The sequence below is a fragment of the Tenrec ecaudatus genome, chromosome 2, assembly GCF_050624435.1.
Source record: "Tenrec ecaudatus isolate mTenEca1 chromosome 2, mTenEca1.hap1, whole genome shotgun sequence".
Lineage (NCBI taxonomy): Eukaryota > Metazoa > Chordata > Mammalia > Afrosoricida > Tenrecidae > Tenrec > Tenrec ecaudatus.
This window is the reverse complement of record NC_134531.1, coordinates 37,700,940-37,955,769: the sequence shown is the minus strand read 5'-3', so window position 1 is coordinate 37,955,769 and position 254,830 is coordinate 37,700,940. Positions and strand designations below refer to the sequence as shown.

The following is a 254,830-nucleotide window of genomic DNA, read 5'->3' as shown; positions in this document are numbered from 1 at the left end:
CACAGTTTTAGGATCCACTGGTCTCTTCACTCAGCAAATACTGTACACAGACAAGTCAAAGCTACGAACACTTCCATTAATACTTTGGATTTTACGTGCTGATAAATGCAGTTGGTGGAACTGAATTAATCACGGACCAATTAGTGTCTACACTCTAGGTGCTAATCTCTCCTGTTAACGGTTTCTCGTTTGGCCCATAATTGAGGGTGTTTCTCCAGGCATCACAGAGTATTAACTTGCCCTTTTTTGGAAGTCTGCCCGAAAAGATAGGGTCAATGATGCGTCTATTCCTATGAATGAGGCATTGACGCAGCCTGGGACCAGTGTGAATTGGCGTCTGATGGAACATTAGAGGATTGTCTTACACGTGAATCAGCTTCAGAAATGAACTCAAACATTAGGTCATATGCCAATGGATGGAATTCAGCGGGGTGATGAAAAAATCATGCAGAACTTCCCAACAATGTATCCATAGACGGCACGGACACCAGTCAGAAAGAGCAATACTGGGCAGTACTCTGAGAACCAACTAGCTGATTCAAAGGGAAAATGATGCCAATACATTTGTTTCCCTGAGCACGTTGATCATGGTGGTAGGCCTAGGAATTTAATAGATTTGTACATTCCATGAAAAATACAAATTTCCAGTAAAGCAAGCATGGCAAATTATGGGACGGGGTCTCATCAGTGATTATTAAAGGAAGATTAAGCAACGATTTAGAAAATATGTTCTAAAGCTCTAAGTAATATAGACTCACCACCAACCAAATATTTAATAAATGCCCATTGGACAAATAATGGGAAACCTATCCTCTGCATTTGTATAAAAGGTTCATTAGCCAAGCCCTGTCATGCTGTCAGAGAAAGGATGGAAGCATCTGGTGAGGCTGGCAGCACTTTGAATGGCCTGCTTCTGGCTCTTTAATCAAAGCTCCAAGAGAGTGTGGGAACCAGTGTATATCTGTCCAAGAGGCAACATCACCATACATTTCTGAACTTTGTAACCCTGTCATAAAGTGTAAGGCTATGTCAATATTTAAAATATTTTCTGTTTAAATTACTTCTATAAGCATACTCTCTGCCCTATTAGATTCGAAACTGCTTGAAGTTATGGTCTGTGATTTATTCAACCACATTCCCTTATAAAGATATATAAGGAGCCCTTGTAGCTTACTGAATCACTACAAGGTCAGTAGTTCAAACCTGCCAGCTACTCCTCAGAGGGAAAAAATGCTCCTGTGAAGATTTACAGTCTGGAAATTGAAAGGGGCATTCTACCCTGTCCTTTCGGGTCACTATGAGTCTGAATCAACTCAATGACAGTAAGTTTATATATACATACATAGGAGGGACTCTGTATGGAGGAGAATATGTCACAGAAGTACTGAAATAAAAAACAAAAACCATTTCCACCCATCAATTCTGACTCATAGCAACCATCTAGGACAGAAGAGAACTGCCGCTGTGGGTTTGCAAGGCTGGAAATCTTTATGTTAGCATAAAGCCTTATTTTTCACCCTCAGAGCTACTGACTGGTTTGCACCTTGAACTGGTTTGTCGACCTTGAACTTAGCAACCCAACTTATCCCACCAAGACTCCGGCACCAAAACGCAGGCCTTGACAAGTGTTAAATGTGCCAGCATCGCTTAAATTAACCTCCTGGATGCTGCCTATAATCATATATAATATTTTAAAGAATTATACAGCATAAATGCCCTAATAGCCCTATCTGAGCTACGAATACAATAATTACTATTTATGCCTTTTAGAAGTAATATGTATATAATTTGAAACAGGCCACCTGTTATTCTACTTATTTCAGCATTTGAAGTTCAAATGAAAGCAGAAATCTCCCATTAATGGATATAAATAGATTGTTACAATTTGGATTAAGACATACCTTAGAGTATGGCACCATGACTGGTGTTGAGCAAGTCCCATACACCCCTCTTCCTCAAGCAGCCATGTGCCAGACCCGTATTAAGGGCAAAGGAGAAATAGGAGCTGGTCGATTCTTTTTAGGTGAGTTTCAATGACCCCATGGACCTAGTACAGAATACAGTGTGGGGTTGTTTTAGCATGAAAGATAAAATAAGTGAGCGAGCTAGACAGATTAACATAATTATAAGAAAAAGTCCACTAATAAATACATCAAGTTGCCTTAATTCGGTTATATAAAATCACTATCTTTTTTCCCTTTTGTTGTTTGTATTGTGTTCATGTTAAGAAGCGATTAAAGATCATTTTTCTCCCTTTACAGTGATGGTGAGATCTATGATGATATTGCTGAGGGTAAGTCTCATTTAGCAGCCCCCACAGAGAACGGGAACTGTGAATTCATTAACTTAGTCTTCACAAACACTAGAAAGAGCTTGTTAGATTGATAAGAGCCTTCAAAATTGATCAGAACTTGAATCCAAATTGATCAGAACTTGGACCATCTGAGGAAAGACAAAGTGACAAATGCCCTAGAATAGTGTATGCGTGTGTGCATGTGCGTGTGTGAGTGTGCATGTGCGTGTGTGTGCGTGTGAGTGCATGTGTGTGTGTGCACGTGTGCGTGCGTGTGCGTGTGCATGTGTGTGGGGTGTGCATGTGAGTGTGTGTGTGTAAGTGTGTGGGGGGGCCTGTGTGCATGTGTGTGCATGTGCGTGTGTGTGAGTGTGTGTGCGTGTGTGAGTGTGTGTGAGTGTGCATGTGCACGTGTGCGTGCGTGTGCATGAGTGTGTGGGGGTGTGTGTGCGTGTGTGTGTGCGTAAGTGTGTGTGGGGGGGCCTGTGTGTGTGTGTGCGTGTGTGTGTGTGAGTGCATGTGCATGTGTGTGTGAGTGTGCATGTGTGTGTGCGTGTGAGTGTGTGAGTGTGTGTGTGTGAGTGTGTGTGGGGGGCTGTGTGTGTGAGTGTGTGTGTGCATGTGTGTGTGAGTGAGTGTGTGTGAGTGTCATGTGCGTGTGTGTGTGTGCGTGTGCGTGTAGGGGGACAGTTCACGTGAGACTGGAAAACAAGAAAGAAACTCATTGATGGTCTTTGAGAACAGAAATATAAAAATAGATGGTGAGTTTTCATTGTACCATGAATATAAGGATTTTTCTTCTTTCATCCACATAAATATGTGTGCCTCTGTTACCAACTACTCTCCTCTCAGCATTATGAAGTATATTTCTAAATCATGCTCTGAAAGTTCATCTCAACTGAAACAAAGCATAATGTTAATAAAGGTGCCATTTAATTTCCTTTCAAATTTATGATGTTTGCTACCCCAAATTACACTTAATTCAGTGTAAGATGAGATCAAATAATTGCTGTGTCAATAGAGAATAAATTCTGTGGAAACCATGCATCGAACAATGAACGTTAAGGACTAGTACTGTACCTTCTCTTTAACTAGTTCATCACAAGCTGAATGAGATCTGCTTCTTTAATATTCAAACCACGAGAGTATGTGAAGTACTCATCTACATTTCCAATTCAAGTTGCTTTTATCTTGTTACATTTTGCGTGTTTTTTTTCTTTCAGATTGCATCTATGACAATGACTAGCACTCATATTTCATCATCCCACTTTGTTCACTATTCACCCACATGAAGACCGAGTTGTAATGTCATAGAAAATGAAGGCTACAATCTACTTATTACAATTTGTTAATAAATTCTGATTATAACATTTTGAAATGTTTGACTTAGAGAGTGATTGCTTAATAAACATCTCAGAAGACTGGGTTAATGGAATGGAAAAAATTACTTACTATCCCATTTCTGCCTTGGCTACAATTATGTATGATCAGTTGAAAATTACCCACTCTTTTTTTTTTACTTTTGAGCTGATTTATTTGTTTTGTTTTTTAATCATTTTATCAGGGGCTCATACAACTCTTATCACAATCCAAACATACATCAATTATGTAAAGCACATTTGTACATTCATTGCCCTCATCATTCTCAAAACATTTGCTCTCCACCTAAGCCCCTGGCATCAGATCCTCATTTTTCCCCTCCCTGCCCGCTCCCCCTTCCCTTATGAACCCTTGATAATTTATAAATTATTATTTTGTCATATATTGCCCTGTCTGATGTCTTCCTTCACCCACTTTTCTGTTGTCCATCCCCCAGGGAGGAGGTCACATGTAGATCCTTGTAATAAGTTCCCCCTTTCCAACCTACCCTCCCTCGACCCTCCCAGTATCGCCACTCACACCACTGGTCCTGAAGGGATCATCTGTCCAGGATTCCCTGCATTTCCAAGTCCTATATGTACCAGTGTCCATCCTCTGGCCTAGCCAGGCTTGCAAGGGAGAATCTGGATCATAGTAGGCGGGGGCGTGGAGGAAAGCATTCAGGGACTAGAGGAAAGTTGTATGTTTCACCGTTGCCACATCACACCCTGACCGGCTTGTCTCCTCCCTGAGACCCTTCTGTAAGGGGATGTCCAGTGACCTACAAATGGGTTTTGGGTCTCCACTCTGCACTACCCCCCCTCATTCACTATGATAAGATTTTTTTGTTCTGATGATGCCTGATAACTAATCCCTTCAGCACCTCGTGATCACACAGGCTGGTGTGCTTCTTCCATGTGGGCTTTGTTGCTTCTGAACTAGATGGCTGCTTGTTTACCTTCAAGCTTTTAAGACCCCAGACTCTATATCTTTTGATAGCCAGGTACCATCAGCTTTCTTCACCACATTTGCTTATTCACCCGCTTTGTCTTCAGTGGTTGTGTAGGGAAGGTGAGCATCATAGAATGCCAATGTAATAGAAGAAAGTATTCTTGCATTGAGTAGAGGCCCAATGTCCTTCTGCTACCTTAATATTAAACCTATAAATATATGCACATAGATCTATTTCCCCATCCTCCTATATAAATATATTTGCATATGCACATGCCTTTATCTAGACCTCTATAAATGTCCTTTGCCTCCCAGCTCTTTCCTCTATTTCCTTTGACTTTCCTCCCGTCCCACTATCATGCTCAGTTCCCACCTGGGTTTCAACAATTCCCCTAGGTTTGTTAACACCACTACCTTTCCCCCCACATCCCCCTCTCTCATGTCCCCCGGAACTATCGGTCCCATTGTTTTCTCCTCCAGATTGTTCATCCAGCCTATCTTATTTACACAGACTTGCGGAGATAATAACATGCATAAAAACAAGACAGAGCAAAACCAAGCAACAATCTACAACAATAACAACAGACCAATGACAAACAAAAAAAACACAACAAGAACGAAAAGCTTGTAGTTAGTTCAAGGACTGTTTGTTGACCTTTAGGAGTGTTTTCCAGTCCAGTCTGTTGGGGCACCACGCCCTGGCCCCAAAGTCCACCTTCATCATTCCCTGGAGAACTCGCCACTCCGTTCCCTTGCTGTTCTGTTGCACCCCCTTAGTGTTTTGCCTTGGTGTAGCGGGATCAAATCGGGCGCAATTCCCACACTGTGTCTCTGGTGTTGTCCCCTGTAGGGCTAATGGGTCAGTGAGTGACGTCATGTCTCATAGTGGGGCCGGCCATCTGGTCTTCTCTGTGGACTGGCTGCTCTAATTGCGAATATTGTCCTCACAGCCTGGTGGGCCAGGATGTGCTCCACTCTCTCCTCTTCTCCCTTTATCTGCTCCCGTGTTATCTGATCATATATGTTCCTATCCCAGAGCTGCAGATTCAGTGCCGTGCATTGAAATAAATTCTTCTGGGGAGTACCCACTCTTTTCAAACCAATGGGCATTCATTTGAGAAGGGTTGTCCTGTCTAAATAAAAAAAGGAAGAAAAATTTAAAAATAGATGACAGAAAATTTTTAAACATTCCACCAGAAGAAAGCTACTGCTGATTCTTAGGATCATGGTAATATCTGATATTCTGTACTATATGAGTTATGATGAAGGGAAAAGCTAAAAAGATTAAAATTTTTAAAGGTAATAAAGTAACAATAATTTATAAATTTAAAGAGTTCATGAGAGAGGGAGGAGTGGGGAGGGAGGAGAAAAATGAGGAGCTGACACCAAGGGCTCAAGTAGAAAGCAAATGTTTTGAGAAGGATGAGGGCAACAAATGTACAAATGTGCTTGACACATAATGGATGGATGTATGGATTGTGATAAGAGTCATATAAGCCCTCAATAAAATTATTTTTTAAATGAGAAAAAAAGTTAAAAAGGTACAGCTATTATCTCTTCTGCTTATGTGTTTTCCAAAACCATAGTTGTAGCAGACTTCTTGTATAAAATGTGTCCTTATTTGTTAATTTTGAATATGTTAATTATTTTATAAGAATGTTTTACATCAAGTCAGTATAAATGTTAAATGTTAAAAGATAAAACTGTAGAAGGGTATAAATGACTGGTGTTTTGTTTTGTTTTTAGCAGATTGATACTCTAACGGTTAAACTCTGTCCTCTAAAGTTCTATTGTAACTAGAGCAGATACACGTGAGGGGCTACCTTACACTTTGGAAGAATGCACCCTGATATTAACTAGGCTTCTATGGTATATCATGACTATGAAGACTCTTAAAGGTTTTGTTTTCCTTATTTTTAACAACTTTATAGACAACAACTTTGTCTAGCAGAAGAATTAAAAAATAAAAAATCCTACTATTTACACTATAGTGGTTCCCTCTTGATACATACATATGCCTAAAGTTGTCCCCAAAGCAAAATACAAAACATTTGGGTTTCAAATACTATGAACACTAAACACCATGAAGTAAAATGAAAAACCTGAATCCCCAAGAAAATATCCTATTAGGTATTTTTAAAAGTAATTTCAAAATTATAAAATAAGCAAACTCTAATACTGGCTCCCCTACTAATAAACTATGTTGTAACATTGTTTATGATTTATCCTTTCCATTTCTTCACCTGTAAATTGTGTGATTAGCCTGTTTTCCCAATATTTTCACTCCCAACTTTAATGATCATTCTACCCTATGCTTTAATCTTTTGTCTTTTTCTAAAATATACTAATTAAGTAATGACCCTTGATTCTTGCAATGTCTGTGTTTTAATGTTGCTCAGCCCAATGGCCTTTTGAAGTGTTTCCCAGGGAATTAAAACAATTCAAATAATTGTAAAATAACTCAAAGCCTTCATATGCCTCAATTGGGAACTTAATGGGGTGCTCTGAAATTTGAATTAGCTCCTCATCAACTAAAATTGCTTAATTTATAGATTCTGATCATCTGAGACCTCCAGATTAGATACCACTGATTTAAAAGTTCTCCTATTAAAAATTAATATCACATCTTCTTTTTGATACAGTAAATGAGTATGTGCCTGTAGAATTACTTTCTTTTAATACCAAACAAGATTGCCTGATCAAAATTGTTTATGCTTTGTTAAGTAGACAACATATGCATACATTAAGTAGCACTGAATATCTTTTCAGTGATTTTTTTTTTTAATGATGGAAGACACATAAATTCAATGCCATGTCAATTTAAATAATTCCAAATTATACCAAGGAGTATTTTTAGAGTTTTGGTATGTACTAAGAAACAGATACCTATGAAAGATTTATGCAGCAGGGGAATATATTAACATAAAACAAATTTAAAATGTTCATTTAAACACCCTAATTATTATTTCTGCTATAATTTTATATATGGATTTTTTTTAGAGGAACTACAGGAAAATAATACCATCCACTACTTTATTTAAATGAATTTTAAAGTGGCTGTCAGCCTTTCTCTTCCTTTGACTCCAAAGCTAAAAAGTCGTTCTCCAGACCCATCCTTATTGCTTTTTGCTTTCGGCTGAGGATGGGGTGCTGCATGTTCAAGGTCAAATTTTCCATCAGTGCCCAATATTTCATCATAGAACTTGAGATGACCAAATACTGTTTCCCACAACCTTCGGTCATGCCTATATCCAGACACTACTGCAGAGAATCATCCGTTCAAAATGCTTGGCCCCAGTTCTTCCTGCCTCCTCTGAAGTCCTTTTTTTTTTTTAACTCTCTTCTGTCTTCCTTCCACATTTCTTTCTCTCCTTTTTCCTCCCTCCCCCTCACTTGTCTTCTCTTTCAGCTCCTCCCTCTATTTTCTTTCCTCACACTCCTTTACCTTTAATTCCCATTATGCAAAACCTTTCCCTATTCTTACTATTATGCCAAAGCTCTCCCTATTTGATGAACAATGTAAACCTTTGTCTTAAAAGCAAATACTTCTCTAACTAGAGCCTTGACCTCCCTTTCATTTCTCATCCCATTGTCTTAAAATGGTAGGACACAGGACGCAGGTAGGGACTAAGATTGGCCTTGAGGTCTTCCAACTTTAGGGAGCTTGTTGCACAAAGCCCAAGGCAAGACAGTACGAAATCCACATTCTCACCTTTGAGCCAAGGTCACTTTTCCCACAGCCAGTGATTGAGCACAGCAAAGTACAGCAGGCCTGATGCTGAAGGCCAGAACTCCAGTGGTGGTAGACTTTGGTTTGAGGACACCCTGACAGCCTTCACAATTTTGTTACCCTACCCAGAAACCTCCCCTGCCCACCCCTCCCTCTCTTCTTCACTGGGCAGGAGATAGGCAGTATGGGCTGACGGCTCCTCCTGTCTTCCCTGGCTCCCTCCCCACGTCCTCTCACAGTGCTGGTTTTCTGAATACAATCGTTGTAGGTGTCACTCCATCTGCACGTCTTCGTTTTAGGAGATCTGTAATGAAGATGGTGCAACTGACCAATTTGTAAAAATTTACATCGTCCTCCTCGGATCAATTGAATCAATCTTTGAGGAAGGAATTTTTGGAATTAATTCAATTTATAATTAACTCTCTTTAAGTTTGATGCCCTGATTTGGGAACCTCTGGCCTTACATACTTTATCCCAATTGTAGTTCGTCCTTTGTGTTCTTCCTTTGCTACCTTCTCATGTTTTATTAATTATTTAACTTATTGTGAGTTGGTCTCTGCTACAATTATTTTAAGGTCATCTCTAGATGTCTATTCCCCAAGGACATAGGGTTTAGAATGGAACTCATTCTCTTTCCTTCTTAAACCCTTTCTTCCTGCTGTGGGTTCTGTCCCAGTGACATCTCTCTCATTCAGCCAATCTAGCCAGGACCAGGGGGTTGCTCTGCTCCTGCTCTTTGAACCCCAGATGGAATAAACATCATCAGGCAGACTTTCCAGGAAGCAAAGACCCTGTATGACCTGCACTTTTATTCCCATACTTTACATGGTCTTTGACAACTAATAGGTTTTCATTATCTCAAAAATATTGAAAGGATAAGTGGATGATGAATCTACCAGGAAGATTTTAATCCTGTGGGCTGCCTCTGGCACTTTTTCTTGGTTTTCCAAATGCCCTGGGCGATGAAGTAACTGTTGGACTGCCAGAACAAGGAACCTATCTGTCCAGGACTAAGTACCACCGGAATACTCCTTGGAAGTGAGATTAATCCATATTTGGATGTATTTTCAGGAGGGTCTAGTCCCTGGCAAAGGGTGTCATGCTTGGTAAAATAGAGGGTCAACAAAACAGAAGAAGACTGAGTGAAACGGAATGAGAGAGTCTGCAACAAGGAGCGCAAACATAGGAACGATTGTGAAGGTGGCCCCAGATTGAAGAGTGCTCCGCTCTGTTGTTCATGGAGCTGCTAGGAGTTGGACTGACTCAGTAGAAGCTAACAACATTCATTTATCATACAAAAAGATTTGGAAGGGAGGAATTCCAAATTACCTCAAAACCTAAGGAAAAAATATGTTTCTTTATCTTATCAAAGCATGAATCCTTCAAGGGTAAAATATGATTACTCAAAACAGATGAAACCATTTAGAGTCAAATCTAAAATTAATAAGAGGCATGAACAAGTAGGACAATAGTCTAGTGAGAATAAACTTAGACTTATTAATGACCTTTTTCATTCATCATAAATTGTCGCCAACCTTGTTTCACTGAGCATTTAAAAGGATTCCTATTTATAATAGTTTTAAGAGTTGTCCTTCCATCTTCTAGTTATTTATTTTAGTTAATTGCATCACTAAATAAAATGTTATAAATATATTTGAAGCTCCTATGTGCTTTATCCCAATTGTATTTCATTGTCCTCTATCTTTCCTCCCAGAGAATATGAAAATCCTCTTTTAAAAACCTTTATAAACGCCTGCTTGCAAGATTGACTTTTGGCTGGCTTCAAAGAATCTAGGGCTAAAGTTATAAAAGAGGCTCTCTGCATGTAACCTGTGTGTACGAAAAGATACAGTTTATGCTGAGCAGCTGTTTCCCTTCTGGGAGACTGATTGTGTTGTCTGTTAGGCAGAGGTGATGTATGTGACCAGCGCCCAGAAAAGACAGAGAGAGAGAGAGAGAGAGAGAGAGAGAGAGAGAGAGAGAGAGAGAGAGAGATTGAGAGAGAGAAAAGAGAAGAGAAGAGAGAGACATGTTGGGCATTTCTTTAATGAGCTTCCTTGATCAACAACATTTCACCCATGTTGTCCCAACTCATTGCTGGGGTAATTCAATGCAGTCACCTTGACTCAACTGAAAGAAAATTCTTGAAAGTTTGTTCCTGGTTTCCCTTGAATCTGACTCCTTGTTTCCTTTTGCGTAATTTGCTGTGTATGCCCTTTGTGTAATGCAGTATATCTGTGAGTACAATTAGATTCTGAGTCTTAGGAGTCCTCCTAGCAAATTATTGAAAGTGAGACTAGTCTGTGGGACTCTCAATGCAGTCTGAAAACAACACTGCCCAGAATCCCAGGCAAGGAGAACAGCAAGCACAAATATTAGCATTGGCCAATGGGAAAATGTGCAGCATTTGGGAGATAACACCAAAGCAGGGTTATCACTCTCAGAGAGGCATGGCAGTGAGACATAATGAGAGACAGACACAGAGCGGGATAACGGGTCCTAAAACATCCTAAATTTCTTCCCACTTTGAGTCCCATCGCAACTTCTTGACCTCACTAACCATCTACCATCAAGCTTCCGTCTCCCTCCCTGTCTAGCTGACAGTTTTCATAGAGGTGGTGGCTTTCATAGACTTCTCCAAAATCCCTCATTTGCTGTCCTACTTGGCAACTAGATGCATAATTCCTGGGGCTGTTTTTGCATATATATATATATATCTCCAAGAGCATTTGATATACTGGTATATAGCTGATATATATCTATCAGATATGAGTATACAAAAAGGCATGCACGAGAATGTGTGAAGGAGCATCCTTTAACTCCAACTGGAAATAGCTCAAAACTTAAAACACAAATGTTCATCAATAATGTTGCTAGATTCCATCAATTCAACTGCACTTGTATTAGTCTGAGTACTTTAGAGAAAATAATCCACAGAAACTCATGTATAAGAGAGAGTTTTATATAAAGGTTAAGTGTGCATCAAGAAAATATCCCAAGCCCACAAGTCCAACATGAACCCATTAATCCATATGTCCAACACCAGTTCACAAAGTCCTCCTCCATTTCACAAAACAGATGCAATGATGCTGACTGCAGGAGGAAAGCCGAGTCAGTGAATGTGTAAGCATCTTAGTGCTGGCAGGGGTCTCCACACAGCTGCTCCAGCACGCAGGGCTGCATCAGGGTAGATCCATGTGGTTTCTCCTCAGGGATGTCTTGCAGGAAGTGGGCCTTGCCAGCTGAAGCAGGGAACTAAGACAGCTGCACCCTGGTCCAACTAAAGCAAGAGACCCGAGAACTAGAAAGGTGAGGCTCACTGTCATTTATCCTTCCGCCCTTCAATTAACCCCACATGTGTTTATTGGCCAGGTTGGCACAATAAACTAACTCAATCCTCCATGGTTTTCTATGCTAATATTTATAGAAGCCATTGAGTGGGCTCAAACTGCCAGGTTTTTGGTGAACAACTAAGTAAGTACTCACCCGTTGTGCCACCGGGGATCCTGTCATCCACAACACGGAGAATGAATGACTGAGCCCAAAAGAAACAAAAGATATGACTGCTTCTCACTGCAGTACCCAGCGTGGGAGGCCACAGGTGATGGATTCTGGCCTCCCTATTGCCCAGAGGTGGGGTTAGACATGCCTCCAAGCTTCATCCTTTACCTGGTCTGACACCAGCTGCTCCTCCCACGGAGCCCTGCTGCTGAACCTGGCTCAGTAATGCATTGCAATGGCCACACGCAACTCCCAGCCAATATTCCCAATCACGAGGGGTTATTGGGGAAGTTACTGGGTGACCATCACTCAGGATCAGTAAGCAGTAAAACTACAGTCGTTGGTCCATAGCAACCCCTATTCTCCAGGAGCAAAGCCCTTCTCCAGTCCACAGCCTGTCAGCCCGTGGGCGAGGAAGCCGGCCTGCTGCTTAGTCTCACAGTGCCATAGTCTCATCTTGCTCCTCTTGCTCTCTCCCAGTTCTCCATGCCGTCGTCTCTGGTGCCTCTGGTCTCAGCCTCCACCACTTCAGAGATCTGCAACACGATCTTCCGAGAGCCATGGGCTTGCTCTCTGTCTGAGGTGGCTCCAGTAGGCAAGGGAGTGCCTTTGGTGTAAGTGTGGATTGTGGCTTTTAGCTGTCCATACCCCCAAGGAAACAAAGGGTGTAACTTAAGTCAAATCTTCTAGTGCTAGAGTCTAAAGATACATCCCACCTGTGTTTAACCAAGGCTGACTAGAGAAACAAAGTCTTAGTTATTCATATGTGTATAACAAAGAGCTTTATATACAAGAGCAATTGTCTATTGAGAAAACATCCCAGCCCAGTCCAGATCAAGTCCATAAATCCAATATTAACCCATATGTCTGATACTAGTCCATAACTTCCTCTCTAGACTCACATAGCACATGCAATGATGCTGAATGCAGGAAGATCACAGGCCAGTGGGTACAAGGTCTTGTAGATCCAGTGGCCGTGGAAGCATCTCAACGCTGGCACGGGTCTTCACGTGTCTCCCCAGCTCTGAGTGTCTCAACAGCATGAAAGGGAAGGCAGAGAGAGTGTGTGTCCCACCTCCAGAGAGGAAGAAGTTCCCAGAATTCTCAGGAGAAGACCATGACCACACAGAGGCATGACTGGCTATGACCTGATTCACAGGCTAGAGTCCACCCCTTAACTCAAGTTGACAGTAGATTATGTAACTGCCACACTACCTTTATTCTGAACAGAGAACACCCTCCAAAAAGAGATTATAGCAGCAGGTATGGAGTCATTTTTTTAAACATTTTATTAGGGACTCATACAACTATTATCACAATCCATACATACATCAATTGTGTAAAGCACATCTGTACATTCTTTGCCCTCATCATTTTCAAAGCATTTGCTCTCCACTTAAGCCCTTTGCATCAATCCTTTTTTCCCCTCCCTCTCCGCTCCCTCCTCCCTCATGATCCCTTGATAATTTATAAATTATTATTTTGTCATATAGAGTCTTGAATTATAATGCATCACATAAGGAATTATGGCTAGAATGGGCTTTATTAATTGATTACATCTCAATCACAAACAACATTGAATGAAAGAAGTCACACACAAAAGAGCACTTATGCACTTAAAAAACATTCAACCAATGGGTTTGGGGCTCACACTAAATCCTAGCTCCAAGATAAGAACAATTAGCTCTTACATCATGGCCCTGCTCGATACTTGCCCTCAGGAAGGGAACACAAAAACACATGGGTGCTACAGCAAAATGTGGCAAAGAATGTAAATGGTACCCAGCTATTAATAAAATAGCATCTGGGGTCTTAAAGGCTTGTTTCCTAATAAGCAGCCATCTAAGTGAGATGTCAACTAAGTCCACATGGAAAAAGCACACCATCATCAAGCCACCGAAGGATGGTATACCATATCATCCAAAGGTTAGTCTAGGACCAGAGTGTAAATCATGAGACTCCGGTGTACAGAAGGCTATGGATGAGAGTGGGAACCCAAGACTCATTTGTGAAACTCCATATGAAGTCTCTGGAGAACTCCCTCTATCTACAATTGAGGAACAGAAGGAAAATGGTCACTAAACAAACAGCACTGGAGAGATGAGTATAGATGGTCGGAGATATAAATCTGACTTGAACAGTTAAAACTTTCTTAGAATATCCCTCCTATGATGCATGCTGGACCTGATCTGGTTTCCAAACTTTTCTGTCTTTTTGGTTAGTATTGTTTTGTTTGTTCATATTAGGGTGTATCTCAGACATGTCGTGTCATTGGAGGTCACCCTCTTGATGTTGAATTATATGCTTTTCTGTTTTTGAAATATGAAACCCAGGACTGATGAACTTATAGAGACAGCAAATATAACAAGGGCTTCAGGGGGCGGTTGGTACAGTGGTGGAGGAGGGTTGACAGGAAGATGATGTTAAGAAGTCCATGTAGGAAAAAAAATGTTTGGAAACTGTGGTAGCAATTGTGTAATTCTGCTTGGCATGATTAAACTATGGAATGATATGATAAATATGTTTTTTATTTTTTAATTAAAAATAGTGGTGATAGTTGTACAACATGATGAACGTAATTAAAGTTGAAATGGTTAAAAAACATTCAACCAGAAGCAAGAAATAATCTACAATATGTTCAGTTATTGGATGTTTAGCCTTGGAGGAGAGAGGGTGACTGCTTGAGAGACACTGGGAGCAGGGATTGCCCTTGACTCGAGTGCCCAGGATATGAACTCTCTCCTTGTGTGAAAATTCATTGAGTTGGAAATGAATGGTCCCTGAAATTCTCTATATATCGGATATTTAATAAAAATATTATATTAAAAATAATTATGGCTAATTTTACCAAGCATTGCTTTCCCCAACTCTCTCTCCAATCTACTCCACCCTACTCCTTCCTGCGCTCAAGCACAGAAGGCTTTGATCTCCTCTTCTAACATGTCAGGTTATCACTTTCTGCAAGGTCCTTTTTGCACCATTCCCTTATTTTGGAATACCAGTGTCCTCCCTAACTATTCACCACACCACCTTCTCCTGCTTATCTCCAACGGATTATACTTAGCTCAAGGTGATTCATTTACTTTTTAATTCAACAAATATTAAGTACCTGCCCTGTCTGTGTTAGTCTGGGTAGACAAGAGAAACAAATTCATAGTCATATGTGTATAAGAGAGAGGGTTTTTTGTTTGTTTTTTGCCATCAAAAATTTTTTTATTAATGAATCGTTTTATTGGGGCTCATACAACTCTTATCACATCCATACATACATCAATTGAGCAAAGCACTCTTATACATTCGTTGCCCTCATCATTCTCAAAATTCGCTTTCCACTTGGGTTCCTGGAATCAGCTCATTTTCCTTTTTTTTCCCTCCCCCAAGAAAGAGTTTTATATAAAGGTTAATTGTACATTAAGAAAGTGTCCCAACCCAGGCCAGACCAAGGCCATAAGTCCAATATTAGCCCATATGCCTGATACCAATCTATAAAGTCCTCTTCAGACTCACGAAACACATGCAATGACAATGAATGCAGGAAGATCACAGGCCGGTGGGTGGAAAGTCTTTGGATCCTGTGGCGTTGTAAGCATCTCAGCGTTGGCAGGGGTTTCTATGTGGCTTCTCCAGCTTCAGAGGTCTGGGTGCATCAGGGTAGATCCATGTGGCTTCTCCAGTTCACGGCATTAACGTAGTTCCATGTGTTTTGTCAGCTGCAATGTTTCCCAGGAATTGAGCAGAGAGAGAGCAGTGTCTCCCATCTCCAAGGAAGAAATGCCAGGATTCCCGGAATTCTCAGGAGAAGGCCATGCCCACACAGAGGCCTCATTGGCTATGACTCAATTGACAGACTAGACTCCACCCCTTCACTCTTAATCCTCTCAAGTCCCAAATTGACCGCAGGTTTTGTAACCACCACACTGTCTCATGAGGCACCAAAAGGACGAACAAATCTGTCTTAAAAGAAGTACAGCCAGATGCCCCTTTCAGGCAAAGATGATGTGACTTCATGTACTTTGGGCATGTTATCAGGAGACACCGGTCCCTGGAAAAAGACCTCATGCTTGATAAAGTAGGGTGCAGAGACAAAGAAGACCCGTGAACATGGCTGCGCCAAGAGGGACCAACAGAACCACCACTGTGCGGATGGTGGGGACCAGCCAGGTGCTCCGTCCTGTTGCACGGAGCGCCCGTGAGTCAGAATGGACTTGAGAACAGCTAACAGCCAAGACATTGGTGAAGACTGAGGAGATGATACTGATCAAACAGACAACAAGTGCTGCTAGCACTCCAGTCAGTGAAAACTGACATTCGGCCAGACAGACACCCTAAGTTGAAGAACCTAGCCAAGGAAAGCTCAGTGAGAAAGTGCCCCTGAACTATGGGGGACAGAGGGCAGGTGAACCGTACAAACAAAGATTTAGAGGAGCAAATTCCAGGCGGTGTGAGCAGGAAGTCCGCATCCTTGGAAGTGCCTGGCATATTTGAAGAACAGCAAAGAGTGAGTGTGGCGGAAGCGTAGAGAGCCAGCCGAAGAGTTCACAAGAGATGTGAGCATAAAAGCGGGTGGGAAGAAGGTGCACAGTACTTGAGAAGCCAGCGAAAGGACTTCGACCTTTTATTCCATTTCATGAGCAGCTAATGCAGACATCATAACTGTCCATCGATCAATCATATCCAGCGATGTTGTACCATTGCTACCCCAATCCGTTTCAGAATGTTTTCTTCCTTCTTGAACTCCTTGATATCAACTCCATCTGACGCCCTCCACCCCACCGTCCCTGCCATAGTTATTCTTTCTATAGCTTCACCTGTTGTGGGTTTCATATGCCAAAAAGATAAATACATAGCGGAGAGTCAAGAAAGCTACCAACGATGACAAAATACAACAGAGAGAAACCTTAAAATGAGAAGCAAATTAGAAAATATTAAAAACCATATCAAGCACACAATGTATCAAAAGGGAGATCAAATGACAAGGTTTTAACCATTCAAGTCCGAGTTATCATTTTAATCTACTATAGTCGTCTCTCCAATACTCTGTCTGAGAACCAGGCTGTTCCCATCCCTCAATATGGTTAGAGGGAAATCACTGGAGAGTCATTCCCTGTGTAGATCCTGCCCATGTATTTTGGGCTTCCACCCTCACCCATAGCTTTCTGCACTCCAGAATCTCACAATTTAAGTTCTGATACTATTCCATCCCTCAGATTTGGACTTTATAATTTATGACCCTTGGATCTCAGATGCTGTGCTTCTTCCATGTGAACTTAGTTGATATCTCATTTAGACGGCTGCCGGCTTAAAAACAAGCCTCTAGACCCCCAGACAATAGTCTTTATGATATCCAGGGGCCATCTAATTTGTTTGCTATACTTTGCTCTCGCACCCATATCCTCTCGGTTTGAAAGGAGTTAGACTTTTATCATGAGTGAGACAAAGCTGGTGGTTTTGAGCAGCAATGTGATATGATCTGATTGATATTGAAAATAGTCTCACCGACTGCTGTGATGTGGATAAACTGAATAAAGGACAAAAGGACAGAAACCAGTTTATATTTAAAATAAGATAACCATAGCCTGAACCAGGGTAGCAAGAGTGGCAGCTGTGAGGAGTCAGATTCTGGTAAAATGAACATACTGGATGTGGAAGGGGAGAGACAGAGACAAGTCAAGGATACGCCAAGGTTTTTATTTTCAAATACTGAAAAGTGGAGTTCCTGGATAGATTGGGGGAAAAATGTGGAACAAAATTCAAAACATTTTTTAAAGGCTAACTTTACTGGTGTAATAGAAATCAGTGGGGCCCCCGAAACTACAGCCCTTAGAGACCTTCAGCCACGGAACCAAACTCACTCCCAGCTTTCAGCCGAACGATAATAAGCCCACACGATTAATTCCAGACAGGAACACAAACACTCCTTAGAACACTCAGTCGTGTGCGACCAAAAGGGTGGTACTTTCCCCAGGATGACACTAGTAAGATTTTTTGTTCTGATGATGCCTGATACCTGATTCCTTCGACACCTCGTGATCACACAGGCTGGTGTGCTTCTTCCAGGTGGGCTTTGTTGCTTCAGAGCTAGATAGCTGCTTCAAGCCTTTAAGACCCCAGATGATATATCTTTTGATAGCCGCAAGATTCCCCTTTTGGATGAACAACATTTTTTTAAAGTAACCGTCATTTTCTAAGTTGATCTTTTACCTTGAATTTAACTGGCCCGGTAGATCCCAGAGGTCCCTTTTTGATTGGACCTTGCCTTGAAGGCACGCTCATGACACTATGACAAATTGTATTATTGAGGGAACTTGCCTGCCACCACCCACTGATCAGAGATACAGGATGAAACCTGTCTTGTTCTGAGTAGACCCTTGCGTGTGTGGACAGGAACCCTCGTCACTTACTTTTACTTCCCCGAGTACATGCCCAGGACTGGAATATAGTCCATAACGTCACCAAGGTACAAGAGAAGCCAGCTCTTCCAGGTGGGCTATCCCCCAACTGAAATGTGGGGTCTATTCCTGGACATTACAAAGCCCTGATGGCACTGCCAGCTAAGTGGTGAGCTGCTCACTGCACGGTGTCCAACTCGCCAGTTGCCCCAGGGGAGGAAGTGGAGGTGCTCTGCTCCAAAGATTGACAGCCTCGGAATCCCCGTGCAGTGTTGCTATGAGTCAGAATCAACTCGAGCACAGTGGGCTTTACTAGTGAAAATTAAGGAAATGATTATGAAGAACAATTCCCATTGCCTGCCACACATGTTATTACAATTGCCGTTCCGAGGGAAAGGTCTGAAATTATTTTTAAATCAGTTTATTTAAATGATTCTTAGTATACTGGAAGACTGATACAAAAAAAGTCTTGCTTCATTCAAAATAATTGACTTGTATTTAGAAGAATCAAAAGCATGAATTATATTTAAAAGTATACTATAACATTAACAGAAGAAGACAGTTGTTTTTAATATGTGCAGTAATCTGGCTTTGGTTTTGGCTAATTTTCGTATTCCTCAGGTACTGAGTCCTAGAATATACCCATTCCTAGGACTTCACAACCAGCCATATCTCCCCTATATTATGCCGAGCATTGCTTGCTATCTTGCAAGATTATTTAAGTCTCTGAGCATTTAAAGAATTCAATGAAATCAATACATTACCTAAAGGGAATCAATAATTAATTTTAAATAATTTATAGTTATGGTCCTGAAGCAAAAGAATAAATTATCATTCATGGAACTCTCATAAGAAGGAGCTACTGAAGAAAAATAAAAGCACAAAATAGAAGTTTACAAAGATAATAAATATTAACGCAGAATATCAGATACAATTTGTATAAAGTAACGAAATATTCCTCAAAATATAACAGATAAAAGAAAAGCTGGACTTTGAAGTAGTAATTAAATTAAGAGATTATCTGCTCATTTTCAATTGTTCAAGAATAAAGGATTACATAGTCATATTTCAAGAAATAATTATTAATTTGACTTAATGCATTTTATATATGTAAATTTACCCAGCTAACTTAAAGATTTTCTTATTAGCATATTTTTTAAGAAAAAACTGATGTAAAATTGTGTTCAAATGACATACAACATAAACTGGTAAGTAAGTTGGGGTAAAAAATATCTTGGCATAAACAGATCTGATTCAAGCTAAACTACAATATAGAAATTACTCAAATGACCCTCTTTACGCATTGAAGCGCTAATGGCAAGCATTATTGGGACTCACAGAGCTGGAACGGCACCTAATCTTGAGAAAACAAGTCCATGGACTGAGAGTTAGGAGATGAGGCTAAAACACAAACCTTTGCATATAACAGATGGGATTCCTTCTCTAGCATTCTCTGGCGGTTGGGACCTTGCCCAGTTCGAAGCAGGAAGACGTAGAGAAGTTTTGGTCTCTGGGGGGTTTGGTGGAATGGAAAAGAAAGCAGTAATTTTATCAATGGGATTTTCATACCTAAAGCAAGAATTTCTTCCCAGAAAGGAGTGGTCTTCTTTGTATATAGAAGAGAGAGAGACTAAGCCGCTAGACATCTGGTCATGTTAAACAGCAGGGCCTCTGGGGATAGGGCGGGTCAGCTCTGCAGATATGAACATTCCAACCATTATTGAAGTGGGCCCTGTGAAGGGAGAGAGATAGTGAATCAGGGCTTTCCAGGGGCTGCAAGACGTTTCCCTCATGACTGCCCAACAACTGACTGCACGCAGACCAAGTATCCTGCTAGTTGCTAGCTCCGTTTCCCATGGATGCCTTGAGTCTGGGAGCAGGTGCGAAGGAATCGTAAAAATAGGTCCTTCAGTAAATGGAAACATTATTCTCTTTACAAGTCAGCAAGCTGCTTTCTTGTTATATCGAAGATTCCCATGGACATATGAGGGTGGGGAAGTCATCAGGGAATTTCTTAAACAGAATCCCAACATCGCTGGCACCAGCCTTGCAATGATCTTTCCTTGCTTTAAAGCGGAGCCTCCAGTGAATTCTCTGTTTTGAAAGCTGGCTGAGCCACGGTCCCAGGACCCCTGGCTTGCTGTGCATGTGGTAGGGCCACACTGATGGTGAACAAAGGTCTTATATTTTAAAGCTCTTTGTTAGGGGTTCTGCTAACTTCCATTCTTGCGCTTTCTCCTTCATTCATTCATTTGGAGAGAGACAAACACCCTTTCAGCCATTTCTACACGGACAGCTCCTTGATGCGGCCGGGTTCCCTTCTTCAAGTGGTGCACACACGCCCGCCACCCTTTCCTGAATGGCTCCGCTATCACCGACGGAGGCCCCCTGGTCCCTGCGTATCTCCTCTACTCTTGAAAAAGTCCCATGTTCAGCTTGGCCTCCTACAGATAGATAATCCTTTATAAGAGTGCAGTGTTCAACCTACACATATTTATTAAACAACCTTTTTATTCCAAGACGACTGTAGGGGAGAGTTTCTCTTTAAAGTTTCAAGGTTATCTCAAGAAGATAGTTTCAAGGGTTACCAAACCTCGATGATTGCAGAGATTCTGGCTTCAGAAGTTCAGTTTGGATTTCTTCCCCGTTTTGACTTGAAAACACGACGGCGCACGGTTGCCCTCACCGATCCGTTTGAGCAAAGACTAAGGAGAATTCTGGTTCTGTGCTTCTTCTTTCTTTCTACACCACTTTGTAAGAAAATCAAAGTTTAACAGCTTGCATCAGGAGCTAAGTCTGCCTGCAACCAAAAGAGATGGTAGAATGTCACACTCTGGTGACCACTTCATCCAATTCTCCTCAAATTTGTATCAAATTTTCGGTATGTTGGGTCTATTTTACTAAAGTTTATATTTGTTTGTAATTTTTAAATCTTCCATATAGTTGAGCCTTTCCTTATTGTTGTGACCTTTTCGATGCTTAATTGTACTAATGTGTTTATTTTGTTTCATATTAATGCAGGTATTCCAGCTGCTTTTTCTTTGTTTAAATGTACATTTTACTATTTCATTTAAATTTTTTAGGTGTTAGAAAATATCTTTAGTAAACATCATATCCTTGTATTTTTAAGAATTCAGCATTTTCTGTCTTTACCTATTGAAATTACTATATTTCTTGCACACACTGGAATTGTTTCCCATCTTACATTGCATTTTGTCTTTGTCAAGTTTCTTCCTCTGCTTTTTTGTTCCCTCTTTTTTATTTTTGGATAGGAATTATCTCCTCCTCTTTTTCCTGACTTCATTCCTCCCCTGCTTCCACTCAAGTGCAAGTTCTATACTCTGTATCTCTGCTCTTAGTAGTTATTCTTGAATTTTTCTCCATGCTTCCCAAAATCTGAAGTTGATCAATAATTCTTCCTTCAGAACAAGATGATCATTTCAGAATATTTAAGTATGATCAGTTGCTCCTAAATAAAAGTCCAGGGTATTCTCATCTAAATGTAATTCTTTCCTTAATTTTTCAAAGTTAAAATGGTATTTATTGTTTGGGTTTAAATTTATTTCCATTTTATCAACTTATTTGCTCACCATTCTTCTTATATCTCAGATCATACTTGCAAGCCCATTCTCTTTTTCTTAAAGTACATATAACACAGGAAGGAGCTGTAGTGAAGACTTTTGTTGCAAACTCCTTCTCAAAGTTACTAGGGTTACTGAAACTTACTGTTACTGAACTTAACTTTTACAGTGACTTAACTTTAACTTAACAGTTACGGTAACTTAAAGTTACCAAAACTTTGCATTTTCACTAAACCTGAAAGAGAGTTCCACTTGCTCTCTATTTTCACCAAATTTAATCGTTTCTTCTCTTAAAAAATAATTTTATTGGGGGCTCGTACAACTCTTATCACCATCCATCCAATCCATTGTGTCAAGGGCATTTGTACATTTGTTGCCATCATCATTCTCAAAACATCGTCTTTCTACTTGAGCCCTTGGTATCATCTCCTCATTTTTCCCGCTCCCTCCCCCACCCTCCTTTCCTTAACCATATTAATAGGTGTTGTCAGGATCAGGTAGAGGCCTGGTGGACCCTCTGAGGTGCAAATGAAACTACCCTGAATTATCTCACTTGAACCATTCCTGTGGTCATGCTCAGGTGACTCATTCCCACCCCATCTGATACAGACCAGGATCATATATCAAGGACAATTAGATTTAGATAACCCGTCCCAAATTGCCTGACAGTATCCATTCCAGAAATCACGTCCAGATAACCTATTGACTAACACCGCCCCACATGATAATGAGGTGCCCCCGCCTGGGATCGTGAGACCACCCATTCTGCTGGAATCAGGACGGATCAGGGGAAAGCAAGATGGAGAATGTGGAGAGACCCCTGTCAAGTCCAATGCCAAACCCCAGACATCATTGGCTTCCTCAAATCATGAAGTGCCCTGCTTCACGATCGAAGCTTACTTTGCTTAGGAAATCTTTCTCCTCTTTCCAGACGTCTTGTCTTGCTGTCGTGTGTGTCACTCCCTCTGTTGTGGTGGCAAGGCACTCAGGAGAGACTTGCTAGCTTCTCTCCGAGGAAGAAAAGACCGGTGACCCCAACACACGACACATATGACGGGTGATCTTTTTGAATTAGGGTACTGGTGAAGACAATGGAATAGACACACTGCCTTCAAAAGGTTAGTGGAAAATTCCATTATCTTTTAGTTCCCCTTCCCCCGCCCTCCCCCGTTAACCTTTTGAAGACTCTTCATTACCATGGTCTGCCAGAAGAATAAATACATCTGTCTCCAAAGACACACAGCCAGATGTCTCTTAGACATGAAGATGGTAAGACTGCATCTTGCACGCTTTGGACATGTGATCAGAAAGAGCCAGTCCCAGGAGAGGAGCAACATGCTTGAAAAGGGACATCAACAAAACCAAATGAAAATCCTTAAGAGATGAATGGACATAGTGGCTCCATTACTGAGCTCCAAGATAGGAACACTTGAAAGCTGCTGTGACTATATTAACTTCAGACCAAGTGGAAGTCAGAAACGGACTATGATAACAGATAGTGGAATGATAATAAAATGCTTAATTCACCCAGAGGCCATAATAAAGGTACATTTTTCGCACCTCTCAGAAGAGCATGGAAGATATTTGTGGTTCCGTGGTGAAATTCTTGCCTTCCTGTGGGAGAACTCGGTTCAATTCACTGCAAATGCATTCTGTGTATTTGTTAGTAGAGGCTTGAAAGTTGCTACAAACTGTCTCACAGGCACTATGTGTTGGCATCAACTGGATGGCGGTGAGTTTGGTTTTTCCCATTCTTTTACTTTAAGTCTATTTCTTTATATGTAAAGTGGATTTCTTGCAGATAGCCTGAAGTTGGAATTTATTTTCTAAGCCAATATGATTTTTTTCTTAGTTTAATGTGGAAGATTTAGTTATATTTTCTATTTTTCTCTACTATACCAAGACTCACCTTGTTAAGGGTCTTACTCTTTTTCTTAAAACAAAATCATTTTATTGGGGGCTTATACAACTCTTAATACCATCCATCCATCCATTGTGTCAAGCACATTTGTTGCCATCTTCATTCTCAAAACATTTTCTTTCTAGTTGAGCCCTTGGTATCAGCTCATTTCCCCCCTCCCTCCTCCACCTTCCCTCACTCCCACACAATTCATAATTTATAAATTATTATTTTATCATGTCTTACACTGTCTGATGTCTTCCTTCACCCACTTTCCTCTTGTCCCACTATCATGTTCAGCCTTCATTTGGGTTTCAGTAATTCCTCTAGGTTACATTGCCCTTGATCAAGCCCTACCAGGCCTCCTACAATCACCTCGCCATCAATTTTGGATCACTTGTTGTTCCCTTGTCCCTGGGTTTGTTAACACCCACTTACTTTCCCCCACCTCCCTCTCTCCCATCCCCCTCATTCCCACCAGTCTCCAGGAACCATCTGTCCCATTGTTTTCTGCTGGGTCTTACTCTTTTCAGAGCCCCTCTACCATGCATAATGTCCTTTCCCATTCCTTCTGAGAATATGTGTAAAACATGCAAGGTGAAGTCCCTCCACCCTCGCTTCTAAGAAACATTTGGCTGTTGTTGGTATGTAAAAATAACAGCAAGAGTATACATAATAGTAAACTTGTCACATGGTAGGAAGTGATGAGCTTTGAATAATATCGGTTTTGTTTTTATGTTTGTTTGTTTATGAAACAAGTTTCTTGTGAGTTTGACCTGCCAACTTTTCAGTTATTATCGAAGTACTCAACCACTGTTGTCAGCAGGGCACCTCATGATAACTTTATTGAGATAAACATTCACATACCATTCAATCCACCATTTTAAAATATACCATTGACTTGTTATTTATAGTTACACAACGATTACAATAATTCACTTTTGGAATATTTTAATCATCCTAAAAAGAATCTACATCCCCACTGCCAGACTCTCCATCTACTTTCTCCCTTCAGCCCCACAAACACGAGGAGTAGCTAATGTTGGACTGCGATTCACACAGTCAGCACTTTGAAACCACCAGCTGCTCCATGGGAGAAAGATGGGGTTTTACAGTCTCATAAACTCACAGGTGCAGTTCTACCCCATCCTGCAGGCTCACTATGAGTCAGCATCCACTTGACAGCAGGGAGTGTAGATCTGACGATCCTGGACATTTTTGATAAATGAATCATTTGTGGCTGCCATCTTTTGCTTCTTAGCATGTTTCCAAGGTTCACTCATCTGTAGCATAGACCAGCAATTCATTTGTTTTTATGGATGAATAAGATCCTATTATCAGACTATATCACAATTTGTTTATCTAACTCATCACTTAATAGACAATTGAGTTGTTTCTAAATTCTGGCTATTTTGAATAATAATTTTATGAATATTTCATACACGTCATTGCTGGGCATGTTTTTATTTCTCTTGGCTATGTCCTTGAGTGGAATTGCTGGTTCATATGGAAATTCTGTTTAACTTTTGAGCAATTGACAAACTGTTTGCTAAAATGATTACATTTTAAAGTCCCACAGGGAAAAAAAAAAAAAAAGTCCCACAGGGAATTTATGATAGTTCTAATTTTTCCACCTCCACCATCCCTTGTTATCAGCTGTCTTTTTATTTTAATTATCATATTTTATTGTGACTTTGATGGTCGGAATTGACTTGATGGGAATAGGTTTTGTTGTTAATGGCTGAAAATGTTGAATATTTTTTTGATCATTTTTCTACCTTCTTTGAAATTTATAAATTCTAAACCTGTGCCCATTTGGGTTATTTGTAAGAGTTTATTAGATATTCTACATAGAAATCCCTCATAATAATATATGATTTGTAATACTATTACCACTCTACGGAGGTTTTTATTCCCTTGATGTTGTCTTTGAAAGACAAAGTTTTTTATTAGATGAATTTCAATGTATGCATTTCTTTCTTTCATCACTTATGAAATTAGCATCATAGCTAAAATATTACTGCCTGACCCGAGGCAGGATTATTTAGTCTGAGGTTTTCTTTCCATGTTTTATGTTTCTGCTTTTGCATTTAATCTATGGTATACTTTGAATTAATTTTTTTGATGCTTTTCGGCTGAAATGCAACTTCATTTGTTGTGCATGATATTCAGTTTTCTCTGAATTGCTTTGTGAAGAATATTCTTTCCACATTGAATTATCTTTGCACCCAGACTGAAAAATCAGGTGGCCATAAATGTAAGGCTTTATTTTTGGACTTTCATTTCAGTCTGTTGATCTATCTGATCTGTCTATCTTTATGCCAGTTTTTTCGTTTACCAATTTTGCTTTGGAATTAATTTTAAAATCAGTAGGTGTGTGCGGTTTTTTGTTTATTTGTTTTTGCTACCAGTCCACTCCTCACTTCATCCGACACCCACAGGTTTTTTGTTTGTTTGTTTGTTTTTACTATAATTGATAGAGTTGGGTAGAAATCTCCCATTAAGGTATTTTTATAACATACTTTCTTAACTAAACATTCTATAATTTGAACTAATATTACATAATTTCATTGAGAATGTAGGAACCTTACAATCATCCAATTCTGTCTCTATTTTATTCCTATTATTTTTAAACTCACAGTACATTGCTATAAACTTTGTTATATGTAATAAATTATCTTTGAAAAGTATTAAGACATGATAAAGACATCTTTATTTACCCATATATTTACCACTTTCTCATTCTTATTCCTTCATGTAGAGTTTCATTTCCATCTCTTATCACTTTCTTTTAATATAAGAGCTTCATTTAATGTTTATTTTAGTACACATCTGCTCATGACAGAAATCTGCTTTCTTTTTCATCGGAAGAGTCTTCATTTTTATTTTTATTACTATATAATTATTTTACATATGTCCCATTGCACTCTAAATGTATAATGCTATTATATTCTGGAGTTAATTCTTATCATTACTACTCTATAGTGTTGCTCTCTTCTCTAATAGCTATTAAGATTTTGTCTTTATGTTTGATTTTTTTAAATGGAATATTACATCCTTGGGCTTGGTTTTTGTGTTTATTTTGTCTAATACTTGCTTATTTTCTTGGCAGCTTTCACAAAATGTGGAATATCTTAGTTATTATTTATTCAGTTAGTTTCTTGGTCCTATTTTTTTCTCTCATCTTCTCCTGTAAGTTCACCTACATGTATTTCAGACAACTTATTTTTTGTTAACTACATCATTAAGCCTTTTTGTTTCACTAGTCTTTTTATTTCCCCTCTATGAATTCATTCAGATAAATTGTATTGCTCTCTCTATAAGTTGATTAATCTTTTCAAGTGTCTAATCAGTTAATCATCTAATAGATTTCTACATCCCTGATATATTTTTCCACTTCTATAAAATTTCCTATTTCTATAAAAATCTATTTTTATTGTATTATTATCTAATGAGATCCCTTATCTTTTTCCTCAAAATATATAGCTTTTATTTAAATCTTTTATTTATAAAAGTCTCCTAATTCCAATGTCTGTATTGTCTCTGGGTGTTTCTATTGATTATTTTTCCTCCTGTCATGTTTTTCTTACTTTTTTACATCTACAAAAATTTTAATCTACTTATTCTACAATACCAGCAGGGGGTGAAGGGACCACTACCTTTTACAGTAGAACTTATAAAAAATATATAGCCTTTTAAGGATCTTAATACGATTCCTAAATTTTAGCCTTTTTGAGTCCTAGCTGAGCATTCACAAATGTTCACCAAAGTCTTTCTATTGATGGGTGGAACTCGACTTGCCAACTTAGCAACCTCTGGAAACTCCATTCCGTTCAGGTCCCCAGAAGGAAGAGTGTGCCAGACCTACCAGAGTTTCAGCAAGTTCTCACCTAATTTAAATTTAAATCAACAATAATGAATCGTATGCAGAATCTTGGAACCCCTATTCTAAACAACTCCTTCCTTTCTGGTGTCCCGTCCTTCAAGTTTTCATTGTTTTGTTATTTCGGAACTTCCATCTCTCTTCCCCTCAGTGAGGCTGCTCTTCTCTGGGATCCCCAGTTTTGTGGGTTTTGATCATTGGTTTCTCTAGGTTTTGCTCCTAGACTAGCCTGCTAGAGCCCTCGGGTTGTCCTTTGAAAGGTGTCTTCTGGGAAAAAGCAGGGTTCACCTTGTATGTTCCTTTATAGTGTCACCTCATCTATTGTGTGATCCCCCAGACCGTTGCTTTATGTATTTCATCCAGTTTAATGGGTTCTTATTATGGGGATGTAAACCCATCATCTCCCTGATGGACACAATCAGAAGGTGTTCATTTAAACTAAAACCATTTCCTATATAGTCTCTTTGTATTTTGTTTCTGCCCAGCAATACGTGAAGGACTTGGATTATAATTATGTTGAGATTCCTTCTGATTCCTACTCATGGTGTCTTTTTCTGTAAGAATTGGATGGCCTTTTAGTGTGAGTTTTTTTCATTCGAACCTGTCGGGTACCTAGAAGCTGATCTAAGTGGATGCTTTTGTCAGAAAGAACTTGTAATTGCTTCTACTGGAAGCCAGGGGGTGCTACCAACCTAGGTCCTCATTAGCCAGCTTCTGGAAACCTCAGCTTAATGCGGGCTTCCCAAGTTCTTCTCTACCTTGCAGTGGTAGCTTTGTCATCAGATCTCAGCTAAGCTATTGGCATTTGCTCTCTGAATTGTTGCCAGTTTCCCAGTTACTCACTGTTTTTCACTGTGATCTCAAAGTACTATTTTGTTTTCAGAATGTTCGGTAGAGGTATTTGGGAGGGAGGGAGAGAGAGAGAAAAAGAGAAGAGAGAAAGACAAGGGGTAGGGGCCCCAGAAATGTGAAATGATCGAGTTACCATACAGGTTATTATACCGTTATACAGGTTAACACTGGAGCTGTCACTTGTTGATTCAATAGGCACCATCAATTAAGGTTTCCTGGTGAGAGAGTCGGAATTCAGTAACACAGAGGGATTGAAAATACGTTCCCAGGAGTTCTTTCCACTTTGGTATATGGCCATATGCTGTATCCGGTTAAATGGTTTCAAGGTGTTTATTAGAAACGATCCCTTACCAAAGAACGTGTGGCTTTGAAAGACTCTCACAACGACACAAATAATGAAAGCTGAAGAATTTAAAATACAGCCACGAGCTGCAGAGAGTCCATTAGGCAATGTCTGACCTCTTATACATCAAGCATGCCTTTAGGTTACTCTACTCCCCCTACACTCCCAAAGTAGCGCATTCCCGTGACACCTTTTGTAAGCCTGGTGGAATAAACGGAAGAAGCAATTTCCATAGACTTAGGTAGGAAATGTGTATTACCCCAAAGACTAATGAAGCTGTTATTTTCACTGAAATAAAAAAAAGAAATCCAGTCAGAAGTCTAGAACTAATACCACATATGGTTATATTGTGTAGACCCACCTTTAAAATGTAGTTTAACTTTTACACACGTTGAAATGAGAAGAGAGTGTGATGGATGGAACTGTGTCCCCTCCAAATAGAGGTCAACTCCGTTTAGGTCATGACTCTCAGTGACAACATGGGCTTACCCTCCATTGTGGTGAGCGGATGAAATTGTCCTATCTGCTGTAAGCGCTAACCTCCGTGAGGCTAATGAGACAGGTGAGATGCTCGCATACAGTTGTTCAGTCGGGACAATTTCTTCTCTGCCATACCTGAAAGGCAGACCTCTTCGGTTCTCAGCCTCTTGGTCTGGCGTCTAGCCTGACCAGGCACTGCTACAGAGCTAATGTAGGGCATCACTAAATGCTCACAGGGCATGCCTCAACCCAAAGGTATTCAGGCCCAGGTCTGAGGGTCAGTAAAACCCGCTCCCCTAATGAAGTGCCCTGAGGCATCCCATGCCACAACTCATGCTCTTTCCCCAGACCACTCAGCTTTGCTTGCGCTGTGGTTTAGACAGTCTGCCATTCTCTCTCATCTCATGGTTCTGCTTTTGCGTTCCTCTGTCTACTCCTGTGTCAGAGCCGTCTCCCCAACCAAGGAGGGTCAATGCGCAGGACTGCAGGTCCAAAGGCAGGCTTCAATCTGAGCACTTCAGTCTTGCTGGTACTAAGATCCCTGCTTCTAGCGTCTCAGATGGCTCATTTTATACCCAGCAGGATGGAATTCAAAAGACACAACTCTATCATGTGATCCAACCAGTATCCTTCCTTAACTTCTTACACAGGTCCATCAAGAAGAAACAAAGGTAATTTTGGTGATAGTAACCACAGCTTGGCTGGAAGAGCATTATTAAGTAATTCACTGTATTGCAAGATTGTATCTTCCTTTGGACCTGGGACTCTGTGCTGAGAACCTCCTAGACCCAGGTTCCCAGATGTTTAAAGGAGAGAAGGATGGTCCTCCAGAGTCAAAGGAGAAATCTTTTCCAAGTACCTTGTATTTGGACTCCAAGCCCCTAACAGTGACAGAATCAATTTCTTTGCTGAAGCTACCCATTTGTGGTATTTCTAGTATAACAGCAATAAATATCCAAGACAGGGAAGGACAACCTTTTGTATCATGCAGATGTTTAGTATTTATATAGTGGCAAACATTTTTTTAATTTATCATGATGATTGAAGGCTTAGAGTAAAAATCTCAGATATTTAAAAACAAAACAAAACCCAAAAGCCCAAAAGTTAAAAAAAAAAGTAAATCTAATCTTTCAAGGTAAAGATTGTAAAAGTAGCTAAGAAAGCTACTTTGCACCAGAAACTTATACTAGGAAGAGAACATTTAGAACACTGTGTCTGTTTTGTGACTTTCCCCCCCCAAAAGCAATTAAAAATATATAATTAAATCTATAAAACTTACATAAAAACACTAAAAAATATTGCAAGCAGGATTTGTTAACCTGCTTAGAAATACTACCAGTAAGTTTTGAAATCATCTTGAAAGAATTGGCTAAAAATTTGTATATAATAAGCCTTCTGGTTGGTACGATAAATTGATTGAAATAAGGAAGATGGAAAATTTACTAATCAAATATATTTTTAATGTTTATATAATTGGTAGATGGTATAGATAGTATTATGATGATTTATCTTTGTATTTAGTTAATAATATCTAACAACCATGTAAAATCTTCTTAGTTAGCACTAGACTTTTACATTGCTGTATTATAGAGGATTGAACCAAAACATTAAAAAAATAAAGAGCTGGAGGCACAGGGAATCCAGGGTGGATGATATCTTCAGGACCAGGGGTGTGAGGGGCGATATTGGGAGTAGAGGGTGAGTGGGTTGGAAAGGGGGAGCTGATTACAAGGATCCACATGTGACCTCCTCCCTGGGGGATGGACAACAGAAAAGGGGGTGAAGGGAGATGCCGGATAGGGCAAGATATGCCAAAATAATAATCTATATATTATCAAGGGCTCATGAGGAAAGTGGGAGCGGGAAGGGAGGGGAATAAAAAAGAGGACCTGATGCAAAGGGCTTAAGTGGAGAGCAAATGCTTTGAAAATGATGAGGGCAAAGAATGTACAGATGTGCTTTATACAATTGCTGTATGTATAAGTATGGATTGTGATAAGAGTTGTATGAGCCCCTAATAAAATGTTTTTAAAAAATAAGGAAGCATATTCTGTCTCATTGCATTTATTTATTCCTTTGGTAAAGTGAAGTTAAATATTATCTTTAACATTTTTATTTCATCTTTTTATTTTGTTTCAATAAATACGCAAATGTTCTTTTTTTCTGTTTAAAGATGAGATGCACACATGTGATAGTTTCTATCAAAGTTAACAGGTTATTGTTAGAGTCACCTGTTTATAATTTTGATTTAGGACAGCCAACACAATTTCTCTAAAATAGCTTTTTAATTAAAAAAATACAAAAGCAGTAGGAATACATTTGAGAGCAACAATGAAGAAAAAACGCATTCAAAATTTTAGCACTCAGAGAAAACCACTGCTAAAATTTTAGTACATACTCTTCCAGGTTTTATTTTATAAATTATAGGTATTTTCTTCTTTCATAAACTTATTCTTCATTCAAGATCATTTTCATAGAGGATATGAGATGTCTGAGAGTTTAGGAGATGGGTTAAAATTTAAAGGAAAAATACTGGGAGGCTACTTCCTTCTGTGAACAAGGTTAAACTTTCATAATCAGCACTGTGTAGGATTATTATATCGGTTTCCTTTAGTCCATTGCCTGTCAATGTAATGGCCTTGATATAGATCTTAGCTATGAGGTTGGACTATGAAGAAAAGCTACGAAAAAATACTGACCAAAAATGTGTGGATTTCGACTTGCGTTATCTTCAGAGACCTATGTAAACAAGGAAGAAGGATAAAGGGAAGTAAGGTTTTGGCCAGGCTTTTGTTTCTGTTCAATGCTAGGACTGCACCCGAAACTGATAAAACAAGGTTTACAACTCGAATTACTGACTGTGCCTGACAGGATACAGAACAGATTCCAGAGACAATTACCAAACGGAGCCATTCTATCTCGGGGATCATGCTGGTTGTCTTCTAGGAGAATATGACATACATGTTTTCACACACACACCCCCGCCCCCCAGTGACTTATTGGATAAGGAACAACATTCATAAATGGTGCAAAGGAAACCTAGCTGGGAAATGAAAACAGAGAAGAGGAAGCAACATTCTCAATGAGCAGATCAGAATCAAAATGACCTGGCACAGTAGAGAAGTAGAAAGCAAACAATGGAGCAAAACATAAACCCAAATCCAAACCTGTGTCTATTCCGGGGTGCAGCGACCCTGTAAGATAGTCGAACTGCCCCATAGGGTCAAGTTTATAACTCTGTCCAGAAGCAGACTGCCCTATTGCTTTCCCTGGTGAAGGCTGGTAGATGGGAACCTCAGACCTTTCCGGTAGTAGCTGAACACTTTACCTACTACCATGGCTTTTTGGGTAAGACATAGGGTGGGCTAAAAAAAGCAAGAAAAAGAAGTTTGGAAAAGAGAAGGGGTATTGGTAAGTTTCTCAGAAAACAATTTAGGGGTTGAAACAAATAACCAGCTCCCAAGGATCAAAACAATTGTTTAAAAAGCAAGCAACAGTGTGAAGTGTATCCCTTACTAAAATGGATCTGTTCCCCTAACTCTTGTTTCCTAGTAGGTTGTTATTTACAAACACTAAGAACAAGTTCTTTTTACTAGAAGTGCCCTTCACCCTAAGAGCAAATTCAGCCACTTAAATGCCTGAAATAGTAACTGAAACAAAAAACCACTTTGTCAGCTTAAAGAAAAATGGTCTTTCTCTCCCTTGACCCCCAGCCCCTACCAGCTAGAAGATGTGGAAAAATTGAATAATGAACCTTAAAGAACATAAGTTAAAAACGATCAGATTTAGGCTCTCACATACATTAAGTGCATTATTCAAAAGCAGATCAGTTGTACTGAATTGTCATGAAGGACTGAAAGAGAAAGTGAATTTGCCTTAGGATGGAGTTAGTTTAGGATACAGATACGAAACTACTGGACAGAAAGAGTAAATGATAAAAAACAATTGTACAAATCGAGTAGAATTCCCACTGATCTCAATTTTTCTAAAATAGTGAAATGTGTAATCTAGAGAGGATGAAATATACAAAAAACAAAAAGAAAGAAAGAAATCAATGTGCTGGCCAGACTTCCAGTTTGGTGACTTGTGCTTTAGGCAGTAACTTGACTAACTGAAAAAGAGGGAGCCCATTAGTTGTTAGTGGGCTGCTTGCTGTTAACTCACAGGAGCAGGAAACATTTCTTTGAAGCGCTCTAACAGCACTGCCCCCTTACATCTAAGTGCAATAGCAGCAAGGAATAACTAAATGTAGACCTGGTAGAAGGGTCTGGAATATAGACAGAGTATAGTCTCCAAAGGAAGCCATGTTTCTATCTTATTTTCCTCATAATGCCACTCTATGCTGCTTATATTTTAGTTTCTACATTTTTAATTTATTTTACATGGGCACATGCTAATTATAGAACAGCTGAAAAGCAAGCAAGTACAAAATAGGATCTTTAATTCCACAACCGAGGGACAAGTTACAGCTCCTCTTGACTTTTTCTATGCACAGACATCTATAAAATCATATTTTATAAAATGTATTTTTAACTTTCTATTTAGTCTAAACATGTATGAGGTTAACATCTTTGTTAGTTCCTGCTTAATGTCATGAACACTATTTCCTATATATAGTTACTACATCTAGCCTCATTTTTAATAACTCATAATTCATATCACCAATTCCCTACTTTTGATCATAGAAGTGCTTCCAATATTTCCCTATTTTAAATAGCAAAGCCCTCCAACATTGACTTTTAAAAACAAGAAGCACGTAGGAACAAGGAAAGACTCCAGGGCCATTTACTGACTGGGAGCTGGGGGACGGGCAGGGGAAAAAGTCTCTCCCTTTCTTTAACTTCCAGTCTCCGGACAGAAAAACAAAAAGCTGAAGAGGGGCGAGGAAGCTGAAAGTTGAGAGAACGCTCGCCTTTTCTTTCAAATGCACTCAGCTTAAGTTGCGGGGTCAAGGGTTAGTTTTACAAAATCTCTTCATGTTTGGTAGGTGTGTCTACTAAAAGTATCAATCCGTATCATCTACGCGGAGCAACAGTTTTAGCAGCTACAGAGGCAGAAGAGTCGGCAGCCTCTCCCAGGGTCACGGGCAGAGGATCCTTCGGGTCACCCCCCCAGTGGCCAGCGGGTTCCGGGAGCCCGGGAGCAATCCCAGCACCGGGACCCGCACCTCGCCGCTGCTTCACCGCGTTGCCCTCCGTATTCTAAGGGCCGGTCCGAAGCAAACCCGCCGCCCCATCCCTCCCCGGAGCAGCGGCTCTGCTGGCTAAGCATGCTTTGGAAGCTCAAGTGCAAGGCTAATACTTATTAGCCAGGTGGCCAGAGAGAGGGTGGAAAACAAAGTTAGTGACGTCTCCACTCGGTAGCACCCACGAGACCCTTAAGTCGAGAGTGCAAAGAGGGCCAGAGTGCGCAGTGACTGTTTTGCGGTCAAAGTCGTTTGAATGGAAGCATAAAACGGTGGGCTGGTCTCGGTCGGTGAAGGAAACAGAACCGGGCCAGGGGGCAGGATGGTTTCAGCAGGTGGCCGCCCGCCCAAGCTCAGCTTCCTCCCCCGGGCTGGCCCGCCCGCGCTCGGGCCGCCCGGTTTTCACGGCAGCTGCGGGGGCAGCAGCCTGCACGCGCCGCCAACTCGCGTCCGTGGGCTTCCCTCGTGGGGAAGGCCCCCTCCGGCAGGCGCACGCTCCGAGGGCGGGCGGCCCGGCTGGGCACCGCGACCTCCGCAGAGACGGCGGCCCTCGGGCGAGCGGGGCCAAGCGGGGCCGAGCGGCCGCCGGGGAGGGGCGGGGTCGTGCCGCGGGGGCGGGGGCGGGCGCGGCGCGCGGGGAGGGGCCGGGGTTCTCGCGCGATTGGGCGAGGTTTCCGGTGTTGTGACTGAGACCCGTCAATATGGCGGCGATCGGCCGCGGCCGCTCGCTGAAGAACCTCCGAATACGAGGTAAGCGCGCCGCAGCCCTCACCCGCCGCCGCCGCCGCCTGGCGCCCGCCTTCCCGGGCACGCGCTTGCCCCTGCCCTTGGGTGCGGGGAGCGAGCCGGGGCGCCGGCCGGAGCGCGGGCGAGCGCCGCCGGCCTGCGAGCGAATCCTAACTGGGGCTGTGTGTCTGTGTTTCGCGCAGGGCGGAATGACAGCGGCGAGGAGAACGTCCCGCTGGATCTGACCCGAGGTAACGCGGGGACGCGCGGCTGGGGAGGAGCCGGGGCGGGGGGCTTCGGGCGGGCTCGGGCCGCGCACTGCTCGGTCCGGCGGGGCTGCCGGGGGCCGGACCCGAGCCCCGCCCGCCGGACCCATCCCCCTTCCCGGGCCGGCCACCCGAACCCCGAGCCGCCTACCCGGGACCCTCTGGAATGCAGACCGGGCGGGGTGGGGGCCGTCTAGCCTCCCCACCCCCCCCACCCCCGAATCCCGGAGATGGTGCAGCCGATTCCTGGGGGTGGCCGGAGGGGGGTGGAGGCTGTTATTTAGGTTGCGGGAGGATGTTGGAGGGAAGAGCGACCACATCCTGCCCTCCCGGTCCCCCGGAGCAGCTCGGCTCTTGATGGCCGCGCGACGGCTTTTCTCCTTCCCCGCCGCCCCGGGGAGAACCGGATCGGGAGGCCGACAGCTGGCCGTTCCTGCCGAGTGTCGGATCTCAAGCTGGGCTTTGCTCCCGCCTCCCTCGCCCGGGCCGCCGTCGGGACCGTGGTTGCCGGAGACCGCCCCCTCCGCCTGCGGCAGGTTCATTGTTTACCTGCGGCAGCGGCGCTGGGTTTGTTTACCCCTGGAAACCCGGCGAAACCCCGCTCGCCCGCCGCCGGCCGTAGCCCGTCGGTGCGTCGTCGTCCTACTGGGGTGTGTGCGGTAAGGTTCCGCGGAAGCTCGAGGAGTTGCCTGCAAGGCGTTTCTTTTCGCTGCCGCGGTAAACTGGCGCTGGGCTCCCCATTGCCGACCAAGCCCAACTTCACACCGGACGTGGCTTCGGAGTGTGGGGAACCTGGTGCTTCAGCCCCCAGAGGATCCGAAAATCACCCTAGCAAGTCAAGAGAGAGAGAGAGAGAGGAGGAGAAATATCCAAGCCCAAATAAAGCCCTTGTACACATTCTATATTAGAATCTTTTTTTAATTAAGAAAGTGCCGTGTTTTAACCCTAGGTGGACTTGCCGTAATCCCTGTTATTTACACGATTTCTTCGGCGTGGGCTCGTCTCTGAACTTCAAGCATAATCCATTCTTTTGAATTTGTTTGGACTTGTAACTCATAATGTAAGATTACTCTCAAACAAGAGGGCGAGTTTTCTCGTAGCTAAATGAGTACACTTTTAGTAACAGTATTTAAAGTTAGTTTTATTCCGAAAAATTCAAGGACTTGAGTCGGCCTTTTCCAGGCGAAAGAGTTTCTAAAAGGCAGTGGAAATCACCATCAGTCATGACAGCATTAAATTGGAACATTTTTCGGGAAATAAGTGTTGAGAAAGCATAGAAGATGTAAAACGTGTGACCTTTTTTACAGCAGCTTGACTGCAGAATATGTGTAACACACATTTGAAATATACACGTATGTCTAGATTCCTACAGATGTGTATTAATACATGTGGAAATGATTTTTTTAGCATATTTCCTCACGAAATAAGCATAATACCTTTGGAGCTGACAATCTGGCATCCCAACTCTTGAACAGATGTAATTCATTAGTTTACATTCAGAGCATGTGTTATTTAGGCACAGGTGAAGGAGCAGTTACAGCTCTTGAATCTGATTTGCTCATTAAGAATTTGCTTGGATACGGTGCTGAAAAGAAGCTAAAGCCGTGGTTTGAGTTGAAATTTGCGGGGCATCTGTATAGTGGCTTCTCTGATGAGGGTCTAACTTGGGTTGTAGAAGAGCTTATGTACAAATTTTCTTTAATGCCATTTTTCTGTTTAAAATACCCTTCCATGCCCATAGGTATTTCCGGGATACTAAAAACAGTATAGAAAGTGCTATCTCTGTTTGGACAAAATATGCTTCAGTTTGGAGTAAAATAGTCACAGTCCAGTGGAAGTTGCTGCAAAGGAAGTATAGGACACAAGGGGGCTTCAAAAAAGTTTGTGGGAAAATTTCATTGCCTATCAATCCATTGCCCCACACACTTTCTGAAGTCCTCTCCGAAAACTGTTCCCAAATCTTGAGGAAGTTTAAAATAAAGAATTCGAATTCTTTATATAATGAATGCATTAGAATTCATTATATTGTGATACCAAAACCCAGAGCCCATTTCCATTGTGTTGATTATAGCTTACAGCAAACGTGTCTAGTTTCTGTGACTCCATATCTTTACGGGAGCATATCTTCCTCAGACTTCTTTCTCCATCACCAAGTGTGTCAGCTCGCGTGCCTGCAAGAGCTTGCTCACACTTTCTCCTGCTCTCACAGAGAAAGCAAGACACCAGATAGGGTTGCTGTGAGTTGGAATCTTCTGGATGGCACTGTTTTTGCATTGGATTGTTTACATTGTTCATCTGACGTTTCATTTCTTAAGGAAAGCTTGTGGATATAACATGAATGTTCATGAGGACCTAGAGTCATAATTTGGAGACCGAAGTGCAGTTGGGTTGCAGCTGAAGGGCAGCTGTTTGTGGATTGGATTACAATGTGTAAAAAGATAACTCGGGTACCTAAAACTTAAAAAAAATTTTTTTTTTAACCTAAAACTTTTTAGTGAGTGATAAGGCAGTGTTTCTGCTCTCATTCTGATTATTTCTATGTAGTTTTTGAGAAATTCATTGTATAGCTCTCTAACAAAGTTCGGTGTGTGATAGCGATTCTGGTCAGTTGATCATTATGATCAATCTTTTGTAACAGGAGACGAAGTCAAATGGTTCTGGGTTGTAATCTCAGCTGTGATATTTCATAGCAAGCTGTTTGACCCTGCTCAACCCTTGCCTAAAGCTTACTGCCATCTGAAAAATAAGAGATAAGAACTTCAAAGAGTAATTAAGAATGTGAGCAGTAAATGAGCTAGTGTGTGCTTGCTTGGTGTAGGCCCCAATACTTTGTGAGTAGTGATCTAAATGAATGTTAGTTACCTTAGAATGTGAAATCAAAATTGTTTAAATCACATTAAAATACTTTTAGTGATTCTTTTGATTGTATAAAGTTGCTAATACTAATTATGATCTCGAAGCTTTGTTGTATTATTAGACATACTATTGTACTAATTGGATGCAGTCTTTCTGAAGTAGAGTTCTTGAGTATAGCAACTCTACAAGAGTAATTCGGGCACTCAATTAAGGCTAAGTGAGGAAGTGTTATATGCATGTTAGAAACAAAATGTGGTATTTTCTAGGACCTTCGTGATTTCAGAAGTGTTCTAGTTCATAGTAATAATGAATTAGTAGCTTTGCAAGCTTCAAGTCCAGGAAAATTTTATGCGCCTTTGTTTTTGATACTGACCTTCATTCATACATTGTGTTCTTTAGTTACAGTTGATTGATCAATTTTTAGTTTATGAAGTGTATAGCAATAGATATTATAGTTAGCTTATTGGTAAGTGATGCTTTCAGTTTTATTCAGATCACTCTATTTAATTTGTGAAAGCCTCCAATATTTGCTATTGATATTATTAAGCACACTATATTTTCAAGCCAAAAATCTATCTTGAAAACCCCAGTGCTTCTCTTAATCACTTCCACTGCTGAAACAGACTATTTTTAATCAGTTTAATTGTGGTTTTCTTCTTGGTAATGAGGAATTTGAGAAGACAAAACGTTCTTCCTGAGAAAACCCCTTCTCTCAAATCCAATCCATTCCCATTTATAGTAGGCTGTACATCTTGCGGTTGGCAGCCTGTGTGTAACCCGCTATGCCACCGAGCTCCCACATCTTTATGGGAGCAGGTAGCCTCGTCTTTCTCCCGTGCCTTTGCTGGGGGCTTCGGTCTCCAATCTTGTGGTTAGCAGGTAACCTGACAGTGTTATAGTGTAAAGAAGACCTGGTGACGCAACGCAGTGGTTAAAGTGCTCGGCTGCTAACCATAATGTCAGAGGTTTAAGTTCACCAGCTTCTCCTGGAGACAAAGATGTGTAAGTTGACTTCTGTATAGATTTGTAACCTTGGAAAATTATGGGAGAAATTCTCTGCTCCAAAGGGTCCTTAGACAGAACCAACTCAATATCAGTAGGGTTTAATATAACTTATTGTGTTCATGACTCAAAATGAGAAGTAACTGTAGATATCTACTGACAATTAAAAGGAATGTACTAAGAATTAACCTAGGAAAATTGGAAGTCATCAAAAATTAAATGGAACACATAGAAATAGATATACTAGGTATTAGTGACCTGAAATGGACTGCCATTGGCTATTTAGAATTATTGGGCAACCATATAGCTTACTATACTGAAATGAAAAATTCCAGAGAAATAGCTTCATATTCATCATAAAAAATAACATTAAGATCCATCTTGAAGTACAATGCTATCTGTTATAGGATGATATCTATGGGTAAAAAAGGAAATCCAGTTAATGAAACTTGTTAGTAATGAAGAAATTGTATTCTACTAACTTCTTTAGTCTGAAATTGATCAAGCATGTAATTAAGATTGATAATAATTGGTCATTGAAATGCAAACATTGGGAGCAGGAAGAAACAGTAGTTGGAAAGCATGACCTTGGTGATAGAAATTAAGCTGGAGATTACATGATAGAATTTGGTAACACCAATGATGTCTTCATTGCAAATATCTTTTTAACAACGTATATGTCAGCTGTATGCATAGACTTTGCCAGATGAAATACATAGGACTCAAATTGACTACATCTTTAGGAAAAGATGATGGAGACACTGCCTTCAGCCAAAACTAAGGCCAGCTGCTGTCTGTGGAACAAACTATCAATTGCTCCTATGGAAATTCAAGTTGAAGTTAAAAATGAAAACAAGTCCCCGAAAATCAGAACAACAACCTTGAGTCTATCCCATCTGAATTTCGACACTGTTGATCATCTGGATGACATCAAGAACATCATAGATGAACAAAGAATAAGGTCATTAAGAAGATAAGAAACTAAAAATGAGATAAAAATAGCTGTCAGAAAAGATTCTGAAACTTGTTCTTGATCATAGAGTGCAAATGGAAGAAACGAAGTAAAAGAGCTAAATGAAATTTCAAAGGACAGCTCGAAAAGACAGGAAATTGAAAATTAGGAAAATTGGAAATCATCTGTTATGATTGTGCAAAGACCTATTTTAAGCTGCAAAAAAATGGAAATGGGAAAAAAGCAAATACCCTTAAGTTGTAATATTGAAGGATTCTGGGGCAAAATAATGAATGTTTGAAGTAGCATCAAAAGAAGATGGGCTACACAGAGTCACTGTAGCAAAAAAGAATTGGAGTCCTACATCATGAGATGATTTGCCTGAAGACTAAGGTGCACTTGATCCAAGCCATGGGTCTCATTCGTTCACCTCACATGTGTATGAAAGGTGGACAGTGAACAAGGAAGACTGGAGAAGAACTGATGTATTTGAATTATGATGTTGGCTAAGTATATTGAAAGTACCATCAACTGCCACAAGATAAAACAAAAAGTGTCTTGGAAGAAGTGCAGCCTTGAATGTTCCTTATAAGTGAGGACATGTTACATACTTTGGGTATGTTATCATGGAGACCAGGCGGCTGGGGTGAGGGCTGCACGGGTTTACCTTGTGTTCGGAGATTCTTCAGCGAGCACTGTGGCAGATTGCTGCCATATTGACTGGCCTCAGTCACAGCACTGGAAATCTCGCCTACTGGCGCGATACTGTACTCAGTAAAAAGAGGAAGACCCTCAATGTGATCGATGGACACAGTGGCTGCCCAGTGGGCTCGAACATAACATTTGTGAGGACAGTTTAATCAGTGCCTCCTCTTCCCATCTTTCCTGATTAAATTCAGGTCCTTGCTGTATTATTTGGATGATGAGGAAATTGTGCTTCTGTTCTCTCACCTTTTTCAACATGCTTCTGCTTTATGCTGCTAGAAATATTTTCCTGAAGTTTAGATTGGATTTGTGATTCATATTCACACAATATAGTCTCACTTTTGCTCACAGAATAAAGTCCAACCCCCCTAGATTGGTCTGTAACATTTTTATGGTTTGTCCTTGTATTGCCTCTGTACCACCTTAACCATACTATTTTTGCCATATTTGTGTCTGCCTTGTAATGCACATCTTCATTACACGCATTGTTTTCATAGGCATTTGGGTAGCATTTGCTAATCAATATAGCAAATCCCATCCAACCTGATTTATGTTCTTCCCTTGGTTGAGAATCATTGCTCTAGGCAAAAGACACCTTTACTCCTTAAATTGTTCTAGGGGAGAAAAGAGACCCAAAATTTAAATAAAATTTATAGAGATGCATTTATTAAGTCTTAGTACAAAGACAATTCATCTGGTTGAGGGAGTTCATCAGCTTAAGCCCATAATAGTTCCCCAGAATTTACAGAGACACTGCCATTTAAATAGTACTTGAAGTACAAGGAAAACTGTTAGAGAAGCATGCTTGGTGTTAGATGGGCATATTGTAGTTGTAGGCAGGCTACAGAAGTGAGAAAGGGACTGTGATTGGACTATGTATGTACACAATTACTTATAGGAAAGCTAGCCAGACTCATGATCATATGGACGCAAACTCAAACACTCACTGCCATTGAGTCTATTTGGGCTCACTGCTATACTCTAGGACAGGGGAGAACTCCCTTTTGGATTCTGAAAGGTTAAAGCTGTATAGGAGTAGACAGCCTTGTCTTTCTCCCAGTTGAGTGGCTGATGAGTTTGACCACAGACCTGGTGATTAGCAGCTCGGTGTGGACTCTTATGCCACATTCCATTAGGGGCACATTCTGGCCAGCCCTTAAGCCCCCCCTCCCCCCGGGAAGAATTGAAGGAAGGGAATGGGATGCCGAGGAAAGGGGTAATGTAGCATTAGCAGCTTGCAGGTCGAAGGGAGGATGAAATTGATGACGCCATGAAGGGAAGCCGTTTTAGGAGGTATGATAGTCACAAGTCTCATTCGCACCGCTGACTTTCCGGTTGGATGTGTGCAAGAGGTCACAGCAGACGGCAGCCTAAAAGTTTGCTCTGAACGCTTTCAAAAACAATGAAAACAAGTGTTAGGAGTGTACAAAGGAGAACACGCAGCTGTTCCACAGTTTCTGCATGTCCACTTCCTTCACATTGGTTGCAGCCCCAGAGTTGTGTGACCATTCTCCGCCTCCTTGTCTGTGGTGCTCCTCCCCTAGTAACAGAAACTGCTTTTATTTTTGGAGCATTCCTACTCTTGAGCTGAGCATTCTCTGCACCCAGGGTTGACAAGGAAAAGAATGAATACGGAGAAAGAGCGCAAATGCTCACTATTGAGCATCCACTGATGAGGGAGTCTGTTGTAGGGTAGGGCTCAACAAGAAAAAGAAAAAGATAAGCCGGAGAATTGGGAAGACTTAGTTTCTAAAGCCCCAGAGGAGAGTTTTGGCTTGAAGGGACTGCTGGAACTGTGCATGAAGCTAGGGAGCTTCGAAGTTGGGGACTGGTTTTATTCTTCCTTCATTTAAAGATGATTGTGACATGCTGTTTGACCTTTGCGGCTTTAGTTTTTCCACCTATAAAATGCATGCTTTACATGGTAGCACTTTCACCTTCCATTTTTGTGATTCTCTGATTAACATCATTGCTGGGAGATTGAAAGGTTAAAGTGAATGCTTTTATAGCCTTGTTAAATCACTGTGAGAACTGTCCTCATAAACAGTAATGAATACGTGTAGGAGTGGTGGTTCATAGCACTTTAAATGTAAACTACACTCAACTCTCAATTTCCTTTTAAGTGATCATCTGCAGTGACTTGCTGCCTCCTCCCTTTCCCAGGTCTCAAGCTACTGAAAATAGGGCTTTGAAAAGAACTGTAGTGAGGTGAGTAATTGTGTTTCTGCACCTCAAAGTATACCAAGAGACTTTAAAGAGTTAGTGGGAAAACGGAATTAAAATATCTTGGCATTTTCCCACTAACCCTTTGAATCCCTTCATGCAGTTTACTGTCAATAGTAGCGTTGTAAATATATAACCCAAATGCCATATGAGGTTTGGGAAAGTTTATTGCCCTAACTTTTCTACATTTTTCTATATTGACATAGTTTTCTTATATGTTATATTTGAGTTACTGGTACCAATGTTTACTTCCTAAGCAAATACTATTAGAATAGTGGAAGAAAGGAAGCAGGTTGAAGTATTTATTAGGTGATGTACAGATGATTAATTTTACAGTTAACTTTTAATGTTTTTTTGATCACTCATTTTGTATTTGTGCTTTTATGTTAGTGTGGCCAGACTAAACTAAAGCTGAATGACTACTTAAATTATATCTCTGCGATGAGTGTAATTATGAAATTATATAGATGTCAAACTAACTTGAATATAATTATAGAAAATTGGCTAAGTATACCATGAGTAGGTCCAGATTAATGGAGTTGAAAATGAACACATTCTTAAAATTCCTCTTACAGAGTAGTCTAGCTAGAAAGGTGGCACAGACTGAACAATATACCCTACATTTATGTAAAATTAAAACATAAGGATGCCTCATGTACTCCCTCAGTGCAAGAATACTTTGTTCTATTAAACTGGCATTCTGTGATGCTCACCTTCCTGATAAGATTGCTGAAGACAAATGGGTGCATCAGCAAAAGTGGTTAAGAAAGCTGATGGTGCCCGGCTATCAAAAGATAATGGGTCTGGGGTCTTAAAGCCTTGAAGGTAAACAAGTGGCCATCTAGCTGAAAAGCAACAAAGCCCACATGGAAGAAGCACAGCAACCTGCGTGATTGCAAGGTGTCGAAGGGAATCAGGTATCAGGCATCAAAGAACAAAAAAATCAAATCATTGTGAATGAGGGGGAGTACAGATTGGGGACGCAAGACCCACCTGTAGGCAACTGGACATCCCTTTACAGAAGGGTCACGGGGAGGAGACAAGCCAGTCGGTGCAGTGTTGCAAAGATGAAATATACAACTTTCCTTTAGTTCCTAAATGCTTCCTCCCCGGCCCCACTATCATCCCAATTTTACCTTACAAATCTGGCTAGACCAGAGGATGTACACTGGTACAGACAGGAACTGGAAACACAGGGAATCCAGGATAGATCCCTTCAGAATCAGTGCTGAGAGTGGCAATACCGGGAGGGTGGGGTGGAAAGGGGGAACTGATTACAGGGCTCTACATATAACCTCTTCCCTGGGGGATGGACAAAAGAAAAGTGGGTGAAGGGAGACGTCGGACAGTGTAAGATATGACAAAATAATAATTTATAAATTATCAAGGGTTCATGAGAGGGGGAGGGGGATAAATGAGCTGATAAGGATTCAAGTACAAAGCAAATGTTTTGAGAATGATGGTAACAAATGTGCTTGACACAATGGATATGTGTATGGATTGTGATGAGTTGTATGAGCTCCCAATAAAATGATTTTAAAAAAATGTGGATGCCTAAAATGTGCTGCTTAGGGAGGCAGATGAGTTTAAATATTGTGTTAGACTGGGTTGATGAGAGACAAATCCAGCAGCACTCATATATGTGTAACAGAGTTTTTACATCAAGAAATATATACAAAGAAAACATTCCAGCCCAGTCCAGCTTAAGTCCATAAGTCCGGTACTAGTACATAAGTCTCCCTTCAAGCTCAACGCAGTCACAATCAAAGATGCAGAATGAAGGTCTATCTAGGTTGGTGGGTTCAGAGTCTTCTGGATCCAATGGCAGTGGGCACCTCACAATCAGGGTTAGCAAGTAGGTATGTGAAGGTGATTGATGAGTGAGTGAGTGATTTCCAGGGCCGCCCTCATGTGAAGGCCATGCCATCGATATGGAGGCACCATCAGGTTGTGACTTGATTGACAGGTTTAACATACCTACGCCCCTATAGAAGTTGACATAATCTGTAACTACCACAAGTAGTAAGAAATAAAAAATATTTCTTTGACTTTATATTTCAAAGAGTCGGGCTCTTTCAATTCCTTTGCCATCTTTTACTATCCCAGTTTGTAGAGGAATTTGGATTTAAAACTTCAGAAACCCACCCACAGGAAAAGTTCTACTCTGTCTTAAAGAGTCGCTACGAGTCAGCATCAACTGGATGGCAGTGAGTTTGATGTTGCACTTCGGATGATCTAGAGTGCGACCTATTGAAATGCTATCTCCTTTTAGTCGAAGACCTTACAAGTTCTCTCTGAAGTCTTTTTCTAGGTTTATTCCATGTCTACTTCTGTATACCCTTAGCGTTTTACAAAGGTTTCGAATGTCATTGTCAAGTGATTTCAGTACAACCATCTTATTCTCTGTTCTGGTACAGATATACCCCAGCAAGCAGATAAACTCTGAAGCCCTGAATTATGCCTTTTCCTTTCATAAACGGCGTCTGTTAATCTGATTACCAAATATCAAAAATAAGCTAACCCATGAGACCACAGGAGTCCGGTGGCTTGAGGGTTCCATGTTGGGCTGCTAACCGCACGGTTTATAGTTCAAACTCACCAGCTGTTATGTGAGAGAAAAATGAGGCATTCTACTTCCATAAACATTTGCAGCTTGGTAAACCCACAGGGGCTGTTCTGTCTGTAGGGTTGCTATGAGTCAGAATCAAAGAGACAGCAGGAAGTTTGGTTCTGGCTTGATGACACCACTCCCCACCCTGCTTAGCCCTGTGTGATGCAGTAAGTACAACAGTTGCCCATTGAGCCTACTGTTTGCATGTGAAATGTCACAGGATGTTGAAATATATATACATACATAGATAAACTGTTAGTCTGGGTTGGCTAGAGAAACGAATTCATAGACAAGTGTATAAGAAAAAGTTTTTTATAAAACAGCAATTATAAAGAAAACATTTCCAGCCTAGTCCAGATCAAGTCCATATGTCCGATATTAGCCCATATATGTCTGATACCAGTCTATAAATTCTTCTTCAGACTCAAGCAACACATGCAATGACACCAAATGCAGGAGGATCACAGGCCAGTGGGTGGAAAGTTGTGGATCCAGTGGCTGTGGAAGCATCTTTGTGCTGGCATGGGTCTCCAAATGGCTCCTCTAGCTTCAGGGCTCAGGCTTCATCCATGAAGCTCCGTGTGCCTTGTCAGCAGGAATGTGAAGCAGGGAGTGTGTGTGTCTGGCCTCCAGGAAGCTATTTTATCTCCGCAGCACCTAAAAATTTCGTCATCAAGCTGCGACCTGATTGACAGGCTAACCTCCACCCCTTCACTTTTAATAATCTCAAATTGACACCAGATTATGTAACTAACACACACATTCGTTCTCTCTCACACACCCCTTATATTTCACAGAAGGTCAATTACAATCTACAGGTGACTAGAGCAAAAAAATTCTTAGTCAAGGAACTAAAAAGTCACCAAGAAAACATCACCAGACCAACTAAGACAACATTGGAGAGAAAAAAAGAGAGGTCCTACAAGATATATATTTATTCCAATTATTGGGCAGCTGATTATATTTTAAACTTGGTCTCTTCTGACCTTTGAAAGTGAGTTGAGAGATTGAGTAATTGTGAGGGAGAGTGCATGGTATATAAATGGCTGACCATTCCAAACCTAGATTAATTTTTTCTCTCATTGTGTAGTATATGTACTTCTCTGTCCTTCAGTGTACTACTGATGGAGGGTAATATGCATTTTCACTGGCTCTGTAAATCTGTTACCCGGTTTGTTCCGAGTCTTACGCAGTCTGAAAGTAGAAACTGGAGATGGATGGATAGTGTTTTTATTATTTTCCTCATCACAATGTCCATTTTTCTGTCTTGAAATTTAAACTCATGGCCAGTGAGTAAAATAAGATATTTGCAAATAAGATTACCTTAGAAAACTTGGGATGTTTTGTTGGTAATTCCACATGCTTTACTCAGCCCTCTGATGATTTAGGTAGAGGACAGTGTTTGGGGGAAATCTTGTTTTCTTAGAGTAGTTAAATGGCTTGAATTGCTATTTCCCAGGTTTTGGATTATCTTGCACTGAATCCACTATCGTTTTTTGTGTTTCTTAGAATAAATAGAGAGAAATTGTAAACAAAGAAGACTGCCAGATGATATTTAGTTACTAAGAAGGGACAGCTTGCCAGATAAAAGCGTATTTAACTGTTTTAGTCGGGAGCATATATTTTTTATCAGTAGTTTCATGTGTGGACAAATCAACATCTTAAATAGTTTTGCTAATTATTTACTTGCTGAGTGTTCATCCCTGAACAGACCCATATCTGACCTTCTCTGGCTTCCCTATTGCCTGACACCAAACTTTCCTCCGACAACACCCTACTCTTCTGTGGGTCTGATAGTTTGTTGGCATTGACCACACAGAGTTCATCGAGAATAATCATGATTCAGGGAGGTTTTAGGGAAGTTAGCAGGTTACCATAGTCAGGCTCTGTAACAGTAAGGATATAGTCATTGATCCACTGCAGCGCCTCTTTTCAGCCAGCAGTCAAGTCTTCATTCTGATCCTTAGACTTTCAGCCACATGGTCTCCCTGGGCCTAGGAAGCCAGTCTGCTGCTCTGCCTCACAGTTTCATAGTTTTTGCACTGTTCCTCTGTTCTATGTCATGGTCTCACCTTGGCCTCTTGTCTCTGTGTTGCTCCTTTGTTCTGTCCCATGGCCTCCAAGCCACAGCCTCTGGTGCCTTCGCAGCTTTAGATGGAGATCTTCACCAGTGGCTCTTCTGATGGCCCTGGAGATTTAATCTGTTTCTAAGGCGGCTTTTATATGCAGAGGAATGATTTTGATAGAAATGTGATTTTTTTTTTTTTGTCTTTCAACAGACCATACTCGCCAAGGAAACTAAAGGGTGGTGGCTTGCTTCACACCCTTTTGCCATAGCAGAGAATTCTCTTCAAAAAGGGATTATAATTACAGGCATTTCTCTGATGTTACAGCCTTTTCCGTTGCCTGGGTCTAGGATGTTCTCAAGCACAGGGATCCTGTTACTGAGCAATAGTGAGTCCCTTGTGTCTGCCTTTTCAATGGCTCATTTTAAGCCTAGCTGGATAGGAAAACAATCCCTTTGTAGGTTCTACACGTGATGGTGGAAGTGGGCTTTTCAGTGTATACACCTTAATTTGTATAGTCCCATTCCACCAAGGGTGCCAAGCACCTTATTTGTATTAATCCTCTTACTTGGTTTGGTCACAAGTGCCTTATTTGTATAATCCATCAAATCTTTTGGGAGTACAAGAAGGGCCATATAAAAATGACCAATTGCACTGCAGTTTTCAGGAAAAGGGGGAAGACTCTAGTGGTTGAAACACTTTGAGGTAGGTGGGTTGTGAGTGCTAACGTTTAGTTATATGATAATATAATTTTTAAGCATTTCTCACATATCATATGAGAAAGCAACCACAAAATGGAGGTCACATTTGGCCTCTGGCCACAGAAGAGAGAGTCAATCTCCACAGCAGCCTGATGCTGATTGCCACAAGACAGAGGTCAGACATGCCTCTGTCCTCCATATTTTCCCCCAAAGGACATCCCCTGGCTCCCTGTTGCCATGAGGCAGGGGTCAGACAAGCCTCTACGCCTGGTACATCTTTCTGGACAAATTCTGACACCAATTGTTCCTCCTACGATATTCTATGTCTCTGCTGGGTTCAATAATTCATTGCAGTGCCCATACAGAACTAATAGACAGTACTCACATTTAAGGGAGTTTATAAGAGAAGTTATTAACAGGATAATAATTAACTGGACAACAAAGGATGCAGTCATTGGTCTCCTCAGCCAGCAGCCAAGTCTCTATTTCTCAGTCTTCCAGCTCTGTGGTAGCCAAGTCTTTCTAGTTCTTAGTCTGTCAGCTATGTGGTCTCCTAACCTTTGCCTCCTTGGGCCAGAAAACCAGCCTGCTTGTCACTCTGTCCTACAGTTCCATAGTTTCGGGGAAGATAAGGAGAAGGTAGGTACCTCATAGTCTCTGTGCTGCTGCTCTTGAGTCGTCATGCCACGTCTGTGAGGCATCTGGTCTCAGTGCCTCCACCACTTCAGACAGATCTTGGATGTGCTCTTCCCACGTCCTCAGGTTTCTCTCTCCTGCCACTACTTCAGAGAATGGCTCGTCCTCTCACATTTTTACCAGTTTTGTTACTAGCCACCCCTCCCATACCATTCCCTACTTCTCTGCTGTGTTTGCTTTTTTTGTTGCAGTGGCCACCGAGAACTCATGGACTATGCTTAGATTATGAGTTTTAGTAAGGGAGGTAGCTTCAACTCAAGATCTGGAATGGCTCAGGATAGTTCTTTGATCAGAAAAGCTTCTCTGGCCTAGCTTCTGCCCTGCTCGGGTAAGTGTTACTTAGCTTGGTGCACAAGTGCTGGGAAGTACCCCACTTTTCTGTAAAACCTTGTGCCCCACAGCATTCAACTTTCTTGTTCTGTGGCCCAGGAAACCCACCACACTCTCCTGCCAGTCTTGATTCTGTTGCCTCTTCTGCCGTTTCTGTTGCCATCTCCTGTGTTACAGCTTTCTCTCTGCATCCTGGGTTTTGGAGGTTCTCAGCTCAGAGATTCCCAGTTCAAGGATGGGCTCCACTTCTAGTTCCTCTTTCTTCGTGGTTGTGTGAGGTCTCTCACCACTTCTGGCATGGCTCATTTTAAGTCTAGCAGGACGGCAAAACCAATAATCTCTCTGTTAGGATTTCATATACCTTGTATGTATATACCCACTTTCACAAGGGTGCCATGTACTTTATGTTACTTGCAATGGGCTAATCCCTTTGGTAGACCACCTGCACTTTATTTTTGTATAGTCCCATCTGATCAAAGAGAAAAGACTGAAGTTGTCAAATATTCGTTTTACTGAGATTTATAGTCAATGTTCAGAGAAGCAGCAGTCGAAAAATTAAAAGATGTCTTGCATTGAGAAAATTTTCAGAAGATCTTTAAAAAGCATAAAGATGTCATTTTGAGGACTAAAATGCATCTGACCTAAGACTTGGTATTTTCAGTTGCCTTATATGCACAGGAAATCTGGAACAGATACATTTGAATTTTAGTGTTGGCAAAGAATAGTGAAAGTACCATGAGCTACCAGAGAAGCAAGCAAATCTGTTGAAGATTGTACAGGCAGGTTGTGCCCTAGGAACAAGAATGGTGAGACTTTGTCCAATATATTGTGGACATATGATCAGAAGAGACAAGTCCCAGGACGGTGTGGTTGGTAATTAGGAGGTCAGTGATAAGAAGTCCTTCAATGAAATGGATTGATACAGTGATTGCAGCAATGTGCTTCAAACTTCACAGCGATTGTGAGAATGGTACAGGATAAGCAGTGTTTCCTTCTGTTGTATGTAGGATGTCTATGAGTTGGAGCCCGCATGATAGCACCTACTAATAACAACATCAACCCAGTCATTTGATGGAGGTTACAAGACGATGGCAAGAAAGACCATAAGAAGTGATGCATTGCACTTCAACCTAGTTGCTGACTGAAAGATGAGTGGTTTGGACCTTTCTGGTGGTCATTTGGAATTGACCCAGCAAGCTGATTTCCGCAGTGACTGTACTGTTTTGTTTGCCCACATGCAATTTATGACTGTTCCAGTTCCCCTCCATCCTTTTTTTAAAATTACATTTTATTAGGGGCTCATACAACTCTTAACACAATCCATATATATACATACATCAATTGTATAAAGCACATCCGTACATTCTTTGCCCTAATCATTTTCATTGCATTTGCTCTCCACTTAAGCCCTTTGCATCAGGTCCTCTTTTCCCCCTCCCTCCCCGCTCCCCCCTCCCTCATGAGCCCTTGATAATTTATAGATTGTTATTTTATCGTATCGTGCCCTCTCCGGAGTTTCCCTTCCCCCCCCTTCTCTGCCGTCCATCTCCCAGGGAGGAGGTCACATGTGGATCCTTGTAATCAGTTCCCCCTTTCCAACCCACTCACCCTCCACTCTCCCAGCATCGCCCCTCACACCCCTGGTCCTGAAGGTATCATCCACCCTAGATTCCCTGTGCCTCTAGCTCCCGTATGCACCAGTGTACAACCTCTGCCCTATCCAGTCCCGCAAGGTAGAATTCGGATCATGGTAGTTGCGGGGAGGAAGCATCCAGGATCTGGGGAAAACTGTGTTCTTCATCGGTACTACATCGCACCCTGACTGACTCCTCTCCATCCTTGTCAACACTTGTTACTGTCTGATTTTGCTTTGTTTTGTTCATCCCAGTGGATCAGCACTGCTCTGCTGTGGCTTTGATTTGCCCTGCGGGAAGAAAGCCCTGACAGTCAGTCGGCTGCTATAAAGGGGACAGCCTAGAAACCCTAGGGGATACTTTTCTTCATGCGGGGTCACTGGGAGTCACAGTTGACTTGATGGTGCCCAAGAACGATATGCACGTGTGTATTGTGCTTAAGACATTTGGAAACTATAATGCCCAACAACTATTTCTATGTATATATTGTGTTTATTTTAAAACAGAGTTGGAAACTAGAAGTCATGTATTAGCTCTCCCACTCAAAGTGTTCTCTGGCAATTGACATAACACCCATCATCTACCCAGATCTTTTGTTGATTGTAGAGTACTTATTCAAAGTGATTTTTTACTTTGTTGAGCAGTTAATTCTTTTTAGCATTGTATCAAATTCATCAAAAATGTAATAAAAGAATGATTTTTACCAATTGGTCCCAGTTCTTTTAAGCAATTCTTTTTTATCCTTAATATATATTTGCAGGTAACTTAAAGCTGTATCCAGGTTTGATGCTGTTAGAGAATATCCTACTTTTCTTTGTGTTAGACAGCCACCAACTGTTTATTATGCGCTTACTAAGTGTATCCTTCATTATTCTGGTTGCTAAATGTTAAGACATGCTCTTTGATAAGGAGTGGCAGTAGTAGCAAACATTTTGAGCCATGGTAAATGTTAAAAACCATGCTAAAAACATGACATAAATGATCTAAGTTAGTCCTTCTCCATCACTCACTGTCATTGAGTTAATTCTGAGTCATGGTGACCCTATAGAACATGATAGGACTGTCCTTTTGGGTTTTTGAGACTTTAAATCTTTACAGCCTTATCTTTCTCCATGGAGCAACTGGTTGCTTTGTATTGTCGACCTTGTGGTTAGCAACTCAAGGCAAGGCATAGCCTACTATTGCACCCGAGCTCTCTTACCTACCCAGGACCTATCTAGGACTGTCCCTAGGTGGCTCGGGAGGAAACAGCTCATGGGATGCATAATTCATCCAAGGTTATATAGCTAGTGAGAATCAAACTCAGTTTCATGGTTTTTGATTCTAAAACCCATGCACTTAGTCTTTCATAATCCTTTCCAAAACAATCACAAGCACAATAGAAGATAAATGGTATTACTGGAATAATAAGTGAAATAAAGGCAGGAGAAGGATGAAGCTTTCTTCGCCTGTAGGGAGATGCAGTCTTTGAACCCCACAGGGCCAGTTCTACCCTGCACTATAGGTCACTGAATCCAAGTGCACTCGAGGGCAGTCATGAAAGGAGTGTTGTCTGTGCTGTAGGAGAATCCATTTGGAACACAGGAAGGAAGATTTTGACCATTTCGAAAAACATTTCTAGAATGATTATTTACTTCCTTTCTTAAAAAGAGTGTATCAATTTAACCCTCTTTGTCTAGGAATCTCACGATGCAAAACAATTCCTGTGTTAGAAACTAAGGACAATTTGTTTCTGTTCTGTGTTAACATAAGGAGTTCTGGTGGCACTGTAGAATGAACACTGACTGCTGACTGCAAGGTTGGTGGTCCAAACCCACCAGCCACTCCATGGGAGAAAGATGAGGGTCACAGGGAGTCAGAATCGACCTGGTGGCAGTGGTTTTGTATAATATTAAATTGCTCTTCCCTTTTAATCTTTGCTGACTTCATTGCTTTCAGATGTCATTTTACACCATAGCTATTCCTGTATTTATCACTCCTTAGTTTTTTATCTTTGTTATGTAGCGTGGAAGCTAGATAACTGGACTTAGTGATACTATATGCTATTATCCTACTGCCATTGAATCATTTCTGACTAATTAAGCTTCCTAAGGCTATAAATCGTTATGGAGCAGTTTGCCTGTCAACTTTCTCCCTCTGAGCGACTGGTGGGTTTCAACTACCAGTGCCTCTGCCTTCAGTCCCCTACCCCCAACCAAATAGAGATCTTCGGCGTGTTCCGCTTGTGGCTCTTGTTCTGGTGGTCCAGGTGTTTCTGTCTGTCCTTGCATCTGAGATGGCTCTTATACACAGTGGAGTGGCTTTGATGGAGGTTCCATTTTTATCTTTCAGGAAGTCATACCTTCAGGGAAACCAAAGGTGGCAACCTGAGTCATACCTTTACTTAGGTGGGAACTCAGTACATCCCACTTTTATGTTAGGTTTATTAGCATAGCAGAGAACTCGGTCCAAAAAGGGCATCATACACCGGCATAGAGGCTAGAATTCACAACACATCACATAAGGGATTATGGCTCAAACCTCACTGCCATCTAGTCGATTCCAATGTCCCTATGGATTTCTGAGACTAATTCTTCATGGGACTAGAAAGCCTTTCTCCCAAGGCATAAGGACCATATTAATGGACTCCATATCAGTGCTCTACTCTGTTTCATATGTTCAACATTATATTTTTATCATCCATATTGTATGATAGTTATTTTAATGTGAGTCAACTTATGTTTGTCAGTTATGTCATATACCTGGGTTCTTTCCTTTTAGATGGGCATGAATTTATATGGGCGAATGAAGTTTTGAGTAATTAAAATAATCCCAATCTTCCTTAAAAGCATTAAATCATTTTCTCGGCATATCTTTTGTCTCTTCAACCCAATTTTCTGTACTTGTTCCAGTGATGTTTGCTCTGTTCAGAAAATTATTTAAAATTCTGCTTCTGCAGATTGTCACTGTAGAGTCCTTGAAATGTGTTGTGTGGTTTATCCTTTGGGGATGGATTTGAATGGGGAAATAGTCATCATTGTTATTTGGGCTCATATTTGGGGAATTCATTTCTATCTGTATCAGTTTGAAAAAGAACTTATTAAGCACCTAATATAGTTTCAGTACTGTATGAAGCATTGGAGTGTTACACATAACAAGATAGGTTTTCTATTATTTTTTTAAACTGCCACCTGTAATGGAGATGATTAACATTATAGTGCAGACCCTGGCTCCCTCTTCAACCTCTTTCACTTCCCAACTCTCCTTGCTCACTGTTTCTGAGAAAACAGTCTCTGCTCTTTGTACCTAATCATAATGATTCTTCAGGGCTCTTTGTTACTTCTATAAGAAGCCCTTGGATGTTGCTTACAGTTAAGTGCTCCATTACTGACCTGAAGGCTGGTGATTCAAATCCCCTCAAGGTGTCTGGCAATCTTTTTCAATAAAAATGGCCACTGGAAGCCCCATGGAGCACAGTTATACTTTGACTTCCTGGGGTCAGCATCAGTTGGAATGGACTTCCTGAGGTAGTGGGTAGTTTGTGCATCTGTTATTTTGTGTGAGGATTATTTTTTCCTTGGTATTTATATGGCTTGCTCCATCATTTCATTGAGCTCTGTTCATATGACACCTCATCAGTAATACCCTGATCATTTTATATAAAGTACTTGAATCTCTTATTTCTGTCTATTCTTTCATGTTGCTTTTCTTCTACAGCCCCTGTCGCTCTTGGCATTACAGCATGTATAAGATTTATTGCATGGTTTCCTACAGTATCACTTTTGTGAAAACAAGTTTTGTTGTTTGGTTATTGTTAAATCTTCGTGTCTTAGAATCTTCCTGGGACCTTGTATGTGCATGGCACATATTTGTTGATAAAAATTTGTTCTTTTAAGCTTGAGCTCTCCAGACCAGATTTTTTCACCGCTTGTTCAACAGCTTAACTATGTATTTAAGTACATCAAAGTTCCTGTGTTTCCAAGTTAATGTTTTACTAAAAATAATTTTTGTAGTTCCTGTCTAGATTAAGTACAGTTCTTTAACTGGACTAAATTAGAAACCAAAGAAACATATGTCATAGTCTCATTCCTTGTCCTTATGTATGCTACATGTTAAATATGTAACCTGAAGGTAATGATTTTACCTCTGAAATACCTATAACCATGTTTTTTTATAGTTCTCCCACCCCCACCCCCCGCCATGCCTTTATTCTGACCCTCATTTCCTATCCTGGATGCTTGTAGTGGCTCTACAATTACTCTCTCCATTGGTCCTTCCTTTGACAACCCACCCTTCACTGTAGCCAGTCACAGATTTTCCAAAGAATACATCTCAATGCCCCCAGTAGACTGGAATATCTTCTTCTTGTAGGCTTCTATTGCTTATTACTGTTCTTTAGTTATTGCTGTAGTTTTTTTCACATCTGCCTCCCTCAATCATCCTGACAAATATTTACTATACTGCGTGTATGTGCGTGCACACGTACACATGGCGTAGTGGTTATGCATCAGGCTCTAAGCTGCAAAGCTGAAACCACCAGCAGTGTCAAGGGAGGAAGACTGGGCCTTTTATTCCCATAAGCACTTACAGGGTTGCACTATGAGTCAGAATAGACTAGATGCAGAGTTTGAGTTGTTTGAGGGTGCTGGGAAAAATTGAATCCTTGTCTTTGAAAGTGCTTCTAGAAGGAAGGACACAGGATACGTGTGAATGAAGAATTTAAGGTTCTGGTAAGTGCTCTGAATAATGTAAAATTGGATCTGCCAAAGAGACTTGACTACTAGTTCTCTGAGGTGTTGACATTGAGTTGATACCAAAGTCATGAGGAGACAGCCATGCGTAAATGTATTGGGGGGGGGGGGGAGTATCGAAGTAGAAAGAACATCTAGTACAATGACTCAGATAGGAGAGAACCAGTGTGGCTGGAGTTGATATCTGAGAGGGCAAGTGGAGAACTAGGAGCTCAGAAACTTGGGGAAATAATGACTAGGAGATGGTGATAAAGTTGTACAGGGAAGTCATTAGAGGGCTTTAAGAGGGGGAGTAGCAGGACCTGATTGTTCTTTACAAAGTTCACTCTGGATACTTTGTGGCCAGTGGTCTGTGTAGCTCCATGAGCAGGCTCTGCAAGGCACCTGTCCCTAAATCTGTTCATTGAATGAGCTAATACATTTCACATTGTTGCAACGAGGGCAAAGGTCTAGTGTAAATAACTTGAAATTTATATTGTCTTTTAAGAGAAAGCAGCCAATCTTACATTAATAGAGCCAGTAGCTTCCATTTAAACTGTGTGATGTATGTACAACTCTGGTTACTTCAATATTTATTGAATGCTTGAATCATTAATGGTAATGACAGTCATTTGTCACTGTTGTTGGAAATGCTGTATTCATTCATTCATTCATTCAAGTGCATTTGGGTGGCCCAGTGTGTGCTCATCTAATAAAAGAGTTTGTGGTGTGTGTCCACCTAGAGGTGCTCTGGAAGAAGGAAGGATGAGGTGATGTATACGATTTCCACTCCTTGCTGTCGAATTCATTCAGACTCAGGGTGACATTGTGGACTGTGATGGTGTAGCACTGTGCTCAGTAGGGCTTTTGAGATTATGATCTTTGGGAAGCAGATCACCAGCCTATTCTTCTAACACTTGCCTAAATGGGCTTGCAACTCTTAATGTAGTTGAGTGTTTAATCACTTGTATGACACGGAACCTGAAAACCTGTGAAGTGCAGTTCTTTTCTAACATACGTGCTGTCAGTATGAGTTTCAGTAGACCTTGTGGCAGTATTTTTTTCATTTGTTTTTTAACCATAAACTGCTGCGTATCTTGCCAGGTTCACTGTGGTTTCAAGGTTGAAGTTGCAAGGTAAATCAACCCTGCTCATTGAAAAAGAAAAAAAGGAGTTATTGGCCTTATATTCTCTTTTTGTAAAATGATTCTGTTCATTTGATATATGTTCCTGATGTTGCTTTTGGATGATTTTATTTAGATGTTGAGTTTATCCATGAGCGTATGGAAGAAGAGCACTTTTTAAAAAAAAATTGTAGAGCATGTAGGTTTTAGAGGTGTTTTTAGAAAAAGTCTGGAGGACCGGCACTTAAAACCAGTTCTTGTGCATATGAATGCTGATAAAATTGTCTTCCTTGCTGAGAAGCCCACTTTTTGGTTCCTGTGAATATTTGTTTATTGAGTATTGGTAAATTAAGTCAGTTGTTGTTGTTAGGTGCTATCATATCAGCTCCAATTTGCAGTGACCCTGTGTACAGCAGAATGAAACAGTGGCCACCCTGTGCCAGCCTCACAATTGTTCTGTTTCAACACGTCATTGAAGCCACAGTGTCAGTCCCTCATAGTGTGACTTTGCTTCTTTCTCTTTCACTGACCCTTTTCCTTTACCAAGAGTGACACCCTTTTCCAGGAGTGACTCTTGATAACATGTCCAGAATCCGTGAGATGAAAGCAGTCCATCCTCGCTTGTGAGGAACGTGCTGGTGCTTTCTGTATTCTTCACCAACACCACAGTTCTCATCCGTTCCTCGGCTTTCACGGGTACATAAGGCAATTGAGAGTACTATGGCTTGGGTGGGCACACCGTCATCTTGCTTTTTAATGACATCTTGCTTTTTAATGCTTTAAAGAGCTCTGGTAAAAACAGATTTGCTCAATGCAATTCATCATTTGATTTCTTGACTGCTGTCTCCCTGAGTGTTAATTGTACATCACAGTAAAATGAAATCCTTGATAATTTCAGTCTTTTCTCTGTTTATTCATGCTGTTATCTGTTGGTCTGGTTGTGAGGATTTTTAATTTCTTTACATTTGAGTTGTGATCTGTACTGAAGGCTGAAGTCCGATTTTCATTCCAAGGTGTTTCAGGTCATCTTGCTTTCAGCAAACAACCTAGATCTTCTGTGTATTTCAGGTTGAGAGTGATCTCCAGTCTTCATGCTGCCTTTTTCAGCTAGTCCAGCTTTTGGAATTATGTGGTCACCGTACAGTGTGAATAAATACGGTGAAAAGATACCCCTCTGAATCACACTTGGCTGAAAAACCATCAGATACATTTTGCAAATAGTCACGAAAGCTTGAAATTGCACTTTGGTGAATTGTTAAGCATTTATTTCCTTATATCTTCCTTTCGCCTCTTCATCTTATGATTAATCTTTCCTTTTGCTCAATAACAGTCAGCCTCTGTTCTACCCATCTGGCACTAGGATCTGTTGGCTGTGAATGCTTTGGAAACAATCTTTTTTCTTGGATCCTAAATAGAATGGCTTATAGGTAGAATGGCCTATAGACAGACTTTTTTGAAAATGCTTGCCTTACCATATCAGAGAAGTTTATTTATTAAATTGTAGTTTGTACTACTGCCTATTTTTAGCACATGAGATTGTTGCAATCTGTTCCTATTCATGATTTATATTTTTAGCCGGTTGTTAAAGCTATACAATCTTTACTATTTTCTTCTTTCTGCTTTCTAATTCTGTGGATGCACAGTTAGTCATTTAACAAATACTCATTTTTATGTGGCAGGCATTATACTGGATGCTTAATACTTTTTATAGTAATGATAGCATACACACATCTGTACCTTTGGTAAAGTACCGTATATATACAAGAGTGTAAGCTGACCTGAATATCAGCTGAGGCACCTAATTTTACCACAAAACTGCATTAAAAATGTGCAGAAAAACTTGGCGTCTACTCCAGTCTATACAGCAAAATGATCCTTGGGTGTTGGCAAGTACACATGTGGCGCTGTGGCCTGTGTCATCCCTCAGCCGGCAGAGCACTCTGCCTGTTCTGCTCCGGGCTTCGTTGTCCTTCCACCTGCTCTTCCCAGCACTGTGATTAGGCTGGCACCCAGTTTTTGCTGTAAGAGATATAAATAAAACCATGATGCTTGGGTTTGTTGCTGACTGAGCAGTGCTTTGAGCTTTGAACACATTGAGGAGGGCTTGCCTTTTCATGCAGGAGTCCTGGCAGCATTGTGCTTCCATGAGGACTGCGATCCGCAAGGTAAGGAATTCAAAACCACTTGGGAGAAAGACAAGGCTTTCTTCTTGTGTTATGATCCTGTTAATAGTCTCAGAAACGTGATGGGCTCAGTTCTACCCTGGCCTATAGGGTCTCTATGATTCAGCATTGCCATGATGGCAGTGAGTTTTTTGTTTTTAACCGTTTCATGAAATCGTACTATTATTATTTTTACTTGTTGGCATTTCCTAGAAAAAGTGGTATTGGCTAATGGATCAGTGGTATTGTAATTAGGGCATTGGTAGAGATTTGCCTTTAAAAAGTAATCAGTAGATGAAAGTTAATTGCTAGAAATAGCTTATAAGTTCTTAATTGATACTGGTATTTATTTAATATGTAATCTTTGAGAGAGACATCCTTTTTTAAAGTCATTTTATTAGGGGTTCATACAGCTCTTACCATAGTGTCAAGCACATTTATACATTTGTTGCCATCATTATTTTCAAAACATTTTCTTTCTATTTGAGCCGTTGGTATCAGCTCCTCAGTTTTCTCCATCCCTCGCCCACCAACCCTCCCTCCCTCACCTTTGATAATTTATAAATTATTATTTTTTCGTGTCTTACACTGATTGATGTCTCCCTTCACCCACTTTTCTTTTCCATCCCTCAGGGAGAGGGTTATATGTAGATCATTGTGATCAGTTCCCTCTTTCTCCTCCTACCTTCCCCTTCCCCTCCTGGTATTGCTACTCTCATTCTTGGTCCTGAGGGGTTTTTCTGCCCTGGATTTCCTGGCATTCTTAAAAAGCCAAGAGTTGCACTAGAGAAGGGTTTCATGGGTTATGAAAAAGTGCTGTTGAAGGTTACTGGTGTGGCCTTAAGTCAGGATCCACTTGACAGCAACCAACAAACAAATCCTGAAGATGAAGCGGGATAAGCACTTAAGAGTTTATAAATGGCAGACATTTAAGAGATCCTCACTTCATGTATTGAGACATTTTGAAAAGAAGAGGGCACTCGCTGTACTACAGATGGACCAAATGTTAATGTACTTTGAGGAGATTTAGGACATTATTAAGACCACTTGAAACAAACTAGTCAGTAGTAATTCCCTTCTTTCCTTGTTTTTGTGATACTTGACAGGCACATGTGCATGTAATGTGGAACTGTAAATTATGTAAAAACCTTAGTATTTCATACAATTTGGAATAGCTGCAATTTACCATTGCAATGATGTGTTAAGGTTTTTAAAGAAATACCAGTTATATTTTATTTTAAAAATTAGCACATCATACAAGAATCTACGTATAGCCTCCTCCCTAGGAGAGGGACAGCAGAGAAGGAGGCGGGGGAAGACGTTAGACAGTTTAATATATGACAAAATAATAATTTATGAATGATGAAGGGTTCATGAGGTAGGAGGGAGGGGGGAAATGAGCAGCAGATATTAAGGGCTCCAGTAGAAGGCAAATGTTTTGAGAATGATGATGGCAGCAAACGTACATATGTTCTTGACACAGTGGATGTATGTATGGATTGTGATAAGAATTGTATGAGCCCCCAATAAAATGATTTTTTTAAAAAGTCAACATTCCTAGTTTATTGCTCTGAAAAGAAAATTGACTTTGTAGATTCAGATGTTTACTCCACAATTTACAAGAAACTATTTTTAGACATACTGTTTGATTTCCAGAACTTAAACTTTGTCATTTGCACAACCTGCTTTGCAAGATCATTTAAAATATTAAATGAGAAATTTGTGACAGTATCCTGGCATAGATGTCTGATGACAACTGTTTAGTAAAAATTCAATAAACATTAGTCTCTTCTTCACACTAATAATACTTGCTCTATTTTCTACGTCACTTTAAAAACTATATTAAACAATAATTATTCATCTGTAATCTAAGTTGCTATATAACCTAGAAAGTAATACTGTATTCTGGAATGAAGCATTCATATTTATCAATTATTAATAACTTCTTATCTGTATGCATTACCGGTGTGTGTATTTTTTGTTGTTGTTTTTAATCATTTTATTGGGGGCTAGTATAACTATCACAATCCATACATCCATCCATTGTGTCAAGCACATTTGTACATTTGTTGCCATAATTATACTCAAAACATTTGCTTTCTGCTTGAGCCCTTGGTATCAGCTCCTCATTTTTTCCCACCCTCTCTGCTCCCCTCTCCCTCACGAACCCTTGATAATTTATAGAAGATTATTTTTTTGGTCATATCTTACACTGCGACATTTCCCTTCACCCATTTTCTGTTGCTTGTTTTTATTTTTTGAGTACGTAATTATTAAGTGACTTTAGCTTCTGAGTATTGAAACTTTAAGTATTTGTGTTATGAGCAGTGAAGATTTTTTTTTTGCTGACTACCTAAATTAGATATGTGTTCTTCAAAAGGTCATTTTGACAGAAATCAGAATTTCAGTAATACAATATAATTCTGACAATAAATGATACTCTGAGACATGTGGTGACCATAATTTATGTTGGACATCAGCGCAGTTAAGAACACAATGGACTGCATAAGAGTTTAGAAACCTTGGTGCTAATTAGAAGACACATAAGGAGCAATGAGAAATAGATAGGAAAAGGGACAAGACAATGTACACTCACTCCTCATGTACCAATGTGGCTAGGTTCCAAAAACCAGGTCATTCATTATGCAAGAATGCTATGTGAAATGGAAGATGATTACATTACCACATAACTGGCAAACTACTGAGAATCATGGGCCAGCTGAGTTGGCATGTGGCCTTAGTTAGAATCAGAGTTACTTTCTCTTTACTGCGGTGTTTGCCATTGCCAGTTGTGTGTTGTTAACACACAAAATAGTCAAAGAATAGGTTTCTAACTGTGGTAGTAAATGTGAAATGAAATCATTGGTAAGTGAAGAGTGGGTGAAGTTGCAGAAATCAAGGAAAAGAAGGTGGTTTTGTTTAGCAGTCTGATAGAAAAGTGAAAAAACAAACCAACCAAACAGCCCCCCCCCCCCAAATTCACTGCCATCGAAATGATTCTGACTCAGAGACTGTAGGATTGCGCATATGGGTTTCCATGGGAGTAGAAAGCCTTCTTTTTACTACTAATAGAAAAATCAAGGTCACGTTGAAAACATAGAAAAGGCTGTTGAATTGGGCAAGTGGTAAATTTGAGAACAACTTTAGTGGTGTAATGGTTATGTGTTGGGCTGCAAATACGCAGGAGTGGCAGTTTGAAACCACCCGCATCTCCACTGGAGAAAGACGGGCCTTTCTACTCTTGTCAACAGTTACAGTTTCAGAAATAAACAGTCAGCATTGATTCAATCAATGGCTGTGAGTTTGGTTTTGGTTTTGAGTGTAAATAGTTGCCTAGATACCAGATTGATGTAGATAAGAGATGAGGTAAGAAAATATTCATTGGAATTTCAGAGAGTTCTATTACAGCCATTGAAAAACCCTACTCTGCAATTTACCCTTTGCCGTGAGTCTGAACTGTTTCAACTGTGGTAGTTTAATACGTCAAACACAAAGCAGTGGCCAGACGTTTTTTAAGTCTTTGTAAGACAGGTACAAGAGTCTGTACTGCTAAACATGAGATTTAGTGAATAATTAATGGCAGAAACAGTGAAAGGAAATAAAGATGGGAAAATTACAAATGGGAATATTGGAGCATAACATTTTTAATAACACTTTTTCAGGTTTCTGGGAGAAAGAGGAGGCTTTTTACTCCTGTAAACAGTTCTCGTCTTGGAAGCCCCAGAGGCAGTTCTGCCCTGTTCCGTAGGGTTGCTATGCTTTGGAGTCGACTGGCCGACAGGGAGTCTTCTGGTGTTATTTTTTTAAGTTCTCAAGTTGTGCTATCGAAAACATATATGAGGCCATTTCAAAAGGTTCATGAAAAAAATCCCATTATCTTTGAATTCTATTTTTCCATGAACTTTTTACAGCCCCCTTGTATTTGTACCCTTTACTATGTCCCTTATGGATTTCTAAGTGGCAAGCCTTTTGAAGACATTTATAGAATCCACCTGTCAGACAAGTGGTCTAGACATAGTCATGTCTCACAGAGGAAAACAAATGTGAAAGAAACTATACAAGCAAAACATACAACTACTTTCCAAATAATACTAATACACTGGATATATATCAAAATTAGTTGCCAAAGCCTTTCAGCACAGCTGTTCTATTCTTTCTGTTCATTTACATAATGAAGTTTCCAAGACAAATAGAATTTTTTTGTCTCTTAAGAGATTCCTAATTAGATGACTGGAAACCTAATGATTTTACACATATCGTTGTAAAATATAATAGGCTAAGACAAATTGTAACACAGCATCTAGCAATTATAATCTTTAAATAGTAATTACTTGTAGTTATCTTTACTATTTTGGGAAAGTTCTAGTTGTATTTCTTTATATTGTGTACTGAAGAAAGATCATAGTAATATGAATTCCATGATGAAGCTTTGTTGAATGACAGCCATTATTTCTATAACCTGATGAATGGCCTGTAGTAAAAATGCTTTGTGAATTTGGTTATAATCCCCTACCACAAATTACCTCATACTGAGTGTTAACAAGTGTGATTGTCCCAAGTACTAGCCAAATCGCCAGTTTTATTATGAAGAAGAATTATTGTAAAGAGAGATTAAGTCAAAGAAAGTACTTTATGTATTTTTTCCACTGAGAAGCTTCTCTTCCCCATTATTTTTAACTGCAAATATCTGAGTCATATTTCCTAGAGTATCTTTATAAATTTACGAAGTCCTTAACATTTAAAAATAGACAAAGATAGACTGATTAGAGGATTTGTAAGGTGAATGGATGGGTTTTAGTTCTGTGTCCATTTAGTTCAACCTGAAAATACGATTTCTTGCATTTTATTTATGTAAATATAGTTCTTAAAAGGAGTACACTTAGATGGATCAGGAAGTGATTTTATGAAAGGACTTAGTACACCTTTAAGTTGATTTTGCATTCCTAGCACTGTTATTTAAAAAATTATATTTGGCAAACTTAAATTGTTTAACAAAGTTATTGTTGAACCGCTGTTGTTGTTAGGTATTATTAAGTGGATTCAGATTCATAGTGACCCTAGGTAGACCACAACTATGCCCTGCCCAGTATGTGCCATTACAAGTGTTGCCTTGTTTGAGCCCATTGTTAAGCTATTGTGTCAGCCCATCCTTTCCTTCCACTGTGCTTGCATATGACCGAGCATGGTATCTTTTTTTTTTTTTTAGAGGGACTCATATAACCAGAGGTAAAACCTCACCATCTTAACTTCTAAGGTGCATTCTAGCTGTACTTCTATTACAGATGTTTATTCTTCTGACAGTCTATGGTATCTTTGGTATTCTTTGCCAACACCATAATTCAGTTGTAGCAGTTCTTTGATCTTCCTTATTCATTTTCTAGTTTTTACTTCAAAATTTCATCCATTGTCTTTAGGCACTGCATTCAAGAGCAAGTTTGAGTCTCTTTTGATACTCATCTTGATTTTCTCCTTCCTGATTTTTTTCCTAAAATAATCTTTTGCTTTCTTCCTATACCATGTTCTTGATGGCATTCCACAAGTCTCATGGTATTCTGTTATTAGAGTTCAATCTGCCAAGTATATTCTTGAGATGGTCTCTTAATTTAGGTGGGATACATTTAAGATGGGATATACTTAAGGTGATTTAAAAAAAAACATTTTATTAGGGGCTCATACAACTCATCACAATCCATACATACATCAATTGTGTAAAGCACATCTGTACCTTCTTTGCCCTCATCATTTTCAAAGCATTTGCGCTCCACTTAAGCCCTTTGCATCAGGTCCTCTTTTTTTTCTCCTCCGTCTCCCTGCTCTCCCCTCCCTCATGAGCCCTTGATAATCTATAAATTATCATTTTGTCATATCTTGCCCTGTCCGACGTCTCCACTTCACCCCCTTTTCTGTTGTCCGTCACCCAGGGAGGAGGTCACATGTAGATCCTTGTAATCTGTTCCCTCTTTCCAACCCCCTCTCTCTCTACCATCCCAGTATCGCCACTCACACCCCTGGTTCTGAAGGTATCATCCTCCCTGAATTCCCTGTGCCTCCAGCTCCTATCTGCATTAGTGTGTACATCCTCCGGTCTATTGAGACTTGAAAGGGAGAATTCGGATCATGATAGTTGGGGGCAGGGGGGAGCAAGGGGGAGGAGGAGGAAGCACATAGGAACTGGAGGAAAGCGGTATTCTTCATTGGTGCTACATTGCACCCTGACTGACTCATCTCCTCCCCTAGACCCCTCTGCAAGGGGATCTCCAGTGGCCGACACATGGGCTTTGGGTCTCCACTCTGCACTTCCCCCCTTCATTCACTGTGGTAAAATTTTTTTTGTTCTGATGATGCCTTATACCTGACCCCTTCAACACCTCATGATCTCACAGGCTGGTGTGCTTCTTCCATGTGGGCTTTGTTGCTTCTGAGCTAGATGGCCGCTTGTTTACCTTCAAGCCTTTAAGACTCCAGATGCTCGCTATCTCTTTTGATAGCCGGGCACCATCAGCTTTCTTTGCCACATTTGCTTATGCACCCGTTTGTCCTTGGCGATCGTATCCTGGAGGTGTGCACCCAATGATATGATTTTTTGTTCTTTGATGCTTCGTTACTGATCCCTTCGGAACCACGTGACTATACAGGCTGGTGTGTTCTTCCATGTGGCCTTTGTTGCTTCTGAGCTAGATGGCCGCTTCTTTACTTTGAAACCTTTAAGACCCCAGACGCTATATCTTTTGATAGCCGGGCACCATCAGCTTTCTTCACTGCATTTGCTTGTTCACCCACTTTGTCTTCAGTGGTTGTGTCGGGAGGGTGAGCATCATAGAATGCCAATTTAATAGAAGTATTCTTGCATTGAGGGAGTACTTGAGTGGAGGCCCAATGTCCTTCCTCCACTTAAGGTGATATTTTGGCTTTAAACGACCTGTTTCAGTTTTTCAGTATTATCTTGAACTCGGATATGGGCATTTGATGGTCTGTTCCCAGTCCACCCTTTGCCAAGTTTGGCTGATGATAATAAGTTTCTCCATAGTCTCTTCCCACAGGTGTAATTCTTCAAAGGCGGAAGGAGTGTGGCAGGGAAGGAGGGAGAAATTGTGTATCATTTTGATGTGTGCTGAAATTTCTAATCTTGACATGTTCATTATAGTGGGGTATATGTTTGTTTTATATCACAATTTAATAGACAAATTTTGCCTATTATCACCATGGGTATGTAGGTTCTTGTTTTTATTGTCAGTTTCCTTCCAACTTTATGTGAAGTCCATTAGAGAAAGATCCATGTTGCTTCTGGTCATACAGTATCTGAGCATCAAAGATACTTAATAAATAATTACTTTTTGAATGAATGAACTCAGGTATGAGATTTTGTTTTTGTTAAGATTATGGTTTTAGGAAGCGGTTTGCGTCAGATGGAAAATTCCTTAAAAAAACCTGTTTGGTATCCATTTGCACTGTGTTAGGGTATAAAAGAGATCCAATGTCAAATATTGAAGGAGAACATTTATTAAGTCTTAAATGGAACAAAGACATCACGAAGAGAGACACATCTGGATGAGGGAGGCAATTAGGACATGGTATTAAAGTTGTCTGAGGAGTCACAGGGTGTCAGTTAAATGAGGTGTGGAACTAAAGAAGCAGTCACAGATTCATGGTTGGTGGCAGAGCAATACGTATATTGAGCTGTGATTACACCAGCGGGAAAAGGGCCATGATTGGCACAAACATATTGTGTTAGATTGAAGAGTTTACAAGATTGGTCTAGACCAGCGGTTCTCAACCTGTAGGTTGCGACTCCTTTGGGGTTGTCAAACGACCCTTTCACAGTGTTCGCCTAAGACCATCGAAAAACGAATATTTCCAATGGTCTTAGAAACCGAGACACCGCTTTCTTTTATGCATCTCCAGGCAGGTCTGTTCACATGCAGATACGCCCACATATGAGGACCTGGCTTGAAAACTGTTAGCCATGCGTCTACACCATGCTTCAGGACAAAATTTCATTGACTTGTAATTATAAATAAATGTTTTACAATATATAATTACATATTGTTTTGTGATTAATCCCTATGCTTTCATTATGTTCAATTTTTAACAATGAAAATAAATCCAGCATATCAGTAGCAAAATTGCAGTTACGAAGTAGCAATAAAAATTTATGGTTGGGAGTCATCACACAGGAGTAACTGTATTAGAGGGTCATGGGCTTACCTACTAAGGCAGTCAGACTATGCGACAACCTCTCTTAATGTCCCCAATGCAGTAATCTCAAGTAAAGGCATCCCCAAAGAGAGACTCCTTTCCCAGGCCTGGCTTTAGAGGGCTGGAGGCAATCCAGTGGACGCTCCCTGGGGCAAGACCACCTACCTACATCGTTGGTTAATGATCAGCAAAATTTCAACGGAAGCTTAGTCTTCATAGAGACTCTGCAAATGGATTTTGGGTTTTCACTGCCATCCACAGATAGCTTTTTGTCAGTGGAGATGCTCAGAATTTAATCTCTAACACAATACAGAAAATTGTGCTGCTTTTGCTGGGTGCTGTTCATTGGGTTGCAATTGACAGCAGCCGTTAGACTAAGACAGCTCCACGGGATGGCCCAGCTTTGTGAGGAATATATCTTTTCAGACGCATCATCTTAACTGTTATTTAAGTACAACTTCCTGTCAGGCCTGACAACCAAGCTATACATTTCCGTCAGATGAATTGCACACTGGATTTAATGGGTCCCTGAATTAGCTAACTATGCTGGTCCTAAACTGTATGGGTTTTGATAGCTTCTCATTTACTCAAATATAACCAAATCTTTTTAACTTCATTGACTTACCGTACATACTCGTGTATAAGCCGGGGTTCAGTGGTACCCCAGAGAGGTGTAAAATCTCGCTGAACCAATTTTCCACTTACTGTGCTGGTTTACTAATGTTAAATGACTTGTTGTCCTTTTATTTATGTTTTTTATTTAAAGTAAATATTTAAATACATTACCCCACTGATGTCTCAATTTTTAGTAATTTTATTTTCATTTGTTTTAATTATTGAAACTCACCAATAGCTTCTGCATTTTCTACCCTCGGCTTGTACTCAGTCAATCAGTTTTTCTGGTTTCCCAAGTTATAATTCGGTAACTCGGCTTATACTTGGGTCAGCTTATATTCGAGTATATACGGTACTTAAAAATTTCCTTCCACTGCCTTCTGAAACAGATACCATTTATAATAGCAAAAAAAGGAGTAAATATTAAAAGTGATCTGTTTATGAAGCTGCTTGAAATTTTCCTAGTGCTATCTAATCCTATCTAAGATGGGGTATTTTTATTTTACTTTTCAGATGACTTCACGGTATTACTGGGTATAGACATACCTGAAATCACTTAAAATCCATTTGAATTTTATTTACGTTTAAAAAAACACAACATATAGACTGCGTGGGATTTAATAAAACTAAATCATAGGCCTCAGCATATAGAAACTCAGCTGCTAGGAAATAGTTTGGCTGTGTCTCACTGCCACCTGGTTGATAAGGACTCTTAAGGACCCTATGGAACAGGGTAGAATTGCCCCTGTGAAGGTTTCTAAGCCTGTAACTGTTTATGGGAATAGAATGTCCCGTCTTTCTCCTGAGGGGCAATTGATGGTTTCGAACTTCCGGTCTTGCAGATCGCAGCAGAATGTGTAACCACTACAGTACTGGGGCTCCTCCTTGGATATGTAGTCTGCTTAGTAATTTTATGGTCAATTGGTTGTTAATAGCTAACAACCCAGTATAACAGGACTGGAAATCGTAGGCAGATGTAAGCCAAAGATAAGTGGTGAAAAAAATATTCAAAATAAATAGTTCTTGGCCTGTACCTTGTTTTCTAAAAAATTCTAAAAATATTGTGGGCTCCTACAACTCATCACAATCCATACATACATACATTGTGTCAAGCACATTTGTACATTTGTTGCCATCATCATTTTCAGTACATTTTCTTTCTACCTAAGCCCTTGGTATCAGCTCAGCATTTTTCCCCCTCCCTCAGGAACCCTTGATAATTTGTAAATTTTTTTGAAGTTGAGAAAGATTTTATTCATACTATTTTTTTCATGTCTTACGCTGACCGATATCGTCTCCCTTCACCCACTTTTCTGTTGTCCGTCCCACAGGGAAGGGGTTACATGTAGATCCTTGTGAACGGTTCTCCCTTTCTCTTACCACCCCCGCCCCCCAAACTTCTCCTTACTGTCCTGATATCGCTACTCTCATTATTGGTCCTGAGGGGTTTATCTGTCCTAGATTCCCTGTTTACAGCTTTTTTTGTACCAATGTACATGCTCTTGTCTAACCCGATTTATAAGGTAGAATTGGAATCATGATAGTGGGGGTGAGGAAGCATTAAAGAACTAGAGGAAAGTTGAGGAAACTAGAGGAAAGTTCATCGGTGCTATACTGGCTGGTCTCCTCCCAGTGACCCTTCTGTAAGGGGATGTCCAGTTGCCTACAGATGGGCTTTGGGTCCCCACTCTGCAATTCCCCTCATCACAATAATGTGATTTTTTGTTCTTTGATGCCCGATGTCTGATCTTAGCGACACCTTGTGATCACACAGGCTGGTGTTCTTCCATGTGGGCTTTGTTGCTTCTCAGCTAGATGGCCGCTTGTTCATCTTCAAACCTTTAAGACCCCACACACTGTATCTTTTGATAGCCAGGGGCCATCAGCTTTCTTCATATTTGTTTAGGCACCTGCTTTGTCTTCAGCGATTATGTCGGAAAGGTAAGTGTCATGGAATGCCAGTTTAATAGAGCAAAGTGTTCTTGCATTGAAGAGACTCAATGTCCATTTGCTACCTTAACACTAAACCTATAAATATATGTACATAGATCTATTTCCCATTGTCACATGTAAATATATTTACATATGTACATGCCTGTATTTAGACCTCAATATATGTTGGGTTTTGTTTTAGCAGAATAAGCGTTTTACAGGAAATCACAAAGACCCATAAACTATCAGCAATGTGATACTATATATTTTAAGTTTTATATTGCCCTTTTAAAGAAAGCAAATAGCTTGCTTGTAGGAACCTCAGGAGATTGTCTCTATTCCAGGACTGGCAAACTGTGGCTCACAAAGCCAAATGTAGCTGTGGTCTGATTTGTACAAATGAGCTAAGAATTATTTTTGCATTTTTAAACAACTCCTACCTCCACCATCACTTCACACACCCAGTACTCAGCAGATGTTGTTCTGCTGCCTTCATTCACCTTGTTGACAATGAGAATTCTCCTGTCATACTTTCTGTATGGTTGCCTTTATCTTTTTAAACTGGTTGCTTTTAATAACTGCTTATCAGGAGTTTTGTGCGGTTTTATTATGTTGTTGCATGGTATAGTTTTTCTTGTTCTTGGAGTTTTTTGAGAGTCTTGAATTTGTTGGCTTACTGTTACCATAGTTGGCTAGTTTTCATGCATTATTTTATTCAGTATTTCTCTATGCCTCGTTTCCTTTACTAGAGACTCTAGGATTCAGGTGGTAAGCTCCCTGATAGACATCCCACAGCTCTTTGAAACCACTGGTCATGTGGTTTTCATCTCCAAAAATTCCATTTGAATGCTTTCTATACCTTTTTTTTTTCATTTTCCTACCAAAGGTTCTGAATATACAGATTATAATTATAAAATCTGCTAAATTCTATTCGTGTCAATTTGGGGTCAGTTTAAATTGTTTTTCATACCCATTGGAAGTTTTTGCTTCTTTTGATCATTTTTGACTGGTTGCTAAAACATGATAAATTTTGCATTGGAAAAACAAGAAAATAGTTGCTGTCAAGCTAACTCTTTAAGTGGTGTCAGCTCCATGGGTGTCATAGAACGGTTTCCCTAGGATGCTTAGTGGCAGATTTAGGGAAACTAGATTATACCAGGGTGGCTTTTAGGTGGATTTGAATCTTCAGCTTTGCAATTAGATGACACATGTGTTAACTATTTGCACCACCAGATACTCCAAAATTTGTATTATAGAGCACTTCATTTGTGTTCCGAATATTTACATATTCTTGAGAATTATTCCTGAGAATTGCTCTGAGAGAGTTCAGTTCCAAACAGTTTGATTCTTGCTTTTAAGATGTGGAACCCTGGTGGTGCAATGCTTAAGCCCTCAGCTGCTGACCTGGAAATTGATGATGGGCGCTCACCAGCCTGGCCTCTCTGTGGGAGAAAAGGTCTGGCGATCTGCTCAGTAAAGATTACAACCTAGGAAATTATGGGGCAATTTACTCTGTTGCTTAAGGTCACCAGGAGTCAGAATGGACTCTGTGGTTCACAAAGACAACTAAGCCAACACTTTCTTGAATACTCTAACTAATGCTCTGAGTCAGGAAGGTTTTTGGTAGACATGTTGGACACAAACACTGTACTCAGCCTGGTGTGAGTGCAGGTGCTGTTCCTTTCATCTCCAGAAATTCCATTTGAATGCTTTCCATACCTTTTAAATCCCGTCAAAGACGTCTTTTCCCTAGCCAAGAAGTTTTCATCATATGTAAGCACTAGCCAGTATTCTACTGAATACTTGAGCAGTCCTTTAGCAAAGCTCTGGAGTTTTCCCCTCACTGCAGTTTTTCTTCTCCAGTACTTCTTGGTAATACCCCCCGCCCCAGACCTTTAGCTCTGTCTCTTTAATGCAGGAAATTTGCTGGGTTCTGTCTGAACTTCTTTCAATACTACGACCTGTGAAAACCCCATAAGCTGGGGTAATGGTTTTTTGTTAGCTGGCGTCCCGTTTCTTTAAAATCATTGTTGATATATATATTTATCCATTTTTGTTTGTTTTCAGACAGGACAGTAAATGTTTTCTGTTACCACATTATAACTGATAGTGACATTGCAATGAAAGATTCAATATGCCAGTGATTCTGGGTGATGATACATTGGTGTGAACTAAGACTTTGAGCTGGTTTATTCTGGCCCCCTACTGAAAATTTGCATTGACCTTGTCAAATCGGGGTCGTCCTCCCACAACCCACCACTGTGAGGCGCCTCCCTGGCTGTGTTGCTTTACCTCACTGCAGTGCGCCCTCCTTGGCACCAGTCTTTATTCTTCCTAGAGTACCAGACAACCAAAAAGTGAAGAAGTGTTTTGTACCCTGTGTAACAAAATATTTTTGCATCATAAAGGATTTTTCGTGTGTGTGTGCAATTAATTTTTAAACAGACGTTGTTCACCGTGTCGGTTGAGTTTAATGTTTAGTTTGAAGTATAAAGAAGGAGAAAAGGGGTTTCTGTGTTTTTCAGCAGTAAGCATCTTTTGTGTGTGTGTGAGAGGCATTATTTTAAGAAATGGGATGAAGGAATTACTGTGTAACTTTATTTTGTTCTGTGAGCAGACCCTCTGCTGCAGCTGGGACTGCCTTGATGTTTTCAGACTTGGGAGACTAGATGGTTATTGTTAATTGCTGATCCTGTGAGAATGTGAAACTGGATAATACATGAAATGCAAAATAAAAACAAATCATCCCCAAAAATTCCGCATGCAAAATCCTCAGTTACTGTGCACTGTGTACACTGGTCACAACTATCCTTTTTAGCCAGTTGAAAGCCCTGAGTGAAAATTGAAATTCTCCACATAGGGTCAACCTAGAATGAAACCATTGGAAGCCTTGCTCTGGGTGGAGTAGAGCTGTGAAGGCCATTGGCTGGTTTGACCACAGTGTCACCAAAGGAGATTTGGGTTAGAGAGTAAGACTTTGAACCTGGAGCCAAAGTTGTGACATTATTATATGAACTGTTTGGCTAAAAAAATATTATGTTAACACTACCTTAATTTGTGCTGTTTCTTGTTTTAGAACCTTCTGATAACTTAAGAGAGATTCTCCAAAATGTGGCCAAATTGCAAGGAGTTTCAAATATGAGAAAACTAGGCCACCTGAATAACTTTACTAAGGTAAGTAACTTGAATCTTTATTAAATATTGTCATTCTTTATTCCTTGTTATATTTATTAAATGTTCCTCAGCCATCACTAGCAAGAAATTCTTGCATGTTCACTACATGTTAGTGTTATTCTCTGTCATTTCTCATGAACTTTGTAATGGTTTAATGTTTCAAAAATATACTTAAATAATAAAAACATTACATGTTTGTTGCAGTAAGGTCAGTAGTAGGGTAAAGTGAAATTTCTTTTTTTTTAATAAAACATTTTACTGGGGGCTCTTAGAGCTCTTATCACAATTCATACATCAATTGTGCCAAGCACATTTTTACACACATTGCCATTATCATTTCCAAAACATTTTCTTTCTACTTGAGCCTCTGGTATCAGCTCTTTTTTCTCCTCCCTCCCACCCTCGTGAACCCTTGATAATTTATAAATTATTTTTATTTTCATATGTTATACTATCCACTGTCTCCCTTTCCCCACATCTCTGTTGTCTGACCCCTGGGGGGGCGGGTTATATGTTGATCATTGCTATCCCTTTCCTCCCCCTTCTCCAACCACCTTCCCCTTACCCTCATGGTATGACTACTCTCATTATTGGTTCTGAGGGATTTATCTATCTTGGATTCCATGTGTTGAGCGCTCTTATCAGTACCAGTGTACATGCTCTGCTCTTACTGGATTTGTAAGGTAGAATTGGGGTCATGATGGGGTGGGTGGCAGAGTGGAGGAAGCATTAAAGAACTAGAGGAATGCTGTGTGTTTTGTTAGTGCTATACTACACTCTAACTGGCTCATCCCTCCCTTGTGACCCTTCTGTGAGGGGATGTCCAGTTGTCTACCAGGTGGGCTTTGGGTCTCTAATCCAACCCCTCTCATTCCTATCGAAATGGTGGTTTGTTTTGGGTCTTCTGATACCTGATCCTGTCAACACCTCGGGATCACATGGGTTAGTGTGCTTCTTCTATGTGGGCTTTGTTGCTTCCCTGCTAGATGGCTGCTTGTTTAACTTCAAGCCTTTATGACCCCAGACTCTATATCTTGAAATAGCTGGACACCATCAGCTTTCTTCACCACATTAGGTTATACTCCCATTTTGTCTTCAGCAATTGTGTCAGGAAGGTGAGCATCACCAAATATGCCAGGTTCTTAAAACAAAGTGTTCTTGCATTGAGGGAGGACTTGAGTAGAGGCCCAATGTCTGTCTGCTACCTTAATACTTAACATATAAATATATGTACGTAGACCTATATCCCTATTGTTATATATTAATATATTTACATGCGTAAATGTCTTTGTTTAGACCTCTATAAATGTCTTTTGCCTTCTAGTTCTTTACTGTATTTCCTTTTACTTTCCTCCTGTCCCTCTATCATGTTCAACCTTCATTTGGCTCTCTATCATGTTCAACCTTCATTTGGCTCTCTGTACTTCCTCTCGACTACATTGCACTTGATCAAACCCCACCAAGCATTCTGTGCCATCAATTTTATATCTCTTGTTGTCCCCTGGGTTTGTTAACTCCCTCCTCCTGTTCTGCCACCTCCTCCTCTCTCCTGCCCCCTGGAACTGTCAGTTCTGTTTTTTTTTTCCTTGGGATTGTTTGGCCTCTCTTATATAAACATGAAAAAAAACTCAAACCCAAATAGCCTATAGTTCTAGGTCTGTCAGCTGACCCGTATGAATGTTTTCTGATTGGGTGTGATGCAGTGCCAAGCCCTGTCTCCTCCCTCCAACCCCACCCCCTGGCGTTTGAAGTCAGTTTTCAGAATTCCTCCTGGACTTGATTGCTTTGCTCCCCTTGCTGCTCTGTTGCACTCCTTCTTGTTATACCCTGGTGTGGTTGGCAAGTCAGACTGAGCACACTTCCTACACTGTGGCTCTGGTACTGCCCCCTGTAGCTCTGTGGGTCAATAAAGGGACATCCTGAATAGTGTTGAGGCCAACCTTATAGTCCTCTCTGCATTGGGTGCTCTGAGCAGGAATGTTGTCCTCAAAATATGGTGGGCCAGGGACTACCCACTCTCTCTCTCTCCCTCTTAGTTTGCTCTTGGATGGTATGGGCAGTTCTGCCCTTCTCCCTGGGCTGTATCTTCAGGGCTGTCCTCTGTAGTGCATTCTTCTGGGGAGGGGGTCGACATAGCTGAGATAGGGGCCGCACCTGCATACGTCTCTTGTTAGTTCATGGCTTCATGCTGGTATGGTGCCCTCTAGGTTTGTTACACTAGGTTGAGGTCTTGTCCCTCTCTCCCATTTCCAAATCCTCCACTTGTTCTCCTAATCCGTGAATTTACTGATTGCCACAGAGTTCTGGATGCAAGTTGCTTCTCTGGGCTCCATTTTGCCAAAGTCAGTTGAATGACTTAATACGACTTTTGCAGCCTTGTCTCTGACTCCACTGGATGACTGTGTGGGACTGTGCGCGTAGGGCACGTGCATCACTAACAGAGGGAATGTGTTCTAGTCGCTACTCCCCTGGCTATGGAGTGAGCCATTGCAAAAGCCGGAACAAAGAGAAGTCCTGGGACCAACCAGGAACATGAGCCAATGGTGGAACACATTCAAGATTTCTCTCTGAAATGGCAGAGGATGAGACCAGAGGCACCAGAGACTGAGGCAAGGAGACCATGAGACAGAACAGGGAACAGTGCTAAAACAGAGACGGAGCAGCAGGCTGGTTTCCGGGCTCTCAGAGGCAGACCAAGGGACCACCTGACTGAGAAGTAGAGAACTGGCTGAAGGGAGGGAGGTGTTGTGGAACAGTGACTATATCCTTAGTGGTTTCTGATCTTGGTTTGTGGCAGTCTGTTACCTTTCCTAATAAAACCCCTTAATTGTCTGTGAGTTTTGTCTGGCCATTAGAGCTAAGTATTGAAACCCAGCAATAAAGTGGAGTGCTTTGGGAAGAATGATTGGGGTCAGATAGGGGAAGGAAGAATGGAGGGTGGGGCCATGTCTGACTTTTGCCTCAAACAACAGGCCTTGTGCTGGTGTGGAGTTGGAGTCTCCTTCCATTTGTAGCCCAAAGAGAACAGTTGTAGCCTCATGCTATTTTACACAATAAAATAAAGTTATTGAGAAATCCTTAATCCAGACCTAATTGTAACTTTTATGAAAATATATTTTCATTTGACTTTTCTAACACATTTTTACTTGAATACTTACACAAAATGACAGATTTGTACATAAGTTCAAAGGCACTGCTACGGAATCGATTCATGATTCCATGAATTCAGGAATCTACTAGTTGCTCATATGCAACTCCATTTGGATTTCTGAGGCTGTGGATCTTTATGGGAGCAAGTTACCCAACTCGTTCTCAAGTAGAGCGGCTCTTAGGTTTGAACCACTGACCTTGGGGCTAGCAGCCCACCTCTTAACTGACATCATCACCTGGGGTCCTTTCATGTAATTCCAGAGAGACATGTTAGAATGCATTTTCCTTTCCCATGGTTCTCTTATTACCATTATCAGAGTCTGAGTTATATAACCCAAGATAAATTTAGATCCCTTCAAGTCAACAAACCAGACACTGTCATTTCTGACTCATAGTGGCTTGGTGGGCATCATGCGTTACTCACTGAGCTGCTACGTGCAAGGTCAGTAGTTTGAAACCAACTGCTCCTAGAGAGGAAGAGGAGGATCTTTACTCTTGGGGAGGGTCATGGGCTTAGAGACCCACAGAGGCAGTTTACTCTCCTTTCAGGGTCACTATGATGTGAGACCCTACCCCCAATTAAATATTGATGTGGTTTCTGTTGGCAGCCAAGAATCCCTGTGTTTGGTGGATGGATTAGTGTGCGCTTGAGCCTGGTCCTGCTGGACAGTCATCACCAGGGGAACTAAAATAGCTCTATTTTAAATAGTACCATAAAATCGTTGAACAATGAATCCTTGGGGTTAAGGGTTTTTCTTCTTCTTCATGCTTTATTAAATATAAATTGTGCCACATTTTTAATGTAGACAAAATTGTGTGTTTTAAACTCCATGATACTCTCGAGTGTTTTAAACTCTGTGATACTCAGACCAACGGTGTTCATTCTCATCACCTTTGAGCTTGTTGCCAATGCTGTTTTAGGCTAGACCTACTAAGTAGTAATTATCATTTGAATTAAGATTTCTCAGATGATTTTTACATCAAAGTTTGATAGGTACATTAACCCTTTCAAAATTTCTGTTATTGTGATCTAGTGGCTGGAAGAAACATGTATAATTTTTATTTCTATAGGAATAAATACAGGAATATAGGAGCCCTGCTGGTGTAGTGGTTACATATTGGGCTAACCACAAAGTGAGCAGTTTGAAATGACCAGCTGTTCCCAGGAAGAAAGATAAAGTTTTCCACGCTAGTAACGAGTTACAGCCTCAGAAATCTACAGGGGGCAGTTCTACCCTGCCCTTACAGGGTCACTATGAGTTGGAATCAACTCAGTAGCAATCAGTTTGATTTTTGAGTTGTGTTTTTTTAAATCATTTTATTGGGGGCTCATCACAATCCATACATGCATCAATTGTGTAAAGCACATCTGTACATTCGTTGCCTTCATCATTCTCAAAATATTTGCTGTCCACTTAAGCCCTTGGCATCAGCTCTTTATTTTTCCCCTTCCCTCCCTCATGAACCCTTGATAATTTATAAATTATTTTGTCATATTTTACACTGTCCGACATCTCTCTTCACCCACTTTTCTGTTGTCTGCCGCCCAGGAAGGAGATTATATATAGATCCTTGTAATCGGTTCCCCCTTTCCACCCCACCTTCCCTCCACCCTCCCGGAATCGCCCCTCTCACCACTGCTCCTGAAAGGATCACCTGTCTTGGATTCCCTGTGTCTTACAGTTCCTATCTGTACCAGTGTACATCCTCTGGTCTAGCCAGATTTGTAAGGCAGAATTGGGATCAGGATAGTGCAGGGCAGGAAGCATTTAGAAACTAGAGGAAAGTTTTATGTTTCATCATTGCTATACTGCACTCTGATTGGCTTGTCTCCTCCCAGCAACCCTTTGGTAAGGGGATGTCCACTTGCCTATAGATGGGCTTTGGATTTTTGAGTTTTTATAGGAATAAAAGGGAAACAGCGCATCGGCCCTGTGTAGCGAAAATTGTGTTTTAATTGTGATACTATGAAATAAGGAGTCATGGTGGCACAGTGCTTCTGCTTTGGGCCACTAATCACCAGCTACTCCCCAGGAGAAAGATGTGGCAGGAGGTCTGCTCACATAAAGTTTACAGCCCTGAAAACCCCATGAGGTGGCTCTACTTTTGTTGTATAGGTTTGCTGTGAGTTGAAATCTACTTGACAACATGTAACAGCAACAACATTGTGCACTAAATCTAACATGAGACTTTTTGTTTGTGTTTTTAATAGAGAAGCCCATGTGTGTTTGCTTTTCCTTTTGAAGTTTGAAGGTATTCAAGAATATTTTTATAAGGGCTGCGAAAAATACAAGGAGTGATTTTTTTCTAAGAGACTTTCAAAAACATTAAATAAGTACACGACTACAAAGGTAGGACTTGTTCCTTACCTTAGCATCTAGGGAAGTCCCTGGACCTTGGGCAGAGTAACCTGTGCACAAGTACGCAGACCTTCCTGCCTCTCACTGTGCTCCGCCTAGACCTCCCGCCTAGGTTGGGGGAACTGAGAGACATGCTGGCTGCTGGTCCGCTGGACTAGTGTTACACACATGCAGTGCACTTTTTCTTTTTTTTTAAGATCATTTTATTGGGGAGGCGCTCTTACAGCTCTTATAACAATCCACACATCAATTGTATCAAGCATATTTATACATGTTGCCATCATTATTTTCTAAACATTTACTTTCTATTTGAACCTTTGGTTTCAGCGCCTCTTTGTACCCTTCATGGCCCCTCCCACCCTCATGACCCCTTGATAAATTATAAATTACTATTTTCAGATCTTAACACTGACCGCTGTCTCCCTTCCCCATGGTTTCTGTTGTTCATCCCCCTGAAGGGTGGGGCTTGTGGTCATGTGTCGATTGTTGTGATCGTTTCCTCCTTCCTGTCAACACCTTTCCCCTACCCTTCTGATTATTACTACTCTCATTTCTGTTCCTGAGGGGTTTATCTGACCTGGATTCTATGTGTCATGAGCTCTTATCTGTATCAGTGTATGTGATAGTTTATTGGTCTAGCCTGATCTGAAAGACAGGACTGAGGTCATGATAGTTGGAGGTGGGGGGTGGGGCTGTGAGGAAGTCTCAAGGAATATTTCATTTCATTGGTGCTATGCTTCACCTTGGTTGACTCATCCCTTCCTTGTGACCTTTCTGTGAGGGTATTTCCCATTGTCTACAGATGGGTTTTGGGTCTTTGCTCCGACCTACTTCATTCTCAACAATTTTTTGTTTGTCTGCTTGTTTGGGGGGTGGGGTTTGTGATACCTGTTCCTTGATTCCGTCAACACCACATGATCACACAAGCTAGTGTGCTTCTTCCATGTGGGCTTGTTGTTTCTTTGCTATATGGCCGCTTGTTTAACTTCAAGCCTTTAAGATCCCAGATGCTATATCTTTTGATAGCCGGGCACTATCAAGCTTTCTTCACCACATTTGCTTGTGCAAGTGTTTGTCTTCAGCGATTGTGCTGGGAGGGTGAGATCACAGAATACCAGTTTGTTAGAACAAAGTGTTCTTGCATTGAGGGAGGGCTTGGACAGAGGCCCAAAGTCTGTCCACTACCTCAGTGCATTGCTGTATAAATATATGTATATCGGCTGGTACCTCAATTTTTATGACTTAATGTATTTACATGTATACACACCTATGCTTATACATCTATCTATAGCTTTGTTTCCTAGATCATTCCTCTGTTTCCTTTTACCTTCCTCCTTTCCCACCATCATGCTCGCTCTACTTCTGTCTCTTAGTAATTCTCTCAGCTAGATTGCTGTTGCTCCAACACCCCCAGGATCTCCACATCCTCCTCTTGTTGCTTTTAATTCCCTCGTTGTTTCCCTGTCTGTGGTGTTGTTTGGTCACTGCTCCCTCTCACGCCCCCGCCGCCTCCTCCCCACATTGGTCCACTTGCTTTCACCTTGGGCTTGCTTCCCATGTCTATCTTATATTGGTAGGCAAAACAACAATAACAGAGACAATGCAAATGATTGAATAAAAAGAGGGGGAAAAACTATTTAAAAAAAAAAACCCTGAAAGCATAGATGATTCCAGATCTGTCCACTGACCTTTAGCTTTTCACCATCCTGGGTGGTTCCAGGAACTGTCCTTCCTACCTGAAGTCTATTTTGGGGGCTCTTCAACGGTTTTGTAGCTTTGCTTTGCTCCTGTTGCTGATATGTTATGTTCCCTTCTTGGTTCGCCCTACCGTGGGGGATTCAGGCTAAACTCATTCCACATCATGTGTCCCCCATATTGTCTTCTGTCATGGTATGCTCCAGTGAGGGGACATGAAGTGTTGAGCTGGTATAGGCCTGACAACCTTCTCTGTTCCATGCAGGGACTTCGTCCTCAGGGCTTGGTGTGGGGACCTTCACTCTTTTTCCTTGGTTTGCTTTCATGTGGGCTTGGTAAGCCGGCCCCTGCCCCCAACCTGTAGGCTTAGTGTTGCCTTCTGTAGCACATTCTTCTAAGGCGGGGGTCAGTTTGGCTCTGATTTTGTGCCCAACAGTGACATGGTGCTCACTGTCGAGCTGCTCACTTTCAAGGGCACTCTGGTGGCCTAGTAAGTAAGGTGGTGGCCTGCTAACTGCAAGATCAGTGGTTTAAACTCACTAGCTGTTTTGCTTTGCAGGAGAAAATGAGGCTGCCTATTCCATCAAGCTTTACAGCCTCAGAAACCCCCAGGACTAGTTCCGCTCTGCCCTGTAGGGTTGCTAAGTTGACTCTGCGGCAGTGAGCTGTTTTACTTTTTCCCCAAACAATATCTCAGAAATCAAATGTATTTTATATTTATAGCACATCTCAGTTCAGACTCTCCACCTTGCAAGCATCCATCGTCTCCTTTGGCTAGTGGCTACCATATTGGACAGTATAGACACAGCTTTTTGAACATGAGTTATAAAAACCCGTTTCTAGGAATCTGGTGGTGATCTTATCCACTTATTTGTGGTTTCTCAGATCTCTTGGGTAGGATGAATTCCCTCTTTCCTTTCTTCCATTGCTTTCTTGCTGTATCTGAATTCCTCCTACAATCTTCACAAGGTTATTTTCTTCACTTAGTCTCTCTGCCTTGTAATATGTGCTTGCCTTTCTCTTCTTCCTCTTCCTTCTCTCTGTTTTTTCCTTAAACTTCCCTCTCCGCATTGTCCTTCCCAGAGTCCTCCCTCCTTTCGCGTTTTCCTCTCTCTCTCCTTTCCACTACCTCCCACCATATCACTTATTCGTTTCCTTTTCCACTTTCCTTGCTTTCCTTTCTACTCCCTTACTTCCTTCTCCCGCTCTTAGACTCTCAATGCCCTCCTTCATCCCTGCTCCTCCTGCTCACTGTCCTTGGTTCCTTTAGGCAGGGTGGGGGTCAGAGGGGCAGTGCAGGACTGACAATTGTCATTAGTTCTGGCCTGCTGACCTTTTAGCCTATGAAGGTCTGTTAGTTGCATTTCAGAGACTTGGTGTTTCCAGGATAAGATATCTACCCACATACCCCTTAGTTTTCAATTTATCTTATGCTTCCAGATGATATGACTTTCATCTTGCTTCTGTGACAAGAAGTATGAAAATAAATAATAAATGTTTATTGACTCTTTTTTTTTAATTTTAACAATTTATTAGGGGCTCATACAACTCTTATCACAGTCCATACATATACATACATCAATTGTATAAAGCACATCTGTACATTCTTTGCCCTAATCATTTTCTTTCTTTTCTTTTTTTTACATTTTATTAGGGACTCATACAACTCTTACCACAATCCATACATATACATACATCAATTGTATAAAGCACATCCATACATTCCCTGCCCCAATCATTCTCAAGGCATTTGCTCTCCACTTAAGCCCCTTGCATCAGGTCCTCTTTTTTTTCCCCCCTCCCTCCCCATGTTTATTGACTCTTATTGACAGGCACTATCAAAGTACTTTGTGTGTCTTATCACATGTAATCATCACAGTGGCATAGTTCCATTGAACACATAAGAACTGAGGAATAGCAGGGCTAAGTAATTGCTGAAAGTTGGGCACCTGGTGATGGGGCAGGCATGATGTGAGTTCGGGCATTTGATTCCAAAGATGATGTTGCCGAACAGTGTTTTACATTGCCTCTCATGCACTCATGCGCAGCAGTGGTCTACTGCAAACCACAGTGTGAAACTTCACATATATTTTAGATAAATTGTGTACATGATCTCGAACTAGAACTTCTTATTTAGCAGGTAGCTTGAGAAGTAGACAACCCTTTATCTTGTATTGATAGCCCTTAATTAGTAGTGTTGCTGTGCTGACAATACACATCACAAGTACCTTACCAATGTCCCAATTTGTTTTCTTTTTTTAATGTAAATGAATATTCTCATCAACTGCAAAAGGAAGACTAACACTGATGCATGCAGCTGCTATAGGAATCCTTGCATGATTGAGCTTTTTGATTTTTCATATTGGATATAGTTTTCCCATATTAAATGAGCACGTGCCAAAAGGTTCACAGAAAAATCCCTTGAATTTTAATCCCACTTGTCTATGAAGCTCTCTCATGTATTGTGTGCCTTCTTGAACATTGATTATAAAATCTAGTTTAGTTTTTTCATTGATCCTGATCATCTGGATTTATTTTGGAAATTATTTGGTTATTAAAGTATTTTATCATTTACTACTTGTACAATTGAGAATAGTCTTTGAAATGAGGACTTTTTTTGTATTCCTGTTTGTGTTTTAACATATGACCTCTTTGTGATTTTCATATTTTTCCTTTGGACCCTGGTTGCACTTGCAGATCTTTTATTTGCTGTTTTAAAGCATTCACAGGTTAAAAAACCAAATAGTCAGGCTTACTAGAATTTGTCTAAAATTAGGGACTCTTATGGAGGAACCTTAGGAGTTGTTCCATGCGTAAAGACCATGAACTTTGGACTTGATATAACCTGTTTTGGCTGCTCAGTGATGTAATAGGAAAAGCATGAGCTTTAGATCGAGTAGATGAGAATTTGCAGCCAAGCTCTGACTCACAAGGCCATCTTGGACAGATTTCTCTGCGTAGAGATAACCATACTGCCTTTGGTGACAAGGTCCCATTGAAGTGCCTGGTGCATAATCTGTTCACCTGGGAATCTCTTTGCTTCTGCTAAGTTTTAAATTTGTTGAGGTAATTCTTCAGTGGGCATAGCTTGAGTTGCAGATTGGTAAGGTGAGCGACTACAACAAGACTTCCCGGAACAATTGACATATTAGGTCAGATATTTCTGTGTGGTGGGGTTCTCTTGTGCACACTAGATTTTTCAGCGTACCTAACCATACCTACTAGATAACGGTAGTACCACTGACACCAGGTTTGGTCAGCACAGATGCCCCCAGACACTGCTTTATTATCCTTCAGGGGTCAAATTCACCCTCAATTGAGAGCCACTGCTGTTAATCCATGTTTGCAGCTTTTATTGTAACATTTCTACAAATCCTCCTCTAAGTGACTGTCATCAACTTGATTCCGACTCATAACCCTGTAAGATAGGGCAGAAGTACCCTTGTGTGTTTCCAAGACTTGTTTGGGGGAGTAGAAAATCTGATGGTTTCAAACTGCTGCTCTTTGGCTCTCAGCCCACTGGCGTAGCCCACTATGCCACCAGGGCTTATGTGCAAATTATTAGGAGACAGTAAGTGCTTACTGAATGTAGTCGTAATGTGTCTTTGAAACCCGTTTTGTCAAAGAACTTGGTTTATTAATACTTTACAAAGTTAGTATTCCTATGTAAGATCTGTAATTAAAAAAAATAGAATGAAATTTTAAAGTTCTCAAGAATCTCTTAAGGTGAACTTTGTAGGATAAAAAAATATGAGAAAGAAAAATTTTGCCAAGACCAGTAGAGTTTGATCGTCCTCAATTTTTTCCATGCATATATTCTGAAGCACTTGTGTACTCACTAATTTTCACCTCCCCTTTATTATTATATGGTGTATGCTGTTGTATTATATTAAACTGAATTTCATGAACACGAGATTATGTCATCTTAGTTTTTTTTATTGTTTTGCACTTTATTTTTTGTTACTAAAGAATGTATGTGGTATATTTCCATTTTAAAAAATTTGTTATTTATTTATTTATTTTAACAATTTATTGGGGCTGATACAATTCTTTTCACAGTTCATACATATACATACATCAATTGTATAAAGCACATCTGTACAGTCTTTGCCCTAATCATTTTTTTCTCTTTTCTTCCTTTACATTTTATTAGGGACTCATACAACTCTTACCACAATCCATACATATACATACATCAATTGTATAAAGCACATCCATACATTCCCTACCCCAATCATTCTCAAGGCATTTGCTCTCCACTTAAGCCCCTTGCATCAGGTCCTCTTTTTTTTTCCCCCTCCCTCCCCATTCCCCCCTCCCTCATATGCCCTTGGTAATTTATACATCGTTATTTTGTCATATCTTGCCCTATCCGGAGTCTCCCTTCCCCCCTTCTCTGCTGTCCCTCTCCCAGGGAAGAGGTCACATGTGGATCCTTGTAATCAGTTCCCCCTTTCCAACCCACTCACCCTCCACTCTCCCAGCATCGTCCCTCACACCCTTGGTCCTGAAGGTATCATCCATCCTGGATTCCCTGTACCTCCAACCCTCATATGCACCAGTGTACAGCCTCTGTCCTATCCAGCCCTGCAAGGTAGAATTCGGATCATGGTAGTTGGGGGGAGGAAGCATCCAGGATCTGGGGGAAAGCTGTGTTCTTCATCGATACTACCTCACACCCTAATTAACCCATCTCCTCTCCTAAACCCCTCTATGAGGGGATCTCCATTGGTCGACACTTGGGCCTTGGGTCTCCACTCTGCACTTCCTCCTTCATTTAATATGATATATATATATATACATATATACACATACATATATACATATACACATACATACACACACTTATATCTTTTTTTTTTTTTTGCATGATGCCTTATACCTGGTCCCTTGGGCACCTCGTGATCACACTGGCCGGTGTGCTTCTTCTATGTGGGCTTATTTGCTTCTGAGCTAGATGGCCGCTTGTTTATCTTCAAGCCTTTAAGACCCCAGTCACTATCTCTTTTGATAGCCGGGCACCATCAGCTTTCTTCACATTTACTTGTTCACCCACTTTGGCTCCAGCCGTTGTGTCGGGAGAGTGAGCATCATAGAGTTCCAATTTAATAAAAGAAGGTATTCATGCATTGAGGGAGTGTTTGAGTAGAGGCCCAAGGTCCTTCCGCCACCTTAATACTTGACCTATAAATATAGACACATAGATCTATTTCCCCATCCTCCTATATATATTTGCATGTACATGTCTTTGTCTAGACCTCCATGAATGCCCTTTGACTCCTAGCTCTTTCCTCCATCTCCCTTGACTTTCCTCCTGCCCTACTACCATGCTTCATCGCCACCTGGGCTAGAGTATACCTCTTCTCTAAGCAACCTTACCCTTGATCATTTCCCACCAGTCATCTTAGTTTTTATATTTTCTCTCACTCTGTCCCAATGCCTGCCATGATGCTTAATTAATTAAACTGTTTTAGGTTTGGGAGATTTTTTGTTTACAAGCATTTTTGGGGTGAAATATAAGTCGAGCTGATAGGATTAAGCTAATTTAATACCTAATTGGCGTTAAAATGGTTTATAAAGTGAGCAACATTTTGAGAATTAAACCTCCTTTTAAGGTTTGATGAGAGGAAATGGGTTATGTGACCCTGTAACCATGTGAATGCCACACATCAGTTTCACTAGATACAGTAAGGTATACAACAGACTGCCGATAAATATAATCTTAGTATTTTATTTTTAAAACTAACAGCTTGTTTATAACCTAAGACCGGGTTTTAAGGTAGCATTTCTTTGTAATTTGCATATTTTCCTTTGGCCATGCTGTCAACCATTTTATGCTTTAAAAGCTCATTTTCATATAATTTAATCTCTTATATTGAAAGCTTTGAAGGTGTTTTATTTTGTTATTATAATCTTCAAAAGTAGTGCAGACCAAATATAAAAAATTAGAGTACCAAGGGCCCAATAGAAAGTAAATGTCTAGAAAAGATTGATGGCAACATATGTACAGATATGCTTGATACAATTGATGTATATATTATTATAAGTTTTAAGAGTCCCCAATAAAATGATCTTTTAATAATAAAAAATTAGAGAGTACTGTAGATGCTGTGTTCAAAAATGTTTTCGCTCATATATTCATCTTAGCTGCCTCTCCACCTTGAAAAAATACTACTCTGCAGGGGTCACCCTTAGTAGGTATTTGTACCTATGAATGCGTATGTATGTACATATGGATGAGGGGGCTTCAGAAAGTTCTTTTAAAAAATGTAATGAATGGGTAATGGAGTTTCCCCACAAATGTTTTGAGACTCCTTCACAGGTTTATGTGTGTGTCACATTGGATTTTTGTGAGAAATAAAATAAGCTGATCAAACCAGTACCAGCCAGCTGTTGAAGAGTCATTTTCAGCTCTCGATTACTTCCAGAGTGGAACTTTGTAGGGTTTTCAGTGGCTTTTGTTTTTTCTTTCAGAAGTAGATTACTAGACTTTGTTCTGAGGACCCTGTAGAATGACATGATCCTCATACTAAACCACCCTGTAGATCTCATTGGAGGCTTACATGTTGTTATGATGCTGAACAGGTTTCAGTGGAGTTTTGAGACTGAGACAGACTAGACAGAAAGTCAGCACTTTCTGACACCCTGCTTCTGAAAATGAGCCAGTGGAATCTCTCGAGGACAACAGTCCAATATGTCACCAATCCTGGAGACAACACAGGACAGAGAACCATTTCATTGAGGTCTGCATGGTTTCTCCATGATTTGAAGGCCAACATTATTACAGTTACTGACAACAGTTCCAATCATGCAGCCACTATGGACTTCACTGATAATACTGCTTGCTGAATGAAGTTGGCTTGTAACAAAAATCTAAATCCTAATTACCGTTAATAAAAATGCTTTCAGTAAAAATGAAGTTATTTACTTTCATAATTGGGGAGACCAAATGTTGGGCCCAGATTTTAGGCCAAACAACCAAGGATTGAGAACATGTCAATAGGATTGTGTGCCCATGCTCAGCTGTTTTCGTACAGTTTAGGTTCATTCAATCTCAGATAAACAATTTCCATGAGCAACAAGGTAAGCCAGAATGAGAAAGACTCAACACAGTGGCATTCACAGTGGGCTCAGAAATACCTTCTATTATGAGCATGGCACAAGACCGGCAGTGTTTGGTTCTGTTAAATAATGGGTCTATGATGAGTCAAAGCTGGCTTGATAGGACTAAACAACAGCAACAAGAAACATCATTTTGACAGCTCTCAATCTTATAACGAAAAGTTCTCACTGTTCTGGTATCTTCAGCATTACTCTGATTCTGTTGGGTCAGATCCAAGTCAACATTGCGATTGACAGCTAAAAACCAAGGGGATGGAGAGTGATAGAATCTCTGTCTGAAGTGTGATAGCTAATAATTTAGCATTATAGGATCACTGAGTTGGAACCAACTCAATGACAGTGAGTTTGGTTTTACAGGTAACTGTTTTGTTTTTTTTTAACAATTTATTGGGGCTCATACAATTCTTATCACAGTTCTTACATATACATACATCAATTGTATAAAGCACATCTGTACAGTCTTTGCCCTAATCATTTTTTCTCCTCTTTTCTTTTACATTTTATTAGGGACAGGTAACTGTTAATGATAGAAATGTTTGTATTTTGAAAGGTCTTAAAAAATTTTAAACAGTGATTTCTTATAAATACAACAAGGTGCCCTAAATAAGTTCAAGGGAGACTGGAAGTAAAAGATCGGGGAATTTTTCCATGAGCTTTTTGAAGCCCTTTCCTACCAAATCTATATGGCAAGGTGAGAGAAGAACAAACCAAAACACAAAATGAAATGAGTTGCTGTGGACCCAGTTTTGACTTACGGCAACCCCATTTATTTCTGAGGTGCACTGTGCTCCATAGGGATTTTCATGCCTATGACTCCTGGTGGCCTTTCTTCCCAAGGCACCTCTGGGAGGACTCAAACCTACAGCCTTTTGGTTAGTAGCTGACCACTTAACCATTTGCATCACCCATAGACTCCATCTGACAGGGTGTGCCATGTTAAATTTTAATAACTTATTAATCTAGGAGACAGGGTGTTACCAGTGTGGCTAAAATGCTAGTGAAAAAAACTGCTAGCCCCTGGATAAAGATGAGTTCTTTTTACTTCAGTTTGTACTGGAGACAGTGCATATTTAAACTCACCAGATTAGTATCCTTTTCCTTATTTCTCCCTGTCTATTTAAAGGGCTTTAATGATACCTCAGGGTTTGATTACTTAAATTAGGAGATGACTGGGAAAGTAGTGAATTAATCACCTCAAGAAATTTATATTTAAAATTCTATTCTCATTCCTAATATTTTGAAATTTAAAACACAGGATCTAAAAACGAAAAGCATATTTCTTATCTAGAATTCATAGTTCTATCCACTTCCTTTCTTACTTTGGGTATAAAGTCAGTTATTTATATTAAAAATTTTTTCACTTGTGCTTTGAGTTGTTCTAATTCAAAAGGAAATATTTTACTTAGATAGAGCATTGAGTAAGATCCTCTTCTACAAATCTGTAAACAATCTAAAAGTAATATTTAGCCAACACTGAGATCATAGCTCTCAAATCTTTCACCACCTCTATAAAATAGGTATTTGCCATATGTCTAATCAATACTACTGGTTTTAGCAACTGAATGGACATTTTTCTTAAATAGGGTTTTCAGTTGAAATGAATTGACATTACATAGCAGAAAATGATCCTTTCTGAACATTTCCCAAAGGTGTGTGTCTGAGACTAGAACAATAACTTTACATTTTTTACCTTATCTTTACATAGAAGCTCTTAACTCTAGCAAAGGTTAAATGGTGACCACTCATACATTTCTCTGGACTGAGAATTTGAATCATTGGAAAGCACTTCTCTGAATCTGTAGTATTCTAGGTTAGTTGGCAAATGTGAAAAAAAAGATAATGCCAATAAATTCTAAGTACCTTTTCTACTAAGTTTCCAAATGAGAATATGCCTCCACAAAACCCAAGCTCCTTGCCATTGGGATGATTCTGACTCAAAGCGACCTTCTAGGACAGAGTCGAACTGCCCCTGTGGGTTTCTGAGGCTGTCACTCTTTACAGGAGTAGAAAGCTTCCCAAGGAGAAAGACAAAGCTATCTGCTTGTAGGAAGATTTGCAGCCTCAGAAACCCTGTAAATCAGAATTGAATCTATGCCAAGGGGTTTAGGCTTTTGGTTTTGGAAGATGCATCTTATACTATGTCCTTCTAAGATTTAAAAAAAAAATCAATTTTCATTTGAATTATATCACTGTAAGATAAATCCTGCTTCCAGAGATGTTGACAAATATTTTAAGAATTACATTTTGCAATCAGTGGCGTACACCGATGGGGTGGTAAGAGTTGACTAGGATAGCCAATAACTATATCTTTGAAGGTCAACTATTAAAAATGTTATTGTCAGCCCCAATAAATTGTTAAAATAAATAAATAAATTTAAAAAAATAAATAAAAATGTTATTGTCACTGAAAGATAATTTGGAATATCTTTGAATGTGGCAATAAAACACATGTTCTAACCCAGAACAAAAATAATCGAGGAATGCCTCATCTTTCTCCCCACGTAGTTTTCTACTGCTGACCCACCATGGGTTCGCAGCCCAGTTTGCATGACAAACTGTGTGACGGCCCCTAGCCACAGTAATATATTTCAGACCCCAATTTCAGCAGACCCTAATTCCTAGTTCTGTACAAAATAATAGCTAAATCCACATACTCATTTTATGCACATATGACTAGAGCATGTTTCTCCAAATTCTTGCTTCATATCACACTATATCACTTTTGAGGCTGGAGAATAAAATAAGATGATACATTCCTATGATTGACATAACCATAAACAAGGTGATTTAAATGAATAGAAATTTCCTATTTTCTCCCAGAGACTATACATCAAAAATTATTCTCTGCCTCCATCTTCACATGGTCTTCTCACTGTGTCTGTTGTCTGTTTTCCTCATAAGATTCGATCATATCTGCAGAAACCATATTTCCAAATAAGCTCCCTTTACAGTTTTTAAGTGGGCATGGGTTTTGTAGAGATAATTTCACATTTAAGTCGTTTTTTCCATTTGTGGATTTTTGTTTACCTATATATATAATTTTAAAACAATTTTTTTTGCAGTGGGCTCTTAACTTAGGCTGGTTGTTTACTCTGGTTTCTGATACCACTTATTAGCACTGTGGTCTTGGGATATCATAAACGCTTTTATAAACCTGCCTGATCTTCATTTATAAAAATATTGCTTACTTTTTTGGATTAAGAGGATTAAATCATTATTACTTCTTTCAGCTTGTATTTTTCTGAATTTAAGTATAAAAAGCCTCCTATAGATTACAGAGGTAATGCATCTTCATGTGAACATTGTTAATATACAGAAAAGCATAAAGAGGAAAGCAAATCACCGATGATTCTACTTTCCTGTGCAATTAAGTTTAAAATCTATATATATGCTGTTTCAAAATCAAATTTTGTTGTAAAATGTGTGTCTTTAAGAAAATTGATTTTCTTGAAAAATTTCCTTCCATATTAGGCATAATTTCCTCATGATTAAATATTTTATATGTAATATTAATGGCTATACAAGTTTCCCTCTTTATGAACATTTGGTTTCTACTTCTTTACTATTGTAGATACTGTCATGAGCACCTTATTGGCTCACTATACAATATACGGTAGCTTCTTTCTTTAATTAGTTGAATTTCTGAGTCAGAGTCTCATCATTTTTGCTGATCCTAATGTATTTTTTCAGTTTCTTTATAAAACATAATCAGTTTAAAATTGCATTAACAATGTGTCTTCAATTTATAGTATCATATCAAGAATAATTTGTCAATTTGATAAGTTTTCTACATAGCAGTAATTAGTTGGATTCAGCTTTTAAAAAATAAGACTGTACAGGTTTATCAATTTTATTTTGTCAGTAAATTTCTTGCACTTGGTTTCTTCTTTTAAACTTTTATTTTTTTGTTCGTATTTTTATTTTATTTTTTTAACATTTTATTAGGGACTCATACAACTCTTATCACAATCCATACATACATCAATTGTGTAAAGCACATCTGTATATTCTTTGCCCTAATCACTTTCAAAGCATTTGCCCTCCACTTAAGCCCTTTGCATCAAGTCCTCTTTTTCCCCCTCCCTCCCCTCTTTTAAACTTTTAAATACTTAAAAGTTTTACTCCAATTTGTTTAGAGCATTTACATTGTAAAGACCTTAGCTTTTTATCTATATTTTTGCAAATATATTTGACTAATATTTCCCCCTTTTTCTCTAAGAGAGGTGACTAGTTTTATAGAGGTATATAAATTTTACTCACTGACCTCAAACTTTGGATAATTTTAATTATTGTTTGAAGTATGCATACAAGGTAGTACCCCCCCCCCCAAAAAAAAAGACCAAAAAATACAAAAGATTTTTTTGGTCAAAACTATGTATTTAAATTTTTTTACAAAACAACCTTATTACATTCAAAGTACTCCCCATCAAGTGTAACACATTTATCAAGTCTGCAATTCCATTCTTGGGAACATTTTCCAAACCCATCTGTTTGGATACCTGAGCATCTCCCTCATTTTTTTTCTTCACCTCTTCTGTGTTTTCAAATCGCTGTTCTTTCGTGCACCTTTTCATTCACAGAAACAAAAAGAGGATGCAAACAGTGAGGTCAGGTGAGTCAGGTGCATTGGTTCAAAAGAGTCATGCTTTTTTTGATCAAAAATTGGTGCACTGAGATAGCTGCGTGAGTTAGGTGCATTGTCGTGGTGGCAAAACCAGTCCACCATCTGCCACAAATAAGACCTTTTTTGTCATACACTGTTATGCAATCTTTTGAGAACCTATAAATAGAAAGATTGATTAGCAGCCTGAACTGGTAGAACGAACTCCAAATGCACTATCCGTCTCACATCAAATAAACAAATGAACATCATCTTGATCTTTGGTTTCACTTGACAAGCGTTTTTTTTGGGGGGGGTGAGGTGTTGATGGTCTTCCACTGGCCGGATTGGTGCTTGCTTTGGGGTCGTAAGAATCCCTGCATGTCTAGTCAGCAGTCATGACTTTGCGGGGAAAGTCTGGGTCACTTCAGAGGCGTTCTTTCAAAGCACGTCATGTTTCTACTCTGCACTTTTTTTTTCTTGCTCTGTCAGAACCTGAGGCACAAAATTTGCAGCGACCCTTTTCATTCCCATATTTTCCTTTAAAAGTTGCTGAACTGAGCTCCAGGATAGTCCAGATAACCTCTCCATCACTTTCATGGTCCGTCATTAATCTTTGACCACAAGTGCACGAATTTTGTGCTTACTTTGTCCGGGAAGTTGATGGACATCCAGAACTAGGTTTGTCATCAATCAACAGTTCACCTTTTTTGAAATGAGAAGGAACACTCTTACATTCGAGGTTTTCCCATAGAGCTGTCCTTGTAAGCTGTGTTCAACATCCCAACAGTTTCTGCGGCATTCACCCCCTTCCCCCCCCAAGCAGAAAGCAAAATTTCACAGCCACATGCTTTTCTCTTTAAGTCGGCCGTCTCTAAGAACAAGGTTCGAGCAAAACTGGTTTTATGAAAAAAATTCACTGGGACCAGAGAGAACCTTCCTAGATGATGCTACTCGGTGCACTAACTCAGAGTTGCTTGATGCTCACAGATAAAATTCATACTACAAAAGGTCTGCCTAGCAGAGCGTTTCTCTTATTATTATTTTTTTTGGTGGGGATAGGATACCCTTTCGTATGTGTTTTCAAATCCTATTATTTTTGTTCATTTACGCTCAGGTACTTTCAACATCATCCAACAAATGAAATAATAGAACCTTTTCACAAACATTTGAAAAATTAAGAGTAATTTTTACCACACTCCAGAATTTTAAATATAGGAATTTGAGTATAACATTTTAGACAAAAACCAGTGAAGTAGAGCTTTTCAGTTTGATTTTGCCCATTCATGTATTTACATAATGTTTTCCTTCCATGTAAGATGAGAATTTGTCTTCCTTGCCACAAATGTGAAAATGTTGGAATATTTGAGAGCAGCTACTTAAGCCCCAAAATAATTTGAGAAACTCTTGTGCAAATTTTTTCCCCAAAACAAAATATCAAATTCACACATAAATTAAATATTTATAAGAGCAGAGAGCCTTATCAGTCTCCCATGGGACTGCTGATAGGTTTAAACCACCTCGCTTATAATTAGCAGTCCAGACACATACACGTTCATATACACTCCGAGTCTTAAAAAGAACCCGAGGCCGGGGGGGGGGACACCATATTTTCAGAGGAGCATACAATAAGATTTACTTATAACTTCTCAACAGAAACAATGGCCACCACCTTGAAAGTCTCTAAAGGAAATACCAGGTTATCTATAATTCTACATCTTGCAAAACTATCCTGAAAAACGGAAAATGAAATAATCATTTCTAGCCAAAAAACCCAAGAGAATCTTTTTATCAGCAAATCCAGATTAAACGTGAACACCAATAAATAAGTCAACAGCAATAACAAAGAAAAGTTAAGTTCTTCAGGTGGACATAAAGGGATTCATTCTATCAAGGAATCACCTAAATGAAGAAAGAATAGAAGAGTAGTAGAAAGGATAAATAAATGAGTAAATAGAAACCGATCTTGACTAAATAGGGGCTGTGAGAAGAGACAAAATATAAGGACAGTAAGTCCTAGCAAAAAAGTTAAATTATTGAGAAGGAAACTGGAGTAATAAAATATATTCCATTAATTTAAAAGAAGACAAGAAAGGAGAGGTAAAGCTAACATTGGTAGGTAAAATACAAAAAGATAGATGTTACATACAAGTCTATAAATTTAAATGGTAGTAACATGTATTTTAAATTTCCGTACAGAAAAATGCGATGTTTCCTAGGCTAATCATGTTAGGTATTGTCGAGTTGATTCTGCTCATAGTGATCCTGTCTACAATAGAACAAAGCAATGCCACCCTCATAATTCTTACTATGTTTGAAGCCTAGTAATGTTGGTATGCACACAAACAGACTCAGTTGTGACTTATGGCAACCCTATGACAGAATTGATGTACCCTATAGGTTGTATATCTTTGTAGCTGTATACTACCTCTTCTTTCAACTGTGGTACAGCTGATGGGTTTGAACTTTCAACCTTTTGACTAGCAACTGCCTAGCCCACTGTGTCACCAGGGCTCTTAAATGTATAGGAGTGGACAAAAAATATACAGAACATATACATGTGCTTGTTTTGTTTTTCTTACAGCTTCTTTGTGATATTGGCTACAGTGAAGAAAAATTGGGTTTTAACTATGAGGATATAATAATTTGGTAAGTGCTCTTCTGTTACCTGCTTTCCCTTCCCGTCCCTTCCCTTCCCTTCCCTTCCCTTCCCTTCCCTTCCCTTCCCTTCCCTTCCCTTCCCTTCCCTTCCCTTCCCTTCCCTTCCCTTCCCTTCCCTTCCCTTCTCTCCCCTCCCCTCCCCTCCCCTCCCCTCCCCTCCCCTCCCCTCCCCTCTTCTCCCCAATTTTAGTAGTGTTAAACTTGAAACATGGTAATACTGCAATTTCTGTTTTATTTTGTAGAAACAGTTTAAATATTTCCAAAGTTCAGAATCTTAAAAAACTTGCTACCATATGAATTTCAGTGGTAGTTTATAATGATCAAATTGGGTGAACCAAAGCCAATGTTGAAAATAGGTGGAGTCATATAATTTAAACTATTGTTTTAAAACCAGAATTTTCAGATTAGTAGTTCCCATATTCCTCTGCAAAGAGAGCTTATAAAATTATCTTTAGGCAGGGAGGAGACAAGCCAGTCAGGGTGCGATGTAGCAATGCTGAAAGATAAAACTTTTCTCTAGTTCCTAAATGCTTCCTCCCCCTGTACTGTCAAGATCCCAGTTCTAGCTTACAAATATGGCTAGACCAGAGGATGTACACTGGTACAGATAGGAACTGGAAACACAGGGAATCCAGGGCGGATGATCCCTTCAGGACCAGTGGTGTGAGTGACGATACTGAGAGGGTGGAGGGAGGGTGGGTTGGGAAAGGGGGAACCAGTTACAAGGATCTACATGTAACCTCCTCCCTGGGGACGGACAACAGAAAAGTGGGTGAAGGGAGATGTCGGACAGTGCAAGATATGACAAAATAATAATTTATAAATTATCAAGGGTTCATGAAGGAAGGGGAAGAGGGAGGGAGGGGAAAAATGAGGACCTGATGCCAGGGCCTTAGGTGGAAAGCAAATGTTTTGAGAATGATGAGGGCAGTGATTGTACAGATGTGCTTTACACAATTGATGTATGTATGGATTGTGATAAGAGTTGTATGAGCCCCTAATAAAATGATTAAAAAAGTTATGTTCAGGGCTTAACTAAGAGGAATTTGTGTATATGACAAACTTGATTTGCCGAAGTATACTAGTAGAGGAATAATGCTATTCAATTATCTAACACTTTATGTAGTATTCATAAGAATTAAAATGGATATGAATGGCTTATATACCTATTGCCTTTAGAGTCTTTTTATTTATTAGCCTAAAACCAGTGATTCCTTGTGAGGATAAAGAAGGAAGCCAATTTGAAGGGATTGGATTGTAGAAGCAGACATATATCTTGGAGTAGGTGGGGTGATCTGCTGTTTAACCTTGCATTAAGTAGCCCAACTCCGGGGTCCATATCTTGGGAAAGGCACATGTAATTTCCATTGTTAATAAAATACAAAGTATGAAAAGGAGAACTATGCTCTTAATGTATTGATTGGTATGACCTGACCAAGCATGTATGGGTTAAAAATTAATACTAGTAACGTTCCATGGAGTTTTATAGACTTAGCCATATATGACTAAAAAGTGTTAAATATTTTAGGTAAGAAAACAATACGGCTTTAAAATTTTACTTGTGTTGAAATGCAGGTAACAGAATCTCTCTGTGCTTGTTTTCATGTAGTCTGCGGTTAGCTTTACTGAATGAAGCTAAAGAAGTGAGAGCGGCAGGGCTGCGAGCGCTTCGATATCTCATCCAAGACTCTGATATTCTCCAGAAGGTGCTAAAATTGAAAGTGGACTATTTAATAGCTAGGTAAATTTTCTAACTATGTCCATGTTATTTATTTATATATTTTGGGGGGTATTGAGTTTTAGTGTTTATATCATATAACAAAGAATACAGATTTGTGGTTAAAGCATTGATGGTCTTTCGCATATATATATATATATATACATATATATATCTACATATATTGCCATTGAAAACAAGATAAGCATTTTCAGCCTCTCAGAAGTAAATACTCTGGCTTTTTCTCATTGTAGACTGCCTACTTTTTTTCTGTTCTTTTTGAGCGTCATATGTTGGAAATACTTGTATATAGTATGTGTTCTTTGTTTCAGTATTGGTGAGATGCATCCACATTGGCTGTTTCCTTTTTTTACTATGTGTTTTGTTTTATCAGTAGAACGTAGCTTATGTACTCATTGATGTTGATGAAATTGTTGAGTAACTGATGAATAATTCATCTCGTAGCGACTTGGTAAGTCTGATTAGAACTGCTCTTAAGAGAGCCTACTTTGTAATCTTTCCCAAGCTCCTGCCACGTCTGCATCCCTTGGAGGACTGCTGGCTTCACGCTGCCAGCCTTTTCATTAGCAGCTCTGCACTTCATCACTGCTCTGCCAGCACTGTTTGGATGATAACTAGGCGGGTGGTTTTCAGCATTTCACTGTTTAGGAAAAGCTGCCTGCCATAATGAACATACACAGTTATTTATCTTGGAGATACGTAAACGCACACACACAAATGGGAGCTTCAAAATGTTTGTGGAAAAATTACATCATCTGTTAGTTTCATTCTTCCCCAAATGTTTGGAAATCCCCTGTTGTGTGCGTGTGTGTAGGTGTCAAACTGCTTGGTATGAAGTCTGTGTAGTCTTAGTATATCCTACCAGTTTCCCAAAGTAATATAAGCATTATTCTCCTACCAGCAGTATATGAAAGGCCCAGGCACTCCGCATTTTCATCAGCACATGCCATTTTCAGTTTTTAGCTACAGCTTTTCTGATGTGATTTTAATTGTGAGTTCTCAGTAAGGTTTGCATTTATATTTCCCTAATCAGTAATGATTTAGATGAGGTTTCATATGCCTAACTGTTTGTATAGCCACTCTACTCTGTCTTTTGCCCATTAGTAAATTGAATTGTTGTTTTAATGATTTGTAGAAACGAGTTCTTAAGTGTGCTGGATATACATTTTTTTCAGGCATATGTGTTGACAATATCTTCTCCAAGTCCGCCTTGCCTTCTCTTTTAGTGGGTCTTTGATGAACAAAAATTCTTAATTAATAAACTCAGTTATATTGGTCTTTTATTTTTCGTTAGGGCTTTTGGTCATTTGGGAAGATGTACTGTGTTTTCTTCTAAAAATGGGTATGAAATTCCTGTCAGATTAGTACTATTTATTAAAAATAATTTTCATTGATGTTCAGGTTACAGTGTCCCCTTTGTTCGGAATTAAGCAGTTGTTATGTATGCCTGTTTTTCTGAATACTGGTTCTCCTCTCTAGTTGGTCTATTTGTCTTTGTGCTCATTTCTCACAGTTTTAATCAGTGCAGCTTAAATAAGTTTTGACCAGGAACCCAAGTGGAAGGTGAATTATGAGAATGATGAGTGCAACCAATGTATAAGGGTGCTTTACTCAATTGATGTATGTACAGACTGTGATAAGAGCCTTATGAGCCCCAATAAAAAGATTAACAATTTTAAAAAAAAGAGAGAAAGGCCCTTACCAAGATGGACTGACACAGTATCTGCACCAATGGCTCAGACACGGACAACTGTGAAGATAGCAAAGGATCTTGCAGTGTTTTGTTCGGTTGTGCATAAGGTCGTTATGGGTCAGAAGCAACTGGATGGTACTTAACAATAACAACACCATGGGAGATGCCTTGCACACATAAGTGTGTTTGTACAAATAAAAGTGTATTGGTTAGAAAAAAAAGAATAAAGTCATCTTGAGGTCAGAAAAAAAGTTTTGATATCTCTTCAGGTCATCCAACTTTTCCTATTTGAAACTAGCTATTTCTGACTATTCGGGACCATACATTTTCACAGATAATTGTCCATGTTCATAAAATTTGCAGGGAATTTTACGGGGATTGCATTTTAAGCTCTAGGTCAGTGTTTCCCAAAGTGGACGACACTGCCCTGAGATGCAAAAGATTTTGATTAGTAGTTGGGGCTGTGGGATGTGGTAATTGTTGTCTTTCTCAAAAGGGGACAGAAGGACAAAAAAGTTTGGGAACCCATGCTCTAGATCAATTTGGGTCAAATTCACATCTTCATGGATCTTCCAAGTGTTTTATTGATGAATTTAGCTTTTTTAATTTTAAAGTTTTCGTTGTAAAGATTTTACACATATTTGTCAAATCCAGTGCATTTCTTTTTCAGTGTATTTTTATAGTAGTAATGTAATTAAAGTTTTTTTACTGTAAGTTTCTGAACTCAAATGAAAAATGCTCAGTACTCACCATTATATATGATACTTGCTCTGGACTTTTCGTATCTTTTCCATATATATTAAAGTTGTTCCTTTTAATTTTTCTTGACATTCCTAGAATAAATATTACTTGTTTCATGATGCCTTGTTCATATGTATATTTACATAAAACAGAATTTGATTTGCTAATATTTTACTCAAGATTTTTACAACTATGTGCATGAGAGACATCTTCCTATCTTATAACATCCTTGTCTAATTATGATGATTTTTTCTTTGTTAAACATTTATGAAAGTGTTGCTTAATTTTGTATTCTCTGAAACAGTACATCTAATTCACAGTTTGAGTTCACGGTCCACACGCTCTGGAGTCTCTGGGTCACCCTCATTTCTGACTTTTATAACTTAAGGGTTCTCACTCTCCCCACTCAGATTTGATTAGTCACCACAGTGACTCATAGATCTCAGAAAAGCATGTTCGTGCGGATTATGGATTCATTACAGCAAGGGCTAATTTGGAAACAGCCAAAGATGACGTTTAGGGGGCCCCACACAAAAGATTCTGTTGTTCTCAAGGACATGTCACCTTACTAGGATTTGAGCTGTGACAGTGACAATATTAGCCAAGGAAGTTCACCTGAACGTTGTTCACCACTGTGGCTTTTGACAGGAGGATGGTTTGGTCCCTGCCTCTCTTACAGAGAAATTAATTTCTTTTTCTATTAATCTTCAATAAAATTTCCAGAGATTAATAGTACTCAAATAGAAGAAAGGCTTGTTAAGTAGCAAGCAATATAAGTTGTTGATTTCAACAGCAAGCTGCTTAAACATAAATACAAACGGATTATGCCGCCACATGCATAGATCAAAACTTTTTAGAAATTTAATAATTTGATTAATTTTACAGAGATATGTCAGTAGAATTATTTAATTAAACATTACTTTTGAGGTGAATTCAGATTAGGATTATATTTAGATAAAATAGAATTAAGTAGTTTACACATGATTTCTAGTTTTAATTTCACCTTAGAATATTATGTTTAGGCCAGGTTACTGTCAGAATTCAACTAATACATAAGCTTAAAATATTCTCCATGCATCATTTTTATTAAAATGTCTTGAGTTTCAGCAAACACAAGCGAGTAGTATTTTTCAGTAGATTTCACGTCTAGTGCTTTGTTCTATATTATTTCTGTATAGATAAAAGTAGTCATGTAAATTATTTGTTATATTTTTCTAGAGTTTAAATGAAATTGTTGTTTTACTACAACAAGCATTTATTACTAGAGCTAGATTGGTTGCCAAATAAATATTTCTGCATCTTGAAAAATTGCATGTATTAAACTTTTTAAAAACATACAGACAATAATGAAGGTGGATCTATTTTAATAGAACTTGCATACAACAAAATTTCACTAAGATTTTAATGAATAATATTTTGTGTATTTATATAGGTGTATTGACATACAGCAGAGCAACGAGGTAGAAAGGACACAAGCACTTCGATTAGTAAGAAAGGTATGCTATATGTCTAATAAAAATGTCTAGGATTTCTGTTAAGTGTTTGACATTTTTAGATTACACTGTCTTGTGAAAACAATAAAGATGAAATATACATTAAGCATTTTAATTTTGTTTAAATCACATATAAATTAGATTGAGATAAGTACACATTTTTATTTAATGATGTATGGTTGGGTATAGTGAGAAGATTTCTTATAAAATGGCCACTACAAAGAATCTTCCTTTCTGTCGATATGTATATATTGTTTTGTTTTGGGAAAGAGGGTAACTTTTCTAACCCTGATTTCCTCTTAATTGTTATTCCTGGAGTTAAAACTATTAAATGGATGTTCCAAATAGTTACAAGCTAGTTACTTTGAAAATGAATTTGTTACAATCCATGTGCTAGTAGCAATAAACAATACAGGCCATTGTACAGGATAAAAGGTCACAGTCTAAATTGGACAAAAGGATGTTGAGAACAATCCATAATGCCTCTCATGAGAGTCCTTCAAGTAAAGAAAGCCTTTTGGTTGTTTACTGTGATACCCTAATGACAGAGGAACAGAGTGAACCAAGAATAAACTTGAGTAAGATAAGTATCATGTTTCCATCTCAGCATGCATGAGAATCATACATTGTATTTGTGTTTTATGTACAATGTCTAAAGTTATTTAGCAGTTAAATTTTTCCACTCTTTTCCTTTCCCACCTTTTCATTGAATTCATATTCTAACATGTTGGCTTATTGAGTTTGTGTTTCAACAAGCTCCCCCTTTATTCTCCAATGGTCTAGCTTGTGCATAGTAATAATACCCCAGGAAGGGCCAGTCAGAAATAGTGAAGGGATGAGTTTGATCTTAAAACAAGTTTGCATATTTGTTAAGAGTGACATTGAGGACAAGATAGTTTGCTTAGAGGTAAACTTATATCGAGACCATGCATTAGTGTTCAAATTTAAATTGGAAAAATTAGAATTATGTTTTTTGCTTATTTATTTATATGAGGGGACTTCAAAAAGTTTATGGGGAAAAGAATTAAAGGATAATAAGACTTCCCCTCTAGGAGCTTTTTAAAACTCTCTCTTATAATTCTACCTACTGAAGGATTCATGTTATGAGAATTCAATATAAGGTGATTTGTTTTTGGAGAATCTACAATAACGTTTTGGCCTCAGAACTCCTTTTATCTACTCTTTAAGTTCTGTTGAGTTTTTGTTTAACAGATTGTTTGAAATTTTAAAATGATCTTTGATGTGATTTGGGGCATATTAGCATCACATTAGGAATTGGAGTGAGAAATAAAATTTATTATTAACAATCAATAATAAACCCATGACAGAAAATCTAAAAAACCTTTTAATAAACATGACTCTTTTCTAAAAGAAAATTGGGAAAGAATTAGTGAAGAGTGGCATTGTTTTGTTTTAGTTTCTACAAATCTCTTTAATGTCTCTCTTGATAAACGACTCCTTTTACATTTAATCTTTAGCAACATCACATTTAATTGAACCTTTTGAAATGTTCCTTATATGCTTTTGCTGGAATAAAAACAAAAAAGACAATCTCTGTGTTTTTGCACCAACAATGAAACCTTTACGATTGTGAGCATTATCGTGCGGCCTTCAGAATTTCCTGAGCCCCAAACTTTGAATTGCCGCCCTAGAGAGAAACTGATTTCAAAAGATAGACCAGCTCTCTAAGTATGCTTCATTAGAATTAATTCAGTTCAGCTCTTTTGGATTATATGTGAGATATTTTAATTTTAAGAATTGTTTTGTGTTGTGTACGGTGTTGTCATTTCCAATGACTAGTAGCCCTGTGCACAACAGAAGAAAACACTGTCCGGTCCTGTACCATCTGCACAGTTATTATATTTGAGCTCATTGTTGCAGCCACTGTTACTCTGACCTACTTGAAAGTCTTCTACCTTTTTGATGACCTTTTATGTTTCATATAAATTAAAATTTCACTTATAAACCCATCAGTAAAAGTAAACAATAAACAAACTCACTGCCGTCAAACAAACTCACTGTCGATTCCAACTCTAAGTGACCCTATAGGACCGACTAGAACTGCAGTGGTGGGTTTCTGAGGCTGTAACTTTTTTAAAAAATAGTTTTATTAGAGATTCATACAACTCATCACAATCCATACATACATCAATTGTATAAAGCACATCCATACATTCTTTGCCCTCATCATTTTCAAAGCATTTGCTCTCCACTTAAGCCCTTTGCATCAGGTCCTCCTTTTTTTTTAAACATTTTATTAGGGGCTCATACAACTCTTATCACAATCCATACATATACATACATCATTTGTACAAAGCACATCCATACATTCTTTACCCTAATCATTTTCAAAGCGTTTGCTCTCCACTTAAACCCTTTGCATCAGGTCCTCTTTTTTTTCCCCTCCCTCCCCGCACGCCCCTCCCTCATGAGGCCTTGATAATTTATAGATTGTTATTTTGTCATAAATTGCCCTATCCAGAGTCTCCGTTCCCCCCCTTCTCTGCTGTCCATCTCCCAGGGAGGAGGTCACATGTGGATCCTTGTAATCAGTTCCCCCTTTCCAACCCACTCACCCTCCACTCTCCCAGCATCGCCCCTCACTCCCCTGGTCCTGAAGGTATCGTCCACCCTGGATTCCCTGTGCCTCCAGCTCCCATATGCACCAGTGTACAACCTCTGCCCTATCCAGTCCTGCAACAGGTCCTCTTTTTTGCGACTGTAACTCTTTATGCGAGTAGAAAACCTCATCTTTCTTCTGTGCAGTATTGGTGATTTTAAACTGCTGACTTTTTTGGTGAACAACCCAGCACGTTGAAAGTTGTGTAATAGCACCATAACAGAAATGTTATTCTACTGTCTCCTGAAGTGTAGAGATATTCGAGGCACCATTCCATTTATGAATCTCAGAGTCTGGACAGTTATTTTTGCTCTTGGTGTTTTGATACCTGCTAGGGTGGTTCAAAGGAAGAATTGTGATACAATGTTCCCCTTGGATTTAGTTAGGGGGGAAAAACATTTTCATGTATCAGTAATGGCTTCTTGCAGCAAAAACCTAATTAACGTTTTTTTAGTAACCAAACGATGCATTTCTGTTTGCCAGAAATAGTTCACAACCAAATAGTATAAATACATGTTAAATATTCTGATTTCTAGGTCACTTTTTATGCATTTATCCAAAATATTTTCCCCAAAATTTTAAATCTTTTAAAAGGAAAGCAAAAATTTGTAACTTTAGGAGTGCTATGAATAATTAGGAATATTCATGTTGCTCTTCCTTTTCTTTCATCCATCAATGTTTGACATCACTCAGTATTATTTTTCCTCTGTTGCACCTGATTGCCTATGTACATTCTAGCTTCCTTCCGTCCTGTTGTTTTCCTCTTATTTCCCTGTAGTAATTTCCTCACTTGTAAACTGTTATTACTGTAACCTTTATTCTAAATTTTAGTTACTTCCCATCTAATTTATTTAAGCCACCTTATTCTTCATGTATCATTTATTTAGTCACATATTAAGGGAGGGGAGGGTCAGGCTTTTTAAAGTTGCAAGGAAATTTTTCAATACAACCACTTGCTCTTTATACTCAGCTAAACTCACTATCCTCAAGTTGGTTCCCAACTCATTGTTGGGACCCTTTAAAACACTGTAGAACTGTCTCTCTTGGGCTTCCAAAGCTTTACATTTTACTTGAATGTACAGCTTCATCCTTCTGCTGGAGCACCTGCTAAATTAAAACTGCTTGACCTGATTAGCAACAGTTCAGTGCATAACCCACGACATCACTGGATTCCTTATATACACAGCTCCATAGTGACAAAACTAGAACGAGACCCCAGCTTACTTCCTGTCCTTTATTGCTTCACAAGCCCTCTTGGAATTAAGTATAACTTGCATTGTTTGGCATTCAGAGTCCACTTACAGGCGATCTGGCTATTTTTGTCTCATCTGCCTTATAATGCAATAATTGTTATTCCCCCTTATTCTTTTCATTGCTCTGCCTCTAATATTCGTCGTGCATGCTCAGTGTAATTTTCAGAAATTCCACTTAGAGAACTCAGTTCTTTTCTCACTCTTTTCTATGAATTCAACAAATGTATTACCTATTGCTTATTGCTGGTCTTTGTTTTGGGTCACATGTGTCTGATTTTTTGTGGCAAAAAATTGTTTTTATGGCTCGAACTTTTGTTTTAGTCTAACTCCATTTACAGCCTTTTCCTTACTTAATCACAAAACTTTCTGGGAACTACTCAGAATTTAAGAATTTCTTTGCACATACAAGAGTGATTTGATTTGTAAATATTTAAATTGTTTCCCCTTAAATAGCACACATGATGAATTAGTTACATATTAATAGACATTCGAGATTCATACAGTATAAAATTTCATGCTTAAAATTCTAGGTACCTGGTCATATATACATCCTCATTTTATTAATAGTTACAGTTAAATCTGTGAGAGCCAGAATTCAGAAAACACTTTTTTTGTTTTTCTAAATCTCATAAGTGCTACTCTCATGTCAGTGAAATCTTGCTTATTTCTAGTGGGAAATAGTTGAACTTTTCTTGCTCTGACTGACAGAGGCTTTGGCTTTCATAGGTTTTACAGTATATTCGACCTTTGAAATGTCTCTATAAACCACCGACGAAAATAGGTGTCTGTAACTTATAAATATTCTGTGGTCTAAATACCTCAATCTTCACAAGTCATTTTTTAAAAAGTGCATTATGAAGTAACTTCTGTTTCTGATTCTCCCTGTTACAGATGATTACTGTGAATGCTTCCTTATTTCCTAGCTCTGTGGCCAACTCGTTAATAGCAGTTGGAAACGATGGACTTCAAGAAAGAGACAGAATGGTTCGAGCATGCATTGCCATTATCTGTGAACTAGGTCAGAATTTTCTTCAATTAATGAAAATGTAGTATTTTAAAGAGAATGCTTAACATTTCTTAGTGGCTTTAATACATGGCTTTTTTTTAAGCTATTGGTGTAAAAGTATGAAAAAGTAAGTCATTATGGTGAAGTAGAGGACTTGTAGCTTAATAATTCCAAATAACATTCATTTTCCACATTTTGAGACTTCATTTAGAAAGTTGTTGCTAATTTGGAAAAATTATTTCTACTTAGGGAAAATTATCATTTTAAATTTTAACCCAGTATGTTTTCTCATCTAAAGTAGAAATTATATAGGGTACATTAACTTTGGATAGAACTAAAAATAAAGTTGACAGAAACAGAAATAGAACCAAGCCCTGCCACTGAGGGTTTTAAATGCTGTTCATATCATAATACCTTTTGTTTTTAGAAACATGGTCAGAAATGTCACTTCATAAAATTTAGAGAAATAATAATGAAATTATATGTTAGTTAACTTCTATAGTTATATGTTATAAATATGTATACATACTTTATTATAACAAACTAATGCAAATAAAGTGAAGAAATTCAAGAATTGGAGAAAAGTCATTTTCAGGCTAAGGAGTAACACAGTATAAGGGTATGAGTCTTTTTTTTAACGTTTTATTAGGGGCTCATACAACTCTTATCACAATAAGGGTATGAGTCTTAATGAATTAAAAGCAAGGTAGATTATTATTAAAGTTGAAACCTGTATTGAATGGAAAGAAAAATGAAATGCACAAATATTATTGATGAAAATTCAGAAAAAATTAATATAAATATGAAGAGGATGAGGTAAACTTTTTAAAAATTATAAGATAATTGACATATTAAAATATCATTGAAATAAATTATGGGGGAAGTATAATTTTCACTTGACCGAGAAACTAGAAAATCTAATTTCCTAGGTAGATCCACAAGTGGATCTTGGACTCCCACTGTCCATATAGCCTTCTGCAAACCACATGCTCGCACATTAGGCTCTGATCCGAATCCCTCCTTTGACGTGGGTCATATACTTCAAAATTGAGGTGGCCAGATGTCATGCTTTTGGCAGGACAGTCCCAATTTTTAACAATTTGTCCCGCGTCATTTTTTAAAAGTCCCTATTTTTGGAAAGAATGCACGACAAGCTAGGGAGAACGGAAAGGGAATATACGCTTATCGGCTGCCATGTGGCTATTTCGCCAGGATATGAGTTTTATATTATTTTTGTTAATTTTATAATGTTGAACTTTAATAATAAATAATTGTTGAGAACAGATTATCGAGAACTGCTTATCAAAGTTCGCATTGCTGATCAGTTGTTAGAATTCGACCACCATTGTTTGGACTTAATCAACAGTGGCAAATTTTGGCATCGGCAATGACGAAAACGGTAATCGAAGTAGCAAATGAAGTTAATAATTTAAAATTTCAGTGTCAAGAGCAGTTAGAAAATAATTTTCTTCTGTTAAGTATCCATAATAATATAAGCCAGCTAGAAGAACAAGGTGTAATAAATTGTGCAGATATCATGAATCACATTAAAATGTTCTATAGTAACTGCATAGCTTATTTAGAAGAGTGGACGGTACATTACAGTGATATTGAACATTTTCATTGGGTTACATTAAAACAAGAACTTAATTGGAATGATGTGCAAAAATCATTCGATCATATTACTCAAAATTTCCAATATAGTAATATTTCAAAAATGATCATTTTAATGAGGTATCATTATTAAAAAATATATTGATAAGGAAAAGGTTAAATCTTGGGCATCAGCAAAAATCACAATAGAGAACAAATGGTTAGAAATATTTCATCATTTTGAAACAAACCATGTTCCATACAATAATGCACTAAAAATTGTGGAAATACGCGCTGTCTTTACCAGGAACTAGTGCTGCAACTGAACGTGTTTTTTCTGTGGTAAATAAAGTGTGGACATCGGAAAAATCACAATGAAGGGTTGAGACTTTGAAAGCCATTTTATGTGTGAAATATAATTTAACAAAATCTTGTGAAAAATTTCATGATCTTTTAAACGACCGCAATCTACTAAAAAAAGTCACTCACATGAGAAATATGCCAAAGAATAAAATACTATACATATTTTTAATGTATTATATTTGTAAATTGTACTTATGTTGAAATTTAAAAATATATTATTTTTGCATTTTATGAAAATTTTTGTTGCTCCATATAGACCAAATTTTTTATCAAGAATACTTCTCTCTCTACCCCCCCCCCACCGTGCCCCCTCCTCTTCCTGTCAATAGTGTCCTGCATCCCACTTTACCAATGTTAAAATCTGGTCACCTTATTCAAAATCCTTCAGTGTAAGTGATGATGGTGTGCTTCTTCCATGTGGATTTAGTTGACATCTCACTTAGATGGCTGCTAGTTTGGAGACAAACTTTTAAGATCCCAGACAGTATTATATCTAATAACTGGGCACCATCTAATTAATTCACCGCATTTTTCTATAGCACCTGTCTCTGTATTCCCTTCCTGAGGACGAGTAGTGAGCAGAGTCATGATGTAAGAACTAATTGTTCTTAAGTTGGAGCTGGAATTTAGTGTAAGCCCAAAACTTATTTCTGGATCTGTGTTTTTGTTTTTTTAATTTATTAGGGCTGAGAAAATAAGTCTCCAGTGAACCACCTCTATCCTCAGTTGAGTGATAGGTGAGTGGTTACTAAACATGGTGCATTAGAGAGTTGAATATAGGAGAGCAAAGGCATGAATTTGACTTGAACAGTTCAAACTATGTCAGCAGACACACACACCCCTGCGCAGGCTGGGCCTGATCTTGTTTCCAAAATTTTCTGTTTGTTTTTGTTTATACATATTAGGTTGTATCTCAGAGGCATTAGGTCATTGGAGGTCACCCTCTTGAAGTTGTGTTATATGTATTTTTGTTTTTCAGTATATGAAACCCAGGATTGATGACTCTATAGTGATAGCAAATAGAATAAGGATTAGGGGATGGGGTGGGGTAGGGTATAGTGGTGGTGATGGGGTGAAATGGAGACGACAAGGAGTCCATGTAGAACAAAAATGTTTGGAAACATTGTGGTACATTGTGGTACAATGTATAATTCTACGTGATTTGAAATATGGAATGATATATATATTACATACCATATATTAATTCCTAATTAACAATAATTTTTTTAAATAGAAAATCTGCTAAATAAAAGATTCTTCGAGGTGACTTTGTCTTAATTTTTTTCTAGGAATAGATAACTAATGTGGAATAAATGTGTTTTAGAATATTGAAAAGATTGAACCTACTCATATTTTAAATGAAATTAATGTTTATACATATATACCATATATCCATACAGATGTGAAAAATTAAAAGTGAGAAAACTATTTTGTTGACATAGAATATTTTGCTGAAATCTTTGGTCTTAATCTGAAGGTAAACAAACTATAAGTACTACCTCCTTTTGACTCTTGATCAGAATTGTTCTGATTAACTTCTCAGGAAATTAATAAATAAAATTTTCATATTGAAAAGGAGGTACAATTCCAATCATATGACATAGGAAATGGGATTAACTGAAAAATAATTTATTTAATAGATAATTTTTATATATTGGAATGAGTGGTTTATTTTGTTTTCTGTAGTATTCAGTAAATACAATAGAAGAGTGATATTTTCCAAACAGAAAAAATTAATTATATGCAGCATGTAAACTTAGTTTAAAGAATTGTAAGTGTTTGAATTAGATAGTTTTGGGTTTTGAACTTTCAAATGCAGTCTTTTAATGGCATAACGAGTCAGAATGGAGAACTCTGTGATGGAAGGAGATGGCACCTTTGGAAAGTGAAAAAACTATGCTGTGCCCTGGCCAGGGCATCGGTTACAAGGACATGCCGTGTATTTACTGTCAGCATTAAGATCATTGTACTGTTGGCAGTTATATAGTAATTTAGATAAAACAGAAAACACAAACTTTTGAAATTTAGCTTAAAGAATATACGAGAGTGCTAACTGTAAAAGAGTAAATGGAGGGTAAAAGGAAGTTGTTTTCAGATTTAAAAATTAAAAGTTTATGGAGTTTTGTCGACCATAATACTGAAAACGAGTTTACAAAAAAGTACAATATTCATTTTAGGAAGCATGCTGAGATTATTGATCAAACATTTGACATGTAAATAAAATTGATTATCTGAAATCATTCTCAATTTCCTGACCATTGAAAAAAGAAATGTCAATTAAGCACTCTTTTAAAATATACACATAGGCATAGAAGGAAATGCCTAAGGGAATAAAAGGAGTTTCAAGCTTAAAATAATAATTAAAGTGGGTGTATATCATAACAGTAAAGATAGAGAAGTAAAATATTCCAATGTAGAACAAATTTAAAGTTAAGTAACAGGCCAGATAAAAGGGGTGAAACAGCAGATACAAGGTTATTATCTTTGCTTTGGGTAGCTTTTTGGGTAGCAGTAGTTCTCAACCTGTGGGTTGCAACCCGTTTGGGGGTTGAGTGACCCTTTCACAGGGGTGGCCCGATTCATAACAGTAGCAAAATTACAGTTAAGAAGTAGCAGCAAAAATAATTTTATGGTGGTGGGAGGTCACCACAACATGGGAACTGTATTAAAGGGTCACGACATTAGGAAGGTGGAGAACCAGTCGGTGAAAGCATTGGACTCCTCACCACAAAGCCCTTGCCATTTCCTACCACCAACTGCTCCACAGAAAGCAGTCTGCTTCCATAAAGCCCCACAGCCTAGGAAGAAGAGCTCTGTGGAACAGTTCTGCTCTGACTCTAGAGGACCAGTTTGTGTAGGAATTGACTTAACAGCTCTGAATTTGGGTGATCCCTGCCTTAAAGTAGCTTGGTGCAACTGATAAGCAAAGTCATTTCAGGAAAATATTGACCAAGAATGTTACAAAATAACATAAATAAATTGGGGAAATAATTCAGTGACTTTTTAATAAATTCACTTTATCCAGATGCCCTGTTAAATGTCATTAACTAGAAAGCTTTCAGACAGGAAACGGAATTTTAATGGAAAAGTCTAGACTTCTGATGATTTTTTATTAATTCCCCCCAATATAATATTGAAGTTTTTTCTCTTTTATTTTAGCACTTCAGAATCCAGAGGTGGTGGCCCTTCGAGGTGGACTAAATACCATCTTAAAAAATGTGATTGATTGCCAATTAAGTCGAATAAATGAGGCCCTCATTACTACAATTTTACACCTTCTTAATCATCCAAAGACCCGGCAATATGTGAGAGCTGATGTAGAATTAGAGGTAGGAACTTCATATTCTTTTCAGTTTTAAAATATGACTTTAAATAAATAGTCTTTGAAATTCAAAAACTAATAAATGTAGCACAGCATTATCAAAACTAACTGAAACTGGCTTATTCCAGGCAATATTATATAGTCCACCCAGGTTAGCTTAATAATGCCCTTGAGAATATTTTATCAGTGTGTAACCTGTAGTTTATTTTCTTATTATATATAAAAATTTTGCTAAGCAAATTAGAGTACACATTACAGAAGGCATTTTCCTATTTAAGAAAACTGTTGTAAGGACTTCAGTACCTTGTGTGTTAATAGACCCTCCTAGTTAATCACTGTTCATTAAGCCAGACTAAAATTCCTCAAATGTGGAAGTGCTTTCTTAGCAGCTGTGATTACCTTATCTAATAGAAAGAGAATACTTATCTTTTAAAAATGCTTCACATTTTAACTTTTTAATTAATTCAAATAATACTGTTTACAGTCAGTCTAAAGTTCAAAGCTATTGTGTACTCATCTTTCTGAAAAGGTTTTACTGAGGGTGGAACAGTTATCACAGACTAGTCTTACTTGATTTGTGTGAGTGCATTTTATTGCATATCATGTTCAGGATAGATTTAAATAAAGAATTTCTTTGGGTTTGTATCTGGAACTATGGAAGGTACACAAGGATTTTTGTTCTCTAATTTTATAGGAAAGGCCTTTTATGAATGAAACCTGTTTTAAATGTCATATATTACTGATTTTATTAGTGCAACTAGGAAAATTTGGGATTGTAAAATTGACAATAGCTTATAGCATTAATGAATCAATTAAATACAATATTCTTTTTAATAAGTGATTTCAAATGTGTTATTTACAGTAGTAGGAAATAAACAATTTTCAAAACTTTTTAAGTGTATATTTAGATTTTCTTTATCAAGTAAAATTCTAATTTTAAAATTGGATAGATAATTGTGTGGCAGATTAGTAAAGCCTTTATACAAATGAAAAAACCTCAAAGGTTGTTATGGTAGACTTTTTAAGTACACTGATAACTTTTCCTTTAGAATCACAGAAATTGGTTCTTTTTATCTTAATAAGATTCCCAAGCAACAGAAATTGAGAGCCTTGACTTTGGGCTCAATAGATCTTGGGGGTTTTGTTTGTTTTTCTGTCTGTCTGTTCTTGGTTTTGCTCTACAACATATTAATTTTATGACCTTGGTCTCTCTTGGATCCATGTTCTCTATAGGTAAAACGAAAGTCATGATTCTTACCTCAAAGAAAAGTGATGAAGAAAAAATACAATAATAATAAAGTAGTAGTTGTTGGAGCAGCTAACACTTAGGTAAAACTTACAAAGAGTTAAGTAGTATTCCAGGTGCTTTACATTATATGCTCCTCTATATAGAATATTTATTTGGTCATGTCTTGGTTATTACTTAATCATCTTTTATTTCATCACTTTCATCACTTGAGCCTAATGTTACACTAACTAACTGAAAATTATATGAAAGCTTCAAAAAGGTCCTTGAAAAAATTCCACTATCTTTTGCTTCAACTCTTGGAACTCCACCGTGTCTTTCAAACAAGGAATGGCTGCGGATTCATGTGGTTAGTGTACTCATCTGCTAACTGAAAGACATCTCTACAAAACGACCATTGAAAGCCCTGTGAGAGAAATACGGAAAAGTGGAATGAAGAGATTCCCCAAACTGTCACTACAAGGCAGAAAATCGTCTGTAGTAGACTTGGGAAAGCAATACGATCTCAGGGAAATTCAGACGGAAAACAGAATTGTAGAGAAGATTCACAGTTGTCCTTGGGGCACCTGCAGAAGTGTTGGGCAGTGAGTGGGGAAGGATGATAGGAACAGCCCTACAGGAATGAAAAGTGTTGCCATGAGTCTGATTTGCCCCTTCTGACTTTTGCTGAAATGAGTTATGCAGGGTAAGAGTTGTATGTCTGAACCTCAGGAAAGCTCAGTGCAATACATGCTGTAGTCTCCCAGGCACAGAGTAGAGGTGTCCCGAGGAGGATGGTCATGGGCTGGGGTTCAAAGGCCTTTAGAGAATAGTTACACTGCTGTATTGGCTACAAGTGCGTTCGTGCCCCTGGTTATACTTGCTATTAGAGCCCAGAAACTGAGGATACTTACTGCCAGGCCTTCCCTGGATAAGATAGTCCAGGAAGAGCTTTTGAAACCTTTATGGTACTAAAGTGACAGAATTGAATATTTCATGGCTAATCTCTTAAGTGACCTTTTAAAAATCCTGAACCTGTGCTGGAATGTGTAGGGGGGGGAAAAAAACCCTCACTACTAAAGAGGAAAGTGCTCCGTAATCGCTGTCCTAGAGTGCAGGAGGATGGCAAACATTTAAAAACATGAGGAGACCAGAGCCATTCTTAGTCAACTTACAGGGTGGGTACCACTTATTTTCTGGTTAGAGTAAGATGATTGACCACCCTGTATTTGCTTGCCTGTCTTGTGGAAAGAAGAACAAACAATCTCTAGTGGAAGATAAAATTATTTGGAGCTTTTTTATTTTCTTTTTAAATTTATGAAGTCTAGCATTCAAGTAAAAATTTGTTAGTAGAAGAAGACCAAGTATAAACATAACAGTTGTGAGGATGGCTTTGTTGTACATACAGTCACTCTGAATTATAACCAACTCTAGGGTACCTAGTAACAAAAACTTATTACTGAACTCCTACCCCCTCAAGAAACCATTTCTTTTTTAAAAATATCATTTTGGGGGCTCATACAAGTCTTATCACCATACATACATCAGTTGTGTAAAGCACATTTGTACATTCATTGTCCTCATCATTCTCAAAACATTTGCTCTCCACGTAAGCCTCTGGCATCAGCTTCTCATTTTCTCCCTCCTTCCTGTTCCCCCTCCCTCATGAACCCTTGATGATTTATAAATTATTATTTTGTCATATCTTGCACTGTCCGACGTCTCCCTTCACCCAGTTTTCTGTTGTTTAGCCCCCAGGGAGGAGGTTATATGTAGATCCTTGTAATCGGTTTCCCCTTTCCAACCCACCCTCCCTCCACCCGCCCAGTTATTGCCACTCTCACTACTGGTCCTGAAGGGATCATCCTTGGATTCCCTGTTTCCAGTTCTTAGCTGTACCAGTGTACATCCTCTGGTCTAGCCAGATTAGTAAGGTAGAATTGGTATCATAATAGTGGTGCTGGGAGAGGGGAAGCATTTAGGAACTAGAGGAAGGTTGTATGTTTCATTGTTGCTACAATGCACCCTGACTGAGACTCTTTCAAGAAACTGTTGTATAGAAACTGACCCACTAGTTAGCCAGCTTAATTTGTTCAGGAAGAGAGGAAGAAAAAGAAGATAGAGTAATGGAAAATTGAAATGTATAAGAATCCAAGAAAAACTTTATTAATAACAAAGTAATAGCTGAAATTCACAACGAAATGAAATAAGCGTTCACTCTAGACAAAAAGGGCCCCTCAGTAAACTAGAAGAAAGTCAGTGTGGTGCACTCTCCCAGGCACAGTCTTTGTAATTCTCACTAAGATTGGATGAGGTCCCGCAAATTTGTGTATTTCTACTTTTTGAGTAAGAAGCTGAGAAAAGATTTACACAGTATTATATGATTCAGTTGTGAGTGATTGTTAACTAGGTATTTGTGATTGTAAAAACTTGCATCTCTAATTCGGGGGTTGGTGGATTTTTCCCTCCTATTGGGTATAAAACAAGTCATCTCAGGAGCAGGTATGGGTAGGGCAGGGTGGGACAGCCGGGCCTTAATACTGTCAAGAAAGAAGAGACAGAAGTGTAGCACATCCTCAGGACCCTGGGGTTTCTGCATGTTGAGCCTCTTCACTGCGGAGATGGAGATCTGGGAAGCAGACGTGTCTGAGAAGTAATGGCTCAGAGAGGGAGAAATGCTGAGTGCCTTCCAGGAGAGGAGTGCCCTGGCCCGTCATCAGGAACATTGGGTTTGCCAACCCACAGAACCAAAGTTGAGCATCTTCTCACTGAGCATTGCAGCAGATAATGGTCCCTTTTGGCAATACTAAGAGAGCTAGGTAATACTCGCTGGACCAAGACAGGGACCAAGGGCCATATGGTTGAGAAGGTGAGGACCAGAGGAAGTCCTGCCTGACTGGATAAACTCTATCTTGAACATTTCTGATCCTGAATTGTATGTATTCTGTACTATCCTTAGTAAGCCCCATAGTCATGAGTATTGTCTGGGAGCTCATTGCGGTCATTACAATGAATTATCAAACCCAGCAGAGAAGTAGGGTGTGCCTTGGGAGGAACAGTTAGTATCAGAATTGGTAAAGGAAGTTGGCAGGTGGAGACATGTCTGACCTTTCTCCCTCATAAGAATCAGCCTATGGCTAATGATATTTGGATTCTACTTTCAAGTAACAGGAGGTCAGACATTGCCCCCACTCCATTCTTACAAAGCCGAGTAAAATTATCCAGAGTAAAGCACAGAGAAACTAAAGAGAGATGGGGATAAGTAGGAAAATAGGAAAAGGATAAACTCTGAATTACCATTTTGGGGGTAGGAGAGAGAAAAAGATGAAAGCAATTACCAAAGAGACCATGGCCAAACTTACTTCCTAAACTCATACAAGTTCATATTCATGAGCTCAGAAAGCTCCAAAAAAAGGTAATCCAAGCTAAACAGCATATAATACTGAACTATATGGAGAATGCAGTATCAGATCTCTGATGAAGACCGAAGACAACAAGCTTGTACTTTGGATTACCCTTGAACACAAAATGAAAGTTCTCACAAATGGACAAGTAAGCGACATCATGGTAAATGATGTCAAAGGGTTTCATTTTACTTCGATACACAGTCACTATCCGTGGGAACAGTAGTCAAATCAAATGATGTGTTGTTGCACTGTGCAAATCGACTGCAAAATAACTCTTCAATATTAGAAATCAGAAGGATCACCTTAAGGACTAAGGTGTGCCTGCCTAGCTCATGGCATGGTATTTTCAGTTGTTTCATGTGCTTGTGAAAGTTGGGAAACTAATAAGGAAGACTGAAGAAGAATTGATGTGTGTGGATTACGGTGTTGATCAACAATGTGGAAAATACTCAGGATTGCTAGAAGAACAAACAAATCTGTTGTGGAAGAAGCGTAGCTAGAATGTTCCTTAGAAATAAGGTCTCGCTGGTCGATTCAAGCCACTGACTTACGACAGAAAGAAAAAACATCAGATAGAAGCAAGGAAACTTGGAAGGAATGAAAAGCTCCAGATAAAGTAGATCTATGAGTAAAAGGAAAAGGGTGCTGAATGTTAAAAACAATATAGTAATGCCTTATATATTTAAAATTGTATGTAGATTTATCACTTACCACAATCATGTGGTCGTCAAGAGTTTTGGTAAACATACACCATGGTTCTAAATTTCTAAATTGATGAGTGAATTTAGCAAGGGTCAAATTTCAAAAATAAATTGGGTGTTGCTATACAATTTCAATGTCAAAAAGTAGGCAAAATTAAATTATGATATTAGATCAGGCTAGCTTGTTTGAGAATAGTGACTGCAAACGGATTAGTTATAAGAGGGCTTTGAGGATATTGATAATGTTTATTCAACTGGAGCTGGTACTCAAGTGTGAGGAAATCTACAAATGTCAATTATGAATTACGTACAATTTTATATGTATATAATGCCTTAGGTGAAAAGTTCAAAACTCCTTTTGTACAATGAAAAAGTTGCCCTAGATTTCTATAATGGTTTTTAAAAAGATGGTCTCTTAAGCTGTAACCCAATTAAAGATGAGAAGTGGGATTATTTTACCTTATTGAAGTTACTATTATTAGTATTATTTGAATGATGCCTTTTAATAATAAGGACTTTTTTGTTTTCTTTTTTATTAGCGAATATTAGCACCTTATACTGATTTTCACTACAGGCACAGTCCAGATACAGCTGAAGGACAGCTCAAGTAAGTACTATCTGTTCCTAGTCCATTGACAAGGTGTGTGTGTGTCGACATTAAAGAGTCTAGATTTAACTGAGTACATGCGGAGCCAGAGAAAAGTGACTTCACATAGATTTATTATTATTTTTAGTCATTTTATTGGGGGCTCGTACAACTCTTATCACAAGCCATACATATATATCCATTGTGTCAAGCACATTTGTATATTTGTTACCACCATCTTTCTCAAGACATTTTCTTTCTACTTGAGTCCTTGGTGTCAGCTCCTCATTTTTCTCCCTCCCTCACGAACCCTTGATAATTATAAATAATTATATTTTCATATCTTACACTGACCGATATATCTCCCTTCACCCACTTTTCTGTTGTCTGTCCCCCAGGGAAGGGGTTATATATAGATCATTGTGATCAGTTCCCCCTTTCTCCCCCTACCTTTCCCTTAGCCTTTTGGTATCGTTACTCTCATTATTTGCCCAAGGGGTTTATCTGTCCTGGATTCCTTGTGTTTCCAGCTGTTATCTGTATCAGTGTATATGCTCTGGTCTAGCCAAATTTGTAAGGCAGAATTGGGATTGTGACAGTGGTGGGGGGAGGAAGCATTAAACAACTGGAGGAAAGTTGTATGTTTTCTCCTCCCCGTGATCCTTCTGTCAGGGGATATCCAGTTGCCTACAGATGGACTTTGCTTCCTCACTCCGCACTCCCCCTCATTCACAATGATAGGATTTTTTATTCTTTGATGCCTGATCCTAAAAATACCTTGTGATCACACAGGCTGGTGTGCTTCTTTTTTGTGGGCTTTTTTGCTTCTCAGCTAGATGGCCACTTGTTTATCTTGTCTTGATAGCCGGGCACCATCAGCTTTCTTCACCACATTTGCTTATGTACCTGCTTTGTCTTCAGTGATCATGTAGGGACGGTGAGCATCATGAAATGCCAGTTTAACACATTAAAGATCGGATATTTTTTAACAACTTATCCAAGTGACCGGGTATTTTCTCAGCTGTTAGTTTTATTTTGCATTAAGCCATAAATGGGTTTAGATCTCATCAACTTTTTATCATATTTATTTGTAACTTTGAATATAAAATCTCACATTATAAAACAATATTTTGCAATGTATGTGAAACATTATTACTTTTATGAAATTATAAGCTTATAAAAATATCCATATTACTTTGAAAAATTAGAAGAATTAGGGCCAAGAATTTCTTGTCTTTTTGTTTAATGGGAGACCACTTGAGCGGTTTAGGTGATGTTCTACATTTCTCTGAGGTTTGAGCATGATAAGTGCACAACTCCTTGAAAAACAATTCAAACAAAGAGTAACTATTTGATTTAACCAAAATGCACTAAAATGCTAAATAAACAAAAAGAACATGAAGACAATCGAGTTTGATACATTCACTACTGATGCAAACCCCTAAATAGGCGAAGTAGTTAAAATTTATCCAAGCAGATGGCATCTGAAGACAGCATATAGAAATCATGAGTTACCTCGTGATCTATCCGGAACAGATAGCGCGCGAAACACGAGTAAACTCGGGATCTGTCTGCAATGTGTTTAATAGAACAAAATGATGTTGCACTGAGGGAGAACTTGAGTAGAGGCCCAATGTCCAACTGCTACCTTAATACTAAATCTATAATATATGCACATAGATCTATTTCCCCAGCACCATATATAAATATATTTACATGTGTACATGCCTGGATTATAAATGCTCTTGGCCTCCTAGTTCCTTTCCTCTATTTTCTTTTACTTTTCTCTTATCCCACTATCATGTTCAGCCTTCGTTTGGGTATTAGTCATTCCTCTTGGTTACATTGCCCTAGATCAAGCCCTACCAGGCCTAACTTTACGTAGTTTTTGTATTTCTTGGTATTATGCAGTATAGCTCTCATAATTAAGAAACGTTTTAAAAAGTGCTACTAACCTTTGGGAAATTAAATCCTTTACAATTAATTCATCTTTTAAAAAAAATGTAAGCCAGTGGAAATCTAGATTTTTATTTTTCTACTTCTGTTTTCTTTAGCATAATTAATATGGAAGGCCTAAAAGATTGAAATAATAAGAATATGTAAAGAGCCTTCTTCATTTTAATTTAAAATGATCTAGGGATCAAATCATATCCATAAGAAAATTTTACAAATGATACCATTCCAGTAAATATGATAGGAGGTCAATCAGGTTGTTGGATTGCATTCACTTATTTAAATTGATTTTTTTTAATTCCTCACTAATTTGGGGATTTTGTGAAACAGGAGGATTGGTTTATTTCCATATTTATTCTGAGTTAAAGTTAATCATCTCATATATATTTTTTCAATAACACCCCATACTTTTAAGTACATCTATCACTATGGATTTATTATCATGCCCTCATAACAGGCATTCTATGGCTTAAAGGACATCTGGCTTGGGTACAACCCATAATTACAAACCAATCCAAGTCTGTTTCCCATGAGTGTAAACCAGAGACAATGTGCTAGAAGGGATTTAGTGACATCCCAACTGGCCCTGGACTTGACACACAGCCACTACTGGGAGCTTCCTTCATACAACTAGCCGTAGGTCCCATGGTGCCCTTCCCAAATTGAACCCAGAGGCAATGGCAAGGTTTGGGACATGTGGAGCTTGCAGAGACACAGTACCTTTATTTTGATCCTGGAGCCCACAAGCTCCCTCTGGGGTTGGCAGGCCCAGGCTGGACAGAAAGCTGCAGGCTTGGACCCAGTTTTGCTCCATACCATTCTGATGGAGCAGTGTCCACAGGTGGGAGCGGCATAGGGACCTTGAGCCCTAACCCCAGACCCTCAGCTTTCTGACCAGGTGCCAGCCTCCTGGGAAAGAATGGGGAGGGTAAAGCTAGGCTTAAGAGGAAAGAAATTCTGGTGGTGAACCAGAATGTCTTTAATGCCTGTGCTGCTGGCAGAATTCCAAACAAACCAAGCCCACTGCCCCGGGCTGATTCTGACTCATGCAGCCTATAGGACAGAGTGGGGCTGCTGCATTGGGTTTCAGAGACTGTAAATCTTTATAGAAGCAGACAGCCTCGTTTTCTCACTCAGAGTGACTGATAAGTGTGAACTGCTGACATTGCGGTTAGCAGCTCAATTCCTGGCTGTCTGCCACCAGGCTCCTTTGACAACTTACAAAGGTTCATTATAGCAAACATTATAACACCATCAGAGCATGTTGTTTACCATATTATGTTGAAGATACTTTAGTGTAACTATGAGCCTTGTCCATGCTTTTCGTGCATGGTTGTGTACACACTATGTACTTGACACTAAGACAAACATTTGATTAGCTGCTGTCAGGTAGGGTTAGATAGAAAGTATTCCTAACCTGGTATGCTTTATATATTTATAAATTTCACTTATATAGACACTTACAGGCAGATTTAGGAACAGAACTCATTTGTAATGTAGGGACTGCCTATAAAATGGAGTGGTGGAAGCACCCACCCATTCTATGTCAAGAAATTGGAAGCTAGGATCTACCTGACCAACTGACTGGAACTGATAAATATGTATGCCCATTCCAAAGACAGTAGATCCAACAGAATATGGAAACTATGAAACAATATTAATATTACATTCAAGTAAAATATTGCTGAAGGTGACTCAAAAATGGTTTTAATATAGTATTGGCAGGAAATTGCCTGAGATTCTGGCCAGATTCCTTGTTGGTACCACAAAGCAATTTTCCTGTGTTTTACTGACTTTGCAAAAGCATTAAACCATGTGGATAATAGATGATGGAAAATATTGAAAGAATGGGAACTCTGGAACACTTAATTGTGCTCCTGTGGCCCTTGTACATGGACCAAGAAGCAGGCATCCTAGTAGAACAAGGAGATACTGCATCAGAAAAGTTGTGTTTCAGGGCTGTATCCTTTTGAACAAATAATGTGAGAGGCTGCACTGTATGCAGCAGTGGGATTGGAGAAAGTTTTAGTAACAACCAGTGATACGTAGATAGCACAACCTTGCTGGCTGAGAACGAAGGAGGATTTTGGCACTTGTTAATGAGGGTCAAAGACTATCACCTTCAGTATGAATTATACCTCAAAATAAGGAAAACAGGTACTCAAATTGGACCAATAAGCAGTACTGTAAAGGGAGAAAACAGTACACGTATCAAGGACTTCCTTTTACTTGGATTTCGAGTCCACACCTTTAGGCAGCAGACAGGCTCTCAGACCATGGTATTGAGCAAATATGCTACAGAAGACATCTTTAAATTGGCCTTTTTATTTTTGCCTTGGTACGTCTTGAAGCCAGGTGTTTCATTGGAGCCACCACAAAAACCCTGCCACCGCTTTTGAGCTCAAATTGGCATTATCTGATCCAGAAATGCAACCTCAGGATGTGCCCCCAGTAACTTGATATCGGCTTCATCGAGTTGAACGAAGAGATCTTCCTTTCTATGGATTTTCCATTACATCTACTCAGGAAGAAACAAAGCCAACTTTTGTTCATAAAATTAAAAAATTTCCCATAATTAAATTTATATATATGTGTGTGTGTATATATGTTTAAAAGCAAAGATAGTTTGATGAGTAAGGTGTAGCTGATCCAGCCATAGTATTTTCTTTCACCTCACGTGCATGTGAAGATTGGATAATGAATAAAGAAGATGAAAGAATTGAGCCTTTGAATTATAGTGTTTGAATTATAGTTTGAAGGATATTGAATATTCCATGGACTGGCAGGAGAACAAATAAATCCGTTTTGGACAGGGGCACCAAGTAAGTGTCTTCATAGAAAGAAAAGATGGTGAGACTGGAGAGAACATTGTGCTTGGTAAAGTAGGTAAAGAGAAGATCCTTAACATGGTGACACCAGGGCTGCAACAGTGGGCTCAAAGAGTAAAGCATTGTCAACATGGTCCAGAAGAGGAAAGAGACAATTTCATTGTGTTGTACCACAGGGTTGCTTTAAGTTGAAACGTCCCTAAAACAACATGACCAAGAAAAGGAAATGAATGACTTCAAAATAATGTCAAATACTGCAAGATGTTAGAGAATGAATTACTACAAAATTAACCTATTTTGCCACACCTTTTAAAGACAGTGAGCACCAGATCACACAGGTGTCTGATTCTCACTTTTTCTACATAAGCGCCACAAAGAGAATGTTTCATGAATATAAATAACTCTGTTTAATCACTCCTCATACCTAGTGCGTGGGGAGGAGCAGGTGTGATGCTTGCATACACCATCGTCAAGCAGGAAAGAAGCTAGTGGTAGTAGCCATATTTAATTATTTAGTAACATTTCTCTGATTAGATGGGCTTCTTGGGAATGCTCAGGTAAGTTTTTGGCTAGAACTAAAGTAACTTCATGTGTTTAAAATGTGAGATTTATGCAGTAATTTTCTTTGCTAAAGGGCAACCTTGGTACAGGGATGTTGACTATGCAAAGTCATGTTCCCTAATGCTCAATTGGAGGTGTTAATGAGCCATCTAAGAATAATCTTCAGAAAAAGGGAATGTAGAACTGAAAATGGGCATTTATAAGTTATGCTAAACTATATTGCCAGTGTCAAGTTGGAAGTGTGTAGTTATGCAATTTATTTTGAGGTACATTTGGGCTTTTTAATATATATTTTCAATTTCTGTATATTTAAACATTGTTAGCATATACTGTGATAGGTAGTACTTGGAAAAGCTCCGCTTTTACTTTTCTTGATTTTTTTTTTTCTTCTTCTCTCCCCTTAAAACAGAGAAGACAGAGAAGCACGGTTTCTAGCCAGTAAAATGGGAATCATAGCAACATTTCGGTCCTGGGCAGGTAAGTTCTGCATTGCTTTAAGCACTAAGGAAAATCTGTATTGTGTTGAATTTAAAATTTAAATTTAAAAAATGTTATTGCAACATGACTTATTAATTTTATTAATCTAATCTTATATGTTATTAAACCAGAGGTATTCAGCCAAAATTATTAAAATTAGGTGATTAAAGTTTGTTATTGTAACACCTAGTCTATACATGGGAACTATAAAACGTTCATGAAAAAATTCTATTATTTCTTAATTTTACTCTTCCATGAACACGTTGAAGCTCCCTTATATATTGACTGTTTGCCAAAAGTCACTGAATGTAAAAATGTAGTGAGGACCACATCTGACCTCTCACTTCACCAGGAAGAAAGAAAAGCAAGGTCACCATTAGCCCCAGGATGATGCCTATGAAGCGGAGCTCAGACATACCTCCACTCCCAACGTTATTACCAGTTAGCTGTCCTCCCATAGTGCTCTTTACTTCTCTCGTGTGCTTCGTAGTCAGCACAGTCGCTGAACAAAACTCACAGACCATACTCATGATTCCTAGGGAAATTAACAAGTAAGAATTCAGTATCAGAAATGCTCGGGATATAGTTCTTCCCTTTAGGAACACTCCTTAGCCATGCCTGTAAGCAAACCCCTCTCTGGTCCTCAGCTATGGAGGTACTTGGCTTCATTGCTCCAGAAATCTAGTTTTCCCCAATTTCACTCTGCTGGCAACATTCCAGCCTGAAGGCACTCAGCTTTACTGTGTGGCCTGGAAAACCCTCTTGTCTGTCTTCTGCTGTAGCTATTGGTTGTGTTGCTGCAGCTTCTCTGTGCTGTCACAACTCTGTCTCCTGGAATCAGGAGATTCAGTGCCGGGTTCTCAGAGTCCTTAGGATGCAGTCACTCAGGGCTCCTCTTTCTTCGTGCTACTGAGATGACAGTTCATGTTTCTGATGTAAGTCGTTGTACTGGCAGGATGGCAAAATTGACCAGTCCTAATATGAAATTCCATATACCCTGTTTGCAAGGTCTTCCTAGTCACACGGTGGAAGTTGCAAAGACAGTCACCAGAAAATCCATGTGAAATAATTGACTGCACAACACTGAGAAATTAAAAATTTAAGAATACAAGCAAGCAGGAAAAAATTAAGTATTTCAGTGATCTTAATTTTTCATATACAAATTCTATTCTGCCCTTAGACTTATGTTCTACCCAGTATTTTTCCAGGGACTTGCTCTGTCCTCTTTCCCAAACCAACCTCAACCCGTGCCATCACGTAAATTCCAATCTATAGCTGCTCAATATAGGATAGAGTAGAACGCCTTTAGGTTACAGAGACAAAATATTTATAGGAGCAGATAGCCTCATCTTTCTCTTGTAGATTGGTTGGTGAGTCTGAACTGCAGCCCAGTATTTAAACCTCTACAGCCACCTGGGCCCCTTCCATCTTATATTTCACATCTGCCTCCTTCTGCCCTAATAGACAACCATAGGAAACATATTCCTCTGTTATTTCATCATCCACCTCCCACATCATACTCTTTCAGGATAGAAAACAATTCAACCCTCTGCCAAGTATTAACCATCACTGCCCTTGCTTAAGAACTTGCTGTATTGTTATATCTCTTTACCATCAGTTAGCTTCCTTGCCATTGGAATAGTTTCAGACGTTCTTAAAAGAAATTTCTATTCTGCTTTCAAAACTCAAACTCAATGCTATCGAGTCCATGCCAACTCCATAGGGGAGGGTAGAAATGCCTCTCTCTGTGGGTGTCCAAGACTGGAACTGTTCACAGGAGTGGAAAGTCTCAGTCTGTCTCTCAAAGAGCAACTGGTGGTTTTGAACTGACAACCTTGCGGATCACAGACCAGCATGTAACCACTACACCACCAAAAACCCCATTGTGCTTTAGCCAGCTTTCTGCCTGCCACTGTCTCTCTAATCTCTGACGCTCTCTTTCCTTACTTTGACATTTCCTGATGCCACTAAACATTGCTCTCTCATTAGAAACTGAGGTTGATAGTCTTACAACCTTTCTGCACTAAGAGAGAGAACAGCATTACAGACCAGAGCTCTGAAGAGCTCTAGTGTGGCACAGAAATGATTTCCCCAATAGTAGATGAGTTCCCTGGATAAATCATTGTATATCTTGCCTGTCTACCTGTCTACTCCTCTATTCATTATAGTCTTATCTAATGCATGTCCTAGTAAGGGTGGTGGGGTTGTTTAAGATTAAATTTAAATACAGTGATGTGCACACATCTGGAGTATACAGTTTTCCCAGTGTGCGCGTGTGTATTCAGCCTTCTGAGACACTGACCGTTCCCATCACTTCAGAAAGCTGCTTCATCCCTTTCCCAGTTAAGCTGGGGTCCCTGGAAGCAACTGCTGCTTTGACGTTGTTCACCCTCAATCAGTGTTGCCCGTTCAGGAACTTGATTGCAGTGGCATGACAGTCCTGCTTTCTTCAGCATAATGATTTTGACGATGATTCCTGGTGTTGTATAAGTAATGTGTTCCTTTTTATTGCCGAGTAGTAGTCCAGTGGGTAAACATAGCAGTTTGCTTAGGTCTCATCCAGTTAAGTAACCTGAGCAATTTCCAGCTCTGACTGTTCTAAATAAAAGCTACCCTGAGCAGCCTACGGACGTATACTCTCACTTTGGGGAGGTACCTACCCAAGTGAAATTACTAGGTTAGGGTTGCTAAATATTTGGTTGCATAAAAAACTGCCAAACTTTCCCCCCAAATATATGTACCCCTGAACAATTCATGGGAATTCCAGCTACTTTATTTTTTCCCCCTACCATTTGGTATTGCCACGCTTTAATTTTAACTATTCTTGCATTTGTGGCAGTTATCTCATTATAAATGTAATTTGTATTTCTGTGATGAACAAATGATATTGAATACTTTATATGTGCTTATTGCTATTTGTATAGCTTCTGTGACATTTTCTTATGTATTTTAAATTAATTCTACTCCAAAAATATTACTGATCCATCTCATTTATCTTTAAGTCTGTTGATTTATACTACTCAGCATACTTAGTAAAAATTTTAGCTAAACTTTTTATTAAGCAAAAGGTTTCAAAACTAGGCTATGGGGGCATTAAGCAAGCGAAAGAGATCACTGTCTTGTTCGCTCAAGGTTTCACTCCAAGGAATTAATTGGCAAACTAAGGAGCTTTGGGAAGTAGATTTGTAGAGATAAAACAAAGAGACAAAGAAATTTATTTAATGAAGTTATTGAGTAAGTAAATCTACTAGGTAAGGGAATACATACACACAGTGTTTGAAATTATGTTAATCAAATAATAACCATGATAATATAATGTATACTTAAAAATTTCACAAGTTTTATACTTTTGGGTGTATCTCTATAGAAATTTTTGTTTTTAAATTCAACTCAATGATTTTTCGTTTTATTCTTTTTAGGTATTATTAATTTATGTAAACCTGGAAATTCAGGTATACAGTCTCTAATTGGAGTACTCTGCATACCAAATATGGAAATACGGGTAGGCAAAAAATATTATGACATGTTATTTCTGGATTAAGGAAATTAATTTCTTTTAAATAAAATGTATAGAAATATTAATTCAGGTGATACTTTTGTCTCAGGAAGTTTTAAACTGTATCATACAGCTTTTAAAAATATTGAGTACTTAGTGGAACACTCACTGTGATTTGAATAATTTTAAATTCTGTTCAGTGTGATGGCTGTATTAAAAATTGGGTTAGAAAATTGGAAATTATTCTTGATTCATTAAGCTTTAGTGTTTAAATTTATTCACACATTACAGGAGACATTTTCATTGTAAAATGTTTAAGCAAAACACAAATCAACAAGTATATATAGTACTTTGTACAACTTATACATTCTAACTTAACATTTTTATGTTTTGTTACCTTATATTTGAAATGATAGTTTTGATTAAAAGTGAATTGTTAATATATATGTCCATTGATTAGGTATAAATCTAAATTCATCAGTGTGTAGGAATTTGTATTAAACTCTTTAAAAATTGAATTTGGGGACAAAGTAAATTTTTCAAATAACTCTTCCATTATTTAGATTTTTGTTTAAATTATGTTCATTGCCCATTTTTTGCTTCTTTCTTTAAGCTGAGCCCGGAATTGGGAGGAAAATCTTAGCCAGGGTATATTGCTTTATCAAAATCTGAAATAAAAGCATTTAGGTGATAGAACTGAAGGGATTTAGTTATATAGGAGTGATGAACAAGGAACAAAAGATTGGGCAATTCAGTTGACTTCTCTTTTTCTAGCCTATTGGGGAAAGCACATAGTCTTTGGAGTTTAGCTAACTGATGTTAGACTCCTGGCTTTATTATTTATAACTTTATCACGTTGGGCAAATTACTTTTAACTTCCAAATTGGTTTCTTCACATATAAAATAAGGATAATAAAAAATTGTTGAAAAGATAAATTGATGTATTTGTGTGCAAGTTAAAAAGTATTTCCACTGGGGTTCTAATTTATACACGGATGGTTAGTTTTTTTGTGTTTTTTTTTTTTCCTAAGCAAAATGTGTTTAAACATGTCTCTGTAATCAGTGGTTGACTGAAGAAAAGTTCTCTCACACATCTTACTCTTGTTGAGGTGCCTTAAAAATATGCCCTGAAAGAGCACTTTTGATGTCAGGGCTAATGTCTGATTTTTAACAAAAGGTAAGTGGACATTTTCCCAAATCATTGAAACTTTCCAGCAAGTTAAAAACAAATGAACAAACAACTTTCCAGTTGGTCAAGAGTTTGAAGAGTAATCAGGAAGACTTCAAAGATGAACCAAGAGAGGACAGCCCATCATCTGAGATGAATGAAGAAAGTGTGGCTGAAGTCCAGAAGTGGTCAAAGATGACTGTGGGATTGCCACTGATGTGACAGCTGCTGGGATTGAGATCTTCACGTGGTTCAGGATTTTCAGTTTTAAGGAACTCTTAGCCAGAAGTGTTGTGAGAAAATCAGCTATCTTTAGAGTTGATCTTTTTATCAGTCTTTTAAGCAGAATAGAGGTCACTGAAGATGACTTTATGATTGTTAAGTAGGGACGTTTTCAATGGAAAATAGTGCCTTCTGTGGGAATCTGCTGGGCCAGAAAGATCAGTTTAGAAGATTACGGGGCCTGTTCTTTGGAACCCTAAAGGCATAAACTTGGTAAGATTTCTCAAATAACAGGATGATCGTGGGGGGTTACTAAGAAGAAGGTTTAAGAAAGTCGAAAATTGCATTGGTTAGAAAACAGGCCAGAAGAAGTGCCTCTCTGCTTTCCTAGGCATAATTGCCTTTTCTAGGAACTGGTCTCTACTGATTGTGTGTTCAAAGTTCATCAGAAGAAATCACAGCATCTTTACTTCTAAGGAGCATTCTGGCCGTACTTCTTCCAAGACAGATTTATTTATTCTGGCAGTCTGTGGTACTTTCAGTATTCTTTGCCATCACCATAATTCAAGCGCATCAAGTTCAGGGACAGGTCAGAGGTGTATACGTATATGGCAGCTATCTTGAAAACCAGTGGCTTCGTCCTTTGGATATCTCTCTGTTGCTGTGACTTCATTGCTATGGTTGCTGTGACTTCGTAGCAGTACTTTTTTTTCTTAGCTTCATATTTAGTAAGTTTCACTAGCTATCACTTCCCAAATGTAGGCCTAAAACCATAGTTCCCCAAAGTACAGGAATTCTGCTTTATCATTTTCTTTATTCTGGGGATAGAATATTTATTTTAAAAATTAAAGCTGTATTTCACAAGAATCTATGCTATGCATATATTTGCCTTACAGCGAGGTTTGCTTGAAGTACTTTATGATATATTTCGTCTTCCTCTTCCTGTTGTGACTGAAGAGTTCATAGAAGCACTGCTCAGTGTAGGTAAGTATTAGAGTTCATGTCTGTTTGTATAATTTTAAAGAGGCTTTATCTATTGGATTCTAAGAAACAGAATCCCTCAAAGGAAAATTGCCGAGCGATTGGCCATCAGTTTTTATTCGTACTAGATTATGGCCTGAAATTAATGGAGGACAAGGGGGTTCCCAACTCAGAAATTATTTCTAAATATATATATATTTCTTCCTGTCATCCTAGCTCTTATGAATGAGTAGTCATAATAAAGAAAGTGGGTCAAGAGACAGTAAAAAATGTGTACTTCTCAGGTGACCTTATTAAATCTCTATCTTGTTTATGTCATCTAAGTGTCCTCTAAGATGTCCTCTGACTGAAAGAAGTTAGATCTGTGTACGCTGCATGAATAAAATTTTTTGTGTGCCTGTCTTTTGTTTTGTTTTATCAAGACCTCAGTTCTGTGAAGGCTGAGTAGTCCATGGTTTTACATATGTTACCAGTGTTTTAAGGATGTGCCATATTCTAACTCCATTAATTTGCACTTTCATACTTGTAGATCCAGGTAGATTCCAAGACAGTTGGAGGCTCTCGGATGGTTTTGTAGCAGCTGAGGCAAAAACTATTCTTCCCCATCGTGCCAGATCGAGGTAGGTTTTATGGATACAAATGGGTCCAATTCAGTTATAATAATCCAACTCAGAAATAGAATTGTTGTTTTTATATTGAGTTATCCAGTCTGTGAAACCTTATGTAAACTGTTTCTGTGCTGTGTGTATTTATTTTCAGGCCAGACCTCATGGATAATTATTTGGCATTGATACTGTCCGCGTTTATTCGTAATGGACTGTTAGAGGTAACATTTATGACATTTCCTGTCTTGTGTTGCATTCTGTTTTCATTAATGCAGTACTTTGAAAGCAGCTAACATCTAATACATAAATGTTGTATTCCTCTATATTATAGTGCAAAAGTGATACTACCTTTTTGTTTTCAAAGGGCCTGGTTGAAGTGATAACTAACAGTGATAACCACATCGCAGTGAGAGCTACCATCCTGTTAGGAGAGCTCTTACATATGGTAAGTTTAGCAGCTTCTGGTAACATATTTCAGCTTTTAATGTTTGAATTTGCAAAACAGGTTACTTCAACAGTGTAAGTTTGAATTATTTCAAAAAATAAATCAGTATATGGATGTTAGACTTTGCATTGCAAAGAGCCCTGAGGCTTATATGTTAATTTTGTGTGTTTTGGCTGGTTTCATAAATAAGGAAAATTAAAAACAGTGAAGTTTTACTTCTCCATTTACTTTCAGTGTTACCGTTTTGAGTGTCATCAATGTCAGGCATTCTTAGAAGCCGTCCTAAAAAAGCCCTAAGTAGCAAGGCCGTAGGTATGTTTCAACCAGCTAGCAGTGGGCTGGATACACGGCAGTCACTGTCTAAACTTAGGACACGTTGCAAAATTATGAATATAAACTTGTTGGAAAACATGAACTCTGTGTACACTCTTAGTTTGACATTTAGAACGTGGGAGTCCCTATCTTTTAATGGCATGGTTTGATGATATCAATGACTTCCGGAAAGCAGGAGGTAGGAAAGTGGCCTGGCCATTCTCTTCTTCGAGAAAACCAGCCCGTGGTGGAGGTTCTATAAGTTTGTGCAATAGAAAGTCATAGGCCTAGGTCATCTGCTGGCTAGTGAAATATTACATTGGCACGTTAAATAAGTTAAGGAAGAAGTAACCCTATTGCAAATCTTTTAAAATTACAGAGTACAACTTGTTTTTTTTACCAGGTTATTTTGTTCTTGTAGTTTTTTTCCCCCATTTGTCTTTCTGTTTCTCTTAGTGAGCTGTGTGAATGAGATAAAAATAATTAAACCGATTTTAACGTAATTGCCTTTTTATCTTTGTGCTCGTGTGTCTGTGAAATACGTCCCTTTGGCAAATCTGTGAAAGACTTAAGTAGCTTTCTGCAGACTCTCAGGTCTGATTATTTTTATTCTGAAGATAACATTATCGGTAGGAAATTCATACTTGAAATTATTGTCGTGTAAATTGAATCTGTTTATAAGGTTCATCTTTTCCCTTTGTCCCATACACCAGCTTTTTATACATCACTTATAATGTTAAAAGCCGATCACCTGGAGACTGACAGATAATTTCTTGCTTAAAATACTTCTGTCTTTTGGTTTTCACATTTAATTAATTTTTTTAATTGGCAGGAAGATGTATGGTGATGCGATTTTATTTCACATGCACATTCTCAGAATTCTTAGTATATGAGCTGAATCTGTTTCGAGAAGGTAGTTTGTAAATGTAAGAAACCACCTCATAATTTTATTGCATCTATTATTTTAAATGTCATTTTTTAACATTGTAGCACCAGATCCAAGTTTTGATAGTTTTTAGATTATTTAGAATTGGATTGGATACCACTTAACAATTATAATATGATATTAAACAGACAGGATTTCTGACAGTTAGTGAGCAGTTTTATTAGTGTAATATGATCTTTATATTTCTTATATCTCATCCTTGTTGAAAGTAGGTAGGAAAGGTAAAAATGGTAAATAAATATACATTAGGGGAAAAGAAATATTGAGGGGCTTTAGTAGTCTTTAATTATAATGTCATATCTAGATAATCCATAACAAAAGATTTCTGTTTCTGTAAATTTATGTGAAATGTTTCATTTTAGGCAAACACAATTCTTCCTCATTCACATAGCCATCATTTGCACTGTTTACCAACCCTTATGAATATGGCTGCATCCTTTGATATCCCCAAGGAAAAAAGACTGTAAGTATCAGATCGCATGTTTTACATTCACATAAATAAATGACCTTTTCTCTCTCTCTCTCTCTCTCTCTCTCTCTATTCACATAAATAAATGACCTTTTCTCTCTCTCTCTTTAATGACGTGTCATTAAGCTACACTTGAAATTCCTTTTAGGAAAGTCTTACAGAAAAATAACATAAAACTCACTGCCATTAAGTTGATTCCAACTCACAGTGACCCTACAGGACAGCGTAGAACCAACTGCCTCTCTGGATTTCCAAGAATAAACATTCTATGTATATCAATGATATGTTGCTAAAACAGTTTATTAGCTATTTGGAACTATAGGTTTTTGTTGATAATTTTTAGTACATTTTTCAAAAATTTAATCGGTTTCGTTTAATACAGAGCTGTGCATAAATAAATAATAGTCGCTTTAGTTACACACTCATTTTGATAGTGACAGTGAAAAATACTGTTATTTAACAGACTGAAGTTGTATTTTATTTTTTTGAAATTGTATTTTAACAGCTTATTAGGAATCATAAATTCTACCTCTAAACGTATGCCAGTAATAGTAGCACTGGGCTTTGAGAAGTTTGATAATAGAAAATAAACTCTTTGTAGAGCCTGAACCCATAGCTATTGAGTTGATTCTAACAGAAGACAGAGTAGAACTACTTCATAGGGTTTCTAAGACTGTAAAGCACAGGTTAAAAAACTTACTTGGCTTATCCGCCCTTTTCAGGAAAAAAGAAAAATTACCCAGCATCCCCCTGGCAATTAAAAAACATTTGTACTGTACCCACAATCCAGGATCAAACATAGTCCCTTTTGAAGGAACTTTTGAAGAGCCCCGCTGGACCGTTACAGTGCCTCCCAAGGAACAGTGTCTTGCCCTTTGGGAAATAATACTTCCACAAATCTTTGTGAAAGCCAGCTGCTTCATCTTTGCGGGAAATCTGGGGGTGTGGAAGCTCTGATCTTTTGGTTAGCAGTCTAACACTGTTGGTCATGAACTCACGACCAACAGGTTTCTGTAAATATAAACTCTGGGTTACAATATGGTCACAGGTTTCAAGGTTTGTCAAGAATTTGCATTTAACCCCAAACTGCAGTGATTACCAACCCAGAACAAGTCCACTGCCATCAATTCAATTCCAACTCATACCACCCTGTAAGTTTTCCAAAGCTGTCAATCTTTATTAGTGCAGACAGCCTCATCCTTCTCCTGCAGAGCAATTGGTGGGTTTGAGCTAACAGACCAACACTTATCCCCAAACACCTCTGGCTCTTCCAGTGATCGTGGTCTTCTTAAAAATCTTTTTAGCTCAGTAAAATAATCTTATTGATAAGAGTAAATTCTTGCTAGTTTTAGCACATCTCAGAGTTTTAAAATTCTAATTCTCTTTCATATTTGGCAAAGTTTTGAAGGTGAGACTTGATTGCTACTAAATTCTTACAAGATGTACTACTACAAGAAATAAAACATAAATTTTAAAAGATCCTCTTTATGAGGAAATTCCATTTATCCCATCAATGAGAAAAATAGGGATTGTTAATTATCCTTATCCTTTTATGGAATTATATCTCACTCTCTTACTATAAACAAAATTAAGTTTCAGAGAAGGTTAAGAACAAACCTTAAGAAGCTAGGTTTCTGGAAGAGTCCTTTGTAACACAAATGACCAGACTGCTAGAGAGCCAGCTGAAAGTTTGGTGGTTCAGACTCACCCCTTGGGGTGTTGGAAGAAGGACATAGTGACTTTCTCCACAAACGTAGTAGCCTTGAGCACACCCTGTGGAGCAGTTGTGCTCTGCACACACGGGGTCCCCATGACTCACATCAACTTGACTTCAGCCAATAATGCAACGATTTTCTGGCTTGTAGAAGTTTTTAAAAGCATGCTATAAAATGTGCCCATTCTAGAAGAAAGGATGAGTAAGTAGTGTTTCTTCTACAAATGAGCAGTGGTCTTAGCTTCTTACTCTTTGTGTGTGTGTGTGTGTGTGTGTGTGTGTGTGTGTGTGTGTGTGTACACACACTTTGGCACAGTATGGTGGTTCCAAATATAAGTAATTCATTTACTTTTAGTAATATGTTCTAAGATTTATGTAAACTTTGAGTAATTTCCCACAACAGTTTTAAAATTATATTAGTCTTTTTACAGTGTTAATTTTTTTTTCTTAATAGGCGAGCCAGTGCAGCTTTGAATTGCTTAAAACGCTTCCATGAAATGAAGAAACGAGGACCCAAGCCTTACAGTCTTCACTTAGATCACATTGTTCAGAAAGCAATCGCAACAACACACCAGAAACGGGATCAGTATCTCCGAGTTCAGAAAGATATATTTTTTCTTAAGGTACTGACATGAAATAGCAATTTTAATTTTTTTACTTTTTAACCAGGGCACCCAAGTGTTCATGTACTTGAGTAAGTTTGTTATTTCATTCATGCATGATTTCCAAATGACTTTCAATTTTTATCATGATTCTATGTAGTTTAAAGGTTGAGATTACTAACTTTTAAAGTTACAAAATCTTGATATTCTATAAATATATTTTTTCAAGTTGGAATATAACTTGCTGATAATGCAGACAACTTTAATTTTATTTCTCATGCCTTTAGGATACAGAGGAAGCACTTTTAATGAACCTTAGAGATAGTCAAGTCCTCCAACATAAAGAGAATCTTGAATGGAATTGGAATCTCATAGGGACCATTCTTAAGGTTTGATATCTCTGATAATGCTTGATTATCTTCAGTTTGCTATGATTACATTCTTAAATGTTTGATAATTGATAAATATTTATATTTTTTCCCCAGTGGCCAAATATAAATCTAAGAAACTATAAAGATGAACAATTACACAGGTATGTGAGAACTATTGGAAGAACTTGGATTTGCATTCATTTATGCCCATTGCATAGTGTTTGTCATAATGTGGTGGTGTGTGTGTTGCTGTTATGCTGAAAGCTGTATTGCTGATATTTCATATACCAGCAGGGTCACCCAAAGGCAAAGGGGTTTCGGCAGAGCTTCTAGACTAAGAACAGACTACTAAGAAGAAATAGACTGTCCACTTCAGAGGAATTAACCACTGAAAACTTTATGGATAGCTTCAAAGCATTGTCAGATACAGAAAGCCTGAGGAATAGAAGCAGAGTGTTGTCAGAGTTGGTGCTGGAAGATGAGCTCCTCAGGTGAGAAGGCACTCAAAATACAGCTGAGGAGGAGCTGTCTTCTCAAAGTCGAGTCCTCCATAGTGACTCAGGAGTGAAGCCTACGGCAGTAAACCTCGACCTTCAATTGCTGGTAGGGCACAACTCAGAATGAGAAGAAACAGCAGTGAACACCAGTTAATAATTGGGCCTTGGAATTGGTGAAGTATAGATCTAGAAAATTGGAATTTGTCACAATTAGTGGAATAAATGGCAACATAGGCATAGGTGAGCAGAAATGGGCTGGTATTTGCAATTTGAATCATTTAGTTTTATCTTTTAGTTAGAAAATCATTTAGTTTAATATATCAGGAATGACACAGTCAAGAAGAATGGTCATTTGTCATTCATTGTCAAAAAAGGCATGTCAAGATTTATCACGAAGTACAATGTTGTCTGTAGTAGGATAATATCTATCCACACAAGGAAATCAAGTCAGTACAACTATGATTCAAATTTCATGCACAACCATTAAAGCTAGTGATGCAGAAAGTGAAGAATTATACCAATGTCTTCATTCTGAAATTTTATCAACCATGATCATTTGGGGATTGAAATGTGAAGTTTGGAATAAAGAGGAAGAAATAGTAGTTGGAAAATAAGGTCTTGGTGATAGAAACTAAGCTAGAGATCCCTTGATAGAATTTTGCAAGACCAAATGGCTTCTTTATAGCAAATGCTCTGTTTCAACCCCATAAATAGCGACTACACACATGGAATTCGCCAGATGGAATACACAGAATTCAGCTTGACTTCTACTCCTGGAGCAGGCTATGTAGAAGCTCAGCAGCGAAAACCAGACCAGGAGCTGACTGTAGAAAAGACCACCAATTGCCCGGTAAACTGAAGAAAATTAAAAACAAGTCAACGAAAGCCAAAATAACTTAAATTGGTCCCACCTGAATTTTGAGACCATATCAAGAGCTTATTTGATGCACTGAACACTAGTGAGAGAAGCCTTGATGAACTATGGGAGGACATCAAGAGCATCAATCACGAAGAAAGCAAAAGATCAAAGTGGGTGTTAGAAGAGGCTCTGAAGCTTGCTCTTCATCCTAAGAGGAGCTATGGCACAAAAGGATCAAGAAGACAAAATGCTCTAATGAATCATGCAAAGGCCTTGAGTCAACACACAATATAAGATCCGGGTTGCATATCTTAAACTGAAAGAACTCAAGAGAAATTTCAAGCCTTGAGCAGCAATATTGAAAGATTCTATGGGCAAAATGTCAAATGATACAGCATGCAGCTGAAGAATATGCATGGAATATGGAAATAATAGTTCACATTTCAGCACATAGCGTTTGATTAGAGAACATGGTGCTGAACGAAGAAGTTCAAGTCGACAAAAGCAGCCCAAAACAAGGTTCCAGGAATTTATGGAATATCAATTCAAATGTTTCAACAAGTTGATGAAGATCTGGAAGCACTCTGCGCCAGGGAATTTGGGAGACAGCTACTTGGCCAACTGGAAAAGATCCATATTTGTATCCATGCCAAAGAAAGGTAACCCAATATGATACTCAAATTGTAGAATAATATCGTTCTTTTCAACTGCAAGTAAAATTTTGCTGAAGATCAATTGACCGTGCTTTCAGCAGTACACTGACAAGGAGCTGCCGGAGATTTGGGTCTGATTCAGAAAAGGATGTGGAACAAGGGATTGTATTGCTCTTGTCGGATGGATCTTGGCTTGAAGCAGAGGATACCAGAAAGAACACTTTGTTCTGCTCATGAGGAATCTGAGCATGGATCCAGGGGCAGTTGTGCAATCAGGACAAGGACGTACTGCATGGTTTAAAAATCATGAACGGTTTGCATCAAGGTTGTATCACCATATTTATTGAACTAATAATCAAAACAGCTGGGTTATATGGATAATGTGGCATCAGAGTTGAAAGAAGCTATTAACAACCTGCAGTATGCAGATGGCATTCCTTACTTTGCTGAAAGTGAAGCAGAATCGCAGCATGTGCTGCTGAAGAGCAAGGATTGCAGTCTTTATTATGCATACAACTCAGCAGTAATGGACCCCAGTTCTCATAACTACCAGCAGGTAGCAGGATGAATGGAGAAAGATTTGCAGTTGTCAAAGATTTCATCTTGCTTGGATGTACAATCTCCTCGTAAAAAGCAGCAATCTAAAGATCAAACGACACATTACATTAGATAACTCTTAAGTGTTAGAAAACAAGGATGTTACTTTGAGGACTAAGACGTGATATTTTCAGTCACCTTATACGCACGTGAAAGTTGGACATTGAACAGGGAAGACCAAAGAAGAATGGCTACATTTGAATTGTGCTGGTGAAGAGTATTGACTATGTCATGAAGTGCCAAAAGAGCTAACAAATCTGCCTGGGAGGAAGTACAGCCAGAAAGCTCCTTCAAGGCAGGGAAGGCAATATTTTGTATCCTGTACTTTAGACTTATTGTCAGGAGAGACCAATCTCTGGAGAACAACATCATGCTTGGTGAAGGAGAGGAGCCGTGAAAAACAGAGGAAGGCCCGGACAAGATAGCTTGACATAGCGACTGCAACAATGGGTTCAAACGTAAAAACTGAAGATGGCTTAGAACCAGACTGTTTCGCACTGCTGTGCATGGAGTGACAAGGAGTTAAAATTTCTTTGATGTCACCTAATAACAGCAACATGCTTATTGCCAGCTAAAAGGAATAACGGTCTTTTTAAAAGTTCAATAGTTAAGTAAGTTTGTTAGACTTACACCAGCCACTTCTTTTTCTATTTATATTCTGGTTTGGAACAGACAAAGTAACTTTTTCAAATTGGATGTCGTAATCATCGCACAGTATGCATGTGATGTTTCCCTCACAAAATCAGTGGCCTTTTAAGATACTCTAGTTCCACATTTGTCAGGCCCTAACAAGCTGTCCATTCTCTGACCTTTTCATCAGTTGGTGTTCTCCGCACCTTTCTCTTAGGCTGTTCACCAGTACACCCAGGGGTCTTTACTGCCTCTAGATTAGCCTATCCGAGACAGAGACTAGAACACCTTATTTTGGGGACAGTGACTTGGCTGTTTGTATTCATGACATCTACCTTCTTATTCTTCTTTCAACTCTGATGCCACATTATTCATATAACCCAGCTGTTTTGGTTATTAGTTCAATAAGTATGGTGATGCAACCTTGATGCAAACCGTTCATGATTTTTAAACCATGCAGTACTCCTTGCCCTGATTGCACAACTGCCCCTTGATCCATGACATTGGAATTTAGACATAAAAACACTAACTTCAGATTCCTTGAGAACAGAGATGATATCTCATTCACCTTTTTTCTTCAACTTCTGGTCCAGGATCCTGGTGCCGGTTGAACTAGGCTAAAAGTAAATGGCATTAAATTAAAATAAACAGAAGTGTAGAACATAGTGTTGAATAGCATAACTTTGAAATATTTTAAATTGTATGCATTGCTTCATAAACTTAGTTGCTCCAGCTTTATATGCAGCATTGGTGCTTGGTCTTTCACCTAATTGTGAGAAGTAGACAGAATTAAAGGGTGATAACATTTTGATTTTAATTATTAAGCATAAAACTATTTTATAGAGCTATGGGCAAAGTTCTTCAGAGAACACAATAAAATAATTTAAAGCTGGCCAGCTTCCTCATATTGATCCAGCCTTATCATCTAACTATGTTTAGCCTGTATTTTTCCTGCCAACCAGCATCTCTCTTTTTCACTATTTCTTTTTTTTTTAAATCATTTTATTGGGGGCTTATACAATTCTTATCACAATCCATCCATCCATCCATTGTATGTCAAGCGCATTTGTACATTTGTTGCCCTCATCATTCTCAAAACATTTGCTTTCTGCTAGAGCCCTTGGTATCAGCTCTTCATTTTCCCACTCCATCCCTGTTCCCTCCTTCCTCATGAACCATTGATAATTTATAAATTATTATTTTGTCATCTTACACTGTCCAATGTCTCCCTTCACCCACTTCCCTGTTGTTCATCCACCAGGGAGGAGGTTATATGTAGATCCTTATAATCTGTTCCCCCTTACCACTCCACCCTCCCAGTATCGCCACTCTTGGCACTGGTCCTGAAGGGATCATCTGTCCTGGATTCCCTGTGTTTCTAGTTCCTATCTGTACCAGTGCACATCCTCTGGTCTAGCCAGATTTGTAAGGTAGAATTGGGATCATGATCATGGGAGGGAGGGGAGGGGCGGGCGAGGAAGCATTTAAGAACTAGAGGAAAGTTGTAAAGCCCATCTGTAGGTCACTGGACATCCCCTTACAGAAGGGGCGAAGGGAGCAGACCAGCCAGTCGGTGCAGTGTAGCAACGATGAAACCTACAACTTGCCTCTAATTCTTAAATGCGTCCTCCCCCCCACGCCACTATTTCTTAAACACTTCATCATAAAATTCTTATTCCACAAAAATATTCTTCGCACTGAAATTTTTCCCCCTCTTTATGAACCATTCATCATATATTATTTGTTGTTGCTGTTATTTAACCCAGTGGTTCAAACCCAAAACCTTACTCAAAGCCTTATCATACCATGAACTGTAATTAAGATTCTAAAATAATTGTTTGCCTTCTCACTTTGTTGATAGTTTTCTTTTTGATCTTCTTAGGTTTGTACGAAGGCTACTTTATTTTTACAAGCCCAGTAGTAAACTCTATGCCATCTTAAATCTTGACTCTGCCAAGTCCAAGCAACTCACTGTTGTGGGCTGCCAGTTTACAGAATTTCTTCTTGAGTCTGAGGAGGTAAGCAAGCTGAATGTTTTCCAGGGGAAATTCTCTCTTTTTTTTAAAACCCATCCCACATTCTTTACCTTACTTAATTTCCATTTTTAAATATGAATGAAAGTATTTAGAAACCTGCAGATTGAGCCCGCAGCCGGGCTTGAATATTAGTGGAATCACTATTCCACTATGTGATTTGAATCAAGGTGTTCACTCTCTTGCAAACCTGTGTCCCTTCCTGTAAAACGGAAAAGTACAGCACGCCAGTGTAGCCCTGAGTTGAGTGGATGAAAAATTGCACACATTCAGTGATTAGTGACACCTGTCATGAAGTACATTATTTGCATTAAGTTTTAAATACTTGATAGAAGTTGATTCTTGTTTACATTTGGTAAATGCTGTTCCAACACTGCCTTCATGTATTTGCTTTAGGATGGTCAAGGGTACTTAGAAGAGCTAGTAAAGGATATTGTTCAGTGGCTCAATACCTCATCTGGAATGAAACCAGAAAGAAGTCTTCAAAATCATGGTTTATTGACCACCCTTAGCCAACACTACTTTTTATTTATTGGAACACTGTCCTGCCACCCTCATGGAGTCAAAATGCTGGAAAAATGCAATGTGTTTCAGTGGTGAGCACTTGTCCCTTCTCTTTCTGTTATGTGTCTACACTGTATGATTTGATTAGAAGTGGTATTATTTCTCGTCTTTGAGTGCGTGTTTGACAGGTATTACCGGAATGCAAAAGTACTTAGAGACGTTAATGTGAGTTAATAAATGCGCCGTCATAACTTGTAATAACATTCCGTATTCTTTTCCTCTCTTTAAGTCTCCTTAACCTGTGCTCCTTGAAAAGCCAAGATCACTTACTGAAACTGACAGTGTCTAGTTTGGACTATAGCAGAGATGGACTGGCTAGAGTTATTCTTTCCAAAATCCTAACTGCAGCCACTGATGTGAGTACAGCTTACCCAGTGGGAATTGCTTTATGTAATGCGGTAAATCAACAGTTTAAAGATTTCAACTCTAATAATGTGTGATGGAATTTGAAGTTGCTTTAACATTTCAGTTTCTCTAAGGAATACTACTTAGTTTTCATATTTTTATATAAAGGTGAAGCAGCAGTCAAAAAGGCATGCTTGGCTTTCTTCTATATAGCACACACACACCAAAAAAAAAAAAAGGTCAATTCAGTCTCTGCCCCTTTAGAATGGCAGAATTGCCCTAAAACAAAGTCAAGAAATTATATTCGTGTTAAAAGTTATTTTTGTTTGGTTAATGTTTGCATTTGTCGTTATAGGCCTGTAGGCTATATGCAACGAAACATTTAAGGGTATTACTGAGAGCTAATGTTGAGTTCTTCAGTAACTGGGGGATGGAGTTGCTAGTGACCCAGCTGCATGATACAAACAAGACGATCTCCTCGGAAGCTCTTGGTATCCTCGATGAAGCATGTGAAGACAAGGTGAAGGTCTTCTTTTTATAATGAAATGCTTAACATGAATTTCTCTAAAAGTATGAAATGAAAGAGAAAGGTCAGCAAAAAAAAAAAAGATGGAGGCAGAGGAACACACTGGGAAAAGTCTGAGAGTTACAGGCAACGGAGGTAAATATTGTTATGGACACAGCCCTGCAAGAGTGATGATCTACAAGCAGATGCATGGATGGATAGATGCCCCAGTCGAGTGGGTATGGGAGGGAGAGTGGGAGCATGCCCATGAGTACATAGCCTTGACAGGATATTTGTGTATGTATGTTAACTTGCTGTAAGTATATCCATAAATGTAGAGCAATGGGACGAAAACTACTTAAACATAACTGAACACCTTGAGGCAATGAGTTGCTGGGCCAGGGGTCTAAGGAGCATAGGCTTGTCAACCCAAGGCCAATAGGCATGAAATAGTCCACAAAGATAATGTTCTGCATCCTGCTTTGGTGACTAGCAACTTGGGTCTTAAAAGCATATGAGCAGCCATCTAAGGTAGTCCCAGCCCATCTGAAGGAAAGAAGTGTAAATTAAAGTAAAGACACACGGAAACAGTCCAGTGCACTAATGGACCACATGATCACCATTCTACAGCAACCCCAAGACAAAAGGAGCTAAATTGTGCCCATCTCCTACTACCAGTGATTCTGAAAAGGATCACATTAGCAGGTCTTAGGGAGAAAATATATAGAAAAGAACTGATAATCATAAAAGACACCAGGCTTGCCATTCAGATAGAGTCTGGTGGAACTCCAAAACTATGACCCTTTGTCACCCTTCAGGTTGGGAAATGAACCCACAACCATGGGTGAGTTTGCAGCCAAACAACAGATCTGTAAAGGGAAGAATTAACACTAGAGTGTTTAGAATAACCTACCCTTGGAGATAATAAGGACAGCATTGCTCAGAAACAAGATTCACATGGCAGGGAAGTAAGAGGAATGTCAATAGGAAACAACTGCAGGTGGGATAAGTGATTTGGGCATGGCATTCAGTGAGCTGAAATGAAATGTATACGAATTGTTCCATGGAAACTTGACCTGTAACGTTCACCTAATTCATAATAAAGCAGCTTAAAATTCTTAAAAAAGGATTTAATGTTGATAGTTACATGGATTATAATGCTTATTATACGAGCATTAATGAGTTGGAATCAACTCCGTGGGGGTGGATTTGGTTTGGGTTTTGAAATAAAGGAGTTACCATCTCTGTACATTTATTAATTTGCCTAATAATCATTTCTTGTAGGCCAACCTCCATGCTCTTATTCAGATGAAGCCAGCTCTCTCTCACCTTGGGGACAAGGGCTTGCTTCTCCTCCTGAGGTAAATGTTTCTTGGAGCTCTGCATTCTGTGGTGCTTTCTCTCAACATGTACGGTCAAGCTGTCTTCCGCTCTGGTTAGCAAGCACTCTGAAGGAATTTACCCTTTACATTTCTGAAATGGGCCTGGTTTAGAACTTTGAAAATCGTTTCATATTAGAACTTACTCATTTTTGCTTTTTAAATGCCTTCCCCACACCCCATCCCCGCTGTTTCAACAGGGGTCTTCAGAAAGTTCACAGACTATTTCCCTTTTCCTTCAATTCTGTTTGCCCACAACTTTGAAGCCCCTTCATGTGTTTTCTGGTATTCCTTTTCTGGTATTTTCTTTTAGGGATTAATTTATGTATATTTGCAAAAATTGTTCAAATCTATTAATGATTGAAGTTATAGCAAATAATAGTTGACCTTCTAGCTTTAGGAGAAAGCCCCTCATTCTTTCAGCGACGCAATGTGCTTACAGCTGAAACTTTTTGTGTTAAGCTCAAATGTTTAAACTGCTGCTTATTTTAATTTACAGATTTCTCTCTATTCCAAAAGGATTTACCTATCTGAATGAAAGGGGCTTTGTAGCAAAACAACTGGAAAAATGGCACAAGGTAACTTCTGTTAACTAAGGTTTAATTTACATGTTTTTATCTTGGTGAATTTTTGCAATTAGTGCATGATTTTTATTTTATCATGATTTTGAAACTAATGAAATTAAATGGTTCTATGATTACATGACAATTGCTAAATTCTGTGTAATTATTAGAATTTCTATTTTACACACTTCTTTTTCAATGAACTGTTTTTTAAGTGTATTCTATCTAAATTTTGTTTTTTAGATATTCAACTTGTAATCTACTAGTCCGTTAGTTGACCCTAATTTCCATATTTTCTCTCTTTTTTGGATGTAGGCTATAATTTCACATAAGCCCTTTCAAGTTAAAACTCAAATTTTACTGAATACAGGATAAGATTAAAAACAATTCAGCTTGAGCACATTTAATCATCAAATTAAGCTTCAATTTTGGCTGCTACTTGACATAAATCTGACAAGCTTCTTGCTGTTGCAAACAATAGGGAAAGCTACTGCGAGAGAAGAGCCCTGCTGGCATAGTGGTTACGTGTTGGGCTGTGATCTGCACAGTTAGCAGTTGGAGACTACCAGCTGCTGCACGTGGTGAAAAAACAAAACACCAGTTACAGTCTGGGAAACCCACAGAGACAGTTCTGCCCTGTCCTGTAGGGTGGGTCACTGTTAGTTTCTACTCAGTATCACGAAGTCTTATGAGAGGAAGAAGTTGGCATCCTGGGCCACTGTGGCTTCAGTGTTTAGTTTGAAGCATTCTGAACTATAAATGCAATATTGATTTTGAGGGCCAAAATAATCTCGATCTAATGTAAGTGATTATTCAGCATTTGAGATCGTTTACAAAACTGCCCTCTTTTTAATAATTGACAAATTGGAGAATTGAGGCATGATAATTTTATTTCCTAATTAGAAGATATTCAAACTAAAAATATGAAGGCGATTACTTAATACAAATGGTAATTTATGGAAATTGTTCAGAAAACCTGATGTAGGGCTTTCAAATATAACTGCTACAGTAAAATCTTGTCCAGTGTCTGAGGAAGCACATGAACCCGTCTTTGAGATCAGTAAAAGGAATGCTGACTGTGTTCAATAGAGGCTATGGTAATTGTAATAGTTTGTGTAAGTAGCCAGAATAAATTAGAAGAAAGGTATTCAAGTTAAGAGCATTGAATAGGTCATTGAAACTGTACCAACTTAGACTGAGAGCTGGGCTAGGCTTAGTGAGGAGTTGCAAGATGAATTAGAATAGTAAATTAGAACTAAATTATGGAAGGCCTTGTTAGCCACATTGTGCCTTACATTCCATAGGAAATAGGGAATCAAAAGTGTTTAAGTAGTAATTAGAGCTGTGCTTTGGACAGGTGGCAAGTTGCAGCGTGGCGGTGGTAGTTTAATTATCCAAGGGGATGTCTAGGCATAGTCCAGTTGGCAACCCGTAGTTGATGGGAGCTGAACTTCTGAACATTGTGAGTTTGAATAAGCAGGAGCACATTTTCTGAGTATTTGAAAAGAATATGGACAGGATTGATGAACTGATTGGAAAACATGACTAGGTCTAATGTGAATCTTAAGGTTTCTTTTTAAAATATCTGTAGTTTGAATTATCATTCAGAAACTCAAGTTATATAAAATTGTTGATGAATTTTGTCAACATGGTGAACTGGAGTTGCCTAAGGAATGACCGACCGAGTGATGGTGTCTAGGAAATATTTGTAAGTCTAGGACTCATATGCTGAAGGTGACAGTTCATTAAAAGTCAGTAGAATAAGATAACTAGTTGCCACTGACTAGCTGATATTTGAGAAGTAGATCTGCAGGCCTTTCTTTTGAGGTGCTTCTGGGTCTTGAACTTCCCACCTTTTGGTTAACTTCTGAGTACAGTGACCATTTGCACTACCCAAGGACCTTTCCATCATTGTGTATTGTTGATCGATGCCAGCAAGTCAGTGCCAGCTCACAGCGACGCCGTGTACAACAGAGTGAAGCCCTGCCTAACAATTTTTATGTTTGAGCTCGTTGTTGAGGCCACCATGTCAATCAATCTTTGTGAGGACCTTCTTTTCTACTGCCCCTCCACCTCAGCCAGCATGATGTCATCTCCTCATAACATGTCTAAAGTTAATGAGATGAGGCGTCGCCATCTTGACTTTTAGGGAGCATTCGGACTATACTTCTTCCAAGACAGGTGTGTTCTGTATACATCAGTGGATTGTTATAATTAAAACCCAAAACACATGAGATAGCCAAGGAAAATGTCAACACACAATAGAAGACCAGATTCTTCCCTAGGGAACACTCTAGTTAAGTAAGGAAAAGAAAAGGATGTTGAGGGGAAAGTGACAGGATTCTGGCATTGAATCTTTGGAGAGACCGCATTAAAGTACCATTGGAAAGCAGGTTGTTGAATTAGGTCATTGGTGAATTTTGCTAGAGTGAGCCTAGTAGAAAATTACATTTGGTTTGGCAGGAGTGGGGTAAATCATTGACAATGTTAAATGGATTTTACCTACGAGCGGAGAATACTAGAAAGACACTTACCTTCATTTACTGGTTGCACTAGGCTCTAGACTGGGTCATAACAAATTGTGGATAACATTGCATAGATTGGAAATTCTGGAATACTCATTTGTGCTCATTCACTTATAAGTGGAAAAAGAGACAGTCATTTGAACAAAACTGTGTATAGCCTGATTTTAAGCTTGTGTTAGGAAACTTTTTTATGAACTTACTTGAATTAGTGGGGAAAGACAGAATCATTTCTTACCAAAAGGTGTTAAAATTATAGAAGTCAATTTCTCTTTAAAATTTCCAGCGAATGTTTTCATGGTTTAACATTAAGCTATTATTATTATTATATTTTATATTGTGAAATATTTTTCTTTAAAAATTTTTGTTTTGTTGTGTTTTTATGTAAACCATTTTATTGGGGCTCATACAAATCTTATCACAATCCATACATACATCCATGTGTCGAGCACATATGTACATTTGTTGCCCTCATCTTGGTATCAACTCCTCATTTTTCCCCTCCCTCCCCGCTCCCTTTCCCTCAACAACTCTTGATAACTTATAAATTATTATTATTTTGTCATATCTTACACTGTCTGACATCTCCCTTCACTCAGTTTTTTTGTTGTCCATCCCCCAGGGAGGAGGTTATATGTAGATCCCTGTAATCAGTTCCCCCATTCCACCCCACCACCCTCCCTCCACCTTCCGGTATTGCCACTCACCATTGGTCCTGGAGGGGTCATCTGTCCTGGATTCCCTGTGTTTCCAGTTCCTATCTGTACCAGTGTATTATTTTTAAGTGGGGGAAGAGATTCAAAGTGAAAACCAAAATTCTTCCTAACTTGTTTATGAATACCCAAATTATTAGTTGATGATGAGGAACAAAGGACAAGTGGAAATTGGGGTAGAATAAAACATCTGCATTCTTATGGCTTTGCTGTACTTTTAAAAACATTTCCTAAACATTTTTTTCCGTTTCCTACTTTGAATTTTAATCTTTTGCTGTTTAAGATATGCTGAGTAGGGGCCATAGTATCACGTTGGTGATAAGTCACCAACGTGATACATAATATTAAAGCAATATTATCTCCTAGGAACATAAATCACCAACGTGATGCATAATACTAAAGCAATATTATCTCCTAGGAATATAATTCAAAATATGTTGACTTGATTGAGGAACAGCTTAATGAAGCACTTACTACTTATCGGAAGCCTATTGATGGTGATAATTATGTCCGTCGGAGTAACCAAAGGTAGAGTCCAGTTAATGGAACCATTTATTACTGACTTTCAAATATTAAAATTTCAAACTAATTGTAAAAACTTATTTAAAAAACATTTTCTGAGTACTTATATACTTAATATCTTAACACCAACCAAAACCAGAAGAAAAACCAGCTTACTGCCACCCAGTCAGTTCCCAACTCAGAGCGGCCCAGGCTTTGTAAATCTACACACAACCTCCTCAGTGAGGGTTAACCTTTGACCTTGTTGGTGTCATAGATTGCTAAACATTTCCTCTATCATTCATAATGTGCTAAGAACACTTACTGATAAACCAAAAGAAAGCCTGTCGTAAGGTTTCTGAGGCTATATATATCTTTATGGAAGCAGTTAGCCTCAACTCTCTCACTTAGGTTAGTGGGTTTCAGCTGCCATCCTTGGGCTTATTCCAATACTGACCTAACGGAGATACCAGGGCTCCTTTCCCTTGCTGATGGTGGTGGGGGTGGTTATGCACCTTCAAGTTGATGGCAGTAGGGGCCCTGTGTACAACAGAACAAAACATTGCCGGAACCTACATCATCCTCTCAATTGTTGCTATGTTTTAGCCCATAATTGGAGCCACTGTGTCAACCCATTTCTGCCAAGGCCGTTTTTCTCTTTTTTTGGCTGCCTTTGCTGCCTACTTTACTAAGCATGATGTCATTCTCTAGGGACTGGTCTCTCCTGGTCACATGTCCAGTGTACATGAGACAAAATCTCATAGTGCCTCTCTGGAGCACTCGGGCTGTACTTCTTCCAGGACAGATCTGTGTGTTCTTTGGGCAGTCTGTTACTTTCAATGTTCTTTGCCAGCACCATAGTTCAAAATGGATCAGTTGTTCTTCAGTCTTCCTTTCAGTGTCCAGCTTTCACATGCACACGAGGCAATGGAAAATACCGGGGTTGGGGAGGCTTGGTGGTGTAGTGGGTTATGTGTTGAGCTGCTAATCACAAGGTTAACAGTTCAAAACAACCGGTTTCTCTCCGGGAGAAAGATGAGGCTTTCTGTTCCTGTGAAAATATAAAGCCTTGATCTATAGGACTTCCATTAAAATGATTTTAAAAATAAACTAACGGGGAGTGGGGCATGATTTAAAAAAAAAAAAAGAAGGAAGAAAATACCAGAGTTTGGGTCAGGTGTACCTTAATCCTGGCAGTATGTCCTTGAAGAGGTCTTGTGCAGCGCATTTACCTAGTACGATGCATCCTTCGCTCTCATGACTGCTGCTTCCATGAATACTGAGTGTAGACTCAGGCAAGATAAATTCCTAATAACTTCAATCTGTCCTCTGTTACCTATTAGACTAGTTGTGAGGATATTGGTGGTGGTGGTGGAGTGGTTATGCGTTGGTCTGCATGGTCGGCAGTTTAAAACCACCAGCAGAAGCTCAGTGGGAGACAGGCGGGCCTTCTGCTTCCGTAAACAGGTACAGCTTTGCTCACAGGTGGTCATTAGTGAGTGTGGTTTTAGAGTTTTATTGGAAGAGCTTTTTGTGTGTGCTCTTAATTCAAGACTAGCCAGATTATTATTTTTTTAGAGAAAGCCTCATGCCTTATCACTGTAATACTTTTATTTCTGTTAGGAACTTTTATATCATTTTATTTATTTAATGAACTATTAGGAGTCAATATTTTAATTAGTTTATTTAAAATAAACCAATGGGTACATGAAATTTTCTTCATTGTACTAGATTACAGCGTCCTCATGTTTATCTGCCTATACACCTTTATGGACAACTGGTACACCACAAAACAGGCTGTCATTTGTTAGAAGTGCAGGTAAGATGTAATTTGCTTATTTTAAATAGCCACAGTGGTTACAAACAGACATACTTGATATTCCTCAAATATTCATTTTTCAAAAGCTTCTTTAAAGTCTTTTTAAATCAGTATCATCATTGTTTTTTAAAGTCTTCAATATTATAATTATTCAAACATTGTATATTTGTTTTCCTTAGAACTATCAATATATTGCATGCATTTTATGAGGGACTTCAAAAACTTCCTAGAACACAATTTCGTTATTATGAATTTGTACTGATTTATAGCACCCTGTGCATAGCTAACCTGTTCCCACACCATACGCAGCCCAGTGAAAGTCGGAGTTCTGTATAGCTTGTTGACTAAATTCTGTTCTCCTTATTAAACCACTTAGAAAAGTTTCCTCTGCCTCCTTGAGAACTAACCTAAACTGAAGTAGCTAAACTGAACCTCAGAGAGATTTAATTATCCTTGTGAGCAACAAGTTATGTATTTTAAAGTTTTTTATAGAACAACCTTTTCACCTCCAAAGTACTCTCCATTACACTTAATACATTTGTCAAATCTGTGATTCCATTCTTGGGGAAACATTTTTCAAACTCATCTGTTTGGATGGCTGACAGCACCTCCCTGTTTTCTTGTTCACCTCTTCTACGTTGTGAAATCTCTGTCCTTTCATGTCCCTCTTCATTCACGGAAACAAAAAGATGTCACAAGGAACGAAGTCAGGTAAGTAAGGTGCGTGGAGCAAGAGAGGCATGTTGTTTGTTGCCAAAAACTGGCGCACCTCGATGGCTGCGTAAGCTGGTGCATCGACATGGTGGCAAAAGTAGTGCCTCCCATCTGCCTCAAATCAGGCTTTTTTGGGTCACAGACTGTTACGCAATCTTTTCAGAATCTCTAAATAGAAAGCTTAACCGTCTGACCTGGTGGAACAAACTTCAAATGCACTAAGCCCTCACATCAAAACAATAAATGAACATCATCCTTATTTTTTATTTCACTGGATGAGCATTTTTTTGGACAAGGTGATGATGGCCTCTTCCACTGGCTTGACGGATACTTGCTTTCGGGGTGGTAAGAATAGCACCGTGTCTCCTCACCAGTAATGACCTTGGGAAAAGTCTGGGTCACTCAGAGCTGTTCTTTGAAAGCACAGCATGTTCCCGTGCTCCTCTCATCTTGGTCAGAACCTGAGGCACAAATTCCACAGCAACCCTTCTCGTTCCCAAATCTTACGGTAAAATGTACGAAATCAAGCTCTTATACTGTTGAGAAAATTTCTCCCTCTCTTCAGTGGTCCATCGTAGGTTTTTGAGCACAAGTGCACGCATTTTGTCAACATAGTTCACCATTTGGGAAGTTGGTGAACGTCCAGAGCGTGGTTTGTCATCAATCAACATTGCACTTTTTTTGAAACGAGAAAACAACCCTTACTCTTGAGTTTTTCCCAGAGTACTGTCCTAGTAATCCGTGTTCAATATCCCAATAGTTTCTGTGGCATTTTTCCCAAGCAGGAAACAAATTTCACAGCCACACACTGTTCTCTTAAATCGGTCATCACAGAAAATGAGGTTCACGTGAAACTGCTTCTATGAAATAATTCACTGTGACCAGAGACAACCTTGCCAGGCGATGATGCTGGGTGCACTAACTCGGAGCTAGTTACTCGAGGCTCAGTCAGCGGGAAGCATGCATGCTGTAAAAACTCTGCCCAGCACAGTTTTTTCCCATTTGGGTTTTGGTTTTTTTGGTACCCCATCTTAGTTAGACTGAAGCAAGAAGTGGTTTGAGTTTATTATGTATACTGGGTTCATATATCTAAATATCTCTTGCAACTAGGTGTTTTAAATAAGTATAATTTTTCTTGTTTTGAAAGGTAATCAAAATATTTTTTATGTATCTGAGATATTATTTAAACATTTAGTTCCTTTATATGTCAGGGTTATTTCAGAAGCACAAAGTTTTTAATGAAAGTAATTGTGTAGTTTTTCATGTTTATTATGTATCTGAACACATAGAGGAGGCAACTGTATTTTCTTTAAAAGAAATTCACTAACATTTTAAAGTACATTCTCCGTGCCATTATCTACGTATTCTGATGAAATCTAAGCATTGATGTATTATTCTTCACTATAAAAATTATAAATATGGCTAACATTTTTATAATGCTGAATGAGAGACACTGTTAAGCACATGAGATGCAACAGTTAAATTAGCAGACCTTCTCAGATACGTTGCTTTATCCTTGTTTTGAGATGAAGAAGGTGGGCCTGAGTCGTGAGGCGACCACTAATGATAACTTACTGCAGACACAGATGTGTGCTCCAATTTATCTGCCTCTTAAGAAATTTCACATAAGATTGTTGTAAAATCTTTAAATATGAAAAAATTACTAAATTGGACTGTCCATGGGCTTGATGACAAAGACTGTGCTAAAAACACACTCTTACTCACTGGGTGTTTTTCCCTTCTCTGTAGAATATTGTTACAGAACTCTGTCACTGCATTCGTACAGCAGATTTGGATAAATGGGAAGAAATTAAAAAGCTGAAAGCATCCCTTTGGGCCTTGGTTTGTATTAAACACTTATATGAGATCTTGGTAATTTAATTTTTTTTTCCCTTTTTGGCCCCGTTAATACTAAATAAATAAGCTGTTTCCTATATGGGGCTTTTTCTTGGGCTAATGTTTTAAAACCAGAATTGTCCCTACCACTTTGTATGTTTTTATGCTGAAGACAAAATGGTTTGACTAATGGTTTTTATGATTTTAGTTTACTTTTTTCAGACTAATTATTTTTTTTGAGGTTTGTTTTTCAGTTTTTTCAACAGATAAGGTTAAATTTATTACTTAAAATCTTTTTTTTTTTTCTTTCAGGGAAACATTGGCTCATCAAATTGGGGGCTTAATTTGCTACAAGAAGAAAATGTGATTCCAGACATATTAAAACTTGCCAAACAGTGTGAAGTACTTTCTGTGAGAGGGTAAGTCATTCCACCCAGAAATATTGCTAATATATTTTATTTTTCACAAGTTGATGTGAGGGGAGATTATTTCATAGCTGAATGTAGCCCAGTATAATTAAATTCACTGAAAATAATGATGGTATAAAGTCATGTTTTCCAACGTGGGCATTACCACCCCTGGAGGGCCCTGGTCCAGTCGAAGGGGGGGGGGGGGGCTTGCAAAAGCCAGTGCCTACAGTGATGCGTAGCTTGGGTCATGGGCTATAGAACAAAGATCTAAATTGCCAGGACGCGGAGTAAATTTCCCCCGGAAAGGAGGTGATAGGCCAAAGGAGTTTGGGAAACTGAATTGTAGAATTTCAAATTCATTAAGTAGACATTTTAAGAAACTCTTTGCTTAATATTTTAACTCCATTTTTATTCTTATAATGTTGAAATTCACCTTGCAAATAGCAGAAGTGTAAGTGTGTGTGTATATATACTCTAAATAGTTTATTCCAAATTTATGCCAGAAACGCTTTCATGTTTTTTATATGATTAAACATGGACTATCTTTTTTTCAATATGAACTATCTTGTTATAATTCACTATAATTATGGTTTTTTTCTTCAAAAGTTCTCAAGATATTTATTGCCACCAATTTGCTTCTCAATTGTAATATTTAATACAAGTTAAGCAATTTTAATGCTTTTAAAAATGTATACAAAGCAAGTAAATATAGCAAATTCAATTCTGTAGTTGCTTAAAGAGATATCTACTTGGAAATTTAAACTGTCATTATGACATCGTTTTCATATAGAACCTGCGTGTATGTGCTTGGGCTCATAGCCAAAACGAAACAAGGCTGTGATATTCTCAAGTGCCACAGCTGGGACACTGTGAGGCACAGTCGCAAACATCTGTGGCCAGTGGTTCCGGATGATGTGGAACAGCTCTGTCATGAACTCTCCTCGGTACCAAGCACCCTGAGCTTGAACTCTGAATCCACAAGCTCCAGACATAACAGTGAAAGTGATTTTGTGCCCTCGAGTAAGTACAATGGAAGCTTTAATACACGGAGCCAAATGGACAGTGTTGTTTGTTATGCCAAATGTTCAGTATATTTATTTACTGTTTGTAGATCGTTATTTGACAATAATAGCTTCTGGGCAAATATCTATCTTATATAGACCAGAAACGTAGCTGGCTGACAGCCTACATGGTTCTCACCCCTTTCTTTCTAAGTAGCATTTTTTGTGTGTTGAAACTCCTGTGCTCAGAATTCTCCAGTAAGACATGTACTAAAAGAACAATGCCTCTTTACTGCTTGTCAGAAAAGTGACAAATCTAGCAAATAAAGGTTTATCAACCCATTTTTACTTATTTACTCCTTCGACTCAGTTTTTAGAAGTAGAGATTGTTTAATTATGAGGCACTTCAAAAATGTTGTGGGAAAATTTCATTATGTTTCAATTCAGTTTTTCTGTGGATTTTTGGTAATCTTAAGGGGAATGATGAACACATGTTCATTTTTTAGAAAGCCACTAACGTCAGCAGTTAATAAAGTAGTGAGGCTGTTGGAGATGGAAAGCCAAAGGCAAATTCTAACAGCTTGTGTTTTTAAGCCCTGTCCGAAGTGCTGCCACTGCTGTGCAGCAGAGTTGGTTCCGACTCATAGCGACCTCACGCGCAGCAGAACAACGCCCTACAGGGTGCTTCCTGCACTGTCCTAACAGCTGTTCTTAATGTTGAGCCCCCTGTGTCAGTCCACTTTGTCAATAAGGGTCGTCTTCTCCGACCCTCTGATAGGCCATCCGTGGTGGCATTATCCCTGCACTTGTCGCTCCTGAGGACATGTCCCAAGTTAACTGAAAGGAAATCCCTCCATCCTTACTTCACTCCTAAGGAGCATGTTCGCTGTGCTTCTTCCAGTACAGATAGGTTTGCTTTCCTGGCAGTCTATGGAACTTCCAGTACACTTCACCCACACCATAATTCATATATGTCAGTTATTCCTTGGTATTGGTTCATTATCTGCTTCTCACAGACATTTGAAACTGTGGGAAATAGCATGGCCCGAGTCAGGCTCACCTAAGTCCTCAACTGCGGTGTCTTTGCTCGTCAGTTCTTTAGATAGGCCTAATGCAAGAGATTACTACCCGGAGCACTTGCATTAGCCTTGACTGTGGCCCGAGTCAAACAGAATCCTCACACTGTCAGTCTTTTCTCCATGCATCAGGATCTGTGTGTGTTTTCTGTACATGGACTTGTAATCCATGATGAAGACAGTCTTGATCGTTGGGGTTTTAAGTCCTCACTTTCAACTAGCACGGCCATTTCACCTGCAGATCACAGGTTGTTAACAAGCCTTCCTCCAATCCTGATGCCTCCTTGATTTAATCCAGCCTCTTGGATTATTTGCTTAATATATAGACTGAACAAGTATGGTGAAATGGTACAACCCTGCCTGACACACATCTTTTCTTATTTCAAAGCACGCAGTATTGAACTGCTCGAATGACTCTGTATGGACAGTTCTTTGTTTTAAGCAGAGAGTGTAATCATATTTCAACAAATCTAAGGTGACTTGGATGATATAAAGTGCACCAACTTGTAATGTCACATCAGAAAGAAAGTGAAAGTGTTCCACATGCAGCTAGGACGGTGCAGTCGTGCACACGTGAGAAGGACAACGAGTCTTAGTGTCGACAGCATACAGATAGGTGATGAGTCTTTTCGTTGTCTTTAAAAATATATTTAATTTTGTTTATAAGTATTTAACAAGGAAATAAAAAGTAAAATACTATAAATATCATTAGCTGAGTTGAGTGTTCTATTAGAGTTGGATGATGAATTTAGATGAGTTTCTTAGTTCCGAAAGTAAAATGGAGAAAAGATTGAAATTGTCAAAGATTTTGTCTTGCTTGCATGCATAATCAGTGATCATGGAGATAGTCAAGAGATTCAAGGATGAATTGCATTGGGTAAATCTGCTGCACAAGACTTTAAGTGTTGAAAAGCAAGGATGTTACTTTAAAAACTAAGGTGTGTCTGCCTCAAGCCAGGATATGTTCATTTGCCTCATATGTACGTGAAAGTTGGACATTGGATAAAGAAGAATGCAGAAGAACTAATGCATTTGAATTACAGTGCTGGTCAGGAATACTGAAAGTACCATAGACTGACAAGAGAACCAACAAATCTGTCTTGGAAGATGTACATTCAGAATGCTCCTTCAAGGCAAAGGCTGGCTAGACTTTGTCTTAAGTGCTTTGGACATGTGATCCGGAGAGACCTGCCCCTGGAGAAGGACTTAATGGTTAGTAGAGTAGTGAGGCAGGAGAAAGATGAGGAGCTATGACAAAGTGGTTTGATACTGTGGCTGCATCAATGTGCCCAAACATAAGAACAATATTTTTGTTCTGTAGTACATGGGGTCACCGGGAGTTAGAATTGACTCCCCAGCACCTAAGGACAATAAGAAGGCCAAAAAGAGCCATGGTGGTACAGTGGGTTATGGATTAGGCTGCTAACGGTAAGGTTGACACTTCAGACCCATCAGCTACTCCTTGCTTGGGAGAAAGCAGGAGACTGCTCCCAGAAAGATGGACGATCTCAGAGACCTGTCGCAGCAATTCTACGGTTGATGGGAGTTGGAAACACTTGATGGCAGTGGATTTTGTGTAAGGTGAAATGAAAATAAAGGCAACTCATTTTATCATGGTGTTTAAAAGTCATGGTTTGGTCTCTAGTATGTTTTGATTGAGATTGGGAATGCATTTTTCTGAAGATAAGTATTCCATACATACAATTTAATCTTAGCAAGGTAATTTGTATCTTTTTATTTGTTGCAAATTTTCAAAATCAAGTACATCTTCATTCAAACTCTTACATTTCTCCTTTTTTATGAATACTTTCTAACACAAGTTGAATATACTGAAAAGTCTGTTTATTTCCAATAATAGCCTCATTTTTACTCCTTTACAATGATTCACTTAAGTAGAGCCCATACATGAAATACCAGAAGTGTTTGGAAAAGACTAATTTTTCACTTCCAGAACCCAGTACGATCAAGTACATTTGACTCTTAGCAATCCTGTTGGGCAGTAGACCTCTCCTATAGAACCTTTAGGGCTATAAAATCTTTTTTTTTCCATTCAACCAGTCTTACATTTCAAGTGTACTTACAGTCTGTGGTCAGTGTAGCTCTGTCCAGTCATGTGGTCAGTTTAGCTTTAGAGAGTCCAGTTATCCCCTCCCGCCCCCAAAATGGGAGAAGGTGCAGAGGGAGTAAATAACAGAAAACTAAGAGTCCACATGATAGCCTAGAACTGCAAGAGCTAAAGCGGCAAAAGGAGCATTGTGGAGCCGGAGGGGCAACGCTGTGGGGAATGCTCCCAACTAATGCCCCTCTCTGCACATTCAAAACACCCCCATCTGCGTGTCAGTGCCTTGCCGAAGGGAACCTTCTTATGTAGTCTTCTAGGGCATATTAATTTCTTCCTCCTCAACTTCTGTGGTACTTCCTTTGCCAATGAATTATATACTTAGCTCTGAAAACAAGATAGCTCTCTCTCCAAATTACCAAGTGACTGACTGCATTTTGAACAGTGCTATTTCTTCTGCAGTTTGGGTCTTGAGCAACTTCTTTTCACATGCCTTGTTGGGTTAACCCATTATGTTCCCAGCAGACAGTGTGAAAGCCACTTTCCTGCCGTGTGATCTGTGACTGGCCTCTGTTTGTCCTCAGGCATGTTCATAATGGAGGATGACCGGTTCGGCAGCAGCTCTACAAGTACATTTTTCCTTGACATCAATGAGGATGCAGAGCCAGCCTTTTATGACCGACCTGGGCCGATAAAGGATAAAAATTCCTTCCCTTTCTTTGCTTCTAGTAAACTTGTGAAGAGCCGTATCTTGAATTCACTCAGTTTGCCTAATAAAAAGCATCGCAGTAGCAGTGACCCGAAAGGAGGGAAAGTGTCGTCGGAGACTAAGACAAGCAACAGGCGCGTCAGAACCCTCACGGAGCCATCCACTGGTGACTTCAACCACACTGCCGACTTCACCCCCAGCTCCACAGGACAGAAAACCTTGCCATTAGAAACCTCATTTGTGGGGGATAAGCACTCCGAAGACACTGGTAGCACTCCCAGTATTGGGGAGAATGACTTAAAATACACCAAGAGTCTCGGTCCCGAAAATCACAGAGAAAACACCAGCCGCGAGAGGTTAGTTGTAGAAAGTTCAACAAGCTCACACATGAAAATCCGTAGTCAGAGCTTTAATACAGACACGACAACGAGCGGTATAAGCTCAATGAGCTCAAGCCCTTCCCGGGAGACAGTCGGCGTAGAGGCTACAACTATGGACACAGACTGTGGAAGCATGAGTACTGTGGTAAGTACGAAAACGGTTAAGACCAGCCACTATTTGACGCCACAGTCTAACCATCTGTCTCTCTCCAAATCCAACTCCGTGGCCCTGGTGCCTCCGGGATCTTCTCATACACTCCCCAGAAGAGCGCAGTCCCTTAAAGCCCCCTCTCTTGCTGCCATTAAAAGCCTAGCAGATTGTAACTTTAGTTACACAAGCTCCAGAGACGCCTTCGGCTATGCCACACTGAAACGGCTGCAGCAGCAAAGGATGCACCCGTCCTTATCGCAGTCCGAAGCCTTGGCGTCGCCAGCAAAAGATGTGCTCTTCACTGATACCATCACCATGAAGGCCCACAGCTTGGAGTCCAGGTTGACGCCCAGCAGGTGAGAAAATGTCCTGGGACAAATGAAAAATACGATGGCTGTCTTTTAAGAGAGCTACATGTAAGACTTTAGCCAGGTATTAACGTCGACATACCTTGACAGAACGACCTAATAAAATTGTTTACTATGGTAGGTTATAAGCTCCTAGTTACCCGATGTGGTTTGACAAGGATTCTTGCAGCTGCGAGGGGGGGATAAGAAGCTCCTTTAGGCCCCAAAAGGAAACACCTAGGCATTGCAAGGACAGACGAGTCACAAGCTTTTTTTTATTTATTTCTCGCTTCTGCAAGGATCGATTTTAAAAAGAAGCATGTCGGGGGAATCAGGAGCTTAAGACCTACAATAACAAACAACCTTTTCAGGTAGGTCAATTTAAGGCCCAAAGGTTGACCTCGTTACCTACTTAATTACATAAGATAACCAGATATTTCAGAGGCATGATTTTCAGTTGGTTTTAAGTAGCCATGATTATTAGCTAGGACCCTATTGAGCACTAGATGAATTAATTACCTGATCCTCAGGATTCATCAATAGCATCAGCAGGTGGCCTGTACTTACGGACATTTAGAGATTGCTGTGCTGTATTTGAAGACTGTAGCAAACTGGTCAGAACAATATCTCATTAAAGGTAGACAGCTGCATTTAATTGATGAAAATATTTTATTCCTGCGCCAGGTGATTCCAAATAATGTTTGCTTTTGGTTTATACAACTATAAGGTCCTTACAATTGTATAGCACAAAGTGATCAGTAGAAGTTAGCTACTGCTACTGTTATTAGTACTCAACATTGTTAAGCATTATTGGTCATTTTCAATTTATCTGACTGCAGTATAGCCGCGATTTTCAGACCATTAAGCCATTTTGTTTTAAATACTGCGAACACATTTTGCAGAGAGGATTCTTGGGAGCAGGTAATAAATCCTATCTGGGGATTGCAAAATTGTCTAAATTCGGCAGATTGTGTCTTCGGCCTGTAGTTTACTAGCTTTGGCATCCTAATCAAGGCAGAACAAAGCCAGGCAGCTCTCACACAGCTCAGTCTTACACACTTGTGCAGTTAACTGTGTGGATTTTATTCCACCAGAAACCGTAAGAATAAGCAGGACAGTACGTAGCAACAACCAAAGTGTACTTAATGCTGAACCATCCATTTGGCTTTATTTAATCTTATCGAAGCTGTCAGAGAAGAGTTTAATGTACTGTGGAATCATTTCTCATGAATTGATTGAAGCATAGGAAAGGATGTGCTACTTGAAAGATTCAGAAGACTACACCAGAAAAGAGAGTTATCCCCAATCACTTACTCTTCCATCTTTGTACATCCTTCCTTATGTGCTGTATTTTTTTGTTATAAGAAGAGAAGATTATTTGAAAATTCTCCTGAAGATTTGCTAAGCATGATAAATGATGAATAGATGTTTGTGATTTCTGAGAAAAGCTAAAGCAAAATGCAGTCTAGAGAAACAAAAATTTATGCAAGACATGAAGATATAACAAAATGTTTATCTTTATCAAATTTATCCTTGAAAATGTATTTCGTTTCTCCTGTTTACCAGGTAAGGAACCCTGGTGCCAACTGGTTACACACTTGGTTGCTAGCCAAAAGATTACTCGTTTGAACCTGTTGGCAACTGCAGGGGTGAACATGTCATGATCTGTCTCCCTAACAATGGCGGCCTTGGACAGGTGCTGGCAGTGCTGGCTGCCTTGTAGGGTTGCTCTGAGTTGGAGCCAACTCGAAGGCAGTATGTGTGGATGTGCATGTGCTCAGTTTGCACGAAGGAGAAAGAAAGTGCACGTGTTGCCATTAGCCTTCCTGCTTCTGTTCCTGGTCTTTGGCTAGTTCCAATAAAACGAAAGTGATGGACAGGAACTACAAGCGAGTTTACTTTAAAAGGCTGATGTGTAATCTAGGCTAAGAAATTTTTGGTCTTGTTTTTTCCTTTTCTTTAACCTATAAAATCAAGAGTAGACATATTGAGAACTGTGAAGTGTTTAGCCTGAATTCATCAGTCTTCAGATTCAAATCCCACTGGGACTCTTTTTCTTGGTTAACATTGAACCTAGGAATCTTGAATCTGAGTTCCAATCCTGGCACTGAGGGAATGAACCTATTCAGTGTTTTTTGATCCTTAATTGAAGATTAGACTGGATCAGTCAGGGGAGGATTTTTGTCGTCGTTTAAGCAGAAAAAGCCCTCCCACCCCCTTTTTTTTTTTCACACAGAAAAGAAGCTCTCCATGGGAATTCAGTGTGTATAGTACATGCAGGTAGTGGAACGCCTGTTAGTGTTGGATTGGGCAGTCATTCCTCTTCATTCATTCCTTCAGTCATTCCTCTCGATTCCAGTAGACCTTCTTGAGTCCTATAAAGTCAGGTGTACCAGGACCATTTAAGATCTACTGGCCTGGTTTGTAAATTCTCCTCAGATTCTTAAACACAGACACACAGAAGCAGCACTTTATTAGATTTATTTATTCATGTTGATCTTTGTGCACACTAAAATCAGTTGCTTATGACATTTGTGATAAAAAGTGCTTGAGGCCTTTGAATTTCAAGTCCCCAAATTGAAAAATAGGACTTGTAGGATATTAGTAAGCTTCCTCTCTGTCTGAACGGGTTGATTCTGGATTCAAGTTCTTATTTGGCCTATGAATAATAGTCCATGAGTGAGTGAGTAATATTCTCCCAGTGAGCTAAGTGGGTGGTACACATTCTCAGCCATGAGTGAAGCAGGAAGGAAGCATTTGCTCTTGTTACAAAAAGCAAAACCAAACTCACTGCCACTGTCAATGCTGACTCATAACTACCCTTTGGTATTTGAGACGGTAACTGTTTACAGGGGTAGAAAGGCCGGGCTTTCTCCCTCAGCTGCTGGTGGCTTCTACCTGCCGACCATGTGGGTCGCAGCCCACCATGCACCATTACACCCCCAGGGCTCCTGCACCACATGTGACAGCTTCTCTCTAAAACCTTCTGCCATTGAGTCAGCCGTGGTGTGAGTTCTGCATTGGGATGCTAACTGCAAGTCAGCAGTTTGAAACCACTAGATGCTCCTCGGCAGGAGGAAGATGAGGCCTTCTCCTCGTGTAAAGATCGTCAGTCTCAGAAACGTGCAGAGGCAGGTACTCTCGGTCCCGTAGGGTCACTGTGGACCTTGCTCATCACTCTGAACAAGAGTGCCAAAGACCGAGTGGCTGTTCTTTTCTACCAAAGCCTCTGGTCTCATCCTCCTCTTAATGGTGCAAAACAAACTTATAGCAAAATTATCATTTTGTTTCTACTTTAGTAGAAATTAGGAATAGTTTTTTTCTAATTCCTAATTAGAATTAGGAATGATCTTAATCCCTTCATTTATGAAGCTTTTTAAAATGTGTTTTACAGAATCATCTTATTTCAATATAACTATATTAATATGAGTACATTGTAAATGATACAACTTTTCAAATAAGAGTATCCATAGAGATGTGGAATCTTGCATGGTACCTAGTACATATAAAGCAGATGCCTGGTAAATAATTTAGAATATCTAATGGGTGAACAAGAATTTATGTGAGTAAAGTGTAACTTTTAGAAATATTAGTACACCGTAACTGTTACAGCGTCACCATCAAGTCCACTGAGGAAGTAGCCCTTCAGGTAGGGCTGTTGTAACAATTGTTTCTAACATTAACCCATTTTGCTATTTTGTTAAACTGTCTCCAACATAACACAGAGCTTTTTGTTATTTTTTATTTTGTTTTCAATCATTTTATTGGGGGCTCTTACACCTCTTATCACAATCCATACTTACATCAATTGTGTAAAGCACATTTGTCCATTCGTTGTCCTCGTCATTCTCAAAACATTTGCTCTCCAAGTAAGCCCTGACATCAGCTCCTCATTTTCCCCCTCCCTCCCTGCTCCCCCCTCCCTCATGAATCCTTGATAGTTTATGTTATTATTTTGTCATATCTTATACTGAACAATGTCTCCCTTCACCCACTTTTCTGTTGTCCGTCCCCCAGGGAGGAGGTTATATGTAGATCCTCGTAATCGGTTCCCCCTTCCTACCGAACCCTCCCTTCACCCTCCCGGTATCGCCACTCTCACCACTGGTCCTGAAGGGATCATCTGTCTTGGATTCCCTGTGTTTCCAGTTCCTATCTGTACCAGTGCACATCCTCTGATCTAGCCAGATTTGTAAAGTAGAGTTGGGGTCATGATAGTGGGCCGGGGGGTGGGGGGGGAGGAAACATTTAGGAACTAGAGGAAAGTTGTATGTTTTATCATTGCTACACTGCACCCTGACTCGTCTCCTCCCCGCAACCCTTCCATAAGGGGATGTCCAGTTGCCTACAGATGGGCTTTGGTTCCCCGTAACACAAATCTTAAGCTGATAATAAATGAATACATTAGGATAATTACTGCCTAACAAGTAATTGATCTTGTTTTTATACATAAAACATTAAATATATTTAATAGATGTATTATTGATTATATGACAACAAATCTAACAGTTTCAAGTAATTGTGAAGATAGTATTTGGGTCATACCTTTGACTTCTGAGGTTAGTTTTATTTAATTTCTTACAAAAGTTGAAAGTTACCATTTTATTGAGGTAGTTTAAAACCACTTCTTAAAATTCGATTGTCAGAAAATTCCATTGCTTTTGACCTTTATTTGGGAAACCATAAAAGTTGTTTTGTGGTAGCGTTCAGTATTACTGAGATAACCTTTTGCATGTCAATATTTAACCGTTAGATATTTTGAGTGCAGGTATGATGTAATTTCTTTTTTTTTTTCACACAAGGGCTTTCAGATTTTTATTCTGCGAATGTTCCCCCTCACCCCCCCCCCCCCGCCCACCCTGGATAGAACCATAGACATAGCAATTTTAACCTCTGCATTTTTTCACTTAACCTGGTACAGCACACCATTCGCATGTGCATGTGCGTTACACTAATGATTCTGCATAAGTATTGTTGCTGATGGCCTCCTCACGTGCTCTGTTACTGGCTGTTTTCTCCAACGATCCACTCATTGGTAAAAAACATAGCCAGCATTTTCATTTTTTTTCTTTTTCGCCAAATCATAGGATGAATTATGTTGGGATGGATTCAACTCTTGCTGTGACGTTTGGCCGCCTCTTTGCAATGTCATTCGGAAGGCAGGACCTATGTACAGCAAGGGTGTGAACGTGTTGAAGCAGTCTTGAACGCATTGCCAAATGGCGTTCCGTAACGATGACAGGAATGTGCCGACCCAGTGTTTTCGAGGGCTGGTCTCAGTGCCACTTTACCAGCGCTGAGGTTTTTGTGTTCCTTGCCTTGTTTGGGCTTTTGAAGTCCTTGCTAATTTGATTGGTTTTTCTCTGTTGAGGATTTTTAAGATGTCTTTGAAAACAGGCCGAGTTAAACATGCCTTTTGGATCATGGTCGTCCTTCTCTTTGGTTTGTGTCACCCGTCTGTTCAACTGTTATCAGTTCTTTCTCATGGTCTCCTTTATCCAAGGGATGTACTTGCAGACTTGAGTGTAGACACCTGGATCATTGGGCTGACCACAAGGGAATGTTCCCGAGGACACTATACCTTGTAGGGTTCCTTTGCACATCAAAGGGCCCCCGGAGTCACCGTTGCAGGCATTCTTCTTGGAGTCCGGGATGCCAGCACACAGCATGTTCTTGCCTAGCAGGTCCTTGTACACCTTGCTGCAGTTGTTGTGCGAGATGAGGTTGACATCCACACACATGAGCTGCAGCGGGAAGGTGGCAGTAGGGCTGGTGGTTGTGCCCCAGCCAGAAACTGTGCATGAGGTGCCAGGGCCCTCACATAGGGAGGGAAGATTGACAGCCTTCACCGAAGGGGACATCCTGGCCGGGGAGTTCAGCCGCACCAGCATGATGTCATTGACGTGGGTCCTCGTGGAGTAGTCAGGGTGCCGGATGGACCTTGTGGCTCGGATTCTCTTGCCCCTCCTGCCGTTCAGCATCTGGCTGCCCATGTACACGTTGTACTCACTTGCCCAGCAGCTCCCAGGATGAAGGGCAGCAGTAGGAGCAGGGATCTCACCATGGCGGCCGCTCTGAGCCCTGCAGGGGCTTCCAGGACAGGGCAAGGGGCTCTTCTGGGGAGGGTGTGATGTGAACTGCGCGAGCCAGGCGTCTCAGGTCTTCTGCAGGGTGGCTCTCTTATACCACCCCCGTGCCCGCGCCCTCACCCGCCCCCAGCGCCCTGGGGTGCGGGCAGAGCCTGCTTGGGGACACCCCCTCTTCCCACCTTTGTGCTTATCTCAGAACCTCGGGGCGGGCCCCCGATGTAATTTCTTTACATGATTGTAAAAGCAAAATTGCCAAAGTCTGGTTGAAATGAAAAGTGACGAGTTTTTATTGAGAGGCAAGCCAGTTTGCAAATTGGGAATTATAAGATCCAGAGGATTCTGAACCAAGTGACCCAAAGAGGAGATGGTTCAGGGAGTTGAGAAGAAACTTCAGCCAAAATTTAGTGACAGGTTCACATTTTAGGTACTCGTGATAAAATGGATGAAGTTATATATGGCCGCCAGATTATATATGCTTCTCGAGTTTTTTTGTTTGTAAGTTACAAAATAACCATTTTGTTGAGTATGTCCAGTCCTGAAACACAAGCCCTCCTTGCATGCCTGCAGGGAGGGTATGCACAGAACTACAGTTTGCGTAAACATTTGTTTGAAGAACTGCTTTGGACCCTGCTTCCAAAGTAGAAAAAACCCATAAGCAAACAATTCTGTTTTTCTTTGAAGTTGTCTACCTAGTGATTTTTCTCAGGGGACAAGAATGCTAGACTCCACTCCTGCCGCAGAGATTACTTTTGAGTTCAAATTGAGTTAGACCTTCGCTTCGCCACCACCTCGTGTCAGGAGTCCCCTGTTAATTTGGTGTGTCCTTACTCATGGCTAATATTTCAAATTAAGAAACTAATGCAAGCATTTGTTTTGTGTGTGTGGTATTTTAGGTTCATGAAAGCTTTAAGTTACGCTTCGTTAGATAAAGAAGATTTATTAAGTCCTATTAATCAAAATACCCTACAACGGTCCTCCTCAGTGAGGTCCATGGTGTCCAGTGCTACATATGGTAGCTCCGACGACTTTATTGGTCTTGCTCTTCCAGTAGACATCAATGACATATTCCAGGTTTGTCATTATATTCTTTTTTCCTACTCTCTCACTGCTTGCTAGAAATGAAAGTTTAGTAGTTCATGTTAGGACAGGTGATCTTTAAATCATTTTCACTTAAAAGAATTTTAAGTTAATTTTCCCCTTTCATGATTCCTCTGTATTTTGTTTAGTATCTTGAAGTCCCCAGAACATTATCTCTTCCTATGTTAAATAAGTATCATGTTTTATTTTTTTATTCATGTCAAGAAATACATAACTAACCTCGTTAGTTATGTGTGACTATTCGTTATGTTTTAATTCTTGGACATGTTTCTGCTGTATAAAGCTGCTGCATGTGGTGCTCAACCTTATAAGGTAACCCTAACCTCCTGAGACACCCAAACATGGATCCTTAAATTGCGTAAAGAATATACAATCTCTGAGCATTGAATGCCCATTTAACTCACCAAGATACAATAAAGACTTTTAGAGTACTTTAAACATCTTTAGTAAACTTTTCATTATAAATTGTGTGCTTTAGTTTTATTTAAATTGTATTTCATTAAATCTTGTTGATATTTACAAAATGGACTTTTTAATAACAGGGCTTATTATAATTTCTTAATCTATTTAGGTAAAGGATATTCCCTATTTTCAGACAAAAAATCTATCTCCCCAAGAGGATCGAGCTTCGAGAGTGTTTGCCCACGACTCGGGAGGTAATGCCCAGCCTTTCTTCTCCCGAAATGCCTCGCCCTTGGGGCTTGGGCAGGGTGGGGTGTGGGTAACGGGGACTACTGACTCTTGGTTCTTTCTAGTAGGATGAAACTAAAAATTCAGACTTACCTTTGCATCAACTTGAAAATGATAACAAAATATTGAGATGATTTATGTTAAACAATAGCAAATGCATGTAAGGTACTTAAGAAATCTTTCATGAAGACAAAAACCAGAAAGTAATGCGTGAAACATTTGTAATATTAATTCTCATAGGTCTAAGATACAACAGTTTGGGGTGAAGATATCTAAATGTACTTAAAAATACTATCTGTCATACATTTTAATATTTTATGAATATATGCATAAAACCATAGGTTTTATAGATTTGTAAGCTTTTGTTAAACAAGTGATTGTACAATGAGAATCACTACTTCTTTTTTTAAAACAAATATTGAGAATGATTGAAATGAGCCTTAATGGTATATATAAATGAGCCTTTTTTGTTTTGTATTGAGTCATGTTTAAAGTAATATAAATATGTCTACTGATTTTATTTCATTATTTAAAGCAAGTGTTTTCTTCTCCAGATAAATTTAGATTTTGAGCCCTAAAAGGAATTCTAGTTTTATTTTCTAAATAATTTCATTTTTTTATTTTTATCAAGTTAAGGTACTTCAAAGATAGCTATAGTACTGACAACTGTCGTTTTCACCTTGTGTTTTTATATTTACTTATGTACAGGTCTTCCATCTGGAACCGGGGGTCTTGTAAAAAATTCTTTCCACTTGCTGCGGCAGCAGATGAGTCTTACAGAAATAATGAATTCCATCCATTCAGACGCTTCTCTGTTTTTAGAAAGTACAGAAGACACGGGGCTGCAGGAACACACAGACGATAACTGCCTCTATTGTGTCTGTGTTGAAATTCTGGGTTTCCAGCCCAGTAACCAACTAAGTGCAATATGTAGTCATTCGGGTGAGTGGCTCTGCCTGCCCTTCCAGGGGATCCAACTACCTTGTTGATCTGGACTCTGCCTCCGTGTTCACTACCTCTGCTGAGTCTAAAATGGCATATTTATCGCTTAGCTGGTTATTCAGTGTTAACTGTAGTTCTCAAATTGTTTCTGGTACTCTTACTATTCTTAAAAGCCAGGTACAAGGTTTGAGTGGCATGTTTTACTTGTCAGTGTCTGACAAATACGTAACTTCCTTATGTCTAAAATGTTTGAACTGCGTACAATTAAGGGATTAACCCCCTTTCTGCTGAGTATTTAAGCAGTACTTTCAGGAAAACACTGGCAGTGAGATGAGATGCTGATAGATTTCTATTTTTTGGAAACCGAGAGAGGGAGAAGTAGTTAGTACTTAGTGACCCTGGTTTCGTTTCTGGACTTTGGAACCTGGAGCTTTTCGCTGCCTCCTGACAATGTGCTTAGGCATTACTGTCAAGGAAACCAAAATCATGCCTTCCAGCTGAGAGGATGCTGTCATTTTTTAATAAGCTTTCTTAAATAAGACGAAAGCTTTATGTAATTTTGAAAATTGCTTACAGCACTGAGATGGTGTGCTTCTGGAGGCTGCCCCCAACAGTGTTCTGTCCTAAAAGGGTAGCCAGGATCTTCCGGGTTTACATTTGCCATGGTCACCCCTGAGAATACACATGCTCAGGAACATTCTCAATCACGAATACATTCCAAGGAGGAGTTACCTTAGCATGGGTAATCGAGTAAGTTTCTTTCTCAGATAAATTGAACATTAGACTCTGTGACAGTGAGTTTGATTTAGGAGTTTTGATGTGTTAAATGTGATCATATATTGGTACTTAAATGGGAAATGCAAGTCATGGAATAGAAAAATACATAGGATTTAATCCCACCAATAAGAGCAAGAAAGAAAATATACAAGTTAGCAAAAGATCTGAACTTGCATATATGTGTGTGTATGTATGATATCAAACTTATAAGCATATTTACCCCTGGAAAGGAGGATTTATTTAAAGGAGAAATGGGAATGGAGTAAGTAACTAAGGTACCTGTACTACTATATACATCTACTTTTGATTTTTGTAAAATAATGACTTTCATATATTGATTTTGTAGTTTAAGAAAACTAAGTTTTAGAATTAACACATTTCACTATCTGAGGTGTCATTCTCTGAGCAATTTGAATTTACTTGGAAAATATTCATTATGGAAAAATTAATGGACATTATGGAGAGAGATTCCAAGAAGCATCCCTATAGTATATAATGCAATCATAAGAATTAAACATTATAATACTAATTCAAATGAATATGTACTTTATCTGTAGACCTTCAAGACATTCCGTATTCTGACTGGTGTGAGCAGACAATCCCTAACCCCTTAGAAGTGATTCCCTCTAAGTTTTCGGGGATTTCTGGTTGCAGTGACGGGGTGTCTCAAGAAGGCTCTGCCAGCAGCACCAAAAGCACAGAGCTGCTCCTCGGTAAGTTTTCAGATTCAAACCAAATCCTAGTAAATGAAACTGCCATTAAAATTGTCATAGATAGTGGCACCTTAATGCTGTCTGAGAGTTGTGGCAAGCCGGTTTCAGCGAAGCCTATTTAGCAGACTCACATATCGCAGTCACTGTTTGCCCCGAGCTGGGTGCTGCCATCAAGAGTTCTGTCCCCAAACAGACCTGTTCGGTCAGTGTCAGGCCTTCAGGTGCAGTCTTAAAGCAAGTCCCGTGAGTTATAGGCTGCCCTACTCTGAGAAGATGAAATGCTTTACACTGACCTTGTTCCCCTAGGTGTTAAAACAATTCCTGATGATACACCAATGTGCCGTATCCTACTTCGAAAAGAAGTTCTAAGATTAGTCGTTAATTTGAGTAGTTCCGTTTCAACTAAATGTCATGAAACTGGACTTTTAACGTGAGTATTTTTTCTGTATGATGCTGAAAAGAGATATTTGATGTACTTCAAAAAAGGTAGACTAATTCGCTTACATCAGTAGTCATTAACTGTGTACACACTTGAGGCTGGATTTCCTTCGTATATTCTAACTAAAACAGCGTGACGTGTGGAAAGCAGGAGAGGAGAATCCAGACATTTCTGGGGAGCCTGCCCCACAGCTGAATCCAAGGTGACGTCTCAGCTGAAAATTGTGGATGGAAGTGTTGAAATCTCTACCGGGACATTTCAGCCAGAGATACGAATGCCTTCGGCGTGATTCTAAAAGCTAATTTCCGTTTGCAAACGATTGTGGAAATATCTGAATGGGTTGATAACTAAATTTTTCATTTTCTCATGCTGGGGAGAAAGAATATTTCTCTCTCTCTCGAAAACATTCAACTCTGGTGATAGTTTAGTTTATAAAGAAATAACCCCAAACTGAAACTAGTCTAATGTAAGTGAAAAGTAGGGTCCTAATGCATTTTATGCTAGCCCTCAGGTATATTTCAGTCAGGATCAGGAAGGAAGACTAGTTTAAAAATCAGATGATACGATGGAAAGAAAAGAGTGATATCTCGAGTATAGATTTGACCACTTTTCTTTTTCTTCAGCATTAAGGAGAAATATCCGCAGACATTTGATGACATTTGCCTGTACTCGGAGGTGTCCCATTTGCTGTCCCACTGCACCTTTCGACTTCAGTGCCGGAGGTTTATACAGGAGTTATTTCAAGACGTACAGTTTTTACAGGTAAGTAAATTTGTACTTCTGAGATTGTTCTTGCAAGATTCATTGTATGTTTGGGTGAAGGGAAAAGAGCGATTGTGTTGATTCATGTGCTTGACGGGTATAGATTTGTTCACTCTTCTTTCGTAGATGCATGAAGAAGCCGAGGCTGTGTTGGCAACATCACCAAAGCAGTCCATAGTTGATACAGCTGCTGAATCCTGACCTCATGTTAGTAATGTCGGGGGTAGAGCCTACATAGAGTAACGTTGGTAGATGTCATGAAAACTTCAGAAATGCTGACTGACTGGGCAGCAAAGACAGGAGTATCTTCTGCACTCTTCCAGCGATGACTGACACCTGAGCAGTGGGACTGCCGACGACTTCCCAACCAAAATGACTTCCTGCTCTCGCGCAGCGAGCCCTTGGGGCTGGGGCCAGGTTCATTATTCATTACCACAGTTCTACCGACCAATGTATGCAAGAGCCAAGCACTGAGTCCCCATGCAGGTATCCGGTTTGTTTTCCTTTAAGAGCATAAAAACGGCGTCAACAGCAGGATGTGCCCTCACACAGTCGAAGTCTGGTTGTAGGGTAAGTGTAAAGATACCATGTTCACTGAACCATCTGAGCACCCCAGGACTTTGTGTCTCGAAGGCTGCACCCTATCACACAGCAGGGTGTCCCTCACTGCTGGTATTCCAGGGGCAAGCTCAGCCAGGCCCTGTTTCTCCTCGTGTTGGTAACACTACTTCAGAGGTTTGGAACCTCACAGCAAAAGAGCCTCAACAAGCCAGGACTTCTAAGTTATTTTTTTTATGTCACTAGGATTACATTAAGGTTCTTACTTGCTTTCCATCTCTTCAGCTTTGTTGCAGTGTAATAGAGTAGGCTATGTGAGCCTTGGATTAAGGTTTTTCACTACAGTTCCGGATTAAAATCAGAAAACCATGTTCTAATTCACCTGAAAATATTTTCCATTTATAGAATGCCTAGGTTTTCAGTCAACGTTTGTTCGAGTCAGCTTCCCGTATCATTACCGTGGACGGGAACTTGAGCAAGCACTAGTAATTTAGACCCAACGCAAAAGTAAGCATTAGATAAAGCGTTGGCTCACCCGAGGAAAAGGTAAGTTTGCCTACAATTTACACGCTCTAAGGGAAAATAAGAGCCATATATATTTTTTTAAGGTACCCAAACTGGTTATTAAGTTTAAAAATTGTAGTGAAAAGCCTTAAGCCCCAACTTTTAAAGCAGCAGTAATTTAATTTTATACCAGTAATGTTTTGCACAAATTAAATGCCGTGATAGGTGAGTTTATGAGTATAGTAATTGCCTTTATCACATTTGTGAAATTGTTAAGTTGATGAGGGCAAGGTTATTTCTGTTTTGCTTTAATTTGTATATGTCTAAAGATATTTGGAAATTTTTACAGGAATTAAACATATATGCAAATTTGTATATAAAAAAGTCGCATGGCCGTCATTAGAATGCTTGTAAATGAAAGGAATATCTTTTTTGAGATCTATATATAAGTAGAAAAAATCCAGCTGGACTGATTAGGACCCTTTTAAAATTCATTTGTGTATACCAATTGTTTCACAATCACGCATCAGCTTTGTCACCGTTATGGCCCACTGGTGACTCTTTTCCCACATTGCAGATCCTCGTTGTAATGGCTTTGTTCTTTGAGATCTCTGTAAATGAACCCTGTGAACAAGGAAGCATAACTCACAGAGATGCGTTTTTGTTTTTTCTCTTTAATTTGCTGGCACTGAAAGTTCCTGTTCAAGTGAAGCATTTCATCTCCCTTCCTAACACCTCTTTGACTGCACTTCAGTGAATTGTTCTCATGTGCACTGCATAGCAGCTTACGTTACAGCGGGCGGGTAAGGGCTGTAAGCTGCCGCTTCTGTTAAGAAGTGGTTCTTCACATTTGCTCTCATATAGCCCTATTGAAGAGATAAAACTTTTTTTCAATGTCAGTTTCTGGCTCACCCCAAGTGTTTATTTAAAAGTCAGTAGCCCTCTTAAGAGGAGCATTGCCCATCGCGTTGGTCTTTGGACTTGGGTACTTAAAGACTGCCTTTCCAGAGGACCAGATGTCAGCGATACTAGACCAAATAGTGGTTAAAAAACCCAAAGGAAGTAACGTGATAATCTTACTCACAGTGGGATTAATAAGTTTTAGACACTTGTTTTAAATACTACCTCAGTTACCAGAGTGTGGCGTCTGTGTTTAATCTCTCTAAAGTAGCCAGTCGTTTGTGGACAGCACCACCCCATCCTTATACCGCACCTGTCTTCCTTCCTGACATGACTGTAGTTACTGTTAGCTTGAGAACTTTGTGATGGTTCCTCTGAAAGACCTTGTTCCATCACATCTGCCTATAGCACTTAGTTGGGGAGACACTGAGAGCTTTGCAATTTATAGTAGACTAAAAACAAAACAAGAAAGGTCTGTATTGAAACTTGTAGCGCTAGTTGGTTTACCCTCAATTTTCCTGACAGGTTTTAATGTGGTTTCTTTGAGTACTTGTTTGTACAGAATGAGATCTTTAGAATGAAAAATGCTCGGATGCAGTGCCAAGCTATTACATTAGATGATTAAGAATATTCAGCTGTAGCAGAAAGTATTAGGGACGCTTTCAGTGGTAATAGAACTCCTTGAGAAGGTCATCTATAAATAATCCCAAAATAATGTCAATGCTGTAGTTTTTCAAGGTTTGAGAATTAAACCTAGTCTATATAAATGTGTTCCGTGGGTAATTATTGCCTAATTTGGGGCAATAATTTGGGCAGTTGTGCTGGTTGTAAACTGTGAATTTCTCATTTCTGTGAAGTGCATTGTCATTTCTAATAGAATTTTTCTTTTCAAGAACAGATTTCAGCCCCGTATACTGAGTAAATACTGACAAGTTAGAAAATTAGAAATTTAGTATTTATAACAATATGGTCTAAAATTTCTTATCCTTTTATTTCCTGTTCTACACTTACATCGCCTTGGGGGAAGGGGTCTTTTGCCCAGGGAACAGTTTTCGAACATGACCTGGTGGTACAAGGACATCCTGGATGTCCTCGGGGGCCCTGTGGAGGCGGCCGCCTTCCCACGCCCGTGACTCTGAGCGGAGGTGGAGATCTGTCAGGCGGAGTTGTCCATGGCACAGTGGCAAAGTTCTCACCCGTGAGTGAGGCGTCGGTGATCCCGTAGAGTTGTCTTCTGCCGTTTATATGCAATTCAATCTCATTCCCTTTGGAGGATGCCTTTTAGCTCCGCCGGAAAGCACACAGATCATTAAGCAATAAAAAAACAGTTCAATGTTCTGTCATTCAAATTACAGCTGCAGTTATTTTTGCATGGGAAGCGGGAGGTGCTGATTTTTGAGGGCAGATTCGCTTTGTAGGTGACCTTGGGACGCTTCCTCTGGAAAGGCACCTTTCATTTTCTGAGTCTCAAACTCAATTCATTACAGCATAAAAAATAGAAAAGGGCGACTTGGTGTTGAGAGATTTCATGAAAAGAGCTGTTTAGAATTGAAAACGTCATGTTTTCCACAGGGGACATTTGGGAAAGGTTGACATGATCTCCCCATTCACCAAGTCTACAAAGTATCTTCCTGTTGCCAGGAGCTGCTCCTCCAAGGGAGCGAGCGGGCATGTAAAGCCTGCCCTTGCTGCTGCTGGAGACCACTGAGGTCGAGGAGAATGTGTTTGCCTTTGGTGCCCTGCTCCCAGGGTCTCTTCCATCCTGAGGAGGCAGAGAGTGCGCGCATGCCCCCGCAGAGAGCAGTGCCGCAGCCTGCCTACAGGGCAGGTGTCGTTTGACCTTTTAAACTTTAATTTGAGGGGGCGTGTTGCCCCTGAAATCAGACCTTGCAATGTTGCCACTAAATAGGTTACTTTAGCACAAGATGCACATACGTGGGTTAAGGGTGGGGGGTAAAATGAAATTCATAGACAGTAGGTGAGAAGAAATGCTCCATCACTGGCCTGTCTGAAGCCCTCAAGCGGCACTGTAGAACAAATGGTGCAGATGTATTCCGAGGGTGGGGAGGGATTGTGAAAAGAATCTGACTTCTGGCTTCCTGACCACATGGTTTTCTTTTTCTTTTAAAAAAAATGTTTAGTAACGCTGCTACATATTTGGAGGTTCTGGTGTATGTAGGTCACTGAAGAGACATTGAAATCTGATTTATATTGTAAAACTGTAACATAGAAAGAAAAAAAGTATTTATATATTTCCGTAAGAATATTTCATTGAGTTGTGTATAATTTAAATAAGATTTGTCCCGAAATGGTTTTGCTCACCTTGATTTTTTTGTGACTTTTCTTGTTTTGTACAAGGTGTACAGTTTATGTCAAGGGCATTAAAAGCCTCCTGAAGCATAATCTTATCAAAGGGATTCATTGTTAATAAAATGTACTTAAAATTCTTAAACTTGTGCTGTTGCTTTTATTGAAAGATTTTAAACACATCCGTGGGTGTATGACCTGGATCGTGTCCGGATGCTGACACATGTGACTCCCAGGCAAGGGGAGCTGTGGGCAAGGCGAGCGGATAAGGTTCTAGTTCAGTAACACAGATGGGGGGACCCTCCTGAAGGTTTTCAGATGACGGTGTGTTCTGTAAGGGAAGCAAGCTTGTTTACAGAAACTTATCGCAAATCATCATTATTACAAAAATAGAGCTGTCGTTAGACTGCGAGCTCAGTTATTTGGGGCTGTCCTGTAATAAGGCAAGGGGTGACAAAGAGGAGGACTCTTCTGCACAGAGGAGAGTGTTTGATTCCTTGGTCATTTAACTGACCTGATTAGAAAGGCTAGCCTGCAGCCACCTAGTGGCAGAAGAAAATCACACAAGCGAAATCACTAGGCTTAGAAAACAAAATTCAGTGTCAAAGCTAGGATCTGTGGTAAAATGTATCTCACTTACAGACTCGAGTTATTTCAGATGACTCTTTACATCTCTATGTCATTGTTCCCATTGGGTCCCACATTATGTGTTCATTGTTCAACAAAATATAAATGACCCCAGAAGAAACTTTAAAACATTTTGCTGCTGATCATTGAGAATCTAGTTGACCTTTCTAAAGGCTATTTTCTTTTAAAAGACATATGTTGGTTTCAAAAAGTGAAACATACTCCACCATTCCCTCACCCAAAGAATGACATGCTCTGCTTTATGCCACATCACAATAGCATTTGGGGTATCATCAAGGGGCCTAAAGCATGTTCCTTTTCAGTGTCCCCTGAAACAGGACTTAGGTCCAGGGGGCAGATCAACACTGGAGTGCGCATGGTCAAGCTTCCCAATGAAAGTCGTCAAAGCACAGCCCTGGCTACTCTCGATTGAGCAAGCGCATAGTCTTGACTATACAATTCCTCGATGTAGCTTCCTGCCCTTTTGCTCACGAATGCAGTGTTCAATGAAAATTTCAAGATGATTGCTCTGATCAATCTGGGTCCTTCAAGAAAATCAAGGTTGTCTATTGGGATCCCAAACTAAGACAGTGCCCATAACCTGAGTGGACCTTCCTCTTGCATCGGGCTGGCCTCAGCAGGTGCCTGCAGAAGCATATTTTGATGGCACTATTCTTTAAGGCAAGGGTTTGTAAGAAAATTGTAGCATCCACATTGCCCAGCCAGGCTGAAAGGCTGTTCAGCATGAACGCGTGCCTGGAGCCCTGGGACAAGGTCCCTTGATCGACCCTCGTGCTCGAATAGTTCACTTTTGAGGAACTAATACACGGATGTACCATTTTGCACCGGAAAGAGTCCCATAACCTTGCCCTATTGGTGATTTCCTGAGTTAGTTTGGTTTGGGGCAGTGGTTGCTGCTATCTTTTTTTTTTTTTTAAATCATAGTCATTTTCCTGGGAGCAAAGTGGTGTCTTGTATTTAAGTAACATTGAGCGCCTTTGCGTGTGCAAAGTCGCCATTGAAATCTCGGGTGAGAACGTATTCAAGTCCTCTGCATTTTAAGATGAGGCTGATTTTCTATCAAAGGTCTGCATGCGTTTCATTTATGACAAAAGAACCAGTCGACATTCCACCATCTCAAGAGGTAGCTTAGGAGCGAGAACCACTGACAAGAAGTCCAAGATGCGCTGAAGATTGTGAAAAAATAAGGCTACAGGAATTGGCGGAATACCGACTGAAATGTTTGAATAAGCTGATGAACCTCTGGAGGGAGGTACTCATTACACCAAGAAATGCGGAAGACAGGTGCCTGGCCAGCTGTCTGGAAGAGATCTGTATTTATACACCTAAGGAAAGATGGCCCTGAGGTTCAACATGTGGGACTTAGCTATCAAACATCATTAATATCACATACAAATGAAAATGTTCTCAGTGTCATTCAACAATGGTTGCAGTAATATATTGACAAGAGTGATATTAGAAATTCAAGCCGGATTCCAAAGAGGACATCCATCACAAAGGATATTGCTGATGTCAGGTGGATCTTGGCGGAAAGCAGATGTATCAGTCTGGGTACTTTAGAGAAACAAAGCCGCACAAACTCATGTATAAGGGAGAGTTTTATATAAAGGGTAAGTGCACATCAAGAAAATATCCCAACCCAGTGCTGCCTAAGTCCACAAGTCCAACATTAACCCATATGTCCAACACAGTCTTCCATCTCACAAAAAACGCAATGATGCCGACTGCAGGAGGAAAGCAGAGTCAGTAAATGTGTAAGCATCTCAGCACTGGCAGGGGTCTCCACACAGCTGCACCAGCACCCGGGGCTGCATCAGGGTAGGTCCATATGGCTTCTCAGGGATGTCTTGCAGGAAGTGAGCCTTGCCAGCTAAAGCAGGGAGCTGAATAAGGCAGCTGCACCCTGGTCCAACCATCAGAAAGCAAGAGACCCGAGAACTAGAAAGGCGAGGCTCACCAAGCCATTTTATCCCTCCATCCTCCCATTAACCCCACGTGTTTTATCAGCCAGGTTGGCACAATAAACTACCTCAGCAGACCATACCAGAATGATGTTTACTTGTGTTTTATTGAGTCTGCTATTTGATTGTGTGGATCATAGCAAACTATGGATAGCCTTGAGAAGAATTTGAATTCCTGAACACTTAATTGTGCTCATTCAGAACCTGTACACAGACCAAGAGGCAATTGTTTGAACGGACCAAGGGGATACGGCGTGGTTTAGAATCCGGAAAGAAGTGTGCCAGGGCTGTGTCCTTTCAGCTTGTTTAATCCGTACACTGAGCAAATAACCCAAGAAGCTGGGATACACAAGAATGACCTCGGTTGGCATCAGGATTGTTGGATGACTTATTAGCAACTTTTATTACAGCTTTGCAACAAGCAAAATGTGACGAGGTTTTTGGCGATATTTTTTTTAAGATAACTTATTTACAAATCTCATCTCTGTCACTGGCATTTCTGTATACATCTTTTAAATGAAAAAATATAACTATAAAAAAAAGGAACATAAATAGAGGGAGTGCTGACTACTGGCCCCAAAGGCTGGACTATGAGTATTCAGCTAGTCAAATGTACTCATTTCGACATGGAAAGAGCACAGCATCTTATTCAGCCAAAAGGCTTAGATGCGTGTAGGGGGAAAGCTGGACCCTAAATGGAAACACAGTGTAGGTCAATTTAAGCTAGTAAGGAGCCCTGGTGGTGCTCTGATTAAGTGCTCAGCTCCCAATCAGAAGGCTGGCAATTTGAGCTCAACTCGATGGGAGGGAGCAAGCAAGATACGGGAGTCTGCTTCTGTCAAGGTTTGCAGCCCTGGAGACCTTTAGAGGGCGGTTCCACTGTATCCTACAGGGGCGCTTTGAGTTGGAGTCCACTTGATAGCAATGGGATAAATTAGGCCAGTTGATTTTGAGGGGGATGTAGATGTTGCCGTTCTTTCTCCGTAACCGTAAGGCATTTGGTCCCAAAGACACAGGCATAGGCAGAGTGATTGCCACCACTCTGAAAGCAGCCACCAGCCCCTATTCGTGCCGGTTCAGAACTGATGAACATTAGGTTTTGCCAGGTGGGGGGGAAGAAAGGAATGGACCCATATCACACGTCTGTTACATGCGAGGTGCTTTGCAAATACTGTTTTGCAGGAGATAGGCTGCTCCGGAGCCCAAGCAAACTTTTCCCTCCATGTAACCATCTCTACAGTTACAGCTAAGTGGTATCTAACCATGAGGCCTTGTTTGGTTGTTTTAGTATAATAGGAAAGTAAATGAGACAATGTGGGTGTTAATCTTGACCCAGACAATCTCCTGCAGAGTTCATAGGATGCTAAGTAAGAGCAGCTTGATGCTACACAATTCTGGGGAAGTTGAGGAATCACATGGAGAAATGGCATTACTGGCTGAAATATTTGACCTATTCTGGGGTCATCATCAAAAGAGAAAGAAGACTGGCTAGGGAGCAGGAGCGTGATCGTTTTGACAACAAGACTTCCCCACCCATCCAGTTAATTCGCTGTGGTACGAATTGCTGGCATCTTACGCAGTCGCAGACACACCTTAGCTATTAGATGGGGTCTGTGCCCCACTCCCCACTGCACTGCTTCTATGACCTCGGGGAGCTCCACTCCCTCGTCACTTGCAGACTAAAGTCTGCTTCAGTTGCAAACATTAATGCGGACTCTTGAGCCCTGTGGCATAGTGGGTTCTGTACATGTGCTGCTAACCGCAAGCTCATCAGATCGAAACCATCGCCCACTCCTCAGAAGAACGAGGAGGCTTTCTACTTCCGTAAAGATTCATCATCTGGGAAACCCACCGGGGCAGTTCTACCCTGTCTTACAGGATCTCTAGGAGTCAAAATTGACTTAACGGCATTGATCATTTAGGACCTACTACTACCTGTTCTATGGACCCATTGAAAACCATAAGGCCAGTCAGTTTACTCTTAAAATACGACACGTAGAAGTGGGATTTAATAAGGGGCAGTGGTGGTCAGCCTCCCCGCTGGGAGAGCCGGCGCCATCCTGGCCAGTGTGTTTCCTGCACAGGCACCAGCCATCCGTCCGTGGAGGCTGCTTCCTGCTATGATTCTGAGTAGGTTCCAGCAGAGATTCCAAACAGGCTGGCAAGGGGGAAAGGCCTGATGACTAACTTCTGAAAAATTAAGCACTGAACATACCGGAGATCACAGTCCCGTGGTCCTGCCATGCTTGGGGTGGCCACGGGTTGACCAGCTTGCTCGATGGCAGTTAACAATGACAGCACGAGGATGTAATAGATCTTCTCCTTACGAAAACCTGAGCTTTTAAGACCTCCACCCCCTTGTACAGTAAGGTGGGGAGGGGAGTCTGTGGAGTAGTTGATGCCTGTCACTCGTCCAAGGGCCAGCCTGTTACAGGGCGAGCCGTGAACAAACAGCAGCAGAGGCCGTATCTTCACGTGGCCCCACCATTTGGAGAGCAAGCTTGAGGATACTAGGGACAATCGCTCTGGCCTTTAAATGCAACCGGGACGGTAGAATACACACACACACACACACACACACACACACACACACACACACTCCACCACCATCAAGGGGATTCTAACAGCAGCCCTAGAGGACAGTTTAGAACAGCCCCCATATTCGTGTTTCCAGGACTGCAAACCTTTATGGCATTTGCCTTGTCACATCTTTCTCTGGGGTGGCATGTTCGAACTGCTGACCTTCCAGTTAGCCTTTGAGTGCTTTAGTGATTGCCTATAAGTCAGACTCAATGGCACCTAAGGACAAAATAAAGCAGACCTGCAAATGGCAACTGCTCACTGGGATTAAGGACTAAGGCTCCTGACCAAGGCAAGGTCTGCCTGTGTGATGTCACGGGCGGTTAGCAAGTGTTCACTGGGATTTAAGGGGCACTGGGGCAGAGACTGCAATCTTCAGTGTGGGGAGACAAGGGGGCACCCAGAGGGACTACCATTTGTATTTTATACTCTGAACACTGTGCAGCTACTAGTGGATCAGTGGGGAGACTGTCTTTGCCCCCAGACACAGGAGAAGTCAATTGGGACACATAATTCACGCCAGTTTCTCCGGCTGGGACTTCATCCAGGGACGTCATGTAGTCCTTCCAAATATTTTCAAGTGAGCTGAATAGTCCCAGGTGATGGGGTGGGGTGGTAGGTGGCACTGGGCTATGGTCACAAGAACAGGGGTCGGGCACTTGCTGGTTATAGGTCAAGTTCTCAAAACAGATGCAGGCTCTTCCATCTGAGGGATTCTGATCTGCAAATGCGAAGGGCTGGGGGGACGCAGACAGGGGGAGCTCCATCTTGGTGTCTGACTTCTGTGTGGGTTGTGTCTTGCTCCCTTCCAGCCTGTCGACAACTTCGATTGCGTCTGGGGTGCAGTCCTGGGGGCTCAGTATTGTTAGGTTACTGCTCTGCTGTAAAGGACACAGGAAAAACGTGACTGCTTGTACAAACATAAATGGGGCCATTTAAAGCTTCAGTGTGGTTCATGGTTTAGCTCGGTCAGAAGTTAACACTAGGTGGTGCTGAACCACCAAGGAATATTTTTCCCGAGAGGAGAAAGCAATATTAAAAGAAAACAAACAAGCCAGAACGGAGTGCTTACCTTAGATTTTATTAGCGACAGGATACTGCTCTTGTAAGGGTCGGGAATGTCAGGATAACAGTGGCGCTTCATCCTGGCAAAGGGGTGAAAATCGAATGGAATTTCACCATGCACCTGACAGCGAGCATTCTGGAGTCCGATGCCTGAGTTTAAAGCCCTTTTTCCATCACTTACGTACTGCGTGACTTTGGGCAAGTTACTTAACTGTCTCAAGCTTTGATTTCCTCAGAAAGGAACTCCTGATGGTACTTAGAATGCTCTTGAGTGGCCTGAATGAGTTCTTATCAGGAAAGCTCTAAGAATGCTCTCACACATAATCAGCCTGCGGCCCTCCAGTTGCTTCCCATCCACAGTAACCCTGTAGGATTGGACTAGAACTGCCCCGTGTGGTTCTGAGGCCGTGAGTCTTTGTGGAAGCAGATGGCCTCACCTTTCTCCCTTGGAGTGGCTGGAGGGTTTGAACTCCTGACCTCCTGGCTAGCAGTCTAATAGCGTAACCGACTGGGCCACGACTCCGCACGCAGACTCACTGCCATCTGACTCACAGCGGAGTCTGTAGGAGAGGGAGCTGCCCTTGTGGGTTTCCGAAACTGTAACTCTTTACGGGAGTAGAATGCCTCGTTATGAACTGCTAAACCCACAGTTAAACCCAAGGCGTGTCCACAAACCACCAGGGCTCTGCTGTGCCCTGGCGTCTCCGTACACACGCGGTGAGTGGCATCTAACCGAGTTGTCAGGAGCTACGCTCACTCCTAATCGTGGTTACTGTTCGCCAATCTCTCTTCCTTTTAATGGTGCTTCTCTTCCTCCTGGAGCTCCCCGGAAAGCCACGTTCTGAAATTATATATGCTCTATCAACTAACCCTGGATCCTTGTACGTCCTTATCCCCCTTTCCAGATTAGTCGAGGTCATTTCCATCTCCTTCGCCTCCTGTCTAGATTGTGCTCTGACTCGTCGACAGCTACAAGCCTCCGCACATGCTTACCACTGGATCTTCATGTAGAAAATGACCATGATGAGCGTGACGCAGAAGCCCATGGGGAGCAGGACTCTTAGCAGCATCTGGTCTACGGAGCAAGAGAAAAGGCGAGCGTGAGGACTTGCTCTGTGCCTAAAGCAGGGAGTGGATTAAAACAATGTGCACGCGCTTCTGATCCTTTGCATGTCCATTAGGGCGGGCTCCACACGAGAGGCGCTCTCGTGACTTTCACATGAAAGTCAGACACTGCGTGAGGCAAAAACTTGTCAGAGACGGAAAACTCAAATGCTTTCCCTCGAAATGATTCCCTGAGCCTCGTGAATGTTCCGAAGAACTATTTTGGCCGAACTGAAAATCAGAACCTCCCAAACAGGGCGAAACAAAAAATGAATAACGATTGGTCCTGTAACCCCAATTCAAGGAAGCTCAGATGTGAAAGCTGGAAATGGTCGCCAAAATGGCAAGAGCTGTCTCCTCCCTCCTTCCTGCGGCACGTTCCTGGTGCGATCGCCTGGGCTGCGCCTCGCTGCTGCTCGCTGAGGGCAGCTGCGCTTCACCTTTGTGCCAAGTTTCTTTAAATCTTCGGTTGTGGTTGGTGTGGGCTTGTCATTTCTTTCACCAGTGAAAGAGCAACATCCTGAATTTGGAAATGGGCAATTTAGAAATTGTACATCCGAAAGGAGAGGTGCTAAGGCTGGCGGTGGCTGCCCAGTAAGCCTCGTGATTGTCCTTAGTCTCAAACAGGGGGAAGAAGGCAGGAGCATCGCGGACCAGTTCTCTCTTCCCCTAATGGGTCCAGGGAAGAGCGGGTGGGGAAGATGTTAAGATTATAGGAATTCAAGTGCCGGAAATTATTCAGAGAACTGGAATTGGTAAGCCCTCAAATGTTTTTGTCTAATTCGCTTATAAATGTAAGATGAAAAGGGAGACTGCACACTTTCCGTTGTACGCACGTTAGTTGCTCCTGTCGGGAGCACGTGGGATTTTACCATTGCCTTTGGGGATGCTGTGTGGGTAAAGAGTGGAGAATGATTGGGGCAGGGAATGTATGGATGTGCTTTATACAATTGATGTATGTATATGTATGGATTGCGGTAAGAGTTGTATGAGTCCCTAATAAAATGTAAAAGAAGAAAAGAGAAAAAAATGATTAGGGCAAAGACTGTACAGATGTGCTTTATACAATTGATGTATGTATATGTATGAACTGTGAAAAGAATTGTATGAGCCCCAATAAATTGTTAAAAAAAAAAAAAGAGTGGAGTGCAGGTGTTAAGTTGAAAAGGGGGTAGTTTGTGATGGCTAGAGTTTATGTCGGCTGGCACTGTGGGAATGTCTAGGCGGACTGCAGCTGATGAATCGGGCCACAGCCTGGTGAGGTCTCCTTGGGGATAGAGCCTTTTTCTAAGACACACTGAGGAGCAGGGAGCCCTCTTTGGCCATTCGCCCTCCTGCTTGCCTGGGCTGTGCACTGCGCTCTGGGATTGGCAGCTCCCACTGCCTGCTGACCCCGGAGCTGTGGTGCCCTGCCACGTTCCTGAAGGTTTTAGATCCACACGGCCCTGCACTTTTTCTTCCTGCTTCACTGCCTGGCAACTGCCTGGGTTGGAGAGTCCTAAGCTAGCATTGGATTCAGGCACTTGAGTTGGATCGAGCCGGGCCACCTTCCTGGCATAAAGCTCTTTCTTACACATATGTGCGGGCCACTGGCTTCACTTCTTAAGAAGGCTCCGCCTGACACATGTAGCACGGGCTGTCCTAGAAGAATTTCATAGGGAAACCTTAGCCCATCTGTCCGCAGCCCTGCTCTTAGCCTGTCAGACTTCTTTGAGTTTCCCAAATTCAAAGGAACATTTCCAAGGAATCCAGTGTTCGTTATTTCGAGGATGCTCAAACTCCAACTGTGATGTGCACATTGGCGTGGTCAGCAGGCTTTATGAGGGCTGGCTAGAGAGTTGGAAACACCACGTCAGAAGTGTATTGAATCTGATAGAGGATAAGTCAGGAAACAATCGCTTTACATTTTGATATTTTTGTTTGATAAAGGCTTCTAGGATTTTGTGTGATACTTTTTGACCCACTGCTATACATGCATCTGCCAAGTACGTGGTAATATTGGAAGGAAATCTGCCTAAAAATAACTAGAATATGAATGCAAATATGGCAAGAGTACTCAACATGATGCAAGCGTTGGGCTCCCATCTTGCTCTTTTTATGAGAGTTCTTGCCTTCGGTTTGTTGACTGAGGCCCTTGTGTTAGCCCAGCAAATACTGAGGCCATACGGTGCCACCCTAGTAAGGCAAGTCGTAATCACTGCTCGGGGCCCTTGGGGAATCAGCAGTCCCCCCTGATGGGCCCATCTCACCCCTGCATTCCGGCTGCAGCAGAAGAACCCTGGCCCCTAGGGCAGCCTCATGTGGCCTCAGTGGCTTAAGGAACGATACCTTCAGATCGGACTAGGTAGCCTACTTGCTTGCCAAGAAACACCTTCCAGTGTGGACCTCCTAAGGACCCTCATTGGAGATGCTCTTGATATTTTCTCCCTTCCATCGGTTGCTTTTCCCTGTCGCCTTCCTGTTTTCTAGCTACCAGACAGGCTAGGATTTTCCATGGCAACAACTACCTGCCAATCTCTTATTCCTGTCATCCATTCCCTTTTCTTTCTCCATCTGTCAGACCAAATGCATTTTGCAAATACTGACCCCTCCATCTCAGCCTTTCTGTTATCAAATGTGCAGACGGGGAGCCTGTGGACAAACGCTGCCTCCTCCTGCTCTGGTCTCCACCCAAACCCCACCACCCCGCGAGTAGGTGGCAAAGGCAGGCAGCCATCGATGTTGGGGAAAGTTGGCTGCAGACAGCAATTCTGCTGAGAAAACCATTCCTGCCCTTCTCTAGGCGGCAGCCTGTGGCTCATCTTATTATTACATAGATTATAGTAATACTAAAGTATACTGCCTGTGATTTTCAAAGCTTGCTAAGCCTGAGTTCCTGAGAATTGCCTCACGGGTCCCCAAGGAAGGTTCTAAATCAAAACTCAGTCAGACCGGCTCCACTCTTAACCTATTTTATGAGGTGGGGCTGTACATAGCATATTCTTGTGTGTGTGAAACAGAGGATTTCACTTCAAAAAAGAGAGAAAATAACAAGAGGAAAGGTTTGAAAGTCCTACTCTAGACAAAGCCAAGGCAACGTTGTGTGATTTGTTAGTTTCCTAGGAGGTAGAGTTTTGATTTAGAAAGTCTTTACTGTATTCTCTTTTCTGAAAATCATGTTATTGGGAGCTCTTACAGATATTATAACAATCTATAATTCAATTAGATCAAGCATAATTGTACAATTGCTGCCACCATCAGTTTCAAAACATTTTCTTTCTTCTTGAACTTCTTGATATCAGCTCCCTTTATTCACCTCCTCCCCCACCCTCCCCCAAAGGAATCCTTATTATTAGATTATATATTATTATTATTTACTGACTCTTATACTATCCAGTGTATCTGTTGACCTACAATTCTGTTATTTTTCCCCTGGAGGGGGGTTATACAGTTGCATCATCGCTATCAGTTCCCTCTTTCCTCCCGACCCCCATCTCTCTGCCTGTACCCTCTGGGAATCATTACTGCCATTACTATTTGTGCAGGGTTTATCTCTCCTGGATTTCAGGCATCAAATGATCTAAGTTATACAAATTAACAAATGCAGGTCTAACAGAATGAATGAAGTAAAACTAAGACCCTAATACTAAGGAGAGGAGATTTTAAGGAACGAGAGGACAGTGATGTGTTTCATCAGTGCTGTACTGCCCCTTGGACAGAGCATCTCTTCTGCGTGGCCCTTCTGTGAGGGCCTGTCTGATTATCTTACAGGTGGGTTTTGGGTCTCCCCTTTGTCTATGTTCCTTCACATCAATTTGATTGCTTGTTTTTGAACTTCTGATACCTAATCCCAATGATACCATGATAACATAGGATGGTGTGATTCTTCCATGTGGGCTCTGTTGCTTCCATGCTAGATGGCCACTTGTTTAACTTGAAGTCTTTAAGACCACCAGGCCCTATACCTTTTAACAGCCTGGCACTGTTAGCTTTCTTCACCACATTTGCTTATGTACCCATTTTGTCTTCAGCAATCTTGTCGGGAAGGTGAGTATCATACACTGCCACTTTATTAGAACAAACCATTTTTGTACTCAGGTATGATTTATGTAGAGGTCCAAAGTCCATTTGCTTCCTTATTATTTTTACACACACACACACACATTGACAAATATACCTATCATTTTATATTTACCGTATATACTCAAGTATAAGCCAGCTCGAATATCAGCCAAAGCACTTAATTTTACCACAAAACTGCATAAAAAAATGTGCTGTATAACCCCACTCAGCTTATACAGGAGTACATAGGTATATATTTACATATATAGTTATATTCATACCTATATATATCATTTGTACTTCCCTTTTCTTTCCTTCCGCCCTGCCATCATGTTTCCCCATTGTTCACCTCTCAGTAATCCCTTACCATATTCATCTGCAGTTGTGATCTCCGTGAACGTTCCATTGGGGCCCTTTCCAGCACTCGTGAATGCAGTGACGAAAAACTCATAGGTAGATTTTGGCTGTAGGTGTTCCGCCATGAATGTTTTTTGTTCTGGATCATTAATTTCATATTTGCAATATGATGAATTATCTGTGATTAAAAAGAAAATATTTTCAAGGAATGATAGAGGTCTGGTGAGAATATTAGGGATGCATATTTTTATTTATTTTATTTACATGGTTATTGTTTTAAAACCAAACGAAATTATAATTGCACACATTGGAGACACTGGTAAAAAATGCTGGAGCTGGCAAGAAATTCAAGATATCCATTTAAGCAAGTAAGAACTTGCAGGAAACGTAAATGAAATTTTAATAATATTTAACCAGGGCTGAGGAAAAAGGGTTACAAGAGTGTTTCACAAGTGGCTGCTTTTCTTAAGGAGCTACCGGGGTTCAATGTGTCCAGAAATAGAAGATGACATTGTTCATTAACGAAATGAAGACATCAGTCCCCACCATCGTGCCCATCCTATTAGTGGGTTTAAGAAACTTTTCTGCTCTCGTGGTGCTGGGAACATTGTCAATGAGAGGTTACACTTGTACAACGTGACTCATGGAACTGATGTTGACAACCTGCACATCTAAATAAATGTTGAGTTGAGATTTTATTATCTATACAGTCACATAGAGATAGATATAGGTGATAGAAACAGATATAACAAGAAAGAAAATGGAGAAGATCACACCGGATAGCGTTCAGCCTGGCTAGACGGTGATGGCAGCACTTAAAATTATTCCAAATAATAAGAACTTGAAAAAGCAAGCAAATCAAACCACCAGCCTCACCTGGGAGAGTCACCCTTTTATCTACTTGGGCGCAGTGCTGCATCTTGGATTTCAGGTAGACATAGTAGCCTCTGATAAAGCCGTGTTGGGATTCGGTGGAGTAATCCTTCCAACTCAGAGTGAAGGAATGGGCATTCAGTTGATCCACAGTCACTTGAGGGTTGACCAGAGGAACTGGGGGTGGAAGTTGGGGTGGGAACACAGCCATGATTTAGAAAATTCTCCTGGAGCATCAACTCCAATAAGAATAGGACTGTTGCTACTTCTAGAAGCCAAATGAATTGTGCCAAAGGAAGGAGGGTTCTCTTTCCATCACTGGACTGGAGATGAGAGCAGGAATGGAGTTTCGCAGCCCTCGTACTCAAGGCTTGCCCTTGGACGTGAAATGAATGAACGCCAGCATGACTGAGGAACCTGCACACCATCACCCAGCATAAAGCAGACCAGCCTTGCTTCGACTGAGCTCTAGTCTTGAATTCTAAGGATTCTGTGGGGGAAGATTTCGCCCGAGAACTGTCTGGAGTGAGGAGGGAGGGGAAGAGGAGCGACATTCAAAAATAGGAGAGTGACTGTGAACAGAAACACGTTTCCAGCAAGGTGGTGCCCTGTTATCCAAAATTCCAAGTCCAGCTTAGAGCAGAGGACATAGCGAACTGTGCTTTGTAAGCGAACTGGATGCCAAGGCTGTGAATCTTGACAGAAGTCGACTGCTCCATCCTTCTCCTAAGACGTGGATCGTGGGCTTGAACCGTCAGTCGTTTGGCTAGCAGCCAAGCAAAAGTTCTCCAAATGTCATAGACAAAACCCAGAAGTGTCCATTTCTAAAGCCTCCCTGATATGCTTATAAGATTGGCTTGTGCACACTTAGGCCTCTGCACATACATAACACACAGGCACAGGAAGAACACTGGCTTCTTGCCTGTTTGCAGAGTGCAGATGCAACCCCCCATCCAAAGAAAACCCCCCAGAGTTGGTCTGACTAGGGAGAGGCAAGCCAGGCCCCGCTGCACGGCTCTCCTGGGCCAAAGATGGTTAATTGACCACCACAGGACAGCATCAGCCCCGACCCCAGCAGGAACACAATTCTGGTTGGAAATTTCAACACCTAGCTCAAAAGTTTAACACACTCGTCAAAGAAACGGACAAAAAGTAAACATATAAGTTCAAGTCCTTTGACTCGGGTCTTCTATTGTATTTTAGGTTACTCAGGTATTCTACCTTTAAGGCATTTTCAGGAAAAAGTAAATATCGATATGAATGGCTATTTCGCTGAAATGTTGCTGATTCCGTGAGGACATAAAAGATTGAAGAGGGGGAGATTTAACATTGGGGACTGTAACTGAATTCTAGTCTCTACAACCCTCCTTCACGCCCCTGCACAGGTGATGTAAGAGAGGCACGCAACGAGGAACTTGGAAGTCATCAAACATAATGTGGCTGAGTTAGAAAAGCAGTAACAGTGTACAGAGCCAAGCTCCCATTCACACGGCGTGGGGCCACCCCGGATCTCCTGGGGCTCCACAAGGGAGAACAGCACCCATCTCCACACCAGCCCAGGCAGACGTCAGACCTGCCCCCACCCTCGATCCGTCTGTACCCTATTCTTTCTGACACCACCCATGGCACCTCGACATGGGGACAAAGGGCTGCCAGAAGGAAACCCAAATGCTGACTCTGGAAATATGCCTTGTGCTGACATTACCAGTGATTTTTCTTCCTTCTCTCTCTCTCTCTCTCTCTCTCTCTGCTTCACATCTTATAAACTATTTTCACTGAAAACATTGTACATTTGTATGCTTAACGCACCATAAAAAAGCAATTACTAACATTGGCGGAAGGCTGACAATTTGGCAAAGTGCCGACAGCCCCCTGTGCCCAGGGTTTGCAGCCGCAGGACACATGCGGCGGCGCCTTTCAACTTACCCAGTTCCTGGTAGTATCCTGTTTTTTTCTCTAATAAAGAAGCCATCAATTTTGTGGACAATTCATAAATTCTGAAGTTGTATCTAATCCCCGGTCTAAAAGCATCTAGAAAAGAAAAGTCAACTCATTTTCAATATCACAGAAAGACAGCCTTTTTCATTTCAGGGTCGAGAATGATAAAACGATAGATGATCCTGGAATAAATCCATTCTCACGATTTCTTTACTTCCCGTGCACAGCCTTCTCTGCTTGCGTTAGACTTCGGAGTCCCTCACGTCGCAACCCCCTTGCACCACTGTTACTGCCCATGCTGACTGGGGTTGTCCACTCTCGCCTCTTGAGCAAGCGTTCCATCTAATATGTCCTTATGTGTGTGCTTGAGCCTGGGTGCAGTTAGACCAGGCACATCCCACCATTGCAAACCCTCCTTTGACCCTCAATTCCCTTCCAGCCACTTGCCTTTTCTCTTCTCCTTCAAAGCCAAGCTTCCGATGCTTGGCTTCTGCTCTCACACGTTCCCCCGCGCCTCTGCCTACTCAGTCTGCTGCCCACACCCACAAGTCCACAACAAAAGAGATATAGGCACACCCAGGTTCTTGATGCCATTATCCTCAATAGCAAAAAGATGGTACCCACTTGAGTGCCCATCAGTGGATGACCGAGTAAGCAAACTGGCACACACAGATGTCAGAGGAGAAGGATAACCCAGTGAGGCGACAACACGGATGCCCCAGGAAGACCCTGCGGAGCGAAGTCCATCAGTCACCGCCAAAGGACAAGTGCTGCACATGGCCGCTGCTGTAGAATGCCAAGAGGAGATTTGCCAAGAAAGAAAGATCATCCGAGTGGGAGGGCAAGTCACTAACTCCTGGAGAGGCATGCATTCGCTGGAGTGGGGTAAAAAGCAGTGTCCACAGACGGGGGGCCAGATCCAGGCAAATGAAGCCATTAGGAGGAGCACAGAGTGAAAGGCCCCAGAGAGAGACACTGTCGACGCGATCTTCCAACACCAGTGATCACACCGATTCCCAAGTGGACACAGGTAGGCATGCAAGATGAACAGGCGTGGTATGGCAAATGGGACCCCAAATACATACAGGTGGGGTCGAGGATATTTCTATATATATATTTACATGTATATGCATAGAAATACATACACATACATAGACACCTAAATACCTATGTATATACATATATAGAATATTTCCATTAATGTATGGAGCATTCAAGGGGCAAAGTTATGAAAACTTCTCAGTTATAAGAAAACACTTTGAAGGAATGGGTGTTCAGGACCACAGTCTTGGGGGACAGCAGGGTCAAGTGGCATAGCGTGGCCCACAAAGACGGTGCTCTGCTCTGGTGAGCAGTACAGTGATGGGGGTCCTAAACGCTGGTGCAAGCCACTCAGGTGCAACTGTTGGTGCCCTCCTTTGGATCAAAGAGAGAAGAAATGAAAGACATACGACAACCGAGATGGAGCACAAGAGCCTCGCTCGCCTCCACGCCTAGAAGAACTTGCTGCTGCCGGCTCTAACTACCAAGCGCTCGGGAAGGAACAGCATTGGAGATCCTGGATAACGTGAGAGGAAACTGAGGAACAAACCCCACATCTTAAAAGTAGGCCCGATCGACTTGTCTCACTGGCGGGAGTCCTGAGCTTCTGGCGGTTCAACTGAGCGTCCTCTGGCAGAGGGAGAGGAGACAGGACCCGCTGGGAAGGGAGACACCAGGAAGAAGCAGGGATCACAAACCGTTCTCAAGATACAAAACCTGTAGGAATCCCAGAGTTGTTCTGTAAACTTTCACCCAAATCGCTGTGAAAGACAAAACAACTCCCTGCCATCGAGTCCACGCTGGCTCAGAGCGACCCTGTAGGGCAGGGCGGAACTGCCCCTGTGGGTTTCCGAGAGGGGGCAGAAGGCTCCATCTGTCCGTCTCCCCAGAGGGGAGCATACCCAGACAACTGTTCCTATCAGTCTCGCTCTTCACGGGAGGCCATTCACTTCCAGCAAAAACACACACTACAAGCCACAGAAAATCACTCCGGGCCTTCCGTCCAGCTGTTCTCTATCAAATCTTCCAGCACAACATTACAAAATCTGAACTCTTCCCACCCACGGTAGATTTGTAATGTCCAAAATATTGACTTCGCTAAGTCAAACTGTCTGGGAGGTGGTTCAGAAGTCCTAGCTGAACTTACTGATCAGAGGACGAAGCTGGATCAAAAGATGGCAGCAGCTTCTTACCGGGGCTGATGACTGTGTGTGTGCTCTTGGGACCCAGTTTCTTCCACTGGAGACCATGGAGGGGTCCCAAGGCCTGCTCGTACCACTCCACCACGTAGCCTTCGGCATCTCCAGATCGAGGCTTCCAGGACAGAAAGACGCCATCCGCTGTGCCCATAACTCTTTTTTCTTCAACCTCTTCTGTATAAAAAAAATGAATCAATGCTTCAGATTGAACTACCTGTGCAATTTTACAAAGCATCTGAAGAAGAAAATGAACATGAACTTGCAAAGTACTTCCCAGGGGGTGAGACACATTTTCATGCCTCTCACTTTGCATAAATTCACATCTGACCCAGGGCTGTCTCTTATCCAGATCTTCTGAGACCCTATCAGGAGTCAGCGCACTACAGTCTGTGGACAAATGCAACCACCAGGACTTGGTTACTAACTGAAAGGTTGATGGTTTGGACCCAGTGTGGTAGTTAAACTATCTGGTGTTAGTTTGAGAGGATTATGAGTGAAGGGGTGGAGTCTGCCCTGTCAATCAAGATATAACCAATGAGGCCTCTGTGTTGGCATGGCCTTCTCCTGAGGATTCTGGGAATTCCGGTATTTCCCCCAAGGAGGAACCTTGGAGGTGGGAGACACTGGCTATCTCTGCTGACACCCTGAGAGATGCTCTACTGACAAGACACATGGCACCATGCCTGGGAGCTAGAGAAGCCACATGAACCTACCCTGATGCAACCAGACCACGTGGACACCCCTGCCAGCACTGAGATGCTTACACTGCTACTGGATCTACATGACTTTCCACCCACTGGCATGTGATCCTCCTGCATTTGGCATCACTGCATGTATTTCGTGAGTCTGAAGAGGACTTTATAGATTGGTATTGGAGATATGAGCTAATGTTGGACTATGGACTTGCTTTGGACTGGGCTGGGACGCTTTCTCAATATTCAATTGCTCTTGTATATAAACCTCTTTCTTATATACATATAAATGTCTATGAATTTGTTTCTCTAGTCTACCCAGATTAACACACCCACCCAGAGGGGCCTCGGAGACAAAACCTGGGAATCTGCATCCAAAAGGTGAGAGCCAGGGAAAGGATGGCACGCAGTTCGGCTCTGCAGCACACGGGATCGCAGAATCAAGGTGACCAGATGGCAATTGTGCCTTTGACATATTTAAAGGGTGGCAGAAACCACCGCAGCCACAGCAAGAAAAAACAAGGAAGACTACGGGATATGTTAAAGAGATCGTGGGAATCCAAAAAACCTAATGCATTTATCATCTACTTTTTTTCCTGAAGAATTTTGCTGACCCGTGACCAGAACAGCATCTGGACTCAGTCTGAATTCCAAAAAAATGCATGTTTCATATTGAATGAATGACTGAATGATGAGGTGTGATTCACCAGTAGAAAGCCGCCCAAGAACAAACCACTGCTCCCGAGATGTTAGGGGTCGAAGTTGAGGTAGGGATGAAAAAAGAAAAAAAAATCAGATAACTACGAAGTCTCATTATGCAAAGACATTTATAAGCCCCAGGACAGAGGCTGCCATGCCCACTCATTTTACAGGCCAAGCAACTTCGCCGAGGGGGTGATCAGTGGAAAGGTGGCCAGGGCCTACTGGCCGTACTCATCTCGAGCAGGACCCCAGCTAGCCCTCAAAGCTGAGGATGTCTCCTTTACGCAGAGGCTGCTTCACCGCCTCTCACTGCACGGGGCAGTGGTCCACGCTGGTTAAAGATTGGAAGCAGACTTCCATTACACGGCTGCTCAGAGCACTGGCCAATGAGGAGTGAATCGTCACTGTTAATCTGAAAGTTAGATTCTATGGGCCTCTTCTACTAGATTTGGCAATCCTAATTACAGTTGCACAAATACCTACAGAAAAAAACCAAATTCACTGCCTCTACGTTGATGCAGACTCCTTGATCCTATAGCGCAGAGTAGAAGTGCCTTTGTGGGCTTCTGAGATGGCAATTCTTTACAGGCATAGAAAGGCCCTTCTTTCTCCCGAGGAGCAGCTGGTTTCGAACTGCTAACCTTATGGGTCAAGGAGTAAGCACTACACTACCAGGGCTCCTAGCCAAAGAATGTTGGTGTGGAGGAGTGGAGTGGAAAAGAATGTGTAGCCCTTGCTAAGCAGTGAGGCTGCAAGATATTTCTTGACGGCTTTCCTGAGGTTGAAATTCTTCTCTTCCCTCATCCACACTGACAGACATGCTCTCTATTATCAAGCAGCCTCTTTCAAATTCTTTTTTTTTAACATTCAGTACCTTCTTTATTATTATTGTTGGGAGTTAATATATATCATATTATTCCATAGTTCAATCACATCAAGCAGTATCATACAATTGCTACCACAAGGAAGGACTAAAGTCTTTACAAGAGCACATTACTGGGTCTTTTCTGCTGCACAGTAGGTGGTGGGTTTAAAAAAAGCCAATCTTGCTGTTCCTGTTCCTAGCTGAAAACCCTCCCTCAATGAAGAGCAGTGAGCTGGAAGGAGTGGGGGGGGGGGGTGTCCCTGAGGATGATGGAGGCTCCAATACTTAAGTTTTCCAAGATAGAGGGGGAAAAGTCAGGGAAGGTATTTCCTAGTCATTAACACCATCATGTGAATTAGCTTCACCTCACTGTTTTTTCTCATAGCCCATTGATGGCTTTATCTCCACTGGTGAATACAAGAATGGGAACCATTTCCGGAAGGCTGCACAGGTACTTTCAAAGGAAAGTCTGGGATTCTGGAGGCTGGGGCATAGAGAAATGAGCCCTCATGGAGCAGTGGTCAAGTGCTTGGCTGCTCCCTGAAAGGTCAGTAGTTCAAAACCATCAGCCACCCATAAGAAAAAGATGTGTTAATCTGCTTCCATAAAGACTGCTGCCTTGGAAATCTTGTGGGCACTTCTAGTCTGTCCTAAGGGATCATTATATATTAGAATCCAGTCAGAGGCAATGGGCTGGTGGGCTTTTATTTAGCGGTTGAGATAGTTAAAGATCATTGTGCCAACCTGGTCAATAAACACATGTGGGGTTAATTGAAGGGCAGAGGGATAAATGACTCAGTGAGCCACGCCTTTCGAGTTCTCAGGTATCTTGCTCTCTGATGGTCGGACCAGGGTGCAGCTTCATTAGCAGTTCCCTGCTTCAGCTGGCAAGGCTCACTTCCTGCAAGTCATCCCTGAGGAGAAGCCACATGGACCTACCCTGATGCAGCCCTGGGTGCTGGAGCACCCGTGTGGAGACCCCTGTCAGTGCTGAGATGCTTACACATTCACTGATTCAGCTTTCCTCCTGTAGTCGGCGTCATTGCATGTGTTTTGTGAGATGGAGGAGGACTTTGTGGATTGGTGTCGGACTTGTGGGCTTGGGCAGCACTGGGTTGGGATGCTTTCTTGATGTGCACTTACCTTTATATAAAACTCTCTCGTATACATATGAGTTTCTATGAATTTGTTTCTCTAAATTTCCCAGACTAGTATAGCGGTGGACGAGATAGCGGCAATCCACTGATGCATAATATTGACTGAATTGCAGCCCTCAAAATATGCCTTGCCTCTTCATGCCCCTGCACCTACGACTGTGATCCTATTTGGAAAGTGGTTTCTCCTTTATCTTAACGAGGTCATACCAGAGTCATACAAGCCCTAACCCTAATTACGTCTGAGGTGGTTAAAGAATAGGGCAGGGACACAGACTCTCATAGGGGGAATGCAGAGGTCCAGAGAGCAGATGCAATGACACACCTAGACAAGCCACCGATGGCTAGCGACCGGAAGCAAAGCTAAACAAGAAAGGGCCTTCCCCGAGAACCAGGCCACTGATTTGGATGGCTAGCCTCCTGAGCTGTGGGCACCCATTTCTGTCCTTGAAAGCCACCACTTGGGGGGGGGGGGGGGAGGACTTTTTGTTACAGTGGCCTTAGCTACCGAAGACAACCCCCAAACAGATAGCAGCACTGCTTTGGACTGCGAGGCCTCCGCCCGCTTCCCGGCACGAGGGCTATGCCCTGTTTGCCCTGCCCTGTTCCGCTGCTTAGGCGAGGAGCCCGGTGGCACACTAGGATAAACATCGGGCTGCTCACTGAGAACTTGTTAGCTTAAATCACTAGAAACCCCATGAGAGGAAGCGGTGACAGTCCACTTCGGTAAGGATTTGCAGCTCCAGAGCCCCGGAGCAGTTCTGCTCTGTCCTGGAGAGTCGCTGGATGTCGGAACTGACTTGAAGGCAGTGGGCTGGCTCCTCGGGGAGCCAGAGCTCACTCTGTGAGCTTCCTTTTCCTACAAAGATGCTCACAAAGCAAAGGGTCCTCTGTCAACTGCTTTTGGCTGTCAGCGGAGAATCCTATTTTATTTTTCTTAATTGCACATGCTGGATAGTTCTTTACAAAAAAAAGAGACAAAATGAAACAAAAAGTCCCCAATACAGTCTCCATTATATCTCCAAGAAATCTCCATTGCTCCCAAGTTGAAGTTTAATTTGGACCGGAAGTACAATACAGCCTGCCCTCCAAAACCAAACCAAACTTACCACCATTGAATTGATTTCAAGCCTAGCTTTATGAGACTAGAAGGCCTCATCTTTCTCCTGCAGAGTATCTGGTGGTTTTGAACTGTTGACCTTGAGGTTAGCAGCCCAACCTATAATCACTATGCCAATAGGGCTGGCAGTAAATAAAGGGGACATCTCTGTCAGGTTCACAAAATGACCTGAAGCTGCCAGCTCCATTGTGCCCAAGGTGGGCAATGTGCTTTATCTCCCAGCATGTCTGTGTAGCCCATCTCTTCTGGCCACTCTCCCAGAGAGAAAGGAGCATTAACCCCAGGTGTAACACCAGGTGTAACACTCAGGTCCCTCCCAACTTGCTTCCTCATTCTCCGGCCGAGAGATGAGCCGCCGAGGCCCCTCTCCACAGTCGTGCCAGTGCCGATGATCACGGGACACGTGAATGTGCACCGATGAGGAAGAGACTGACACAATCAAACCAAGCACAGACCAGCTGCCACTGAGTTGACCTGGCCCCCAGTGGCCCTTTGCCAGAGTCTGTGCGCCCTAGAGTGGTCATCGGCTCCTTTTTTTCTGAAGTCTTTCTTCTGCGGTGTCTGGGGTGGGCTTGAACCATCAATCTTTCGGTTAGCAGATGAGGGGATACCCTTCTGCACCGCCTGGGACTTCAACAAAACGCTGAGGACACACTCCACGCAACCTGTCATTCACAGGCCACAGAGCTCTTAATCAGCAATGCAAAATCTCAACGAGGATCCGGTGCCGGTGAGGCAGCTACTTGAATAAATGAGAGTCGATCTCGCACACCTGCGGGCCAAGCCCCGGGGGAGACATGGCATAAGCCGAGCTGGAGACCACCCTCTCCCACACCAGCGAGGCGCTTCCCAGCTCAGACCTGGTGACTTGCCGGGCACCACGGAAGATGACGCACAGCTTCTCAGGGACCAGACATTTATTTCCCCAATCGATCCGGATCTCCTCGACCACATCCTCAGCGAATGAAACCAAAACAAACTCACCGTCGTCTGCGGAGCCTCCAGCGATGACGACAGCCGAGGCCGGAGAAGTGCCCCCGCGGCTGGTGGCCGTGACGGAGATCCGGTGAGTGGAACTGCCCAGGGTGACTGCTGCGTCACGGAGCGTTGGGGGGACAGAGAGGAGATTCGGTGTGGATGCTTCATCTAGGTTTTCCACAGTTATATTATAGAACAGGACCTTCCTCCATGCGCGATCTTTAGGTGGTAGCTGAAAGAAATACGGAGGGCGCTGGTAATCGTTTCATAAGGGGCGTGCCCTTCAGAAGTTTCCACAATGACGTTTCCACCATCTTACTGTCCCACAACTGCCTTCCACAGACAGACACCCTGTGACATGAAGTGCCGTAATACGGCTCTTTTTGTAATCATGTTTACTGGGGCTCTTACAGCTCTGATAACGTTCCATACATCGACTGTATGATATGTTGCCATCATCATTTCCAAAACATTTTCTACTTGAGCCCTTGGTATAAGCTTCTTTTCCGCTCCCTCCCCAACCCTCCCACCCTCGTGAATCCTTGATCAATTATATATTGTTATTATTTCATATTTTACACTGTCCGTTTTCTCCCTTCACCCACGTGTCTGCGATTCATTCCCTTGGGGTGGGGGGGCTATATATCCAACCTTGTTATGGGTTTCCCTTTATCCTCTTTCCCCTCCCCAATCACTACTCCCACTACTGTTCCTGAGGGCTTTATCTGTCCTGAATTCCCTATGTCGAGAGCACTTATCTGTACCAATGTGTTTACTCCAGCCTCACCAGATGGTAAGGTAGAGCTGGGTCATGGTCATGGTCATGGTGGGGGTGGGGAGCAGTCAGGAACTAGAGGAATGATGTGTTTCATCGGTGCTGTGCTGCCCCTTGGTTGAATCGTCACTTCCTCGTAACCCTTCTGTGAGGGGATCTTAATATGGTGTTTCTCTCTATTTCTCTGTAACTCCTATACAGTCACAGGGCAGGGAAAGGTGGACAGGGTGGAACAATCCGTTGGGTAGCCATTCCTCCATGCGTAAGAGCTGAAGAGAGAGAATGTCTGAGACCATCGAGGAGGAGAAGTCGCCAGCGGCACACATTGCAGGCCTTGTCTGTAGTGGCAGTGGCCCCGGAGGCGATGCCACGCACAGGGCGGAGGCACCAGAGCAGAGGGCCACAGCCTGACACTGGGGACTGCGAGACGGTGAGGCAGAGCACTGGGTGGGCCTCCTGACCCGAGAAACATAGCAGAAGCCAAGGGGCCACATGGTTGAAAGGACCCAGATGGAGACATCACTGTCAGCTAAGGAGAGGGGCTGCTATGAACCACCGGCTGTATCTTGACTATTCTAGGATTCCGACGCTTTGTAACCTGTTCACGTCCCTAAACATCCCTCACCCTTGCGCATATTGTCGGTGGGTGCTGTCATGCCAATTGCAATGGATGACAGAGTCCAGCAGAGAAGTGTCAGGGGAGGAATGGTGGGTGTCCGAATAGGGTAAAGATGAAGGAGGGGGAGGCAGGTCTGAGTTCTGCCTCGTGGAAACTGGCCTGGGGCTGGTGTGGTGTTGGATTCTCCTCCCTACTGAAGCCACAGTAAGTCAGCTGTATACTTCATGCCATTTACATACATGCACACACACACGCACACATTCGTGCACGCACACATTCCAGTAAATGCAAACTATTCAAAAAAGAAAACAGCCCTCCAAACCAAGCTTGGAGTCAGGACTCTAACCTACACCTACACAACTGAGGAGGTAGTCTGGCGACTGGGGAGGGAACCTCAAGAGCATAATGTGTATAAGGAAGGGGCGCTAAGTCAAGAGTCCAGGGGAAGGGAGATGTCACCCTGGAGGGAAAAAAACTCAGGGACAGGGCAGCTGAGGGGCAAAGTAGAGTGGAAACAGCCCCACTTTCGCACCTGAGCAGGAGTCCATCTTGGCCAACCCCTCCTCTAAGCTGCCCCTAGAGCCCCAGTTTCCTCTCCTCAGTGATATGCCAAAGGTCACAGAGAATTTATGCCCAAATAGCCCCAAGTCTATGTCCAGGACCTGTTTCTGAGCGCCACCACCCCAGAGGAACCCAGTGCCAAACCAGACTGGAACACTGGCTGGGAGTAGTTTTGGCTTGGGGCTTAGGACGGATCTTGACCATATAGCAGGCTAGTGAGTCCCCTGTGAATGCCCACTGAATGTCCACCGTGTGTATACGGGCCTTTGCTGAGGGAGTCAAAGGCAGATGTGAGGAGATGTGTGTGGTGGACTGAGATCGAGGGCCAACTCTCTGTATTGCCATCTTTGGGTAGAAAACTCAGGAGCTCAAGCTTCTAAAGAGAATCCTGGTCATCTCCGTTGCTATGACGGCACACGAGTCAAGGCTGTGAGGTGCCACTGAGCTGGTTCCATCGCATAGTAGCACTATGTGCCCCCAAACACTGCCCAGTCCTGCGCACCCTCCCGATGGGCCTCACGATTGAGTCCCTGTTGCAGCCAGTGTCCATCCATCTCATCGAGGCCCTTCCTCTTTGTCACTGCCCTCGACTTTAACAAGGATGATGTTCTTCTCAAGTGACTGGTCTCTCCTGATAACACGTTCACAGTACATGAGGCAAAGTCTCACCATCCTTGCCTCTAAGGAACACGCTGGCTGTGTGTCTTTGAAGGCAGATTTATTTGCTCTTTTGAAAGTCCACGGTACTGTAATCTTCTTTGCCAGCACCAAAATTTAAATATATTCATTCTTCTTCCGTTGCCATTATTCCATTTCCCACTTTCGCATGCATAGGAAGCACATGGAAACATCATGGTTTGGATCAGGTGCCTGTTAGTCCTCAAAGTGATAACCTTGCTTTCCAACACTTTAAAGTGGTCTTGGGCAACTAATGCTGTTTCCTTGAGGTGCCCTGGTGCCACACTGGTGAGACAGTGGACTGTGGGACAGGAGAAAGAGGAGCCTTCTGCTCCTGTAAAGGGTTATCGTCTCCGAAATCCACAGGGGCCATTCTACTCTGTCCTAAAAGGTCACTGTGTGTCGGAATTGACTTGAGAGCACCGAGAGAGCTGTTTCCATGAGCACTGATTGTGGATCCAAGCAAGGCTCAATCCTTGAACGACTTCAGTCTTTCCGCCATTTGTCATGATGCCACCCATTGGTTCAGTCGTGAGGACTTCGGTCTCCTTTACATGGAGATTAGTTAAGGTAGAGGGATACAATATTTATATTACATTTTTTTAAATGAGCCCTGGTGATTTAATGGATTAAGTATTGGGGTGTTAGCGACAAGGTGAACAATTCCGGAAAAAGGAGAGGTTGTCTGCTCTTGGAAAGATTTGGAGTCTCGGAAACTCAAAGGAGCAAGTTCTAGTCTGTCCTGTAGGGTCGCTATGAGTCAGATGAGTAAGTAAGCACAAGTAAGCCTGTGCTTATTTCACTTGGTACTCCAGCCCTGGATACTGTGGACATGTTGACAGGAGAGACCAGTCCCTGGAGAAGGACACCGTGCTCGGTAAAGTAGAAGTGCCGTATAAAGGAAGACAAGACGGACTGACACGGTGGCTGCACCAGGGGCCTCAAACCTGAGAACAATTGTGAGGATGGTGGAGGACCAGGCGGTGTTTCATTCTGTTGTACACAGGGATGCTATGAGTCAGAACCATAGCAACCACAACTCTCTGTTGGGTGATCTTATCTGGGATTATAAATTTGAAAAGAGACTTTGATTCTGTAGGAAGATGCTGTGAGTTTGGGAGAGAGATTGATGCAAGATCTCCCTAAAAGCAGAATCTTGGATGTGGTGGGGGAAAAAAGTGAAACGGCTCATTAGAGATTAGTAAGGAAGTATAGGGAGTACGTGAATTCCTTGCTCATTATGTATTCCAATAGTACTCCAAGCATCGGGGACATGGATGTGTACTGGGGATTCTGACACTTGTTAAGAAATTCTACTGGATTAACAAGTAGGTCAATAGCCATGGTTTCCTAAGGAAAGACTTCTTGGCAAGCAAACTTGGCTTTGAGGGATCCGGGCAGCTTACCTTCCAGTGTAAAGTCACGTTGTAACCTCCTGGCACCGAGTCCACAGTTCGCCACACGTCAGGAGCGGAGGGAGCTAAAATGGACCAGGGGAAAGTCCTTGGGTGAGAACATGTATGCACAACAACACAGTCAACCTTGGTCTAATCCACACCAGGAAACCACACTCTAGGAAATAACCACAGGCGTTACTTTAGCTAATTGTGTACCACTTCATAGTGCCGCGTGGACACAGTGTTTTGTTTGTTTTTACAGACTGAAGGGTGGTGGCAACCCTGACTTGAACAAGTCTGTTGGCATAATTTTGTTTGTTTTCTCAACAATGTGAGCCCCCTTTGTGTCTCTGTGTGCTGTTTTGGCCATTCTTACATTCCAGATTTCCCCAAATGCTGTCTCCTTGTTCATAGACCACAAGACAGTATAAACATAACTTTTCAAATTCCTTAGGAGGAAGGGTGGTGAGACTTCAGCTTGCCACTTTGGACAAGGCACCAGGAAAGACCAATTGCTAGCAAAGGACATCTTGTTGGGTAAGGTTCAGAGCCAGCAAAGACTATGAGACGCCCTCAACGAGATGGACTACCAGTGAGCCGTGGCAATGGAGTCACATACGGCCATTGTGACCATGGAGTGAGAGCAGATGACGCCTCCTGCTGTGATACAGTTACTATGAGTTGGCACTGACTAGTACCGAGTCTAGTAAGTGCCCAGTTAGAAGCAGTGTTTTTAAAAGGTCTCTGTGGATGAGGGCGAATGAGTTCCTCTCGTCTGCAGGCTAATAATAAGATAGAATGGAAGAAAGACATAACTCTTCCCTTGGCAGCATGATAGCCAGGACTAGAATGAACAGGGTCACAAGGGTGCAATCACAACAATATCTAGGTCTGGTGAGGATGGCACTCGGGAGTCAGGCTACCTACGTAGGTGAGAGTCCCAATTTAGTCACTTAGTGGCTACCAGTTGCCATTGAGTAAGCTGCCCCATCGGGTTTCCAGGGCTGCAGTCTTCACAGAAGCAGACTGCCACGGCTTTCTCCCAGTGGAGGTGACAGTGGATTCAAACCACCTACCTTTCAGTTAGCAGTTGAGGACTGTGCCATCAGGGCTCCTGATTGGCAAGGCCAGTGACATTACTTAAGTTGGCTGCGCCTCAACAGTCTCATCCCTAACATGGATTGCAAAATGGTGGCGTCCACACTGCAAGAACGCAGGGAAAGCCACAGGCAGCACGTGCAGTGAAGCATGGCCCGTCCTGGACACTGAATGCTCCTTGGCTAGCTCGAACCACCACCATCACTACTGTGCTTGTGATGATGATTCGTAGCTCTCTGCCATTTATGAGCTTTGCACACTGGGCACGTCTGTGCAATCTTTGGGCCCCGGCTGCCACATCTGTAAAGCGGGCAACAGAATACTGTGCGATCTTGAATGGGCGGTCAAGGACGCGGCGTATGTTCACCTACTCTCCCAAGGCCAATTGGAACTCTGAGACCCAAGTCCTGGGGAGGAAAGGACTTTGCTCAGTCAATATTGGAGACAGCTCACAGCCTGTAGTCGCTGAGAACATTGTCTGGCTAATATTGCTATAATGAATAAATATGCTTCTTGATTACATTCCCCAACAAAGCCTGCAATTACTTGGTAAGAGAGAAGCTCTGTCCTTCCTTATCACTTCTCTTTGTCACCAGCTTTGAATTTAAAGGTCAAAGCAAATGCTAATTTAGTATGGCCAATTTAGCATAGCTAATTACAAATCAAATAGCAACACTACTTTACACCGTCTCAGATCAACGTGAATCCAACTTTACCACTAATTTAAACCATTTTGGCAACTTAAAGGACAGAAAGAATGTCCCGGAGAAATGGCCCTCATGCCACGTGTCTGAAGTGGATGGCTGCCTAGTCACAGCTCGCTCGCCATGGTATCCAGATTGTCTCTTAGAAAAGATGGTCGGCCCCTATCTTTGTTTGAATACTCTGTCCTTTGTTTTTGGTTTTTCCAAAAGCTTTCTGGGAAGCCAATCCTCGTGAAGTCTTCTTAGACCAGTGGTTCCCAACCTGTGGGTCGAGACCCCTTTGGGGGTTGAATGACCCTTTCACAGGGGTCACCCGATTCATAACAGTAGCAAAATGACACTTAAGACGTAGCAACGAAAATAAGGTTATGGTTGTGAGGGTCATCACAACATGAGGAACTGTGTGAAAGGGTCGCCGCATTAGGAAGGTTGAGAAACCCTGACATCGACCAGCGAGCAACTTGTCCTGGAGCGGCACATACCAACATCGAGGGTGGTGAATCTCTGACCAACCCAGTCACTCCATTTCCACAAGTGGTTGCCGTAAGCACAGCGCACTCGGGCCAAATACTGTGTGTCGGGCTCCAATCCACTTAGAAGGCATTCGCCGTGCATCCCGACGGAGATATTGACCTGCTGCTCGATCCAACAACAAAAGGCACAGAAAAGGAGACAAAAAGAGGTAAGCAAACAAAGCAACTGCTGAGCATCACGAAACAATAATTCATCTCCATTCACCTGGAGCACCAGGAGGCGAGTCAGGGACAGGAGGGGGTCATGAGCAACTGTCCCCAGAGCCATGAGACCAGACAAATGGGGTGGGGTCCATTACTGAAAGGTTTGGGTGGAGATGCTACAGAAAAATCCTTATGTAAATGGCGGGGGGGGGGAACTTCAACCTTTCAAATTCTCATAGAATTCAGTCTTTCTGGAGCTATTGAGGGCGGATGAATCTCTCCCCCCAAACCATTACCTTTTGTTAACTTTTAAAGCTTATCCAAAAACATGCCCTGAAGATTTCTTTTAGGAGCTCTGGGGCATCAAGCTGGGGAAGAAAGACAAGACTGCTTGCCTGCAAAGATGTGCAGTTTCAGACACCCCAAGGAACGGTTCTCCCCGTTGCTGGGGGTCATTAGGAATTGGAATCGCGGCGTGTTTGGTTGGTTTGGAAGACAATGTTGCTGTTTGGTGCCCCGGAGTCTATGCCAAGTCGCAGTTCACAGAATGAAACGCTGCCTGCTCCTACGCCGCTCTCACAGTGGCTCTGGTCAAGCCCGTTGTTGCGGCCACTGTGTCAATCCAGCTCGCTGAGGGCCTTCCTCTTGTTCACCTCCTCTTTACCGAGCACGATGTCCTTTTTCAGGGACTGGTCTCTCCTGATAACACATCCACAGGATGTGAGGTGAAGTCGTAGCCTTCTTGATCCTAACGACCATTCTGGCTGTACTTCTTTTGACAGTCCACAGTACTTTCAGCATTCCTCACTAGCTCCACAATTCAAACGCATCGCTTTTTCTTCGGCCTTCCTTATTCAGTGTCCAACTCTGGCTTGCATATGAGGAAATTGAAATGACCATGGCTTGGGTCAGGTGCACCTCAGCCCTGGAAGGCAAGAACCAAACCCACACCAAACTCACTGCCATTGAGTAGAAGCCAACCCATAGCGGCTCTATAGGATGGAATTGCCCCTGTGAGTTTCCAAAACCGTGATTGTTCCCAGAGTACAGGGGCTGGTCTTTCGCCCATGGAGTGGCTGGTGATTTTGATCTGCAAACCTTACAGATCACAGCCCAAGCGTAACCACGATAGCACTCCTATAAAAGCAGTAGCTCAGTTTAATTAACCACTACACTCCTCCCATGAAAGCAGTAGCTCAGTTCAGTTTGAAAGAAATGTCTGCCGAAGCATTGTGCCGTCTTAAAGAACTCTCGCGTTGGTGGTGGCTGTTTGCCCTCGCGTGATTCTGAGTCAGACTTGACTCTGTCCGACTGTACCCCAGACGGTAATCGTGTCAGCAAAGGATGTCAGGTCTTGTCTCCTGCTGAGTGACTGCGGGGTTTGAACCAGGGCCCTTTTATTTAGCAGCTGAGGAGTTACCCATTCTCCCACCAAACTGAAAAACTCGCCGCCGAAAGTCAATTCAGACTCACAGCAAACCTACATGACAAAGTAGGACTGGCCATGTTGGTTTCCAAGACTGTAAATCTTTAAAGGAGCAGAAAGCCGCCTCTCTGGTCTGTGGAGCAAGCAGCTGATGGGTTCGAACTGCCGACCTTGCAGTTAGCAGCCCAACGCTGAACCCATTAGGCTACCACGGCATTGTCTCACCAGGGTTTGAGATAAAATTGCAACAGAGACTTGAAAAGTTAAATAAGAAGTTTATGTAAGCAATGAATTTAATACTGGGGGAGGATTAACCCAGAAATCAAAGGTGATAATAGTTGCAGGACTCAAAGAACTTATTCAATGTCACTGAATTTTTCATCTAGAAATTATTGATGTTTGTTCTGTAATGTGTATTTTTAATTAAAACAAAAGCAATATATATATATATTGACTATATATATATAGTAAGGTATATTCACCAATTCATATATATATTATATATGAATTGGTGAGTATACCTTACTATAAAGAGTATACCTTACTGTAAAAGTCAACCAGGACAACAACAATATCCAATTTGATCTAAGACTGGGTTTTCTTTTAGGGAAAAAATTAAATCTTTGCGATCCTTCTCCCAGTTCTGAAAGCCTGCAACTAATTTCTTGTCCCTTTGGAAATAGGTGCCCCACAACCAAACAGACTCAGAAATACAAGTATAAAGGTTTTTTTCTTTCAATTTTTTCTCCCAGCAGCCATTTTGTTCTAGACGAGTTAGGAAATTATAAGCAAAACAGGAAAATGAAATTCTGGGCCAAATAGGAAATGAACATCTTACTTCCATCACGTGCTCATCATGAAGGCATTCAACCTGACACAGGAAAGTGGAGGACTTCCTTAGGGGCTGGACCTTCCAGGATACAAGGGCACTTGTGGAATTCATGTTTTCCAGGAAGAAATTGAAGGGAGGCCTTGGATGAACTGTCAGCAACAATAAAGAGGAAAAGTCAAGCTCATCTCCACAAAGGCTTTGGCCAAGAGGCAGCTCCTTTACTCGTGTACTTCTGCAACAATAAGCAGCTTTTCGTATGTACTTGAGAAACGGGACTTAAAACCAGCTTCATAGCCCAGGCAGAGGAAGCCAAGCACCGCCTCTTGCTCTTACTGATGGTCTCAGAAATTCTGGAAAAAAACCCTCAAAAGAACAACTATGGGAGGGGTTTTGAACATTAAACAAAATCATGCTGACTGTGGATCGAAAAACTCACTGCCATCAAGTCGACTGCAACTCATAGGCACCGATAGGGCAGGGCAGACCTGTTCCTGGGGTTCTCGAAGCTCTCCCACTTGATGGGAGTAGAAAGCCTCATCTTTCTCCTTTGGAGCAGCTGGTGGTTTTGAACTGCTCAATGTGTCATCCCCAACACCACCAGAGCTGAGGGTAGAGGGGTGTGAAAACGGAAGAAGTCACCACCCACAGAAGGAGGCTTTCTAAAAATCAGTATCAGGAGAAGATGACAGAGGAGCCATTGACCTTGAAGGGAGATCAATGCAAATGGCTTAATCTTAATCAAAAGGAAAAGGCCTTTTCCAGCGAAAATTTAAAAAGAACAAAGCCTCAGGGAGAGGTGCTCCAAGCTCACTGCCACCAAGCCCATGTGGATGCACAGCAGCCTACTGGACAGGGAAGAATGGCCCCTGTGAATTCCAGAGCTGGTCACTCCGTATGGAGGAAAAGCCTCATCTTTCTCCAGAGGAGCCACTGGTGGGTTCCAACTGCCGGACTTGCAGTTCGCAGCCCAACGTGTAACCACGCCGCCACCAGGGCTCCTCCAGGGGGCGGGCAAGTGAGACAAGCCCTGCCGTTTGTGTCCCTGAAATGCTAGAAAACAGTAGAAAATGCGCAGCGATGAAAACGGGATCACCAAATAATCCCAGATTTGGCGAAAGACATGCGGCTACAGAGTTTAAGAAGCTCCGAAAAAACCCAGAGAGGATAAAAGCAAAGAAATCTATTCTGACCACTGCAAGAAATGTGGCCAAAGCCAGAAACTTAACCCACATAATATGAAAGGTAAGTGGCAACTCACTTATACCTAGACACCAACAGAAAAGTAGCACATTTCCCTCAGTCACACAATCTGTCACCAAATGTCCGCGGCCACCATGGGCTGTGACAACTCCAGGCTCACCTCGATGAGTCAGATTGAAAGCAAGATTGACGCTTCTCTTTCGGAATATGTTTTGAATTTGGAGTGTGAAGTTATATCCATCCTGGGAGTCTTCAGCTACTTGCCAAGTGCACCAGGTATTATGTTCACAAACTTTCGTTTCCTGGGAAAATCTTAAACAAACAAGAAAACATGCAAATAATTACAGCATCTACCTTTGTCAACGCAGATGTAGTCCCTTAACCTTGAGGCACCCTGAGTGGCTTTCAGGCCGTATCCCACAGAGTAGCATTCAGTCGCCACCACTCTCACCATAGACCAGTAGCAAAAATACTGTTTTGAGACATTTGATTGACGTGGTTAACTAGGTAAATAATGAAATGTTTATGCAGTTATGCCAATGATGACTCCTTCCATTGAGTGGTGAGAATATCCTCCAATTTAATGTTGACTATTCTTAAAAAAAGGTGCCCTGGTGATGTAGTGGGTTGTGAGTTGGGCTACCAACCACAAGGCCAGCAGTTCGAAGTCATCAGATGCTCCTTCGGAAAAAGATGAGCCTTTCTACTCCTGTAAAGTGTTACAATCTCAGAAACCCACAGGGATAAGTCTAGTCTGCACTCTAGGGTCATTGTGAGTCACCATTGACTCAATGGCAATGAGAATCTGGGGGAAAAATTCTTAATGTGTCAAAAACTAAGTAGATCCAAATCCTCGGGGTCAATACATTTTCCTTGAACAAATGTCAGTCAGGATTGGACATATGTAATAAATGTGCATGTGTTCCGCACCATCAAAATCCCGCTTTTGTTACAGTGTCACAAATACCTTAAACCATGAAGGTTCAAACCTGTCAATGACACAATCAGAGGTAACTTACGACTCATGTAAAGCATAGCTTTCGGGAGGTTGGACTTTATTTGAGGGGTGCAGCTTCACGGGGGCCGTCACAGCCACGGGATCCCAAGTGCAGTTCACAGTCTTCAAATCCTGGGTTTCACAAGAAAAGTTCTTGGGGTCTTCTAGCATTTCTGTCCATTTAAAGAAAAAGGAAAAAGAACAAGACAAAAGGCAGACCTGGTTACGTCTGGTCATTCAAAGAAAAATCCAGTGGGCTGAGTGTCCTCACCCCCAGTACCCGTGTCTTTGCGGACATCATCACGTAAGGTGAGGTCCTACTGTCAGGTTGCCGCCGAGTCCGTTAAGACTCGCAGTACAACAGACCTATGCCTCGTAGGAAGCGGAACAGGGCGGGAGAAGGCACAAGACCTGTCCTACTCCACAGGGGAAAAGGCAGTCTGCAGACAACGTCCAGGAGGCCAGCAGGATGCACACAGTCCTGGGTAAAACAAAAATGCTCTCTGTACTGAAAATGCCCCACGAAGGCATTTTGTTTTCTCCACACACAGGAAGAAAGCAATGGCCTGCTTGCCTAGCTCTTCCAGCAGGCAACTCTCATGCAGGGCCAGGCCCTGTCCCCACGGTCCCTCAGCAGTCCTGTCCACTAGCATCCTGATGGCAAACAGGAGGAAGCTGGCTCCAGGAGGGTGGGAAACTTGGCCAGGTGACACCACAGGGGTAACAAGAGAGTTCAACTCCAGGTCTGCAGGGCCATAGTCCTGACTACCTTTCTGGGGTTTCCTAGTCTGCAGTTCTTTTCAAGTCTACAATAAATCCACTTGGCCCTGGTAGCATAATGGTTAAACACTCAACTGCTAACCTCGAAGTCAGGAATTCGAACCCACCCGCTGTTCCGCAGGAAACAAGACCTGGCGATCTGCTCCCATAAAGTTTACAGCTGGGGACCCTTCTGGGGCAGTTCTTCTGGGTCTCGCGGAGTCAGGGTGAGTTGGAATCCATGGGCGGCACACACCCGGCTAAGAAAGGGGCAGGCTATTTTCCCATGGCCCAGGTCATGGCCTGCATGTTCTCCCTTTTCAGGTTGCTGGTTTCGAGCTCTGGGAGAATATGCTGAGGGCTCTGTTCCCTCACTTATAACAGAGGGAATCTGGAACGCTGGTATTTCACGGTAGGTAAACCTACTTTTGGTTAAGTTAGAGATAAAGTCCAAGTACATTTTCCTGCTTTAAACATCATTCCCACAGGTTCTCCCCTAACAGCTCTGCTGCCTTTATTAAAGTGAGCACATGGTGGATTTCATCTCCCTACAGAAGCAGACATCCTGTTGCTATCTCTCCCACCGTGTCACCCAACCCCCCTCATACTCTCCCCCAATACGGATATTAGGTTTCCTCACCTGTGAGCTCAGGGACCCTACTGTACATCTTGTGGCATATGTATCTACTGAATATGCATGTCTCATGGCTACCTATAAATGTCCCAAGATAGCAAAGACACCCTCTTCTCTCCCACTTCCACATGGACCACCAAGAGGGGCTCAAGTGAGCCTACCACCGTGACACGTGTCTGACTCCTTTATTTTATCCTCTCTCGGATCCTGTACGACTTTACTGTCATCTTTCTAGATGATCGCCGAACAGGTGCGCCAACTGGCCCTTTGGAGGTTAGAGGATGCTCTCCTCTGACAGTCTGGAGTGGCCGGTCAGGACAAGAAGATGCTGGGAGGCCTGGCCTGGGTGCTGGAGGACTCAGAAAGCAAAAGAGAAAGAAATCTGTGGAGGGGGGAACCCTTGCTGGTCTTCTGGGGAAAGTAACCCAAGCACACTGGAGTCCATTTGGGAGAGGGCGAGTGGCCCACAACTGCAAACTCACTGGACACATAGATCACGAGGCCATCTTTCAGCTCGTTGGTTGAATTTTCTCGACAGTGCATGTTCATCCCAGTCGGTCTCAGGAAGGGGACATTTATCAAGATGAACGCAGTCACATGTGGCGTCAGAGCTTCTCCGTGGATCCTCTCGTTTTCCAAAAAGCAGTCAATCTCACTCCCGTTACTTCTGGAAACGTAACAAACAGTCATATTGGAGCCTGCTTCCACCAGGTTGTCTTTGGGGAAAAGAGAGAAGTTTTTCCCAGGACTCAGAGGATTGAGCACTGCAAGACATGTCAAAAGAGAAAGAAAAGGGCAGCTCTGTTAGACTCCCGATCCCGATCCGCCTGCACCCACACCTCCCCCGACACACCCACAGGTAACGGGAGCTTCTTTCTCCCTTCCTGAGAAAACAGAGTCCCAAGGTCTACGCCAAACCCAGACACTTCAGGGCACATCCCAAACTAGGGAAAGACAAAGCAAAGCAAGACAACATTCTTTCTGCCGTCACTCTGATGGTGACACTGTCAACCCTGTGGCCCTCCACCGCCACGGCTACCACAGTTATTGGGTGCTGTCAAGTCTTTCTGAGAGTGTAGCACTGGCCTACAGGGGCTCCTAGGCTGTGATCTTTACAGAAGCAGAATGATATGCCTTTCCTGATTATAATATTATGGCTAAGATTAGAGTAAAAAGAGTGCTGGCGGGTTACGCATTAAGCAACTAATCACAAGGTCAGTGGTTCAAAACAGCTGCTCTGAAGGAGAAAGATGGGGCTTTCTGCTCCTGATCAGAGCACACAGGAGCAAATGAAGGGGGAAGAAAAAAGAGTGGAGCACATCTTGGCCCACCAACCTCTGAGGATGATATTCCTGCTCAAGGTAGCCAATGCACAGAGAGGACCGTAGGGGTGGCTCCTCTATGAGACACGAAATCCGTCACTGAGCCATTGCACTATGGGGGATAACAATGGACACAGAACAGGAATTGTGCCCTATCTGACCCCAACATACTGAGGCATAACACTCAGGGCATGCAACAGAACAGCAAGGGGAGCAGAGCAAGAAAGTCCCCAGGAAATACCAAAAATAGACATTGGGGCCAGGGTGTGGCACCCCATTAGACTCGACAGGAAAGCACTCTGGAAGGTCAACAAAGAGACCATGAGCTAGCTATAGGCTTTTCCATTTTTTGTCATTGGTTTTTGTTGTTTTGTTTCCTTTTATTGCTTTGGTTGTCTTATTTTTGTACATATTATCTCTGCAGGTCTATCTAGATAAGACAGGTGGGATAAACAATCTGGAGGAGAAAACAATGGGACTGACAGTTCATGGGGGGGAGGGGACAGGAGGGTGGACATAGGAGAGGGGGAGGCAGGGGAAAGGAAGTGGGTGTTAAACTCGGACAAGGGAACAACAAGTGATCTAAAACTGATGGCCAGGAGGGTGTAGGAAGACTGGTAGGGCTTGAAGGGGGGTGGGGGGGAGGAATGTAACTAAGAGGAATTATTGAAACCCAAATGAAGGCTGAGAATGATAGTGGGACAAGAGGAAAGTAAAGGGAAATAAAGGAAAGAACTACGAGACAAAAGGCTAAATACAGGCATGTACATAAGTAAATATATATGACAATGGGGAAATAGATCTATGTACATATATGGTTGGGCTTAGTAATAAGGTAGCAGATGGACATTGGGCCTCCACTCAAGCACCCCCTCAATGCAAGAACACTTTGTTCTATTAAACTGCCATTCCATGATGCTCACCTTTGCGACACAATTGCTGAAGACGAAATGCATGCATAAGCAAATGTGAAGAAAGCTGATGGTGCCCGGCTATCAAAAAGATAGTGTCTGGGGTCTTAAAGGCTTGAAGATAAACAAGCAGCCATCTAGCTGAGAAGCAACAAAGCCCACATGGAAGAAGCACACCAGCCTGTGCAATCACGAGGTGCCAAAGGGATCAGGTATCAGGCATCAAAGACCAAGAACAAAAAGTCATATCATTGTGAATGAGGAGGAGTGCGAAGTGGAGACCCAAAACCCATCTGTAGGCAACTGGAAATCCCCTTACAGAAGGGTCATAATGAGGAAATGAGCCAGTTAGGGTGCAGTATAGCACCAATGAAGCATACAGCCTTCCTCTAGTTCTTTAATGCTTCCTCCCCCCCACCCCCACCAATATCATGACCCCAATTCTACCCTACAAATCTGCCTGGACCAGAGCATGTACACGGGTACAGATCAGAGCTGGAAACACAGGACCTCCAGGCCAGATAAACCTCTCAGGACCAATATTGAGAGTAGCCATATCAGGAGGGGAAGGGGAAGGTGTGTGTGTGGGGGGGAGATAGGGAGAACCGGCCACAATGATCTACATATAAACTTCTCCCAGAGGGATGGGCAACAGAAAAGTGAGTGAAGGGAGACATCAGTCAGTGTAAGACATGAAAAAATAATAATTTATAAATGATCAAGGGTTCATGAGGGAGGGAGGGAGGGGAGGGGATGGGAGGGAGGGAAAAAACGAGAAGCTGATACCAAGGGCTCAAGTAGAAACTGCTTTGAAAAAGATGAAGGCAACAAATGTACAAATGTGCTTGACACAATGGACAGATGTATGGACTGTGGTAAGAGTTGTAGGAGCCCCCAATAAAATGATTTTAAAAAAAGAATCACAGCCTCAAAAATCCATAAGAGCAGCTCTTCTCTGTCTTACAGAGTTGCTATGAGTTGAAATAGACTTGAAGGCAATTATTTTCTTTTCCTCAAAGATAGAGTAAGCAGCCTTAATCACAGTTGCTCAGTGGTGAAGCAATGGGCTGCTAACTACAAGGTCGGTGGTTTGCACCCAGCAGACGCTCTGCTGGAGAAAGGTGAGGCAGTGTACTTCCATTAAGAAGATAGTTTTGAAAACCTACTTCATCCTACGTGGTCACCAGTTTGGAATCAACTGGAAAGCAATAGCTTGTGTTTAGGGTTGTTATAAAACCAGTAGCGGCTGTCTGCTGAGTCCCAGCGGTGTGGGAAGTTTGATGGTTTCATGGCGCTTAAGACAGTGACCAGGAGCCCAGGTGGCACAGTGGTTACACGTGGGGCTGCTAACTACAAGGTCAGCAGTTTGAAACTAGCAGCCACTCCGCAGGAGAAAGAAGAGGCTTTCTACATCTGTAAAGAGGTATAGTCTTGGAAACCCACAGGGGCAGTTCCACCCTGCCCTATCTGGTCCCTATGAGTCAGAAATGACTTGGTGGCAGTAGGTTTGAGAAGGCAGTGACTGCAGTAGAGGAGTTCTGTTTCCGTTGTAGTCAACGTAGATCTATTATAATTATCCAACAGATCACTAGACTATTCATGGGTTAATGTGTTTTTAAAGGGTTGGTGCTATTAGCACAGGCCCCTATTTTAACTTAATTGGGGCTCCAAGGTGCAAAGGGCTGAGAAGTTTGGCTGCTAATGACAAGTTTGGAGGTTCAAATCTTCCCAAAGGCAACATAGTAAATAGGCTTGAAGATCTATTTTCAGATAAGTCAAGTCATTGGAAACCTAATGGAACATAGTTCCACTCTGGCATACATGAAGGTGCCATCAGCCAGGACTGATTCAATGGCAGCTTACTAACTGGAGCAAAGGTCGAGATTTGGCCAGAACCCGTGCAATTTCCTGGGCCTACATTTTCCAGAAGCTTTTGCTGCCTCCAGCAAAGTTCCTCAACAATGTTTTGCTTGGGAATATTTAGAAAGCCTGTTTGACAGAGGGCTGGCAGAGAAGCGCCAGAGAACCAGTCATGCTAGCTGGCGGAGTGCTTTCTTTCTCTCCCGGGAGACTCACATTAAAATTGTCTAGGCTTGAAAAGAAACCCATTCTGTGTCCCTCAAAGTAAATCTTTTGGGAAGGCGGGGACCCGATAACGTGATGGCAAAATCCACTGTACATTTTACCCACAGCAAACATCAGTGAACAAAAACCTTTAGAGATCCTCCAAGAGAGTATTGAAAATGCATTCGTTCATCATCTGATGGCTTTCAGAGAGAGTTGCTTTCATCCTGTCCAGACTGCAGCTGCTGCTAAGAGTTGTCAGTCGATTGGGACTCACAGCAACCCCATGTGACCAGGCAGAACTGTCCCACCCAGAGATTCCTACTTGGTGATCTGTCTCAACTCCCTCATGGCTGGCAGGCCCTGGAGTTGATGCTGACTCATAGAGGTCCTAATCTACTTAGGTTAGAGCAACTTCCAGCTGTTTTCCTGAGGAGCTGCTGGGGAGGGTGGGATGACTGAGCTTTCAATTCACAGGTGACTGCTTAATTGTGGTGCTGTCTAGCCTCCTTTCTCACTAGGTTAGGGACTGGCCAACAAAGGCTCAGGAGCCATGAACCATCTGGTTTTGTAAATAAAGTTTTATTGGAACATGTCCGTACCCAATTATTTGCATACCGTTTATAGCTATTTTTACACTACAGCAACAGAGGGAAGGTGTCCTGACAGAAACCAGATGGCCTCAAAGCCTAAACTATTTACTATCTTGTCCTTTAAAGAAAAAATATCTCCCAACTCCTACTACACACATGGTGTGTCAGTCTAATAAAACACATACCTACAGTTTATGCTCTGCTTTGTTTGCTTAGCATTCGATAAGAAACCCACACTATACATTTAGAAATATCCACAGAATGTTCTGCACTGGCACGACTATCTCCACAGGCAGATTTAGAGGGGAAAACCTCAGACATATACCTCCAAGTGGCAAATTTAAGCCCCTGTTGGGGTTCCGCAGGAAAATACTGTTCGGGTCTACACAGGGATGTGTCTAGACCTTCAGAGAGAATCAAATATTACAATGCTTCCCTCAACTGAGCCACTTTACATCTTACCCCGTATCTCCTTCCATGCAGTCCACTTGCTCCAGGACCTCAACTGTGGGAACCGGGCATCGTCCACGTGACTCCTTATTCTTACGAAGTGGGTCGCACATTCCAAAGGGAGCTCAGACTCCCAGCTCCAGTGCACAGGTGCATTAGACTTCACCGTGGTGATGTAGTCCCCCTGGGAGAAAAGGGGAAAATCTGGAAGCATCTGGTTCTAGAAAATGGCTAGGATAGTCAACGCATAAACAGAAGAGACCTTGTATCTCCACCATGTGGCAGGTGCAGTCCATTCTTAACGGGCCCTCACCCAGGGAGTCAGCCATGGCCTTTGGCTTTTAGAAAATTCTGTTTTTAAACCCTCGTCGTGATTGTTAGTTGCTGTCAACCTGACTGACACGTAGCAACCCCAGGTGTGAAAATGCACAAAAGGTTGCCCATCATGATGGTTGGCGGGCAAGTTCGTGTCTATCACTGTAGCTACTCTGTCTTTCAACCTAGGGGACTGATCTTCCAGCGCACAGACAATATTCAGAAGTGATCCCGAAGGATTTCACTCGCTTACCTTTAGAACTAGATCTCCAGGTTTGCTTCCCTGTCTGTCTTCATCTGGGAAACATGGGGACACCATAGGTGACCCTGCTGGCATTTGAAATACTGATGCCGTCGCTTCCAGCAGCACAGCAACAGGGAAGCCCTAACAGTGGGGCTCACTGATAGGTGGGTGGTGAGCCAATCCTGCAGTCCCTCCAATTCCCGGGAGGAGGCGGTAGTGCACCCAGAAGCTCCCGGTCTTGAGGTATGAGATCAGAGACAGAAAGTGTGTAGTTCCCTGCTGAGACGGTCACACAGAACTCGCAGGCCAAATGACTACAAACTCAGTAATAAATGAGTCATCCTCTCCAAAATTAGTAAAGTCAGTGGGTAGGCTTCCATTTATTTTGAGCCAAGGTTGCCTCATGTTCGCCCAATCTCAGCAGTTGGCTATTCTTTAGCATATCCTCTGCACCCCGTTGTCCTCTCCCAGAGCTCCACATCTATTCTGACCCAGTGGCCATGTGGACCCGACCCCTCCTTTGAGCTCCTTCTACCAGAATTGTTAGCTCCCAGAGACGTCAGCCACGCAGGAATGTCCTGCGCTATTCTCTGGGAAGCTTGTGCAACTCGGATCGTAAGCCAAGGTCTGGAAACAGCATTTCATCATTTGTGTAATTATTACGTTTGGATTTGGTTGTGACTGAGGTGAAAGTTTACAGAGCAAACGAGGTTTCCGGTTCAGTCTTTTATACACAGTCATTCTTGGAGTGCATTCTAACGCACAGTGCCCTACGGGACACAGCAGAACTGCCCCTGTGAGGCTCCGACGCCATCACTCTTTACCAGAGTGGAAAGCCTCATCTTTCTCCTGCAGAGCAGCTAGTGGTTCCGAACTGCTGACTGTCTGGTTAACAGCCCCATGAGTAACCTACTATGCCAGCTGCACTTGAAATCCCCACTATGTCTCAGGACGCTCCCCATTTCAGCCTTGAGTTTCCTGTTTCCATCCACTCTGTTTTCCTGCCCCTATTGGTCATGTGCTGCCCTTTTGGTCTCGTGTAGATGCAGTTCCTCCCGGTTGTTGCTCTTGCTTGATCTTTCATGTACAGCCTTTTGCCACAAAGGCATTGTCTTTTCATCCCTTCATTGCACAGCCTGCATTGGTTCCTTTACACTAGATCCCGTCATTCAAGGCCTTTGACAATGTGACTCTGACCTCTCTCCCAGAGCTCCCTCTGCACTCTCATCTCTCTGGCAGCAGTGGTCCACCTCACACTTCTGGAAGATTCTTTATGTTTCCATGCCTTGGTGTTTGTTCAGACAGGGCCCCCAATTTAGCATGCCCTCGACCACCTCTGCATGGGGAATGAATCCATCCTTCAAGATTAGATCAGACTCTTCCCCTCCCACCCCCCCGCCGCCCCATCTTCCTGCAAGCTTTCTTGCTCTTTCCCCTGAATTCTCTGAATTTGCACCTCTCCGGAGGCCTCCAGCAGAGTGTTCCTCGGTGCTGTTTGCTGCCTTCTAACCTGTGGCTCGGCCACCTGAGAACCCCATGGGCAACCGAAGGAAAGATGGCCCGCTCTGTGCCATCTGGTCAGTCAGCCGTTCACTGGGGCCATTGTGGTGGCCACTGCCGATTCTGAGGACCTTCCAGCATCGAGCGCATCTTTAACCCACCTGAAACAATGTTTCATTAGGACCCACGGGATTTTCTTGGGCTAAATTTTGCACTGCCATTTGGCTTTCGGTTCTCGTCCTGTGGGGGCTTGTGTGTGGCGACAATGCTAGAAGCTACGCCCCTAGGATTTCAAATACCAGCAGAGTCGCCCAGGGTGCACAGGTTTGGGCAGAGTTTCCAAGAAACAGGCTGTCCACTTTTGGAGGAATTCGCCAATGACAAGCTTATAGCTAGCAGCAGACCGTTGTCAGATACTGAAAACCTCGTGAACAACACCAGAACGTTGTCAGAGACCGTGCCAGAAGGTAAGGCTCTCAGGACAGAAAGCACTCAAAAGATGCCTGAGAGAATCAACCAACATGTTGTGGCTAAAGAAAAGCTTTGGGGACCGTTATTTGCTGATGGTGCGCTACTTAATATGAGAAGAAATTGCATTAACCATCAACGACTAATTGGAATTTGGAATGTACGAGGTATAGATCAAGAAAATTGTGTCAAAAATTAAATAGAGTGCATAAAGATCAATATACTAGGCATTAGTGAGCTAAAATGGACTGGTACAAGTGATTTTGAATGAGAGAGTCACATGGTTTACTTTGCTGGGAATAACAAATTGAACAAGAATGATGTAGAATTCATTGTCCAAAGAGCATTTCAAGATCTATATTGAAGTACAATGCTATACCTATATGCACACAAGAAAAGTTCAGTCAATAAACTATTATCCAAACATATGTACCAACCCTTAAACTAGTCATGAAAATATTAAAGAATTATATCAACGTTATTAGTATGAAATTGTTCAAACATGTAATTAAGATGCATCAACGACTAGGTATTGGAATGCAAAAGTTGGAAACCAAAAGGAAGGGATAGTAGTTGGAAAATATAGTCGAGCTGAGAGAAACAAAGCTAGGGATCATATGATAGAGGTTTTCAAGACCAGTGACTTCTTCATCGCAAATACCTTTCTTCAACAATAGTAAAGGTGTCTGACTATATAAGTGGACTTCTCCAGATGGAATACACAGGAATTTAATTGGCTACAACTAAATTGTTCAGAAGGAAGGACATACTCAGCAGACATCAAGCTGAAAGAACTGAAGAAACAATTCGATCCTCAAATTGCAATATTACAAGATTTTATGGGGAAAATATTAAGCCGTGCAGAAAACATCAAAAGAAGGTGGAAAGAAAACCCAGTCACTGTGTCAAACATAATTAGTTGGGATCCAGCCATTTTAGGAAGTAGCATATGAGCAAGAAGAGCCAAGAGAAGCAGTCTAAACTGCGCTGAAGGCCTTAGGGAAAAACACGGCTCTGGGAATTGATGGAATACCAATGGAAATATTTCAATATGCTGATGAAGCATTGGGAAGTACTTCTAGTCTCTGCCAAGAAATTTGGAAGATAGCTATCTGATCAACTGATTGGAATATATCCATATTTGAAAATTTATACAACAATATCATTGATATCACACGCAAGTAAAATTTGTTTGAACATCAATCCATAACAGTTGCAGCAGTAGATTGTTAGGGAGCTACCAGGAGTTTAGGCTGGATTCACCTAGAGGCATGAAACATGGGATATCATTGCTGACAGAAGGATCTTAGCCCATTCTTGTGTTTTATTGATTATATGAAGCCATAACTGTGTGGAGCATAACAAATGATTGATAGTCTTGAGACGAATAAGAATTCCAGAGCACGTCATTGTGCTAATGTGGAACTTGTACATGGATCAAGAGTAGTCAGTCATTCAAAGAGAATAAGAGACTACGGTATGGTTTAAAATCATGAAAGATGTGTGTCATTTTGATTGTGTCATTTTGAAAGATTGTATCATTTTCCCCATACTTACTGAATCTGGGTGATGAGCAAATAATCAGAGAAGCTGAACAATATGAAGATGAACTTGCATCAGAATTGGAATACACTGACAACCAGTGATATACAGAGAAACCAACCTTACTTGCTGAAAGTGAAGGAAACCTTAAAGCATTTGCTGACAAAGATCAAGGAGTGCAGCCTTCAGTATGAATTGCAACTCAAGCTAAAGAAAATAAAAATCTTCACACCTGGACCGGTAGGTAACATTATGATAAACAGAGAAAAGCTTAAAGTTGATTTTGTCTTGCTTGAATCCACAGTTAATGCTCCTGGAAGCAGCAATCAAGAGATCAAATAACGTATTGTATTGGGTTCACCTACCAAAGAAGACCTCTTTGAAATGTTGAAAAGCAAGGATGCTGCTTTGAGGACTAAGGTGTACCTGACTCAAGCCATGATATTTTCCATTTGTCTTTTTTTAAAAAAATAAGGCTTTATAAACGACATATCATACAATTCAATAGTTATATCATATCAAGAGGTATTTTACAATCATCATCACAATCAATTTTAGATCGTTTTCATTATGTATTCAATGTTATTAGCTTCCCATTTCCCCTCACCATCCCTTACCATACCCCCAAGAAACCACTGATCCAGTTACTGTCAGTACAGATTCACACATCTGGATTTCATATACTGAAAACATATACAAACAAAAAAGCTAATGATAACAAAATAAAATAGAGAAAAATCACAATTGAAAAGAAAACATAAAACATTAAAAACTCAAACAACTTTAAAATGGGTCAAGTCTAAATACAGGCATGTACATATGTAAATATATTTATATATAAAGATAGGGAAATAGACCTGTGTGCATATATTTATAGGTTTAGTACTAAGGCAGCAGATACAGACATTGGACCTCTACTCAAGTTCTCCTTCAACGCATGAACACTTTGTTCTAATAGCCTGGCATTCTGTGATGCTCACCTTCCTGACATGATTGCTGAAGACAAAGTGGGTGCATAAGCAAATTTGATGAAGAAAGCTGATGGTGCCTAGCTATCAAAAGATATAGCACCTGGGGGGTCTTAAAAATTTGAAGATAAATAAGCGACCATCTAGCAGGGAAGCAACAAAGCCCACATGGAAGAAGCACACCAGGTGTGTGGTCATAAGATGTCCATGGGATCAGGTATCAAAGAATAAAAATCATATAATTGTGAATGGGCATTGCAGAGTGGGGACCCAACACCCATCTGTAAGCAACTGGATATTCCTTTACAGAAGGGTTGCAGGGAGGAGACGAGCCAGTCAGGGTGCAGTGTAGCAACAATGAAACATACACCTTTCCTCTACTTCTTTAATGCTTCCTCTCTCTTCTCTAACCCCCTTCCCCCCCCTCCCCCCCCGTTTTCTGCTTTCTCATTGTTTGAGGTTTTCCTCTGTTTTGCTTTGTTGTTTGTATGAAATCCAGGACAGGAAAATCTGTAGCAACAGTAACTGTATTAATGGTTTCCTGGGGGATGTGCATGACAGGGGAGGAAATGGGGGTGGGGGAATGAGGAGCTCATAACAATGAGTACAAGAAAGAAAAAAATGTTCTAAAGTTAGAGAAAAAAGAAAATGCCCTAAAGTTGATTGTGATGATGATTTCACACTCTTTTAAATATGATTAAACTATTGAGTTGTCTGATATGGGAATTATATACCAATAAAACTATTACAAGAGAGAGAACTCAGCTCTAGAAGGTGGTATAGCCGTTAAGCAGACTGCCTTCTCACTGCTGCCTTATACTGGCCTCAAATCTGACTCATAGCGACCCTACAGGGCAGAGAAGAAGTGCCCTGTGAGTTTCAGAGACTAACTCTTTCCGGGTGTTGAAAGCCTTGCCTTTCTCTGAGGAGCGGCTGGTGGTTTCTAACTGCTGACCTTGTGGTTTAGTCCAGTGTAACCCACTACACCACCCAGTCACTGCCATGAAAGCACTCCCCATCCAGCGTTGGCAGGGAACATGGTAGGATGGGACATCACACCCAGAGTTGTTCATCTTCATGGCCTTCCCTCCGCTGCCCAAAGAATCCTGGTGGCACAGTGGTCCAGTGCTTGCCTGTGAAATGAAATGTTAGTGGTTCAAACCCACTAGCCGCTCCTCAGGGCAGTCCTGCTCTTTCCACAAGATCATGGTGAGCCAGACTAGATTTGACAGCCCTCCACTACCTTTCAGGGACTCCTGGCTGAACAAAGATGAGCCCTGGGAGTGAGTGTACCCTGGCCCACCCTGACTCTGTGTGTGTGTGTGTGTGTGTGTGTGTGTGTGTGTGTTGTGGGGAGGGGAGGTAGTGGTGATTGTGCATGTGCGGCCTCACTGATTGCAGAACTGGGATTTTTATTTCAGCTCATGGAATTACTTTATCCCTAGATGGCAAAGCACATATATTCTCAAGTGTAAGCCAACCCGAAATTTTAATTAGAAAATTCCGTGTCGGCTTATACTCAAGTGTATACGATATTTAAAATTGTAAGTCTTGAGCTCTGGATGCATACAACTTTCACTAGGTAATGCGAGCTGTCAGGAGTATACCTGCTTAAATATATACATCTGTAAGATACATATTAAGCTATACTTATCTCAAATTATAGCTATATGTCCTGTAAGGACCCCTGGTGGCACTGTCGGTTGCACTGCTGAAGGCAAGTTCAGTCGTTCAAACCCACGAACTGCCTCTCAGAACAAAATGAGATTTTCTGCCCATGTCGAGAATGAGTGCCTCGGACACACTCCATGGGGTGGCTGTGAATCAGGACTGACACTATGGCAGTGGATGAACACAACACACATACACACCATTTAAGAGAAAATACCAAAAGAAAAGAAGAAAAAAGGTACAGATGTATGTCCATCACCGTGACCTCACATAATGTCAACAAGTCACCGAGTGGACTGTACCTTGTCCAAGTCTCTCAAAGTCATCCTGTCTTTCTCTCACCCCCACCCGCCCACCACCACAGCCCCCACCGACAGCCTCCTCCGCTGGCCAAACGCCTCGTGCCCCTGCTGCCCAGCAATTCTTTATGCAGATGGATGAGCTCTTTAAAAACTTCCAGTCAGACCTCATCACTCCTTTGTTTCTTATTCTCTTGGAATAAAACACCAAAGCTGAGTGTGATCCCACAAGCAGGCGGTCCCAGCCCAGTTAGAGTTTTCAGGCCAGAAGCTACAAATCCTCCTACTTTGGGCTCTCTGCTCTCCTCCCCGAGTTCGTTCTAGCTTTCTACCTCCCTCCTCCCCCTCTCTCTCCCTCTCTCCCCCACTGCCATTGGGGAGACGTTGACTCATAGCAAACTTCCACAGGGTTTCTGAGACTGTAAATCTGTATGGGAGCAGACAGCCTCATCCTTCCCACATGTAGTGGCTGACAGGTTAGAACACCCAAACTTGTGGTTAGCAGCCCAATGCCTCTAGGGCGCCTTCATTTTATTTTTTTTTCCATCTCTCTGCCATTGAGTTGATGCCAATTCATAGTGGCTCTATAGGACAGAGTAGAGTTCAGTCAGTTAGTTTCTGAGACTGTAACTCTTTTTTATTTATCAATTTATTAGGGACTTATACAACTCTTATCACAATTCATACATACATCAATTGTGTAAAGCACACTTGTACATTCATTGCCCTCATCATTCTCAAAACATTTTCTCTCCACTTAAGCCCCTGGCATCAGGTCCTCATTTTTTCCCTCCCTCCCTGCTCCCCTTTCCTTCATGAACCCTTGATAATTTATAAATTATTATTTTGTCATATCTTGCCCTGTCCGACATCTCCCTTTACCCACTTCTCTGTTGTCCGTCCCCCAGGGAGGAGGTCACATGTAGATCCTTGTAATCAGTTCCCCCTTTCCAACCCACTCACCCTCTATGCTCCCAGTATCGCCACTCACACCACTGGTCCTGAAGGGATCATCCGCCCTGGATTCCCTGTGTTTCAAGTTCCTATCTGTACCAGTGTACATCCTCTGGTCTAGCCAGACTTGCAAGGTAGGATTCAGATCATGATAGTGGGGGGTTTGGGGAGAGGGAAGGAAGCATTTAGGAACTAGAGGAAATGTGTATGTTTCATTGTTGCCACATCACACCCTGACTGGCTCGTCTCCTCCCCGAGACCCCTCTGCAAGGGGATCTCCAATGGTCTACAAATGGGCTTTGGATCTCCACTCCTCACTGCCCCCCTCATTCACTATGATAAAGATTTTTTGTTCTGATGATACCTGATACCTGAACCCATTAATACCTCGTGATCACACAGGCTGGTGTGCTTCTTCCATGTGGGCTTTGTTGCTTCTGAGCTAGATGGCCGATTGTTTACCTTCAAGCCTTTAAGACCCCAGACACTATATCTTCTGATAGCCGGGCACCATCAGCTTTCTTCACCACATTTGCTTATGCACACATTTGAGACTGTAACTCTTGACAGGAGTGAAACTCTCCATCTTCCTCCTGAGGAGTGGCTGGTGGAATTGAACTGCTGACCTTGCAGTTCGCAGGCCAACACAGCACAACTATAGCACTAGGGCTCTTTTTGGCATAGTTAAGTAGAATTCTTTTCTTTTGACTCAACTCAACTCACTGTCATGGAGTCGATGCCGACTCAAAGCAACCCAGTAACAGGGTAGAACTGCCCCCGTGGGTTTCCGAGACTAACTCCTTACAAAAACAAAAAGCTCCATCTCTCTCTCTCTCAGAGAGACTGGTAGTTTCGAACTGTTGACCTTGGGGTTACCAGTCCAATGCCCTATGTTCCTCTGTTCTTTCTAAAGACCAGCCCTTTCAAAGTGCTTCACATGTAGAATTTAATGACACGCATTATGTTCAGGGTGTTATTCAACCCTCGCTGCTTTCCATTTCCAAATGTTTCAATGACCCATAGCAGAAGTTCAGTGGATCCTAAGCAAGGAATCCCCTCTCCCCCTGCCTCCCCTCTGCCCCGAATCACCACTGTTGACCTTTGGATTTCAGGACAACTCTTGTCCACACTCTCTGCTGAGTTAACTTTGACTCCTCTTTCTAATCTTGGCCAAAATAGCCCTTCCTTCAAGTCCCTGAACATGGAGGGCTAACCCCACCTGGGCACGCCACCTAGGCCCTATCACATTCAGAATCCACCAATTGGTGTGCTGATCTCCTATTTCTGCTGTGTGCTCACCCGGATATCCCCTTGACTCCACAAGGCCTGGACTTGGGCCCAGACTCTGAAATACGATCACACCTCCCCGGGCCATTCATTACTATGGAGCAGGCTTTCTTCCTCTGGCCTCAGACACTCTTTGTGTAGCTTTGGCCAGACTTCAGTTTGTCCTGATTTTGGTCTTTAAAGCCTTTGTTAATGGAAGTGATAAAAACTTGCTTTGAATGCACCAATTCACAGATTTTAAATTTTCTTTTAACGTGACAAATTGTCTCTGGGCCATTAGTTCAATCGGGAGTTTCATTTGGCAATTCCGGATGGCTGTAAGTCACAGGAAATCTGCACAGGTATCTACGTAGCACTTCACTGAGGTCACTGGGCCTTCCCGAGGTGGGAGCTGCGTCCCTAAGCCGCCGCTGGCTCTTGGCTGTCTTCCGAGCTAGCCTGTTCCTCCCCTCCAGTCCACTGCAGCCACCACTGCCACTGAGCCACTAAGCCTGGAGCCTGGGCTACTGGCAGAACCATGAGTTGCTGGTGGGCTAGGAGAGGCAGGTGACGTCTGGGCAGCAGCTTGGTGGCCTCATCCTGGCAGGAAGCCTTTCCTTTCGCGTGTTTTGGATCACGGTGACGTGGAGCCAAGGAGCCTGGACCCTTCCCCCACCCAGCAGGTGCCCGCCAGGTGCATCCCAAGGAACTTTGTTTGGAGATCACGGCATAAACCCAAGGAAGCAGAATTGCTCGGGGACCTTTCTCAGCTTTGGGGAGTCCCCGAGGGGTGCAGAAGGCTTCTAAGGGAAGATTGATTGTTGGGGGTCCATTCAGAGGAACCTCTGAAGAAAATCAGCCACTGCAGGGTCACAGATCACACTTCTTCTTTGACACACATGGGGGCGCTATGAATCAGCATTGACTCACAAGCTTTCCCAGCTTTCTCTTCCCTAATAGAAGGCAGATCTCCCGTCTGTCTCTCCTTCCCCTTCAGGCTGGAGAGGCCACCCAGGTAAGCGCGTCTTTGGACCCTGCCTGTTCTGTGGCCACTCATGAGTTGAAGGTGTGGCTTTGAGTATCTCTGGGTGATATATGGCATTGTCCTGGCCCTGTCACCTTGGGCGGCACACAAACCTCTCTGTCTGTTCTCGTGTATCTCAGTCTCCCCAGTGCTGGGTGCGGGGTGTTCTGGGGGAGTGGGGAACAGCACAAACAACAAAGCCAATCTCTATTATTTTTTAGAGCCCTCCCACCCCACCCCCACTGATCGCAAATCTCTATTACTAGGGGTTTTGTTAATGGCAAAAAAAATTGGCAATACAGAGTAGTGACATCGTGTTTAGTATCATGGTGAATATGATTATTGTCACTGAATTGTTCACAGAAAATGGTGGAGATGGCAGATAATTTGTTACATCTATTTCACTACAACAGACAAGTTTTTAAAGCAAAACAGAAACAATACCTTTGCTCTCAAGAATCTCAGCCCTTACTCTATTACACAAATCATTGTGGGCTCTGCTTTGGGCTGCTGGTGGAGGAGTTGGCAGTTCGAACACACCAGCTGGTCTTCGGGAGAATGGTTTCTCCTGTAAACAATTTCAGTCTTGGAAACCCACTGGGGCAGTTCTGCCCTATCCTATAGGGTCTCTATGCATTAGAACTGACTCGATAGTAGGGAGCTTGCCATGCAAAGAAGATTATTACATGAGTCAGAAATGAATGGTCTTTTAGATAAGTAACGAATGGGGCTAGTCTGGTCTCTGGTTAATGTTATTTTCTCTAATTGTGTTAGTCTGGGTAGACTAGAGAAACAAATCCATAGAAACTCATATGTGTATAAGAGATAATTTTATATAAAGGGTAATGGTACATTAAGAAAATATCCCAGATCAAGTCCATAAGTCTGATATTAGCTCATATGTCCAATACAAATCTATAAAATCCTCTTCTGACTCACAAAACACATGCAATGATGCCAAATGCAGTATGATCACAAACTAGTGGGTAGAAAGTCTTTCGATCCAGTGGCATTGTAAGCACCTCAGCGCTGGCAGGGGTCTCATGTGGCTCCTCCAGTTCCCAGGGCGGCATCAGGGTAGGTCCATGTGGCTTCTCCTCAAAGATGTCTCACAGGAAGTGAGCAGAGAGAGAAATGTCTCCTGCCTCCAAGGAGGAAATTCCGGAGTTCCCAGAATTCTCAGGAGAAGGCCATGCCCACACAGAGACCTCATTGGCTATGATCCGATTGATGGGCTCGACTCCAGCCCTTCACTCTTAATCCAACAAGTCCCAAATTGACACCAGATTATGGAACTACCACAAGCTCCCCTAAAATGATTAATAACAAATCAATCAATCAAAAGAAAATTAGTCCCCAAGTACTTACCTTCCAGATGGCATTGGATTTATTAATCCTACTGATCTGTATCTGAAAATTCATTTGTATTTCCTGATGATCAAGAAGGCCATGGACACTCCATAGCAAACTGAAACTTTGGTATGTTGAATCGATGGCAAATTTAAGTGAACCAGGGCTCACAGAGAGAGGTTCCGATAAGCCTGAAAGACGAAAACAAAGCATGGAATATCACTTAATGAGAGCCTGACTGAACTGTTGAACACGATCACTCTTCAGATTTGGAAAACATTGCTCATACATGCATCCTAGATGTAGACACCTTTAAGAGTTGGGGGAAATTTTTAAGAAATCAACTTATAGATGTAGATACTAAACCATGTGAGCAAAAATGAGTGGCTCATAAACACACAGCGGGTTAACAAACACAGCTCAAAAAAAAAAAAGGCTCTCTTATTAGCCTGTCTACTCATAACTAAATGATGAGGCTGAATCAAGAGGGAGCTTTCTCTCCTATGTTTCGGATATCTAGAATTCTATAAAACTAAGAGTTTTGACAAGTACATAAATTGTATGGTCTCACATATAAAAGGATGATAAGGGGAAATGCATGGAGACCAAAGCTGACTTGTGGTCACCACGGGTGAGAGGGAGAAGTTATGACCTTGATTAAAGGTGGGATGGTTGCACATTGGATTATTGTAAGTGCTGTCAGAAAGTTGTACACCTGTAAAAGGCTTCATTGGAAAAGTACGTGTGAGCCACATATACGAGGTCTATAGCTAAAATATAGAAAGAGTAGTTGCCAAGGTTGCTTATGAGCAACCAACAACCTCATGGTGTTTGGTTCCTTGATTTGGAGGCTTAAGGTCATGGTTTCACCAGACATCCTAGCTAATTGGCCTAATTACATGCTCAGTGCTTCTGGTCTCCCTCCCACCTGACTGAGTAGTGCCTGGGGTCTTAAAAAGTTGCACGCACCCAATCCAAGGCACCACAGTTGGTCTTTATTCACGTGGAGCAACAGAGGGAGAAGGGGAGTGAGGAATGAGAGAAGCAGAGGCAATGTGTGGATCATCATCTCCATGAATACCCGCCGCCTTTGCCACGAAAGCAGGTTAACTGGATGGTCCGAACGACCATTACAGAACATTTTGGTCAAAGATCAATGGAAGAATCTTGGTCTAAATGCAGGGCCACATTTAGAAACCTAGTGGCATAGTGGGCTCCCTGTTGGACTGGTAGCTGAAAAGTCAACCGCGGGGAACCACCAGCTAACTCCATGGAGAAGGATAAGGTTTTCTATGCCGACAAAGAGTTCTAATATCACAGACCCACGGAGACACTTCTCCTCTGCTCTATGAGGTCACCAGGAGAAGGCATCGACTCAATGGCAGGACGTGATGGACCCCAGGCTTTGGGGAGCCACAAGAGCATAGATGAACCCCCACAACTTTTGCCCTGAGATAACCGTTAAACTTAAAACCCCAAATACCTACTGAAGTCTTCCTAGAGCCAACTAATGAGCTATTGAGTAAAAAGAAGGGGGAACGTGTGCTTGATCATTAAGCTGCTTTAAAAATGATGTAAGCCTGTATTCAAGATGGTAGTACTGGGAGGGGGTGATTGTAGACAGATAGGCACTGAGGTGGTGGGATCCTGGTGGCAACTGAAGAGCAGAGAGTCAAAGAGTCAGAAGAGAAGGAAGAACCATTGGCTCCAGGGAAACTGTCAGGAACTACTGATTCATGCTTTCTCTTAAAATGGGAAAAGAAATGCAATATTTTGGAAACTGACCCTAAGAGACCTATTTTACCAGTAGACAATGTTGGCATTGCTGGAGAGCATGAAGGCACTCGGCTAGAACCCGTTAGAGTTGACGATGTGGAGGAACATGAGAAATTCCATCTGGCATCAGGAATACCACGTCCTCTTTTGAATCTGGTTTGAATTTCTGGCAATTCTCTGCCATTTTATGGACACAGCTACTTTTCAATTAGCTGCAGCACAACTTCACTTGTGTGTGACATTGATGGTATTGTTCAACAGCTTCCACATTCCGTTGCATTACCTTTATTCGGAATGGGTATGAATAGGGATCTCTTCTGCTTGATTGACCAGGTACCTGTCTTCCCAAGTTCCTAGAGCCTTTTCACCAATGCCTTCAAGTGTAGCATTCTTCCTTCGATATCATTAGTGCTTGATCATATGGAAGTGGTTGAAAAATTTTGTGGGCTCTTTTTTTGCAATTAAGTCTTCTTGGTAGTGATTCTGTGCATTCTTTCCATCTTTAGATGCTTCCTGCAACATTCAAGATTTTTACCCACAAACTTTCCATATTGCAACACGAGGCTTGAAGTTTTTCTTCAGTTTCTGCAGCTTGAGAAATGCTGACAGTGCCCTCTTCTTTGAGTTTTCTGGCTCCGGGTCTTTGTATGTCACTAGAATACAGTCTTTGTCGTTCGTGAGTCACCTCTTGAACACTTCTGTCTAGCTCATCTACTTCACCATTTCTTTCATCTGCCTTAGAGACTCCAGGAGGCAGACCAACTTTCAGTCTCTCTTCTGACATGTTTTAGTCTTTAACTTCTTTCTCTTCTTTCAAATAGCTGTTCTGCTCACATACAAGCCTTCGAGAGAGGCAACCCTAAGCCTCAATAAGGCAGCACCTCGTCTTCACTAGAACGACTACACTGTTTTTTCATGAAAAGGCAATAAAGGATGGCAAGCACTGGCAATCTGCCTCCACCGGTACTGGGCTTGGAAAAGGGCGTGACCGCTGAGGGAAGCTGGTGGCGAAGGCTCCTTACAAAACTGAAACACACACACACACACACACACACACACACACCACACACACACACACACACACACACACACCACACACACACACACACTCACACACACACCCCACACACACACCCCGCACACACACCCCACACACCCCACACACACACACACACCACACACACACACACCACACACACAGACACACACACACACACTCACACACACACACACCCACACACACCCCACACACACACCCCACACACACCCCCCCCACACACACCACACACACACACACACACACGGAAAAGGAACAAGAATTAGCTTATGGCTAGAGTATGACCAGGGGCCCTGGTGATAGAGGGGCTACGCATTGGGCTGTGGGCTGCATGGTCAGCAGTTCCAAACCACCAGGCCCTCGAAGAGGCCATCACGCTTGGCAAAGTAGAGGGTGAGGGAAGAAGAGGAAGGGCCTCAACAAGATCGAATGACACAGCGGCTGCAACAATGGCCTCGGACATAAGACTAAATGTGAAGTGGCGCAGGACCAGGCAGTATTTCATAATGTTGTACAGAATCTAACAACCACGACATTTTATTTCTGTTTGCCCAGCCAGAGGCTCTGAGGCTGCTTCTGGGTGAGGACAGCTCTGTGACACTAAGACCAGTTGCATGCCTGCCAGTGTATGGGCACTCCATGCTTGGTTTAGAGAGAGTGTGAATGCGTACACAGTTGTCTGTTTGCTATTTGTGTAGCATAAGTCAAGGGCACGTTTGGCTAGTGTGGGTTGCTGTCTATTGCAGAGCAGGTGGCTCAGAGGAGGGTAGTGGGGCTGCAGGAAGTGTAAGTGTCTCTGGACCTTGTGAGCATGACTGTTGTCTCCTGTAGGGTGGGAAGAGAGAGAAAGAAAACAAACAAAAGCAAGCAATAGCAAGAAATAAAATCACAAAGAAGAAAAAGCGGAGGCCATGGGGGGGGGCAAGCAAATAACAAGAAAAATAATTTAAGCCCTAAAAAGAAAAACAAACAGGAAAGGATAATAGAAACAAGGGATGAGGGAAAGACACCCCTCAAAAAAGAGAAATTTACAATTCACAAAAATTGGGAGAGGGAAAAGAGGGCAAGAAACAAAGAAAAAGGAGAGACTAAAAGAAAAGGGAGGAAAGTAGAGAAAAAAGGATCAAAATCAAGGGAAGGGAAATGAAGAAATATCACAACCACAACAAGAAGAAAGGAGAAAAATACGGGTAGAGAAAGACAGCCAGTATGGGCAGAGGCAGCACCCTCTGCCACCAGAGAGCTCATGGGATGTGGGGAAGGGGACTGTGGGGTAGAGGTCTGGTCCAGCTGGTGCGGATGTTGTCGGAGGTCAGGGTACCTGACCAGGCACAGTGCGTGCTGGATGAGGTTAGGGTACTTGTTCTCAAGAGGAACACGGTTGGAGGGCAGTTGGGGCCAGGGTAGCTAGTTACGAAAGGAGGTGTTGGCTATACAGCGGTGGTCAGGACCTCAGCCACCCTGAGTACTCTACCTGGTCTGCTGAAGTGGTGTTCACCTGGATCCAGACACTGGGGCGGTACACCAGAGTCTGAACCATGAGGGCATGGTTCTGACCTCAGGCAGGGCAAGGGTTTCCTCACTGCTGACCAGCAGTGTGCTAGGCCACTGTCTCTACGGAAGGCTGCTTCTGTTCGAGACGGCTGTACTGTGTCACACCAGTCAACGATGCACCTGTCTCCTCTCTCACCATTGTTCCTTGACAGTATTCCATCCACTCGTCTCTCCTGTCCTCTGAAGCTCGGCGGCCCAGGATCATTAGCCCTGTCTCTTTCACTCGGTCTTTCAGGTCTTCACCATGGAGGATCTGGACGCCATGTCTGCCTCATTTGCCATCTTGCGAGAAGGAATTTTGTTTTAAATTGGGGCGGCATGCACATAGCATATTGAAACAAGTTGGGTGCTTGAGTCAGTCAGAGTAATTTGGTCCCAAAGATCTATATATAGCCCCCTTCCTGGGGGACGGAAAACAGAAAAGTGGGTGAAGGGAGATGTTGGACAGTGTAAGACATGACAAAATAATAATAATAATAAAATTTTAATGTATTAGATTATAAATTATCAAGGGTTAATGAGGGAGGAGGAGTGGGGAGGGAGGGGGAAAATGAGTTGCTGATACCACGGGCTCAAATAGAAAGCAAAATTTTTAAAAATTATTTTATTAGGGATAATACAACTCTTATCACAATCCATACATACATCAATTGTGTCAAGTACATCTGTACATTCGTTTTGAGGATGAGGACAACAAATGTACAAATGTGCTTGACACAATGGATGATATATGGATTGTGATAAGAATTTTCTAAGCCTCCAATAAAATGATTTTTTTTAAAAAGAAAAAACCCTTGAACAACAACAACAAAAGAAGGAATTTGGTCAGAAGCAACCTAGGCCTTCCTTAGGCAGCAGTGGGAAATAACAAGGTAAAGTCTGAGAGGCAAAAAGGCCATAATAGATGACTAACTCCACTCTCAATATTTTTCTGATAAGGAAACTGTGGCTTAAAAAAGGGAAGTAATTTTCCCAGTACTGTGTAACCACAACCACAATTACAACCCACAATCCTTGGCTCTTGGCCTAACTTGTCCAAATGCTGGAGTGGGGTGAGGTCATGAAGGCCAGGCCTGGGGATCAGACAAACCTTCATATCTTGCATAGACATTTCTCTCACTTTCTCCAACGGACTGACCCCAACACACTTATGGAAATACACTCGGGTACATTCAGATTCACCCCCCAGTGTCAAACTGCTCTGGCTTGCATGGTGCTATATGCTGGAAGCTACTGGCACTTCAAGTAATAGCAGGCTTGGCCTCGGTGGTCTGGTGCAGTGGAGCTTCCTGACTCAGATGAGCTGTTCTACTTCTGAAAACTAGCCAGTGAAAGCCCTTTGGATCACAGAACATTGTCCAGACTTTTATTTGCTCACGTCGAACCTGCCATTAGAAGAGAGTAACCACTGGAAAAGGGCATCATGATTGGCAAAATCAAGGTCTGGCGTAGGTGAGGGAAACTGCTAATCAGATGACCTGACACTAGAGTTGCAACAATGGGGACAAACATACCCACTCCCATGGCATCCATCCCACTCATAGTGCCCCTATAGGACAGGGCAGAACTGGCCCTGTACATTTCCAAGACTGAAACTCTTTATCGGAGTAGAAAGCCCTGTCTCCATGGAGTAGCTGGTAGTTTTGAACTGCTGACCTTGACGTAGCAGCCTAACTCATAGCCACTATGCCACCAGAGCTCCTTGCTCACTAATGATCATGAAAATGGCAATGGGACTGCACGTTCCCTTTTGCTATATCTGGGATCTCCATGGACGAGAGTCAACTTGGAAGCAACTAGCAACAACCATCCACAAGACAGGCACCATGCAGTCATGTCACAGAATGTTATTTCTAGAGGAACACTTAATATCAAAGGAAACACCCATCACATGCTGAATAGACTGTTTTAAGTAGCAAGAAAAAACCCATTGTATCTATAGTGTAATTTCATTTTATATGTTTATATTTACATCTCTATATGTAACTGCCTGTGATGACAGAAAACCGAAAAACACCCCAGAGGTAGTTCCTGGATCATAAGTGAGATCCCAACTGCGTCTTTAAGGATTTGTAAATTAATTTGTAGGTGCGAACAGTTCTTAGTTACCTTACTTTCACACAAACTAAGGAGCCCTGGTGATGCTGTGGGATGGGCAAGGCTGCTGGTCTAAACCCACCGTGGGAGAGAGATGAAGCCGTCTGCTCCCATACAGGTGTATCGTCTCAGAAACACCACATAGGGTTGTTCTGAGTCTAAACTGATTTGATGGCCGTGGGTTTAGTTTGCTTGTTTGCTTTTAATTTTTTTTGTTTCAGTGCAAGAAAATGTTCAAAGTTGGTGTGAGTGTTTTTAATGATTTAGAAGTGGCACATGCAGCAAGTGAAGGGATTTGGGATGAAGACAACGTTGTCAGTAGGGTTGGTTCAACTGTTTCCAAGTGAAGGTAAATGCATGAACCACTGAAGCAGGGCTTCAGAGATGGTAACACCTGCTCAAAGATGGTGGCCAACCATGCCGCTGCGAAGGTGCTGGGCTCTGCGCAGTCCTGCCAACAAGCCATCCTCCCACATCAGCCTCCTGAAAGGGGTTACTATGCCTCTCTGGAGGCTCCCACTCCAGAGCTTCCACCCCTAGTTATACCCATTCTAGTTGCCATAAGGACTCTCCCAAATGGTAAGCATCCAGTCTGTTCCTGTTCACTTCATTGGCCATGTTAGAACCAACTGGAGGTCCTGCAATAAGGTGTAAGTAGGAGTATCCAGAAGGTGGACATTTGTAACTAGAGCACATCAAAGCCCAGGGTTAATGGGCAGTGAGCCTTGACTGTGTCTTCTTGGTCGGGAAAACCAGATGCAGCTATTTGAAATGGGTCCTCAGATCTGAGCTTGACTGTCCGATTGAGTGGGAGGCCACCCAGTTTTAGGGGAAGCTTCATAAGTACTGGGTCAGACGTACCAGACACTGAGACAGGAAATGCATCAGTGAATGTGGGGACAAACACAGGATTACCTAGCAACACAAGCGGAAGACTGGAGAGAGGAGGGAAGATTGGAGGAGACAAGAACAGGTATAAGTGGTCCCGACTTACTGCGGATTCCAATGACAACAAACCACATTACAGCCATGCTTAGCCTCTTGTTCCTTTACCTTCTCATTCGCAGTCACAAAGTGTTGCAGCAACGCATTTGCTAATGGTATTATTATCCCGTGTTCACGTAATCATTCCAGATGTTCAGTTTTATTAGTTACTGTGTAAAACCCTGCCATATAGCTGTCGCTTTCTAAACCCAACCAGTGACTTCTGTTGCTGGAAAATGCTGATCCCTTCGCTAAGGTCCACAGGCAGATTCGAGAAAGAGTGAGACAATGCCGCAAGAGATACGATTTCACTACTTCTCTGACTACAGATGCTATTCCTGCTCCCAGAAGTGGCGTTCTATCAAACGTGACAAATCCCAGTGTCGCCCAGCTCTCCTTCGTCATGAGCGGCACGGTTTTTATATATTTTTATGTACGCATTCAAACAGATCTGTAAGTTTATATGCAATGTCTGCAATCACCAAAGACACACACATGCATGATAGGCTTTATAAAACTACCACTAATAAAAGACAATAACAATGAAAGCTAGAACAATGAGGCATCTGACTTACATCAGAACTGTATTCTCACGGAGTCATTAGAATTGGTTCCGTTGTAAGCTGTACATGCATGTCTGATGTGCGGGGGTGGAGTTGACCAGATCAAGAAAGCCCAGAGTCTGTTCTGAGGGCAGAGTGCCTTAGGCATGGCCTCAGTCAATCAGCAGTTAGTTGTTGGACTGGATAAGTGAGACACCACAAGGGAAATATTCCATGACCAAGCTTGGAGCTCAGTGGCCGGGGTTTCCAGGCAGCCTGGAGTTCAGACATGTCCATAGGCCAAGGAGGCACTCCTGGGCTCATGCAACCCAGCTGGATCATACTTAGATTGTAGCAGGTAAGACAGATTAGTGAGAGGTACACATATTTGTATAAGAGATGCAGATCTGTGCCCATCCCAAAAAGAGGGGACCCAGCAGAATGTGGAAATGATCCAATAGTATCATGAATATCACGTGCAAGTAAGGGTTTGCTGAAGATAAGTGTGGCAGCAATACATCCACAAACTGCCAGCTCCTACATGCTTCCTCTCCCCCCCGCCCCCCCCGCCCCCCACGCTATCATGATCCGAATCCTACCTTGAAAGTCCGGCTAGACCAGAGGATGGATACTGGTACAGATAGGAACCAGAAACACAGGGAATCCAGGGCGGATGATCCCTTCAGGACCAGTGGTGAGAGTGGTGATACTGGGAATGTAGAGGGAGGGTGGGTTGGAAAGGGGGAACCGATTACAAGGATCTACATGTGATCTCCTCCCTGGGGTGGACAACAGAAAAGTGGGTGAAGGGAGACGTCAGACAAGGCAAGATATGACAAAATAATAATTTATAAATTATCAAGGGAGGGGGAAATGGGGAGGGAGGGGGAAAATGAGGACCTGATGCCAGGGGCTTAGGTGGAGAGCAAGTGTTTTGAGAATGATGAGGGCAATGAATGTACAAGTGTGCTTTACACAATTGATGTATGCATGGATTGTGATAAGAGTTGTATGAGCCCTTAATAAAATGAGTTTTTAAAAGTTAAGATATCACTAAGGTGTGCCTGGCCCAATCCATATATGCAAAAAACTGGACAATTAAAAAGGAAGACCAAAGAATTTATGCCATTGAAGTACGGCATTGGAAAAGATTATGGAAAGTACCAGGGACTTTCAGAGGAACAACCACATCTGTCTTGAAAGCAGCAGAGCCAGAATGCTCCTTAAAAGCACGAATGGAGAGGCTTTATTTGCATGATTTTGCAGGGAGAACCGGTACCTGGAGAAGCTTATCATACCTAAGTATAGGGTAGAGGGTCAGTGAAAAGGAAAAAGAGGAAGACCTTCCAAGAGAAGGGCTATCGCAGCAGTTGTGGCAATGTGTTATGATCACAAGAAAGAAGAAGCGTAGTAAGGAGGAAATGTACACTGGTGTACAATATGTAGAAAGCAATGAAAACTTTTAAAGCTGCTCAAAATTCTCTCAGGTTTTACAATCTTATTATGCATATCTACCGCCTGATGAAAGGTGTTGAAGTCATATTGACCTCATTTACAGAAGTGATTTCTCCCCAGGTATTTTCATGGGTGGGGGGTATAAAGAGGAGTAGTCAAGAGAGAAATATATATATTTTTACCCACAAATATAATTTCAGTACTTAGAACATGTTCTTGTAGCTAAAAGCTTCTCAGTAAGTGTTGAAGAGCATGTTGAAAAGTCAGGGTGACACTGTGAGGACTCAGGTGTGTCTGACTCAGTCAAGGTATTTTCAATCTGTTCATACTCGTGTGAAAGTGGAACATGCATAAGGTAGGTTAAAGAAGACTCTGCTTTTGAATGATGGGTCTCGTGGAGAACGCTGAAAGCACCGTGGACTGACAAAAGAACAAAAAAACACATCTCCCTTAGAAGAAGTGTAGTCAGCATACCCCTGAAAGGCAAGGATGAGGAGACCATGTCTCAAGAACTGAGGACGTGTCGTCAGGAGAGACCAGTCCCTGGAAAAGGACATCATGTTTGGCAAAGTCGTGGGGTGGCCAAAAAGAAGGCAGTCTCGCCAAGATGGATTGGCACGGTGGCTGCAACAATGGGCTCACACATAAGCACAATTGTGCGGTGGGCACAGGACTGGGCAGCGTTTCCTTCTGGGGCCCACAGTGCTGGAACTGCCCCAGTGGCGCCTAACAACAGCAGGGGCCAACGCCGATTGGTCTGATAAGGGCTATGCTTTTACCCATCATGTTGCAGAAGAAACTTATTTCGGTGATGGTCAAACAAAATGCAATCATCTCGAAGTTGCACGTGATTAAACCTACCAAATGTGCACTAAGGAGGAGGACCTCTGGATGAAGGTGAGGCGTACTAAAATCAGTGATCCAGGTAGAGGAGAGGGAGACTAAAGCAACCACTGTTTTGTGTGCTAGAGCTCATGTAAGTCAATGCCAAGTCCAAAGAATTTGCCTTAAGGTTAAATGAATTTAAATCAACTAATTATTAACTTAAATTCTTTTTAAACTCATTTTGTGGGCTCACACAACTCTTATCACAATCCATACATACATCAATTATGTAAAGCACATTAGTACATTTGTTGCCCTCATCATTCTCAAACATTTGCTTTCCACTTGGGCTCTTGGAATCAGCTCCTCATTTTTCATTTTTTCCCCTGCATCCCCGCTCTCCCTCCCTCATGAATGCTTGATAATTTATAAATTATTATCATTTTATCATATCTTACACTGCCGATGTCTCACTTCATCACTTTACTCTTGTCCATCCCTCAGGGAGAAGGTGATATGTAGATCCTTGTAATCAGTTCCCCCTTTCTATCTCACCTTCCCTCCACCCTCCTGGTATCACCACTCTCACCACTGTCCTGAGGGGTTCATCCGTCCTGGTTTCCCTATGTTTCCAGTTCCTCTCTGCATGATTGTACATCCTCCGGTCTAGCCAGGTTTGTATGGTAGAATTAGGATCATGATAGTAGGGAGATGGAAGCATTTAGGAACCAGAGGAAAGTTGTGTGTTTCATCAATGCTACACTGCACACTGAGTGACTTTTCTCCTCCCTGCTACCCCTCTACAAGGGATGTCCAGTTGCCTACAGGTTGGCATTGGGTCCCCACCCCACACTCCCCCTTATTCACATTGATACTCCCTCAATACAAGAACACTTTGATCAACTAAACAGACATTCCATGATACCCACCTTCCCAACACGATCACTGAAAATAAAATGGTTGCATAAGCAAATGTGGTGAATAAAGCTGATGGTGCCCAGCTATCAAAAGATATAGCACCTGGGGTCTTAAAAGCTTAAAGGTAAACAAGCAGCTATCTAGCTCAGAAGCAACAAAGCACACAGGGAAGAAGCACACCAGCCTGTGTGATCACAAGGTGTTGAGGTAGCAGACACCAAAGAAGAAAAACCATCATTGTGTGCTCACCTTCCCCATACAAATGCTGAAGACAAATGTGTGCATAAGTAAGTGTGGTGAGGAAGGCTGATGGTGCCCGGCTATCGAGAGATATAGTGTCTGGGGTCTTTAAGGCTTGAAGGTAAACAAGCGGTCATCTAGCCCAGAAGCAACAAAGCCCACATGGAAGAAGCACACCAGCCTGTGTGATAACTTAAATTCTTAACGCAAGTTTCAAAGAAAAAATATTTCCAAGATTTATTTTCCTCTTGTTTTCCTTTTTCTGTGGATATTTCTCTTGACGAAGTCCTTCCCCTGCTTACCTTTGAGCTGGCACGTCCCCAACAGCAGCGACACCAAGAGAAAGACACTCTGACAGAGTGCAGAGGCAGCCATAGCTCTGGGTTTCTGGAAAAAGCAAATCACAGAGAAAAAGAATGTGTATTTCCAAAATGTTTCTTTGAGTCAATTATGGTCAGTACTTGCATTATGAACCAGTGTGGGGTTGGCCAGTCCCCCCCCCCCCGCCAACTAATCACAGGTTTGGTAGGCGCAATTGTACGCTTAAGATATAGAAATATTACAGAGAAATGGGAGAGATGGGAGGGAGAGAGAGTAAAACAGTCAGACACATTTCATAGTAGCATGCTAACCTCAGCTCCTTTTGGTGGTCCACATGGAGGTGGTGAGACAAGGGGGCAGGAGAGCGAGCACTGTGAGGCTTTATTTCTAACCAAAGCTTATATATCTTTGGGGGCATGCAAGCCCTCTGATTAGAGATAACAATCTACATCATAGGAAGGGGTTGTAACTTAGGCAATACAACCCACAGGAGGGGGATGACCTAGAGGTACATGCAATCGTAAAGGGAGGGAATGGAGTGCGTTATGTGGCAAGATGGGTGGATGCTAGACTCAATAGAGTAGCCTAACCTTAGTCATCCTTGAGTGGTCCCGGGCTTGCCTTCGGGCTCTCCTTCAAAGGAACAGTATTGGAGTGGGTCCTACTTAGGGTGAGTCAGATTATACAGTCTGGTTGCTGTCGATACTTTTAAGGAGAATAACCTCTGACCTACTTTTGTTGACCTAATGTACAGTCATTTACCGTGTGTAGCAAGCAGCATCTTGGGTTTGGCATATATTTGGGGGAGACAACTTGGGAGAAATCTTTATGTATCCCACAAACCAGATGCTGCACAGTCCTTTCCAAATGATGGCGGCCCTGTGTGCCATAGAGTCCAATGGCACACCATTGGGTTCCCACTGGCTGTGAGCTTTCAGAAACGAATTAGCCAGGCCTTTCTTCTGCAGTCCCTTTGGGCATGACTGAACTGGCAACCATTAGCACCCCCCAGGGAATTCTAGATTCTTGTATTAAAGGTCCTCTATTTCTTCCCCTTTGTCATGTGACTTTGGAGCCCATCCCATAATAGACCTGTTGTCACCGAATAGATGCTGTCTCATAGTGACTCAAGAGGAGACAGAAGAACTGCCCTGGAGGGTTCCACAGCTGTACTTTTTATGGAAGCATCTTTCTCCAATAGGGAGGTCACTGGATTTGAACATCGAACCTTGCAGTTAGCAGCCAAACACTTAACCACTGTGCCACCAGGGATCTTTCCTTCCCCAAAGAGACAGCGTATTTCCCTCTGTAGCCCATAAAGGGGCAGACATGATGGGGTGGCCTTTTAGAATGTAGGACTCAAGAGAGACCCTGTGTGTGTGTGCTGGCTCTTTTGTGCTTCACCTTGGCCATGGAGAGAAAGAGCATTTGTGGCCTCCTCTACTAAAGCGACACACAGGAGGCAGAGCTCGATTACCTCAGTGGCTCCAGCCAAGGCCAGGCTGCAGTCAGCTGGGCCTCCGTCAAGAGCAGATCCCCCCAAAGGCAAAACCAACATACTCGGACGGCTGTATGCTGCTTAGGTATCATGGCAATAGATAACTGACACACCACTTCAGTCAAACTGAGCAGAGGTTGGTAAGGAAAGGTGAAGCAAGGATCACAAGTTAAAGAGTCAAGGAGTCCACATAGAAAAAGAATGTTGGAAGTAAACAAGCGGCCATCTAGCCCAGAAGCAACAAAACTCACATGGAAGCAGCACACCAACATGTGTGCTCATGAAGGGCCCAGGGACCAGGTTTCAAGCACCAAAGGCAGGGGGAAAAATCCATATCGTGAATGAGGGGAGTGCATGATGGGGACCCAATGCCCATCTGTAGACAACTGGACATCCTTTGCAGAGAGGTAGTGGGGAGGAGATGAGTCACTCAGGGTTCAGTGTAGCAATAATGAAACTTACAACCTTCCTCTAGTTCTTAAACGCTTCCTCCCCCAACTATCATGATCCTATGGGAAACAGGAAAGTGGGTGAAGGGAGACGCCGGGCAGTGTAAGATAAGATAAAATAATAATTTATAAATTATTAAGGGTTCTTGAGGGAGGGGGGAACGGGAAGGGAGGGGGGAAAAAAAGAAAAATGAGCAGCTGATTCCAGGAGTCCAAGCAGAAAGTGAATGTTTTGAGAATGATGAGGGCAACAAATGTATAGTGTGCTTTACACAATTGATGTATGTATGGATTGTGATAAGAGTTGTATGAGCCCCAATAAAATTATTTAAATAAATTTTTAAAAGAAAAAGAATGTTGGTAAACTCATCATGGTAAAATTGTTCATTCTACTAGATGTGATTGAAATTTGGAATGATATGATGTATGTATTAAATCCCAACTAACAATAAAAAAAGAGGAAAAACCCCACAGAATCAGGTTGGACAGCAAACAAATACCATGTTCTCAAAAAAAGCTACATTTAAATGAATTTACTTAGGGTTGAGGGAGCGGGGAGAGGTCTCCACATTTCTCTATCTCTTCCTTAAATTTGAGTGTAGAGAAAATTAGCATATTCTACCTAAGGAGATGGTCGGTTTTTCATTGTTGAAAATAATTTTGGGTCTTCCTTGCCTTAAACCAAAAAAGCCAAACTCACTGTTGCTTCTCTCACAGGTTGTCCATGGTGTAAATAAGAGGCATGATGCCCTTATGGGGTCGGATAATTCAGAGAAAGTGTTTGGAGGGCGAATATGAGGATTGGTCAGTTTGGCCATCCTGCTAGGTTTAAAATGAGCCATCCCAGGGGCAGAAAAGGGGGATCTTACTACCATCATGGAAAAAAAAAGAACCAGAAGTAGAGCATGTCCTATGGTCCTGAGATCCCCATATGAACCCTTTTGGATCCAGGAGTTGGAGACCGGGGAGAGTGAGAAACAGTGGTGGCCACTGAGGTAGCAGAACCACGAGACCAACAGGAGGCAGGCCAGTGGGCTTCTTGGACCCCAGAGCAAGACAGCTGACCGCCTCAGGGCAGGGCCTTGCTGACAGAGGGAAAGTGCCACTGAGTACACAGAGGACCTCAAAGAGCTTTGTCACACTTCCTTGAGCAGGGGGTAGTTGAAGGGTCAAGACTAGAGAAAGGCGAGTCTCTGGGCAAGGCTGACAGGAACTGTCCTATGCATGATTGATGCTGAATTGTAACTGGTTCCTTCCCTAGTAAGCCCCACCACTGTGCGGACTGTCTGTGAATTCTGTCTGGCAATGCCAGTGACTTATCACACCTAGCAGAGGAGAGGGGGTCCCGAGGGAGGGTTAGAGTGAGCACTGGGGCAGAGTTTGGAGGCTGGAGGTGGGGCTGACCTCCAGTGCTCTGGGCTCCTGATGATGATGCTTCCCCTCCTTCCCCTTGGGAAGTTAGGGCTCAGGCTCCCCCACCCCCACCCAGGCCAGTTTTACAGGAATAACCCCCAGCTTTTCTAAGTACGATTTGTACTTCTTTGCCAACACATCTTAATCTGTCATTCCTGAAGTATTTATTCCTGGGAAGTCCCCGCCTGCCCCATGAGACAAGCACAGTGATACTCGTTGGACTGCCAAGAACGTGGGTGTTTTGCCGAACTCTGTAAAACTGGCTGGGTGACATGATGACGTCAAGGAGGAGGTCGGGTTTCGAGGACACGTGCTTGGGTGTGCACACCTTATGGAAGAGTTCTGGGCAGACAGTACAGAGGGCTGCATGATGTGTCAGAAAGGCTTCCCTGTGTTTCTTGGGCTCAGCTGTCTTTCTGTTTGTTTAGAAAACTTCCACGTATTAGAGAGTCCATTGTGACAGGGTCTCCAGTGTGAAAGCAGAAGACTGACCGTGAGCAAGTGTTTCACTCCATCTTCGTCATCCCTTCCTCATCAAGGAAGGCTACAAAACAAGACAAAGTCAATGCTGACTCACAGTGGCCTCTGTGGGTTTCTGAGACTCACTGTTCACGGGAGTAGAGAGCCCGATCTTTCTCCTGCGGAGCTGCCGGTAGTTTCGAACTGCTGACCATGCAAATCATAGCCCAACATATAACCACTATACCACCAGGGTTTGCACAGGATGGCCAACCAGAGGTCCACTAGGAGGTCCAAACCAAAAACCCCAACCCCAAATTCACTGCCCAAGGGTGGATTCTGACTCATGACTATCTCAAAATGCACAGCGATGGAGTCATTACCAACTCACGACAATCCTGTAGAACAGGGTCGAACCGCTCCTGTGGGTTTCTGAGACTGTAAGTCCTCCCGGGAGTGGAAAGTCTCATCTTTCTCCTGCAGAGCGGCTAATGAGCCGTTCCTTGTGTAGCTCTCTGTGCCGGAAGGGCTCCTTGGGAGGTAGCCCCCATGAACAGATGCGCCCCTCTTCCCTTCCCTTTCAGCATACCCACTGTTTGGCTCTGTTTCTGCCCATTTTGCTAAGTGGATCCTGATTCAGGGGACTACCTTACGTACAGCTGTCTGACTGTTTTGTTCTACTGTATGTAATATAGGAGGGGGCTTTAAGAAGTTGTTTTTGTTTTTGTAAATGGAATTAAAAGATAATGGAATTTTCCCATGAGTTTTTCGAGACCCATCATTATAGCTAAATATTCCTGGAATTTGTGACATTAGCTATAACTCAAGCCGAGACATAAGTTTAGTCAAAATTAGGAATGAAAAATGCGAAATAAGGAATATTCTAAATCCAAAAAAATATGTAACAACTACGTTGAAGTCAATGAGAGGAAGACGTGGTCGGTTTCATCTACTATAAAGATTACAGCCTTGGGAACCATCGGGGAGGGTTACTCAGTCCTATAGGGGCACCAGGAGGCCAGGGTGGTATTTGAAAGCAGTTGGGAGAAGGTAATTATTTTATAAAATGATATAGTAACAATAACAGCCTAGACATTTGTGTGAAAAGAAAGCTCTAAAAATAGTATGTATATTGCCTCTGACATAAACCTGCTCAGAGACAAATTCCTGCTCTGTAATTTTTTTCTTCCTGCTCTGCAATTTATTCACTAGATGGACAAGTTCCTTATCCTCTCTCAGCCTCAATTTTCTTTTCTGTAAAAAGGAAATGAAAGAACTTCCCTTATAGAAACAGCATGAAATTAAAAAGGATTTTGATAACACATAGGAAATTCAATGAATACTCACTTTACCATTCTTGTTATTGCCCCACTCACTTCAGATAAATAAATCCCAGGAGGAGATAGAGATGCAAGAAATAAGGTCCTTAGAAGCACTAGAATTAAATACGGGTAAATATTTTTATAATCTGCTTCTGCACGACATGAAACCCAAAAGCAAAAAAAAAAAAATAATAAAGACAGAGATTGCTATACTAGTTTCATGAACAATTAATAATATTAGTGACAAAATGGGTCCAAACTAAACAAACTAGGAACAATAGTTTCAATATATGTTAAAAAATTTACTATGAAGTTGGCATAGTGTGTGTATATATATATATATATATATATATATATATATATATATAGAGAGAGAGAGAGAGAGAGAGAGAGAGCAGTTGGCAGCCAATAAGACAAAGGCAATAATCCTGTGGAAAAACTGGCAAATAACATAATATGTAGCCATAAAAAGTGAAAAATACAAAAAGAAAGAAACAAAAGCAAACTGGGCAGAATCACTAATAATTCAACGATGAGAACCAACAGAGTGCATGTGCGTGTCTTTCTGCGCGTGTCCCATGGCGGCCCATTCACAAAGCTCACCAAGGTCTGAAGACAAAGCACCGGCAACGTTTTCAAAGTCGGCACCACCATGCACTTCGGCATGTGCTCACTCGTGTCCAGACAACTTTGTCTAACGGCCTCCATGAACAAGCGGCCCCTTTAGCAAGAAATCAGAAGCACTTCAGGGGCCCTCAAACTTTTTAAACAGGAGCCAGTTCACTGTCCCTCAGACCCGTAGGAGGGCTGGACTATAGTTTTTTTAAAGAAAAACTACAACCAAATTCCTATGCACACTGCACATACCTTATTTTGAAGTAAAAAAAAAACAAACGGGGCAAAAACACTCAGCGCACTGGATACAGTTGTGGACATTACTCAGAGGGAAGCTCCCAGCCCCCACTTTTACACCCCAACCCTAGTTATACAAAAGCCACGCCCTTAAAGAGGCACCATCAGGTCGTGACCTGATTGACAGCTTGGATTCCAATCCAACACGTTTATACATTGTCAAGTTGATATAAAAATCATCAAACTGCCACAACATGTACTAGTAAAAACATACGATACTTTATCATTCCTGTATATTATACTTATGCAAATAAGTATACTGTCATAAGCAGCATCCTTTTAACTACCAGAGAACTCACGCACTAAGTGCCACCCTGTCAATGCTGAGTTATGGAGACCCCGGTGGGCATCTGAGGCTGTCACTATTTACAGGAGTGGAGAGCCCAGTCCTTCTCCCCAAGAGCTGCTGGCCCAACCCTGCAGATGACAGCCCAACACGCAGCCACCACACCACCAGGGCTCCAGAAAAGAAGATTACAATTCCAAGGACCCACACCTATACAAACCCACTGCCATCAGATTGTTTCCGATGCATAGAGACCCGCGAGAAGAGCAGATAATGGCTTTGGGTTTCTGAGACTGTGTATTTTTATGGGCACAGGCAGGCCCTTCTGTCTTCAGCAGCGTAGCTGGGGGTTTAGCAGCCCCATGCTCCCCTGCTCCACCAGGGATCTCTGGACCAAGGAGCAGAAGCATGGATGTCATCAGGCTGCTTGTTAAAAACACAAAATCAACAAGCACCACCAAAAAAAACACACACAAAATCTCAGACCTGTAGAATAAAAATCGGAATTGAACTAAGAACTCAGGGTTGCCACAAACACTCTACTTGTAAGAAACACACTCTGCAAAGTATAATACATTTAACCTGAAAAAAAGTATGCTTTTAGTTACTTCAAAAAAAGAGTACAATGCTCAAGGTATCTATTTTTCTACTTGTTAAACTATTGATTGGTTTTCAGAGGATTGAAATCTTGAAGGGGGTATTTTTGTTTAGGGTTTAAAGCAGCGATTCTCAACCTGTGGGTCATGACCCCTTTAGGAGTCAAATGACCTTTCACAAGGGCTGCCCAATTCAGAACAGTAGCAAAATTAGTTATGAAAATAATGTTATGATTGGGGGGTCACCACAACATGAGGAGCTGTATGTAAGGGTCGCAGCATGAGCAAGGTTGAGGACCACTGGTTTGAAGATAAAATGAGGCAGCACATTCAGCTCATCCAACTTTCATGACTCCATGAGGCCTGGAGTCCATGACAGAGTGTTCTGTTCCTCATGGTGACCCATTTTGATCAGACCCCTAGGCTGATTCTAAACTCCAGAGCCAGCAAACCTATGATTCTTTTTGCTGATCCATTGCCTGCTTACTCCCTCGTCCGTGCCCCTGCAAGACCCAGGCATGGACAGAGCCTGATCAGGTTCATGATTGGACCTAAGGAATGTGACCAGAACCACTACTGATCCGTTCATAACCTGAAGGCACAGGCAGGCCCAGTAGCCCACCTCCAATAACAGCCCCTAGACAGAGCTCGCCCAGTGGCACCTCACTCCAATCCTCGCCTGCCTGCCGTGTCCAGAAAGTTCCTTTCCTTTCCAAACACACTTTGCTTCCCCTTTGCCTCCGCGGTCTGTGAGCCCATTCTTTGGTTTGAGAGACAAGAACCCCAGACACATCAGGGCCAGTGCAACCCTAGCAACCCCATGGGGCAGGGAGAGCTGCCCCGGTGGCTTTCCAAGACTGTAACTCTTTACGGAGTAGAACGCCTCGTCTTTCTCCCAAGGAGCAGTGGTGAATTCAAACTGCTGACTTTGTGCTTAAGGACTCAATATTCCAAAGGAAGCTATTTGCTAGGTCCTCCTCCTAATAACCACCACAAGGAGCGGCTGCCATAAGGACAAAGAGTTCTGTCTTGGGAGCAGACCAGCTGGGGTGCTCTTTAGAGGAAGGATGGCAATGCTTCATCTTACGTACTTTGTGCATGTCGTCAGGAGAGACCAGTCCCTGGACAAAGACAGGATGCTTGGTAAAGGGAAGGGGCAGGGGAAAGAAGCAGGCCCTCAAGGAGGTGGATTGACCCAGTGGCTGCAACAAGGGGCTTAGGCAGGCGAGCGACGGTGAGGACAGCACAGGACTGGGCACTGCTTCCCTCTGGTGTGCATCAGGTTGCTAAGGGTTGAAAGCACTTCAGCAGCATCTAACACAACACCACCATCAGTAAGGCGCTCAGCAAACCCAGAGAAAGAGGGCGTGATCAGTGGTAATCTAACCGAGAGGAATTACTGAAACCAAATGAAGGCTAAACATGATAGTGGGATAAGAGGAAAGTAAAAGGAAATAGAGGAAAGAACTAGGAGGCAAAGGGCATTTATAGAGGTCCAAATAAAGGTATGTACATATGTAAATATATTTATATATGAGGTTGGGGAAATAGATTTATGTGCATACATTTATAGGTTTAGTATTAAGGTAGCAGATGGACATTGGGTCTCCACTCAAGTACTCTCTCAATACAAGAATACTTTGTTCTATTAAACTGGCATTCCATGAAGCTCACCTTCACGAAGCAATTGCTAAAGATAAAGTGGGTGCATAAGCAAATGTGGTGAAGAAAGCTGATGGTGCCTGGCTATCAAAATATATAGAGTCTGGGGTCTTAAAGGCTTGAAGGTAAACAAGTGGCTATCTAGCTCAGAAGCAACAAAGCCCTCATTGAAGAAGCACACCCACCTGTGTGATCATGAGGTGTAGAAGTTATCAGGTACCAGGCATCAAAGAACAAAAAATCTTATCATTGTAAATGAGGGGGAGTGCAGAGTGGGAACCCAAAGCCCATCTGTAGGCAACTGGACATCCCCTTACAGAAGGCTCCCAGGGAGGAGACAAGCCAGTCAGCGTGCAATGTAGCAACAATGAAACATACAACTTTCCTCTAGTTCCTAAATGCTTCCTCCCCCCCCCACCCCCAACTATCATGATCCCAATTCTACCTTACAAATCCGGCTAGACCAGAGGATGCACAGATAAGAACTGGTACAGATAGGAACTGGAAACACAGGGAATCCAGGACAGATGATCCCTTCAGGACCAGTGGTGAGAGTGGTGATACCGGGAGGGTAGAGAGAGGGTAGGATGGAAAGGGGGAACTGATTACAGGGATCTACTTATAACCTCCTCCCTGGGGGGCACACACCAGAAAAGTGGGTAAAGGGAAACGTCAGACAGTGTAAGATATATGACAAAATAATAATTTATAAATTATCAAGGGTTCCTGAAGGAGCGGGGAGCGGGGAGGGAGGGGGGAAATGAGGAGCTGATGCCAAGGGCTTATGTGGAGAGCAGGTGTTTTGAGAATGATGAAGACAATGGATGTACAAATGTGCTTTACACAATTGGTGTATGTATGGATTGTGATGAGAGCTGTATGGGCCCCCAATAAAATGATTTTTTAAAGAGATAAACGTAAACATAATCCCAGGTAACACGTGCAGAATACTAACCCTCAGCCAGGAGCTCTGGTGACTGTATCTTTAGCAATTTAATTCTTACAAAAGGCCAATGAAAGGGAGTCTATTATTATCGCTACATAACGATGAGGAAACTAGAGCTCAGAAGAGGAACTGATCTAAGTCGTCATAATGAGAAGATATCAAGCCAGAGCTTAAAATCAGGTCCATCAAGGTTCCAAAAACCAGAATGCCACACAGTACATTGCATCCTCAAGTCCTGGAGCATCTACAGCCATGGATCCTTAAGGCATAAAATAATTACCATTACAAACACAGGGAAATCTTAAGAATAATTCCAGCAGGATTGTATTACACTTGCTAAGCTGTTTATAACGTTAACATGAAAGAGAAAATGTTCAAGAACTATCTCTAAAACAAGTTTTGGTAAAAAGGACAAATATGTTCTGTAAAATATAAAAACATATTGTAAAACTATCATCTTTAACCCAGCTTGTGGTGGGCAGAAGAGGAGACTAATAAAAAGATCAGCTAAACAGGATAGATTCTTAAAACCTTGTCAACATAGGAACTTATGTCATGGCCAAAACAAAATGCCCGATCCATTGGGGAAAAAAAAAAAAAGCTGAACCGTGAAATCAATGGTGTGGAGCCAACTAGATACAGCATTAGGAAAAAGCATGAAGTTATACTCTTACCTATCATTAAACCAAAAGTATCTGAGAGTACACAAAGCGAAAATCCAAATGAATGAAGTCACTGAGAGAAATAAGTTCTTTTCAAAAGAATGCTCAATTGAAAACACCTCAATGAGTGAAAAGATTTGCAATATTGAATACACAAAATTCACATTTCTGTACTGTCAAAGATGCAAAACCCAAAGTCTGAAATGATAAGGAATGTTTCTATTATCTGTAACCAATCTGTGAAAATTTCTGCAATAAATACAAATAAAACAAACACAATAGGAAAAAATAGGCAAAGGATATAAACAAGTAACTCACACATGAAATTATTCACAAACATAGAAATGGTAATCTCCACAGTAGCCAAATATGTATACATTAAAATGTAATACTGTATCTCACTCATAACAAGATTTTAAATTTAAAAAATGAAGTTAGCAGTTGCCATTAGGCCAGATGAAGGGAAATAGATTCTGATAGACTGATTTTATTATTTCAACTCATAGTGACCCGATATAGAGTCCCTATATATGAGGCTGTAAACCTTTGCTGGAGCAGACTCTCATCTGTCCCTAGTAGAAGAACTGGTGGATTTGATCTACTGACCTTACGCCCAGCAGCTCAGTGCCTGACTAGCTCAGCGCCTAACTCACTAGGCCACAATCAGGATTCCCAATTGGATACACTTTGGAGATGGCAGTGATAGTTGAAAAGAAAGTAAGGGCAAGAATGCAAAGGTTTATCTTAAAAGAGCTTTGGAGGAGAGATACTAGCAGGGAAAAGTCTGGATTGTAGTTGAAGATAAGTAGATTTCAAGGAGACAGGAAAAGGCCTTGGGGAGAGGCCAGAAAGGGGCAATTGAGAGCAATGTATTTATCAAGATGAAATCTTTGACCTATGCTTACTACTTCTTTTTTTCCTTAGAACATTTTCTTCATAAAAAAAAATCATTTTATTGGGGGCGCATACAACTCTTATCACAATCCATACATACATCAATTGTGTAAAGCACATTTGTACATTCGTTGCTCTCATCATTCTCAAAACATTTGTTCTTCATGTAAGCCCCTGGCATTAGCTCTTCATTTTCCCCTCCCTCCTTGCTTCCCCTCCCTCATGAACACTTGATAATTTATAAATTATTATTTTGTCATATCGTACACTGTCTGACATCTCCCTTCACCCACTTTTCTGTTGTCCAGGGAGGGAGTTATAAGTAGATCCTTGTAATCAGTTCTCCCTCTCTACCCCTCCCTCTCTCCATCCTCCCGGTATCACCACTCTCACCATTGGTCCAGAAGGGATCATCTGTCCTGGATTCCCTGTGTTTCCAGTTCCTATCTGTACCAGTTCTTATCTGTACATCCTCTGGTCTAGCCGAATTTGTAAGGTAGAATTGGGATCATGATAGTGGGGGGTGGGGAGGAAGCATTAAAAACTAGAGGAAAGTCTCATGTATCATCGTTGCTACACTGCATCCTGACTGGCTCATCTCCTCCCCATGACCCTTCTGTAAGGGGATGTCCAATTGCCTACAGATGGGCTTTAGGTCCCCAATCTGCACTCCCTCTCATTTACAATGATAAGATTTTTTGGTCTTTGATACCTGATCCCTTTGACAGCTCCGTGATCACACAGGTGGGTGTGCTTCTTCCATGTGGGCTTTGTGGCTTCTGAGCTAGATGGCTACTTGTTTACCTTCAAGCCTTGAAGAACCTAGACACTATATCTTTTGATAGCCGGGCACCATTATCTTTCTTCACCACATTTGCTTATGCGCCTTTTTGTCTTCAGCAATCTTATCAGGAAGGTGAGCATCATGGAATGCCAGTTTAACAGAACAAAGTATTCTTGCATTGAGGGAGTACTTTAGTGGAAGCCCAATGTCCATCTGCTATAAATATATGCACCTAGATCTATTTCCCCATCAAATACAAATAAATTTGCATATGTACATGCCTTTATGTAGACCTCTATAAATGCCCTTTGCCTCCTAGTTCTTTCCTCTATTTCCTTTTACTTTCCTCTTGTTCCACTATCATGCTCCACTATCATGTTCAGCCTTCATTACTGGGTTTCAGTAATTTCACTCGATTACATTGTCCTTGATCTAGCCCTACTAGGCCTCTTCCACCCTTCTCGCCATTGATTTTGGATCACTTGTTGTTCCCTTGTCTCTGGGTTAGTTAACACCCTTTCCTTTTCTCCACCTCCCCCTCTCCCATGTCTCCCAGGAACTGTTGGTCCAGTTGTTTTCTCCTCCAGATTATTTATCTAGTCTATCTTATATAGATAGACCTGCAGAGATAATAATATGCACAAGAAGAAGACAGAGCAAACCAAAACAACAAAGAAACAATGACAAAAAAATAAAAGGCTGTAAATAATTCAAGGTCTGTTTGTTTACCTTTAGGAGTGTTCTCTGGTCGAGTCTAATGGAGTGCCATGCCCTGGCCCCAAAGTCTATTTTTGGTACTCCCCCTGGGACTTCCTTGTTCTGCTCCCCTAGCTGGTCTGTTGCACACCCTTGGTGTTTTGCCTTGGTGTTGTGAGGTCAGATTGGACGCTAGTCCCACACTGTGTCTCTAGTGTTGTCCCAGGTTAGTGAGGGTTGTCGCGTTTCATAGTGGGGCCGGCCCTATGGCTCTGCTTACTTTGACTTGAAGTCAATTCCAAAAAAACTCACAGGTGAGAGCAAAAATGGATGTGCAACCTTCTCTGAAGCATTGTCATTACTGCTGAGTGATTCTAAACACCAGCAAGAGAAAAACCAGACCCTGAGCCCAAGCACACCAATGATCGCAGAGTCGATTCCAACTCAGAGCAGCCGTGCAGGAAGGAGCGAGCAGAACTGCCCCCTTTGGGTTTCGGAGGCTGTAAAATGTACAGTGTAAATCATTATGGGAGCAGGCGACCTCAGCTTCCTCCCACAGCGAAAGAACAGCTAAAGAATATTCCTACTTCAAAATACCATGTAACCATTAGTTAAAAAAATAAGAAGAAGGATGTGCAGGTATCGGAAGATTTCTAAAACTTGGAAAATGAAAAAAGAAACAAGCAGCAGAGTATGCATCATCAGATCTCATCTCTAGCCTCAAAAATATGCACCCCAAGACATTTTGCAAGTGAACGGAAAAGAAAAACAGTTGGAGATCATATTTGCCAAACTTTCACCTTTCTGCTGCTGAGTTGTGTTAAAATTTGAAGTTTACCTTTTATTTCACAGAGGATGGCACACGAGTCAGTTGTGGTCCTATTTAAAACAGCAAACGCTGGCACATACAGACAACCTGGAGTAAATAAAGGCCGAAGGACCAGCAGAGCCTCAAACCAGGAAGGCAGGCCTGCTAGGAAGACAGGAAGCCACCGGGGCAGTGCACTCCCTTTCTGCAACTACAAGGAAGCGTGCTCTCTAGAAAGGCCACAGTATTGTTTGGGTTTTGTTGTGTTTTGTTTACTTTTATGCCAATCAAGGACTTTCTTCCCCAGGGACAGGGATCCAACCTCCCTGTTCCTGTAAGGGAGCCAAGGGCAGTCACCAAGGTTTCCTCCTCTGGAGTCAGCAACACTCAACCCCATTCCCACAGGAAAACCACATCTCCACCAATTCCTCTCTCAAAACCAGTGGGTCTCCCTGACTGGCTCTTTTTCTCCGGCCAGGAGAGTGAGCGGAAACCGTGGAGGGCCGTGAAACAGCTCTGGACACCCTGCAGCTGTCCCCAGTTGGCTTGGGTTGAAGAAGATGCCAGGAAGATGGAGCACCTGGGGGGACATGTCCTCAGTGGGACCCTCTCTGTCAACAGTCAGCGGTCTCCAAAACTGAGGTCAGGAAGCAGCACCAGGGCCAAGAGTAAGTCACAGAGGCAAGTTCTGGCTGAGAAGGAGCTCTGTGCAGCCACGGAATGGGAGGTGGAGAGCTTGCTGGCCCTGGAGGCGCAGCAGCAGTATGAATGCTACGGAAGCAGAGGCCGAACACTGGACACTCCTGAAGGTTCTGAATAGGTGGTGGCCCAGTGGTGTGTGCTTTCCAAAACTCCAGAAGTCATTTTTGAAGCACAGCTAGTTTGAAGAAGTCCTGTCCACCATGATTGTTCGGGGCTGTTTAACCCCAAGAACCTGAGTCCCTTTGAGAGCAGCTCACAATGAAGACGAGCAGGACGACAGTGCCACGCCACCTGCAGGCCATCCCTATAAAGGGCCCTGCAGGTGGAGGGACAGCCTTGGTGGCACAGTGGCTGCACTTGGGCTGCTAACCAAACGGTCAGTCGTTTTAAAAAAGAACCTCCGCAGCTCTGCAGGAGAAAGGGTTTACTTCTGCAAAGAGCTACCATCTTGGAAAAACCACATGGGCGGTTCTACCCAGTCCTGCAGAGTGGCTTTGTGACAGCATCGACTTGATGGCAATGTGTTTGTTTGCTTTTGCTTTTTGGTTTATAGTGATGCGATAGTTGATTGTGCCAGCCTGGCCGATAAACACAAGTAGGATTAATTGAAGGGCAGAGGGATAAATGGCTCGGTGAGCCTCGCCTTGCTTGTTCTGTGCCTCAGTTTAAAGGGGTACACTACCTGTGGGATGTCTAGCCTGTGGACTGTGTCGCTGTAAGTTGAGGTCCCTTTAAGCCCACACAATTGGAATGTTTGTCTCTGGAGCTGGGGACCGACAGTTGATGGCAGTTGGGGACCTGCCTTGCTATTTGCTGCCTGGAGATATATAGCCCAGCTCTCTCTACAGAAGGGGACTGGCATCTGACGGCTCTCAAGCCCTAAAGGACTGCTAGTATCTCACTGCTTTATAATTTAACTGTTAATTTCTTGTATTATCTATCTGTATATAATTTAACGGTTCATTTCTTGTATTATATCTATCTTTATAAATATATTTATATATAATTACTAGCCATCTGATTTGTCTCTCTAGAGAACCCTGTCCAACACATGTGATTATGAACTGAGACTACAACCAAATCCCGCCTCTGATACTAGCTATCTGGGGGGCCACCAGTTACTTAAACAAGTTATTTAAACTTTCTTTCTATCTTTAAAATTTTTTTTTCTTTGTGTGATCCTGGCAAGAATATATGGCCAGGCCTTTCTTTCGTGGTGCTGGTCGGGTTTGAACCCCAGTCCTTGAAGTTCAAGGGAACATGATTAACCATTGAGTTCCCAGGACTCTTTAACATTTCAATAACAAAGTTCAAACAAAAATTTACAAGCCTTGCCCATTCCTAAAACACATTGCCAGCCCCTTTCAGATGTCACTCAGATAAAGGATGGCGGTGGGACAGAGAATGTTTCAGAGGGGCGTTTTCATCAGAGACCTTCTCTGGATCAAGGCTTTAGTCTCCAAGTTGATGGAAGAAGTGGAGGGACGATAGGAGAGCTTTGATTCTGTGACACCCTCTGCCCTCTGATCACGCCTTTTGAATATGAATCACTCTGGTCGGCTATAACTTAACCTTTCTGAGCCTGCCTCTGTTTCCTCATTGATAAAATTAAGACATCGGCATTAGTATCTACCTTATTGATAAAGTGTAAATGAGCTGACATGGAGAATAAGCTATTATTACTTCACACACAAGAACACTGAGACTAAGAGGTAATAAGTAATTTGACCCAAGCCCCAAAGTTAGCTTTCGACCCCAAACTGCTTTCTCCTCAACAAGAATTTCTTTTAAATCAAGTACAATCCACCAGAATGCATTCCATCTTCTCCCTTGCCTCCATCAACCCCACAGTTTCTCTTGAGTTGGGGAATAAGCTTGTCTGTGAAGTTTTCCGAGGCCGATCGTTTACTGAGTGGCTTCCCGTCAGCATCAGCATTGTGCATTCACCACACAGCAGGACTCCTGTGTATGGATGGATGGATGGATAGGCGGATGGACATGTGGACAGCCAGACTGACAGATGGATGGCAGATCAAGGTCCATCAAGAAAGAAATCATGATGTACTGAGAAAACCCTGGCCTCGGTGCCAGTTTCAGCTGCCCTGTGCTATCCTTGGTGGTGGTGGTGGTGGTGGTGGTGGTGGTGGTGGTGGTGGTGGTGGTGGTGGTGGTGGCGCTCCTGGGTTCTAAATGCCAGATAGGGTTTGCTCCAGGGGAGAAAGACGAAGTTCAGTAACTGTGTACACCTTGGAAACCCTATGAGGCAGTCTACTCTGTCCTGTTGGCCCACCGTGTGTTTGCAGGGATTGAAGATACCAGGGATTGAAGTTAAAGCTAGGCACTGAGTACTAATCTGTGGGTTCAAGCCCACTCAGCCTCGATCAGTGGGAGAAAAGACCTGGTGGACGGCATTCATAAAGATTGCCGGTGCTGAATCCCCTGCAGTGGGTTCTGACTCACAATGACCCTGGACAGAGTAGGGCTGCCCCAAGGGACTTCCAATGAAACAGGAAGACCAAAGGACAGATGCATTTGAATTATGGTTATTGGTCAAGAACATTGCCTTCCAGAAGAATAAACAAATGGGTCTTGGAAGAAGCAGAGCCAGGACACTCCTTAGAACGGATTTCCTCTTATGTGCTTTGACGTGTCACCAGGACAGGATGCATGGTAAAGCTGGGGCTCAGCAAGAAAGCAGAAGACCCTCAACTAGAGGGATGGACAGGGGCTGCAACAGTGGACTCCGACATGACAACATGAGGATGGAGCGGGACAGCTGTGCATAGGATGGCTGGCACCCGTTGCAGCTAACTAAACTGCACCTACCAATACCCTATAGAAACCTGTCTTGCAAGAAGTGCACCTGGAAGGCTTCTTAGAAGCGCAGTGGCCAGACGTTGTCTCAGGTACTGTGGGCGTGATAGCAGGAGAGACCCTGGAGAAGGAGACCGAGCTTGGCAAAGTAGAGGATCAGGGAAAGGGCCTTCAACTCGATGGTTCGACGTAGTGGCTGCAACAATCGGCTCAAACAGAATCCCCAGGAGGATGTCACAAGCCAGGGCAGTGTTTGCTTCTGCGGAGTCGCTATGAGCAGGAACCACTCTACCGCCCCTGAAAGCTACTACCACCCTGCGTCGGGGTGGCCGGGAGTCAAAACTCTCTGCTCTGGGGGCACGGAACAAGCGCAGCATCTGGTTTGAACAAGTCACGGAGCGGCTCCATGTCTCCTTCTCTGGGCTCTGTGACAAATGTAAAGCAGGCTCAACCTTCCCACTCTCCCACTCCCGCCTGTTAGCCCGCTGGACAAGGGTTCGGGGCTGCACTGAGGAAGAATCTTGCGAGATTCTTCCTTCTCCCAACCCCGCACGGCAGCGCCTTCCACTTGACTTCTCAGGAGAAGGAAGTGAGGAAGAGACAGGTTTCCTGGGAGGCAGGCGGGGAAGCGGTAGGTCCTTTCAGGTGTCTGGCAGGCAGTCAGCTAAAGTCACCTAAGAGCCGCGTCAAGGTGGGCAAGGGGCGGTGGCCTAAATAAGGGGCGGTGATGGCGCCGTGGGTCCTTGCCGGGAGCGCTCCCCAACGCGTTCCCCGCTTGGTTTCCCCCCTTCCCCCGCCCGGCGGCCCAGGGGCGAAAGCCCGCGCTCAGATGCCGGGGAGAGCGCACCCCGCCGGCGGACGGGAGGCCGGCGGCCCAGGGGCCCGGGTCCGCGCGCGGGGCGCCCAGTACTCACGCGGCGGGGTCGCGCGCCGGGCGGCCCGGTCCTGGACGGCGGGGGACGCGGACGGCGCCCGAGTGGCCGAGCGAGGCGGCCCCGCGCCGGGGGAGTGAATCAGCCGGCCGGGGGCGGCGTTACGGGAAGGCGCGGGGAGGGCAGCGGGGCGCGGACTTGGGCAATTTCCCGTCTCGCTTTGCACTCTTGGCACTTCTGGGTCCCGCCGGAATTCTCTGCTCCTGGGTCCCGCGGGGAGGCTGGGGGGCCCTGGCGGGAGGCGCGGCCTCCGGGACCCCCATCCCCACCCCCATCGTCCCTCCGGGACCCGGCGAGCGGGAGCGGGAGCGGCAGGAAGTGGGAGAGGCCTGTGAAGGAACCAGTGGAACTGGACGGCGCCGCAGATCCCGCGTCGTGCGGCCCCCGACCCAAGAGGGAGGCCGAGAGATGGGCGCTACCCACTGATGGTGCCAACCGCGACCGACCCTGGGTCCCCTGGCAGGCCGCCAAAGACGAGCCCTCCTCCGTGCGACCCTGTGGCTCTTCTGTCGGGTCCGTGCGTTGGGGACGATAAGACTGTTGGGATGGATTTCCAGGGTCCCCACGTCTCACTCCATCCGGGTCTCTGGAACGACTCTGCCGGCACCGAAAGTGTCCTCGGTGCGCGCCAGGTTCAGCTGGTAGAAGCCACCCGCTGCGCCGCCAAAGAAGATGAGACTCCCGTAAAGGAGTGACAGTCTCCAGGCCCACAGGCGCAGTTCTACCCAGTCCTGTCGGGTCTCCCTGAGTTGGCCCCGACTCCATGGCCCTGAAGTTGGTTTGGCTTTGAGCTTTACCTGCTGGGACCTGTCAAAGGAAAATTTGAGTCTCCCTGCACACCGGGAACTGAACTCATTCCTGGCTCCATTTCCAGACGAACAACAGGCAGATAAGGAGACAAGGCCTCCCGAGGGGCGCACACCTCCAAGGAATCAAACATCTGAGCGCAACAGGGTGGGCTTCACCAGAGACAGACCCCAGAGAAGGAGGAAGGAAGGAGGAATGGGAACAGGAAACAGGGAGGAAGTAGGACATGGAGGCTACCTAGAGATGGAAACAACCGTGTAAGAATTGTTGACTGTAAAACAAATGACCTGCTCCGTACACCTTCACCAATTTGCAATCAAAAGTTTTTTTAAAAAGAAAAGAAAGCCTGTTATGTGTTGCCATGAGAGTGAGATGAGGCGACGCTTCCTTCCCTGTTTCCAGCCTCCACCACCCTTGCAGAGCAGTTCGGTTCTGCCCTCTTGGGTCACTGTGATTACAAATTGACTCCAGGGCACTGGGTTTGGTCTTTGAGATATAGTTATATAGAGATAATATAGTGATTATATAGAGAGATATCTAGTTATATGTAATATT

The 254,830-nt window shown here is 41.6% G+C and overlaps 2 protein-coding genes and 1 pseudogene across 5 annotated transcripts; 1 reads left to right on the top strand and 2 right to left on the bottom strand.

Moving 5' to 3' along the window:
• Window positions 1–35,123: 35,123 nt before the first annotated feature.
• Window positions 35,124–169,691, top strand: RICTOR (RPTOR independent companion of MTOR complex 2). 3 transcript variants are annotated; one of them, XM_075540962.1, is made up of 40 exons: window positions 35,163–35,197; window positions 35,377–35,424; window positions 43,118–43,162; window positions 73,030–73,127; window positions 94,639–94,703; window positions 96,325–96,456; window positions 100,320–100,383; window positions 105,145–105,271; window positions 110,375–110,544; window positions 116,410–116,477; window positions 122,208–122,275; window positions 125,695–125,777; window positions 128,058–128,145; window positions 128,672–128,762; window positions 128,902–128,968; window positions 129,112–129,192; window positions 130,813–130,913; window positions 133,088–133,256; window positions 133,523–133,624; window positions 133,721–133,767; window positions 138,725–138,860; window positions 139,272–139,471; window positions 139,669–139,795; window positions 140,140–140,304; window positions 141,574–141,650; window positions 142,168–142,246; window positions 145,885–145,994; window positions 147,699–147,786; window positions 150,250–150,342; window positions 150,649–150,755; window positions 151,537–151,766; window positions 155,467–156,478; window positions 156,769–156,840; window positions 163,452–163,629; window positions 164,228–164,312; window positions 165,055–165,288; window positions 166,623–166,778; window positions 167,085–167,208; window positions 167,841–167,979; window positions 168,106–169,691. In XM_075540962.1, the coding sequence occupies exons 4-40, from the start codon at window positions 73,092–73,094 to the stop codon at window positions 168,178–168,180; spliced, it is 5,046 nt and encodes a 1,681-aa protein (XP_075397077.1). In that variant the 5' UTR covers window positions 35,163–35,197; window positions 35,377–35,424; window positions 43,118–43,162; window positions 73,030–73,091; the 3' UTR covers window positions 168,181–169,691. The 3 variants fall into 3 exon arrangements, with proteins under 3 accessions (XP_075397075.1, XP_075397076.1, XP_075397077.1); XM_075540960.1 differs by lacking the exon at window positions 43,118–43,162 and having other exon boundaries at window positions 35,124–35,197; XM_075540961.1 differs by lacking the exons at window positions 43,118–43,162; window positions 156,769–156,840 and having other exon boundaries at window positions 35,124–35,197.
• On the bottom strand, window positions 161,941–163,073 carry LOC142438770 (kallikrein-7 pseudogene; annotated as a pseudogene).
• A 5,542-nt stretch (window positions 169,692–175,233) lies between the features above and the next one.
• On the bottom strand, window positions 175,234–253,764 carry OSMR (oncostatin M receptor). 2 transcript variants are annotated; one of them, XM_075540958.1, is made up of 18 exons: window positions 253,451–253,764; window positions 235,615–235,699; window positions 223,883–224,055; window positions 212,276–212,447; window positions 207,406–207,687; window positions 205,553–205,703; window positions 204,694–204,845; window positions 203,340–203,482; window positions 200,881–201,034; window positions 198,606–198,679; window positions 194,573–194,798; window positions 189,050–189,229; window positions 186,804–186,908; window positions 184,881–185,054; window positions 184,015–184,182; window positions 179,496–179,577; window positions 178,510–178,582; window positions 175,234–178,318 (listed from the first exon to the last, which is right to left on the bottom strand). In XM_075540958.1, exons 2-18 carry the CDS (start codon window positions 235,685–235,687, stop codon window positions 177,782–177,784), a joined length of 2,919 nt encoding a protein of 972 aa, XP_075397073.1. In that variant the 5' UTR covers window positions 235,688–235,699; window positions 253,451–253,764; the 3' UTR covers window positions 175,234–177,781. The 2 variants fall into 2 exon arrangements, with proteins under 2 accessions (XP_075397073.1, XP_075397074.1); XM_075540959.1 differs by having other exon boundaries at window positions 175,234–178,315.
• Window positions 253,765–254,830: the final 1,066 nt, after the last annotated feature.

Coding starts and splice junctions, on each gene's coding strand:
- RICTOR (XM_075540960.1), top strand. CDS start 35,149: ATGGCGGCGATCGGCCGCGGCCGCTCGCTGAAGAACCTCCGAATACGA. Junction 139,472..139,668: donor AAATGCAATGTGTTTCAGTG/GTGAGCACTTGT, acceptor CCTCTCTTTAAG/TCTCCTTAACCTGTGCTCCT. Junction 156,841..163,451: donor ATAACAAACAACCTTTTCAG/GTAGGTCAATTT, acceptor GTGGTATTTTAG/GTTCATGAAAGCTTTAAGTT.
- OSMR (XM_075540958.1), bottom strand. CDS start 235,687: ATGGCTGCCTCTGCACTCTGTCAGAGTGTCTTTCTCTTGGTGTCGCTG. Junction 185,055..186,803: donor AGGATACTACCAGGAACTGG/GTAAGTTGAAAG, acceptor TTCCACCCCCAG/TTCCTCTGGTCAACCCTCAA. Junction 178,319..178,509: donor TGTCGCTAATAAAATCTAAG/GTAAGCACTCCG, acceptor TGTCCTTTACAG/CAGAGCAGTAACCTAACAAT.